Below are 216,445 nucleotides of genomic sequence, written 5' to 3'. Positions count from 1 at the left end.
GCGAGCGGGACGGAGCGTCAGCTTCTCAGAATCACACAATCGCAGGCTATACTAAGTTGGAAGGGACCCACAAAGACCATGAAGTCCCACTCCTCGCCTTGGACAGGACAGCCCCAAGAACCACACCATGTGCCTGAGAGTAGTGTCCAAACGCTTGTTGGACTCTGTCAGGCTTGGTGCTGTGACCACTTCCCTGAGGAGCCTGTTCCAGTGCCCAACCCCACACTATGTGAAGAGCCTTTTAATAATATCCAATGTAAATCTTTCCTGACACAACCTCAGGTCACCACAGAGTGGTGAGTGTCTGTCCCTCTGCTTCCCCTCATGAGGAAGTTGTATCTTCAATGAGGTCTCCTCTCAGTCTCCTCTCCAGGACGTACAGACCCAGTGCCTTCAGCCTCTCCTCACACAGCTTCTCCTCAAGGCCCTTCACCATCGCTGTTGGCTTACTTTGGACACCCTCTAAGAGCTTTATATCTTTCTCATATTGTGGTGCCCAAAACTGCCCCCAGAACTCGAGGTGAGGCTGCACAAATGCTGAGCAGAGTGGGACAATCATATCCCTTGCCTGGCTGCCGATGCTCTGCCTTGATGTACCCCAGGACAGGGTTGGTTCTCCTGGCTTGTACTGCCCAGGGAGGTCAGCGTCTGGCAGAGTGGCTGTTGGCTTGCTGGTCTGCTGTGCCAAACTTGGGAAGAGCCTCTGGACTGAGCAGGGCCTGTTCTCTCGAGTGTTTCCACTGGACAGGTGCAGCCCAACCACTGCAGGTGGAGGGAGTCCAGGCATGGGATTGCATTGCCATGGCCACAGCTTTGGAAGCACAAGCTTTTCCTTCCAGGGTTCCTGCTTCCGTGACAAGTAGTATGGCTAAATTTTTTACCAAAATGACCAGATGAAAGTAACAAAAAACCCCTGCACGTTTTCTTGTCCCATGGGGGCTGGGATGGTGTTTTCCCAAGAAGCAGCATATTTAAATCCTGGGTGTCATTTGGGATTGCCATGATGCTGCGGGTGAGGATTTGGAGGTTCCAAGGAATAGGAAGGCAGCAGGTTTGCTCCTACAGCCAGTCCTCCTTTCAGGAGTATAGAAGAAGAGGAGGACTTGACTGGCAATTGTAGCCACCCCCCCCCAATCCCTCGTACATACTCCCTGGCTGCCCAGGTCAGAAATGAAACAGCCATACAGACCGCTTCTTATCCAAACATTTTAATGGCATTGAGGTATTCTGCTGTTGCAGAAAACTTTTTGCAAATAGAACCATCTTATTACTGTTTCAATAAGACAACTTACTGTTGTCACATTTAAAGGATGAGACTCAAAAGACTTGGGGAGCAAACAATTTTTCTGTTGAGGTAAGAACATGGCGTGGCTGGGACAGCACATCTTCTGTATGATACAATTTATGGTGCAAGGCTCAGTGCCTAGCACTGCTTTACTCTGAACTCCCCAGGTCATCTGCTGCTGACTGTACATTGAGATTTTATATTCTTTGGAAAACTGCAGCTCCTTGCTGTCTCTCATATTTTACTGTTGTTACATGCATGTGTAGAACTGCCATATAAAACCAGTTGTGTTGCACGATTCACAGAGCTGTGCAAGCATCCCGCTGAACCATATCCATTAATTGTACATCTCAAAGATGTATGGTATCAAGGTGAATCATGGAAGAACACTTTACTGATTAATGAAATATAATTATTTAATGGATATCAGAGGTTTCCCCATGTTGTATTAGTTCAGCACAGCTAATACAACATGGGAGAAAGCCTCTGATACCCATTAAATACTAATATCTGTTAGAAGTACTAATACTTTCTGTGCTTAAAATAAAACATTTCACTGAACTATAAAAGTAGGAGTAAAGTTCAGCAAGACCTGAAGCACTCAGTGCAGAAAGCATGTAAAGACAGTAAGAAAATCAAAAAGCAGGCCCTGGTGACCCCCCTTTGCCTGCCAGATAGGTTCAATATTGGCAGGACAAGCAGTGAGGGAGGTCAGCATGCTTTGGCTTCCCCTGGACACTGCAGTTTCAGACACTTCTTGTCTGATCTGAGAGCGCTTGTACATTCTTATGAACTGATATGTAATGAGCCTGGAGAAGCCTCCAGTCAAAGGTGCCACATTTTAAAGGAACACACAAATATCAAACACAAGTCACATGAATAAGCTCTGGAGGAGGAGGGGTACCACATACTTAGTCTTTTAAATGCTGTAACTGAAGTGTTTGTCCTTCCTGCCAGAGGAAATTGCCAATTAGTCAAATGATTAAAAAATCTCTTTGAATGTTAAATCACCTGTTTCATAGGCATTTTCCTTGAGCACATGCATTCAGAGGTCTCTTGCCTACTGTGCTTTGTCTGGGCATTTTTTCCATGGCTGTGTATCTGTAGTGCAGGGATTTATCATATCTGAATTTAAGCCCTGGTTGCAGGGCCTAAATAAACTATTCTGGTAGCACATGAGAAATGAGGGAGTAGTTAATATTTCCTACTTCAAGAGTAGGAGTGCAGAGTCTGCACCAGGCAATGTATTAACATGGCACTTTTTTAAATCCCATAATTGCACCTGCTCTAGTAGAGGACAAGTAAGAGAAAGCAAAGTCTGCACAAGGACTGTCCAGCCCCAGTGGTGAAGCTGAAACTATTACAACAAGGTTTCGAGCATGCATTTTGGGCTTGTACTCTTTCTCCCCTCTGGCTAGTGAGACTGGATATTTTCAAGTTGTTTTTCCATCATCAGGAAAATTAAATTAAAAATAGCTGGAAAAGATCAGAAACCAGTGTAATGGCAATTTCTTAAGTGTATTGGCTTACTGTACAGAACAGTGAGCCAACACATTGGTGCTATGTTTTCCCTCTTTTCTGAGGCAGCAAACTCAAACAGAGAAACTCAAAAGTTACCTCTGGAGAACTCAATCCTAATCTCAGGCTTCTTCAATTGATATGGGACAGGCAGTAAAAGAAAATATTTAAAAGCGAACAAAAGTTATTGTAAAGCCACAAAAATTGGCAAAGGATAAAGGCAGTTCTAGCAACTTTTAGAGTTGAAAAGATTCATATGAATTGTCTCTTTACATCTCATTGTGTGAAGAGATGTGGTTGTGTAATGATGTCTTACCACATTTCAACATGGAAAATACAGTGTCATGCATATGTTCAGGTGATTTAAATCATCCTGCCTGCCAAAAGCACAAAGCACAGCCCTGCCCTGCCTGTTGAGCCCTGTTCCTGCTGCTGTGCTGCCCACCTCACCTTCTGCCAGCATGGTGTTTGCATGGCTGCACAGGGAGTTGGGCTGTGCAGGAGAAGCTACTGCAGAGAAAACAAATCAGTTTTCACTCAGAGCAGAATGCAGGTCATCAGGCAATTGCACAAAGACTTGTGCCAGCACAAAGGCAGGAAAGGAGCAAGGGCTGATAAATGCAGCTGAGAGGGGATGGAGCCTGGAAGTGCTTATTTAGCAGTGTAGTGGTTCATGCCAGTTTAAAATGTATGTGAAACTCTAGACACAGATAATTTGGAGGTGGACACCTGCTCTGTATTTTTCAATTCTCCTTCAAGACTGGCCCAGAGTTCATCTCAGGCTTAACACAGAAGTTTCTTTGAAGCACGACTGCTTCTTTGGTTGCTATGGCTTGCTTCCATTTCTAGCTTAAAAAATTGGCTGGAAAACATGGTGGAAGTCATGCCTGGGATATACTGGGAAGGTTGTACACCCTGCTGTAGAACACTAGTGTGTGCTAGTGTGTGCTAGTGTGTGCTAGTGTGTGCTAGTGTTAATCTAGCTGGTTTGAGCAATGTTAGCTGTAACTACATGGTGTCACTAGGTTTATGCCATTTGTTCCATCAGGTTTGTGATGGATCTGGAAGAGCTGAAAAATGGCTCACCTGAAAACCCTTTCTACATTATTTTTGCTTGCTTTCCAGACTGAAATACGTGCAGGTATGTCTACACATGCTGCAATCACACACCTCTGCAGTTACACCCCAAAACGTAACTAGCAGGATTGGTTTCATTGGTTTCAAAGACAACTTGCATGCCAAAAGACAACTTGCATGACAACTGCAAGCCAAAATAAGCTACCTTTTTACTTTCTGGGTGATAGCAAGTGGAAAAATCTAAGGAATTGTCTTTGGAATTGGCTCAGAGGCAGTCTTGCCATTGCTGGTGTACATGAGGCAGTGAGTGTACACCCACAGACACCAGCATGATGCTACATGCAGTCCCCATGCTCGCACAGCCGAGACCGTGATTCCTGTTTGCTTCAGCAGCCCAGTCTTTGGTGTCCTGTGGGAAATGGCTTCTTCTTGTCCTTCATGGGAAATTAAAAAAGAGCAACCATCATCCATCTATGAGACCCATCTTAGTTGTTGCTTTCTTACCTTTTGGGTTTTTTTTTCCTTAATTTTTAAATAAGGATTTTATGAAAGTGCCTATATGGTATATTTAATATGAAATTATAAATATACTATTAAATATCAATTAATTGTAAAAGTACTAAGCACACAGTTATTTAACATAGACCAGAATGATTAAACAGAGACATGTGGCAGAATATGTATTTGAATATGTGAATATGTGCAAAGGGTGTGGATCAAGTACCTGCTTTTTGCACAATGGTTTTCAGAACTGGCATGTTACAACTTGTACTTTGTCTTTTGATCAGGCATGTGTTCAGTGTAAAAAGAACATGTAACTTCTACAAAAATGTAAATATAATTAGTAATGAGATAGCTATGAGATGGCAAAATATTAACAAGAAATCCAATTCTTGATTGTTTTAAAGAAGTGATTTTCTTATCTTTTTCTGGCACCACAATTTTTAGCTGATCATTATACTCAGCTGTAATCCACTCACTAGTATTCTGCTCATGACATACTTTTAATTGTATATATATATATAGCTCATACTCCTTCTTATATTAAATTTTCTGGTCCAATGGACTTAATTTGTTGTTCTAATTTTGGCAGATTTTTTCTGTAAAATGTAATACAGTTTAACGTGTTTTCTTTATTTTAGAGCTGTACTGAATTTATTGAAGCTGTGCCCATTTGTGTTTTCTAATCCACATCACTCCAAGCTCCACTGAAGCAACAATCCCTTCATTTCTCTCTAAATTTTTTCCCAATAGATTGCTCAGTTACAGAGAGTTTGGGGAGAGGCAGGCACAATTCTGCCACCTCTGGGGACCACCAAGGGAAGATAACAACACAGAACTTTCAACTAATTATTTAAAGCATACTATCATATTTTCCTTATTAAAACCAATTATTACCAAATCATTTACCTTTCTTCTAAGGTAAATGCCGGTACTGGAATAATGAAAATTTTAGCCACCATTGGCAGAGAATTGGTTTGAATTACAAAGAAAATATTAACTCCTTTTAATGATGTACTGTAGTGTACAGTAGCTTACATTTTTTTACTACTTACATAATCCACTGGACATTAATTAGAAACAAATCTGTCTATGGGAGAGCTCATATTTTTTCTCTTTGTATTTAGAGATTAAATAAGACTAGAAAATGTCCATAATATTAGACTGCCTCAGAAAAGCCATTACTGTAGATAAATCTGTTTAGCTGTATCATCTCACTCCCTTTTCCTGTGATTCCAAGTAAAGGTAATCAACTCCCCCAAAACACAAACACACTATTAACAGTTTCTGGTTATGACAGGAAGGAAACAAAAATCCCTGTAAACCTGTAACTAGTTTCTGGCAACAGTGCTGACTGATCAGGAGCACCACAAAGGAGTTACATGCCAGACAAGAGGAACAGGAGAAACACTAGGGCAGGAATTACAAATGGAAGGAAATGTTGTATTTCAAACAGACACTAGACAGCAACCTGCCAGTACTGCAGCCCTCAAGGGTCAGTCCTACAGAGAATGAGGACATCTAAAGAAAACCCAAGGCAAAACAGTCTCTCTGTTATCTGAGAACATCCACAATGCTGCCGACAGTAGTCCTGTGCAGAAATAATGTACACCTGTGAAAAAACACAAAGACTCGGCAAATACAGATAGCAGGTTCACTTGCTGGCTCGGACAGCATCTGAAGAAAGAACTATTTAAAAACACAAGAGGTGGTGTTATAATGAGGAAACCATGGAGAGCAGAAAGCTTATGATTATTGACAGAAGTTGATTAAGAAATGGATTATTGTCTGTTAGGATGTTGGAATATCTACTGCTACCATTATCCTACGTATCTTTATGTAAATTTCCTTTAATTGAGGTATTCATTCACAATCATTATTTTCATTGGTAATGTGCTTTATTTGCATTTGAAAGCAAAAAGAGGAAAAAAATTAAACACAACTGGCTGACCCCTACCATGTGAGAAAGGGTTTGCTTTTTGTCACTCTGACCCAAATGGATTAGGGCCAGGAAATAAAGGTCAAGCTCTTACCAGTACCCCCATGTGTCACATTTTTATTACATGGAGTTTCCAAGAAAAATATTCCAATTTGCGTCAGTAATTATTCGTTCTTTATGCATTATCATGTCAGTTTCTGAGTTTATTTTGAATTCAGAAATTACCTTTGAGTGCCAGGCCTATTAAAAAGCAACCCTTTGTGAAATACCCGTCAGCAGTTAGATGTGATAGATTTTGTAGCTGTACATGCTCTTTTCTCCCTTTTAAGAATTTCCCCTTCTACAGTCCCCCCATCACTCGAGTCATAAACCACCAAGACCATGGTTGGATTATGCTCCTTTGTGGATTTGCAAGTAAGATGATGTCTGAGGGCTGTAATTGCTAAACAGTGCACAGGGCAGGTGGGGCAGGAGCCACTCTCTCCGTGCTGCTGGACAGCACGAGGTACAAGCATGCAGCGCCGTACCCTGCGTGCTCCTCTAACACTGACCACAGTGAGAAGCGTGGCGTCAGGTTATAGCCACCAGCCACATCAGAGAGCTCTCTGTCCTGTGGGAATTACTCTGGGGCAGTGCTGCACCTCTGTAAGAGAGGAGGCAGAAAGGTGAGGGTCCCCTCCAGCCCAAGGCTGCCCAGCCCCACCACACTGCAGTGGGGAGACATCTGGGGGTGCCAGGGGTTCCATGGGCACAGCTACAGCTCTGGATGCAGGGCTCCAAAGATAAGCTGCTAAAGAAGTTTCTGGTCTCGCAATTTTAATGATAACTTTTTAATCTGGTCATTATTTTCTTTGATTGCTAATACCTTGACCTCTGGTGACAGCTGCTGCTTATGCCTGCTAAACTTTAATGCAGGCTACAGTAAAGAACATTATGATTATTTGAAAAGGCAAAGTGTAATGCATTTCAGATTAACAGTGAAAGAAAAGCTATTGAAGTTAGAGGTTCACTTTGCCATATCACTCTATGCTGCTTTCCTTATTATCAGTACAAAAAATGAAATGAGAATAGAACATCTTTTAATTTCCTTCTACTATTACCTCTTGATTTGCATTCAGAGCTCCCAGAAGAAATACTGCTGAATTCAGAAGTAGTCTATTTAAGCTGCATGGTGTTTAAAAATTGCTGGAAGAGGTTAAGGTGCTTTATATTATGCAGTTGACCTTACTAAGAAGCTGTGTTAACAATTTAGATTTATAAGTTTGTTAATTTTTTTTCCCAAGGAAAATTCATTATCTCTTTTTGTATCCCTGAATGTTAAATCTTTTGATTTCACTCTAACTTATTTTGTAAGATTTTTAAATTATATTTAAACTTCTTGTACTTAAAAGGTTGCTTTGCCAGTGTCTCTGGAAAGAAGCATTTTGTTTCTGTCTCTCTTTGTACCTGGTCTGAAGACACTGTGTGCCCTCACAATATTTTACCTAGGAAGAAAGAACCCAAACCCTCCATCTGCAGAGTCCTGCAAATACATTTGAATTCTTTTATCTGTCACTATTATATCTTTGCGGCCAAGTGGGTTTGAACAAGATGCCCATAGAAAATATTTTTAATTTTGCCTTTACCAAACAGTTGCAGCCTCCTGGTGTACAGGATTTAAGCTTCCCTGGATTTAACCTTTCTTCCCTGCTTTTGTCACCACTGGGCCTGGTCATTGAGAAAAAGAAATCCTAACAAAATAACAATAGTGAAATGTGCCAGGGTAGGGAGAGCTGTACCCTGTGATTCTTTAGGCTCTGCAGCCCTAAACAGAGTTTGTGTTCTCTACTGCTGCATGAGTAGTAGAGAACACATGGCCAATGGTGGAGCCCTGTAATGCAGAACATTTTCAAAAATGCCCAAGGTGTCACCACCCTGGCTCAGTGGTCCCCAGCAGTGGATATATATTATGGACACTGCCTCCTGGTCATATCTCATCTGAAAACTCATACTACAGTTATGACTCCGCCAGTAAATAAAACAGGACCAGGAGCTCTGGGCCCTGAGGCCAAGCAGCAGGGACCAGCCATATCAGCACTGCATGGCCTGTGACCCTCAGGCATACTCATCCTTATTAGGATTTAGAACAGGTTTATGTTCGTTCAGCCTGCAGTGTTGCAGTGAGGAGGGGGCTGTGCTGTGGTGTTTGTGCTGTTTATGCAAATGGGTGAGATGGAGGTGCAGAGCACCTTGGGTCCCACTGGAGGACTGCGGGGGTGGGACAAAGCCAGGACAGCTCTGTAGTTTCCCCTGGAAATGGCCTGGCTGCATGATCCCCCATAAGTAATGGCTGGACCCTCTCCTGCAAAGATAGCTCGCATGGGCCAAAACCAGACCAAGTGGTGCACCTAAACCAGGATGGCCATGAGCAGAGCAGGGCTGGGGATTGCCCAGCGCTGTGCAGCCAGGCCTGCAGACCGTAGGAGAGTCAGCAGCAAGGCGGTGCCCTCAGCGAGGCAGGAACAAGCTGGGACTCGCAGCTGCCAGCACAGGGTGAAGTCAGGATGGATGTTTTGACATTTCAGTGTTTCTTGAGCTCCTATTCATTCTCCACTCTAGTGCAACTGTCGCTTAGACTTCCTACAGCTAGAGCAATATATTGGCAGCTGCCTTCCTGTTGTAAAGTCAACACAGGGAGCCCGGGACAGGTCCTAGAGCCAGAAGGTAGTTTTATTCATCTAATCTCTAGGTATTTAGACAGTGATTAGAACCATAGCAACTATCTGAGCCACTTGAATTAGTTAGATATAGAGATAGCAACACTTGTTATTTATACAGCACCCTTTATTGGAAAATTAAAAAATGTCAGATACCTGTTTCATTGAGTAGGTAAACTGCATTCATTTGTTGACATGGAGGTGCCATGAAACCTCTCTTTGTATCACTGGGATACAACTACACGATAGACTGTTGGCAACAAATATGTAAAACAGTTAGAAGTTCTAAGGAAAAAAAAAAAATAAACCAAGGGGATAAAAACATACTAAACAGATGAAGAATTAGTCTATACGCAGAGCCAAGCCAAAACTTGGCAGCTTTATAAACCCTCTAACATAGAAATAAATGAAAGTCCAAACAATGGGAACAAACCTGGAACAAATAAAATCATGAACTCAGAAATGTTACCAATTGATTGCAAAGATAAAAATGCCTGTTGAATTCATTGTCTCACTGTAGTTTATTCTACTGCATACTTTGCTTCTGGGAAGATTCTGCATCTGAAAAAGCCATATGAAGTATATTCATCAAACAGCAGAAATGGAAATAAATATTTCTCACTTGAAATGACAAGACACAAATTTGTCTCTATACTATTAGCTGGTTTTCCTCTGAATCATCTTGAACTTCTAGTCAGACAGCAAAGTTAAAATAAATTATTTCATCATGCTGCAGAATATTTCTTAACTGTGTAATTATTTCCTTTGCAGAATGCAGGTACCAACAGATTGTGGTTCTGTGTCAGCATTTCCTCAGTGACTCTCAACTTTTGCAGAATTTATGTTTTGACTAAAAGAATGTAATTATTTTTATAGATAAAAAAATTTGTATGTTTATACTGATTCAACACAGTCCTGCTCAATGCCAAAAATAATATGCTCTGTGTCCAAAGCAAAATGTAGACTATATCAATGAGGTCATCTCTGAAGCTTAATTATGAGATAATAGTTGCAACTTCTAATTTCAGGCTTAATAATTTTCATGACATCCAGCTTCACAGCGCAGAACCAGTGTGAATGCAATAGGAATCGTCATTCCCTTGGCATGCACTTGGCTGCCATCTGGGCTTGCCCAGCAGCAGTACAGCCATCCCCAGGAGCATTCAGGAGGGGAAAGGGCACATGCCAGACCCCCCTCCCCTCATGGCTGCAGGCCCTGAGAGCCCTCCCCATGGTCATCGAACCCAGAGGTCTCCCAAGTGCTCTGTTAGCCAAGGTCTTGAGTTTGCCAACCTGAGGTAAAAACCTGCCCGAGATAAGATAACGTGTAGTGCTTACATTAGTGACTGAGAAGGACAAATTAGTTAGATAGCTAAAATTAAGAATATATCCCTCCTTTATTTAAACCATTCCAATTTAAATGTTTTCTCCTAAGACAAATGAGCCAACGAGGCGGTGGTGTTGCGTCACTGCCTGACCGTCACCGCCGTGGCAGGGATGGATCTGACTGGCTTTAATCTCATCGTCCATCTCAGTGCACAAAGGCCAGCTGTGGGTTTGAGGCCCAGCAAATGACAAGCCAAGTTTGATATATCAGCCAATTAGCAGCATTGGTATTTATGCAGGACTGAAGCTGAAAGTGCAAATAAGGCCAGTGACTAAACCTTTCCAGCAATTACATTTAATAAGGTACTGCATGTTATTTACAGAAAAGATAGATCACACAACTTCTACATGTAAATGCACAGAGTGTGAAGACAAAAGCTGTACTCTCATAACATGCTAAACAAAATAAATAAACCAGAATTATTTTGGCACAATAACTATTACATAAATAAATATTCTAGAACATAATGAATTGACATTTATTTACAGTCTATTGAAAGTGCAAACAATTGGCTGAAAATTAGGATATTTGTAAATGTGTAAGACCAGAAGATGTGTTAACCAGCCATGATCAATTCTAGCTGAAGTTTAAGGTTTTAATGTCCAGGAAAATATTCTCTTGAAATCCATTTGTGCATATTGTGCTCTTTTTGAACCAGTCCTTTGCTACCTTTAATGCTATTGATTTTAATGACCTTACTTTTTAACTGAATTTTTTAAAAACCTGATTGGTAATTTAAAAAGAAGGAAGTAAAATGTAAACACTGATTAAGCTATTTATCATTCAAATATTTTCAGTCCTGTCAGTTTTCTGAAATGGCCACACTGCTTGTAGTAGTAGACAGTATGATTAAGACTAGGAATTTTTCTTAGTATTTGTTGTATTTAAAATGGAAATACGTGTAAATCTTCTCTGAATGGAACTGTACCTTGGACCGCTCTTGAACCTACATTATTTCATCAGATCCTTACATCCTTCTTCTGTTGAGGTCAAGAGCAGCTGAGCAAGCTAAACTGATGAGCAGTTTTGGTCCTGACCTGAAGTATAAATCATAAAATACAGGTTCTTAATTAGGGAGAAGAACCCACTACCTACCTTAGAACTGTTGTAAGTTTTTGTGCATTTCCCACTAACTATTCTATCTTTTGCCTTTATTTAAAATCTGTATGAGATATCACTTACTACACCTTAAGATGAATTAATAGTTCACAACATGGCCACCCCTACACCTACAGTGCATAAATTCTTCCTCAGCCAAAGTAGTCCAGCAGGCTGGTACATTGTGCGTTGCCTAAGACCTTATGGTTTGCTTTTTTGCTTATTTTTGTAGTGGCAGTGCAGTAGCAGAGAAAGTGAAGTTCTTAACAAGTGACCTTGAGAGGATAAAAGATCGTTTCTCATCATTGCTTCAAATGTTTATGCTCGGCGCGGTTCCAGTCGGTGAGACATCTGTGATAAAGTTCTCTGGTTGTCAATCACATTTAATTGCCGCACGTAGCTCCGAACATCCTGATGGTTTTTATTAGTTAGGGCTGCATCAGGATCTGGTGAAAGAGAAATGATGTAGGATTGATACACATAAATGGACAAATGCCTGAACAAAATGCACAACTCCTTACCAGCTGTCACAGGAAAGACTAGATCCTGGCGAGTTAAAAAGGAAATATTTAGAAATTGCTCTCTTGGAAACCTTTTCTCCGCATCTGATGGTCTTTCTGGTTACTACCCCCACAAATTAACTTTTCTTTTGGACATCCTTGGCTACATTTACTAAAATTGATGGCCCTTGGTTACAGTTTGACATATCACCTTATCAGTCATTAGCTATATATTATACAGCTAACAAGTACAATTTAAAGCTGCTCATTTGCTTTTGAACCAGGAACTTTCACAGATTCAAAATTTTGTAATCGATTTTAGCCTCTTTTCATGCAATGTTCTCATTTTAGATATTTGTATCAATGTAGTGCTTAGTGGCTGCCCCATTCAAGCCTCAGAATTCACTACCTGTATACATTTCTTAACCACATTACACCTACTCTAGCAGCAGTTATGGAATACTACTGAGTTAAAGTCTTCAGTCCCATAGGAACAGCTTACAGTGTAATGTAATATGCGTTAGGTAATTTGAATTCAACTAAAATATTATACTAAGACATCTACATTACATTACACATACACACACAAAACCCAAAGAATTTAGATCCAGTAGATCTATATACTGACATTTTGTTATATCATGTATAATGAAAATCTGCTTCCATTTCTATGTATGTGGAGGTCTCACTTGTGCTTAATACATCAAAATTAAAGACACAAAGCCAGAAAAACCCAGATTATGGATGAAAAAAAAATCTTTCTTAATTTCTACCGTTCTACAGCAATTTGTACAGATCTTCTACAGTTAAGCTTTGACTCATATGGAAAGAAACTATTTTTAATAAAGTATAGTTTTATATTATTCTGTTGTTCGAGAAAGAGGAAGGGTACTGTGAATCAAAATGGATGAAGTGCTGAGGAAAGGGCCATGTGACTGAGACTGACAGTGGAGCTCGATGGAATGAGACCCACAGAGAAGCCTGTTTGACCATACAGCTCTGTCATCTTAAATGGCCTCAAGGAAGTTCTGGTAATTATACTGACAAACAGGTTTTAAATTCACCGCCTTATGCAGTTATGTCATTTACAAAGGTCATGTCTCCAGACTGGTTTCATATTAAAACAGCATTTATCCAAGCAACTATTTGTGTGCTGCTGCCTGCTAGACTTATTTCAACCACTTCTGAATCCAGTGTCTAATTTCAACTGGCTCTAATGTGACAGATGGGTAGAGACCTCGCAGATATTTAGCTCTTTCACATGCATGGAAAAGAGATAGAGGAGAAGGGGTTTATTAGAGCTTCCTGAACGATATTTCACCCTGTGAAACATCACAGGATCCAAACATGGAAGAATCACTGGAAAGCAGGCTCTTCAGTTCTGGTACACACAGAATTAGTTGTAATTACTGTAGCTACTGATGATAATGCTGACAGTACAGATGTTGTAACACACTTACTGAAAGATTGGCTTCGGCAGAATTTCACTGTCCTGACAGTGTTGGCAATCATGCGCTGGAAGGAAAAGATGGGATGCAATCAGAGAACAAGCACTGTATTTCATCAGCATTCAAACGAAGCACCTCTGTGCCTGAGTGTGAAGACACATGCCAATAAAAGCAGTCATATGAATGAAAATATAATTTTAATGCTGCTACTTTAATGTATAGGGTGTGATTTGCATTTACACAGGCTTTAAATAAGCATGAGTATAATTTACATGCGCTCAGAGAACTCTTTCCCTTGCTTGAATGCTGTAAAAGGACCTAAGTAAGAATGAAAATCAGCCCCTTCAATGTGCATTTCTTTGATAACATCTTACCATATTGAAAAGTAAAAGGAATACCATGGAGTATATACACGTTAATTTAAAGACTATCAGCTCCTAACAGCGAGGCCATTTCTAGAATATATTCAGCAATTAAAGAGTTTTCACCTTTTATACAAACTTGAGTTTAAAATGCATTCTCCTGGAAGCTGACAGTGTAAATAAGCACATGAGGGTGATTCCACTGGCAGAATGCTCGGTTCACAGGTGAGAAGGCCACTGTCAGTACTGTGGCCTGCAGCCAGGTTTCATAAACAGACCTGTTACACAGTGTTACTTTGCACAAGTATATCTCACTCAACCTGAAAAGTGGATTCACTTTTGGTGGACCCTTCTACTGACAGTTCACCAAAAAAAAGCAGAAGTCACTTCAGTCCTTCTTGGCTGTGCTTCCTCTTCAGCAAAAAAACCTCCATCATTTCATTCAATTCAGTTTCAATCAATACACTTGCTGTGATAAACCAGATGTTATTTTACAATAGATTTTAAGAAAATAAATTAAGGTTATTCATACAGCAAAACATTAGTTCTGGACTGTAGAAATTTAACTGGTTTCTGTGATTAGCACCACAGAAATAATAAAGCCACCAGTATGGGGCAGAATTAGTTGTTCTACATAATGTCAAATAAACTGAAATTTCAGCAGTTAGCTAAATAGTTTGATTCAATCCCTGTAATAAGGACATTTGTTTCAGTTTCTTTTGTTTAAAAAAAGTAGAGGGAGGAAATGCTGCTCCCTATCAGGCTCTAATGTCTGTGTTCCAACACAGCGACATCTTCTAATGCAGCCACTCTCACCAGGCTGCTTCAGACATTATGGAAAATTTGTGTGAGATTAACAAGCTAGTTAGCCATAAGCTCTCACAAAATGGAATTATATATCTCTTACTAGTGAACAAGAAAGCCTGGGGCATATGCTCCTCTAAATTCATTATAATCTTAAATGAAATCATAATTATAATCTTAAATTAAAATGTTACAAATTAACTAAGCTTGTGAAATCTCTCATTCCAGAATGGGAAGCACCAATGTAAGACATGCCTTACACACACAATGGATAATCTCACACAGTTTAATGTACCATCGAGCATACAAAAATGCGTTGGTTGGTCAGTGTAAGAAATGCTACTGATATATGATGTCCTAAATGTTTGTGGATTACACCTCGTATTAGCAAATGAAACTGATCTAAAATATGCTACTTCTAAAACACACTTTCCCAAAAGACCTAGGGAATCCAGATCTGGATCTGCTATGTTGTTCCTAAAGTTACATGTATCTACATGTATAATTCAAGTAAGTGTAAATTTTATCCTAATGTAATTTTCATACCTCTTCAAGCCACTATTACTATGCAGATTCTCTAGGGGACTTACCTTGCAAACATCCTCACAGGTGCTTAGCATTAAGCATGTGAATAAACTCCACTAACTTCAATGGAACCTCTTAAATACTCAGGGTAACTGGGCTGAGACAGAACATACTGCATGCAACAGTGTCGGTTTTTCAGTCTAACCCAATCAAATCTAAGTCAAAACAACACAAGCATATAAAAATGACTGTTTCACACTTCTGTGGCTTCATATTTGGCTCTGTTATGTGATGCTGTTATTCTGGTTTATACCAGTTCAAAAAATACTCATCTACAATAACTGTTTCAAGGAAAGATCATAAAGCTGAACTGCACCAGCCAACACAATGAAGTTTCAAGACTGTCTACCTTCAAAGGAAGCTTTGCTAAGAACACTTCATTTTCAGGAAGATAGCTAGTTTTGCTTGATGTGCTTTCTAGATGGATTGTTAATACACACCCTAATTTTTCATACCCGTAAGTATTTAGGTTGTGAAGCCTCATCTCACAATAATCTTTGGAGTTATCATTATTTAGCTTCATATGTGAAAACTTAGATTTATCTAAAAAAGTGTTCTTTGGAATAATTTTACTCTTTTTTCTCTTGTGGGGAGTTTGTTCTCAAAAAAAGCAGAACATCCAGAATAAATACTGTAATGCAGTACTGTACTGAAAGAAAAAATATGGGTATGTGGTGAAGGTTTTTAAAAAAGTTTTTGCTATTTTCAAATTTGCCGTTATGTGGGCCCTTCTAGGCAAGGAAAAATAGAAGTGGCAATGGACTTGTCTGACTTCTGGTTAAAGGCTGAACTGCCTGGCTTCCTTCAGTTGGCTGAAAGACTTCATTTTAAAGGGTTCCTTTGCCTTTTCCTGAGGATGATGTGATTCTATCTGTGCATTCAGAATTATCATGGCAATGACGAAATACAAACCAATGAGGAACTGAGTGTTAAGGCTGAATAAATGTGGTCCAAAGACAGCATCACAAGCCAATGGGGAGATTCTGAAGCATTATGTATCTTTGAAGAGCTCTTTTCACACTACTTTTTTTCCAAGTGTTGTTCTACTGTCTCATAATGTCTAAGCTCCTAGCAGTTCCTTTTTGTAAGGTACAAAGTGAACAGAAAAACAGGTTATGAAACAAAGTGAAATTTCCATTCCCAAATCTCGTAGATAAATTAGATTGTCTTCTATTGATGCAAGAAAACTAGAAACATGGACAGAAAAAATGTTCAGATGGAAGTTTAATTGCCTGCTCCTTACAGTTTTTCTTCAAATAGAGGATCACCTCTAGTCAATGCCTGCAAAGATTAACCTCTGTTTACTCACAGTGCTAAGCAAGACCACTATCAAAAAGCTATACAAACCTAAATTTGGATCTTTCTGAAATAGAACCAACTGCATAATATAATAAATAATGGCTACTACCAGCATGCTGTGTATACACAACAATATCCTTTCAAGCTTTACAGTTTGGAATTGTGGCAGCAGGCCAGAACATTATCTTCTAATCCATTCCAAACCCAAGTTGCTAAATATTATAAATATTCATATATGCTATTGAAAACTACTAAGGGCTTTAGTCACACACTTTTTGCATAATCTTTATGTTCCAAAAATTAAAGAATGTTTGCCCCCTTTTTTTGCATATGGATAAGAGTGTGAATTCCCTTTTGTTCATCTCCACAAAACCTGAAAACAAATATGCACAAATTCTCTAATCCTCTTTTCTCACCTGAAGGGTGAAGAGGCTCGACAAAAAGAAGTATCAGTGGTCAGGACCATGGCACTATCTTGTGCTGCCATGGCAGGTCAGCACTTCCAGAGCTTTTTCCTGACTTCTGCTCCCTCTACAGGTGTTATTCCTGACATAATGCTGGGTAATGTCATATGGACAAGGTGCCACAAAAAGTAATCTTTGTTCAGGCTCTCTGATGATTTAAGAAATGGCACTGATAAAGTTCCCAATTAATTGAATCTTCCCTTTGTCTATGAATACAAAATTCTGTACTGGCAGTCAGAGTGCAATTAGGCAGCTGAGGTTATAAAGAAAAAAATCAGTAAGTGGTCAAGAGTATGAAATATTGCCTGTTCCTAAGGAGAGTCATGCTCAGTACTTTCCTCACTTTCCTCTCTCTTCCTTCCCTGCCAAGACCTAATTCTAGGAAAGCACTTATAAATTTTTTCTAAATATTTAGTCATAAAAGCAGTGTCACTTAAATGGTGTATATTGCCATGTACCTTCCAAACTAAAACTACAGTATTTAAAAAGCTTTAAAAGGTTTGCTCCTCTGTAATAAATATGTCTTCAGTTATTACATAGATGAGTCTTCTGAAGGCTCATTTACAACTAACGTGTACTATCAAATCACCAGGGGAGAAGAGATGTAGGTGGTTTGGTACCTTATCATATATGCCAAACTAGAATGTACATCTGAGCAACACCATGGTGGAAACAGCTTCTTGCAGTGAGATAAGTAAAAGACATTCAATACTTTCTTAAACCATGTCTTGTTTGCTAGTGAAGACAAAGCCTTACACTACAATGACCAGTAATTTAGTAATTTAGTAATTTTGCCTACTTATTGAAAAATACATAAATAACATTTTCCAGACTGGATTTTAAGGCTTCATGCAATGGCATGAGTAAAGAGCACAAACACAGTGCAAATACAAAGACTAAGAGCATACCTATTTCTGACATGTTCAGTACTGTTTACCCACAACTGGTACAAACCAAATGGGTGTGTTTACAAACTTCCCTCTTTACCCATAGCTGTGACTTTGCCACATGTGGTTACTCTCTTCCCTGGCTAGGTGTCCCTGTCCTCCCACTCCTCACAGCCTCCTCCAGATAAGGCATCTGTGGGGATCAGAAGATGGGGAAGGGAAAGAAAGAGCAGGCAGTCACAAAGGCAGCAGCAGGTAAAGCTCAGCAATGCTCTGCTGCAGAGTAGTAAGAGCAATGCTCTTACTACTGCCAATACCGCAGTTCTGAAAAGATCAATATATAGGAAAGAGTAGCAGGAAAAAAATTGACTCAGTCTTTTTCTTTGTTAGCTTGAGTTGCTAAAAAAGACTAGGCTAATGTGGCTCAACACCATCTGTCTGTTTTTCCCTTCTTCCCTAGATAATTTTGTTCAATTTGAAAAAAGAACCCAGAGTTTTCAAACACAAGAAAGCTCCTACCAATTTTCTGTGAAAACAGATGGCTGTGGACAAGAGAAAGATTGTGTAAGTGTCCTCCTGTCTCCTTCAGGAAAAAGGCTGTAGTGCAAGTTCCTATGTTATGACAAAAGCCTATTCACACAGAATTCCCCAGCCATGAAGAAACAACACATGCCCCAGCCACGAGGAGAGATCTGAGCAGAGCTCAAGCAGCCATGAAACACAAATGTTTAGGAAACCAGGCCTTGCCATTTCTGGCACTCAGGGAGCTCCTGGCTCAGACACTGCCTGACAGCTTCTGCATGTTTTAGGATGCATCATTTAATATAAATAATAACAGAAACATTGCAAAACAGGAAAGATTTAAAGGAAGCTGCTTCAGCTGAAGAGATGCCACTAGATCAAACTTCTACTTTTGGCTGCCAGTTACAGGAATAAAGTTGTCAGCAGCACATCAGCTGTCGGGATCAGGGCTCTGTGGTGAGAATGCAGACGTGATGCCAGAGGCTGTTCTCAGTTTCATCACTGTGCTTACATGGGAGTCGGAGGGACCCACCTCCTCCAGTGGCAAGTGGCACCACCAGTGGCAACTACCCAGATATTTTTATTCGTAAACTTTAGCAAGCATAAAAGTAAACAATCTTCCAAAGAACCAAGATGTTTCAGAAACATCAGTAAGAGTGGCTCCCAGCAACACTCTAAGGAATCTCCATCTGCTTATGACAGAACATCATGTAGCAGAACAAACAGACAGCAACAACAAATGGCAGGACATGATTCCTATGAAAAAATCTGGTTCCTACTTTTCTCCTGAAAATGGCAGAGTAACATCACAAAAACTTGGGCTTATACTTATTTAAAAGAGAGGAGAATTTACCTGAGAGTTATCTGGCTGAGTGGTCTTGTCTTCACAGTTTAATATCTGGCAATTATGTGTGGATATGACAGTTTTAAACTTAACGCAAGTAGGCGGCAGCGACTGAGGTTTAACAGTAGGCTTTTCTTCTTTGCTTGACCTGATGACACATGCAAAAAGCTAAAAACTGCCAGGTCCACAGTAGGATTTGAATGAATTATGTGGGTGGAATTTGAACACAGGTTGCTCTGAACAGCTACGGGTTGAGAAAGGCAGTAAAAGCACCTAGAAGCATGCAGAAGAGCTAGTGAAGAACAATAAAGAGACAAAAGATATACTTGTGGTAAGGCCTGGAGAAAAAGCAGAGTGAGCTTTTAGGTGGAATACCAACCAAAGAAAGGCTTAGAATACTAAAAAAGGAGAATGTTTCCCTTTCTGGTGAGTTGAGGAACATGAGACATAGTACTGATTCCATAAAAAATATGCAGCATCAAAAATGCATGAACTGATCTTCCCTTTCCTCTCCTAATGAAAACTAACAAAACTCAGATTACTGGTACTACATTCTTGCAGTATTAAACGTTATTTAAAACTTTTCAGTGCTACTAGTAAACCCTTTTTCTGGGGGTAACATTCTTTTGACAATAAGACAATTTGCAGACTAAGGTAAAGAGAGCAGACCTGCAGAAACTTAGATATAGATCTGTTTAAGCTGCTATAAAATTCACTCTTGGCTTTGGGAGTGCCAAAATGTGGTACAGTGGTGCAGAACTATTCTTAAATGACAAGCCTGTGTTGAACTTCTGTCTATGGCAAGTGCTTACAGGAGAGCTCCTCCCTCAGGTAGTGGCTTTCACACAAAATGAGGCATAAAGAGCTTGAAGCACGGAGCTCTGAGGCCAGTGGATGTACTGGCTCTTCTGGCTCAGGAGGTGTAAACAGGCCAAGTGAGGTGGAGATGATGGAGCCAGCCACAGAACCATGGCTATAGCAATGCAGCTGCCATCCATTCTGGTTTGGAGGTGTTCCAACCAAGTCTGAGATCCCTTTTGTGTTCCCCAAAGTATTTACTGTCTATACTGTTGTTTCTATACCTAATTAAAACAGGCAGTGCAGAAAAAAAGTCCTTTTCTGCAGGTAGCATGCTCAAGGCCTTTGGAAGGAGATGGCAACACAGTCTGCATATGCAATTACAGAATGCCATTATTTCAAAGTGAGGTCAGGCCCTCACTCAGGCATTAGCACTGCCATTTACTTACAAAATGTCTCATCTTAGTGAAGGGGTATTTTCAACCAAGGACAGAGGCTGTCCTGGAGCTACAGATTAAAATCTAAGAGAATTCATTCAGAGTGATGATCACTTTCCTGTGAAGTTTTTTAAAGAGGTTAAAGCACTCCTTTTTCCCCCTCTGCAGTTATCAGTGCTCAGAGGGTCAGACAAACGCCTGCACAGTGCAGTGGAAATAACTGGAGTTATGTAACTCCAGTGGAATGGAGTGGTTCTGATTACTGTACTACTAAGAACAAGCACATGTAGGTGCCAGAGGAAATATGCTCTAGCATGGCTGCTGAATGGCTGAGAGGAAACAGCCTCAAGTTGTGCCAGGGGAGGTTTAGATTGGATATGAGAAAAAATTTCTTCACTTTGAGGGTGGTCAGGCATTGGAATAGGCTGCCCAGGAAGGTGGTGGAATCACTATATCTGGAAGCGTTCAAAGAGCATGTGGATGTGGTACTCAGGGACAAAGTTTACTGGGGAACCCAGTGGTGCTGGGCTAAGAGTTGGACTCGGGGATCTTGGAGATCTTTTCCAACCTTAGTGATCCTGTGATTCTACTATTGACTGCCAGAGCAGTAAGTCAGGTTTGGTTTTCCTATGCAGATGCCATAGCTGGGTTTGGCTATGCATGTTCTCAGATACAGGTGTCATTAACCACACTAATGAGGAACATGATCTTAGCAACTAAGAAAACGTCTTCTCACTGCTGAGAAATTCAAGTTTCAGCTGAGACTTCTGCAATGGAAGGTCGCCTGCCTGAAGTTTTTGACAATGATATTTGGAATTATAACAGCTTATGTGCAGGACTTAGATTTGAGCATGATCTAGCCTTTTATCATTGATTTTCCTTTCCAGTAGGAAAGCAATCAAGCCACACACATCTCCTTTCATTAGTGAAGGGAAAGAAGAAATATATGTTGTGCAAGTTCTTTGCAATGCTTTATTCATTCTCCAAGGAGCAATGCAGAACTATCCCAGCCTGAGGCAGTTCAGGCCTGTTTGAAGGAACAGCATTGAAAATCACAGGTTGGTCCCACACTGTTAAAAAGTGTCTCTAACAGCTCTGCTTCCTGTCCCTGATGCTCCCTCTCCTAGGAAATATTTTGGCTGTGCATGCCTCAGTGGGCAGTTTATTGTCTACCTCTGTGAGGTTTTCCAGAAAACCAGAGGCCCCAGGCTCTGTGTACAATGCAGGCTATTTTTGCCAGGTCTTGGTCCTGCCTTCATTCTCCCTAGCCCTGAAAGTCACTGTTGAGAAGTTCACTCTTGAAGAGGTGAATAGGGAGGTATTTTTAAGTTTCCTTTCAAATATGTCATACATACCATTTTCTCGAAGTTTACTAGATTGTCAGTGAATGTCTTGTTTCCCTCATGAGTAAACGTCATGTCTGTATAGAAATAAAAAACACATAAAAACCCATTTCTGAATCACGGCCATACAAAATAGCAGAATGTTTTATCTACCCTTACAAAAATTGTAGCAGCTGTAAAGTAAAAAATTTAGGTTTTAATGTGCAGCATTTCTAAGACTAATAAAATTGAGGTATGATATTCAGATGTACAAAAGCAGTTTGTCTTGTCTCTGTATCATGCTTTTCATAATGGAAAAAGATCATACCTCACACTGAGATTGATTTTTGCTTCTTCTTGCTGCTACTCTTATCCTTCAGATATTTGACAAATAGCTCTCAAGTTAATGATTCTGGTAGCATCCAAGCTTACCTTTTATAAGCAGTGGCATGAAAGGAATTATTGGAGGGTCCAATTTAGCTACAGTCAGTCTGTAGGCCCTATGGTTTCTTGATGGATCCTTACAAAAAAAGAGAAATCAAATAATTACTAATATGTATTAGTATATATATCAAGACACTATATACATTAATTTAGATGTCATGGTATTTATTAAAAACATTATTTTTTTCCTGTGACTTTAAAAGTGCATCTGCAAATTCAGACACCTTTTATCATTCTCCCTGACTGGTTACACAATGAGAATGCAACCACTAAACACAAACATTTTTTCATGCCAAATACCTAGGTTAGATATGATTACAAAAACATTCTTCATAAAAGAAACCACATATTTTTTCCTCCCTCCTTACAGCTGCAGATCCAGTTTTTCATATGTTGTAGCAGTAAAATGTATTGCCTGGAAAAATCCAGGTTGAGAAATAGCATTTCCCATATGTACTATTGGAAAACAAGTGATAAAGCTTTTCTGAGTTCCCAGATTAACTTTGAGTGGTACATAAGTTCTCTCAGAGTAAGTTCCTAAGAGTATAATTTATTAGTCATACATACTTGTTTTAGCAGCTCTAAAATGGGATCATAAACTTCTTAAAGTCAAACAAGGACATATAAAATGTTCTGAATCAAGGAATTCAAATCAGAAACTGAATTATCTCAGATTGTGCATAGAATAAGGGATCTATTGCTATTCACCATTAAGCTTTCAAACTCTGCATAGATCTTCTTGAACTTGCTTGGGAGTTTCTGTTAAGAAAAACAAAAATAGCAAACCTTAATTAAATCAGATCAGTGCAGTAATTTTACTGTAAATGCTAGTTCCTTCTACAACGCCCTAAGTCAGGAAAGTGCTCTTTTTTTTGCCAGATATTTCTAACAATGTGCTAATCTAAAATACAACATGTTTCCTAGCAACCAGATTAAAAATAGAGACGGGACCAGCCATGAAACCTGGATCCTGATTTAAACCCTGACTTGAATTCAGTCCTTTGGGATGTTTAGATTCAGATTTTTGTTTGGCTCACATAGCAATCACTGAATTCAGAATGTAACGGGAAATTCATGTGGATGCTTTCAGGACATCCCTGATTATAGCCTATCTGAAAATAAAATTTACACCCAGCTTGCATAGGGGCTGATCAGTTTAATTATTCATACCTATGATGAACTGCCCTTGCAAACATTCATATTCAGGCCTGGGCATTTCCAGGAGGTTTTTTTTTGCTCATGCTGATGCATTTATTAGTAAAATTTTTGACATGCTCAGCAGCAAAGGTCCTCCATCACTTTCTGGGGTACAAATTAATGAAAATTTTTTCAGTCCACAATACCTACACAAATAAATAATGGTCACTTGATCATGCAATGATTGAGATGAGATGGGCTTTACTAAATACATTCTTTCCCCCTCATGCATAGTATGTTACACAGATTAAATAACTTTACTCTAAAGACTATAAGATATGTTATAAATTGGTTTCAAAGATCACTGTAATTTTTTTATGTACCATCAGAATATGTCAGCTATTTTTAGTAAGAAATTTCTCTGTATTTGCTGAGTTTTTTAGACTACTATTAGCAGTGGATAACATTAAAAATTAATAGAGACTTTATAGTGCAGAAATTATTTCTTGCAATACTTTCTACATTTGAAGTGTGTACCCTGGCAAGCTATTTACACTGTGCCACAGCAAGGGCCTAATTTTTAATGATGTGTGTCAACAACTGTGTGCCTAGTTTGCATATGCATGCAGATTAGGTATTTGTGAAGTAACTGGTATAATTGGACATTTGCACCTGCAAATATCTAATTTCTGCATGCAACTAATGTAAATGCATGAAATATAGAAAAAATCAGGTCTTGGTATGTTTGTCTTTAAGCAATTTCTGTATATATCTGGCTAAAAATCAAATTGCAGAAATTCTCTTGTTAAAGCAACTGCTCTACAGAACCAGAGTGTGATAACATTTCCATGATCTCCACATGTACAAATGATCTGTGCCCCCCCTACCAGCTCAGACTTAGTGTTGATTTCAGATTGCTGTATGTAGTATATACATTCAATTCCTTCTTCTCTAGTCCTGTACTGTCTCAGCTCTCCCAGCTCCTCTCAGTAGCCACCAATAAAAGATCATTATTTTGAGAACCAGAAAATCTTTACCAGTAGCACTGATTTGATATGATAAATATACTTTTGAAAACGGGACTGGTGTACCCTCAGACATGTTAGTCTGATCTGTGTAAGAGCACATTTTTAAAGGTGTTCAAATTTTGCTTTCAGTTGCATCAATAACCACAGTCATGCTAATTATTTTAAATTTCTAATGAACAAAATGCATGCACATTTAAATCTGTACTGCTTTTGATATCCAGTATGTTCTCAGTGGTTACACTGTGCTGGACGCTGCACCCTTTTTTATAACCTCATACAAAAGAGCAAAGCCACAGAAAAAGGTGGAAGCTCTGACAATGAAGACCAAACTGCCAGTAAGCCTGGAAATGCATGTCAGAGAGAAAACCAGAACTGGTCCCACATTTTAACAGGGCAACACAGTCCCTGTGGAGATCAGAAAATAATATGTATAAACAGAGGATGAATTTAAGAGAATTATTAGTAGAGTGATCTCACTGAACCACCAGTAAAGAGAAGGCACACAGAGGATGGGCTGACCTAAGAGGTTAGCTGGCTAGCTTGCTCATCCTGTTGGGCAGTTTAGCTCTGCAATGGGAGCCACTGTTGTCACTCTTGTTAACTCCTGTGAGTATTCAGCACATCCATGGGTGTACTATATTGCCTTACTAATAAATACTGTCAGCCTTAGCTAAGGCTTATGGTCAGGAGCTGAATTAGTAGATCTAGCTTTATCAATAATAAAGGCCCTATTCACGTTTTTCCTAACTACAAGCACAAGTCCCTCTCAAGCTTCCTGGAATAGGATTTTAGCAAAGACTTACCTCCCACGTTAATGAGAGACGGCTCACAGCCACATTGCTCAGTCCCATAATAATAGCGAAAAAGGAATTCAGATTTTTGTATTCCTTACAGCTGAAACACAAAGGGCCAGGTATTAAGTTGCATATATCAGTCAGAGCAGTACTTAAGACAACCTTAAGAGCTGAACCCAGGCATCTAGCTTAGAAGTAACTGAATTTAAGCAGTCCTGGCCAGCTTGCCTGCAGACACCTCTTCACCAATGTGCTAGCACTTCACCACACTCTGCAGGCTTCCTTCCCTTCCCTCCTAAAATGACCTCCCTTCTACTTCACTGGGTGCCAGCTTCTGCAAGGAATTCTAGTCTTTCAACCAATTCTCCACCCAGATACACAGTCCTAAAACTGGGCTCAATTCAGTCCCAAGGGATACCAGAAACAGTGCAAACAACTGTTTATAACTTCATTTGCTGCAAAACTTGCTGACAGCTCCTGAACAGCTAATGAATGCTTGAAGCTCTCCTTAGGCAATATTCATTGCAGTTTACAGGGCCACTGAGTCTTTTTAAAGGGAGGAGACCAGCTGTCCAGAGATGCCCCCTGCAGGGACCTCTCCTGCAGTATAGGATTTCTATTCCTTATAGATTCTGGGACTTCTAGTATGTTTCAGGAAAAGAGCAGCCATTTGTTACCAGCTTCATTAAAGAGGTCCTGGTCAAAAGGAGCTCCAGGTCCCACTCCATCTCTAATGCACAGAAGGATTTTGCTATCAGTCAGGAAAAACTGGAACATGTAATTGAGTGCTATGGAAGATCCAACATGCTATATGAAGGAGTAGACACAATCTGATGGGCACAGTCAACACAACTGCTCAGCTGGGTCTGCATCAGTGGCTCACTGACTCAATAGGAAAGGAAGAGATAAAACAAAGCCTATCAGGAAAAAAACTCACAAAACTGCACCTCACTGGGTTTTTGCAAATAATCTCTTATTTTTCTCAACTGATGTGCAAACAACATCCAATTTCAGCACCTCGATCTCTGTTTCTTCAGCTGTGAGTGGCTTTCCTTAGGAGTTGGTATTGAGACTGTTGGGGCTTAACATCTCTGTCAGCGTCATGGCCAGTGAGTTTGAGTGCACCCTCAGGAGGTTTGCTGATGACACTGAGCTGTGTGGTGCAGTTGGCACGCTGGATAGAAGGGATGCCATCCAGAGAGACTTTGACAGGCTTGAGAGGGACTGTGTGAACCTCATGAGATTCAACAAGGCCAAGTGCAAGGTCCTGTACCTAAGCTGGGGCAATCCCAAGCACAAACACAGGCTGGCTGAAGAATGGATTGAGAGCAGCAGCGGTGGCTCTCCCATGCTGTTCTTGTGAGGCCCTACCTCCAGAGTTGGGTCCGGCCCTGGAACTCCAACTTGGAGTTGGAGGACATGGATCTGCCGGAGTGAGTGCAAAGGAGGGCACTAATGTGGTGAGACACTGAGCAGCCTGCCCAGAGAAGTTGTGGCTGCCCCATTCCTGGAAGGGATCAAGACCAGGTTGGATGGGGCTTTAAGCAACCTGGTCTAGTGGAAGAATGGGCTGTTCCTGCCCATGACAAGGGGGTTGGAACTTGATGATCTTTACAGTCCTTTCCAACCCAAACTATTCTATGATTCTGTGATTTACCAAGAAAACTTTAAAAAGATTCAATCTATGATTCTCGTATTTTTAATTCATCATGGAAGCTCTTAGCTTCTCTGAGATATCCTTAGCTTCAGACAAAATTAGTACAATCATCTCATCCTACTGACTTCATGATTGCCACATCATCCTATTCTCCATCATCCACACCATTCTATTCTTTCTGTACTTTCATTTTTCCAGATTTGGATGTATTGAGTGAGTGACTCTTTGAGATCTCGGCCTCACTTGTGTCTGCACCGTGTGAACACTGAGCATGTGAATAAATGATCTCTCCCATATGCTGGTTTGTCTTTTGGGAGATTGATGCCCTCTCAGATCTTCTGGCAGAGCTGCTCACACAAATTCTCCCACATCAGATTAATGTCAGTGAGCAAGGGTAGAATGGATAAACTCAAATGCTAAAGCTACACCAACTTAATCTACTAGTACAGGTCAGGGAGTGCCTCATTAGTGGATCTGAGGGGAGATAAAGATGAAAAGCAGGCAGGATAGGCGGTCAGTGATAACCTCTTCCCTAAGCACAAGTAAATCCATAAAGAGATATCTGTCCACAGCCCATGACAGGATTGGGAATAAATTATGGCAGGGTTAAATAATTAGTAACACACAGCACTAGTGCTCAAACAAAGTAGGCAGCTGTAACTGTATCTGCAATATTTAATTTGAATCTATCTTCATATTTAAAAGAAAATGTTTTGCCAAATACCCTGTTAAGGAATACATTTTGACATTGTCCCAGTTAAAATCCACATAGATATATGATATTCTACCTCAGGTACTCAGTAAATCCTACAGGGACTACTATAAATAGCTCAGTTCCAGATGAAGGACCCCTGTAAGGCACTAGAAACAATGCTCCATCACTCTACTGCATATAAACTCCATGTAAAATGTCAAAAAGTGGATGCTCTAAAGCACCACAAAGCACCACCTAGAGCAGAGGTCCCTCTGCCTCACAGAATGGACTGTACCAGGAAAATCCCCTTGTTAGGATGAATAGCAAACACACACATACACTCTCTGGTCTCCAAAACAAACGTGTATGTGGTTAAAGTCTCTTTGTACTCACACAAGCATATTCATCTTGCCATTTTCTCTACAAACACACAGTTCAGAGATTTCTCACAGGCTCCTTGGGCTTATAACATATGCACATGTACACAAAGAATGATTTTCAAAAACTGAATGAAAATGTCTGAGTACACTGATACACAAGAAGGCTGCTAAATAGCCTGTGGATATATCTACAAAGAGGAAATACACACAAACTGCATTTGCAGACATCCATAACAGTATGTGCAAGCACATCCCAGAAGGACTTCCTTTTACAATTAATATGGGAAGAACTCACTGCTGGAAATACAGTTAACTTCTCCCCTTTGTTTGAAAGTTTGTTCCTACAATAGCTGGGGAAAAGAGATGAACCTGGTAACCTCTACATCCTTTTCCAGCAGATGCTGAGGCAAGACTGGCTCCTGGAACTGAAAGCACATGTGCACAGCACTTGGAGCCAGCACTTGGCCTTGTGCTTGCCTGCACAGACTGGGAGCACACATCAAGGGTGCATGGGGTGGCAGACACAAAATGATGTGCCTTCTGCAATGATATCTGCACCTCAAGCCACAGAACTGAAAAAAGCTTCTCAGTAGCAGTTATCTTTGAAAATGAGTACGTGCAAGGCATCTTGTTACCACCAGTCATGCCTAAGATTAATAGTGCAGCACTGAGCTGTTCTCCCTGAACACTTTTCTAATGAGTCTAGTACTTCTAGGTAGGGTAAAGTTCTCATTAGGTCTCAGGAATCTTCACAGGCAAAACTTCCTCAAAGATATTGCTTCAAGGTCTGGGCTTTTTCTCCTCTCTAACTTCGGTGCACTTTGTGTTTGTTTTAGTGCATGTGTAGCAGCTGTTACCATGGCAGCACTGCACAGAGGGCAGCAGCCTGGCAAAACTTCCCAGGGCCTTTCCAGCGGCTGGAATTAAACCTGCCCTCTTGGTTTGTACAGAGGAAAATCTTGTGCTTTGGATTTCTCTGCTTTTAGGAGACAAAGAGGACCCAGCAGAGCAGACTGCTTTTAGCTGTTTATTTTTAGCATTGTAGTGATACCAGAAACATGGAAGTAAACAGGAGGTTGTCAGGCTGTTGTAAATAGCACAAGATTAAACCCATGACTCGGAGGAATTCACAGGCTAGGGCAGTTTATTAAGGAGATATTTAACTGTAATTTTTAGGATACTTGATTTCAAGTGTTTATGGAAATTATTATTGTATCTTAATGACCACATTTCAACATTTTCTCATTTCATGCCTGAGATCAGGACAGACCCCGACGTCTGTGTGGGTGCCACTGCCCTCTCCTGGGCACAGCCCGCCAGGCCGGCAGCTGCTTCCAACTCCTGGCTGTGCAGTGAGATAATGGAATATGTGGGGTGTGTATTTTTAGAAACTAAAGAGGTAAATTCTGTCCTCTGTTCTAAATATAAAACTGATCCTGCATGCCCACCATCAGCTTTTTTAAATCTTCACCCTTGACCAATTGTAATTCAACTGCAGGGCCCAAAGTAGATCCCAGAAGGAAGCTGGTACTTGCCGAGCAGGGTGTCCTGGAGGAAGGAGCCACACTGATCCCCAGTTTTGATGCGAACACAGAGTTCAGCTACGTGCAATTACTAACTGGGAGGAGAGCAGCATCCCAGCAGCAACAGTAATCTCTTCCTTTACACAACTCCATGTAATGATGCAAAAAAGTTAAAATCTTGGTTTAACTGCAAGTAACAACATCTCTGTTGGTAGACCTGCCTAAAGGCTTCTAGCTACAATGCCCAGAGCTATAGACAAACGCTACAAACCTCTGCAAACTGTTTTTCAGACATCAATAAATACACCATGAGCTGGAAAGGGAGAGTGTAACAATAATAAAAATGTACCTATGCAGGGCATGGATATACCCCTGCTCCCTCTGAAGTCAGTCACTGCTCTGCTCTTGACTCTTTAGGGAGTCAAGGCTGACATCTCTGGCATGAGGGTTGCAAACAGTTTAAATCTGGATAGCAATACAGGAAGACAGAAAGAATGCCTGCTATCCAGCCTCAGACCCAGCAGTTAGTAACAAGACAGGACATTCATATTTTGCATTTTAAAAGTATAGGAAAAACAAATCACAGAATCACAGAATCCTTGGGGTTGGAGGGGACCTCTGGAGATCATCCAGTCCTACCCCCCTGCCAAGGCAGGGTTACCTGGACCAGGTGACATAGGAATGTGTCCAGGTGGGTTTTGAACTATGGACAGGGAGACTCAATGAACTCCCTAGGCAGCCTACTCCAGTGCTCTGCCACCCTCAACATGAAGTTACTCCTTGTGCTGACGTGAAGTTTTAGTTTAAGGGCCTTGCTCCTCATCCTGTCACTGGGTACAGGACAAAGGGCCTGGAACTATTCTCTTGGCACCACCCTTGAAGATATTTGAATGTATGGAGAGATCTCCTCTCAGTCTACTTTTCTCTAGACTAAACAGGCCCTGCTCTTGCGGGCTCTCCTCCTATGAGGGATGCTCCAGACCTCATATCATCTCTGTGGCCTCCACTGTGGCCTCTCCAGTAGCTCCTTGTCTCTCTTGTGCTGAGGAGCCCAGAACTGGGCACAGCATTCCAGATGTGGCCTCACCAGAGATGAACAGAGTGGGAGGAACACCTCCCTTGACTTGCTGGCAACACTCTTCCTGATGCACCCAAGATCCCACTGGCCCTCCTGGTCCCCAGGACCCACTACTGGCTCATGGTCACCTTGTCATCCACCAACAGTTCCAGTCCCTCTCTGCAGAGCTACTCCTTAGCAGGTCAGCCCCCAACCTGTGCTGCTGCTTGGGGTTACTCTTCCCCAGGTGCAGGACTCTACACTTTGTATCATCAGCAAACTTGCTGCAAATCCCAAACAGAATGAAAGTCACATGAGTGTCATCATCTCCATGCTCTCCTTACATCTCTTTACTCTCCCCTCTTGGTTTTCCCAGTCAGGGAAATTGTGAGAATGGTTCTCCTGAGCAGAACCAGAAACATTTCTGTTCTCAGGAAAATTAGGCTCAATTTTGTTAATATTCACTAATTCACAAACTAGTATTTGCTACTGTGTGGAAGGGTAAATGAAGGATTCTTCTAATGAACTGAAATATATTTTCTCACAAATTTGATGTGTAAACATGGCCCTAAGAGATCACAGATCAAGGAGCAATGGAAGAGTAGCACAAAAAAGAATATGTATTAACAAGGTTCTATACAGCCCTATAAGAAAACAGACAGAATTACCAAATACAGAATGTTTTAACCTCTACTCTGTGTGGCTGTCTGAAAAGAGAAAATAAAACCACATTGACTATACTGAACCTCACTTTCAGTTCCCACATGATTGCATACTTACTGGGCTGCTATCTTAATGTATTTCTTTAACAGCTGAACACGCTTGCTGAGTTGAGAGCAAAGACAAATCTCGGTGACCACCCAGAACTGAATTTCATTGAATCTTCTTAAAAACAAGTCCAGATTTGCTGTGGTCTTTTTAAAATTGTGCCTTCCAAAAGTGTGATAAATCAATTCCAGCTAGGAAAGAGAAAACAGTTTGGAATTCTTTTTGAAGTTGTGTTTCTTCAAGGAAAGAGACTAAGACTGACCAGGTAAGTATCCAGCCTGAATTTGCTCTGCAGTTGAGTTTACATTTATAGCAGCACAGATGACAAGGACTCAGGTTACAAATTCAGTATACAATAGCTGAGGCATAGTAAAAGTGTCACTACAGATTATATATAAACAGCTTAATACCTTAAAACAAACAAAAGTAATTCAACAAGCAGCACATGTCCAGAAGTCGTCTAACTTTATTTTTCTACTTTGCCTACAAAATTAAGAATGTGTTATACTTTCAAAACTTGTAGGTGGCTTTATTGTAGAATTTTGAAAATCAAGTTTAGAGAAGGTTTTGGAAATAATGCTCAAAGCTACAATGTACAGTTAAAACACTTTTTAATAGATTCTAACCTGCTGAATAGATAGATCCTCATACCTCATGCACACAGTTGAAGAGCTCCCAGTCATAAATTGTCATCTGATGTGCTAAGTCTTTGGAACTCATCAGTTCAAATGTTCCTACTGTACCAGTAGATGGTCCTTCTTGTTCTGGCAATGGTGCCTACAAACAAGAAAATATTATAAAAATAATTTAGACATATGGTTGGCGTTTTCATTCTATTATATTTCTAACTTTTTTTTTTCAGTGGGACTACTTTCCTAATCAAGTTTGTAGTAGTAAAACTGAAATTTGCTTTTAAACACAGGTATTGAGTAATGAGCAAAACCAGTATCCAGTATGCACAGGACAGTCAGGAAAATTCTGAAAGCTCCTCAGAGACACTGTAAGAAAATAAACCAGACAGTTCTCAGTGTGTTATTTTTAACATTGTTCTAAAATTTGAATCTATAATACACGTTGTGCTAACTAAAGCATGTGTGTTTGTTTAGGAGCATAGGTCTTTCCAAAAAACTTTTATGTTTCCTTTTTCACATGCACAAACAACTAGGCCACCAAGGACAAGCCAAATACTTTTACATATTCCTGATTCTAATGATGAGAATTGCTACATCTAGCATGCTTCAGAAATCTGCGGTGATTGCAAGATCTGCTGATCACTTATAAAATAAACCTCATACTTTCTCTTTGACAGTACACAAATTCGATGCACAATTTGTGATTATTGCAAAGTCCTGGCTAGGCCGTTTAAAATGATATAAACGCAGTCTTATGTGAAAGAACCAAGTACAAACCATTTCTGAAAGGCACTTCCATGCCACCCAGCCAATGAGACCTGATCTATGATTCTGCACACAGGTGAAGTATTAAACAGAGATTTAAAACACGGCTTGAGATAAGTCAGATGTGAAGCAGTCTGTGGTACATATCGGGCTGAAGTGTTTGAGCAGCACTGCCAAGGCACTGCCGGCCAGCCCCGGCACGGGGAGGGTGAAACACCGGCAGAGGCGCCGGGAAGGCGCGGGCCAGCGGCGCTGCTCCGGGAGAGGGCGGCAGAGCTCACACACACACGAGCATCCCGACCCGGAGCTCAGCCCTCGGTCACACACGGGGGACGGAGCACGAACTGACAACAGGCTGCTTCCCCAGCACAAACTCACTGGAGTCTGCCAGAATGACAGACCTTATTTAGATGCTGCGATATAAGAAATGAGCCTACTAAATGAATCCTGTTTTATATAAGAGCAAGGTACTAGCAAAAGAAATCTCTGACTGGATTAATACATCAAAACACTTTCTCAGTAGCACATAGTGTCTAGGGGTTTTACTGTTGTATGCATTCTTGCTTTGTACTCTAGGGAAAACTTTCCTTTCAATTATCATCGTCATACAAACCAACTAAAAAAACTTAACTAAATCACAAACATTATCACCTTAAAAGCTTCATCTATAATTTAAAAAAATAGTACAGAAGTATTCTCTAAAAAATCCAGAGCAGCCGTTAATATTACAAAAAGCTGCAGATTGCTTTGAATTGGGATTTGCACAAACACAAAATTTCTTTAGTTTATGACAACATATGAAATAAAAGTACAGCAGCTTTGTGTAGAAAATTCTAACTTGTGGAAATCTGTGGAAAGAGAACTGCCTACAGATTGAAAGATATCTTTTTTCCCCCCATTTGGAGATGAACACAACATAGCTGTTACCATAACAAACACATATTTTCCTATGCTAGGAAAGAAGCACTTAGATGCAAACTCACAGCATATTTGAAAACTCATCTACCCAGAACAATTTTCACATGGGAATTGCCAAATGTAATGTGCATAAATGTTCATGAACAGGAAGAAGCCAGAAACTGGAATGTGAAAGGATTAAACTGGGAGGCAGCTAAGGTTGTAACATTTTTTGATTTGTTTATACCTCTTTGAAAAAATGCAGCTGATAAGGGGTTGTAATTTGCTATGCAATGCTGAGGACCATTTTTAAGGTGCTGATTTTACTTCTGTAATTCTTACTGAATTCAGTCTAGTTGATGAAAAGTAGCACACTGCAGCCCTACATCTTAGAGCTCCCTGCAGCACTTTGAGTACTTGATGCATGGTAAATAGCACAGGAAAAAGGTACAGAAAGCCAAGACAATTTGCTGCAAAAACTATGTGTACATAGACAATGCAGAGCCATAAATAAGTACCCAGCACAGTTTTACTGATGCAACACCCCTGCTTTACAGTAGCATGCCCCATGAGGGTATCTACTTGTCAGGATTAATTAACCTTAAGGGAACACCAGAATTTAATAAGCTGAACAAGAGGTATCTCTGCATGGAACTACATATGCTGGATGTGCATTCCCTGGTTACTAAATTGAAAGAGCAGCAAAGAATAGATTTTACCATATCCATAAAAGAAATCAGGCATACATACTAAGTGGCTTGTTAAAAGCATACAGGAGGCTGAAACAAGGCTAGGAGTAATAGAGTTCATGCTGACATGACTTGGCAATGACATTTGTTTTTAATGAAATAAAAGGAACAAAAAGTACAGTCAAATCAAACTCTATAAAAGCAGACCCCATGGAGTTTGCTAGAATGACTGTATAAACTGTAAGTACTTATGAGCAATTCCACCTAAGAAAAAAACAGACTTTCTACCATGAATATTTTCTGTGCTTCTACTTAGAATTATCTCAGATTTTGACACAGTATTTTGTGGGGATGAGAAATAAAACAAAATTAAGCAAATTACTGCTGGAATCAAATCTCCAGAATGCTTTAATTGATAACATTTTTCTTAGAAAATATATCTCTATGACTTTGAGGAGATAATTGTGTAATGAAGAATTACTGCATGTCTTGGTAACAATACTCAGCTCTTCCTAAATGCTCAGTGTGACAGGGAGAGTACTGGGACCAAGTTGTGTTATGTGGATCAGATGGATGGATTTCTGGTCTACTTTAGGGAATTAGAACATCAGCTTGTTTTATTTTCAGGGCTCACCCTACTGCAGTGTGACAAGCCCTTTATTGTGAATGCTTCTACTAGCTTTTATGTGAAGTGTGGAAATGCAAAGAGGGCCAGGTGTCCAAATAAGCCAAAGCCCTGATGTTCCTGAGCACTGCACACTTACATACCAGAGCATCGAACTGATCCCGAGGGCAGGCAAACAGCCGGCCATTAACGCTCAGAGTGGTGAACACCGAAACATCGTGAGGCTTGAGCACAACCTTTTCTGTAAAAATGAAACAAATTATTACTTATTACAATTACAGCAGGATTGATCTACCAGCTGCACACATCACACTTCTGGGAACAAATTTTACCCAGTAATTCAAGTATTCAGGATACAGAATAGAAGACAACAAGATCCTCTTTACTGAAGAAATGTGGTAAGGTCAGCCCAAACCCGTCTCCTACAGAACCAGAATCCCAGTCCCAAACTGCACAGACAAGTCAAGAAGCCTGTGCTGCTATCACTAGACACTACCTGCAAAAATTAAGCCTCATTAGGGAGTCCAGTCATTTGTTGCTGAGCTGCAAGCATTTAGAGAGATGTTCTTAAAAGAAATTGCTCTGGAAGGCAGTAACTGCTCAAGGAAGTGATGGCAATGAATTACAACATTTCTAAAGAGCATCACATCACAGGTAAAGAAAAGATAACAAAGTAAATTACAAAACAGTCTCTTCCAGAAGATATTGGTGGTCAGCAAATCTGACAAAAAATTGCTTCAACTGCAAAAAGTAAAGCCGCCTGGTGTCAGTTCTCAGGAAGTAAGCCATTTTTGGCAGGCTCCACTGTTTGCAAAAATGCCTTCCAACACAGCTCTCATTACCTCTGTGTGTCTCCACACAGTCATACTCAACCAAAGCACTTGAGCAACATCAGTTCTCCAGCACAATTCACCTGCCAGTGACTCTTGCATTTCCACAGCATAGAGGGGGGCCTGATCCCTGACCCTCTGCAAACACTAGGTCTGTGTGTTTGGCACTAAGTTGCTCTTCAATGGTTTTCATGGACAGAGCAGCCAAAATAGTAGAGACCACTGCCAGAATGTTGGCACTGCAGTGTTTTCCGACATTGCTGATTCCCGACTTTAGTATGGATACCTCCTATTTCTGTTGCTAAAAAACTCTTACAACAGCAAAGAAAAATCAGGGTAGCTATGCTCTGTAACATGCAGATACACAAGATTCTCCACTGGTCCTGTCTTCTCTGTGAGCTGCAGTCTGTGCCAGCAGTAGAGGAAGGACTTGCCTCTCATTAGGACTTGTGTAAGAGCTGAACATGTACGCGGGTATAAAGCCTTGACTGAATTTTGGGGTCCTTCAATCCCTCCAAAAATTCTGCTCCAGCTTAACTGAGGAGTGTTTAAGATGATGCAGGTACAGTACCTCCCCCTGAACTGATCTTTACTATGATGAGGCCTTCTCCAGAGCCCAGCTTGTCTGCTACTGCACTGATCACTTCCTTCACAGAAGAAGACACTGGCACACGGATAGTGGTGTAGGTTTGGTCTATGCAGTACACCTTGAACAGAACTAAAGAAAAAAACATTGCACAGTTTATTCCACGTGTAAAAACCACTCATTTACCATACAAATTACTCTCACTTCAGTAACCACTCCTCATAAAATGAAACAAAGAAACAATAAATCACTACACAGCCCCCCCGTCCTCAGATGCTCTACAATTTCTACTACAGAAATCTCTGATTTCCCAGAGTTTTGGATTTTGGATTTTCAGTGTTCAGGACAGTGCCTGTCCTGTGAATGAGAAAGGTGCAGCCATATGAACTGAGCAGTTACTGCTGTCTCGACAGACACAAGAGGTAGTATTTCCCTGGCAGCAGGAACTGTTTCCCTCTTTGTAGGCCTAGAAACACCACTATGGACAACAGAAGCTGCATGACTGGCAGGATGTCTGCTGTTCATATATAGTTAGTTCCAGCTTTAACATAGTTCTTCTAATGGTCTGATTTCTGCCACCAGCTTTCTCAGCTACATGACCTTGAATTTTGTTACCTTGTTTTTACTGCTGCTCATTAGCAAGAGCTATCCTTTCATATCAAACATGTTGAAGAAGCAGCTGTTTTAGGTGAAGTTCCACAAAACAACCATTAAGAGTACCTTATCAGTAATCTGAAAATTACATTCTGATACAGTGATGTAAATTTTACCGTAATCTCTTCAGAGAATCAAACAACACCAATAGGGCAAACCAGCAGATTTTGGTTTTTAGGCTGTGTGCCTAGATTCTTGGATTCTAGATCCAGGGTCCATGGCATGATTATCTGCTCCACTCCTACCTTGCAAAGAACAGCTGTATATGTTAGCTCATAGGGGAGGCAGAGGCTCAAACATGACCTTCAGCTTCCACTCTTTATTGCACTGCCATTCCCTGCAGTAATGTCTTATTGGTTCTTCCCTGTTTTGTTCATTCCTTATTTTAAAGGTTTTTACATCTTTCTCCAAAGAAGCAGTGTTGGATGGCACAAGTAACTAAGGGAAAGACCAGGAGCACCTCAAACCAACAACAGAGAATAGTGGGCTAGCAAAAGCAAAGAGAGTTTGTTTCAGGCCAAGCTCTAAAATTCTAGGTAGGTACTTTCATTTATTTTTAAACCTTTTTTTGAGACAAACAAATTTATATAGATGCCAGTGACTCAAGAAAACTTAGCAGAGAAGAAACTCACCCTCATCACTGCCCCTGATAGGCTGGCGTTTCTGTGCTCTGTCATCACTTGTGTTGAACAGCTGCAGAAGAACTTTGTGCTGAAAATGAATCGTTCAGATTCACATTAGTGCAAGAATAAACATGCGGTACACAGGAGCTACAGTACATCTCTTATCAATAGCAGGAAAAAGATTAGCAATGCAAAATTTGACAATGTTAAAAGCTATCTCTCAATGTGGTTTTTAATATGTCCATGATTACTAAAGAGAAGATGCTTATGAATTTGCTGTGCTTAAGATTTTACTTGAGAAAATTAACAAATACATTTTCTTACCTTCTTTTGTGGTGCTTTAGGTTCTTCAGAACTATAGAAAGGTAAAGCATAGAATATACAATGAAATATTGCCTGGAAGATTTTGTGTACAAAATCACTTATAGAACATGGACCACTTGTCAAACTAGCATATAAATATAATCTTATTTATATATGAAAGGACTAGATTATACCACAGTTAATCTATGACCAAGGTAAAAAAAATATTATACAAAGTTCATGTAAGCATGAAATAAGCTTCTGTCAATCTCTCAGTAAGGTTATGGTGTTTGCAAGAATGATGTGGAAAAGAGGGCCATAGACATTCATTCAAATAAGCCTGCATGCAAACTTTCAATTTCATATAACTGAGTACCATTCACAAAGTGGCTTTTTAATAGATATAACCAATAAATTTTCTTCATCAATTTACTGAGAAAAAGGTCAGGGGAAGGAAAGAAGCAAAAACTATGCTTACATTTGCTTTACAATTTTCTCTAGCTCTGGAAGTTGCTCCTTTAGTGCTGCAATCATTCTGGTATCATCTGATACAGATACATAAAATTCCTGTAAATGATACAGAATAGTCTTTAAATAACTATAGGGGTAAATGAGCAGTACTCAGGAGAGAGGATTATGAGATGACATCTGATAGCTTAATGATTATAAAGAATGATAATCTGCATAGAGGAACACATGCTGGGCCCAACCCTCTATTACTTCTACTTGTTTATCTCCAGCTGATTTAAAGCAAGAGTTATACATGCAGAAGGGAAGCCTGATGAGGCTCCTTAGCTCACTCTGTAACCACCGGCTGCTTGTGTAAAACCTGCATTTTCACATTGTCAAGGAAAAGGACTAAAAAATCCACAAATAATCCAGCATGATAGGTTTTTTTATTCATTGCTGTTGTAGTCTTTAGGGCTTGATTTGCTCCTGAGTCACTGACTCTAATCCATTAAAGTATTACCCACTTTTAAACCTCCTCCATCCTCTTCCTATTACAGCTGCATAAAACTGTCCCCAAGAAGGATCTCTGTGCTTGCAATTAGTGATTGCTCTTTAAGTTCAGGACTAATGGAAGTCTATGTCATCTCCAAAGCTTGAAAAACTTTCCCATGTGGGTTTGTGGGGTGTCTACCACTCCTAAAGACCCTCGCTATTCGAATCCCTCTGCTAAATCTTAGATTCAGTTTTAAGCTCTTTAGGACAAGAACTTTCATTCAGCCAGTAACATATGGCATTCTGTTACATAAACACCATATATAATAAGAATGGCAATCCCAATTATTTAACATTGGCAGTGCATTTTTATCTTAGAAATCCAAGGATATGGCAGATACCACAAAGAATTTACAAGGGTTCTGAAAACAAATATCTTAAGTTTCAATAGCTGCAGTACAGCTTTAATTCAAATGAAAAGGACTTTTGGTTCTGTAGAGTGGCAGCCCTCCAGCTCCTTCCTGGCACACCTCAGGCAGGCATAAACAGCCCTCCAGTTCAGCCTGTAGGGCCCCTGAACCATTCAGAAGAAAATAGTAGAAAAAGCAAATTCAGCTACTGCTATAACACAAGCTACCCATACAATGCTTTGAAAGGGATCTGCAACACTATTTTCAGAGTTCCAGAGGCAGGCAATGGTTCAAACACTGTTGTGGTGCCTTCACTGTCTGCAGCCAAACCTGACAAAACATCATAAACTGAAATAAACTTTGCACTTTGAAATGATCTCTTTCACTTCAGTGATACAATGATTCCTTTATACCTCCAAAAAGGCCATTGCTGCTTCATCTTCTTGCAGTAAATCTCCATATAAAGCAGCCCACTGCAGAACCAGCCGAATGACTCGCCGTTTGTTGTTGAGGGCATAATCCATCTTCTCCTGCTCTGTACCCTGAGAAGGCTGGGCATGATAGGTGCCCCAGTGTCAAGGAAAACATTCAGTGATTGAAAATATCAAGCCCAGTATGAATTCACGAGCAACTGACTTCCAACAAACCACTTTCAGGATGCTCAAACATAACTTTCCAAAATACACTGCTAAATTCTGACATCCACTAGCATAAGAATTTGCAAACTTTTCATGTTCATACTAAAAAGTAAAATGAAAGTGAATTTTCTGAAGAGCACAGGAAGGATCACAGTTTCACCAGAGAGATGGTTGCTCTAGGAGAACAGAAGAGAAATGACACTTGGAACAACAAAGAGGATTAACCATGGAGACTGAAGAAGGATATTTCTCCTTGTTCCTCTTTGGAAACACTTGAAGAAAAAGAAAAATGTCACTTTGTGTTCATTAACAATTCCAATTTTCCATTGGTTAGGAAGACTACCAGAATTAACCACCAGTGCTATTCCTTTTGTTTTTACAAGGTATTGCAACTCAAAATGAACTCAGTCCCATTAAGGGAGAGGGACTTTGACATTTACAGCCTAAACTGACTATAGAAACACAGGGCAAAATAATAAATTTTGTAATAGCCTCATTGTCATGAGGAAATCAGACATTTTCACTATGTCAAATAAAGTGTATTTCAAACACAATACTTTGTGAAAGTTATTTTGTGATGAACAATATGAAAAAATGGGAAACATTTCAACGACCTTTTTAAAGACTAAGTGTCAACATTACAAAACTACACAAATAGCTAAAAGGCCAAAAGTAACATTTAGTGAAAGGAAAAAAAACAAGAAAAAAAGTAAAAGCACAATGGGCAATAAATTGAGATAATTTGAGTCTTTAACCTGTGTGAAAATGAAGTATCTCCAGAAGAAACAGGATATGACAATTTGTGTGTCTATTTCTCACTGAAAAAAGGTTAACAATATATATTTCAACTGTTCAGATAAACTGAGAGCTGAGTGGAAAGTAAGCACCAAATGAGTGCATTTACACCTTAAACTTTGCTTCCCAGTTACCAGATTTCTGATTCTGGACTGCCAAGAGTAATGCTATTCCCAGTTACATAGTAACATGTAACATTAAAACACTGTCACTCTCCCTCACAGCCACGTCCAGCATCCTTGCATCCTTCCAAGATGAACTTTGAGTTGCTGTACCAAAATATTTTAAAATACTAATTAGAAAATAAAAATGTTAATGAGGAATACAAATTATATAAGGTATTTATTCTAAGCTTCTAATTTAGAAAAAAAAAAATCTCTAACAATACTATTAATAAAATGCAATGGGGAAAAGTACCTATTAAATCACACTTAGAAACGATCCTGCGGCCCAAAGCCCTAGGGTGCTCATTTGACTGACAAACTTTCAGAAATCTGCATTTTAATTTTATTTGGAAAGGTTTAAAATTAGCAGAGAACTAAACATGACAGTACAATTAAGGCAGAAAGGCAGAAGGTCATAAGAAGTAAATAATTCATTCTAAGTTATGTGCTCCAATATCTTAGGGAGTAAGTTTAATATTCTACAGAGTCATTTTTCTCATGCTATATTTACCTTTCAAACACTATAATTATTTAATGTATTTTTACTTTCTTATTAACTGACTCACCACAGGCACTGGTAATTTTTCTGTATTTTTACTGCTCATTTACACTGATTTATCTTTTATGAACATTATCACAGGGAAATTCAATGAAAGGTTCTCACATTTTTATGTGATCTTCAGGATGCAGCTTCACTACAGACTGCAATCAGAAATAAACTGTGATGTACACTTGCAACAAGTGTCAGATAATTGCCAAATATTTATCAACACCAATATGGTTAGAGCTCAATATATACATATATTTCTGATTTTCCCTAGCATATGCTAAGAAATTGAAGCAATTCTGAAGGCTGTTCTTCCCTGTATAGGAAGACCCAGCTATAGCAGGAGCTGTGCAAGATCATTGATACAACAGAATGCAAAATTTTTGGAGGCACGATGGTAAAGGAGAAACGTGCTGAAGAACTATCATCTACAGAGAGCAAAAGAGGAGTTTATTCTTTCCAAGTATTTGGACAGTGGTACTTTTAAGGTGCACTCTTGCACACATGATTACACACAGGCACTGACTCAAGGTCACTTTTGGAGTTGCTGCTCTATTTCAGGTTTTCTTTCAGGCCTTGTCCTGCCTCCATCTGACAAACTGTAGCTCTGAGAGTTTGTCCATTTCTATGCTGTGAAGAAGAGGGGGAAAGGGGGCCTTGGTCCAACACACAGGACTTATATCTGATCCAGGACAGTGGAGCATGTTTTGCTTCCCTATAAAACAGAAATTTGGGGTTTTTTTTCATATTGCAGGATCTATTCTATAATGACTGAAAAAGCCTTGGTGTGCAGAAGGACAGGACAGAATAGGCATGGAATCCACAGCAAGCAATAATGTTACTTGGACAAAATCGTGCATCTGTCCATTCTGTTCAGGATTAAAATAACTTACAAATGACTGCTGTAAAAGAAGTGAAAACCCAAATAATTTATACTCTGTACTATGCTTGAAAGCACTTCAGTGGTCAAGCTCTACTCATACTTGCATGCTGCCAGCTAAAATAGTATCCTAAGTGGGTGTAGGAAAATAGACTTGTTTTGATTCAAAATTGGGAGCTGAAGTAAAAAGTCACCGACTGAATCAACTTTTCTTCTTTTTCTGTTTTAATTTCCTCATTGAGCATAACTAATCTCTCCTTAGTCTCACAGCACTGGCGAACACTTTTGTACCATGATTTTGCTCCAAAAAGATGAGCTTTGTTAGGAACCTTTCAACTCTAACAATAAATTTCAATGGTACAATCAACAAAGCACAGTTAGCTTTTCCATATTCAGAATGAACCAAATAAATAATAATTCAGCTCCAGGAAAGCTAACACTAAAGCAGTAGGATACCAGTTACTTCCAGCTCCTCTGTGAAAAGAATTAACACGATGCTTGCCATGACCCACTGAAGACCATGGTCTTAGCATCCTCTCCAGAACAGATTTCATCACAAGTATTTACCCTTAAGTGCGATTATCCTTAACTTTGATTACCATAAAAGCTTTTCCCCTCTAAAGAATTAGGTACATTTTACTTATGGGTCTGATTTTCCCAGTTGTTGGATAGAGGTATTCAATTATAACTGTGTAAAGAGAAGCCTGAATCTCAAATGGACTGACTGAATAATACGAGCTAAGTGAATCAGGACAAAAAACCCCAAACATTAAAAGTGTTGCCCTTTCTTCCCCTCTGAATGCTGTCAGCAACAGCATTTCATAATACTTTTGATATCCAAAACAATGTGATTTTGGAAATGTGTTTGTTTCAGGTGTGCGAACAATCTTCTGCAGACCAGTTTCATGGGTCCAAAGGTTTTCAAAACAATTACTCTTTTCGCTAGGAGTAACACAAATGGATTCTCAAGCTTGCCAGACAAGGACACAATGCTCTATTTTGTGGTTTCAGGAGGTGAGCTTTCCCAGATGTCACTCGCCCCACTGAGCTTGAAGGAAAGCACTTTCACACCATTGCGATTCAAAACAAATAAATAGGGAGCTGAAGTTATTATACCCCTGTCAAAATTCTATAAAACAGAAAACATTATATGTTTATTTAATGTTCCCAGTCACTTGATAGCTTCAAGTCACTGTGCACAAGGAAAACTCTCTAGGTCCAACAGCTCCTCAAACTAAACAATCTGCCAGTAAGTGACAGATGGACATTTCACAGACTCCTGTGAAACATGCAGAGAGGATGAGAATCATCCCCAGCTCTCAATGCTCTCCACTATTAAGATTTCATCTCCTAGTATTCACATCCAATTGAAGTTTCTTACAGTTTGTTTGCATATGCTATAGACTATTATTACAGATTATTACTACTTTTTCATAACAATTATGACAGTGCCTAGGAACTACTAACCCACTGCAAGTTCAGGCAGCCTCCTGCTAGAGGCAGTTCACAGTTTGCAATCTGTTCAGTGGACCACTGAAATCACTAAGCCATAACCGTCCCAGTTAAAATGCAGATGCTGTAGTTCAGCAAAACCCAAAAAAGACAGGGAGGATACAGGAAGAATAACCCAAATTTTTATGTAAGTTCACTTGTTTGGTGGAGGGACAGTACATTTATTTCCCTTGGAACAGCAATCATCACAGGAAATAGAGAGTTTTCATGGTCTGTACTGTATCTCATCATGGGTAATACACTATCCATTTCAGAGTTGTTGAGCTATGCACAGCTGCTGGTCAGACACTGAGAATCTACTCACAAGGCACAGCCTCCATGGGACAAGATGTACTTCCTGACAGAGGGAATCTTCACTTTCATCACTGACAGGTATAATGGCTAAAGCAACTTTTCTCTTAAAAAAGGATATTGTGCCATCAAGGCTGGGCAGAGCTGACTATTTGGCATAAAAACACAGTGCATCATAATAAAATCATTTAAAACAGAATCTGTGAAAAAAAGAGAAATAATATAGTCAATTAAACCTCTGCAAACAGCTAGGGGATTGTCAAGGATGAGATTTCTTTCACCTGAATGATCTTATTAGCCCTCTGCAGATAATTAAGTGGTCTTTTTGCACTTTCTTTGTAGGCATTAGATACAAAAAAAGAGTAAGGAACAAATATGAGCTAAAATATTAATCTTTTAGTCTTGTCTGCATGAATTTTATTGCATTAATTTTATTGTTAACAGGTATTTACCTGGGGTCAAAGAGAAATCTGGGACAGCAAAAAGCCCCACATCTGTGCTGAAGTGAAATATTTGGATATATTTCTCTACAAGTGTGGAGTTCTATGCAAGGAAGAATTTGGCCTTTCACACCTGGGTACCTAAAAAGAGCGGTAGCATTTGGCTTTAGGAGTTACAATACCAGGCAGCACACTTAGCATATCCCACACAGGAAAAGGCAAACAATTTCATTCTTTGCTGATTTCCTAGCACTGAGTAGAAGCCTAAAAGAGGTAAATGGACAGTCAAATTTCTGGGTTTATTTTGATTCAAAGGTATCACAGCTGCTACATTTACATTAAAATGTATATGAACAATATGACTGACATTTCTCTGGCAAAACCCAGCACAGTATTTTTTCTGCTAAAATGACCTGTGGTAGTGCTGGTGCAAATCCCAGTTTGCCTAAACTTTGTATTTGTTACAACGAGAAGGATTTATAAAGCCTGGCTGCAGAGGCCAGAATGAGTTTGGCAGGCTTATATGGAATCACTGAGAAACAGTGAACACAATACCCCAGGGTATTATTTCTACAGTGCAACTTCTGAGATAACAGAAACATTTACAAACATTGTAAGGAATGGCAGAAGAAATACGAACACAACTGTGCAATATAATATTACGTCATTGCTTCCACTTCCCATATGAAAGCATCTCTCAGTTGACAAAATTCACCTCTGGAAGGGCAGCACTTTTTCAATGTAAGACCCAGGGCAAATTGGTTTTTAAATACTCTTAAATTAAAGGAATGCATAAACAAAAAATTCTGTTTTCCAGCATTCTGTGATCCTATATCCTAAAACTAATTTACGAATTGTGACACATTATATTGTATTGGGATATAGGTACAATCTTGTCACTAGATGTTTTGACAAAAAGTTTTAAAATATTTTAAAAAGAATTTGTTTTGAAAAATATATAATTTGTGCATACTGCAGATGGCAAACTTGTGATTATATGGCTGTAAGCATGAAGGAGAATACTCTGCTTGCAATTCTAGTAAACAGGTATCTATGAAAAGGATCCCTTTTGTTTCTGTCTTTAAAGTAATGGAAACATACACTTTAAAAGGATTTCTGTAATTTTTCACTAATTCCACCATTTATGCACCACTACAGATGTTTCTCCAATACCGTGAGGTCAATCACAGATTAACTGGATTTAAGAACACCTTTGAATATGTACTTAGCAGACATCTGTAGTGCAAAAAGAACTTGCAAAAGCAATGTTACGTAGTTTAATATGTAGGTCTGTGCATTACTTTATGAGAATTATGAGGATTTTTTGTGTCTGATTCTTCAAAAATTAAATTGTAAGTCTGCAAATATCTATATCCCTAGATGTAAATTCTCTGTTCTCTTTACACTAATGAAAAGCAGCCCACTAAGTGTAGATGCAGCAACCTGCATTCTTGGGACAGAGTTCATGCTGTGCCAAATTCTCCATTGAGTAACAATTCTTCTCCCCCTGCATATAGGAAAATATCACAAACACAAAATTTAAACTGTGATATTTTAAATGTGATGTGAAGATTTGAGAATACTTATATTAGCACAATGTAATGTCTGCAGGTATCAAGCTATTTCACAGTGACCTCCAGAACAAGGGGTACCATTACTAATGGGGTGTTCTGTCCAGGCCTTATGGTTGTGCCTAATTAAAGTCATAAGTGCTGGTCTGGCACCTTGGAGGATTCTGCTATTCTACTATGACCTTAAAGGACAAACACAATAGAGCAGGCTTGGAAAAGTGGATTCCTATTTTTAATTCTGAATTTCCTTAACTCTCTTGGGGTTGTTTTAGAGCAGCAGACAGTTCTTCTGACAAAAACCACCACTACAGGGGCTTTTCAAAGCAGTGTTCCCACAGCAACTCCACCTTATAGGGTAATAGCAAAACAGCTTCTGCCATGTGGGTACCTGTTGCTTCATTTAAAGTTGCTTCAAGGCGCATAGTTTCTAGAAAGTGCTCTAAAATTTTCTCTGGGGTTCCTGACATCACAATATACCTGAGGGAGAGAAAGGAGCAGTTAGCATCTCACAGCCAAAAGAGCTAATCGAGAAATAATTGCGTACCAGCAAGAAGATCAGGACTGCTGTGCTGCTGTGTGCCAAGCTCCTGCTCCGACCAGAATCTCTGTGTGTTTAGGGCAAAACCCCTCACAATCTTTGCTGGCTTCCCCCCGTAAACCTTAACAGTAACGTTCTCCACCCGGCCCAGGGATGAGAGACAGCCCCCTCCCACACAAGCACTTCAGTATAACACCACCACAATCACACCACAATCAGCAGAGCTGCAATGGTCCAAACTCAGAGAAGTACAAGCAAAAATGCTCCTCCACTGAGAATAAGTATCTGAGTAACAACAGCAATTTTCAGTCACAAAAAGGTCTTAACTATGGTCTTAACAGTTTCAGACTCACTATGAGCCTGAAATAAGAACTAGTGTGTATCAGTGTCAGAGCAACGAAACAATTTCCTTCAGCATCCCTGACACAGGTTGGTCTGGGAAGGTGGGGGCAGATAATGAAATAGCACACTGTATCCTCAAGTTTGTGCAATGCCTTGCATAGCTGAAGTGTTTCAAGTAGATAAACTGAGAATTGTACCATTTCCTGCAATTAGTTTAGTGAGGTGAGAGAACTAGTGCAACAGCCAGGTTTTTCTGCTTCATGCAAAAACACTGGCAAGATTTTAAGTACCCACAGAATATCATATGATATTGGAAAACTTGTCCTGTCATCTTTTTTTTTCTCTTTTCTCATGGATCAGATTTCTTTATATTTCCCTTCATTCTTTCAATCTTTGCTTTTTTTTTCCTTTTTTTTCTTTTTGGAATTCAACTGATAAAGTATGAAACTTAAAAAAAATAAAAGAAAAAAAAGAAAGAAAAAAACCCTGAGAAGTGAAGATACTCTGCTCCTGCTGAGAAATAAGTGGTGGAGCTGAGCTCCTGGGAGCTCCTCCTCACTTTGAGCACTGACCGTCACAGTTCTTTTACCTGCCAACCTCTTTGGAAGAACTGTATTGATGTCCCAAGAACACAAACACTTGTTAAGCCAGTGCACATTCTCACAGAGACACTAACCAAGTATCTAAGTGAGTGAAGCAGAGAAATCACAGGTTGCTGTACTCTGAATATGAAAGTGGAAATGAACAGTGAAGTGACTTGCAGGGCTGCTGAATTCATGCTGCATGAGTGTGATCACCCATAAAGAGTTAGATAAGTGATAACTTCAGAGCCAGTCCTCCCAAGTGAAACTGGCACTGAGTGAAAGCACAGCTCAGGGAGCTGGGTAGGAGCTCTGCCTCCTCTGTAGAGAAGGCAGTGGAATCCAAACTGTAACCAAAGGATCTGCTCCCAAAATGAAGATTCTCCCAAGGCCAAGATGAGAAAATTAGCTCTTTCCTGAGAAGAGGTGCCTAATAAGCTCCTCTTTTGAGCAGTCATTTTCAAAAGTACTGAACACTCCACTAACACATTCCAGTAACACTTGATTTCTGGAAATCAAGAAACTGGTAATTTTGGTTTGGTCTCTCAAACATAAATGTAGCCACTTACTCTATTTCCTAAGGGAAGAAACATTGTCCTCAGACCCAGTGAACTCACTTTGAAGATTTTAAACATAAAGACACTGCCAACAAAGAATTAACAAAGAATCCAACTGGTGAAAAGCAGACAGTGAACCTTCAGGGTAACTTCCTCTTTTGGGTAACTTATGTCTATTGGTCATACTTATCAGCAAAAGCTCCCTTGCTGCCACATTTATAGTACCCAAAACCTGGGCAAATGAGTAAAATATTTACAGAAATGAAATTCTGAACTTTACCTGAAAATATTCCTGGTATATAAGGCCTAACTTACCCATAAATATCTCTGGCTATTTTTATCAAATTCTGAAAAAGAAAATGTTAAATAATACAAGTAACACTGGTGCAAAGAGTTTGAAAGGAAGGCAGTGTTTCAAAATGTTCAAATGGAACTTTCACTTTTGGAAGCATGAAAAATGTGTCAGACCCAACAAAAAGGATTTAAACCTATGACCAAGTTGCTGTGCATTGCAGTTGCTGATGCAAATCCACTGGCTATGGTCAAGTTCCCCTCATTTGGGCAAAGAAAAACTTCTGTAAGAGTACACAGTTACCTGGTAGCATAGATTGTTTTTCTGGATGTTTTAATAGATCAAGTGAATAGAAAATAGAAAAAATAGAAGTTCCTGAAAAATGTGAAATGTCTATATAAAATGCAAGGAATGGCTGCTCATGCAACCTTCACAGATCTTTATAAATCTTTGCATTCAGTCATGAAGTTAAAATAAGTATACGAAATCCCAGATGAGAAAAAAACTGTACCCAAAGTATTGCACAATAAATTGGCTCTTTTTTAAGAGAAAGTGAGGTTCAGGGTAAAGGATTCAAAACTTGTTGAAATTGTTTGAATGCTTCAGAAGAAAATTGTGTATCCATTTGCAAATAACACATTTACAAAGCCTTTAGGGGTTTTACCAAGGTTTAGAATGATAATAGCCTCACTCTACTCTTATCACAGTAGTATCCAAACAGAATTGTACTTTTTCCCTTTCAGTAAGAAAGGAAAATATAGTTAATATTGTTATTACGGTGCTAAACTATTCTGTAAGATAAGCTCTGCAACTTTCGTTGCATGAGATCTTTGTACTGTATATAAATTGTGCATAGCAAACTCTTCTTAGCATCTAGAGCTCAAAATACAAAATAAAGATACCTGTACTTAACAATAAAATAATGTATTTTCCTCCCATCTCTTACACGGTAACTCAGATTAAGAGGGTTTCATCAATCTCCATGCTTAGTCTATTTGGAAGCTGTTTCTTGAGGTAAGTATTTACACTGAGATCTTCAGGGAATTATTGTGCAAAGACATAGAGCTGGTGTGCTGCTAGAAATGGATATATTACTGAGTATGGGACATGTGCTGATGACTAAAAAAAGAAAACCTTTATATGCACTGCAGTCTTCCACCGAAAGGGAGTATGCTATTGTTTGGATAATAGTACCATTTTAAAAGGTTAATAATTGTCTGACATTTGCACTACTGAATGAAAACATACTTGTGCTGCGGCTGTGAATTTCCTTGATTAGAAATTCTGTTTCCTGCTGGGATCTTCTCCAACACCAAGACATCTTGGTCATGTTCTTTGAGTCTTACTGTATTTGCTTCCACATCCTGCAAGACAAGTTATTTTTAATAAATGTGACTGTACTTGATTTGCCTGATTAGTTACACTTAACAAACTGCATGACTTTCAAACACAAAAAACTTGTGTTGGTTCTTTCCCTCTGTATTTATCTGTCTTTATTCTTTTTTTCTCACAGGCAGAATCAAGAAGGAAGCACTGGCACCAAGGCAAGAAACAGAGAACTGTGGGAGAGATTAGAGCAAGAACTATATTAAAAATTTCCATTTTATGGAGATGTCAAATTTAAAAAAAAAAAGTTTGCTGGAAAACAGTCTCTCCCCAACTTGCTGTATATAATGTTGTCTCTACCCCACTTATATGCAAATACTATTTTCTACAATCTGACTTTTCTCTAAAATAAAATAATAATAAAAAGAAGAAATTAGCATTTAAGAATAGAAATCTTAGCTCAGTAAACTGTTCATTTTCTACTACCAACTCACTCAGAGTATAAAAAGAAAAAAGTTAAATATATTGTGCATTCAAAAAACACAGGTAAAAATTAGTAAGACCATGGACTTGGATCTTCTTTGAATTATAGACCAAAGCTTAATCAGTTTTAAGTCTCCACAGCCAACCCAGCCTTACTCCCAGAGGGATCCTCATTCCCTTTGGTACAGCAACCACAAGTCATTTTTATAGTGGAATACCCTTTCTGGACTGGTTTTATTGCTGCAATACTGGGCATATACAGGTTAAAATACAGGACAATGCTAGTTTTGACTTCATCTACTATGAATGACCACAAAATAGCCTGAATTTACAGAATTAAGTTGGACTTTGGAACACATTTACCCCAAAATGAGTGACTGTCAAATTAGTCTGGGAATATCTTTCTAGAGTTCTCTGATAAAGGCATCTGTACCTTCTGCCATTTGCCACTTGATTCTGCCCTGAAACTCTTGAATTTAATGTACCTGACACTGACCTATGTGGGAGAAGGGGTGATCTTGGTTTTCTTTTAATATTTGGACAGAATATCACTAAGAAATCCTGAACTGCATGAGGAAAAGCTGAGCAGGGCAAATGCTAGATTATAGAATGTGAGAGACCAAGATTCCATTTGGTCATATTTTCATGTCTGAAATGAGAGCTGAGAGAGGAAAGGTGATGAACATATTCTTTATGTGACCTTCTAGATTGTCTCATCTCTGTTCCACGATTAGGCATACTACAAACAAGGTTAACAATATTAATATATTCATAGAAATGACAGCCTCTAGAAAAACTTGCAAGTTCTGATATCACACTGAGGGCTGCCCTTCCCACTCTTACCCTAAGGATCCTGTTGAAGTCCTCCTTATCTACTCTCAGGAAGTGGCAGTTGTCTTCCCGCAGAACAATGGATGCTGCTCTGGGAGCATCATTCACAAGTGCTAACTTGCCAAAATCATCTCCTTCGTGTAGAGTACATACCACACCCTGCACAGAGCAAAACATTTACATGCAGAAACCCATCATTACTCTGGATTCTATTGAAAGTCCTTGTACAAACACTGGACTTCACAATCAAACACCAAAATAAATCTATTTGGCAGGAAATCAACAGCCAAAATAATGACTAGGAAACAATACTTGATAGCTGGTTATTACTATTACTAAAGAGAGGCAAGAACAGAAAAGAATCAGCTTGTTCCCTGAAATTGCATTCAGCTTGAAGGACTCGTCTCTTCTCAGCCTGCTGAAGACAGAAAGCTGTTGACTATTTTATTTTTTATTTATAGAGGCCCTAAAAAATAAAATCAAGTTTGCAGAATTAACATGGAGCATATCTCCAGCTGTTGTACATCAGCAGTGCTCTGTTTCCTCCAATTCACAGTAACAGAGGATCTGGCCCACCCAGTGATGTAAAAAACATGGCTAAATATGTGTTACTGAGGAACAGACTTAACACTAGGGCCCCTGTGCTAGATTTTGGTGAAATGCTTTGTTTTCAAATGGAGGATTCTCAGTCACTGAATGAGAAATCAGTGAGGAGTGGGGTTTAAGATTCAAGGGATTCCTGTGTACCAATATCTTTTTTGTTTTGAAAAATTTCTCTCATAAACAGGAAATTTCATAAAGATGCTTTTTGGTCTATGGCTTAAGTAAAATGAATAGCTGGCATAAATCTGGAAGAGCTTCAACCAACCTGAGAACCACCAGTCACAAAGCAGTACTTTTGTCTGACATGCATGAGAACAGTTAGTCATCCAAATGCATGACAACACGGTGGTAAAGGGATGGGGCAAAACCCCCATGAGAGAGAAGTCTGGCAATCCACCGAATTCCAGCAAATTACTTTGTCCTAAAGATACTGACGTAACTCTGATGGATTACAGTCAGAAACTGAGTAATATATCCCAAAATTATAGAGCAATCTACTGGAAGTATAATCAGTAAAACCATTGGATCATTTCTTAATAAAATTACAATCTATTTATTTTATCAGACAAAGCAATTTCACTCTAAATTAAACTGCATTCCTTCAAAGTTTACTCTTACAATTTCAATAATAACAATCATACAAAATAGCTTCTGAAAAAAATACCTTGCCATAAATGACTACGTTTACTGATCCCTTTAGGATAATGTACCAAGAAGTACCTTCTTCTCCCTGATTAAATACTACAAGAGAGAAAAGATTTTATGGTTAGAATATAATTATTCAAAATATAAATGGGCCAGATTCTGCACCTAATAAAATTCAAGGTAACTCTACAGTCATATAAACTCTACCTTATAAAAGGGCATACTATGATTTTAAAAGCAACTGCCCTCAGAATTTAGAGAAACAATTCATACCCATATAGTTATGTTATAACACTGATGTGAAAGTTGCTTTTCTTTTCTATGACAGCTCCAATAACTACTTTATCAATATGTCAGGTTATCAATTACTATTAGCACACAGGTTGGATCCCACTAGTAGCACCATGTTCTAACCCAGTTCTCTAGTGACTGTAAAGTTAATATTCATTTGCTAAAATGTCTCCGTATTAACATGCCTGAGTAATCTACCATTTTAAATCCTTTATTTTGTGAAGGAAGATTTTTTTAAAATACAGGATTATATTAAAATACATTTTAAATAGAGATTGGTCAAATAAAAAATTCTAGATAAAAACACACCCAAATTGTAAGTGATACATACACTCAGCCAAGGAAACAGAATTAATTTTGGTATTGTCCCCGCATTTGGTAACAGACTAAGCTATCACTTATTACCCTAGGTTTTGAACGTGAAGTGACAATCAAGTTTGAAGAATGCATCCAAGTTTTGCTCTTGTCATTTAAGCATTAGGAATTTATATATTCATAGCACAGGTAAGAAAGAGATCTGACAGGATTCCATTTACTTACAGACTGTTCCTGCTTTGGGATGTGACTCAAAAATGAGGACACCTGCTAATTCCCGTTTTACCTTAAAATAGAAAGAGAAATTATAGTTATTATATGTATCTCATTCCTCCTGGTGATGAGGTCACATAACATAGCCCCGTTGTACTTTCCCTCCCTCTGCATCATTGATCAGTTGTTGGTCTGCTTCACTTGATCTCCTAATTCCTATTGATTGGCTTTACAGAGCTACAATTCCTGGCTCCAAATGGCTCAGACAAGGGCATCTTTAAGATATGGGTCTCCACATCTTTCTTTGTACACACACATGTGAAATGACCATCAATGATTAACAAGACAGGAAGTTTCAAATTGTAGTAGTTAATCTGTTACAGAAGATAGCTAGAGATTGTCAATTACTGCATGGAAATATTCCTGTTCTCTCCTGAGGAATCTGGTTCAGACTGACGTAAGTCTGTGCTTCTGCTGTGTCAAGCTGTGAGGCACAGCCATCTGGACTTGCTGAGTCCCCTCTCTGCCTGACAACTCCCCAGGCAAAGCATCTAGCTCAGAACCTCTTCCAGGAACAGGACACTGCCCTTGGTGTCAGCTAGCCTCCTGCTGGGGTTGTTTTGCCCTCGGTGTGATCAGCTCTGGCTGACTGGGCACTTGTCTCTAGTGAGACACTGCTTACAACTGCTTTTTGCCACTGTAAACACTGTGTTCTGCCACAAAATAGCAGTAGCACTAGGAATCTTGTATGATCCTGAGTTCTTATGTGTTTTATGTTTCTCTTCATACAACCACAAGTCTCCAAGAACTTAGAGGCCAATTTCCAAGCAGCAGGATTCACTTATTTGGAGCATGTCAGCTGGTGACAAGCCATTTTTCAGAGGTACTACCATGTAACTTAATCATGCTAAATACAGATCAAAAGCTGGCCTCAACATCTATTTACTAGTAGTATTTTCACACCACTGTCTCGCTTGTTTAAATTAAAAAAAAAAAAAAAAAATTAGGCCACGAAGAAAGACTTGGGAAGGAACTCTCATCTTCAATTCTGGACACAATCCAAATGAGAATCTGATGACTGCATCTCCTAAGATGGGTGGAAAAATTTGGGCACTGATGTACTTAAAGGCACCCACCCAACCTTGGTGCTCAGGCACCAAGGATAAACATATTACATCAGCCACCTCTCCTAGAACTCCTTCCTGACAATCAGGGGAAAGCACTCCCTTTTTGAAGCCTGGAGAAAAAGAGAGATAAATAGAGGTTTCTTAAAGTACACCGACCGGTGAACACACTCAGAGGCGTGCGATTTCTGTAACACTTAACTCACCAAACTCCTTTATAACTTCTGCTCAATGATACTTTCATAAAGTCAGAAAATACAACCCCATTAGCACTGTTCTGCACAAAGCAGAGAGCATTTCTATCCATTTATGTCCTCAGATGTCTTTTCAGTTGATTCAGTCACTGGCCTTTGCTGTGAATGAATTCACTTGATGAAGCCCAAGGTTTGACTTGTTTTTAACACTGTGTTATATAATTCTTCTTCATTTGTATATTAACTTCACAGGCTTCTCCAGCAGGAATTAGTTCACCACCATGAGACTTGAGCTTTATCCATTTTACTTTCTATTGCTTGTGGCATATCAAGAAAACTTATTACTTTAGGAATTATGCCTTACTTAAATTAAACATTTAATTTCCTTTCAAGTTGATTGGTCATTAATCTTCTAGTTCATAGAAGCAATGTTATCTGTTGTTCCTCTGAAGATTTCCTCTAAGCTAGTCTTGGTTTCTGTCTTCTTCTTTAGTTCATGATGCACGTAATAAGCTGGCATTTCCATATTCTTACTAAAAACATGGAATCATCTGTATTTCAAAATGCCAAGTATTTTTTGCAGTTTGTATCACTTTCCATACTTGGTCCATATGGTACTTGCTGTGGTATCTGACCTCAAGTCTGATTTTCTTCTGAGCTGAAAATATTTTCTATTTCAAATTTTTTTGTTCTGGGTTATGTATTGAGAATTTTCTTCACTCCATCTCAATATCTGTTTATCCTGGGTAGTTTCTTTTGTTTAACTTTGAAAGGGTCATTTCCGGATCTTACAGTAGTCTTTCTTTAATTACTCTTTTCTGTACATTCCAGGGATTTTTAAGGCTTTTGGATGTTGAGGAATACATCTAGTGCAGGTACCTTGGTTTGCAAGCTGCAGTTTGTCTGCAGACTGAGCTCTGTGTGGGAGCCCAGAGAGACAAGAGGCCATGGACTGCCAGCCCTCTTCATAGCAAACAGCACAAGTGGCACCAGCCACGTGAAGGCACACTGGGAACACAGCAGGAGCACAGGACACAGGAAGAAGGGTGAGACTTGTGAGTGCTTGGATGGTGAGGGGATAAAAGCCCAGGGGTTTCTTTATTGGAGATCCCTCCTCAGAGGCACCAGCCTGAGCTGTTTCTGTGTTGCAGCACTGTGAATAAATTGTTTTATGGAGCAAGACATACAAGGCTCTGCTATGGGAAACCTGGAGTGGAAGCAGTGAGGAAACCTGGTCTGCTTCTGTGAGTGGGGGATGTGCAGGAGTCCAGCAGGACCTGCCAGGTCACTGGAGCTGCCCCCTGTGAAGGGGCTCCAGCCCCAGCAGTGACAGTCTCTGGTGCTGGGAGTGTGACTGCCAGAGTCGCACAAATAGTCAAACTGGGAAGTTACCTTAACACCAATGTAATTCAGATATCAACTCTGAATGCCTACTCTTTTTTGACAAACATAGTTCAGGTTTTTATGTTTGCATGGAGTACTATCTTTCTGTAAGGCAGCTTCATAATTAGCTGCATCTGTCCAAGCTGAGAACAACTGAAAATAAGAGATTCTGAAGAAGGTATTGTCAAATATGGATCTACTTTCTGACTGGTTTCCTTCTTCTGAAAGCATCCACATCTTATTGCTACCAATTAAAGTGCTATTTAGCTTGTTTCAGTTGTCTGCACAGTGTATGATGAGACTTTAAACAGATGCATTCTCCTGTCCATTCCATTTATCCTTGATTCTCTGTGCTGTTCTTGACCACTTCAGGGAGAAAGTGTCTGATGAGATTTCTTTCACTCAATGGCAAACGCCAACCAGCAAGCACTGCACAGTGCACCTTCCTCCACCGTATAATTCCTCCTCCTAACTGGTTCAAGCCAAGACTCCCTACAGAAATCAATTCTGCAAAATTCAGTAATACCAGTGCCTTCATTTACACAAGGACAGGGACCCAGAGAGTGGCACCTGTGCCAAGCGAGGGGCTGTGCAGAAATACTTGAAGGGAATTATATCTGATACTAAATAGACAACTTACACCTGCACAGTGCTTGGGTGATTCTCACAGATGGAATAAATTCTTTGCATGGAAAGTATAAATGAAAATGGTTACAGGCTCTCTAGCTTTAATAAAGTCAGAAGTCAAACCAGAAGTAAAAATTAAGCCTCCCTTTAGGTGATGAGTTATAATTTTTAAAATTACTTACCGTGGTAGAAAGGTGAGATAAGGCCTTAATGTGGAGAAGTTCTTCATATATAAATTCTAAGTCATCTACAGTTCTCTGGCCAGGGCTATAGAGAGAAGATAAAAGGGATAATTCAATGCAATAAATGGTGAAATAAATACTTCACAGAAGGACAGAAAACCACAAAATGCTGCTGAACTGTCTAGTAAAGTGTACATCCTCACCAAACAGGGACTGAATGATGTTTCTGGCTGGAGAACTGAAACACACAAAGGATGGAAGCTCTGTGAATGCTGCCTGAATGACACTGAGCAGCAGCCATGGCAACCACCTTAGAGAGATCCTGATTAGGCAGCTTTTCTGATTAAATCAAGTGTTCTATATATGTATAAAATGGTCACATAAATCAGAAATGGTACATAAAGATTTGTTCCTTTCGAAAGGACTCCTGAGCGTGGGGCATGCACTATTTTTCACAAGCATTACTAATTAGCTGTAGCAAACACAGTTGCAGTGGTTTGTAAAGGAGGTGTGAACTTCTGCTGAACAAACTGGAGATGCAGCAGTGCATCTTGGAGAACAGCTAACGACTGCTCTACAGTTAATGCTGAGTGCTGCTGTTTAGCCACAAAGGTAAATAAGAGCCACTCAGTAGTTTCAGTTTCTCTCACTGAAAAATACAAGAAGCTTGTGCTAGAGAAGAATTATTCCTTCATCAATGCATTGATGAAGGAATAATTCTTCTCTAGCACAAGCAGTAGTAAGGAGGCTGGCACTGTGGCTGAAATAATTGCATTTCTGTAACCTACCCAAAATTTTCTGATTGCTAAGGAAGGGCACAAATACTGTGGGGACTGCACTGTGTCAGAGATGCTTTGGAGGATCTAATAAACAGCATACAGGAGGAGTTGTGGGAGCTTGACAGTAACTCCCAATCTTTTCTCACTCACAAGGTTCTCTTCAGTTACAATATCTAATACAATATTATTTTCTAAAAGAACAATTTCTCCTGTCATATAATTTCAGACAGCACATTGGAGTGACATACAGACACACAGGAAGAAAAATACCTTTAAAGTATTATTTCAAGCTATTTTTGTAGGACTAAGTCCTTCCAAACAATATGGTATAGATTTGTGAAAAGCAGATTACAAGTAATTAATTCAATGGGCCAAGAACAAAAGAAAAGAGCAACAAAGACATAAGGGAAACGATGAAAATGGGATTCAAGAGAGGAAATGGGATACAAGAAGTCCAGTCTGAGGGCAGGAGTTCTAAATGAGAAGGTTTACATGCTCCACTATTACAACAAGCACAGTTCTAAATCCTGCTGTCTGCAATGTCTGGTGTCAAAAGAATTAACAGCACAATTGAATCTTTGGACAGCTCTAAAAGAAAAACTACAATGATACAAGTTTTCGTCCTAAAATGTCAGTATTACAGGAGACTAGCACCTAGAGGATCAGGAAAGCCCTATGAAGAAATATTGTGCTCTACAGATTTTCTCTCTAGTCACCTCCCGATTCAACAGTCTGTCTACATCTTGTGTGAGACACAGGGAGTAGCCAGCTCTGTTACTCTGGAATTATACTGCATCTTTTTACAAAAGTAGCTGGATGGAGACTTCTTTTGGATTAAAGAAGTACTGAAGAAGTCACAGAAAATATAAGGAGAACTGACATCTCTTCTAAGCAAGCTTTATTTTTCTTCTGTTCTTCACTTACCAATGACATGCATTTATTATTACCCAAATTAAAGACAAATTTAGACTACAAATAATTTTGGATTAAATTACTCTTTTCTCATACAGAATCAAACTATTAAGGGAAAACCAGAAATTGGTTTGGTACTGCTATGCCCTCTAGTGACTCAAAATACTCCAGTTTCTGAATCTGGCTTGAAATTACAAGGCTGACCCTCCTAGTGATTTATGCAACCAGCTTAATTAAGTACAGCATAAAACGAAGCCAGTACAAGCTAGCTAACAAAAAGTAAGGATTTTAACAAATAATAGGGAAGTAGCAACTTTAATTTTATTACATTCTTGCAAAACGAGTATGTCTTGGAGAATATAGTGTAACAAGTTAAGAAATTTCTACATTAAATCAAAAGATAAAAGGATGATGTGTTACTACATGAGATCTCTGTCAAAAAGACAAAAAGACACACTCTTCTTTCAGCATGTCCATTTGCTTCCCATGCTAGCACATTGGAAGGACTGACAATCTGTAGCAGATATCTGTACCTAGTCTTTACTTCTGTTCCTGCAGATGTCACGTGGAGAGATATTAGGCATCACTGTGTCTTTAAAACCTGTGTGGTGACCCACTGATGTTGATTTGTAGGATCCTGCTGTGTAAAGACCTAGTTTCTGCAGGGGACACATTCTAACAGCAATAGCTGGTTATAGAGCGGATAATAAGTGGAATAGGTAGGGAACGAGGGTACACATTAATGGACAGAACTCAGGTGATATTAAGTGATCAATAAAAACTGTTCAGTGCTTGGAGAATTTACCAAGGTCAGAGACATCGAGCTTCTCTGTGACTAGGATGTTGACAACAACACAGTACTTTACCATTGATAAGCCATATACGTCAAAGCAGTATCATTGATTATTTTTATTGTACAGCTAACCAGAAAATTCTCAGATAATATGAACAAGGGAAAAGATCAGAGACCCCATAACATTGTGATTAAGTGTCAAATGCTCTCTATGAAGAAAAAATGTGCTAAGTGAAGCCACTAAGAACATATAACACAGATTTATTACTTCAGTCACACTGCTAACTTACTTTAGGCTAGGGCATTAAAAAGAGAATGTAATCCATAACATTATCTGAGCTAAATACTATTGTCAGAGGATTACAAGTCTTCCTTTAAAGACTCCTGTTATTATTGTGTTTAGCTTTGTATTATAGCATCCTATTAAATTAGGGTTTACCATCAGGACATATTTTCATACTGAAGGGGGGGAAACACTTAGGGAGGAGCTGTATTAATTCTACAGTAATTTTTACAGGAACTTTAGCAAGGTCTGCACCTGTGCTACAGCCATTATAAGGAGCAGAGAGCTGTGTTTGCTACTCCACAAAAAGCTACTTTCACATTCAGTATATGTATTTCCAAAGGAAAAAAAAAACACAATAGCAACAAGAGCCTGCCAAAAATTTCCCTGAGCTCTATTCTGTTTTTTAAACTATAGAACATTCTTTCACAGTTTGACAGTTAAAATGCTGCAGTTAATGTAATAAACAGAGACTTTTTTAAGTTGGCTGTCAAAACAAGTGACACTTTTTGTTAGAGATTTTCAGATTTTGAACAATAGAAAGTACCTTTCAAAGCAACAGCTTCATTATACAATCAAATTCTCCAAGTAATCTTCTCATCAAAGAATATTGTCTTATTTCTTTCAGGGTAATTATCTGAGTTCTGCAACCTCTCTGGAAATGGTTACTGTTATAAAATGCAGCTGTGTTGGCTTGAAAATTGTGGGTCCTGCTCAGGTCAGCTAGAGTCAGCATCTCTGAAGCCTTGACAATTCCTTTGAACTTTTGGCAGCTGTAACAGTGTCTAGTCAAAACTAGCAGGACTCTGAGGATTCATAGAGATTTTAACAGCTTTGCTACAGCTCAGTCCAGGGAAGATTTTCAACTAACAAAATCATGTACACTGAATAATAGAAAAGTAGTTAATATGGTCCCTGGCACTACAAGGTTACTTCAGTGAGCAAAGGGCTGCAAAAATTATCCACTTTCAGGGATAGGGAAACATGTCAGATGATATCAGTCTTGAGAAAACCTCTTTCTCCTCACTATATTCCATGTAAAATCTCATATTAGTATTCTTTCAGGTGATGCTGTGCAAGTGACAATACAGAGAGAAGAGCAGTACTTTCCACAGCATCCTTCCAGCCTTTCAGTACTCTGTAAGCAGTCCAGATGATAATCAATATTTATCTTGCTATTGTAAACTTACACTCACTGTTCTGGAAGTCATGACAGAAAGCAAATGAAGCAGGCAGCCAAAACCCACGATAACCAAAAGGGAAATTCATAGAGACAACCTGCTCAGTTAGCTGAGGCACAGGACAGAGTGCAGAGAAGCGGGGTCCCAGCACACACCTTTGCTCAGACTCCAATGACTGGTGTCTGCTCAGAGGTGCAAAAGCTCACATTTTCTGCTCAGTGGAAAGGGCACAGGACATGTCTGCGAGGGTACAAGATCTCAATTCCATGACTCCCTAAGGATGTATGCAAACACTCTGCTCTCACTCTGGCTTGTCCATGTATTTTGTGTGACAGGGAGCAAGTGCTCCTTTGGTTGTATTGACTAGATCTCTAATAAGGAGAAGAAATAAAATGTATACTTCAAACCTATTGCTGCATGACAGGGTTTCCTGTTTATATAAGCACAAGTGTTTGATGGCACTTTTTGAAATTCAATGCTTTTAGCAAGTTTTTGGAAAAGTGCTGTTGAAATGAGCTTGTGATCTAAACAGGAATGGAGCCTGGAAAGGATACAGATGGAAACAGAACAGGAACAAGCACTTGGGTTAGGTGATTCAAAAATCTTTTACTCTGAAAAGTGTTCTCACACTGTAAGCAGGGCCCACTCCTCTCCCACAGCAAAGACAAACTTTGCCAATAGCCTCAAGGTAGCAGGATCCAGCCCTGAGTACCTGCCTGTCTGAGTACCTGAATGGCCCCTTACTTCAGTGAAGGTGAGTTTAAGTTATTCCTTATTCTCAGTGTGTTTAATTAGCAGCAAAATATGTCTGCCATGGCCACTAAACCCTACCTGCTTAATGCGTGCCTTCAAGGGAGGGTCAGAGTTTATACTGGCTTTGAAGTCACTATAAAGCTGTCTGAAAAAAGGCTGATAATCAATGTAGGTTTCTCTTGTTTCCATGTCACAAGGAAGACCCATAATATTAACTCATTATTCTGCTTACGGTTTCCTGAGAATCATCCTCATATGAGCATCTGGCCCAATCTGAGAGAGAAGCAGCATAGTATCCTGTAGCTCCTCATCACACTCCTTTTTCTCCTCCTCAGTTGGCAAAGGGGCATCTTCACGCTCATCATCCAAAAATCGATAAAATAAGTATTTGTCTTGAAAGTGGTGTTCCTGGTCCACTGAAAACAACACAGCACATCAAATACTGAATGCTCCTCCATGAAGCAAACCTTGTTTGCTGTGTAGTATGATGTTTGTTACAGATAGATTATTTAAGAAGGGAAAGAAAGCTACAGAAAAACTCTAAGAGCATGAAACTATTTCTCATGTATGCAGCTTGAAGGGTACACTTTTAAATTGTGTACTACAAATACTATGCAAAAGACTTCCATATAAGTGTGTTTTGGGTGTGTATAAATACATGCATACACATGTATATGTTTTTTTATTAGTTCTGTTTTCTTATTGTTTGAAACTATTTCATTTAATCAAACAAATTACACTGGGGAAAATGGTTATATTATGAATTTCTAAAAGGTATTTTCTAGCACAAACACTGCTCTACTTATTTAGACAGGCTGAAAAAAGGTAGCAAAAGCAACTAAACTCCTTGTGATGTACCAGAAATATGTATTATCAAGGTATAATCCCGGGGCAAGTCCATTGATCTGTGTCCTGGTGGAATAACTCAATGCATGAACTGCCAAGAGAAGACCTCTAAAGTAACATTATGATACTGCAAACCCCTGGTCTTCCAAAGTAAGTCAGAGTGATGTGTTGAGTTGGATACTGTGATGCAGCTTGCACTAGCTTTCCCCGGAGAGTTCAAGGGAATATATGGTAGGAATTCAAGTTAGAGCCCTTAGGGTAAGGCAGCAGTGGAAACAATCTGCCTTCTCCCTGACAGAAATGGAATTTTCTCCCTGGGATATGGGAACCACAACAGATGATAAATGTAAGTTTACTGTAATAGAGTTACTCTTCTACATTTAATAAAAATGTATATGCAAAGATTCAAATACGAATATTGCTTTAGAAACCCACCCTTTTTGAGGGCTGTAATATCCTGTTACCCACTAAACCCTGCCAAATGGAAACTGAAAGTCAATGTAAAATGCAATCAGAAAGCTAACATAAAATCACAGATTTCTGCACTGGAATATCTGGTGTGCTGAATTTGGAATCCCCTCCAAAACCAATGCAAATCATTCCAAAATTATGAATCTGAGCAAACACAAACACTCACATTCACTTCAAAATACTGCAAATCTTTGATGAAGGTTAGTTTAATGCATGGTAATACATCCCTTGGTTTTGGTCTGAGTGCTACCCAGTTTAAACAATATAAGCACAAGCCAGTGTACTCCTAAGTATAATTAGACTATCATTATCAATTGTTCATTTATGATGCAATATGGTCATAAGTTAAAAAGCATACTGGCAAGATTCAAATAGTACTGCCTGTGTGTTGCACTTGTACCTATGAATGAACAGGCTGCTCTGTGGCATTTATTTTAGACTCATGATGCCTTTCTTTTTTATGAAAAAGAATACAGAGGTGTTGATGTCACACACTGCCCATATTTTCTTCAAGATAGTGATTTTCTTTATCTTACCATGGTTAAGAACACCTTCTTCCAGCAGTACTTGCCACATGCCAACAGCCTGGGTTCGTAAATGGACACAAGGACTTTGTTGCATCATCCAGTCAACTAGCTCTGTCCCCACACAGCATTGCCTGAAGGACAGATAAACAGACAGGAATGAAAAGGAAGCCTGCCAGGAGAGAGACTGCACACAGTAACTGCCAACAACAGTGATATCTTAAACTCTGTACACAGTTAAATCTCCCTGCAGAAAATCCCATGCCACCATCTACATACACATGCTTGAAATACCAGTGAAGGTGTCCAGTTTTAAGAAGATCACCTTAGCAAAGAAGTGTTTTGGGAAATGCAGAATTCAGAGAATCTATTTGAGCCTGTGACACCTGGTACAAAACCTACAGCACCAGTGCAACAACCTCCAACCCAGTATTCAAAAGAAACCTCTGGATACCATGGGATACCAAAAGCCTTATGCTTCTCAGAATCTTGCATGCAAGCAGAAATTTAATACTGTAAAAGTTATGCCAATGCAGCCTCCACAGGAAGAGTGAGTGCTATGAGGATGTTCCTGCATTTGTAATCAAATTTCTGTCACACTGTATTTGGAGACACTGGTTTTGGTACAGTGTTCTGAGGCTCTCTCATGTGAGGTCATGGTAACCTTGCACCTCCTGACTGACCCAGAGGCAGAGAGCAGGTCTCAAGTTCTGGAGAACAGCCAAAAAGGATTAAAAAAGAAAAAAGCCACAGGGTCACTTAGTAAATTCCTTATCCTTACACTCCCTAACTCAGCAGAACAGTAAGAGTTTTCCCAGTTCTGTGTAAGAGAAAATGGTGCAGTTGTTTGACCAGCACTGCTCTTCATTTATCATATATGCTCTTCTGTTATTCTAGACCAATCAGCAACGTCATATTGAGACATTCTGGAGTCAACTCACAAGTGCCAAATACCTTTGTATTTTAAATATATTTTGGACTGAAATATGGAAAATCAATGTATTTATTTCAAATGAAGATCAGCAACATATTGATTTACTATTTAGAAAAAGACACACTCAGAGATTTAAAAATAATTTTTACTTAAAAATTCTCTGAATAATGAACTAGGTATTTGATTTAAACATTAGAATCTAAAACAAACAGATTATTTCTTAAGCCAATAGTAGGCAGATCCTGACACCTTGCAGGCAGATTTCTTTCTGCAAGTGCCATTGTTATCCCACTTCAGCAAGACTGTGCTGCCACCAGCAGGAAGACAAGAGAGTCTGACAAAACACTGGAAAAAAAATTAAATAGAACAGCAAATCTGCATCAGGAATGTTTCTCACCAGGTGAATTTTCAGAACACCACAGTGAGCAAGACTGCTGTAGCAATCAGTACAGGAACATAATATATTAATAAACTTTTCTATTATCTCTTACTGATATACAAAGAGAACAGAATCTTCATTTTAACTTGGTACTACACATAATATTCCAGCTAACTATGCTATTAACTATGCTTTGGAAGAGTGTTTGTATGTGAACGCTCTGTTCACAATCACAGACTCAATTTCCAGTCAAATTACTTCAGAAAGGATTTACCAGGCCCATTAAAGACTGCATAACATCCAACTCAAATAGCATCACAGAATAATTTCAGACCTTTTGAGACCTGCAAGTATGGTAAGGCATACATGACAAATCAGAGAATGGCAGGCATAAAAATTCAGAGACCTCCATACAATCAGCTCACACACCTGTAAGTCTTCAGATGGTATTTACGATCTCTTATCATGTGAGGAGCTCGGGACAGAATTGTATTTCGCAAAATCTTTCCAGCTCTAAGGATCTTTTCTGAAGGAACCTTGGTGATCATGGAAAAAAATAAAGACCAAGAAACACAGATTTTAAACTTTCTGGAATCTCTGTACTGCTTTCTGCAAAACAAAACACAAATGCTCTCCTTCCTGAATTAAAAATCCTCTTGCACAGAAGCTTACTTTTTAGAGCAATGTAGTATATATTTGGGATTTTAAATTTCACATACTTCTCACATCTAACAGAAAGCATCACTTCAGCTGATTCATATTACACTGTTGTAAATAGTTATTTCTATTTGTCTAGTGGCCTGGCTCTACAGCACACCTGTGTTCTATTACCTGTGTAATGGTTTTAGTAGGATGATGTGGGATGTGAGGATCAATAAGAGGTGTCTGAAAAATAAAATGAAATTAAATACATTTTTTAAGGTTGACCAGAAAAATAAAGACTAAAGGAAAAAAAATTAACAAAAAAGCTGTAATAACAAAGAATAATGTGGAAGTCCAAGCTCTGCCCAGGACATAGGAATATATAAAAAGCTTCTGAACACATCCTCCTAAAGGCAAACTTGGTTGTTGAGGCTCAGCAAATTAAAACAGTGACATGACATGTGAAGATGAATAACAAATCTTCTGTGCTAAACTTTGTCAAGTACTAATGAAATGGGCAATGGCTGAACGTCACGTCAGATCTGAGCACACACAGGCACAGTTACCTCTTTGCCCCATACAACAGCGCTGCCCCACACGCATCTGCTCTGCCATTCACCCCCCCACCACAGAAATTCTCTCCTTCTTCAGCACCTTTTTCTATTCAGCTCTTTTCTCCCTTACAGCACAGCACAAGAAACAGGAATGGAGATAGAGATCTTCTTCCTCTGTGTTTTCTAAATTATCACCAGGCTGAGCTGGCAACCCTTTTATAGCTGCTCTCTGAAATGCAGAGGCAGGCAGGCCACTCGCAGGGACCCAGGCAAGGACTGGGGCTGGCGACGAAAAAAGGAAAGAAAAAAGCAAGTGGCCTGATTCTACAAAGGGAGGAGTGAAAGGAAAGACCAGCGGGGCTCTACAGGGGAGAAGGGGATGAGAGAAATGGGAAAACAGGCACATAACAAACAGGTGAAAGAGGGAGACAGGGAGCACATGGCACAACACAGAGGGAAAAGGAAAACGGAAGGTTAAAGGACAGTAGAGACGGAGACAAAGGTGAGCAAGAGCGAACTTCAGCAGCCACGTGAGGATGATGGGCAGACCTTTGGCTTGTAGGGCCTGGTAGTTACAGCATGGACCAAACTCACTTTGAGTGTGAGATGTCAGGACACGACACAAGGGCTGGCTTTGGCCGGTGCTCAGGGCTGGCTGACAGCAATCAGGCTGAGCAGAGCCCTCCCTCAAGGGCAAGACTCTGCACCTCGGCCCACGGCAGCCACGGTGCCCGCGCAGCCCCGCGGCAAAGCCAAGGCAGCCGGGGCAGGATCAGTCAAACACACACCAGGCACTTCTGGGCTGAGGAACTGGTTTCCTTACACTGGGCATCTGGCCATTAGCTCCCATGGGATTTTAATGATGTGACACAGTCCTTGTACTTATCAAACAGGGCTAAGAGCTAAAAATGCAGCAGGAAACTATGGTGGGAAGGGGAAAAGCATATGACAGAAATCAATAATCTTAACATAGAGGCCTGTATATGGAAACCAATACAAAGTTCTTGTTTCTATTCATACCTTACAAGAAATCTCTGAAAAGGCATATCAGTACAATTAAAAAGGGATTCCTGATTTTCCTCATTTATTAAGTCAACAATTTTTTATAAATTCATTTAAGTTCCAAACATTTCTGTTCAGCCAGAAGAGCAGTAGCACATCCCTCAATATTTCTTGGTTTCTGGAACTGTGTGGAATCTGCTCTAGATGGTCTACATTTGCAGTTAACATAGGCAAAGAATAGCAAAATCTTTTCAAAGATGCTTCTAATGAAAACAAAGCCACAGAATAACACTCTCAAACAGGTACAATATCTTCAATCTAGCCTCCAGATTTTAATTCTAGTTAGGAATATACTTAGAGGAGAGATAAAATATATAAGACAAAAAATATAGGAGATTTTTAGAGCAACAGACTAGCAAAAACAAATGCACATTTTTGTTCTTTGGAGTTTCAATTAAGTTTTTAAAAAAATGCATAAACTTATAGGTGAAAAATTTACCATGGATGAAGATTTTTTAATAAATCTCCCAACCGAATCAAAACAGAATATAAGACAGCATATGGAAGGAATCTGATTCAACTCAAAAAGGTGAAAGCTAAGACACAGCACAAGAATCTCCAGAAAGCAGCAGGAAGGCTTATTCACCGACATCCTGACCAATACAGAAGGATCAGCTGCAAAGATTGAACATAACTTGGGTGAAGGTGATCATGAAATGATCCAGTGTCAGAACTTAACAGAAGGAAGAAAGAGCATCAAAGTGGGCACAATGCACTAGGAAGAAAAGTTTCCATAAAAACAGAATACTGATAGCTATATTCCTGGAGCGGGTCATGGAGGAACAAGTGTGAGGTAAAAGGAATTAATGGGAGCTGGCAGTTACTTAAAGAAACCATATTAATCATACATACAATATATACTAGAACTTAACTAGAAGGTGAAGTAAAGACTTAGCTAAAGAAAGAGCTCTTCACTCATACACAGAAAGGAGAAAGTAGGGGGTCTAAAGCAAGTATAACTTGAATAACAAAAGACAGAATTAAAAAAGCAAAGGTATTAAATGAAACAGACCTGCCAAGAAATGTCAGGAGGTACAAAAATATTCCACAAGTACATTAGTAGTAAAACAAAGAAAACAAAGAGTGTTGAGCTACTGTTTAACAGAGGGAAATCTATTTACAGGTGGTTCAGGAAGGCCAGAAACTTTTGATTTATTTTTAATCAACGTTCATTAGAAAGATCAGTGGCAGAGAGATGGTTAATATCCTGAGTAGTAGAGTGACAGGAGTAAAACCTCAACCTTGAATAAAACACCAAGAACATAAATTAGTTGTTTTCAGATTGGCTTTGTAGAATTTCATGCAGGAAACTTGAAGAGCATGAAGAAACTTAAAGAGGGTTGCAACCATCTCAGAACCATCACAGCCACTCTTGGGGTCTAAGGAAGGCAGCTGAAGACAGAAATATGGAAAAGGAGAAGCTGAAAAAATACAGATATCAGCTTAAAGTCTTCCTAGAAAAAGTCAATTTGTAAGCACCTGGAAAAGAACAGGGAGATGAGTCACATGTGACGTATATTAACCAAGAACAGATCATGCCACACTGATCTAATTTCTTTTCATTATCGAGTAGCAACATTGATAGATTACACAAGAAGCAGTAGATTTTCAACCCTTTAGTAAGGATTACCACTTTCTCATCAGATATTCTGTTCTGCAACAGTCATATTAAATTCTTAAAAAACAGGTGCAAAGTCAGTTGGAAGAGTGCATTTTGAAATCAATTACCAGTGAAGCAAAGTCAAATTGGCAGTCATACCAAAGGTCTGTTCAAAGCAGCATTCAAGAATATATCACATCTGATAACATTAAATATTGACATGGGATGAAGCAGAATACACCTTTATTGATTCTGCAGGAAACTTCAGGATGGGAGGCATTGCACATACATTACAGAATAGGTTTACAATATGAAACAGTTGTAGAATTGGTCTAAAAATGATGCTTTTATGTACAGAGTGATGACTACATTTCTGAAGCAGGTGGAATCCGCTAGATAAAGACAGGGTATGGAACAAGTGTCTTAGTGCAGTACCACAGAAAAGGAAAAAAGGTTTATAATGTTTTAAATATTTAAATATTAAACGCAACTGATTAACCAATGCCAAGCTTGTGTAAAAGCAGGAAATACTGTGGTGGAATGTAGTAATATATTAGATATATAATGGTGTTTTGCTTTAGTCAGCCTAGGTAAGAAAAGCACTGTGTGTCATTTGCCCGTTTTACTCCAAAAGCATCTAAACCAGCTGGAAAGAATTTAGAGGAAAGCAACAAGAACAATCAGAAAGCACAACATAAATAATCAAAGCTGTTAAGCTAACGAAAAGGCAAATCTTAGCAGAGGTGTGATTAAAAAAGTCTTCTGATTTAAAAGACCTTTGAAAAGGAGAAAGAAGTGGCCTAGTCCATCATGCAGAGATCAGGGAATAATTTAAATTGCTCTAAGAAAGATTCAGTTTAGGCATCGCTGAAGCTTTCCTCGCAGTGTGGACAGTGAGTTGCCAGAGAAATCTGGTCCCTCAAGGATACACAAGGAATCTGTTAGGAGTGACACTGCTATAGTGTGCATGTGGCTTGGGGATGGACTCAATGCTTTCCTGAAGTAGTTTTTAGCCTCACTACATGGTACTGTGCAATTTGTGAGGACAGAGCTCCCAGGGCAGTGAGCCTGGACAATCTTTGCTCCCAAGGGACAATGACATCCAAAAGACATGCCCAGCAAAGAGCCCCCAAAGCTAGAGCCTTTCAAAACTGCTGCAGTGAGCTCTGGCTGCACTAGTGATTAGTTGAAATGCAATAAAATGGAAACACAGGGCTTGGACTGAGTTTGCTACAGAAAGGCAAGACATATTTCAAAGGCAGAGCAATGTAACATCAGTTAGTTATTAGGAGACAACAGGGTTCCAGCAACAACTTCCTAACAGAAAAAAAAATGCATTCTGTAAGGGACAGACACAGATTGGCTAAAGACCAAGATTGTTTTGTGAATCTTTACAATCCTGGATCTTTCATTAAGGATTGCTTGGAAAGCACTTTAAAAAAAAAAAAAAAGGACCCCCCCCCCCCCTTTAAAACAGCAGAGTGTGAGGAGAGTGTTTAATTGACTTAACACATCCTGGTATCTTTGAAGAATTAATGCGACTAAAGTACATACATGTGGAACAGAGGTCCTTGATGATCCCATTTTTCAGGACTTCTGAATAAGGGAAAATTTATCAGGCAAAGAGCTCAGATAAGCAATCCAATTACAATAGTTTACAAACTATTATGCACCTCCTGGCCACAGAAGTGACCACTGTAAGTGCTCTTAGCTTTCCTTCAGTGTGAGATAAAGCAACACAGCAACACCACACATAGTTTGCTGATCTTCCCTGTAGGGCAGGAGGTCATATGGGTCTAGAGGATGGAAAAGGGAAAGCTGCTGGTGTTGGTAGGGGAAAGCAGAAAATTAATATGAGAAACTGTGGTAAAAAGGCTTTTAGCATTAACATTGAAAAACTCCTTATCTGTACATTTATGGATTCACATTTGAGCCATTCAAACAAACCCTTCACAAAGCCAATCACAAAACTCCCTATTTAAATTGGGGTGAAGCAGAGAAAGCAATAATTTTAGCCTCCATTCCTTTCAAGATTCAAATATTTATGCATGAGAGCAATATCACAGATTTAAATAGGACTATTCATGTGTATAATTTTATGCACACATTTAATCTGTGGAGAAATAGGCCTTAGATTTCAAACTACAGGGCAAGGCCTGTCTTTATTTTAGTGTTTCTTACATCACTGAGCAATATGCAGACAAATAAATAATAAAACGAACAACAATAATAGTGACCTACTATGAGATCTGTATTTGTGAATTTGTTTGATTCTGCTTAATGAAATCCAAGAACATCTCTTACAAAAATAGATATTTCTATTCCTCTTGTTAAATAGCTGTAAAGGGATGTCTCTGAGCCTTTACATATGAATGAATACTTCAGATCTACAGCAATTTGGATCAGTAAAATCAAGTGATGAAGGGAACTTAATTTACTATTCTCAAATGCAAACATAGGATATGTGTATTGCAAAGAACTAAGGTGAAAAAAGTAAAAGCCAATGAATCGGGTTTTTTTTCACATGACCTCAGTGTAGCTCATCTCTGAACAGAGAACAAGTTTCAGTATTGATTGGAGTTAACCACAGCATGTTACCAGGGTGATCAGATAAGCCTGTGCACTACTGTTGATCCCTTTATTTTCAGCTGGGGAACTGAAAAGAATTGCAAGTGACATCTGTTTTCTTGCTGGCTGCCAAGGGGATCCAGAACAAACAAAGGACAAAAGCCACACACACATTGAAAGGTGTCAGCAGCAACAGCCACCTCACTAAGAGAGGTCTGTTTGGTTTACATCCTCAGTATTTACCACTATTGGTGATTTATGGTCTAATCCAAATCCTACTGAAATCACAAGGAAGTCCCTAATTGATTCAATGAATTTTGAGCCAAGCCCACAGCATCTGATTCTCCTAAGTGTTTCTCAGGGAGCAGAGCATCTTTAGCTCTTACTGGTTCCAAATGACTCCTGATGCCTTCTGACAAATGACATTTTTGAATATCTTTGTATACATCTCCCAAAAGACTTCTAGTGCCCTACGTGGTACATATAGGAAGAAATAAAAGATACAAAAAAAACCCGCATTCCCACAATATTGGCAAAATCATAGCCAGCCAGCAGGATACAGCTGACAACTAGGCAGAGTCCCCACTGCCCCCCCACGCTACACCACCCACCTCACCATTCTTTCTCAAGCTTTTGGTAATGTCATCTATTTGTGCTGCTTCAGAATAAAGGCAGAGATAAGAGTTCCAAAGATGGTATAGAGATGACTTTTTCCAATACAGGCCATTATTTCCAGCACTACAGAATAACCATGTAACAGGGATAAAGTTGAGCATACAGTATCACAGCTTTTGGAGTGTATTTTCAGCTGGAAAGCAGTCTTGGATGGAGTATCTTGAAGTTAACTCCATTGGTCCTATTTCCAGCTGCAGTGAAGAGTGTCTATGCAGACTGCACCAACCTCTGCTAGGATACTACAGGGAAAACAATATCCTTATTGAATGCAGATTGCTGAACATGAGAGAAACAGCTGACCAAAGATCTCATCATAAAAAGGTCCTTTGGAAGACATTTTTGTCAAAATTTGAAGGAAAATGTAATCATTATTGTAGGAGTTCCCCTGAGAATAGCCTGGTTGGTCAGAGCATGGTGCTAATAACATCAAGATTGCAGGCCTGTCTCCATATGGGCCATTCACTTAGGAGTTGGACTTAATCATCCTGGTGGGTCCCTTCCAACACAGAATATTCTGTGCTCTGTGACTATACTAACTCATACTGGATCTCTGGAATAGCCCTGTGTAGAATATGCTGATATATTGACCAATGCTTGTTATCAGAAAACAATCTATGTGATGACCTCTAACTCCTGAGGGTGCATGGTCCATAAGAAACCCTGGCACACATTCCCTGCCGTGGGGACTTCTGATGGCTGGGACATGGAACCAGCACTGAGCTCTGGGTCCCACCCAGACTGTCATATTTAATCACAGAGCCAATCACTGAATATTCTGAGTTGGAAGGGACCCACAAGTATCATCAAGTCCAACTCCTAGATGAATGGCCCATACAGGGAGATTCACCACACCCTCTCAGAAAACAGAAAAAGTGGAAATAGAAATGCAGTCATCACTCCTACCATGTAAACAATTGTAAACAATTCATTCTCCTCTTCACTCTCCCCACAAACATATGCAACAGCTGGGAGAACCAGCCTGTGCTTCACAAGATAGCACTAGCAGTCAAAAAAGCAAAGTACCTGCTCACATCTCCTAATTGGAAAAGTCCAAAACTGACAATGACTGACCTCATCCCAAGTCTGTAGGGAACTTCACAATTAACAAATACTTGGCAACTAACAAAGGACAAATTATCCAAAAAGATCACTTGTTTTTAAAGGACCAGTCTAGACAGTCTCAAATTGTACTACCAAAGGATCTTCAAGCCACCCATGCTCACAGAAGACAACTATTCTAATTTCTTAACAAACATCTGTAAACAGCAAAATGGGGAGAATGGGAAGGTACTAATGGATGAACACATAGTCACAGGATGTTTGCAAAATTAGGGAAGAAAATGATCAAATTTAAAAAATCTTCTGAGTTTCATAAAGCTATAGCACCTGTAATCTAAAAACTGATAATCTAACTACAAACTATCTAAACCAAACAAAATAGGCTAGTAGAAATTGTCAGGGCCAGTGGTTAAAGACAGCCCAGTTTTATTCTGTTTTTTTTTGACTGCATGACCTTACACAAATCACCTAATCACAGTGTGTTTCATTTTCCTCTTTCTGGAGAGAGAAATACTAATAATTTCTACCTTTGTAAAATGCTTTGAATACTGTCAGCAAATGAGCTACTATCAAAATATTCAGAGTAATGATGACTGGTTTAAAATCTATGTTCTTTAAATGTAATACAATGTGAAGACTATGCTGTATATTAAAATACATTCTAAAATTGCTTTTCTGTACTAATCTACATTTTTTTAATAGCATAAACAGGAAAATGTGTTCTTTAAATTCTCAATATGCAGTGCAGCAAATTTATTTTAGGAAGTTAAATTGAATTCACATTATTAACACTTCTACAATGTTTCCTCGACAAACTATAAATGTCCTTCCTTTTAACACAAAATGATTCAGCCATTACCAAAAATGACACTTCACTGTGAATGTCAAAGGGAAAAAGAATATTGAAACAGACTATGACCAGTGCACAAAGCCCCCCAGAACATGGCTAATGATGTCTTATTTTCCCGTCATTTTTCTACTTCTCTGCTACAATGAAACAGCTGCTATAACTACACTGCCTGCATTGAATAAAATGTCAGAAAATGCTAACTCTGCTGTGAGCATTCCCAATATTCTGGGAGAGGTGTGACTACAGTTATCATAACGAGTTTCAAGCCAGTGTTGTCAGGGTTTCTCTCTGCTCCTGCATTTCTTTAACCTACAAAAGAATAAAACATTTTTTTGTCTCTCATGCAAACTACTGGTTTCTTTGCGTCCATGGTTTTAAAAGTATGCTTACCTGAAACTGCTTACTTCTTTAGAAACAAGCTATAATGACAAAGACTTTAAAAGTACAATAAATACCAGGCAGCAAGGTTTCCAGTTTTTAAGGCCTGTCTCTCATTCATGGTCTAGGCACAGAGCATCTATTCAAAAGACAAACTGAAGGGATGATGAAGACATTTCTAGATAACTTTTTAACTTTGGCAAACCTTCAAGACTCCCAGAAGGTATTCTGTCTAGAAAACAAGATTGGATGGGCTCTCCTAGATTTCAATTACATCCAGATGCCAGAAGTGCCTTCTGAGGATGAGGTAGTGAAATTTTAGGTTAAGTGATTTCATGTCAAACATAAGGGCACCAAAACCTGGAGGTTTGAATTATGAGTGAAACAGTGAACCTGTTTAAATTAGTAGCAAAATTCTTGACTTCAGCCTAGTCAAAACATTACCCAAGTGAGGCAAGAGGACTACTGCCTCCTGGGTGACAGCAGTTTATGTATTGTGTGATCCCCATTAGTCATTGCACCTCTGAGTGTCTCAGCCTCTCCATGGTAAAATGGGGACAACACTGTCTACTCACAACATCAGCAAATGATGAGAATAAGCAACTGAAAACACTGCTGAATGCTGCAATTGGAATCCTGGAAGTCTAGTGTCTACAAATTCATGCTGGGAAACTTAAAGTCATTTTGAACACAGAAAGGAAGAGTCATCAAAGTGAGACATTGAAGGGCTATCTCATGAACTCCCTGGGGAGGTCAGCAACAAGGTAAAGCCTCTGGCAAGTGGGCAAGAGAAGTTAATTTAAACCTGTTTTGCGCTTCTTCTGGTGACTTCATGTTCCTTATTCTCCAAGTTCAGGACAGTGCATTGTGTCAAAGTACATGAAATGAAGAAACATTGAATGAGTGCAGCACATGAGTCTCAGAGTCCAGCTTCCCTATCTACTCCTCTTTCTTCTTCCTGTCATCTTCTTCAGAAATAATTTTTTCTTAAAAATAAAACTGAGAAGGAATAATCTAACAACATCCACTACAACACCTTCTGATGTTCTACTTCTCTGGAGATTTTTATTGATCTATATTGATGTTTTCCATCTACATGGAATACATTTCCTAAAAAGGTAAAGGATTGTTTCTGCAGAATATGAAAATCAACAGAGGAAAGAAATCCCAAAATGATTGCTTGATCAGAACACATTATACAAAAAGCACAAACATTCTTCTTTCAGCCAGGTACTTCTCTACTTCAATGGTTTTAAGTCTTCTGTCATAAACATTAAAAAAACCCATCAAGCACTGGTTTAATTTACATATTTGTGTGTCAGTAGAAAAGATATGTATTCTGCTCTTGACAAATATCCACAAAACAACCTTCTTATCTTCCTTAAAACTTCTATTTCCCTTGATGTCTACAAAAAGCTTGTCAAAGTGGTGGGTGTTGATGTGCTAAACCATGCTACCTACCCTATCTAATCCAAGTTTCTCAGGCTGTGTAGGAGAAGAGCTTTTTTTTCATTTTAAGGTAAAATCCAATTGTGGTCTCACACATTTATCTAGCATGAAAAGAAACCATAACTGCTGTATTAGTTAATCAGTTCGTTCAGTGCTCTTTAGAGTGTCAGTAATTGCATTGATTAAAAACATATAAAGGCATTTGGAATCAAATTGTTGATCTGAACAAGACAGATCAATATGCTGTTTTTCACATTAATTCCATAGTGCACTGGGAATAATCAGTAAATAAAATACCAATATTGACTTAATGCGCATCTGTGTGAACAGTAGATATTCTCTGATTAAACAGCAGATGAGTAATACTTTTAATTCCTGTCAATTACAACAAAATATTATTTTAAGTGGAAAATAGTAAATATTTCATACTTGCAAGTTTGTCTTCTCTCTTTCTAATTTTCTACAGAGTTTGCTGCTGCCTAACTTGCTACTATATAAACCAGGCCTGTTCACATTTTTTCTTAATTTTGAATTTATCTCATCTTCCCTGATTAACAAGTGAGGAATAGACATTTCTAAACATACTCTGAGATGCTTCTGTTGCTAAATGAATCTTTATTGCAACTTGAGAAAAAAACTGGCTCCACAAATGCACACAGGACACTGCAGTAATTAACCCAAGATGGGTAAGGAGAGGCGAAATTACTCTACCTGACATTTTCCCCAGCTAACCACATCTCTTTACATCCCAATTCACCACAGCATGTTTCTGAAAGAGATGACCTCTTTTTACCTCTCTCAGTATGTAGCCCAAGCTGTGTAAATTCTGTGATGTCTGGCTTTTAGAGATATCACAGAACTAGCCCCATCCTTGTGAAAAGAAAAGCGCCTATTGTATGTATTTTGTAATTTATCCCCCTTTTCCCATTTCTCTTCAATGTTGGCATTGATTTTCATATTATTGTAAAAGTATTGTTTTGTCTAGCTGAAATTCTGTTCCTGCCATCTGTCAACAACTCATCCCCTTTCTAAACATAATCTCAAAATCTTATTTGGTTTAATTGACTCTTAAGTGAATCTTAGTGGGTTGTGTAAAGGATAACAACTGTTGCATCACATTAAGCAAATCATGAAAATGAAGATTCGGTGAGAAAATGCTGCTCTAGAGAAAGCTACTATAAAGAGTGAGGATGGACAGAGCAGTACTGGAGGTTTGTGAAGACATAATCATAATTCTCCTGCTAAGGTACTGGCTTTTTCTCCATCCAGTTCATATTTAATGTTATTAAACAAATAGGTTATAAATAATTTTGTTTACTAAGATAAAAACAAGTGTGTCTGAGAAATCCTAATTAAAAGCAGTGTATCAATCTGTATCAGAAAAAAGCAGAGGTCTTTTTATTTTGGAGCCTAAATTAAATATTCTTTTGATTTCTTTACTATTCAACTCAGCTACATGTATTTGTATTTCCTCACTAACTGCTATCTTTAATTTTAAGACAGCTGCAACACTGATGATAAAGTACACAAAGATCAAACACATTCACAGTCTTGTGCCAACCCTTCTTTCAGGAGGAAATTCACTAAGAGAATAAATAATGAAAGTCATAAATCATAAATACCTCAACAGCACTTTATCCTTAACCTCACGGGTGCTAAGAGTCCCAATTACATTTTCACCTCTGCTGTAGAGATGCGGCATTTTTGCCTCTGCAATTCTGACTTGGAATGGCTCTCAATGAGCCCCACAAACTGGACACTTGTGGTGCTATTTGTGTGCAGCCAGCACAACAGGCTTCTGCTCTTGACTAGCTAACACAAGAAAAAGAAGAAAATCATCAAACAGCTTTTTCCCCCTATTTATTAACCTCTCAAATTTTTGTCATCCATATACAAGAAAAAAACGATGCTGCTAAATGATCAGATCAGACACATTGATTACTTCTTACTGGCTCAGAACTATAATTGACTTTGTGGAATACCAATTGCCAGCATGCACTGCAGGACAGGCAGTCAAAATGCTCTGTGAGAGACAATATGAGTGACTAGAAAGAATCTGATTTTAAGATCACTGATCCAATTTTTCTGCCAAACTTGAGAAAATAATTACAAGATTCAAAAAAAATTCCTTTTGCTGTTTCAAATATAAGTGCCAAATGTGTTACTTGTATATGCTTGACTTGTCTGAAGACATGAACCTTGAAAGGGACTATCTTTTTTCTCAGTATAATTACCCACTCTTCCTGCCTTTCAACTGCAAGAGATAAATGGAGTACATGTGCATGTTTTTTAGGGGCTGGGACAGAATCTCAAAGAAAACACAGTCAAGAAGCAAGAGTCATCAAATGTGACTCCACAATACATATTCACAGACTGCCCTTGGCAGCACTGGCAGAGAAGGTAGCAGGCTGTGTTCTCATACAAGTGGAACTGAGTGTGATGCTCCTGTGGAAAGATGGTCCCACACCTAATTCACAGTAATGAGTACTTTACAATTGTAGTATTTTCTAGGAATTTCTGTTATTTTTTCCATTATTTAGGTTATTTATATAAACCACAACAGCAACACTCATTCGGCAAGAGAAGTCTGAAAGGAAAAATGTCTCTCTAGCCAAACAGCCTCCCCTGTGCTACCCCAAGTACCTCCACAACCCTTTTGTAAGGTTAGTCAGATCGGTCAGTACTTGATTACACTAATACACTGAAAGAGGTCAGCAGTGTGACTCAGATCCCCAACAAAATACAATTTTAACAAAGAATTACATATCACTTAGTTTTGCATATTTCTATTGATTTCTGAACTTCCTCTTTCCACTCCCAGTGTATTTTAGGAATATCGCACCAAAGACTGATCACAATAAGCTCCTATAAGAAAATTTATTAGAAACATACAAACAACCATGAATCTCATGCCTTATGATGTGCAAAGTAATCCAGCATATTTCTGTCTGACAGTCACTCTATTTTTTTCTCTGACTGAAAGCTCTTTGTAGCAGAGTACTCCATCCCTGCTTTGCCTCAAAGCACCCAAAACAAACAACAATTTCATGGCTTTGGAATGCACAAAAACTGCAATAGAGTCTGAATAAAAATAAAAATGAAGGGCAACATAAGTGGAGAGCATAAAAATAACAATGATTACACTTTAAGGGGGCTCTTCATTCAAAAAATACTGTGGAGATTAATATATATTAATATTCAGATGCAAAAGTCATGAATCTAAAAACTCACACAGGTTAGCTCAGGCACTGACTTGAGTATTTGGATTATTCTGCTGGTAACAGAGGAAGTCTCTCTCTTTCCCATACTGCTCATTTTTCAGCTTTTCACTCCTCCCTTATGATAAAACCCACACTACTCTGACTTGGATCTTGCAGGTAGTTTCACTGACTCAGAAAGCCATTGCAGCTCTCAAAGCTTTTCCAAGCTCAGTGTTCCATTCCTGAGTCAAGGGCAGTAGCTGCTTCTGCAATGTTTTACAGCGGTGACAGAAAAAGGGAGGCTTCCTCTTTAGGAGCTGACAATTCAACTGTACTATGTTATTGGACACTAGTCACTATTTTTCCCATTATTCATCTTCTTCCAAGAGATAAATGTAGCAATTGTTTACATTTTAAGACTGAAACATATCTCCATATATTTAGTACTCTGACATTACTACTCTTAGAAAAAAAGGATGAAATTTAAAATAGAATATTCCTTTAGGTCCTATAGCTTGAAAAATTCTGCCCTTTTTTCCAAAAAGTTTAATTCATCCACCAAGAGAAGTCTTGCCTCCATCTCTTACCACTCCCACTATCATCATAGGCAATGCTATTTACTGTTAGAACCACCACAATGAAAACTCCTCAATGAAAGAAACAATCAGAACGACCAAAATTTTTTCATCCAAATTCATGAAAGGGCTTCAGGAATCCTTGAAATCAATTAAGTATGGACTGAAGAGAATTAAGTGATCTTGCCATGTACACAGGCAAATACACAGCAACCTGAACTAAGGATTTTCTTTCTCCGCAGTGCCACGCTACTCATTCCTGTATAGTACTAGATCAATGAGAACCACTCCCCACATCTCCAGGTTTCATACTGGGGTTACTCTGGCCAGTTCTGTATTGGTTTGCTCAGTCATATGATTAGGCACAGCAGAAGAAACCATTTCCAGTACAAATTGTCATTAGGACCTCCAGAATTCAGGGTACACAACAAAACCATGAATCACAGATATTTCATAGGTTATCAGGGAGCTGATTAATGTAAAAGAACATGGGGCGTTGCAAGCTTTCATTTGAGGTACTGCTATTCACAAAGACACTCAGAAGGGAAGTCTACAGCGCTGTATCATCTACTTGGCTGATACTGGAGATATCCAACTTTCCCTGGCAGTTCTGCAACAATTTATGCTAAGTCTACTTAGGAAAGTCATCAGACTTACTGACAATTTTGTTTACATTAAAGAGCTCTGCTGACATATAAAGACCTTCACATTTTTCATTATGAAGTTCCTTACTAACATACAAAAAATGTATTTTTCACAGACTCCTACTCATCTCAAACGCCTGTCTTTGCATTTCCCCTGCCATAAGCTGTCATTGTGTGACTCATTGCCAGGGCCTATATGCACAGCCTCTGCACTAGCCAAATTGTTAGAGGCTGTGTATGCTGGAGATAATACAACTTTCAAACAAACATCTTGCAATTGCACTTTGATAGAACAATACCTGCTTTCCTGCTCTCTCTCTTTTTTTATTTTTTGGCTCCCAATTTCATGAGCATGTGAAATATTTCCCTTAGAATTCTGCTAATACTCTATCAAAATCCACATTTAACAATACACTGAATAGCTCAATAGGCTTTCCCTTTGACAATGGTCATCCAGGAAAAGTAAACTGAAATATAGGGAGATCAGAAGCAAAATGATTGTGTTTATTTCTAGGCAATGTTGAAATTGCAATACTTTGAGGATTAACTCTTGATTATGGCCTTCTCTGTCCACTCTAAGATCTTTACAATATAATTGCACTAAATGCATTAAGAATTAATAAAAAGAAAAAATACTGTTTTCACAATCACCCCCATTATTTAAATAAGGAAAATCAACATGGTACCTATATCTTATTGAAAATTCAGTAAAGGAAAGGAATCTCTATTTTACCACATCATATTAGCCAGGAAAGTAGACAGATGAAAAGGTGACTTTCACAGAAGTATTGCAGCACAATCTATAGGAGCAATGGCATACAAAATACCTTAAAATAAATCACTTCCAATAAGCTTCTAGTCTAGAGGATTTGGACGCATTTCATGAAAAACATAAAGGGGATTTTTTTCAACCTGTAAGTTTCACAAACTCAATCCGTTTGTTTTTCAAATATTACTTCGTGCACAAGGGGGAGCTCCTGCAACTCTATATCAAAATAAAAACCTGCAGGCAATATAGGGAACATAAAGGAAATACGGCATGAAAGATTTCAGAAAAGAATACATATTCTTCACCCAGTAGCAACAACTACTGTATGGATTTGCAATTTATCTGCTTTTGTCTTCTGTGTTCAGCATGGATTCCTCAGTACAAAGGAGATGCAAAGCATTTCCGCCTTAAATGATGTATGCTCTCAATGAAGAGGGAGCAAACTCATCTATGTTTTAAACAGTCACTGAGGTGAAGTTGTACAAAAAGAAAGGTAGCATGGTTTTTGAGGTAAGGTGTTGTTTTAATGTAGTATATCACAGCAAAAATGTATGGGAGCAGGTAATCAAAGTCTCTACTGTAACAAACAGATAAGAGCACTTCATGAACACTGCTCAGTCAGCCCCCATTCTTGAAATACTCTGCTTTTGAGCACTTAATTTTTTAGCCTTCCTTTCAAGCAGAATTTTGTGTGGCATCTTAAGGATGCAGGGGTTCTTTCAGCAAACTGCAATATCAAGATTCCGTTAGGGAAAAGAATATAAAACTTCATCTTGGATCATTAGCAATTTTTTACTATCTACTACTTGAATAAATAACTTACAAATCATAAACTTCTCTTCTTTCTGTATGTCATTTCTACACTTTCAGGCATCCACAATTTGCAGAGGAGTTTAAGACATCTGATGATAGCAAAAAATTGCATTCAGCACCACAATCCACAAGAGAGTGGAGATTCATGCTCTCAGTGGGGCTGTGCCCTCTGTCCTTATCCACTTTAATTCCTTTATCTCCACAACTCATTCCTCCAGCACCTTCTTCTTTCAAACTGCCTTATATCTCCAGAGCAGATGGGCTACTTCTTGTTCCTACTTGGGTACCAGTAAAGGGTCTAAAAGAACATGGGAGACAACTCTGGCTCTCAATCAGTTTCTGACTTTGTAACAGTCAAATATTGCTTAGCAACTAAAAGAAGTCCTGGAGAGAAACCCCACATGGTTAGGCACGGAGACAGGAAAGCCCAAGCAACCCAGCAGCAAACGCAAGTGTGGGAATTCTGTGCATGAAACACCCAAAGCCTGAGTGCACAAGTTTGCAGTGAAACTGCACCAAGCCTCTGGTGAGCCAGTTTCAACTGACATTTTTCAATGTTTAACAATAGGGTTATTTTCTAGGGGCTCACAAATGGTACTCCTTACTGGATGAAGAAGCCCCAAAAGCCAAGCTTCTAGTCCAAAGGACAGGATTCCCAGTGGATAACTGGAAAAAGCTATTTAGTATGTGCTATGTATTTTCTTCCAGCTCAATGTCAGACAGGTTTGACCCATTTCAATTTAAAAATCAGCCAGGAGCATACTCTCAGCATGGCGAATTCAGCATAAACAGTGAAAAAGTGGCCAAATTGTAAGAAGAGAGTCCTGTAGTGGGGAGCATCATGCAACCCTGCTGCCAGCTCTGCTGGTAATATATGGCAGCAGGACCACTAACTATTCTGTCTGCACGCTGGAACCAGGCCTCCCCTGCGTTCTAAGTACTCTTCTGTATCTTTTCCAAAAACGTATTTGAAATTATTATTGATTTTGTAATTTTGTCTTTAGGGTTGCATTCATCTCACATATGCAACTCGACCCCATGGGAATTTTCAAAAACTAGAGTGAGAGAGCCCAGTCTGTCCTAGTTAAAAAGACTGATGCTCTGTCATTTTCCCTTATGTAAGACAGCAATAAATTGACTTTGTTTCCATTCCCCAAAATATAACTAGGGACAGTAATATACTCCCTCTCAGTATTTTATGCTCAATTTAACTGCTATATTGCATTAAATGATGTGCAATAATGTAACCCCAAATGCAAATTAATTCACATTTGGTAAAAAGAATCTCTTTGTTACTTTCTCCTAATAGAAATTTTTTTTGTAGATTTTAATGAACTAGAAAAACCAAACATCCCCATATGGTGAGAAAATTCCAAAGCATGTATTAAAAGAAAAATCTTATGTTACTCATCAAATACTAATAGATGTGACAGGAGAAAAAAATTAAGCTATGAAGATGAAACTCAAATAATTAGCAATTATGGAAAAACATCTATTAGAGTACTTGTAAAAGACTCACCACAGGCTAAAAAAGAAAAACATGCATTTCATATTTCCAGAGTGGAATACATTAAGTTTCATCTGAAGCAAATTATTTACAGTTATAAACTTCCCTGGAAAATGAAAACAACACATACACACTTTGAAATAAATGCATCATGATCAGAAGTATTGAAGACGTTATCTCTTTCTGCCTAAGAGTGCAATGTCTTTTTACCATAGGAAAGATTTTGAGGAACTTTCTCTGGATGTCAGAAGGTTCCTCGTTCAGTCCATTTTTGAACACTACAGAGTAGTCTGCAGGCCTCTCTGAGCTGTATTTGCTGCCTGCCTCACAGGTACATTCTGGCCATCTAAAGCAGTCTAAAGATGTCCTGAAAGCATTTCTCTTCCCCTGGATGAATGCCCTTCCCTGATGCACTAGCCATTTTGGGAGTCATGCATCATGCTAAAAATAAGCAAAATATGCAACATTTAGAAATACAGCACTGTTTTCCGGTATCTTGATTTTTTGTTTTGAAAAGCTGGCAACAACTCTGGGAATTTGGCCCTGGAATTCCAGTAACTCCCTCATGGTTCACCAGACTGCAGGGCATGAAGGGCGACAGACATTTTGTGTAAGCACTGTAAGATTTGCACAGTTTAGAACTGCAGGAATGAGGTTTGCATGCAGTAAACAAAATACTCACACATATTTACCTCTGCTGCATTTACCTTTCACTGAACATAATTAAAGAGAGCTGCGGTCATATGGAGAAAACAAAGACCTAGAATTCATGGACCATTTCTATGCTGCATAGCTTCTTCTGCCACATTTGCTATGGGACTGTCTGAGCGCCTCCAGGATGAAACAAGGTGACAAGTATTTGTCACATATTTACTCACTCAGCTTCTCTCCAGAGAAATGTGTACAGTGTGGGAGGGAGAAGGATGTCTGTTTTATACATGGCTTGAAAAGAAAGATAATATGGTTTGCAAAGGACTTTGTTCTTGTAAAAGTCACTGAGCAGTTTGAGCCTGCCCTAGCCAAGCTCTGTCTCCTACCCAAGAAATTATTTTGTACAGGAAGAGCCCTGTTGTGCTAGAAAAGCCCAGCTATTGGCAAAAGTATTAATCATTGAATTTTGCCCAATTTATAAAATACTTTGTACCTGAAAGCGTTTACCACCCTCAGCTGAGCATCACTTCCCATTACTGGGGGGATATTATCTTCTAGGGGAGACAGATGTTTTTATCTTTTTACCTTTACCTGTTACTTCTATCTGCTTCAGAAAACAAACACACATCTTTTAGTTTGAATTTTCCACCTGGTGCTTTCCTTGGGGAATCCAGCAAGATCCCTGACCTGACTTAATTCCAAGTGTACCACTGAAATGCCAATAACCTAAAGAGGCACTTAGACATAATTCATAACTGTTACATAAAGTTCTTACAGAATCCAAGGTGCTAAGTATCTAAGAGCAATTACTCAATGCATGGAAAAATATTTATGTTCCTACAGGATAAGGTTGTGTCCAGAACTAGTACAGCTAGAGAATAAGGCTCTAGGAAAAGGAACTGCATACTGTTACATGTATACATTAAATAAAAACTAAATGTGACAATTAAAAAAGGTCAGTACTCTTGAGGAAGCAAGACAGACAGAGACAGGGAGAGGTGGAAGTAGCTATTTTTGCATTAAGGAAACACATAAAATATTCCTTGTCTTCATCTGCTGCTGTCAAGAGATGCTTTTTGTGCAACAAAAATACCTTTAACCTTTTAAAGACATCACACAAATGCATCCAATTAAACTCCCATGTCTAGAAAGAGGGCAACCTAGCATCTGTTTATTAGTCCAACTTTTCTATTCCTGCCCTACAGAAATTCTAGAAGTTATCAATCTTTACAGCAATGCCTGACACTATTTCTTCCCACTATTAATCTATATATATACTCTATCCCACTATTGAAACTGGCACAGAAATATTCATGAGTTCTTTCATGTGGGTCCTCATCTGGAGAGGCTGAAGGCACAGAACTATTTTACAAAGGAGAGCTGGGATGTAAAGCTGCTCTCTGAACATAGGAGAAAATTCACCCTGAGCAAAGGGCCAGAACAATGCCTATGCATCAGTTCAGACTCAGGTACACCTTAAAATAGGATTTGATAATGAATTTTACGATCCACTGGTTATCCACTGGTCTTGCCATAGCACTGCTTTTCTTCCTTATCCTCAGCACCCTTCCAACAAAGGCCAAGAAACCATACTGTAACACAAACTTGGGTAGCAGTACACTTTGTAATAATCCTGAACCAGCTGCTTTTTTCAGTTAAATGATACAACATCTAAGGCATTCTTATAATTTGTATACTGTACTCAAATGCATCAACCACATGCTTGCATTTGCACTCACTTATTTTCAATTGAATGCTGAATACTTTTACATTTTTCATACCCAAATTCTACCCCTCAAAAAAAAAAAAAAGCGCAAAATTGTGATTTACCTTATTACAGTTTTTAGAAACTTGGCAAAGAGCACTGTTTGACATACTGTCTTTATCTGGCATTCCTAAAAAAAGAATACAGAAAATAAATACATACTGTACATTCTTTGAGTGACACTGAAAATATTTATTAGTAGAACAGCAAATTTGAGGGTTCAATACTTTGAGAACACACACATTAATCTGCAATTTTTAAAGAGCAAAACATTTATTTAGAAAAAAGTTTCTTGTACTGAACACAAAAAAGACAAAAAGCTAACAGGTCAAAAATTTTAAACAGCTTGTTAAGCACAGTTCTTTTCCAAAATTTAGTATCTGAAGCATGTATACAGGAGTTATTTATGCTTTTTCATTTAACATTATCTGTGTCTCAGTACCTGGCAGTCAAATGTGACACTGAGCTTGCATTAATCAGCATAACTATGCTATTCTATACTATTATCCTGCAAAGAAAACATATTGAACATCTAACATAGGAGAAGGAATTTGCAGATGCAATTGCCAGCCATCAGATATTGTCCTGCCTGGCATCCAGAGAATCCCTGGCAAATAAATTTTACATAAGTGATGAATTCCAAAGGCTGCCCTTGGATTCATGTCTACAGCACTCTCCCACAGCTTGACACGTTCTCATGAGGCAGAGACATAGCTAAATAATTTTGGGTATGTAATAAAGATAAGAGACCATCATGTTTACTGCAAGCTTAAGCACTAACCTGGATTCTCCAGCAAGTTGTGTAGCCCATCCTAACTAAGAAAAATTGAGACAGTTTGTTATATTTATTTTACTGCAGGACTCATGGGCATGTTCCATGGTTCATGTAACACAAGTAGTAAAATGCTTCATGACATCATCCAGTATGTTTTCATCAACAGGCCTGGGTCACAATGCAGATTTTGGTGCAGCTCTGTGTACACTTGTACACAGCTGGGAAGGCAATTGTGCAGGTTCCAAAGCGTCTTCTACTACATGCAGTATTAATGCAGTTGTAATACCAAATGGAATTAATTTTTTAAAGTTCAATACCCAAGCCTGGAGAATCCATCTTCCCCTTTATTTCCTTTTCTCATTTGCTTGCCCACCACCTCATATCTAATACCTCATACTTACTGTCATTGTTGGAGCCAGTTTCCATAACACCATAAGGAGGAGTGAGAAGTCCAGACATATACTGTCGATATTTCTGAAAGACAGCAATGGCACACTCAGTCAGGTACAGATGCAAAAAGCCATTCAAGGAATATGTGCTATTTATTCTTGTGTGTCCTGCCTTGTGCTTCTCACACACACATGAGATATGAGACAATCAAACATGTCTTTACTCTTAACACTACAAGGTCTGCTTTCTTGACTGGAGTACACACTGCTGTTATTTCAAAGTTGTGCTAAACCAGTTCCCTCTTTCATCTTCCCCAAAGCATGACTTTAAGGTTGCTAATAAATCAATGTTTTACTTAGCTGTGTGATTTCCCATAGATTGTTTTAAAGGTCATTTCAAATTACACTACCTATCTGAATCCAAGCTAGAAAGCTTCTTTATTATAGGAATGGAGACGAGCTAAGGATTCATAAAAATCATGTACAACAACAGTTTTGGTGTCAGATTTGGAATATACAGGATGTAGAGTGAAAACTCTAAACATTTAAACCCAAGACACTAAGTTTGGTATTCAGAAACTACAAGGCTATGAAACACACAGACCTCACACCTCATATTATGAATATCCTCACACAAAAAATTAGCAGCTGAAACTTTGTTACTGTAAAAATAACATCCCTTATACCACCATAAGCTATGTAATTGTAACTGATGTCAGCAACTGGTATTTTTCTTCAGTGAATGCTGATGACATGATCAGTAAGGTTCAAAACTCTAAGGCTTAAGAAATTCACAGAAGCAACAAAACTAACACCAAAGGAAAAAAATTGTCCTTTTATCAAATACAAATCATTCGGCAATTAAGAAACACATTTTTGTTTCAAATCACACTATGGTACTGTCATGATTAAGGATAAACAATTATAATTCCCTTTTGGAACTGCCAGAAAATACGCTCATGCAATAGGGATTCTGATGTTCAGCATAAGTAAAATTCTTCATACAGTCTTTTGGGTGTGCAGTGAGCTCAACATGAACAATCAACCAGCTGAAATCCATGTAGATGTCATCTAAGCACACACAATAATTGAGATAGTGCAATTTTAGTGCAATAGCGCAATTTTAAAGTTTTATCCTTTGCTCTATGGAGATGTTTGGATGTATTCACTTTTAAAATGTTGCCTGTTGAATTTTAACAATGCTTGATTTATCCTTCATACATTTATTTTTCTTGGAAATGGAAATGAAAATATCATTAATTCTAGCACTAGAGACTGAATGTCTTGCATTCTAAACAATAACAAAAGCTACAAAGATTACATTAATCGTAATAATCCAATCCTATTTTTAGACATGCTATTACATCCTAAAGCTTAGTAACATATTATTTAAATCTCACCCATAATCCAGCTGAATACTCATAAAAGCAAATCTATTATATATCCCTAGTCAGTCACACAAAACAAATGCTATTTCGTTTGAGGAAACTCTCCTGTTTTCTTTCTCAGACCATTCAGTTCCCATATTCTGCATCCAGACTCATGCCTGAACTCAATGAGAGGAAGAACATAAGAAATAATTATTTTCTCAGTTCAACTAGTAAATCACACACATAACCAAGGGAAAAAGTAATTTTCGTTGGCCAAAAGAAAAAAAAAGAAAAAAAAAAAAAAACAAACCAAAACAAGAAAACAAAAACCAAAACATAACCAAAAGTGTTACCCAAGGACTTGAAATAACATTTTATTCAAATAGTAGAGAAATGTTTTGTTCCACCTTCTACTGAATTTGATCTCAAAATGTAATTTATAGATGTAAAATTGGAATTTTCATTTGGGACAAGATAAAAACAAATTGTATAAGATGTTTTTCTCTTCTTCTTCATCATCATTTAGCTGATAATAATTTTTTTGTTCTGTTTTTCCCAAAATAGTATTTTCCCAGAAATACATTACTAGTCCACATTTAAGCCACTTCTATAAGGAGCTTAAACTGTGGGAAGAGAGTAGTTTTTTCTTTTATTTCCTATATCATGTCCACAGCCATCATACACTGCATGGCATTTTTTTTCTGATTAATTCTCTGATATTTTTCCTGATTATTCTTCTTATGAGACACAACATAGAACATAGCATACAATTTCCAAAAGATATGAGGGCCCATCTTCAGAAAAAAACCGTACAGGTAGAGTAAGCCAGAATTAGATACATAACTTTAGAGGAGGCATCTAATCCCATTCAGGCACAACTCATGCTCAGGACACCAAAGTTCACAGGAGCAGACTCCCGATACATAACGCAGGAATTCGGTATCGCTCCCAAGGATGTCCCCTCTGTCACCTCCTGCCTGAGGGTCCCACCCTGCCCTGGCACCAGTCCACTTATGAGTCTGATACAGCAAACCCTGTGAGCAGTGCTGCCTGTGAAGGAGCTCAAGCAGCATTAGCAGAAGAAGAAATAATTCAAGGCATGCCCTCAGAAAGCTCAGTTGTTCATACTCCTCCAGGGCACCTCCGCAAAAACGAAACTTTCTTCTATATCTGGGTATCTCTGGAGGGAAGGCTGATTCAACTGCCTACACATAGTCTCTCATGAGGATATCTCAGTGGGTGTGGGCTGACATAAAAGGTATAATTTATGCCTAAACTTGTGTCACCACATCAGCCAAATTAAATGTCAAGGGAAACTTATTTCGAGAAGTCAGGGAAACACTGTTTGCTGGGAAACCTAAGCATGCAAAGACAGACCTAAGTAATTGCATAAAGATTTGCCAGTATCAGATGGAATAATAAAGTTCCAGGCATGAGATCAGTGAAAGCTGAGATAATGAGACCTATCTTGTTACTATATTGTCTGTAAATGAAAGCAAAATTCAGTAAATAAAATTATATTCATAGGTGGCATTTAAAATCATCCTGAAGATTAACAGACAAGATATTTACAAAAGGCTTTTGAAAATATCTTCCACAGGTAGTATGAAGTCTGGAAAGGCTTTCCTTATGAAAGACAGGAACACTTATCAAATCATCATACGCTTGTTTATTACCAGAAGTCTTCAAGTTTTGTAAATCCGACATGACAGTAGTTTTTAAAGCTACATTCAATGACCTATTCACTCTGTCTTCAGATTTCTACCAATTTCTAAACTCTATCATGCAACAGCAGAAATAACAGACAACTCCTACATCTAATCTGACAGCATGAGTAATAAAGACAGTATTTTTTTTCCAGTTGCTGACTGCCTCATACCCATGCAGTGGTGAAAATTAATACATTTTGACCTTTTCAGCCACTGCTATGGCCTAAAGCAAAGAAGACTGGTGACAAGAAACAGTTGGGGAGAGAAGAAAAGGAAGAAACAGAATCACCCACTTGCCCTGCTGGGAAAGTGCTGTGAGGGAATGGCTTCTGAGGCCACTCGCTGTCAGGTTTCTCAGTGTGTTTCTTTGCATGCTCAAATTAAGGCTTTATTTGTAGTTAGCTGCAGTTTGTCTCGTAGGCTTTCAGGAGTACAATAGGTTTTCTTCAACCCAGCGAACGTAATTAGGTATATTTTTATACGCTAACGTTTAGAAAGGCAATTACTATAATTGTGATGCAAGCTATCTCTAAATTCCTGAAAAACACTTCTAGCATACATAAGATATATAAAATATGTCTTTAGTCTTTGTGGTTAGTTTTTTCTCTTCTGCTGCTAATAGTGAAGAGCTAATACCTGTTTACAAACATTCCAGAATAAGCCAGGTACATGCAAAGAATATAGATGAGCCTTTGTTATCCATGTTCACTGTGTAGCAAAACCCCAGGCACTCTAACAGGAAAGACACAGGACTGATGAAGGGAAGAGCCCCTGGGTATAAAGATTTCAACACAGGTTCTACAGCAAATACTCCCCAAGGGCAGCAGTTCTGCAGTTGGCCAATAAGGGCTGTGCAGTAAGGACCCAGGCAGTGATGGTCTGTAGCACTAGGAACTCGGGCTTCTGATGCTTCCCCACACCATGGTCAATCTACAGATCCAAGGAATCTGTGGCCAGATACTAGGAATTAAGTTTCTTGTACTGGGGACAGTTTTGTAGCCCTCAAAAGGTGCTTGGTTCAATACATGATCTTATTTTTTCCTTCTTTCTCCTCTAGTCACAATCTCAATCACAGTGTCATTTTTTACCATTTCTACTGCCTCCTTTTCCACCTACCCCTAACTTTGAACAGAGAAGGTGACAAAGCAAAGCCTGCCTAACTTGCAAACTTGGGAGTAACACAAAATAATTAATTTCAGATACAGAAGTCCTAAGCCAAACATCAAGGTGACCTTTCCATGCATTTTTCAAAATTGTGTAATTATTTCATCAGATGTGTAATTATTTCATCAGATGCTCTTATTTTGACTATTGCCTGAGGTCTGCAAAACTCCTGTACTAGCTGTCAATACTTCTGCAATGGTTTCTCTTGGGGAATATATGCTGTAGCTTGACAATGTGAGCCAGCTTCTGTTTTCTTTTGACAATAAATAATTGATCACTGATGCTCTCAGTACTTCCTCTATGCTGGCAGTGAAGCACGTCCCTCATGAGCATTACTCACAAGGGCGTGCCACTCCTGTGGTGCACTGATTCTCCTCTTTTCTCCAGAACAATGAGGAGAGAAGCCCCTGACAGAAAGAGCCCATGAAGATTGTTGGGCCTTCTTTTAACTCATCAATTCAAATGGAGATTGCAAAATCCAGACTTTTGCCCTTAGAGTTCATACTCTGGTCTTCACTGAACTGATGGGTAAAATCTCAGGTTATCTGCCTGCTGTTTGTGTCATCCAACAAAAAGTGCCTCGTGTTCCTAGAGATTTTCACCCAAAAAAATCACCCTAGACTGATTATCACACTGATAGTTGTTTTTGATCCCAATCTTGTTACAAAGGGGAAAACAAACAGCACCCTTGCTTTTGCCCAAAAGTATGCGCTGAGTTCCCCAACAGACTCAGCCTAATTCTGACTTCAGATACTGTCTTCTTCGTATGTTTACAAATTACCAAGCATATTTCCTCTAAGCAAGCTCAATCAGAAAATTTCCATTCATTTCAGGTCAATGCCACTTAACTGGCTATCACACAAAGGACCTAACCTATGGCTGTTTAATACTAGATAAAAAAATCATTGTTTGAAGCTGGTGCTTTACTCTAGAACACCAAGTATCCTGACTATTGCTAAATGTCTGCCTTTGTCATTAACAGAATATAAACATTTGCTGTCATCAACAGCACCGGTAAGAGAACAGAACTGAAGTATTTCTGAAGGAAATTATTAAGACTTATTAGGAAAATACAATGCTACAATAGGAAAAATGTATTTTATTTCATGGAAAAATAGAAAATAAGCCATGTGAAGATCTCACCACAACTTACTGAACAGAAACAGATTGTTTTGTATACGTCACTCTATCAAGTCATTAAAATGTGATAGACAAGGTCTGAAATAGCAGAAGTGAAGCACTACTTGGTCATGTCCAGCTAAAATAACTACAGGAAATGCCTGTACCAAAACTGCTGAGTCCTGATCCCAGAATAGGTACAGTTTATGTAACAGCAGATGAATCTGCATCTTTTCCACTTATTTACCTATTTACCATCTTCACAATGTTTCTGCATAGCTCTAATCAACTACACTTTATTTTACACCATTTCTTTATTTTGGAGACATGTATTTTCCTGTCACATTTTCACCTAAATCAATTTATCATGCTTGAAAAGCTCTGTGTGCAGTATTTGCTTTATCACAGCATCCCCTTGATATTTCGTCAAGAAGGAAAATGCACCCAACTCTCTGAAATCATGCCAAATAGCAGACTTGGCTACCAGATAGAAAGCCAAAGATAAGATTGCACCACAAAAAATCTCATCCAAGGAAATTAGAGTATGAGCACTGAATAAGCAAATTATACAGCCTATTCTGTTCCATCTAATTTAAATATAGAAATGCCATCGTACAGCTCTCCAATTCTGTCTCCTAGAGAAATCCACTCAGGAAATGCACTTGGGTGGTGACAGGACTTGGCTGGGAGGGGTGGGAAAGATTGCATACACTTAGAAGAGGACAAAAAAACCAAATTAAGAACAAAGAGTCCATCTGATTTATGTGTTTTATTTTACTTCAACTGTGTAAACATAAAGTAGATAATATATTCACAGGAGAAAATACTTAACTGTCTTTAACATCACGTTCAAGTTTTTGAAAGGGGCTGAAAAAGCTTTATACATTTCCATATTTATTTTTTCACTGTGATATCTTTAAAATCAAATGATTATGTCACCAACAGTACTTCAAATTTAATATAAGTTCATAAAATAAAGATCTGCTCTCCTTTCTTCCTCTTCCATTATCACATATAGGAGAGAAGCATCAAATCACACCTAAGCTGGAATCAGCTGAACAACACAGTGACAGAACAGAACCTCATTCCTCTTCAAACTGTTCTGCAACACTAAGAATTGTAAACCTGCATCTTTATTAGCAAAGCCAGCAGATACATCTCAAGAACGAAGAGCACAACAACTCAGAAAAATGTGCTGTTTTAACATAATTTTTCTTACCACTACGGCCAACGTTGAAACTTACATTAACAGGACTTAGATGAAGCCAAGTCTAGAATCATCTCTTGGTCAAGCACAAGAGGAAGAACAATTTCCTAATATTCCAGGTACAAAATAATTCCTTTTACCTTCAGACAGCCACACCTCTTATTTTCACATACACTATTATAATGAGAAAAGAAACAAAGATGTGTTCTTTCAGATGATCTCAGTTTGCCAGACAGGTAACAGGAGACTCAGAAATACAGGATGATGCTGGCTTTGTTCAGTTCCTCACGTGGGCAGCTACAGGCTGCCTCCTGCAGTTTTTCCTCTATATTGTGTGCACCCCTGACTGATCTTCAGCAGTTTTCTGGAGCAGAGCCTCAGCTGAGACAAAAAGTCATATCTCAAAGAGAGATATGTGGAAAGTGCTTTGACAGAATGGTAAATTCTGTAATTGTGGCAACATAAGCATATTCTGATATCTTCTGATAACATATCTTAGCCAACTATCACACTGGAAAAGCAAGGATTGTGTGTATTTAGCAAGCTGGAAGTCAGCAAGAACCTCTAAACCAAGTTGCTGTTTCACCCTGAGACTGCCACCTTGAAAGCACAGAAGGCCCGATACATATGACCTACATATCTTGGCATGAATGTAATGAAACAGACTTCATCTGAAAAAATTCATGAGAAACTAGGTGTGTGCTTCTGAGATAGAGAAAAACTGGAAACCTCCCAATACAGGCTGTGCTCTGACAGTGGGCTGAAGTCACACTCCTCTGTAGTAAAATTCTCTAAGTTCACTACAAGGTCTCTGCAGTAGCTAAGTCTTAAAAATAGGTTTTAAGTGCAACTGAAATGACACAGTGGCCTTATGATGACACTGTGCACAGCAGTGGCTTTCTTCATGGTTATAAACAGTTTCTTTTCTTCCCTCCCATTACAAATATTTTTAAAAGGAGATTCGAAACAAAGAAAAAGCTGGTGACCTGATCTGTAACTCTGCTTTTCACATTTATAACCTCTGAACACAGACATATGTTCATCTAGAAATTTTTCTGGAAGGAATTTTTTCCATCTGGAAGGAAACTCTGGGTTAAATATTAATTCCTCTGCAATCAATATAAACCTCTAAAGTAGTTCAGTGGGGTCAATCTAACACTCCTTTTGCTTCTCACAGAAATAAGCACACATCAACCTCCAATACTCATCTAACATCAAAGGCTTCCTTTTCATGGATAATTCTCCAAACTGACTGTTTCTATTCAATTGTGCATAACAATAACGAGGATATTTAATAAGTGTAAAAAAGTAAACAAACAATTTCCCTTATAAGATTAATCTTTCTTCAAAGCTTTTTAAATATTATTTTGATTACAGTGTGAGCTGCTTTAAAAGCAGTTTGTACAGCTCACTCAGGAGGCACTGCAGAGAAATCAAAGCAAGTAAAATACAAAATAAGAGGGAAAACTGTAAAGACAAAGTAACAATTATATTTCAGGAAGTATGATTGAACACAGGTGATTTCTTCCAGTGAAAAGCATGTATTCTGACAGAAAATCACTCACTATCACACTGGTATCACCTAACAGGAACCCAAAATACATGGGCCTCCAATTCACCCAGCAGTCCTTGCAAAGGCACCACTGCAATTACCTTGTCAGCATAATCTCTCAAAGGCCAAACTACTCCTCAAATCTGGAATCCCCTTCATGCACACTGTATTATAATATATGCAGGAATTCACAATCATTTTTCAGCTATTTTGTAATACAGTGTTTAGTTACACTGTTTTACATCCACATTTACAGTCCAACATGTCATGGCTCTCAGGTCTGAAGTTCCCTACAGAAGACCTCTTCACAGCCTAATCTCTTTTTGTACAACAGCATCTCTTCTGAAGATTTCAAAATGTATTAAATGGGAATGACTGATTTTTATCAAACTGAAGTGCAAACATTGGTAACAGTGATTCAGCTGTGCCATAACATAAGGATTAAGTAAACTGCATTACCAAACTGCAATGCAACAGCCTTATTCAGATGGGGCATTTTTTCAGGTTTTTCCTACAGACTGACATCAGTGCAAGTGATTTCCTCAAGTGACAGACAATTTATTTTGCTGTCAGTGCTGCAGCTCTGACCTGGAGTCCTGCTGTGACTGTTTGTTGTATAACTCTTTCCTTAGGCAAAAAGTAAAGTAACAGTATTCCCCTTCAGCTTAGCCCTAGAAACATTTTCAAACCTCATGACAGGAGGGGACAGTGAGGAATGGAAGCACACAAGAATGGGAAAGAAGTAAGAAAGTCCCACTGGAAGTTTAATATTAGAGAGGAAAGAAAAAGTAACAAGAAATAAGAAGGAAAGGAGTGAAAATGGGCAGAGTGCAGGAGGAGAGTGCAATATATAGCCTAAATAGACTCCTTCAACCAACTGGAGTTGTCACAAGGATCGAAAAGACTACTTCAAGGAAGAGGGCACACTATGAAAAAAAGGATAAAAAAAGAGAGAATGGGATGCAGCTTATAGATATGTGTAATAAAAAAATTCCCTCCTCTCTTTTTTCCACTGAAAAGCAATTCACAGAGTGACAGAAACAACTAGGTTGGAAAAGAACTTTGAGATCCTCAAGCCCAACCTATGACCCAACACCACATCGTCAACCAGGCCATGGCACTGAGCACTACACCAAATCTTTCCTAAATACCTCTAGGGACAGTGACTCCATCACTTCTCTGTGCAGCCTGTTCCAGTGCTCAGTAGCCTTTTTTGTGAAGAATTTCTTCTTAATGTCCAACCTAAACATCCCCTGGTACAGCTTAAGACTGTGTGTTCTGGTCCTATCTGTTGACGTCTTAGAAACAGGTATACAATTCCATGACAGGCAGAAGCCTGGCTCCTTAAATTTGGCTGGTGTTGAGATAGTTTAGGTTTAAAGATTATGCAGATTGAGATGAAAAGCACACAAATCAACAAGTCTGTGCCAATTCTCCAATCACAAGCTTTTGCTATTTTTTACTCTATTTTCCATAATGAGGCATGCTAAATGTTTGCAATATTTTTCATTATGTCGCTCTGGGATGTAAATTATAAAGAAAAATTAGAAGAAAATATAATATGTGAGTTTTAAAGGATTAAAACAGTAAACACTAGGCAGAATCCAAACTGCTCTGTGATTCTGAAGAGTGACTTGGTTAAAGAAATGATGAAACATTCTCACAGATTAATTCAGTTGTGTAAAAAAAAAAAATCCAAATTCTTCTAGTCACCATTTAAAAATTACTCAAATTCTGGATTTTTTCCAATTGAGTTGGACATCAAGTATATAGCCTAGTTTTACTATCTGACACTTCTGTGTGGGGAGAAATTTTGTATTAAAAAGCATTGTAAATATTTTATTAAATATTTAAGTATTGTAAGCATTAAGTAAATAAAAGTATTTAAATATTTTATTAAATATTTCTATTACCTGATTTTGGTTTTTATTTATTTCATTTTCTGATGGGGTGTTTCCCTCACAGTACAATATATAACCACAAAAAAATGGTAAACTTGATTTTCATTCCCCATTATCAGTTTTTATCCTAACTACCTACAATCTGCCATGTTATTCATCGTCAAGATTAGAGCAGCATTTGAGATATGCAGTGGGACTCAGTAATGAAGATGCACTGTAGAATTTCTTAAGTGAAAAAAATACTAAGGAGATTTTAAGGCTGAATACATGACTAAAAGAGAGAAATGAAACAAGAGGAACATGAGAAAAATGGAGACACAAGATAATGAAGGGTAAACTACAGAACTGAACCGAATAATAATCTTTCCAGAAAAAGAGAGTATACAGAGAATAACATTACATCAGTCTCCTTCTTTGTCAAATAGAGTCCTGAAATCAGCTTAACTGGGGGTCCAGCTTTGCTAAGTTCTACACACAAAATAAAAGGTCAGATCCTGTCTCCCTCCTCCCAGATAGAAATGTCAAGAGTGCAGCTAGGGGCAGGATGGAAGCAGGCAAGTGACACCGCACAAAAGATGCAGAATGGCACAATTTAACTAAACTCAAGATGAGAATGTTTCACCAGAGATTTTTCTTCACATAAAGCAAGTATGATTACATCAGAGCATGAGCTAACTGAGAACAAGAAGTTCACAGCTTTGGCATTCACTGTAGGACAGACCTCCAAAGGCTGAAACAAAAATGCCTTAGGAAACTCTTTCCCATCTATTTATTACACTCTTGCACTGAAGCTGTACCACCACAAAGGGATGCAACTAATAAAAAAAACAGAGCCAACCCTGTCCCAGACAGAGTTTTAACTAGATATAATCAGATTCAGAGACACAGCTGTTAAGCTTACATAGGACTACACAAATGATGATTATGATGATGATGAGGATGGAAGACTGCAAACAATCACCTAGAAGAGAAAGAGCAAAGGGGTTGCTGAAGACTCACTAACAGATCTTTAAAGTTAGCCACATACTATCAGTGTAACAACGCAGCAGTTCTCCAAGGAAATTTAGGAAGCATATTCCCCATCAGAGGGGCAATGAGTAAAGCTGATTCTCGCACTAAGACAACTTCTGTCAATCTACTAAAAGATGTTCTGAGTGAAAAATCTGTGCCATTTAGGTTGTCATTCTGAAAGATCTGGCTTTTACAAGTGTATTCTAAAACTTACATTTGGTTTTAAAAGTTATCTATTCAATAGACAACTTACTAGGAACTGATATAATTTTCTGAACTTTTATATTTCCATTCCAATGGAGCAAACAGCCATTTCTTCTGGGTTTCCCCTTGCACGTGGCTAAAAATAATTTCATTAGCATATTGAAATCTCAACCTAACCACCAGATGGACAGATTTCATTAAATCAGGGCACACAGTAATAGATTATCAATTTTGGAAGTAAAACATCATTCTAGTCCACTGTTTTCAACTGTTCACTTCTTATATATATTTGTATTTCCTGCTCATACTTTATGGAAGCATGTTTCATTTGTTTATTTAAAGGATGAAAAAACATTATTAAACACATCAGGCAGTGCTGGGGAGGCCCCAACACCTGCTTCTCATGAGCCCTGGCAGTTCTTGTTCTGAACCAATTGGAAATGATGTATTACAAGGAATAATATTTACACAAAGCAAACAGCAGTACTAGATAAATACACAGTAAAATAATGCTCATATATCAGGTTAGCTACAGCAATAGAGATGTAATTCAGGAGATGTTTTCAGAGTGTATACTAGTAGCAGAAGGATGATGGTGGCCAGTAAAGCTGTTTCAAGCTACCAGAAGATGAAAGCCAGAAGTGACAAGACTTTGTACCCAACTGACACTCTTTGTTGGAGCAGCAGTCCCAGCAGACAATTTGATTGCCTTTTCTCTAACTTTCACAGAGCTGTTTTATCTAGCTCTCTTACTATAGCCCCTAAACAGTAAAAAGAACAGTGACACACATGCATACAAAGAACTCCTAAAGTGGTTCTGTCTATAGCAGAAAATGCTACTAAGAGCTTGACCCAAATCAACTCTGAATTTATCAGTATCTTTTAGAAACTTCTTAAAGATAAAAGATTTATCCCCTTAAAACTATAATTCTCTGTGTCACATGTTAGGCTTTGCTTACTAATGAGAATTAGTATGATTGATGTCTTCCTTTACTGTTCTCTTCTCATGCTTTGCAGTAGAATGGTCAAACCTCTGTAGCTATGGCATCTAGAGCCAGTTTTGTGGTGGCCCCTGGCCACACATCCCAGGCCATACTCTCTTCCTGCATGGACAGGTGGCAGAGTTCAGTGTGCAGACACTGGAACAGCAGCACAAGACACTTGGCTATTAAGCAGTACAGTGGCCAAACAACTGCTCCTCAGTACCTGACAGGAAAAGAACTGTAGGGCAAATAAAAGGAACCTCTAGTCCAGGCATGGCCAGGTGGGCCCTAGGGTTATCCACTAGGGGCTCTTCAACTTAATCACTGTATTTAGTGCATCACCACACTTGTGAACCCAGCCCAGCAGAATACTAGAGAATTAAGTGTTTAGTATTTGTAAAACTCTTCAAGATACACAGATTAAGGATCACATACACGTAGTATTATTCTGACATTGCATTCCTTCAGGAACAAATACCACTGTCCATAATTGGGCTGGTATCTCTTTAAATCTAGACCATTAGAGCTCTCCTGAGAACTCCATCAGTGTACAAAGAACCACTCATTTGATTATTGTACAATACAAAACCCCCTGCATATATCCACAATGATTATATATTCAGTACAATCCCTTTAATGTCAGCACATCAAAAGTGTTTCCGTTGAGATTTTGCATTCATTTTCACATTCAAGTGAGTTTTGTCTTGCCTTCTCATCTCCTATACTTGATCTCTCTCTTTAAACTTGGCATTTCTAGCAACCTCTCCCTGCTAGGTCTTAAAAGTAGATTCTTTTCTCTGCTCAATAAGCAAGAGAAGAGTATATAATTTCCTACTTTATGTACAACATCTGGCACTGTAGAAAGAACTAGTGCAAGTCTTACAAAGGCAGCAGAAAAAAATAGCTGAGAATCTTCCTGTATAGAAAACAACTCAGCAGCACTGGCTATAACACCTATTAAATATTATATGAAAGGTTAGTAGACTTCCTGGGAGACCATAGTAAAGTATGTAGGATTTGACTGCTGTATAGCAACAGAGCACCGAGAGAGGGCATTTTGTCAAACACTAATACCAATCTCAATCTGTTTTTCCCTACATTAAATAAAAAATGTCAAAATAAATATGGCAGGAGTCTATTCTTCCACACGTTAATATTTTGGGCGATAGCCTACACAAAGCATCTGCAACAAAATAACCTTCCCTATTTAACTAGCAAGTGAGCTGAAGGTACAAAATTTCCCAAAGCACCAGAATGACTTAACCATGCTGCATTTAGAGCAATAACTTAGACACTGCAGAAACTACACACCAATGATGTTCAGTGAACCCAGGAACATAATTTAGAGATATTAAGCATTCAGAAACAGCTACCTAAGTGCTGTGCCTCTTAAGAATCCCACTAGAAGCATATGACAACTTGGGGCTACCATGTGAGGTTAGGATCTATCTTTAATAGTACTCCAACTCCAATAAGAGGATGATTAAACGAGGATGACCTCCTATTTCAACACAATCCTAAAAAGTAGAACCATGATGGTGAAGTTCACCTTTGCAATGACATGGCAAGGACAACTGGGACAGTGCCAGGAGTGATCTTACAGTAGCATTAGAAGCTTCATTTACTTGTCCAAGGTATTTCACTCAGTTGTCCAAACAGAAAGCAGACTGGTCAAACATGGGCCCAGTGAGGCAAGAAGAAAACTTGTTTCCCTGATTACACACTGGTAGACAGTCCTTCCTCATGGACTGTGAAGAACAAAAGTAAGATCAGAAGGTATTTGTCTTCCAGTGATTTTTAATTGCTTGAACTTTTCCTGTTAATAAAGCAATGTTGCTTTCAAAACCTTTTCATAAAATTCTAGCTCTTCAGTCATTTGTTAACACTCATCTGTCACATGCTCCTTAAAGATGCAAAGCCTTCAGGAGGAGCCTGGGGAGGAAGTATCTGAGATAATGTCAGTGTCTGAATCCAGAACTAATCAGTCCACAGAGCCTTGATAATTGTCAGATTCTTTTACAGCCCATCTGCTAAAGCACTGCCTAAAAAGGAATCAAATACCTACAAAAGCCTGTCCAACATGTTTGCGGAAATAATAGCCAAAATTAACTTGGAATGTTGCCATGCACTTATATAAGGTCAGGCACGATGTGGTGATTTGTCGGTACTGATATTTATTCAAGTGGAATAAAGTGCTATTCAAGAGCTAAAAGCCAACCCAATGTTTTATTCAGAGTTAAAATGCTTTTTCCAAAGAGGATGGCTTTTCCAAAGTAGTAAGTGCTGGGCCAGTTCTGTTTTGTTTAATGTCAGTGGCAGCTTCTGAAACAGCAGCCATAACTTCAACCATTATGCTGGGATATTCAGGGCAACTCCAGTCTGGCAAGCCAGCACTGTCTCCCAAGAACAGGAGTATGGCTAAGGGTGAGCAAGCTGGCACAAAAACAGAAACTTGGCTGCAAAAGTAACTAGAGCAGACAAGGCTCTCCTGGCTATATGGGAAACCACCAAAGAAAGACTGAGAGGAATTTCAATTACAATTGCATTGTAACTAAAAAATTTCTTGTCCAGGAGCATCATAGGGACTGTATATTCATCACAGGCCTCCATTTTGCCCAAATCCAGCACAGCATACCCGGAGTAGTAACCAGTAACACTTTGGTCAGACCAATAATTTAATCTGCCATGTGCATTTTTTTTAATACATTCTTACTGAGCTATTGCTATTGTTCCACTACAATTAAAATTACAAGGGTACGTGATACATACAGCTGATACTGATCACCAATTGTTAATGTTAAAGAGGTACTATTGCATAGGTCTCATTACCAGGCCATATGATCAACTCTATAAATTTCCAGGAGAACCAGCCCTACAAAGCAACAACAACCAGCCCAAGGGGCATTGCTATGCAACAGTAAGAGCTGGCCAAAACACTTTTGTGATGTGTTTTCCAAAATCTATCTTGAAAATCACTGAAAAACCAAGTCCCTCCTTTCTGTGTCCTTTTAAGATGTGACAGAAATCCCCAATTATTAGTAAAGCCAAAGCTACTACTTAAAATCAGGAAGTCCTGAGAGAGTAGAGGAATGAACCCACTGAGACTTTCATGTTAGCTATAGAAGTCATTGCAGCTTCACCTTTTTCTAACCTTGAAATTAAGAATAAAAGTTTTAACAAAACATTTTTAAATGTTTTTTTTTTTCTCTCTAACATTGCAATTCCTACTTCAACAAACATCTCACATGCTAAGCTTTCATTAGGTACAACTCTATCTAATGTACTTCTCAAGGAGTTCAAGTCAGTAATGGATGTAGTTATTCAATGCCACCCTCTTAGATCCTTTTTCCTCCCTCCTGTAGTCAATACTCATCGCACCTAATTACCTGTATTCCCAGCTTTACAACTTTGTAGCAGACAGTGATGATATTGAGTGGCAACACACAATGTTAGTCTGTTTAGACCTCTTTTCTTAGAATTCCATTTCTGAAGAACCAGCACAAATCCCAATTGCATCCAAGCCCTTCACACCTTCCCATGCAGCCCACGGCCACAACACAAAACATTCCACACAACAACAGCCTGAGCCCTGCCAGCCACTGGCTCCTACTCCTGTGCCCAACATGTCATCTTCTGGGCCAGGTCTGCAGAGGTTGGGAAGGGGGCCCTACCATGAACCGGGATCAGTGAACAGATTTGGGACTTTTAGGAACTGCCACACAATCAAGAAAGAACAGCCAGAAAGGGACATGGCAAGTGTTGAGACAAAATTTGCCTCTGCCCTGTAACATGAGAAACTATCTACACTTTCCCGCAGTAGACCAGTTAGACATTTATAAAAGTAACCAAAGCATACTACAAACCTCTAAAAAGCAACACAGCACTTGGTTTTGTTTTCCACTGTTACATAAAGTTGTTTTTACATCTCAGAAATAAAATTTTAGCAGCCTTTCAAAGGAAACAAAGATGCATATGTAGGTACATACTCCATACATTCTACTCCATACTGCATTTTGGAGTACCTCACTGAACTGATTTAATTAACATCAGCCAGAAAAGCAAAATATAACATGAAGGTGACTCAAGACGTATCTGCATGATCTTTCTTCTAATTAAAAATAATTTTTCCACTGAAAGAAAAGCTCAAATGACAGTTGACTGCTGTCTGCCCTGAATTTTCATGCAATGTCTCATTGTCTCCAACTGTATGAAGATGAATATCCAGAATAATCAATCATGCCCAACTGTATGTCTTTCAGATCACGGAGCACATTAAAAAAAAACCAAACCAAACAACCAAACAGTGACTGCAGTTGCCACCCATAATGCTCTGCCTGGCTGCATGGCTGGGAGAATGCAGGTACAAGAGGTTGCCCAGATATCTCACCAAGCTTCCTAGTTTGGAAGAGAGTCCTTGGGAGATAACGACAGCCCTTCGGTCTTTATTCTTTCATTTTACAATATCTTCTGCTGTTCTGTTTCTAATAAAAAGTCAGCAAACAACTAATGAGACGAGAAAATTAGTGAAAGACCTTCACAGGAGCCCCACACTGACCTAAGAGACTCAGTCAAAGGGTGTTTCTGGAGCCCTCTTGAGAATTATCTTAATTGTCATGAACTGTAACATTGGATCACACTACTTACAGAGGCAAAGGTAGCAATATCAAACTCATAGACACCAAATGGAATAGTCTCTTCTCTTTAAAAAGCACTATCAAGACTTTCAAACTCCAAAATAAATTGAACAGATCCAAGCTGTGCCTCTTTCCACTTCCTGATACCCTCCTCCATGGTATTTACTGCAGCAGACTGATAAGTGCTCCTAACAGTGCTGCAGTATCTAGGTAACTGTACACTGAGTCTACCCATTACTTTCCCTCTCCATATGGACTGTCCTAGAGCATCCTCTAGAGCATATAGTAATATCTAAATATTAGGTTGTCTTTCTGATCCATCAGAGTTTAAAACTGGACAGGCATTGGGTCTCAAAATCTGAGAGTAGATTTCATCAGCAGCCATTCACTGGAATTTAAAAAGAATGCAGCAAACAAACAGAGGCAGGCAAAAAGAACAGTGCAGCGGCTGCATGGGTCACAGGTGCTCCCACCACCGAATGACCACAAATCCAGCCTCCTGGTTTTGATATGGAGCTGCCCAAGTGAGGACCTGGGGTTTTATTCCATGATTTAGAGCATGTCCTCTTATTTATTTCCAGAGAAGAAATTTAAACTGAATCTGTGGATGCATGTAAGGATTTAGTAATCTTCAGACTATCTCTAAGGATAAAAGTGGTAATGAATGTATCTAAAAATCATCTACCTCCTTGTCCTCCCCTGCAACTCCCCCTGAAGCACTAACTGAATAATTTGCCAATTAAAAACTAGACAGTACACAAGTTTGCCAGCCATTCATTTGTAAAAAGACACAGGGCACCCATTTTAATGCTGCAGTCACATTTTAATCAAATATTAATCTTCAGAGGTCTTTGAAGGGAGGAGATATGTTCTCTTTGACAAGCCAATTCTTAAAATAACTTTTTTTTGCTTTAGCACTTAACAGGTCAAATGAGAATGCAGCAGGAAAGTCATGGACTAAACAGCACTTTCAACAAAAAGGACTTAGCAACATCAAGCAAGTGTCAGAAAGCACAAGCTGAGGGGGATGGGACAGTAAGCAGGACATGCATTAACTTTTAAAGTTTGCCATTGTCCAATTGTTTTTGGATATTGTGCATGACAGTGCAGGTCATCCACTGGAGCAGGAACCTTCAGACTAGGGGCTGCAATAGCTCAATGCCGCCTTGAAGTCGAAGTTCCATGAGGAAATGTGACTTGATCTAATTTTGGAATCTGGAAAAAAGACAAACATCAGGAAGGAAGTTTAAAAAAAGTTTAAGTCCTTTCAAAGAAAGAGGAAACTCAAACCAGATAAATTCAAATAGCAATAAGTCACTATCAAGCTGCTGTGATGTCTCTTTGAGAACTGCACGTAAGATTTGCTTGTACCTCTCTGAAATATTTGAGCCAGGGAGCAGGAAGTCACTACAATCTTTGGATGGGTTTAACCCAATGGTTTCCAGTTGTCTCTGTATGTACTGGTAGTTCAGACCTTCATTTGTGTACAACACACACAGCTCTGCTATGTATTCACAGAGCTCCACACTTTCCATTTCAGACACTCCTATCTATAGAATAACCTTTGTAAGAGAGGGCTGGAATACTTCAGACCCCACAGACATTTAAAGCTAACAGACAGGAGATCTGTCAAGAAAAAAGAATCTTAACAGAGGAAACTACTTCCAGCTTTCTGAGATAAAGAGATAAACTCCTAACTCCACATGAATTCTTCATACTGTGCATGCACTGTCACTGAGAACAATTCTCTGTAGGGGCCTGCAGGACTGCTTTGGTCAATGGGGGGTACTCGATACAGCCTCACCCAAAATATCACTGAACAACAGGATCAGAAGATCAGTCAGTTCCTGTGATTCACCTGGTAAACACAAATCTCTGAGGGACTTGTTTGCTGAATCAATTATCACTTAACATGTTCCATATTTAAAAATTATTGGATCAGAGAAGAATGAAATTAAGACTTTATTAGATGTCCTAGCTATAGAAGAGTAAATCCTCATTATGCACTAAAATGGTCTAATTTATATTACAGGGTTTTTCATATGGGTGATGGATGCATGTTGACATCATAATGACGCCAGAGAGCAAATGTTTCCTTCCATTCTCACTTTGTCTCTCCTCTCCTCTTCCTCTTTCCCCTCCTCCCTCCCTCTCTCCCTCCCTCCCCTCTTTTTCTCTGAAAAACCTGTATAGGACTTATTTTGAGCCAGAGGAAAGGGGAAAGATAGGCACAGCAAAGAGGGCTACTACCTCCTTCCCACATCTCCTCCTGCACAGTGACAAGTCAAACTGTAACAGCAAATTCAGAGAAGGAAAAGGAAGAACATAAACCATTTTTAAAACACCCATTCTGAAATCTTAGAATTATCAAACATAATTGAATGGAAAAGAATTCTAGCTAGTCTTTTTAAAAGAAGAAAGAACACTGGGTTTAGGCTCTACTCCCACTATGGGTATGAAATAGGCACAAGAGTCAATGAGATTTAACATACAAGTAGAGGGAAAAATCCACAAACTGATCTTCTACCACACTGTCGTTACGGAACTTCAAGTACAATTTCTCCTACAAATACATTCCACAAACTTCAAACCTTTTGGTATACCCAAAGACAGTCTATCCTCTCTTGCTTTAATATGCTTCAACATTCCTGTGATCAATACTGAATTCATAAAGTAAACAAGGTCCAGCTGGGTAAATAATGAGAACAAACACACCTTAGGAAGTCGTTATTTATCCTTAATCAACCCTCAAATAACATTATATCTTGTTTCTTGGAATCAATGTAGTGCTGGAATTTCATATTTCAGCAATACAAATCCATGTCTTCACCACAAGTGCTAATTATAGAGTTCAGCTGCTGCTTCTTCTCTAAGTAATTTAGCAGTGTTCTCACACAGGCTATGAGTGCTGCCAACTCACCTATATTTCCAGCTGAGTAAAGTATCTCACGCTCCCGACTGGGGTGCTGTGTAGTGCTGCTGTATGGCCTTTCAGGGAAAGCAGCAGTGAAGCCCATCAGTAGTCATATTTCTGCACCACCAAACTCCTGCGCAACCATGGTGCAGTCACTCTGTTAATTTTCCCTCTGACATGTGCATGTCAGTGCTAAATCTCTGCATCTGTAAAACACTTTGGGATCCCTGACAAAGAAGGACTCTATGCAAAAGGTCAGATGAATAACTTTCTTCGTGAGAAAAACATTTTCAGATCATTTAAACAGACATCGAAGTCTAGCAATCCGGAAATTCTCACAGCTGCTGTTTGCTACCTAAACTCTGTGCTGCTTAGAGTCATGTGTGCCCACATGATCTGCTAAGCTGGGTGCTGGGGGCTGTCTCTTGCTCCTGAACTTTTTCCTCCTGCACTTTACAATCAGTCCAGGAATACTTTCATTTTCAGTGCTGAGTACATGAGCATGCATGTAAACAGTATATGATGGAAGTTAGTTTACACTGGTTTATATTATATAGTTGGTTTATATTCTTCTAAATTATAACTATTCTGTCCTTTATTAGTATTTCTTCAGGAAATGAAATAAACTCAATAAAATTTCAGGACTTTTTTTTTTTTTCAAAACCAACTCAAAAACTAGATCTTTAGGTTTTGGTCCTTAGAATTTAGACTGCACTTTGCCTTATATGGCAACCACAGAGTAAGGGAACCATATATTCAATTTTCATTTTCTCTAGACATGAAAACAGGTATACTGATTATCTTTAGAAAGTATCTATATCAATTTTACTTTCCCGGAGCATATATAGAGAGCATACCTCATAAAGGCTATAGTGTTTTCAAGAGCTATTTGAAGGCTTCCTGCAAGTAGCAAGCGAAACATTAACTCTCTGGAAAGACATGAAGGTTACAAGCTGAAACTCCGATGAACACTTCAGTGACACGCATTTAAAAATATAAGTAATCATTATAAGAATAAAATAACTCATCAAATCCACAGGTCAGCCAGCTTCCTGTTTCTTTGTTATAACAGGAACAGTGGCATCAGCACTGGGCATTACAGGAGAACTAATGACTAGCTGTAATTAATGGCCCTGGGCTATGCCTGAGGCAACCCACTCCTCCCATCTACTCAGTAATCCCAGGAGATCCTCTAGTCTCCTTTGGAACACTAACATCCAGTTTTTAATAAAATTCTTTCTATGCCAAATTTTTGTGCTTACATTATTTGGAGGACTTTATGTACATATAAGAATACAGTCAATTAGGGAGAGCATATTGGAGTGAAAAGCAGGACCAGTGCCTTCAAGACTGAGCTCAATGGGAACAAATGTTCTCAGATAGTAAAGAATACAAGTGGGCTTGTATTTCTGATCACTTGCTCTCTATAACTGAAGTGAGAGCTATACTGCATTAACAGCTTCCTGTTACTCTTACAGTAAGAACAGTGTTTCTGCTCTTTCAGAAAGTCTTTTCTTCACCCCTGCTCAACGGCCTTGTTTTGCAACACCTCACTCCCCTACTACTACTATCATCACTGCTGTAAAAATGTAACAGAATCTTTAGGTGCTGGCATTTTAAAAACTGGTTATAATGCAGGTACAATGAGGATAATAATAATTTTAGTCACCACTGCCATGAAGTTATTAGCACACTACAGATCTTAATTTGAAGTTAAAAAAAAAAAAAAAGCAGTGATATGTCATGTGTTATTTTATTCTCTGCCACAGTCTCTCTTCAGTTACTTTTTTTAAATCCACACCCACAAATTCCCTTTGCAAACATTCACTGACTGCCTTTTGGCACAGACAGCAAACACATTACAGGCTTTGAGCAAAAAAAAGGAATTGACCCATCTTCTCAGGTGCACTGTAAAACTGCAATGGAGCCTTCAAATCTGGACCCTGGATATTCTCTTCCCTAGAAAAGCCTTGCACTGAAGAATAATCCATTCAACTGAGATACAATCTGGAATAATGCCATGCACTACAGAAGTTATTCTTGACATAACTAGCAACACATGAAACTGAGGTATCTCTGACTGCCAAGCACCACATACAAAGCCTCAGCAAGCTCAGCTCCACACTTATATTCAAATATTCTCTACTATCAGCCTACCAATAAATTAACAGTCAGCAATACTCTCATCACATAGTACAAAAAATTTTGTCTCATGTGTGTTTAAGCTTTCAGCTTGTTTGGATGTCAAACACTTTTGCTCAAATTCTCCATCAAATGCATGCAAGGGATGTCCCAGTAAGGTCTGTCTGGTCTGTGCATATGATCTAATTGAAAAGGACAAAGCTCTGACTCCTGTAGCCAAATGATGAAAATTTTCATTATTACATTTAATTTTTTTAAGACATTGAAAAATCTAACCAGGGTTTGTGTCTTCCTTTGACAACAGAGATCCAGTACCAGAACATGGTACTGACTGTAACATTTTATGAATTATATACAAACAAAGCAAAAGTAGAAAAAGGCATGGACCAGACATATTTGCTACCTTGTTGTTTCAGAATTGTCCACAGATTACTTTAACATTAAAGCATATCCATACCACAGTCCTCTTCACTGTAAAATGGAGCTGGCAATTTTATCATCACTTATCATGGCCTGGGGAAAATTATGCATTTGTGTACAATTATCAGTTTTTCATGGCCTTTCACTGTCTGTAGATATTTTTTTGTAGTGATGGTGGTGTTCCTGAGATGGTTAACTAACTTCCCCTCAAAAACAGATAAAAACTGAAATGACAGAGTTTCTGGCAAGAGAATTTCTGGCAGACGAAGCAAAGTAGGAAATGCAGTTCCTGATATAAAACAGCCCACTCTATATCATCTAAGAGAAGGCTTGCTGCCTGGGTATTTCTCAAATGAAAAATTGCCAGGGTTTAAAACAACTGAAGCTTTCCTGTTATGAGAATTATGTGCTTTACAGATCATGATAAAACCTGACTAAAATATAAGAGAGTCAGTATTTCAAACCATTCTTTTCCTTCATTGAGGTTACATTTACAGTTCAGTGAGGAGACTTGGATTACAAGGTCCTTTTTCACTTGAAGAGACTATTTGTACATATTGCATGAGCAGCATTCAAGCACTGAACAAAAAATTTGGGAAGTGTCTTCCTAAAGAAATTACTCAGTCCCTCAAGAATTTTCCTTCTATTATCCATCACACCTTTCTTTCTGCTTCCTTCCTTCCTCCCACCACTCATCATCTGTCCCAGAAAAATCATGCCAAGTTATTCAATGGCCTTGTTATCATAAGTAGTTGTTATGGTACATTGGTATGCTGAGAAATGGGGTTTGTATGGTTTGTGGTGAAAAGTGCAACCTGATTCTCCATCCCTTCTGCTGGAAGTTAAACTGGAGTCATCGAGGAAATATAAAAGTGGGATAGAAACCTGGACTTTTAAAAAGAACACTGGCAGCCCAGTACTGTTGACCGGGAACAAGGAACAACAACCTCATACTACTTTCCCTGCTGAAGCAGGAAAGCTAATTGGGACACAGCCCAAGTGTAGTGTGAGAAGTCACATTATAACTTCTCCCACGGCCTTAATCTCTGTCACTGATGGTAAAGGTGAAGTCTACATTTTATTACTCACTTTTTCTTTCAATAATTGCTCCCTCCATCTTGTAGTTATTTGTTTAGATTTCTAGTGCATAAAAATCCTGGCATTGCCACTATGGGCTCTGAGCCATCTGAGCAATCTTCTTTAAATACACTAACACATCATCCATATGGTTATCCAATATGTAACTATTTACTTTCCAGGATAATCAGAGGCAATAAAAACTGTTAAAAGCTTCACAAAACGTCACAAAATACTGACACTCTAATTAGGACTCTGTGATTTTCACTGAATAGCAGAGTTTTAGGCATCCGTCCAAATGATCCCCTTTTTGAACACACCTTCATTATTATGTTTTTCTTTAAAAAGACTGAAAGATCAGATGAGTGGCTGTCCTTAGGAGCTACCGATTTGTGATCACTGTAGTGTGTGCCCCAGTAGTCTGATACCATGCAGTTCACTATGCTCTGGAAGATATCCACTTCATAGGCAACATTTAGAAAGCTTGAAAAGACTATCTGAAAACTAGAAGAGATACTAAGAAAACTGTTTTCAAGTACAATCCTCATCAGTAGCTTATAATTTTTAATGGTTTTCAACAGAGGTTCCAAAATTTTGTAGAGGACCCAATCAAGGTATAGTTTGTTTTTCATAAAAGCTGTAACTGGTACTATTTCTTTTAAAGTCAATTTACAGATAATTTTTTTTCCCCTTTCACAGATTCCATGTTTCGCTAGAAGACAATGATATTTGGATGAGAGATCACTTTGTTGAGACAGCTACCTATGTATTCTCTTCACAGCATGTCCTACACTGTCTGAGGTCAAAGCCACTTAAAATCTTCTAAGCATACTTCTGGCAGCACCTGATGCTGTTGATCAGGGCTGCTTTATACACTGTAGCTTGTGAGCTAACATTTTAGGCCAGAAGTTGGTTGTGAGCATTCCAGATGCAATTCCATGGATGGATTAGTGATTATTGAACTTGTGGAACAAATCAATGAGCTCTTAGGCCTGCATGCATATAGCGAGATGGAAGCTTTTAACGCATGCTTTAAAGACCTGCAGTTCTTAGGTCTCTTGGGATACTCGCAAAATTGTGCCTCTTTTTTTATCAGAAGTGACTAAACCCAAAAAGGACTAGGAGGAGCAGGAGGATGGAAAGCCATGTCATTCCTTTTCCTGGCCACAGATTTCATAAGCTTTGGGATGGGGACACAATATACTCATTGCACCAGTACAGAAATTGACTCTCTCTGCTATCATGGAACTTGAAAGGCCTCTTCCTGGGGCAATACAGTTTCTTTTTGCCACCAATAGAGAAAACAGAGGTCAGACTTTCAACTTCAAATGGAAGATGTATTATTCTGTACACAGAAAATGAAGAAATTATATTCAACCGTCCCAGTTTGAGTCCCTATGACTGTTTCCCAGGACAGCCTGTTGTTTGGGTGTCATGCCACCATAGCACTCATACTGCTTTAAGGTTTCAGGCCCTGCCTTGGCAGCTTTGGTTGGCAGGAGATTTTTCACTGAACTCAAATGTAACAAGAATATTTTTATGCTGTTTTCCTAAATATCATAAGTAGAAGCAAATTCAGTATGCTGAAATTGGCATCAGGAGCCCCCTGCAGCTCTGAAAGTGCAGGTATTAGTGTCCATTAACACATTTTAAAGCACAAGAAACTACTTAGCATAAATTTATTGACTAAAACTGAAGGTGAAAATGAAGACCTTGTTGGAGTCCAGTGAAAGAGCTTTACAAGTAACAGTGAAACAGGGTAACAGACTGACAAACACAGAATTTCACTCTGGAGGAGGAGGGTGAGACTTGTCTTGTCCAATGGAAAGTTCATCACAGCCATATTCAGCCCACAGTAGACTTTTGTCTCTTCAACTGAAAATGGAACTTTAAAATAGCAGTTACCTAATTCCAATTTTGTCGTATGCACTGCAATTAATTTAGCATCTAATTTAAGTGTGACCACATTATGAAACTTCACAGAAACACAGGGAAGCAAATGCTTGTTTTAAGATCACAACATTAACACAACTATAGAGCATCTTAGCAGATAGAGGAATTCTAACTCTTCAAAATAACTTCAAAAAAAGGGATACTACTTGTTTGGTTATTTTCACCAACCTGAATAATCTCCTGCTGTTCCAATGAACACAGATGACAGGAAAAAAAGGATGTCTTTATTTCACCAACAGAAGCCCAGCTCCATTAAGAGGAGCCAGACTGATTATATTACTCTGTCACGTGTAAAGAGAGTATTTCAAAGAACAAAACATAGGAATCTCTGCCATGAAGTTGACAACTTAAGACCACATTGGGTACACTAGAACAGACATAACAAGATCAAAGAAATCACCATTCCTCTTTGCTTCCTGTTGCTGTACAGCTTTCCTCTCTTTTTATTATTTTCTAAGTCAGACTGTTAAAGCTGTGAGTTCCCAATCCATCCCCTGCTTCAGGAGCTAAGTACAACTGAGGGCCTGTATGATCATCCATATGCACATTTGTATAAAAATAAACTCTCTACTTGGTCCATGTTTCATCTGCCAGTTGGCTAGGTTGTTTATTTATTCTGCTGGGAAGAATGAGCACCCTTTTTGCAACACAGCTTTACCTTCCCTCTTCTCTATTTCCATCCATCAGTCCTGTAGGAAAGTTGCAACTACTAACAGGTAAACCTTTTGTTTTGGCTAAGATCTAAAAAAAACCACCTGTGTTACAAAATCTGAAACTGGCCCATACACTGACTATTTGAGGTCTGTGAAGTGGATAACAGCCACACAATATCCCTGTATTTTTCAATTGCCACAAAAATAAACCATTTGAAGACACACTCATACAGGCTGCTTCTAAGCCTCCTGCTACTATATTTGGGCACAGTTACAATGCTATAAAATAAATAGATGTTGCTCTGTATGTTTATACCTACTTTCTCAAGCGCCTTTCACACCTCCTTTAACATATTTTATAATTAGTTTATTTAAAGCCACTTTCTTTCTCTAGAAACAAGTAAATAAATACAGAAATATTAGTGGGTTTTCATAAATGCTTCCAAATTTCCCTTGCTTTCAGACTGCACAGCAAGACCTGCTTTGGGTTTCCCTGCCTTTTTGCCTAAAGCCATGAGAGACAGCCTGAGATTCCACATCAATAGCTTTTACTACACATTTTTTTTCTCTTAGAGCAAAGCATCACCTTAACATCTGAACAGCAAAATTCCACCTTTCCTTTTTATTTTCCCATGCATTATTTAAACATGCTGCTCTGAATTCTACAATTAGGATACTCCTGGGTACTTACAATCAACGTCTTTAACGTCAGATACAGCAGGAAATGTGTGCTCTCCAGGATAGTTTCACACATTTGTTTGCTGTACAGTAGCTCAATTTAAATATGATAATCTAATTCAGTAAAAATGAACCAAAATCAGATTTACTGCAAAAAGTTTTAAAATTTAATTTTCAGACTAGCAATCAATGCTTATTCAGTTTTCATCTTATCCCTGCCTTCCCTTTTTGCAGATGTTTAAATGACACTAAATTAAACAATTGCACAAATTTTTAAAAATGCAGGAAAATTACCATCTGCACTAAATTCATGAATAAAAAGGTCCAGATAAATCAGTCTTTGTAAGCACTTTTCTTAACAGAAAAAAATTTATAGAAAGCAAAAATTCTCACAGTAAAAATAATTTTTTTTAAGATCATTTTGAAACATAAGATGACAGAAATTATAAAGGGAGATCTCACTATCATCTCATTCAAAACCTTCCTCAATTCCCAGAATATGACTTAGAGGATTAAATATTAAAACATCTTCAAAGAAATAACTATGTTGAGACGCACAGCAATAAGCCCATTACTATTCACAGACATAAACAGTATCCAAGTATTATCTGCTTAGTATTAAGCTCCATTGCAATTTCCCTAAATCTATGCAAAATAAAAATATACTCTAGTAAACAACAACAATTGCAACATAATGAAACCACCAAAAAAGGAATCTTAAACTTACATTGATGTGTTATTATAGGTCGTGCACAGCAAGGAGCCCTAAGGATACATTTTAGGTTTTTTATCCATGCTCCGTTCTTGTTGCTGATGTGACCACTTAGGCACATGGTCAAGTTGCAATCAGCTTCTCTCTCAGTGATGTATGAGAGCTGTGCTGATTTATCTCGTCCTTCTGCAGCAGATTAGCACTAATGTTTCTGCTTCTGTATCCTACCTCTCTTCAGCGCAGACCCTGCATTATCACTGGCAATCCGAATTAAAGAGCCAGTGAACGTAGCACAATTTCTTTTCTTTCTGAAACCATTGCAAAGCAGGTAGTCCCACACAAATAGAATATTTTATCCACTGAGCCTATTTTTTAACACTTTTGGCAAGAACAGTAATCAGAGATGCAGTAGAATGGTTCCAGTAAGTGTGCTATAGTCTTCTAGTGATTTATTCTGTTAAAGGAATATTCTGCTATGCAGAGGGCCCTAAGCAAGAGATGGTTGTAATGCAGCAACATTTCAGCCAAAACCATGGGATCTTCGCTTTGTAACACAAAGGTGTTGTGCTATACACAGTGAAACTCTAGTTTATCCCAAAGAAGTGGACAATGTGAAATTAATTCACACAAACAGGGTTTAGGAGAAAAAAAAGCAAGTTAAGTGCCTTCTATGTTAAAGGTACTTAATATATAAATTGATTAAGTTAAAAATTATTTCAGTGCCTTACAGTGTATTCATTCATTACAAAATCTTTCTTTTTGCCTTAGGATTGATATATTTTACACTATGGGATTGGTAAATTCAACTATTAAAAGTATTACAAAGCACATGACTAAATCTTTTTGTTACTATTTTCACTTTGCAGTAAACACCTACTATTTTAGCAGTAAAATACAATTGTTAATTCATTATCTTTTCAATTCAAGACACCATGAGACACAGCTGTTTAAATTTTTATAAGGACTTTGACAAATATTTAGGAAAGAAATGGATGTCTTAGACCATCTTGTCTTGAAAATGTGAACATTCTGACAAGTCTGCTCACTGTCAAAATGACTCACATCACTGCTGTTCCTAGCTGCTACTCTTTCTGATCATAGAAGTATTTCTCCCTGCTTTTAAGAATCAAATGCCATACCTGAATATTAAACAAGAAATGCGTGCTGCTTGAACACTAGCAATATTTGAACAGTAGAAAAATTTCAGCTATTCATAAAGACCTATTCAATGTCTATTGTCAGTATTCATTTTTTAAAAAAACATTATATGGACTGTCTTACCCTAACCAGGAAAGAAAGTGAAACTGAATCAACTCATTACTTTATAAAAAATGCTAAAACAGAAGACTATTTTTGCTCTAATATGGAAGTCTAATGTGGTCACATCCATTTCAAAGTGCTTTCTGGATTACACATATACCTGCCACAGGAGCACACAACCTTGGGGACAGAATGTAACAAAGACCTAAGAACAATCATTAGCAGAGTATTTGTTCAAAGGCAGCTTTAGATCTTGGTGTGGGACTGCATGAGACTACTTCAAGCCTCCCCAGCTTTCCTCCTTTTTTTGGTATGTTGTTGATAAGGAATGAAACGCATGACTGAAGAAGGGCATCTAGAAAAAGTGACAATCTCCTGAGGGAAGGTATGTGAAAAAAGAGCTTCAAGGCATCCCCAGCACTGAGTGAGCAGCACCTGGCCATTCCATTTGCTGTACTGCAAAAAAAGGAATTAGCCTTTAGCCTGAAATCTTTAAATCTGGGGTACAAACAGCATTGCAGCTTCTACTGCAGATGCACATAGAATCATTCTAAAAAAATCAACTCCACTTCAAACATTACCATTTACATTGAGCCCAAACTCCTATCAGAAGTTTGTCTGGAACCTCATCATTCTGATGGTTAGAAAGAAATTTCTGATGTACACTTAAACACTCAAGCTGCTTAGTACCCATCTGATCCTGAGCAGCACCATGCTTTAACAGTTTACACCCCCTGAATGGTGGTCTTGTCTACTTATAGGCACCAACCAAATTCCAGATCAGCTTTCACACCAACAAGACTAACCCAGACATGTGCTTTTATCATACAAAACAAACAGTCCATCTCCCTTACCACTGCAGTCCTTCTCCCAGTTTTGATTTCATGTCTTCTGAACCTTGGAGAGCAGAACAATATACTGTGTTCCACTTGGACTCAACACAAGAGTTCATTTTGGTAGACCAAATAAACTGTGGTTTTAATACATGGTGCAATAACACGTAAGCCTCCTGCTACCTTATCTTCAGCTAAAAGCTACATATTTATCTATAATGAAATTCTGACATATATCAACATATTGGGGTGTGTTAATATGTATTTTCTCTGCTATACTACATGAGACCATGAAGTTAGGAATTAACACCAACCAGCACTGACATATGTCAAGTGCTTATGGATGTAACATTACTGCTGGACCCCTGCCAAACTCCCAATTTTTACTGATACAACATATTGGTTTGATAAGGTAACTTCCAGTTCTGTGAAAAAAGTTGATTCCACAACTATTCAGCAAGGAGAGGAAAGAATACCCATTGTATCACCGTCTGCCACTAAAAAGCATCATCTGCTCTTTCCAGGCTCCAGTGGTTTCCTTAAGTGTTACACACCAGCTATGCAAACAACACACTAATACTCCAAACATGCAAATGGATTATATGTATTTCTACAGGAAATTACTCAAGGCAATTGAGAGTGTAAAGTCAAACAAATTATCATCTATAATTGAAAACATGCAAGTAACTTTTAATTAAACATCACTCCTCTACTGAAAAAAAACACACTAGAACTCTACTAAAAGGGAAGATAGCTAATAAGGAGGGGGGAGTGGAGGGGAAGGAATGAACAAAACACTGTTTTGTGAAGAGACTGTTGTTCACAAAAAAAAAATTGCAAAGCAGACTTTTAAATGCACTTCTAACTTATTATTGATTCAAACCCCACATCAATTTCAAGCAAGGCAGGCAAATACAAAGTACCTCTCCATCTCCCTGTAGCAACTACTTGCTGACCAGTATCACAGATTGTTTTTTGTGAGTTTTCATTCCCACATTAAAAAGCAGAAACTTCATACTAGTAGTATTAATTATTTTGTTACATAAGAAGGGAAAATACAACTCATGGTCTCCTCCAGGATACCACAACCACTTATTATATTTTATTCAATACAAATTAACTCAATTCTTATCCAAAGACTTTGTCCAGTTAATGGATACCAGGAAAGGAAATTCACCTACCATTTTGAAATGATACTCAGACTAACAGTATGGATACCCACATATAATCAATGTCTTGGAGAACTCTTGTGTTAGGAAAATATGTATTCCTACTGTTGCTGGGGCTGGAAGCAACAGCAGTACTTCCTTTGCCCCACATCTTCCCATAACTTTAGTGTGCAAAGTTGACAAGAATCCACTCAAGTATCAATACTTAACGGGCTGATTGATAGCATATATCAGTCCTGAAGTTGAATATTCAGAAAGTGTAAAAGGCGGAAAAATCCACATTCTCTTGTTAAAACAGGAAAAGTCTGTCTCTTAGAATAAAATTACACCAAGTATCTTTAGTATATGAGGACAGATGCAGATAACACCCTCTATAAGGCAACTCCAAGTGGCAGATGTATGTAAATACATCAGAAAGAAACAAAAATGAAAGTTTTGATGTGAATTTCTATTATAATCTCAAAGCATATAGTCTTTCAGCCATACCACAGCAACAGCATAAGTAAATGCCCCAGATATTACAGGCTCAGACTGAAGTGTAGCTCTTCCTTGATAATACATTATGTAAAATGGGTACAGGAATTAACTCTGCTGCTGCATCAGTGTATTCAGACATATCTGCTTAATTGCCTACACTTCTACTACATTTCACTGCTTTAGCTCTGCAGAGCAAATGTGCTAAGAAATACTAAGTGACGGCATAGTTGTCACCACCTTTAACAGTGCAAGAATTATTTCCTTACTTCTTCATGATTGCTGGTTGCCTAGTAAGATCAAAATGCCACAGATAAACCTAAGGAGAAACACCCAATAAACCCTTAAGCAGAGCTCAACAAAGCTTCCATTAAATGCTAGCAGGAACAGAAGTGACAAACGCAGAAAGAAAAACCGTATTAATAAATCTGTGGAAGGGATAGATACCATAATACTGAGAAACGACAGCAGAAAGAAAAAAGGCATTTGAAAAATGTTTCATGCTTCCAGAGAGGATATAGGCTTGAAGGGTATTGGCAGAAAGGAAGAAAAAAGAAAATAAGTCTGTACTGAGCTTTTAATCTTTTCTTAATTATACTGAGAGTCTCCAGCATTATCCCCAGAGAGAATTAAGTATAAAAGACTAAGTTACTCAAACAAGTTCCTTTATAACAAGTCCTTTCAGAACAGCATGACTTCTTTGAAGGACTCAGTTTCTGAAAGATTAGGTCACACAAAAATCATATTGTAATGAGTATTTTGATTATACTAAAACAAAATTGTACCTGATTCTACTAACCTGCGCTCAGGAATATGTGGATAGGGTTCTGTGGGAATAAACAGAATAGAGCTTGTTTGTCTATTTTGGTTAATACTTCAAGAAAAGGATTTGCACTGGTAGTGAAAAAATATATTTTTCAAAGGTCAAGAGAGTGGTGGTATGCAAAATATAATAGAAACTACTTGGGAAATGGTCAGAGGTTAAAATGTCATCAGGTTGAACTATATCAGTTCAGTACTAGATACAGGATAGCAAGGTTTCACTTTAAATGCTTATTATTTATCACCCTCAAACAGCTGTTATATAAGCCTGGCTTAAAGCTATGTACAGCATCTAGAAAGAAAACACTATTTGATCAATGTAACTTGAAATTAACAGAAGTAAAGTTCATTCAGAAGATTTAATGTGTAAACTTTTAATTGTGAGTTTCAGCTTTCTTTCAACTTCTTCACTTGTGATTTAACTGAGAATGTATTTTAAGCAGAGTTCAGAGCAAATACACACTAATGGTCGTATGTAATCAGGCATGGGATAAAGGATAAAGAAACCAAGCTATAAGCACTACACCAGACTGATGGTATGAATCCACATACTCTGCTAAACCACTGATTTCAACAACAGCCTGTAATAGAAATACTAGATGAAAACACAAATTTTATGAACATCTAATTCATGAGATAGTTCAAAAATACATGGAACACATGCCTTAAAAGGCACCACATCTTGTGTGATGTTCTTCAATATTTGTGGCATAAACAACTATTCACCAAACAAAAAATATTTATCCATAAGCAGACTTGCTTCCATAAATCCCCTTGAGATTTAAACATTTCTGAGGGTCAGGAGGACCTTTCACATTCCTGGTGAACAGATTTCTAGGAACTTTTTGGCTCACTGAATGAATGGAATTTGAGCAATACCCACTAACCATGAGACCTGTAACTGCTGGAGTTTTACTGCTCAGATTGAAATGAAGATTGATTCATGAGCAAGCACATGGACTATTTGGGGTTTTTTTTTAATCTCTTTCTTTTCTTGATATCTGGGACTGGCCATAATCAGCAAAGATGACAGGCTGAGCCCTGTAATTCTTATTCTCTGCCAGAGGAGAGATGCTCCATATTTAGGTCTTAGTTTTCTATATCTTCCTTTTTAAGCGTACCTGAGGGATGCCGAGAGTTCGCAAGGCTTTGATACGACTTCCCTCAGTACTGGGCTGACCATTGTGTTAAGGCCCCCCGAAGTACTTAGGCACAAAATCATTTAAGGGATTCCAGCCTCTTGCTCTCACATTGTATCAGCTGTATCAGGGGGTAGAAACTGCTACAGAAGGGATAAGGCTAAAGAGAATTGAACACTACCGCCATCAGCCCATGCTGCATATTATACAAGGAGAAAAAAGCAATTAGTAATTACCTGGGTTGAAATCTCACAATGCTCATTGATTTCAATATGGTAGTATTTCACCATGGATGAAAAGCAGGGAGGAACCAGGCTTAGGTTTCTAATAATCACTGAATTCTGATTATGACCAGGAAAAGGTATTTATGAGCACTGTACTATCTAATGCAAGCAAAGAGCACTCTTCTTTTGAACCCATTTATTAATCCATATGCCTAAACTATTCATAATGTCTGGGGTTTAGCTTCTTTTAAGTTGCAGAATACCCATTCAAGGGAGTACTCACTAAAAATAGAAGAATTTACATTCCACTGAATAGGACCTGTATGTTTCATTACTCTTGCTACATGAAAGTGAACATTTTTTAAATATTTTGTAAAAATATTTTTTAACTACACCACACTGTGGGAATAAAAAGGAATAATACATACTATGATACAACAGCCTTGTTTTCAGCTTGTGCTAATCTGTTTTAAGATCATCCACTACCACAAAACTCCTTGTCAAAGATCGCTAAATTTTTTTAATGCTGCCAGGTTTCAGCTAATGGATTTTTAAAATGTAGATATTAAAACATATCCATTGATCCAAGAAATGGTATCAGATAATTTGCCTCACCCATAATATAGTACAAAGCAGAAAGCAGCCATTGAAATGCAGAATGCAAGCACACACTCTGTGTAGCAATGCCTTGGACAAACCCATCACTTGTATCAATTGCCATAAAGCAACAAAAATCTCAAGCTTCTAAGGGCTTGCAATTTCTCTCAATAACCTGCAAACTAAGAGTAATAATAGATAAACCTCTATTGTAAGGAAGAAAAAGTACAATTCATCTGAAAAGAGACAAAGGACATAGATGATAACACCAACCAGAAGATCAGAAAGGGTCCATCTCTGAAATAACCCATTCAAATACAACAGCACACTGAAGGGATGGTCTGTGTTAAATCCAGAGGTTGAGAAGCGTAAGCAAAGCCCTATGCAGCTGATCACTTTGGTATGCACTTCAAGGCTGGAAAGGGAAACTGCCAACCACAAAGAGCTAGAACCAAAGCTCCAGGCAATCTGACACAGAAGTCTGACAAGGCAAATCTAAATTTGCATTGTAGCATCTACATACACAATACATATTAGATACAGAGCAGCTTATATATGCACATTATATATATCTGAAAAAACATAATTCTGTTAGGCTTTTTTTTCTCTCTGTGACAGAGGAGAATGAGACATTTGATAGTAAAAAGTATGTCTGGGAAAAAAGCCAGAATCAATTTTATAAGCTTCAAATGTTATGATTCTTCTGAAAGACATTTTTACTTAATAAAAATGAACTAATGAAAGACCAGAAGTTTGTTTCCTGAAGTATTATTCACAGCCTCCCAGTTGTGTTTTGCAATATATGTTTTTGCCATTTAGCACATCATGCTTAGAGATACCACATTTAATAATACAATCTGCTGAGGATGAAAAACATTTTCTTTGCTAATAAAAAAGCTGGTTATAGAAAGTGCAAGTTTGGCAGTAAAGCTTCCAAGAAAAATTGCAGCCTGAAAACACCTGCAGACTAAGTGTATACATTTCAGTTTGTCAGATGTTTTTCTGTAATTTAAATATTTTAAGAATCAATCAAAATACTTTCTTTTCTTGGAAATCAGATGAATTAACTTTACATCTAACCATGATAAAATATGGGAAAACCAATAAAGGCATTACTTAACAGGGAGACTGACATGCTTTCTGGATGTTTCAATTCTTTTTTATCCAAGAAACAACCTCAAATAAGTCAAGCTTTCTGCAATATTATTTAAGACCTTTTGAAGTGCTAATGAACATATAAGCATTTATATGGAATGAAGATAGGAATGACAACATATTTTTGCACAGTGTCTGGTACAATGGGATTCAACAAAGGGTTCAAGCAGATGGTCATTATTACAGTGATACAGAACAGCACTTGCAGAAATGACATGGTGAGATGGCTCAAGAGAAGCCAAATCTACACAGTCCTATTCCACTTCTGCACGGTGATCAGGGACAGAGTCACAAAATGCTGCCTTTGAAATACATTCAGAATAAATCAGGAGACTGAAATACAAATCAGTTGTAGGGATGACACACAAGAACATGCACCAGGAAAGTTTGCTGCAGAGAGACATGAAGAAGGATCAAGACCTTTCCAACCAGCATGTTATTTTCCAATATTTTCAGTTGCTTAAGAGGCATCTGAAGCACCAGTGACTGTCACCTTAAACCAAGAATAACAACAAAGAAAGAGACACTCTGAGTTAAAACTAACTAGGTCTTCTCCAAGAATTCTGCCTCATGGACAATATTGAATATCATAATAATAACACAGTAAATAATCTGAAACAGAGCAGACAATTACCAGTTATGAATTTTTCAGTCACAATGTCATTATTTAGCAAAGGACTTATCACAGCAAGACTCTTCCAAAATGCTTTTACACTTTCATCAGTACATATCACGCCAAGGAAAATGCTGCATAACTGAAGTGAAAAATCTTGTTCCTAGAAAAGCTTTTCCATTGCCAATGGCCAGGAAGGTTACCTTAGGATATAGACTGTCATAAATACTGTTCACAAAATCTGTATCTATTCTTAAAATATGAAGTGTTTAATATAACCAAACAAAAGCAGCAGTCATCATGGTGCTATGCTGACAAACATGGCTGGCTCTGATGCATGTTTGGCTCCTGAGGGTTAAATGCTGTTTCATGCTCATTAAAATCTGCTCTACCAGAGAGAGCATCACTCGTTAAAATTAGAAATGTCTGAAAAAGCAAAACAAAAGGATGAAAACTAAAACCATATTATGAAGATGATCAAAACCAATGTAACTGCAGTACTAAAGGCCAGAATCTGCTCCCATGTAGCTCCTCATGTAATAAATCAATTGTGTTGTATTCATTTGAAATATGTTCAATTCATACCAGCAAAACTGGGAGCACTATCTGACACTTTTTCTTGGTATAATAACAATTCTGGAATCTTTCCCTGCTACTCACTTGCATGCTTTCTTAGTATTAACACAATGTATGAAGGTGGGATGTTAGCTATTTTCACAGTTTTGCTCACATCTAGCCAATTCTGTGTTTACTGTCATATTCTAAAACTGGGCACAGGGATTTTTTTTATATTCTTCCTCCTTCCATGTGTTCCTATAGAAAAAAAATCTTGCCTACCATCACTTCATTTTTCAGTGTCTCACACACTAGCTCTGTGTCTTTGCATAAAAATTTGTATTTGTTATCAGCTGTGATTAGCAGAAAACATAAGGCAACAGATTCCACACACTTGGGTCCTTCTGATGCCTTAAGATTTAGCTTTTATATTTCTCAGATCAGTACTGCTTTAGTATATAACTCTAAAACTCCACAGACTCTCAGCTACTGTTCTCCCATTTTATTCAGATAAACCAATTTCTCTCTAGACCTGAAATTCAAGGACACCTCACTTTCTCAGGCACCAAAAAATGTAAACAACAGTGAAGTAGGGGGCAAACTGGGGGAATGTGACTCCATTACCTGAAGCTGTAACTGGATAATTAACTTCTGATATGCAAATAGACCAAATTTATACCCATCCAAAAAACCCGTGATAGTTGTCCATCTTGGCTGTAGTCTCTGCAAGCCTCCTGCACTGCCCAAGGTTCAGCCTTTGAAGGCCTTTCAATAAATACCTACCTTTAACTCTGTCTAGCCTCTGTTCTAGGTAGCCTCTCCAGGCATCACTTCCACAACTCTCTTCTGTCTTGTATGCTGTATCTGATAACATGGAATAATTCTTCCCTGTTCTGACAAGATGACTATTTGGGAGGTTGGTGAACACAGTATTCTGGGTACATTGAAAATGCAGGCTACCACAATTTGATCACTTTCACGTTCCTCAAATAAAATCCCATTAGAGAGACAAATCATCAAGGAATCATTTGAGCAGTCAATGGAGAGAGTGACATGAAGCGGGTAAAGACAGCTGAGTGTTCCATGACCACCTTTTTATACTTTTGTGGGTCTCCAAGCACTTCACTATTTTAAATCACATGACCACCCATCCTGCAAAGCTAAATATTCTGTATTTTATTAACTGTAGTTTTATACCTCTACTATGTTTGCCTATGGGAAATCAGTAAATCAGGGCAGAGACTTCTGCAATTGATTACTGGGCAATAAACAGGCAAAGTGGTACACCATAAATCAAGGTGATAGTTTAGGGGCTGGACATTAATCTGTTTTTTTTTTGATTCCCCCCTTCCAATATTTCATTTCTCAGATCAAATTTAATCTCTCACTCAAATGAACTGGAAAGAATTTCTGGTTTGGAGTACTCATTGGTGAAAAGGTATATTAGAAAGTACTGACATTTACGTGAGATTCCTAACACGCCTTAAACACACTGAAGTGTTCAGGAGCCTGCCAGAGAAAGAACATTGTCATTGAACAATGCAACATGTATTTTCCAACAGCTTAAGGCAAGGCAAAGGCCACCTCTCTGAAATGCTGCCTACTGCATTACATGAGGTTACATGCAGTAACCTCCTTTGACAAACAATGCACTTACAATATGACCAAACGGATAAAAATTAAAATCCTTCCATATTTGTTTTCAATGTATTTTTACGTGCCTTCATAATTCCTACTGCTATAATTCCAGGACATAAAATGAGGCATAAAATGATTTTATACCTTGATATGAGAGGTGTGATTAGATATACCTTAAAGTGACAAACTGATATTCCATACAAATATACGGAGAGCTGTGGTCCCAATTCTGATGAACTCAAGCATTATTCAGAAACCCCACAGAATAGTGCTATAGCATCCCCTTTCATACATGTACTTCCTACATGGCATTCCAATGAAATGGCATGTAAAACTTCTGTTCTGACAGACCTGGTTTTAAACTAGCTCATTAAAACCTAGTGCTCACAGTGCTCAGAAAACAAAGGGGGTAAGATAGCTGCTTCTCCCAAAGCTATCATTACAGAGCAGTTCAGTCTGCTGAGGGCTACTGAATTAACAGCAGATGGGCAAAAGCAAGAAGCAAGTTATCAAGTTATCACTACAGTTTATCAGTTTAAAAGATGTGCAAGGGCTTCTGAATAGGAATTAAAAAAAAAAAAAATTTCTGACCTTATTGACCTTATGGGGGCCACGTCTCCCTCTCTCCAAAGTCACTGCATGCTGAAGTAATAGCTGTTCTTCATTACTCAAGTGTTTCTCAAGGCATGTTCAGTAACTTCTAACACAGTCCACACAAAAGGAAAACAGTTATTTGTATGCTATCCAAGGAAGGCTGAGTAATACACCACAGTAGGAAAGACCTCCAAAAATAAGTCACCTCTCAGCAGATTCACTCCCTTCCTGTCTGGGTTTGAATCAGTTTGCAACTGCATGAAAAGACAAGCTCAAGGATGAATTACAGAGAACTGTAATGATCACACTGCTCAAATGCACTCATTTCCCTCTGACTCTCTTTAAAAGAATCCAGTTATTAGGGGTGGAGCAAGGTAGTGCTCAACAGGATGTGCGTGACCAGAGCTCCCCATGCGTAGCCTTCTATTTTCATGTCTATTTTTGGATGTATTTTCCTTTGTGCTTTGAAGCTGTTTTTTGGGCGAGGTAGCTAGCACCACAATCACTTTACATGCTGAGGAAGGAAAGCAAGCCCTCATCAACACAAACAGTAGTTTTTCCTACAGATCCATAGAGCATCTTGGAAGTCTACAGCGTTGTAACAGTAACGAAGTACTTTTTTCACGTTTGTTAGTGCTCTTCAGACACCAAAGCCAAGGACATTCGGTGCACAAAGGAACAATCACCAGCGATTCCCATAACCTACTAGCTCTTTATCAGGAAACAGTGTTCAGCTGTGTGAGAATTCAGTGTGAGATTTCATCATCTTTAATCCGCTGTAACAGCGTTGATAGACAACGAGTCTCCAAGGATGAGTAAGCAGAGAAGATGAACAGATGTTCCCCAACAGGATGCTACTTTAACAGACACAGTCATTAGAGAAAAGACTGGCTCATTTTAACTGGTAATTGTTGTTATCAGGACAATGTCATTTGTTTTGACCAGCATCCCCTGACTGATAGAAATGAAGGTCACAGAAAATCTTTCTGCACTTAAAGGGCTGACTGAATATAAAGCTGCATGTATTACAGAAGGCACCTTACTGTATTTTTACAAAGAATATCCTATCTTTTACTTAAAAAATATTTAAATTTAAAAAGCTGGCAGACTAATACTAATTATAAAAAAAAAGTCAGTTTAGTAGTAGCTATCTCTTTTTTTTTCAGGTATAGATCCAACTACACTAGTACTCATAGAAATTAATACCTTTGCTGTATATTGTGCATTAAGTACATCAGTAAAACATATCTAATCTGGGAATCATTATACCAATACCATTGCTGCTTAGAGCAATACAGCTAATACAGGATAAGTTACTTTTCAATTTAAACAAAACTCAGAGAAGTCTGCAAATTCACAATATGAAGTTTCAGAGATACTGAAAATTCTTTCTAAACTTAGAAATAATTAAAATAGATAAACTTTCTCTCAAAATCTAGTTTCAGGATGTACACTAAAAGTTTCATAAGCAGCATAATGGATATGTAATTGTCTTTCAAAGAACTGCATTGATATAAAAATATTTGCTGCAAATGTGAACTTCATCAGTAGGCTTCAGTATTAACAAATTTTTAGTGTTAAGAAGGACATTTCATAGCTTTTACTCCTAGCACTTCAGATTAGTTGTACAGAAAATTAAAGCCAATACTGAATCTATTTCTGTTGTTTCATTTTCCAAGATTACCTTCACAATCTAAAAACAAGAAAAAATACTTAAAATTGCAGTATTGGATTTTCTTTCCTCTGAAGGAATAACTCTGTTATTTGGTTAAAGGAGTTTTGATTTGTTATTTCTCTCAAAAGAAGGAAATAAATTTCCCCAAAAATTAATTTCTTGGGGAAAACCAAACAAATTAAAAATAACATATATTGTATTTTTACACTTCTATTATTAATCATTAAAATTCTACACACATAAAATCAGTAACCATTTTAAGAATACTAACCCTACAATTTATTTAGGCTGTTCTTATACTGCAGTATTACATTATTTTGGCAATATTTTACTTTTTTTTTTTTCTGGATAAACTACTTCTTTCATGAATTAAATTCTCATTATGTGGACAGTTGAAATTTGCCCACAGTAGATTTTAACTTTTACAATATCTGGATTGTAATGAACCGACAATTGCCTTTCCCCATTTTTCCACGGTACCATATGTATTAAATATCTGTGATCCACTCTTGACTTTGTGTGGGTTTTCACTAAACACAATTAAAAACAGAATGACATGTAACTAACAGTTTCCTCATACAGACTTTATCACAGCAAAGATATATGAACCTTAGGATAAGGCAGAAAGAACAAAGCAGCATCAAAAACATAAAAAGTCTCCCTTTAGAAAAGTATTTACCTTTCTTCAGGTAACAACAATATTAATAATAATATAGAACTGGTGCTACTGTTGGGAAAATTTTCTTACATAATTTTCTATCGACTTTAAACATTGTCTCTTTATCACACGCTAGCTGCAGTTTATGCAGACTCTGGGACTAGCAGGCTGCAAGGAAATAAGTATTACCTTGAAAAAATGAACAACTTTATTATATCTGAGACCAACCAGCAAAGTTGTATTTCATTGAACAATTTTCCACTCACTGAGAGCACAGGGATAGCCTCCTTGAAAGAACACACAACAAAATATATGAGAAGTTCACTGTAAAATGGCACAAAAGGCAAAGAAGCACCACAATCCAAACTGTGGTCTCTGACTGACACCTGCAGCATTTGTGATGTGTTCTACAGCTCAATTTCATAAAGGCTGCAACACACAAGGTGTATGCTAAAGCTGCCTGTGATCACTCCAGTACTTCTAACACATATCATCTTCCACAAAAGCATCTATCATCAAAAAATTCAGCAAATTCATCAAAAGTGCTAGAAGTTAAACTGTATTATAGTGATTAAAGAGCAAATTATGTTGAAATTATTTTAAAAACAACTTTAAATATGAAATTCAAAAACTTTTAGAAGGGAACCTCCACGTCTCCAATAATCCTGGTAAGAGAACAACAATCTCTGAAAGCTTAGCAGGAAATTCATATGCATGGGAGAAATGACTGTGCTTATACCACTTAAAAGTGAATTTTTACAAAAATGTTACCAGAGAAACCTGAAATTGGATTTATTCCACCCATCATTATCTTGTAAAGCACTATCCACATTATCAAATTTCTGACTACTGACAAATGCTGCATATGTTAAAACAGATGAGACCACTGGCATATTTCATCTTTTCATGCCAAGGCCTAAAACTACAATGCAGCTGCTGTAGCAAAAAAAAAAACCCTGTGAACTGCAAAAAAATATTGCCTTGTCAGATTCTTCAAATTAACTGCAAAACTTCAGTAACTGTAGAAATTGCCAAAACATTTTAATTTCATTGTAGAACCTGCCAAAAAACAGTACAAATCCTGGCTATGCAATTCAATGATTATCTGATACTGACAGGCATTCAGCGGCAAGCCTGTTTCACTCACACAGTGGTCATTCATGCCTTGGCAATGCTGCACCATTAACTGTGCTCGAGGTAACATATTGTCAGGCAGGTGATGAAAGTGCCATTTCCTCCATCAATGTAGATAGTTGGGGATCTGACTTTTTTTCTGATACTGACTTCAGAACTGCTTCAGGACAATTATTTGCAGTATAATACTGCTCTTTCATAGGAAAACAAAGAAAAAAAATCCATCCATCCACAGTTAGAAGCTGAACTAAAATGTTAAAACCAGCACCTATTTCTTCAACATAATTAGTGTCCCTAGACCTGCAGCTTTAGGACACTGTCACACAATCTGGCAGCTCTGCACAACACCTACACTCGTACAGTCATCATTTCAAACAACCTGGAAGTACAAATTGGCAATGGTGAAGGCCAGGCCTTCCAGTTCCCACAATTTTCAAACCAAAAGTAGTGCTTGCAAAAATGCAAACAGATTCAAATTCAGTAACTTTCTGCGGCAACATGTTAATGAAGTCTTCTCTGCATGGATACCAAAGTAGACAGACTACAGAATGAAGAACCTCAGCAGTATGTTTTCCACAAAGGAAAGTTTTAAGGGAATTCACATGTAATCACTAAGATTTTTAAGTGATCTTGATCCATCTGCAAATTCTAAACCCCTTACAGCTGGTGATGAGACAGGAGAAAATGAGAATAATTTAAAATTTCAGAGTATAATAAAAATAGACTCTCCTCATAAAAGCTGGCAATAAAAGCAAAATTAAGGCTAAGAGAGCAACACCTGCAGTATATAAATAAATTCCACCAGAAATTCTACCACCTAAGTATTTCATTACAAGAGGCCTACAAGAAAGAAATACAGGAGTATGTAATCATACATTATATGAAGCACGAAAGAGAAGTGAAAACTTTCCTTTTTTTCCAACCTAATTTAAAATATTATACTTTGCTTATGATATAAATGTCATCATACTATGTGGTGATCCATCCTGGAGAGGATGGGCTGTGGGCCAACCATGCAGCAAATAACAACATTAGACCCTGGACACTACGAAGCTAAAATGAGAAATCTCTAGTAAGGTTATGGTGAGAAGTGAAGGAGAAGAAAAAGATGATGGGAACATTATGCAGATTAAGTTATTCCTTATAAGGTTATGTTCTGAACCCTGCCGTCTGATTAGTTAATCTTGTGCTCCACATAAGGTATTGTTTCTGTTTCTCTGTGTTCATTGGTTCCCTGCCCTCAGATAATGTCTATATAAGGCTGTGTTCGTGCCATTTGGGGATCTTCTAAAGGAGCTGTGTACATCTGTGCTGTTTATGCTTTGTGTTGTGACCCTGCGTGCCTCCTTTTATCTCCATTAAAGCTTTCCCATTTAGTCATTCCCATCCCTTGTTTTATTTTATTGCCACACTCCCAGCTGATTCCATCCCGGGGCTGCACGTGCCAGCAGCAACAAGGGCTCATCCAACATGAGATGCAACAATACTATATTACAAATGCTTTCAAAGTCAAGTCATTTTTTTCTGCATTAACTGCAAATAAATCTGAACTTACCTCCCAAAGTGCTTTGAAGTCCTTCTGCTCAATTCGAAGGAGTTCACTGTGTTCCCTGGTAACAATGGTAGCATGGCGAGGAGTGTTATCCAGAATGGACTCTCCAAAAGCAGTTCCTATTCCAAGAGTGCATATCGTCACAGCATCCTTTGATTCAAAAAAAAGGACACATTAAATGTTTCAGGATGTTTTGAAAGTTTTTGTGTCTTAATTTTAATAGCACTGCCTTGAGATCCTTTTGCAATCTGCTTAGAAAGAAATTTAATTTAAGCATCATCAACAAAAAAAATCAATATTCTTTTAAAACAATATGGGAAGCTTTAACATAGAAACAAGTGGGACTTCTGTTTTCTATATTCATCAGTTGAATTAGACATTTCTGAATGCAAATCTGAGAACACAAGAACCACTTTCATCTTTACAAAAACCTGTGATCTCTGCTAATTACCTCTAAACACCGCTGATGATGAGATCTTTAGAAATGTCAGAGATGATGAGAAGGTAACTAGAATCAGAAACGCAATCTTGGAAAAGAAATTTCTGTCCTTCGCAAGCTACTCTCATGAGAAAGAAAATTCACCTGTTATGTTTTCTGTTCTGAAAACGCAACTTTCAATTATAACATCCTCTCGTATTTATATTGCATTTCTCTATTATACAAGCAATGTGCTTGTACTGTTGAACCAACTTTTGGCCCTTCTGCTGAAAATGCCAGCAAATCTTTCAATTGTTAATGGATGCTTCTCAATCAACTACCAGACCAAAAAAAAAAAACAACTTTTCACATAAATCAGGGATTTCAAGAAAACTATCAAATTTCAAACAACCTGGAAAAAACGGATCCATGTACAGAGCCATAAGAAGGTCCCAAACAAGCAGCAAAGTCCACTTCAAAGGAGTCTATATGAGCACATGCCATTCTAAATGATGTCTAAATGAATCTCCCTTGGCCAGGAACTCCTCTGTAGTAGTTCCAATAAAAATTTTGAGCTACTGCAGAGCAAACAAGTAGCCATTAAACAACTTGCTTGAATCAAGATCTTTAGATACATGTTCTATTTTCAGCTCAAAAGTTGCTTTGTTCCTCATCACAGGCTTGAAGCTGAACACTCACATGTCTTTTTTCTGAGATGAGCCTTATCTGATGGCCTCTTAAGTAATTTTAAAAATTAGCCACAGCATAAAAAATTTAAAATCATACAAACTGTACTTAACAAAGGAAAAATATTTCATAAGCACACAGAAAATTACAAATAAACATATAAAAACACATGCTACCTTTACTTGATACAACATGAGAAGTCTAGTTTAATTCTAAAATGTAGGATTCATGCAAAATCAAAGCAGAAACGTTTGTTATCCTCGTGGCTGATAATCCAGGAGAGATGCATGAACATGTTTCAGCACCATTTTCTGTTTTCAGAATTGCCCTGCTTTTCTTTCATGCATCAAATAAGTCATAATAGGCAAATATTATTAATATAAAGTTAGTAGCTTTGTAATTGCAATACACAGACAAAAGCCCATAATAGTCCAGTTCCCTGAACCATAGCAAATTGCGCTTACACAGATGTTACCATATAAAATTGTGTGTTCAGGAAAACAAAATCACTTATGTCTCAGAGAAGATCTAGGAAAAATTTACCAAATGTCAGAAATAAATTTTCAAGGAAGGAAAATAAGAACAGATATTCTTTAACAGAAAGAATATTTGGGAATGAGCACCTTGGCACCTAAATGGAAGCCTCTACAAGCAGACTGTAATACAGTTTATACACTGAAATCTGCCTTCCCAAGCTTACATTTCAGAGCTGAAACACTCTATGCATGGTACAATACTCACAATGGCATTCAAAGGATCTACAAAGAAAATGAGGGGTTACTGCTCATACAAAATTTCACCTCCAGATATACAATACTTTATTCTCAATCCTATTCAGAAAGTTCAGATAAAAGAGCTCTGTTCAGGACAGGACAACCAAATAGCCTGGCCTAAAATAAACTTTTCCTGTAGGTAGATCATAGACATTGTTTACATCTTCTAACTTCTCACTCACTCCCCTCCCTTCAAAAAATAAAACTCATTTTAAACATTTCACCTTCTCTGACTGTTCACAACCCTAAAGAATAATCTTTAATGACAGAACAGACATGAGAAGCAAAAAGGATAATTGTTGGTTAAGAAACTATATGATAACTTCTGATGAGGCATTTAAGCTTAAGAAATAAATTAAAACTGTGGAATGTTAGGTCAAGAGGCTGAAATGGTCCTTTATACATTCATTAAAGGAAAATCCAGGCTTCCATCCAATGCCTTGTTAAGGCTGACCTAGAACAGAGGCTAGATGGAGTTAAGGAATAAAGTAGCTATTTATTAAAAGGGCTCCATGGATACACCTTGGGCAGTACAAGAGCCCAGCCAGGGCTACACCCAAAATGAACCAAAATGGTCACAAAATGGACAACCGGTCACGAGGTCTCTCACTTTTATAAGTTCTAGTCCATTGGCATATGGGAGGTATCTGTCCAGTTAGAGCTTTAAGTTATGAAGTCCCATCCTTCTTGTTTCCCTCTCTTCAGTCCACCTTGTTTATGCTCTCGGGCCTGAAATTTGGATCGGTTGTCCTTGGTCCCAAGCTAGAGGAGGAATTGTTTTTTCTAGCTACTCTGTGAAGAGAGCTTACTATCCCTTAATATGAAGCTCAGAACTACACACTAAAGCAGTACGGACTCTGAAAAATATAAAAGCTAAAACCTAATGCATCACATCAAGTTATCAAGTTCTTTCAGATTTTTTCCCCAGCCATCACAGTTGTCCACAGAAATGCAGTTTCACAGCCCACTGGGGTGCAGACCTATATGCCTTCTTCGAGGCTTCAGAGCCCCATTTTCTCGCTACCCCTTGTTTATACATCTGCAGCCTCCTGGGGAATCAGGTGTGTTTCCTATTATGCCTGTTAACCTTACACTCAAGAATCTCCTGCTGTTCAGTGAAGACTTGAGGAGGATTGCTAGCAGCTCAAAACTCCCTGTTTGCTGTTCCCCTCTGCAATCCCAGAAGCAGCAGGGTGTTCTGGTGGCTGGTAACCAGCTAACATTCACACAGCTATTTAAAAGGCAGTATTAGAGACTTAGAAAGATGAGATTGCTGCCATTTCTATCTGTCCTCTGTACACACCATAAAACAGTAGCATTCAAATCAGAGGCTGCTTGTGTATTCAGTTTCACTGACTCTTACTGCCACATGAGACACATGCAGGGAATGCATTCTTAAGCCTTTCCCTCACCCCCCCCCCCATCAATCCAAAATATTATTGAATTTGCTACACCATTTTAATGGAATGGATGAGAATCAGAAAGAAGGCTCTGCTTTATTCCCTTCCCACCATCTCAAGGATCATCCTGTATCCCTCCTCCTTGACTTGTGACCCCTTCAGTTTCTCAAGCAGGCAAACAGAATTTTTGTGTGTAAATAAAATCCCAGTGTCGGAAAGAGAAATGAAGAAAACAGGGAAAAACATTACGAGTGCTAGGCTCAAAGGGATTGGGGACATTCCTTTGAAAGTTTAGTTTGATCAACATTTTGAGTTTATAAGGGAGCTGATGTAGCTAGATTGTTTTTGATTTCATCATTTTCTTACACCTTGCATCTTTATCTCATCTGACAATCTGTATCACTCTAGAACGTCGTACTATCTCTATGTTTAACAGGAGTTTTGCCAAAGCTGGCACTTTGAGATGCTTGCTTATTATTACTTTGACACAGTTCAGTTTATCCTCAGTAAAAATTTCCTTTTATAACAGAGAAACCAAGGATATACATGAAAGTAAACGATGAAGTAATTTTTCTGTTCCCTTACCTTCCTTCAGTGTTCCAGGCATTCAGACAAGAAGTCCATATCAAAATATTTCTAACAATAACACAGAAATACCTTCTGAACACACTAAAACTGCAGTTTGCAAACATGTTAGGCCACCCTCTTTACACAAGACAAGGTTATTTACTTAAAGTAGGCATTATGATTCTACAAAAACTGTGAGCAGCTTCTCTTTAAGTACCTAATTAAAATATGTATGGTTCAGATTAACTGAACTGTAATACCACATTCAAAAAAGCTACCTGCAATGTCTTAGATATTTTCCTATATCACCTGACAGAGAAAAGTGAAATTATTTTTCTATATTAACTTCCAATAAACAAAGTTCAAAATCAAAATCAGCACAACCACAACACAGGAGCTCAGCATGAGCCAACACACTCTGCTGCTCAGCTTAGTACATTAGTTCAGCCAATCTCTGTGTTACAATGGGTAAAGCAGTTCTCATGCTCAAACTAAATAATTTTAAACTAGCTTAGGCATATTTATACTACTAACTACAGTACAAACCTATGTCACAACTTCACATAGGTTATCTCCAAAATACATAATGACATTTACATGCTGAAAGCAGTATTGGACTACTGTGTTTAAATCCCTTTCCTTGCTGCCACTTCATCTTATCAGACACCTCCTTTGTCCTCAGTTTCAAAGAGCTGTGAAATTCTTCCATTTCTTACATGAACATCTGAACCTCTTTCTTCACAGTCATTCTTCTCAGCAACCCCACTAACTTATTTGGCTTTTCATCCCCAGCCCTCTGCATCTTCTTACAGCTGACACTGCTGTACCATCCAAGCACTCACAGCTCCTCCTTTATAGCTTTTACAAAACAGGCTAATTGTTTTTAGTCAATGCTCTATGTTAAATTTGGTCTGTTTTTAAAAACTGACCAGCCTAAAAAACCCCATCATAACATAGGCAAGATAAGCTGGCAAAACGTGCTGGCACACATTATAATTCAGCTGGCAAAATAGAGAAAAAAACCCAGAAGATCAAATTGCTATTTGGTCTTTGTCTTTTTCCTTTTCATTCCACCACAGATTATCAGAAAAACCTTTGGGGTAAAAGGCTCTGAATCTGATTCAGAAAATCACAGTGTTGCAGAATCTGACAACATCGTAACACTGATGTCATAATGCATTTATTCCCAGCTTTATTCTGAGACACTGCCAACAGTCATCCTTAGACTGTTCAGCTTCAAAACAGAGTTCAAAAATGAAACATACACAGGGCAATTTGTCTGCAATGTATTTAAGACAACACCATACCAGGAATATCCCTAAGAGAAACTTCTATTACTAAATATCTCAACATTGGGTAGACAACAGTGCCAAATAAAAATGAAAGTCAGAATCTGATCATAACTGAGGGCAAAGACCTCTTTCTGATATATACTATAGAGGCTGCCTTTTCTGTTTATTTTGAAGGTAACTTAACAATATTTTTCTATGACTTTTAAGTACTGTATTTATCAGGGTATTTGTTACAAACAAGTTGAGGCAAGACCAAAGCAGTTCATTACAGTTACCTCTGGAATTCACAGTGAGACGTTTTCACCCTAGAAAAAGTCCTCTTCGATCTCTTCTTGATTGTTGAATGCTCAGAAAAAAATCCATTAACAGTTTTCACAGACAGCAGACTCCACTCAGGATGTACTAGATGAGTAATCCTGTCAAATCCCTGTAGCCATTCCAACGGCATATGAAATTACCAGCACATTTTACCAGCTCGGTGGGACAAAACTAACAGTAACAGCAAAATTTTCGCTGGCCAAACTCTTTAAACAGGTGTGTATGTTAAATAGCCGAACACGATTTACAAAGCGTCCATTGCAGCACTGAACACTGCCCGCGCCCGGGTTTGCTCTGTGTTCCAACGCCGCCCTCTCGTGACAGAACACAGCTTTGCAGGCAGAAAGGATTTTTGCAAACCAGTGGGAAAGCGAGGCTTTATGAGGTCCTAAATATCTGTGTCTGTCTCTATTAAAGTCCTTAAAACAATAGATGTAAAAGTTCCTGTTATTATAATATCAAATAATACTAACATCAATATTTATGTTTACATGAATTCTCAACTTGGTCATAATCAGTATTACTGATATTTTCTGAGAGAAATCACAGGTGTCTACATTAGTAAGCTACTGTGCAACAAGAATGTGTATGAATTAATACCTCACTAGCTACACTGAAGTCTTGATCCATTAGAACCTTGAGATTTAATTTCTAGTGCAAGGCATTTCCCTACATGACTCTGTAGGAACAAAGACTATTAAGACATTTTTAGTAGGGACCAGGTGCACAATAACTTACTGCACTTCTCATGGGAGAAAGCTACCAATCACCAAAAGTGACTGTGCAGAGAGGTAGCACATGGTAGCTGGTACACAATGCATTAATTCCTAGGCTTGATGAAATTTAAGTTTCCCAAGCACACAGATAACACACCTAGCAAAATGGGACTCATATTTTTAATCAAGAGAATTGATTTTCTGTATTTACATTAACACTGTAGGCATCATCATATAATCATAGGCTAATTCAAGCTGCAAGAAAACTCAGGAGTTCATCTAAAACCTCCTGTTTATCTGAAGTATTAAACAGTGTCCATAAAATTTCACATTTTAACCAATAGGAACCTAAATACCAAGTTAGCTTTCCTTCTACTAGGAAAGACAGAATAATCCTGTACTTTTACATGAGTCTACAAACTTCTAAACTCAGGTAAACATCTGCATCTGTCCTGCTCTGCTGGAAGTTTCTCATTAACATCAGGGCCATTTATGGTATAATAGTAACAGCAGAGCAATTAGTCATTATTATGACTTTGCAAAGGACCTTTGTTCCTGGGTGATGTGATTGGAAAATGTGCTCCAAGTACCCCTACACCTTAAGCACTGGTCACCCATCCCCAGCTGGGAGCACAACGCTGTCAACTGAGCGTGCCAGGGCTACCCTGACAGCAATACAACACCGTATTGTTGTACAAATACATACAAACCCATCATCTGGGTTTGTAGTGAGCACAGTAGGCAGGGAGTGCTAGCAAGTATTTCAGTTTCAAGAATGGCTGGTACCAGGCCAACAAAAAAGTACAGGCAAGACTGTACAGGAACTACATCTAGGAGCTACAGGCAGGAGAGTGAGAAGGAGACCAAGAATGGACAAGGAGGGGCATGGTATAAACCCCAAGCTGGAGCAAAAACAGAGAAAATGTTGGACTCAAATAGTATTTAGGAGTCCCCACACATGAAAGTTATTCAGACAGGAATGGTAAATGCATGGGCTGCCATGTTTTTGGCAGTGAGGCTACATTCTAGGGCAGCTAGGCAGTGGTAAGAATTCAGTTCATTGTTCACGTGAGAAGGAAATGTGAGGTAAGAAATAACTGCAGAATATAATTTCTAGAACTAGAATCACATGAATTGTAATTCAACTGCTTCCTACTGGCAGGAAAATGAAGTTAACCTGAACAAGCAGAAAAAAATATTTACATTATATTCATTAAGAAACTAAAGTGTTCCATACTCCATCTAATGGAACAAATCAACACTCCAAAGTGATTCTTAATTTAACATCCAGATTGTGCAGATGTGTTACTTTCTGAGTAAAGAGCATTGATTCTTCACAACAGTGTAGTGCCATCTTTTGGCAAACACTGGAAAATCCTGATTGCTTTAGACATCCACAGAAAAGGGTCTCATAAGAGCCCAGTACTGTTCCAAATTGTGACAATACCAGTGACAGCCAGGCCATGCCAAGAATTGCTCAAATTAAGCTAATTATACTCTCAATCAATCTCTACTTAGTACAGTGAAGAGGTTGCTAAAAATAATATGAAAGGAGTTCCTTTTGCATCTACCATTCTACTGCAGGAAATAGAGAGACCCAGTACTCACACACTGCCTTGACTTGCATTCTGACCCAATTGCAATGGTGATGCGATGCTCAACAAAGAGAAAAAAATCCAACTTCTGCTATAAGCAAAAAACTTTCCTCAATCAGCCAAACTTTGGGCAAAGAATACACCACCACAATCCCCCCCTACACATGCTCTTTTCAGTCCAGGTGGGGAAAATGGGTAGCAGTCTCTGTAAGGTCCTGGATAGCTATACTAATGCAAAGGCACAACGAGTCCCTTATCAGAGGTACAACCCCATGGGACTTCAGGGGACAATCGCTGGTCTCAAACATGGGGGCAGGGAAGGGACAGGATGCCTTCCCAGAAGACTAAGCTCACAGCAACAGGTGCATGACATTAGACAACATGGATGGGAGACTCTAAAAGTATCTCATCCCTTTAGATTTTTATTTACTCTAAATTTTATAAATCCAGGAGCACCACGATACTGAGAAACCACTTAAAATTTGGGGAGAATTTGACTTGTTCTTCTGTTTCTTAACACTGACTAGGTATTACCTACAGGCTTCTTGTCCAACATGGCAGCAGTTCCAATAGTCTGCTATTACTACACCACTTCCCCATTCCTGCAGTGGAGACTGCATTCTGCTGTTATTAGACTGCATTGCTAGTGGGTTCACTTTGAACTTCCTGAAGAAGAACTGAATTAAATATTTCTAGAGAATGAATTAACAACTCTCCAATCTAGCACAACTTCTTTAGCACTACTGGAAAAGACAGAGGAGACTTGTTTCACATTGAAAGGCAGATCATTTTCAGAGCATTACTCTTCAGTTTCTTGTAATCAATGGTATGATTTGCCTTCCTTAGACTAAGGACAACTAAGACTAAAAGAGACTCAGAGAAACATTTACATCCTTATACATCCTTATGATATGACAAAATATCTGTATAGAATGTGTTGTTATCTACCTCACCATAAATTTTATTCTTTCTTTGTACTACTGACCAGATGGTTGCATTTTACCTGGTGGTTGCTTGTATCAGACACCTTCACATCCAGTGATCCTGTCAGGACAGCATACCAATTCGTCCCAATATCACCCTGACGGAATACTGGAGAGATGAAATCTTGTAAATAAGAGTTATCTTAGCAACAGTAATAAACATTTTCTCACATATTACCGCAATACTGTGGTCACTGCTGGCACCATCCAATTTGCCATATGAGATTACTTATTTACAATTACAGTAATACTTCCAATGACACTGGAAAGCACATATTTTAGTAAACTAGTCAATACACTATGGAAACAATGAAAGCATAGAACTGCTTCACTCTTCTCCCCAGTTTGCTTCTGTTCTACTGTTCTCTTAGTTAATTAACCAACCAAAGAAACAAAACAAACAAGGAAAGTTTTTCAGAACAATGTGCCTTTGAAATTCACATTCATCCAGTGCAGACACAGCTACCAATGAATTGAACAGCGACTGCAAGACTTTGATGTCCAGGCATTCCAACTGTGTGATTACAGAGCATCAAAATCCCTCTTACTCTAAGTAAATTTCAGTGCTGCATGCAAGATTTACCTGAGGTGTTTCTGAGACTTTACTAATACCACAGGTTTTCATCAGCTATTCCCCTGGCATGCATTCCCATCACAAGACTACCACTTATTTCCATCTCAGCTTCACACACCAAGCACAGGTGTGCACCTACATCAGGCCCACGGGCTGCCAGTGCAGGCACAGAGCTGCTGCACCTCTCAGCAGTTTGCAGCTCTGCAGGTCTGGCTTGTGCCAGGGAGCCTGGAAACCACACACTATCAGTGATGTGCTGCTGACACACCTTTGCCCCTGGCAGCACAAAGCACTGGCAAAAGCAATCAATAATACATTTACAGGAGAAGAATGAGGCTTAAGTCCAATGACTGGCTTGTAATCTTTCAACAGAACAGTGGTAGAGTCCTACATCCTACTGTATGCCCTGTTACCATAGATTCACTACACACTGTGTTTGTAGAGCAAGCAGCACTTTAGTCCTGCCTTGCCCCATGACTGTGACTGTAAACATTCCACTGATTCTGCTCTCATGAATCTCCCACAGACAATCACAGTCTAACCCGCAAGTTTATCTACATAAAATACATAATCCTATGAAACTGTCTTACATGTGATTCCTTTTTCCAGATTTTCATAATATCCACAGAGACATATCTGCTGGAGAAGATTTGGATGAAATTTCTCAAAAGCTTTCACTTCTTTCAGTCGTGTGAATATTATATCTACATCTTCACTAGAACGTTCCAAAGGCCTGCAAGAAAACAAAACACAAGGGCTTAATCAGAGAAATATCTCCACCTGCATGCACTGAACTTAAAAATGTTTGCATTAAATATCACACCATAATATAAACAAATTAAAATGCATTTTACAACTACATAATAAACTCCTTCCAAGACATCCTAACAACTGCCCTTTATCAACTTGAACATGATTCTTATAATTTCAACACAGGCAGCATCCAGAAGCCCACACAGCACCAAAGTCTCAATGCAGCATCACTGTACAAGTATATATGATGATACAGTCCTAATCCTAAAGATCTTAGAATAATTAATAGCTTTAGGTTTGTAAGAAAACATAAACAGATATGCAAACACACAAGAGGTCCGTGGAATCAGTGCCCAAAACAAATGTTCTCTATGTGGCTAAATGGAAAGCATTAGATACCAACAGTAACTCTTACATCCAGGCTTCTCTTCTGCATTTTACTGACTATAAACTGACTTTCCTCTTCTCACTTTCAAGGAAGAAGGAAACCTTTAATACGTATATTGTCTTCCATGAAGTGTCTGTATCTTAATGTTGGACAAATTAAATATGCATGCAAGAATCCTAATTTTTCATCAGTAACACTCATGAGTTTAAATTCCAATATTTAAAATATTTTAAACCTTTGACAGCAACACCTTTTAAAAAAAGCAAGATTTCAAGGAAAATAAAATTGCAGAAAACTCTACAACAAAGCAGCATGTAGACCAGCAGTTGAGCAGGTTCAGCATACTACTACATATTTATGAAAATAAAGTGAATTAGCTCCGTAACACACTTTAAATGTGATGCTCAAATATTATGAATCAGCAGATAAGCCAAACACTAGCTGACAGCATTAGAAAAAGAATTATAACAGACTACATGCAAACCACTAAGGACAGAAAGAAACGGAATTTTCCTAGGATGTCATACTCAATCAGATGAAGAAATTATTCATGTATAAAGACATAACAGAAAGAGAGATAACTGCTAGTAATCATTAAACTTATTACTCACTCAAATGTTGCTAATTAATTTTTCTGACAAAAATGTCCTTTCCACCAATGGATGGGCTTATAATGAACAGAAGTCAGGTAGCTACAATGAGCGAAGGCTAAGTTCACAAATACATATCTTTATTCGCCTTATTGTTATATTAACAGTGTAAGCACTCCCTCCAACAAGATTTTTTAAAGATTCCTCTTTGAAATCAAAGACTTTAAGGAATCCAAATCTTTGTCTCAGTGAAGAAACCCAGATCCTACTTGCATTGAATCTCAGTATCTCACCTTTCTTATTAAATTATGTCAAGGAGGGATTAAATCTCTATTCTTGTTTATACTCCAATTTACCCTTATTAACTACAGATGAGAATAATAATTCTCTGGTGTATGCACTTGCTTCTACATCACAGTGACATTCTCTTACCACTTCAAACTACAATCAACTACAATAGCTCTCTTTTGAAATACTTCATGTAAGATTTTCACCCATTTCTTTTTTTCTTGACTGTGCACTAGCTGACAAGTATTAATAAGCATTAACTCTCTTGTCAAAATCATTTTAAGAAGATTAGGAGGTGCAGCTTGCAAGCAGATTCAAAATCTACTTATACAAGATCCCTACCCAACTACACTAACTCTTGAAACACTAACTACCTTAATTTACAGACTCTCAAAAAAAACAGCAAAACCCAACAACTCAAAAAGGTGAGATCATTCTCAGAAAATCATCCAGTTCAAGATTCAGCTGTTTGGTTATGATAATTAATTCTTATTCATAAAAATTAACAAGGATTCAACTTGTCTGACAACAAAATGCCTTTGGATTTTTTTCAGAGGTCCTGGGAAATGTCCTCAGTGTTAAGGAGTAAGGGATTACCAACAGGTTTCCCAAGCTGAGGTGGCCCTTGGGAGCACATGAAATTCTGCCTGTGTAAAATTTCAGACTGCAGTGTAATAGTAGTATTAGTAGCGCTCAAACTCATTTCTACTAAGTGTTCATAATCTACAGCAATGAATCTGGTTTCAAAAGCCAAGTATTAGTTACTGAGAAAAATGTACCATGGCAGCATTAACTGCTTTTCCACAGGACTGCAAAACTCAGGCAAAGTTTGACCATTTTCTACAAAGCATCTTTTAATAAAATTATCATCATGGTAACTTACAATTATCATTAACTTGACATTAATTATCATTAACTTAACATTAATCTATTTATGATGCCAAATTTTGTTTTCTGTTTCCTAAGTACAAGCTCCCTAACCTAGAACATAAACAGTCTGGACAGAACAACATAAATTTATTTCTTCATCATAGCTATCTTACTGTAAACTTGTTTTTGTAAAGCATAGTTTGGAGTAATACTTAAACAGCTAGTGTTATAATACAGTCCTTTTGTAAAGCATAGTTTGGAGTAATACTTAAACAGCTAGTGTTATAATACAGTCCTTAGACAATTAATGACTCAATCTATTAATAGAAAAGTACTACTGCTGGCAGATGGAGAATTATTCAAGCTTTATTTTCACTGCAATCACACTTTAAAAAGTCAATGGTATTAATCCAAAAAGGAACCATTCCCCAGAACACAAAGATATGCTACAAAAGTCAATCCCAAGGAATATCCCTACACTCCCAATATGGCTCCAAAAGCTCCTGGAAAGACCTTTCCAGATACCTCATCAGATTACCTATAGACAGCTCTCTGTGATCACCACTGTTGTTCAATCTCACCGAGCTTGGCCCTCCTCTGCTGAACTCCTGCTGCAGATTTATTTCTGTTCTGCTCTGTTTTATTGATGCTGATGCTACTGAAGTATCCCTTCACTGCTGATGCTGCAGAGTTACAATCTCATATCCATGAGCAAAGAAAGTCAGAAAACACATTTCAGTGGGTCTTCAGCTCCCACTTCATTTTCTGCTAAAGCAGAAAATTGTCCTGTACCCATTTCTGAAATCTCAAGACCAATGTATGGAATTAGGATCATAGGTTAATCTAAAAATATGAACAAATATATTAAATCAATTAAGTTTCTCCAGCTCTCATTTGATAGGTGTATGAGCTAGAGTAAAAGCATTTTAAGGCAAGTGAAGCATCTCCTCCCTAGACCACCCCACTCAAAATAAATTTTAAGTCAAACTGTGCGGACATCTCATTTCACTGCAGCCAAAGCCAAGGGGGCACTTCAAAAGTTGCAAAGCAAAGCTACCAAATAAATTATTAGGAAAGGATGAAAAGCAAGAGTAATTTATTTTCACCACCCTACAAGCCTTTCTGCTTTGTTTGACCCCAAAATGCCTTCTTATTTATATTACTAATTTGCCTCTTCAGAGCATAGTAAGTTATTAGCTGGCAGTAATGTTTTCACACAAGACATCATCTATCTTCTGCTTCTTCAATACAACACCCCAGCATACATATACAAGTGATAGCATCAATGCTACTTACATATTTCTATTCAATTATGTCAATAAGAGATTGATTTTACCCCTCCTTATTTGGATGTGAAGATTTCAGGAGCATATTTTATAGAGACAAAACAATTTTCTTGACAATGTCTGCTTGACTAGCTATGAAAGGCAATTATTTTTTAAGAAAATTAAGAAAATCTGCCCCAAGTCTATCCTCATAAGGCTGTTAAGCTCAACATGAGTGCTGGCAGCCCTGAAAGCCAGCCACATCCTGGGCAGGATCAAAAGCAGCATAGCCAGCAGGTCCAGGGAGACAATTCTCCCCTTCTGCTCTGCTCTCATGAGACCCCATGTGGAGCCCTGCACTCAGCTCTGCAACCCCCAACATAATCAGGACATGAACCTGCTGAAGCAAGTCCAGAAGAGAAGCATGAAGGTGACGAGAGGGCTGGAGCTCCTCTCCTATGAACATAGGCTGAGAGAGAAGAGAAGGCTCCAAGGAGATTTTAGAGCACCTTCCAGTACCTAAAGGGGCCTACAAGAAAGCTGGAGAAGGACAAGACATGTAGTGACAGGTCAATGGGCAATGGCTTTAAACTGCAAGAGGGTAGGCTGAAATTGGATATTAGGAATACATTTCAAATTCTGAGGGTGCTGAGGCACAGGAACAGAGACACTATGGATGCTCCATCCCTGGCAGTGTTCAAGGCCAGGTTGGCCAGGGCCCTGAGCAACCTGGTCCAGTGGAAGCTGCCCCTGCCCATGGCAAGAGGGGTTGGAATGAGACAATCTAAGGTCCCCTCCAACCCAAGCCATTCTATAATTCTTCTTGAATTTTTAAATGTAAACTACTCAAGTTCAAAGTTCAAATACAGACAGAGGATAACTGTTACAATTCTTCACATACACAACCTGGGCAAAGTATTTCTGCTCACATGTAATATACATAGCTCTATAAAAGAACCTATTTTGATTAAGTATTTTTAAGATTAAGTATTTGAATGTTTATGTAGGATGTTATAAAAGACTTGTTAACCTAGAAGAAAGAAACAAGTTGGAGTTTTTTAATCTGCTTTTGTTAACTTAATCTAGCTATAAACTATTACTTTCTGTTACCATATGTCCTTTTCTTTAGGTTCTTTCTCATAGTGGGTTTGACATTTGAGAAAAAAACCCGAACAGATGTGGTTTTACCTTCTTTGACAAGATGCCTCTAGCAGTTTAAAATGTTTATTTCTATTAAATGTGTTCAAAAACCTGCATCGTGCTCCAACTGAATGAAAGCATTGAATTCCCTTCCCTTGATCTTTTTAACTTTTTAAAACAGCAGTATTTCAATTCAGACAGCAATGAACAGCCCACGAAAGATGAGCAGATGGATCTATTTCTTCCACTGTTGAGACTGTAGAAAACAGCTAAAACACTAGAACAGACAAGTAAAACTAGTTCACCGCTGGGTTAAAACCAAAGCATCAATGCAAAGATGCAAAGGCAAACTCTATGAGCTGGAAAGTACCAGTAACCCCTACCATGGGCTATTTAATGAATTTAATAGTACTTTAAAATATTTTCAGCTGTGAAACATGAGCAAGTAGACAGCACCAAGGAATGTCAATTAAAACCAGATCATTTCGGTACTTTCTCCCATCCTTTCTTCTGCCCTTTCCTGACATGCAGAAAAACAATGCTGTAGGATGCAGAAAAAATACCAGCACCAACAGAGCATCTTCCCTTAGCGAGAGCAGGACAATACTGCAACTCTCTCCTCCACACAATGCTGTAAGGAACTTTGACTTTTCATTTCTCTTTGAGAAAGGAAAGTTTAAGAGTGGAATACCAGTGATCTATCAAAGCATTTTAGACCTGTAGTAAGCCACTTAAATGCTAACAATAAATGAAGTTACTTTTAATCTGAAGTACTTTCCACATAAGGGTTTACTTCAATGGCAACAAAAGATAATTAACTCCCACCGAGAGTACTTTTCACTTTTTACAGTGGTATTACCAAATCTGTTTTCAACACTCACAATTCAGATCCTCTTTCCCTTGTCATGGGAAAAGCCTCATCACGAGGTTTTTAAACAATAATCACATTACTATTCTTTTCTCTTGAATGTCATTTTAAGAGATTTTGGGATTCCAGCTCTCATCTCCTCTGACAAAGAGGAAAAAGAATTTTAGTTAAAAACTGTTTCCTAGGATTCTTACACACCTAAATAATTCTGGAGTTTAGATCAAAAAAAAAAAAAAGGCAACACAAAATTGCCTGTGCTTAGTTTTCAGTTAATTACTACTGTCACCTACACTCAGAATCCCTGGGACAATCTCTCAGGTCCTGTACATAAGGTACAAGAAACACTGTAGATAATCCTGCTCTACACAGGTACGGAATGGCCAGCCAGTTAAATGCAGACTGACTGGCTGCCAGCCGCAGGCAGACAGAATTTGTTAGAGTGGAGTTCTGTCTTCTTTAGTGAGGACAAAAATATAGGGGACTCTCCTTTACCTACCTCATTATCATATTTATCAATTAAATAATTTTGATCAATACACTGAAAAATTATTGGAGAGTTAAACAGAGCAATCAAGTGTGCTCATTTCTTTACATACCCTCATGTATCAATTATACATCCTTCCAAAAGATCAGTTCTTAGATCTGTATGTACAGTGGAATGGCAAAAGATGTATTTATTAACATCTTATTAACATGGTTATATTCATAAAGATTTCTCTCAAGTTAAAAAGACACTACCTGAACAATATAGATCTAGTAGCAATTAGACTCTTTTCCACCTTCATTTGCGGTCTACAAAGACAGAATAATTCAAGAGAAATCAAAATACAGAATTACATTCCTTACTTTGCGAGAATCTTAATGTATTACAGATGCTTTGTAATCAAGATGTGACTAAATCTTATTGAATTAAACATCCAAATTTCATAAACATGAACTGGAGCTCAGGGCAGTTAAAATTCCATTTGATAGAAGTAAATCCAGATGAAATTACATTAACCAGCACTGCTGCTTCATAATAAACATTGAAAGCACTTTAATTTGAAGACAGACTCTGAGATACACTGCAAATGAAATCTGTAATTGAACAATATGCAAGTGATGATATCCCTCAATTCAAACTCTGGCCACCACTATTCACCAACACCACCATGCCAAATGCACCTTTCCTGATTTAGGATCTGCATTGTAACAGCTAGTGGAAATTTAAAATTTACAGCAATAATGAAATAAGTTTTACAGATTTACATTTGCATGCATTTTGACAACTGACAAATTCAAAGATGAAAGGGAAAGTCAGTTCAGGAAACATTCATGGATATTGATAAAGCTGCAGAAATAGAAACTGATCATGCCAAATACAGAGCAGAAAATACAGCACAAAGGAAGTATCATTAGAATGATGAGCTTTGTTAAATGCAGCAAATTGTAAGATGCAGACAAAAACAGATGTCATGCTAGATAAGAAAAATACTTGTAATTGGAAAATATCTGGTGAACACCTGACTTTGAGGGCACAATTTCAATTCGCTGGTTTGCTGTTTTTTTAATTCCTTTTGCTCAATATAGAGTTTTGTTATAAAAGAAATTTAATCTGCTCAGAGTATAGGATTTTAGAGATCAAATCCTAATAACACGTCAGAAAGAAGTCAGGCAACGAGAGTTTAAACATGTTTCCAGTATCATCTGATGAAAGAGAAAACCTATAGGTGTACATGTAGCATACCAATCATGCAGCCACTTCACAAGACTACCAAGTAAATCTGAATGTATCATGTCCTAACTGTCCAATGTGCACATACTGCCTTGCTCTGCTGGCTATGACAATGTTTACACGCACTGTGTGTAACTTACTGCAATCACATGTAATAAATGGAAGCCGATACTGCAAATTGTAAACCAGAGAGCAAAAATAACACAGCTTGCTTAAAATACAACTCCAGCTCTCAGTAGGATTTAATTCACATACTTGATGAAATGCACAGACCTACAAACAATTATTTTGGTTTTTCTAAGAAAACATGGAAAGGAAAAGGCTTTTTTATTATTCATCAAAGACTGCACCTTTGCACTGAACTAGAAAATGAGGCGCATGATGTGGAAAGATAACTCTGTTATTCATAGCTCTCAGAAGACTGCACCCTCACAGGAGTGCTGGAAAGCACTTGGGCTGTGTCTGTACAGCTCTGAGTTTCCACATCCACTGCAGTGCCTTCTGCTGCTATATCCCCACACAGACTTGATCCAAGCACATACCAGCTTAGTCACACAGCACGCAGAGAGAAAACACGAAGCACCCAAGCCAACCGGAACTGCAGTGCATGTCCATGATTTTGTTCAGATGCAAACTACATGAAAATGGGGATATTCCTATGGATTTGTAACAAATAAAAAGCAAGGGAGGAATTTATATAGAAGACAGTGTAAGTTTCACCAATTGCACAAAAATATATTTTAAAATAAAATAGCGTCATAATGCAACTGTATTCATAATATTGCCTGATTATAAATTTATATCCCGTTATCTTTGACATAACTAAAGGTTATAGTGGATGACAAGCATTTTCTCTATTTCTTCTACAACAATTCTCTCAGAATATCAATTCTTTATTCTAGCCTATTGTATGTTCACAAGGGATCCCTTGTTTACTCTAAGCAAACAAAGCTTGTATCTCAAATACATGTTACACTGAACTAAAAAACCAAATCCTGATTCAAATATGTTGCTGTTATGTAGCTTCAATCTGAATTTACATTCAAATCTGTGGGAGGAACAGGTCTGAGATACGCAAGACTAACAAGAATGACAAGGTTATAAAGACTCAGTATGTACCAGAAGTCCTTGAAAAGCCCATTCCTATTTAAATAATCTAAAAGTCATTAGGCAAAGATCATAACATTCTTAGCACAACAGGCCAGTGAAGTTACATGCTTTGCCCTGTGATCCACTCCTCCAGTCTGTTAAGGCACTGAAGGTTACATTTAATTCAGAGAAACACCAGCTGCCATAGCCAGGTATGAAATCCTGGGATCTCTAGCAGTTGTGCATGCTGTACATCCCCAATAGCTTGCATCTGAATCCAATTAAAACTACTAAATGAATTCATAAATGGGACCAGATTTAGAGAAATAATAGTTACATAAAAAATACTTTGTCTACCATTCAGTAAAGACACCATCAACATGTAAATTTCCTGTTCAGAACACATGAGAAGAGAGAAGATATTCTTCCTAAGTTAACTGTACACACATGCATAAATCAGTGATCCTCTTTAAATTACGTGCAGAGCAAACATACAGAAAAGCGCTAAGATTAGAGGGGTACTTCTGCTGCCTAAGAAATCAGCGTAAGGCAGCTATTACTTCAAATGTAAAAGGACTGGTTTCCTCAAGAGAAAAATTACTCATATGTCCAGGTATAACCAGGATGTACAGTTGCTCACTGTTGATCTCTCCTGCAAAAATTAAATATTCTTGATAGAGCACAGTGTTCTGAAATTTTCCTTACCTTTACACTTGTAACTTTATATATAAATACTGTCCCATGTATTTGATTTTTAAGTGTGGATCTTTGACTTGTGGCCAGTAACTACACACGGAAGATGCATGGACAAAGCACTGGTTGTCCCAGCCCACAGTACCCTACATAGTAATAACATTTCTTCTGTAACATTTTGGCAGTTCTCCATTTTTATAGGTGCTCTAATTTTAAATGTTAGTAGTTCCACTTTGACACATGATTTGGGAAAAAACCTGAAGAACAAACAAAAAATACATTAATTTCTATACATGATGTATTTTGCTATTTCCATTTTGATTTTTTTCCACATAATTATATTGCATAATCCATATTTTAATTTATTTCAATTATCTTTGTTGAGGGTCACTTAACTTTCTAAAGCATACCAGTTTTAGAACTGTTTTTCTCCTGGAAATATATTAATTGACTTGAACATATTAAAACTCTATTTATTATTTCGTAAAAACACATGGTACTCTATAGAGAATTTACTCATTAAATGATCCCATATTCACAGAATTCACACTTGGGATAGAAAATGCTATACAATTTTTAAAAGGTTTAAGATACATAGACATTGATAATAATTCAAATTACTGCACTGGTAAGATTATCTATAGAAAATAAATACACTTTAGAAACACAAGTGTGTAAGTTAATTAAAAACACTATGTTTTTACATGGAAAAACAGAATAAAATGCATATGTGTACTACCTATAATCACAAAGCAGAGCATAGCAGAGATGAGGAAAAAACCTACAATCGTTCATGTTATGGGTTTCTCCTACATATAGGCTGCCTTCTGGGAAAGGGTAAGGCATAATTCTTAAGAACACTTGGAACTGATTCTTTCCACTCCATAAGTTGGTGCTACTAGCTTACTCCAAGTAACAAAAAGTGAAAGTTTCACCTTAATAGCTCTAATGAAATTTGTGTTACAGAAAGGGTCAGCTTATTAATTATGACAGATTTCTAAGTTAAATGTCAGAAATATGCTTACTAAATACATTGTCTACTCCCCAAGGCTACGTAGTTCATTAAGCCCTGAATTTGAGTTCACAGTTTGAATCTCAGAGTGCATTGCATGTAGGAAAACAGAAACAAAAGGATCACCAATCTAAAAGTACTGGGACTCATACTCTCCTTCACATCCGCTCGACGTCAGTTTACAGAGAGGCCTCACTTTGGCTCTTAGCTAGATTACCATCAACAGTTCTGTTTGTATTTACTTTATGAGTGCTTTCAACGTTTATAAACATTATTTGATCTCTAAGAGGTCACATGTTACAGAGGAGGATCAGCATCTGTGGCAGGTGTCTAGAGTGTCTAACCCAGAAGTTCCATTGACTTACAGTTTGCTACCTGGACTGTTAAAGAAAACCTAATAGTAAGTGCAGTCCTACAAGAGTAATAGTTACATGAAAAGGGGACAAACTATGAGAAGGGAAAGGTCCCCTCTAGGTGCACAAAGGGTTCTCCCCACAGCACAGCCCAAATTATGCCACCTGTCAAAAGCTGGCTCAGGATGCTCAGCTAACTGCCATGCACCACGCAAAGGAATTCTCTCTGATAGCTTCCTTTTGAGCTCCACCGGGTATCTGTGGTCTACATTTTTGTTAACTAAATTCCTAGACCACAGGAGACACAGTGAGTGTTCAGCCATTAAATGACTTCTGAACTAATCCAAGAATCAAAGCTATGAATACAGCAAAGGGCGTTCAAACCACCCGCCACGCGACTCGACATTGCGAGACTCTGGGCTGCAGCACCCGAGAGAAAGCACCGCAGAGAATTTTTAACGCTACTTTTTTAATAACAATAATTTGCCCGTATTTTTGGCAGCGCGCACACCAGCTCTGAGCACACGTCAGCCAGCCGTGCCTGCCGCCCGTGCGGTGCCGCCGCCCGCCTGCACCACCCACAGCCCGGGGACAGCCGCGGGCCCCGGGCCGCCGCAGCAGGGACCAGAGGGACTCGTCCTTTCCCGTCCGCCCTGCGACGCTGCTGGGCGGGGGCTGTGCGGCCGCTGCGGGAGCGGGCGCGGTGTGCGGAGCGGAGGGGAGGCAGCGGCTGGGGCGCCGTGGGGGCAGGTGAGGGCGGACGAGGGCAGGATGCAGCGGGTCTGCCATGGCCGATACGGCGTGGGGTCCCCGGCTGGCAGCCCCAGGCCCTCTCCCCGCCCCGGAGCTCCCCCTCCTCCACCACGTGCAGTATCTTCCCGGCGGGGAGCAGCATTCCCTGTGGGGACTGCCTGTCTCCTCCGCTGCCCGGAGTATTTCTAGCTCTCATCCTTGCCCGCCGCCCTGGCTTCCCCCAGGCGTTTTCCTTCCCACCTGCACGCTCCTTATGTAAGGCAGGATCTGATGGAGAGCGGGGATGGGGGGTGTCAGCGCAGACACACACAGACACACACACACATACATACATACACATGCAGCCACACAGCATCCCTCCGCAGCGGCTCCTGGGAAGATGCCGATACCTTTTATCCAGGCACGCGATCCACTCGCCGGAGGACGAGGAATGGGAGGCGTGAGCGGCGACCATGTTGGACCGGGATCAGGTTGCCGTGCACCCGGCTGGCGGTGGCTCTCCCCGCCCGCGCGCCGGTCGGTCGGTCCGTCCGTCCGTCCTCGCTCCCTCCCTGCGCGCACGGCGCGATGGGCTCGCCCAGGCCCCGCCGCAGCGGCCGAGCAGGGCCGCCCGCCGCCCTCACGGGTTCCGACCTGCGGCGGCCGAGATACCCGGCCCCGCTTCAGTACAGCCGGCAGGGAGCGGCCCAGGGAGGGGGCGGAAAGAAGTCACTCCCCTCCTAAAAGGTGGATTCCCTGAGCTCCTTAGTGCCCGCACCTGAACCCGGCTTAGTGATCCCTCCCCTCGCTTCACCTTGACTTGGTTTCAATTGGAGGGGCAACACGAGCGTTGTAATTGCCATAAGCAGCTCAGGAGTATTTCATCGGCGCTCCAGAGCACTGTCCCGTCCCCCCAGCCCCAGTAATAAATGCACAGTGGGTGAGTGAAAGGAAGGTGCAGTCCGCACTTCAGGATTTTTCCTGGACCCTTCCTCCAGTCCGCTGTCATCTCCCATGAAACTGTGTGCTAAGCTCTCATTTCTTGTACGTGAAAAATGAGCTGGGCAGCACAGCCTGTGAAGAGGATTTGGCACTTGGAAGGAACTCAACACATAGCATGAGAAGGGTGAGTTTAGTGTACAGTGAAACACGCCCACACCCTTCTGTTGTGTGTGTGTGGCCTGCAAGGTGCAGGGCTTTTAATGATACTCATGTGTATGTGATTTTAAAACTGATGATGAAAGGAAGGAATTATGAAAGGAAGGAAGAACAGCAGTTCTCTCTGCTTTGTAAATTTTACATTAAATATTTCCTGTGAAATATTTTTCTATAGATTGTTTCAGGTTCTAGATAGTATCTTCCAAGTAATCAGTTTATGAGCATGAGCTTCCACTTACAGTCAACACAAATTGCCTTGAGTACCTTTTGAGAAGGGTAGGAGGCTGTATGAATCTCAGCTGGATCTTTGGGGTTACAGATAGATGATAGCAGAGTAAAACTCAAATGTGTGCCTTCCTTCAGGTTCATAACTCCCCTCTGCTCTACAGTGTGGGGACAAATTATTAATTCCAATGGTGATCATATGCCAGTGCCTTTCAGATTTCTCCATGGGTTATTTTCTCTACCCTCTGTTGTGATTTCTTTGGTTGTACCAAGTAATTTTTTTAAATACATGTGCTACTTCGTATTTCACATCTGCCTTTTAGTTGGTTGCCTTGCTGCCACAGCTTCTTTAGCACTTTAAAAGAAATAACTTTTAACATTGGGATACTGAACAGTATGATGAAAAATCTAAGGAAATATATCTAAAGATCCCTTTTGCTAAATGGATACAACTAAGAAATTGGCATAGCAGAGGAGAATGCCACAAAAGGCAATTCTTTCCTTTTACCTCAAAAAAAGAAAATTAAAGTACATGCCAGAGGAATAGAAGAGGCTTCCAGTTAGTGAGATCTAAGCTGCAGCTCTTCCTTTGCTATCGTCCATGGGGGAGAAAAAAAGATAATATTTTGCATCTAAGTAATCAATCTACTTGAGGAAAATCAATGCTATTCATTTGCCAATATGCAAGTGTTTGAGAGCCAGTAAAACCAGAGCTTGAAAGGTAAGCAGCTCTAAATTCTCAATCAAATTAATGATTTATAACACAGTGCGTACATGACAGATGAATCAATAAAACTCCCTAATTTTGTACTTCCGTTATAAAACATTAACATTCACCAGAGCCGCGCCCCGGCCCGGCCGCCAGAGGGCAGCCGAGCGGCGCCGCCTTCCTTCGGGAGCGGGGCCGGGAGCGGGAGGAGAGGGGCCGGGAGGAGAGGGGCCGGGAGGAGGGGGCCGGGGCCGGGAACGGCGGGAGCGGGGCCGGGGCCGGGCGGTGCTCGGAGCGATTTCCAGCAGTGCCGCTTCTCAAAACCCACGTCGGTGCCGTGACCCTGCCCTTGGCCCAGCAACTGCCCTGGGACAGCGCTCTGTATTTAGCAGTACTTGGGCTTCCAAGGAACGCAGAGCGCGTCGGCAAAAAGGGGATGCTGCTCACGTGCTTGGCCGTGGGCAGACACCACTCAAAGATGGATATCTTTTTGTGGAGTAACCATTAAAAGAGACTTTAACACATTATGGATTGTGTAAGTTAGACATGCCCAGAGTGAGCCAGGAACCTTGCCTGCATCCATACTTCATTCGGAAGTGTCCCAATTAGAGAACAATTAGAGCAAGACAGTCAAAATTAACTCTGGCGTTTGTATTATGAGTAATCATGTAGCTTTCTAATTAAGACACCAGTGAAACTTCTCAGAGAAACTTAGCAAGGAATAAATATTTGAGTAGTTCAGATATCAGCCTGTGTCAACCAAAGAGTCTCCAAACTGCACAGAAATGTCACAAGCTCCTGACTATTGAAATCAGAAATTCCTGACCCCAGGACAGTCCATTTTCTCTTGAAATGAAAAGTACCAAATAAGCATCATATATCTCACATGACAAGTCAAATAGAATACAGATTCTGCTGTGACTCTTAAGAATTCAGACCATAACAAGCCTAGGAAATGTAATTTCAGAGTACTGGCCTTATGTTAATGGGGTCAAGTGCCCACTCCCTTGTGACAACATATACTAGAATGAAAATGCTAAAGCACACTTCATTAGTTTATACCCTGTACCTCCTCCTGCTGCCTCACAGTGCTCATTCTTAAACTATGCACTTGTATGAAAAAATACTATTAAAAATGTATTTGAGATTTAATTTCTCCTTGTTGAACAGAAGGCTAATGGGACTTTTTAGAATCTGAGATGTGATTATGCAGCCAAAAAATTTAAATAGCAGCTGCTTCCAAAGGAGATTGCTGCTGAGAAATGGAGAATTGCCAGCTGAGGTATGTGAAAGATCAGTTGGCCTTTTTAGTTCCCACAGTTTAGGAAGGAGTTACAGGGCCATGCTCTTAAGAACCCCTTAAACCATAGAAAACAAAAAGTTAGCCAGCCTGCAAGTTATGCCATGCCTGTAAGAATAAGAGTTCAAATGTGTAGGGTCCAAACTGCTATTTGCATTATGGGACATAAGGCATATCATTCTGAATTTAGTACTTTGCCTATTTCTTTGCTTTTTCTGGCCAGTACAAATACTCATTCCCTCACTTTTACTAAAATGCAGCCAATGAGATCTTGCTTAAGTTTTCCAGAAAAAAATAAATTCTCTTCAATTCTCTTCAAATTTGCTGTGAAAAATATGAACCAAAAGACTAAATCATAGTTGTTGGAGCTTGAAATAAAATTACTTATTGGGTTTATTAAGATTACACAGTAATAGATTACAAAGAAGAGCTACTGTGGAAAACTCTTTATACCACTAATTATACCAAAAACTTCAAGGAGTTTCAAGTAACTGCAGTAATAATTTCACTGAAGCTGATTTTAAGCATGGTGTATGGAAGCCAATTTAAATAGTATAAGTCCAGAATGAGCACATGAATTCTACCTCAAGCAAAGTCTTGGGAGAAGGATGGAGACTGACAGGACTGTGATCCATATTTAGAATAGAGCAGCGCCACGTTCAGTGTGGTTAGGGTTGTAGGAACCAAAATGGTTCACTTGTACACACACAGCACCTGTGGGCTTCGGAGGAGTGATCAGCCTGTAGTGGAATAAAGACACAGAAACCTGCATGTGAGTTCTTTTAGGTTTGTATGCTGTGAGGGCTGCAAAAGATGTGATGATGTACATACTTTAAACCAATGCATGTATTAATAAAACTGCCCTGTAGAGCGACATAACAATTCTCCTCTTCAGTGCTAAGCAAAAAACCAGCATACAGTACCCTAGAAAGAGAGTTTCACAAGTAAGGACTTCCTTTCCTTCCTGCATCATTCTGTGTTCTGTATTTTTCTTGTTCCTATTCTTCTCACTTACTCAGGATAACTCCCCAGTTAGTTCACAGGAAAGTCTATTGAAATAAATAAACAAGTTTTAACTTAGTCACAGGAGTATTGTCAAGAGTAATTAAGAGTAGCTAATGAAGTATAGTTCTCTAAAGATGCAATGCTTTAATGCATTTAATAAATGTTAATTTATCATTGCTTTATTATGAACACATCAGCATACTGTGTTAAAACAAAATTTTGTATGCAGAACCGAGGACAACATAAGGAATTTCAAGGTGATAAATATCAGGGAAATACTTTGCAGTTGCCTAAGATACAAGGCAGGCTGGGCTCAGACTGCACTGTGACCTTTTTCAGTACAATATTTGGGAGACAGTAGGACTTGGTGCCACACTGGAGCCACACAGGCTGCTCCTTGTTCTGGGAGTACAGGGCAGACACATCAGTGCTTCTTAACAGACCCAAATCAGACTGATCAGCAGGGACTGAATCACAGGCGTGATGAAGAGGGTCTGGCTTTGTGCCCAGTCATAGGAATGGGATTCATGGAGTGCTGGGCTGGCTCTCCACATATCCACAAGAGCCTGACAGGTTATTTCAGCTCCTCACTGCCTGAAAGCAGCTGTGCTGCCTCTGGGCCTGACCCTACAAGTGTTCATTTAGAACACAAAGCATGTGCTTGGGAACTCCAGTGTGCCTTGTCCACACTGCATTGTCAGCTCAAATGTCTCACTTTCTCTGGAACATACTTACCATGGCCAACAGAATTAATTATTAGATTGTAATTATTCAGTCATTCTTTCACCCAAAGTACAAAAGCAGATGAAAATTCTTCTTGTCTATATGTCTACTTTCTTATTCCTTTATCCTTCCCTGCCAGCTTTGCTATATTTCATAGATTTTCATCAAAGGCTGAAAAAAAAGTGGTTTTGCTTACCTGCAGAGCCAGATGATCATATTTTAACTGTTCAGGCCAAGTTTTATCTTCACAACTTAGTGTCAGTTCTCTCTGCTAGATACAGATAGATACACCTTCAAACACAAATCTAATTTCAACATTGCTTGATCACTATGGGACATTTACTCTTCCTGCTCTGTTCCCCATTTCTCCTAATTTCTCTTCAGTTCCAGAAGTCAAATGTATCTATTTTTTTCTCAATTATTTTTGTATTGATGCATAGACACTTAAAAAACAAAGTTCTGATGCAACATCAAGACTCTGATGCAATGCTGAGATTCTTCTATTTATTTCTGTATGTGTATTATTCATGAGATATGGGGCATAAAATCATTTGACTGCACTCTCTCAGAACTCCTTTGTGATAATTCACAAAACAACCTCTCAGTAGTAGACACTTTTATTTATGTGACTACCACACCTCCCCTTATAATTTGAGGTTTTCAAGGGCAAAAGGAATGTGTTACTTCGATTCCAGGCAAATAAAATTTCTGTCATGTGGGTGAAAGGTGTTTTCAACAGCCTTCCTTCTCTAGCTCCCAATGTCTCAGCTGTCACACTGATTCCTTGTTTGCAAAATTGAGAGCTGTAAAACATTATACATATCACAAAATAAGCACTCCTAAAAAGCTCTGTGAATTAGTCCTATATAATTAAGACATGTAATTAGACTTTATATGAAATAATGACTTGTGATCTGCAGTGACTAAAGAAAAAAGTCTTTTAATTATTTTCTGTAAATTCTTTCAGTAAAAAAGATACACTACTATGAGTGCAATTCAGATGAAATTCAAAAATTATTCTGGTGCAAGTGATTATTTCAGAAATATATGCAAAGAAAGTCCAGGATGTTTAATAAGTCTGAGATTTCCTTTTTGCATATGTGTTCTTTACTACTCTAAGAACAGGACTGTAGTTGGCATCCCGGAAGTGCTATAATGAAAGCATTCAGAGCTTTTTATTTACTTCTACAATGCAATACAGTCTGCTGTAGGTAAAGATCATGCATGACACACTTTTGCACTTGACAAGTCATTTATGTAGTAATTAATTGTGCAGCTTCATATACATTCAATGCAGCTATTCCATTCATCACAATACAGTAAACAAGTTAATTCTTTCTGCAACATTTCCTTCACAGGATTCCAGATTTAATTTTTCTAAGAGCCTGCTGGGGGCACCAACACATGCCCATAAAAATCAAATTATGATATTTGGCAAATGAAAAAAGAAAGACAAATTTAATAATTTATTTATATGTTATAAATTGCACGGTACACCTCAGGTTATACGAAATGCTTATAGTCTTCTTTTCACATCTTGGAAAATACACCTACAATGAGTTTGCTTGCAGGCTTATACTTGCAAATAACTCACACCAAGAATGGCCTGAATAAAGCACAGGCATCTCTAGTAATGCATTCTGACTGAGAAAAAAAAGGGTGAACCAATTAGCAAGTTGGGAAAAAGAAGCTGCCTTGACTATGGGCTGCCTCCTGGTTGGTACAGACAGGTGGCATTTGTTGGTTTAAAACCAGAGTGTTGAGTTGTGTAACAGGAAACCCAGCTACAGCAGCCACATAGTTGAATAGCAGTTGTGAGGTGCTACTCCATGCACTTAAAAACAACAGGAGAAGACCTGTATGGATTAAAAATGTGTTAATGACACTACAGTAGCATAAATCAAATAATTCCCTAGTTTGAAGCAGGGGGGCTTTTTTCACATATAAGTTATATTGGTTCTAGAGAAAGGCTACACAAATCTGAAAGCTTTAAGCAGAGACTGGACAACATATAGCAAATTTTTTACAGAAATTCTGTTTTCTTTGGTGTTCTCTTGTTTTCCTGATGAAAGAAAGACTCCACATTTCAGATGCTTCCTTGCCCCCTGAGAGTTTGCAATGTTCAGCTGCCTAACAGCAGCACATTATCTTGAAGTGCCTATTTTTCTAATGCTTCATACATAGTGGAAGGATGGAAAGAATAGATAAACAAAAGCAAAGAATAAAGCAAATAGGAGGCCAGCATAAAAAGAGGGTAAGAGTTGAGCAGCAGACTGGAAAGAGATTGCTGCTGAGGAGTGCATTGACTTTAAATTTTTACAGGATCTCAATTTCTTGAGATCTAAGGAGAAGAATCTTGCTATGGAGAAGAATCTTACTGAGAAAATTTGATGCAGATAAAGAAATGAAATGAAGTTATCACTAGGAAAGTAACAGGAGAGAAAGACCTCTTAGACACTAAACAGAAGAAGCTGGGCTTCTTGCAGCAGCCAAGAAATGCAGCACGGAAGTACCTCCTCATTGATGTAATGGCTCATCAATTACCTCCTACTTGGAAGTGTTCCTGAAAAGAGAAAGAAAAGTGACAATTGCCAAAAGTTTTTATTATCCTCACATAGCCACAACTTGCTTCTGATAAGGCAGGGTACCATTGCTGCATTTCATTATTCAAAAAGTGCCTATTAACATTTTTTGACATTTGATTTTTGTGCTCTTGTTCTACTTCTAGTCAATGTAACCTGTTACATTATTCAATCACTTTTATAGTTAGGGGTTTTTTTTGCCAAGTTCAAGTGGAATTCCCTGCACTTCAATTTGTGCCTGTTGTCTCTTTTCTGTGTCTGGACATGCCTGAGAGGAGTCTGGCTTTATATTTAGCTCTAGCCTCTAAGTCCATCCTGTTGGGTTTCACTAGATTTTAGACTTCACACTTTTAATGTTGTTCAGATACACATCATATATGACAAAAATACTGGCCAGCTTTCCCTACTGCATATGAATATTTCCTCTAGCAGCCTAGTGGGTGCCTCAGAGGGCTGGGATGGAAGAGAATCTCTGGGGACAGTTCACTCCAGGATTCCCTGTGATCATTTTGCTTTCCTGCAGGATGGGGATGGGCTAGTTCTCAGTGCAGCCCAGCAATATTGACCTCAGAAGACCTTCCTGGCATGCTTACAGCCCTCACTGGATATTCAGAATATCCAACAGCCTTCAGGCTCTCACAATCCCCAGGGATGATTATATGATACAGCCCCATCATGAGGGCTAAAATTGGTCAACCTATGAGCCATGTACTCATCAAAAAATGAGTAGGTATTTTTTATAAGCACATGCACCCATTCTTCTCCTTTTCCTCCTTGGCAGACCTCTGGAAAGAGGAGTTCATAGAAGTACCTATGTTTGTTCTCCTTAGTAGTTTAGTCCCTCAAAATAGCTACACTTATAAACACACCTTTACCAAAAGGTTTTTAAACAATACATTTTAAAGGTTTGAAGCGTTTTGCTACATTTATGCCTTTTACAAAACAACCTAGTAAGTTTCCTGGGGTGAAATCAATGTGGATCTGGGATAAAGATACTACAGGTCTTTCTGAATGATTCCAGGAAAATTCAAAAAGCAAGGCACTGATTCACTTATATTGTTGATCTTTTTCAGGTTTACTTACATAGAACATTTTAGGTTTTGGGGTTTTGAGTGATGTAGACTGTATAAGCACACATTGTCTGTGACTAACCAATCTCATTTCACTTTGGCAGAGGGACTGATTTTTTCTAGGCTTTCTTCTTACTGGAAGAGATGATGTTACAGAATACTTCTATTGAGAGGATAGTACACAAATCCCCCAGAAATGCTTCAGTTAATATTTGCTACCAGATAAACCAGGGAGATATGCAAATTGTACAAATTTACAAAATGTTAAGGCATTTTTTGTTTTGCCTTCACTAAGCCAAGAACGATTGTGTCATCTTATTATAAACTTGTAAAACATTTAGACATTTGAAACTCACATAGTTCTGGGAAAGAAAACTATGAGGATAGCATGCCACTGTCCAATTACAGCAATATATGTATTGAAATAAAAATATTTAAACAGATGTTATAAAAGACTCCATTTCCATTGTACAGCATAGGCACATCTGCTCTACTTTAAATACTTCTTATCCATGCCAAAGAAATACTATGAAGAGAGAATGTCTTTTTTGTGCTTTTCCTTTGAGTTTACTCTATGTGAATACGGGAAGAGTCTTTTCAATAGGAAAAAAGGCACTGATTGTAATCGCAACATTTTGTGTTTGCCCTACAGCTGCCATTTGTGACTAGTATGGAAATCAAGTCCTGGCTCTTGTTTTCTGGCCCCTTTTAAAAACCTTGAATATTTCTAAAATAGTATTGGGCAGGAAGGAAAGGAGGGACAGCATTGTGCAAGACCAAACTAATATAAAAATGCTGCAGTACTACACTCACTTCCTTCCAAATAATTTTCAGGCATTAGCTGATTGGTATTGTTCTTTACAAAGGAAATATGTGGTGTCACAGTATTATCCCCAGTGGTGAAGTGCACTTATGCTGATGTTTATGATACACATTTGTTTTCAGGATGTGCTTGAGTTTTAGTATTAAGGCCTTGAGCACATAAACTCCAGACTTAGCAGTGGAGTGGTGGCTTTAGAGTAGTAACTTTGATTACTTAAAAGGTAAGGCTCTTACATTTGCTCACTGGTGAGTCTGGAAGACTTAATACAGCTATATTTAGCAACAATATTTAGTAAGAAGCATCCACTACTACTAAGTATGTGCTTTAGCAATGCAATAGTCTCAGAATTACAGAGCACTGCAAGAGGCAGTCTTCTTTCCTTGAGCTGCTTGTGTTACAGACCCATCACATATTCCCAGATGACAAAGGTGCCCGTGTAAGTTTATCCATAAGATATTATTTAAAGCTAACAGATGGATGGGGCACTGGAAGGAGAAAACCTTGAAAGCTTCTGTTTTTTACAAATTCTTCTGGGAAGCAAGCATGCAGCAGCAGTCTGACAGGGGATCCATAACAAGCTAGCAGCTCTGCTTCCATATGGTTCAAAGAGCCCAAGAAAAACCCTAAGGGATACAGAAGTTTTGCCATTAACTCGAGTGAGACTGAAGTAGGAGTGGAATACAGATGGTACACCCATGAAAGTTATGCAGATGTAGGCCCTACAGATCCTGTCAACCATAAATTTGGGTGCTAGAGACAACATTGCTAATCACTATCCTGCATGGGGTTTTGGAGAAAGTGAATAAAATCTTCAATTTGTCACCTTAAAGGCTTCTGGGTACAATATATACAAACATTTGCTTTGTAGGCACAAAACTTGCCAGAATTTTGTTACTGTTTACAAGCATTCCAAGAGTATTAATGTGCTTGGTATAAATTACACTGTTGCGTGATGCTTTTGCACTTGCAACTACTAGGACATGAAATCAGAGGAACTAATATTATGCTCTAATATACTTTACATGTTCATTTATTTCAAAAGCACAGTTTATGAAAATTATGCTCATTTTCTGGCAGAAGAATATTTATGCCATAGCAGGCACCTCAAATATAAGACACTATACACAAGGAATTTAAAAGTAATGGGTTTGTACTTCACTTGTCAGCATTTGCAGTGCAAGAAGCTTATGAGATTTCTATCTCTTCTGATAATACTTTCCTTCTGCTTCCTTTAAATTGTTACTGTGCCTTAATTTAGACTACTGCCTTATGACCTTGGCATTTTTGTTTTCCTAATTCTAGTTTTAACCAAAATCACTGATCTCCTCATGGTGCAAAAAGTAGGATTTGTATGTAATCTTAACAACAGCTTTCTAGATTTCTCGTAAATTAAATAAAAAAGGAGCTGGATGTGAATTAATTTGGATGTGTGACCAGGTGACCATATCAGCAACGTGACACTTTGTAGAAAGATCATTACTATTATTCTTTATGTTTTTGCTGTTTAATATTCCACTGCAAGAAAAAGAGCTGTTCTCTGTTTCTATCAGTGCAAAGTGAATACCTGTTACCTTCTCCAACATTGCCATAAAAATAATTTGCAAAGTTAATTCCATTCCTCAGTGTGCATTATCCATGTTTTAATTCTTCTCTCTATGATCACAATTAAATTTAACTTTACAGATAGTAGACAGAAGAATGAATTCTTATAAGTGAACTGCACAGGTATGTATCAAATGAAAAGAGTATCTGACTGAGAAATGTGTTGAAACGCTTAGGTTGAAAATTCCAGAAATCCTCTTCAAAACAAAGTATCCAAAAAGAACTTTATTCATTTTTGAAACTGGGCTTGTTCAATTCCTGCTAAACAGAAAATCTTCTTAGACTGAAGAAGTTAAGATAAATCTAAATCAGACTTTGTTTGAAAGCAGATCCAGCTATCAGCTCACAGGCTGCTGGACAAGAGCCTGTGGGAGGTAGCTGGGCCTTTGGCTGTCACCCAAAATGTTCCGACTAAATTGTCATAAAAAATAAAATTAAAAAAAATAAAGCCAATCTTCTTTCCTACCTTTAAAAGCAGGGTTTAAAAGTCTTTCAGTAAAAGATTTAACTTTTGCAAGTAATATGGAAACCACAAAAAAAAATCTGGAAACATAGCTGGAGGAAATAAATCTGAGAAAATAAATGCCTGTGGCAATGTATGGGCAATGGAAGTATATTCCTAGATTATTCTAAGCCAAATGCTCTTACTTTACTTATCATTCCAGCTGTTGTCAAAGAGGATATACAAATTATTTTTAAACACAAGCAAAGAGTAATTAACACTTCACGTTTTTTTCTGAAGATATTTACACATGTGCAGCATTAGATAATTTGAGAATTCCTTCAATTTCAGTAGTATAGAGATGGTCAAATGTATATATTCTGAAGTCTTTATGTGGTATAGGGTGTTATTCTTATTTTTTCTTAATTTCCTTTCAAGTTTTTATTGTTGTATCACTATAAAAGTAATGGCTTAAAAAGTGACAACAAGAAGTCTCTGACATTATTGTCCACTTTTTTAGGTCCAAATGTGAAAGATACTACAGACAGTAAATCTACTAATCAGTGATTTGTAAGCATTGTAGGAATTGAAGTTATTTCATTTAATAAATAAATCGCCTCTCACTGTAGAAAAGGATGGTCTCTAACTATAGCCAATCCTCTGAAGAGGGTACACAATGATTAGAGTTTCCACGGTGTTAGATTAAAAGAAGTCAACAAGATGCACAAACTTGACAACTATCAGACTAAGAAATGACAAAATAATTGAACCAATCCTAAACTGCAGAATCATAATTAATGGTTAGTAGTATTTCCTATGCAACTTACTTTTCTTTTTTAAACCAGTTTTTCAGATGTAAAAGAAGCATTATATTGATATTTTGGGGGGAAATGTCAGTGGGATTTCAGGTATACTCCAGTGTGGATATAAACACATGGCTTTAGGAGTACTGAGACTTACTTGAATGAATTGGTTTGTTTAAGGAGGAATCAGTGGTGTTTTTCATTGATGTTTTTTAACATAACTCTCATAAGGATTTCTTGCAACAAATACCAGCATATGGACCATAACAAATTTTGCTGTGAAAGATTCTATGAGGCAGTGATTAATATGCTCAATATGCTGTAAGGTATACTACCTGTTCATTCTTCTCTGGTTTTGTGAAATTCTGTACTTGCAGTTTCTGAGCTTTCCCTGGATAAAGTCCTGCGTTAAAAAAAATATAAAAAATGAAAAATATTGAATTTATCATGACTAAAAGGTGCACAATTTAACAACAGAAAGCTTCATGAAAGATGATTCATGCTCCAAGAAAGTTAGAGAATGTTGGAATAATTTTTATATATTTGTCTCAGACACAACTGTATATATTTATGTAGTTCTCACTGTTTCCGTTTGCAGATAAAAAATGTGATCATATGATCCTTTCAAGATAAGCTACCACTAATTTTAAACACTCTGATTAGTCTGTTTCTACTTTTCAAAATAGTATCTCACAGGATTTTACTGTACTGGATGCAGTTCCTTGAGTTGTGAAATGCTTCCTGGGAACTTTTCAAATTCCAAAGATATTTTAGTCCTAATATGCATGTGTGATATGTCATTACGCCACTCATGTTTATACATTTTTGCCTGTATGTTGTAAATAGATCCATTCGCTCCTTTTACATTTTGTGTTCTTGCAGCTCTCTGAACTGTGGAGTTGCATCAGCTCAGAATACAACCAAGTCTTTCGTTACTTTTTGACTCCTAACTGCATTTAAATCCAACACATCACTTAAGCTTCAACTCTGAGGTTGTTTTTAACTCGTAAGATTAACTTTTCCCAGAAAAGTTAAGAATTTTTTTCCCCAATTTTTTGCATGAAAATTTTGCAGCTTAAAATGATCACAACAGCAGTCATTGCCAGTCCTTACCTCCAAATATGTCCAGTAAGAAATGGAGGCGTTCTTACCATTTAAAGTTTCAGAGCAGATGGAGTTTGGCTATTCTGAGTCAGGGTCACAAGGTTGCATATTTCCCTCTGCTCAAGCCTTGTAACACTTGGTGAGCTTTAGTCAGATACCAGGCTTCTGCGTGTTGCCCTTAGCAGTGTGGCTGAAAGGAAAAGTAGCTTTTTTGGTAAACTGGGAGAGTGAGCAGAGATTTGAAATTGGCATAAAGTCAGCGTCAGTCTCCTGAGGCCATTCGTGCAGTCGGGCTTCTGCCAGCTAGTCTAGCAAATTGTTCATGTTTGCTTTTGAACTTTGTTCTACATATGTCAGGCTAGACAATTAACAGCTGAAGAAATGGACCAGCCAGTGAAAACTTTTTGTAAATTAGCTGAGCATGACTGTGCTGTTCAATATTGACTTTGTAACTTGGCGATGCTACCCACTGCTCACATTTGAGGAGGTGTATTGGGCATCCACTTAACAGTGTATGAGTTTATAAGATTACATATGATCATAGCACATTTGTAGCTGTCAGGAGCAGAAACGAAAATATTTTCAGTGAACACCAATGCCAACTAAACAGAAACGGTAACTAGGCAATGCAGAAACACCACTTAGGTTGTTCAGGACTCAGAAGCACAATTTACCAAATGTCTTCCTCCCCCCAGCCCCCAACTGAAACGTCTGTATTTACTTGGAAGCTTTATTTCACTAATGTGCAACATGTTATATATAAAAATTTAAAAAGCCAATTTGAAACTGAATCATCGTCACCACAAATATCAGTGGAACGGCTTGATAATGCTGAATCCAGGCACAACCTTTCCAAAAACACCAAATAGTTCCACATGATTATAAAGAGAAGATAAGGAATTAATTAAAGAAATGTTTATTCAATTACTTTTTCTTTTTTAATGAAACTGGTTTTTACTTAGAAGGACCCTATCACAGGCAATGGCAGTGTTATCATCTCAGTAATACAGACTTGGATATCTGTGCCTAACACCATAAACCATGACTTGAATCAGGTCAGAAAAACTTCTTCCCGATATAGTAGCACTGGCACTGTTAAGTCCTGTGGTCATGGTCTGTTACTTTGAGGCAGAATGGTATGCAAAATGATTGTCCTGGTGTTTCTTCATCCCTGATGATCCTGTTCCTTCTCCCATTTCTCTGGGTTCCACTGGATGAAGGAATATAGCAGAGCTACTGTTCTGTGCTGAGCTAGAAATTTTAGTAGAATATTCAGTATTATACAGGACACAACTTTTCTCAGAGACAGGATGGTATTTGTCCTGGTTTATATCAATGAGCTGTATAGGCATTTACTGAGAAGCTGAATTTTCTACACCTCTCAACTATGAAGAGATCTGGACAGTCGATAATACATGCTCCATGAGAATGCCATGCTAATTATCCCATGAGTCATTCCACATTGAGTTTATAAATTTTTACAACCTGCACCAATATTTCAGCCTCTGTCTTCAGACAACTAAGCAAAACAAAGCAGTGAAAAATACTTTATACGCTACTAATCACCAGTGGCTTAAGGAGTAGTGTTAAGCTCACAAATTCACTGAAAAAGATAAGGGCTGCACCTCAAATGTACTTCTAAGTTCAGAATTTTAAGCAGAAATTAAGTCACCAACTTTGTGAATTGCTGCCTTGGAATATGTGAAATGTTCAAGTTAAAAAACTTCATAATGCCAATATGATGGGAATTCTGCAAGGTTGTACCTGTTAAATGCATTTCATCACAGCACTTTAAATCTAAAAATACCAGGAGATCCTTAAATCTACAAAAGAAGTGTATTTTGCTTTCCACAGATGTTACATCAAATTAGCTTTAATGTGGAAAAATACATATATTTGCTTATGAAAATGTACAGTTACTGCTTAATTGTTGAGGGACTCTGGTAGACATTTTTCATCTTTCTTAAATGGAAATAGATGAGATTTTCCTTTGAAAAAAACATATCTGCCCATATGGCTATATTACACCATCTTATTAAAATATGCTGGGCACTTCAGAAGCAAAGACAATATCTCTGCCTTCATCACCTTAATATGTAACAAGGATACTGTATCTCTTTCCTCAGATTGTCAAGATACAGAATGATAGATACATTCAAATAATACTTAAGTAAATCCTTAATTTGCTGTTATAATTACTTCTTGGAGCAGTTGTGGAGTTTGGATTTCTATAACAATTTATACCACAGTTTCAGATTAAAAAAAAACCAAAACAACAACTAGTTTTAAAAAATATAAATTAAAAATATCTGGTTTAGCCATGTTTTGAAACAGACATTGAAAAGGCATCATCTTGATTTTCACTTAAAAAAAGGAAATTTTTTATTTTTGAAAAAAATCCATTTTAGTCAACCATAATTGTTTTAAACAGTTCTTTAAGAGTCTGACCAACAGAATGAGATACCTGAGCTATCTGGGGTCCTGTGAGCCATCTCACAGCTTTAGTGCTGGCCTACATGGATTTTGATTAGTTTACTGAGATCCCCAGTTGTATCTAGCTATTCTCTTTTCTGTTGGAGAATGCATGTTTTTAGGCATAGTAATTAACCTTACACAGTAATTAACCTTACCCTTGTTCTGTAGTAATCATATTTGTAAGGGCTACACACATTACACCCCATCACTGAGATTTCCCACTTACAGGGTTTCTTTTGTACCTGGGAGAGGACAACTCCTTTCTATGCTCTTTTTATTCTTGTCATTGTACCTGTGTAGGATAGGTACTTAACATGAAGGCTTCTAAAGAGACAACTTCTACCCTTATGAGATAACATCCCCCTAAATGTTGTTATTATAGGTAAAAAGAGCTTCAACAAAAGCAAGCTAAATAGGCTGTTTCTTGGCTGAGCTTGTTAAGAGGCCTGCCAACAAGACAAGGAACTCTCTGAATTGTAAACAGCACAAATGAGAAATAAAAGAATTACAAGCCTAGTGTTCTCTTCAGCCTGTCGTCCTCCTCTTTGGTTGCAGTCCAGCAGCTTTTTGGAGGCTTCTTTTCAGGACAATAAAAGTTCTCTTTCTTCTACGTCAACCAAGAGCCACATTTAGGTTAGAAATAATCCCATGAGCCAAAATGTTCTTTGTGTGCCTGCAACCAGTACGTGTGTCATTCAACAAACTTGAGAAAAGTGGGTATCACTCTTACTCGGCTTGAAAGCAGAAAACACATGTTAGGCCTGGCAGGTTTCCTGATGCAGGCCAGAAAATAGATACATGATATCCCAAACCCTTGTGAAAGACAGTGAAGGAGAGGGAGGAAAATATTTTTCATATTTTGTGTATCAGACCAATCAATAATGAGTTTCAGAAGTTCCTACTTCTTTTCAAAAATCTTATTTTTGAAGTGAAATATCTTCTAGATGTTAAGCCCTGAGCAGAATTATTGTTTCATTCTGGTGTTCTTACCATGTGAGATCTGAAAACACATTTACATCTTGCATATACCTGGCAAGTATAGACTGCAAAATTTCACAAGATCTGAATCCCCATCATCTGGATTTGAGACCTGTTTGGACCACTTAGCTTTTTGACTCTCAAGCTAAGGGATTTCTGTTCATGGAGAGTGGAGCTCAGGTGAGAAACACTGCTTGGTCTCCTCCTGCTGAGCTGCCTGAGGATGCAGTTACAATGCCACCTTGGGATCGTGTCCAGTACCCAGTAATGACAGCTGTTTATTACCATGCAGATCTCAGAGAGTCCAAATCAGAATGGAGAAAGGCAGCTCTTTGCAGGACTTATCCTATGTTCTTGAAGAATCTTTTAAAATCAACAGCAAATAAAGTATTATTTTTGTTCTCAGAGGAAATGACAAAGTTTAAATGCCTCAATAGACTACATATATATCAAGATATTTATACTTCTTTGCAAATATATGATTGAAGTCCCCCTTGAGTTACAGCACCAGAACAAAGCCCGCTACATTTATAACAGCCCACTCAAAGCTGAAGAGAGCTCATTTGATCCCAGTTAGCCATAAAGAATTTATTTTGCTCTCATGTGTCATGAGTTTCTTTTATTCAGAGTATTCCCATTTCCCCAACCCTATAGCCTGTTCCCTCATCCTACGTGTCAAAGACTGTTGCTGCAAGACTTCCAGTTTGAACCAGTCCCTTTGCCCATTTTCTCTCTTTCAGGCTGCTGGGGCACCTGTGTTCCTATGAGCATGGCTGAACCATTACATCTCTGGGACGTTGTGACCTTGCAAAGTGGGTGAGTGTCCTAAAACTGCCCCTGCCCATCCATTTGTCTTCCAGCACAACTCTGAGATCCTGTGCATTAGAATGGTTTGCTTATCAGAACAATATTCAGCCCTGGGTGCACTTTGAGTTGATCATGTGAAAAGATGCTGTTAAACAGTTTTAGAGGTTTTCTCATGCATTACTGTTCCTGGAAATGCCTTTAGAGAAGGAGGATAGTGGTTGTGTGTGTCATAAGGCTTCAGAATCTTTTGCTTTTCATCTCAGTCCACTGGCCAAATAGAAATGAGTCACTTCATTGTGAGTATCCTGTCTCCCATTGCTTTGTTTAGGTTTGCACCTACTTCTTCCTGAACAGAAAAAAAAAAAAAAAAAAAAAAAAAAAAAAAGGAAGAAAGAAAAAAGGATTAATCACACAAACATGCTGGTACATGTTTGTTTGGTACACATGGTACACAGATGATACAATGAGAAATTAAAACACTGTTCTCACTTTACTGTCTTTTACTACCTGAAGCACTGTGTGCTGGGACTAGTTCTTGGAAGGACTCTTCCCTTGCTCGGAAAGTGGTCAGCCCAAGGAAGGGAGAAGAGGCTTCTGAGCAGCACAGGGCTTCCTAAATTGCACTGAGAGCATTTAAAATGCTAATTTTCTGAAGAGTAACTTTCTGAATAGTAAATTCACTTTGGGAACACAAAGGAAGTATACTAATTGGCATCAGATAAAAATCTAATAAAAGACAGTATCCATAGAAGGACTCTCTTAAGTCTTGTGTCCTTTTCTTATGTATTCAACAATTTAGAATAAGAGAATAATATTATTTGAGTATGTTTCTGTATTGTTTTCCAAAGGAAAATTAGAGCTGCAACGGGACCTTTTCATTTCTTTTGGGCAGGTTGTCAAGATGAAAAGCAAAAGGTAAGATTCCAGGAGCTTAGTGCCAACACCATACTTTCATAAGTACTAATCAAAATTGTGACAGGTACTCCATAATAAGCACCTTTCCATGCTTATGTTCATTAAACAAATATATATACCAGACACTGTTGAGAAAAGGCAGTCCTTGATGCACAGTTCTTCATCACTGTAAGTAGTACAATACATTACAGAATTTAGTTGATTTTGTGGTTGAAAATAACCAGAAAAATTATACAGCACATTAGTTTTTACTTTTTTTGCTGAGATAAACCAAATAGTGAAGCAGTTAAAAGGCTGTGATCAGAGCAGAATGACAATCAGTTATTCTTATTACTCAGATGAGTGTTTTGTGTATAACAGTTCTAAAATCTAAGCTGAAGCTTTTCATGAATGCTGTTCCTGCTCTGAAGCAGCACTGTTCTCTCCCACACTTTCTCAGGATTGCTTTGCCACCACTGTCTTACAGTGCTCCCCTCCTACAGAGTATCTGGTCAGTGGTAGCAGCAGCTGCAGGAACAGTGCGTTCAGCATGCCAGACTGAAATTCATGTTCCAGGAATGTCTCCTGGGGGGTTGAGCAATTCAGTCAGATTCATAGTTAAAAGCCTTTCACTGTAACACAATTACCCTGCAGTGGAGAAGAGGAATGGTTGGCATTTGTTTGCTACAAATGTGCCTTGCAAAACCCACTATTACGAAATCCTTTCTTGGGTGAAATTTCCACTGACAATGTGATGTACTTCTGCTAGAATGATAGGCTTCTGCGTTGGGAATGTAAGGGGGGAAATAGAATGATTAAGAACACTTTATATGGGTTTCAACATCCATTTTCTCAAAAATATTAGGGTTTTTTCTGTCTGAAAAGTAGCAACTACAGCTGTCCAGCAGGACCCAAACAGTTCCAGAAAGTTGTGGTTTAGGGGCTGTTTAGAAAAGCATTTATATTCTTTTTTTCATATTCTGGCCAGTTATCATAAAAAACACAGAAAGTCATTGCAAAGAATATGTCATCTGCCTTAGGTAGGTGGGGCAGTCTTACTGGTGAAGTTACAGATTTAACTGGCCTCTAGCCATACAATTTGCAATTTCTATCACATATTCTGCACTTCTGGCTTAGACTGAGTCATGGCCTGAAACAAGAGAGGAAACCACCACTGTCTGGCCAAACTGTCGCATCTTGCAGTAGGATACTGTGTACTCCTCTGCCTTGTGATCCCCACCACTGAGTCCTAGTCTTCCAGCCACTGGGGAATAAAAGCAAGTGTATCCAAACTTGGCCCTCCTAAGACCACCCTTCTCCTCCTGGTAAGTGAAATCTTGCACTTAGCACATGGGGCAGAGAATTGAAGCACACATATGCTTGTGGGAATTGTGTGATACAGGGTATGAAGAAAAGAGTGAGTGAGAACTGGGATGCTTTACAGATAACTTGTGATAGAGTCAAAGATGATGACAGTGTCTAAAGCTTAAGAGGGGGCTTAGGGAGGAGGTAGGGGCAGAAGGAAAGGGAAGGGGTGAGTTGTGATACAAGTGAAAAACTGGAGGGAAGAAACTGTGAGAGGTAACACAGAGAATAGGAGAAAGCTGTCTGGAGATTAGCTCTCAAGAGGCTTAAAGTACAGAAGGCAGTTTTATATCTCAGGAAACCAAAACTAAAATTTTACCACTTTGTGCCTGTATTCTTCAGCCAGCTGTATGACAATGAAATAATTAGGTTTATTCTCAGGTTACCTGGATGATTCTGCCAGATTAGACATAAAGAGAGAGCTTGATGGGTCAAATCTGCACAAACTCTTTTGGGTTTGCAGAGTTTCAATTCTAGTTCTTGGCCTGATATGAACTCCCTCATCATGTAATTTGAGCAGTGTGAAATACAGAGCTCATTAATTCAGTTGAAGCATTATATACTTCATATTGCCTGAAGAAGCAATCTCATGGCAGCATAATTTCCCTGCTTTCCATACTTACCATTTTTGGAGTCCAGAACCAATGTGCTTTCAAAAGTACACTCTGTAAGAATTATACAGACAAGGTGGTCAGTACACAGAAAAGAGGTATAGACTTTCCAGACCCATAACCTGGGAACAGAACAAAAAAAACCTGATATGATAGCAAGGTTGCTGGTCTGGACAGATGGAGAAGATAGAACATCAAAAATAGAAGGAAAAGATACTAAATTTTTATAGTAGATAGTAAATTTTTATATAGTCCAGGTAATAGTCACAGACACCATGCTCTTTTCTTCCAAGCTGATACAGGATAGTATTTGCATGGTTTAAGTTTAGTTAGGTTATTAAAACAAATGCCTTCAATTCACAATGTGAACACCTCTACCTACTCCAAAGGTCCATGTGAGACTGCGCTGATTTGAAATGCACTGGGCAGAGGTGATTTCAGGAAATACCTATCTACCTTTATATAAGGGAGAAACAAGAGAAACACAAGAAGTAGGTGGAAAAAAGTAAAAACGTGAAATATAGCCTGAGATAGCTCTAGTAAAATGGTTGTTAGAAACACTTCCATACATTTTGTGCTAAAACCTGGTGATGGTACAGGCAAAAGAATTTGTTTGTTGTTGTTTAGATCCTCCTATATGCACATAATGAAACATTCAAACATTCTTCAATGCAGCTCTGTACAGAGATCCTCTGCACTTATCATGAGCTTCTTTTCCAACAGAAACTGTTTGCAGGATCTCAAACTCAGGGCAGCCACTTAGGCCAAGAAGCAATAACAATAATGAATAGCTTTTTTATCCTTCAAAATGAGTCATGTTGTTCAAAAGGTAAGAGGGATTTACTCATAATGGACAGGCAGTGATGATTCAGCAATTATATTTTCAACAGACTGTCAAACAAACTTCAATGAACTATAAGAATGAATCTGTAATGATCTCATGGAAATATACAAAAGGACTTATTTTTACATTATTAGAAGCAAACACATTACTCTGACCCAAAAGTATAAAAGAGACTGATGGGCAGACAAGTCTCTCAGCAGACAAGCCAAACACATTTCTAAGCCCTCTTGAAGCTGTCTTTGCATTCCTTCCTCAAAAAACATTTTTAAAAGCAGTTATCCAGATTTCTTTTAAGTAATACACTGCCGTCATATAGATCCAGATCACTACTACTAAATGCCAAAACCACAGATACTCCATTCTGTGCTTCCAGAAATACTTGAAAATGCATCAAATGTTAAAAATGTTTGACATTGCAAAGTACCAGATGATTAGTTCATCTCAAGTGAGTTTTCATCAATCAGAAGGTTTGCATATAAAGATTATAGGGAAAATCTTTAAGATATTATATCTGCCTTTGTAGCACCTAGTGAAGACTAGCCTTTAGAGAGAGAGGGGGAGAGAGTTTTGTAACACCTATAGATATAATATAGGTAAATCCCTGCTATGATAATCTTCACCTTCTTCTGGAGTCCAGTTGATTTCAAAAGATAGATACTAAAGATACATAAATACTAAAGTCTATGTATGTAGGCTGGAAATATAGAATTCTCTCTGTGGATACAGAGAACTTTTCCTTCTACTTGAGGAAGAGCTGTGTAAGACTCAACTGCCTGTCATGCAATTCTCTTTGAGACTGAACCAACTTTTGTGCCATCTCTAGCACATTTTAGTCAGATGAAATAATACATTTATATGTATTGACAACCTTACAAAATGTCACAGTTTACTTTTGTATAACCATGAATTTATAATTTGAAATTCAGTAACAATTTAATATTTTTTAGGCTAAGAAATACTTTTCCTTCTGAAGTACAGGTGAAGGAAACTTTTAAGGGGCACAGGATATAAAAATATTCTAAGAAACATGGATGGAAACACATCCAAATGACACTCAGTCAAGAATTTCTTAGATCCATCCAACTATGGGAGTTAGATTTCAAAGAAATTAAAATTCAGATTTATATCTGACTGAACAAAATATGTAGTGTTGACATCCTGCTTAAAGTAAAAGGCACTAAGCAGTCTCCACCAAAACAAATGGAAAATGGAACCCAGGCATGGTAGCCTAAGACAGGCCAGCTAAAACCCAGCACTTTTGCCTTTACTCTGCTTTTTTTATCCCATAGTATGGAATACAACAAAATGTGTTTGTGTGTGCAGAAGCCTATATTAAAGCATGAAAATATATGTCTGCACATGGTTATTCTTTACAATAATTTAACTATAATACACTTTGTTCTACACTTTAGCATTCTGGCTCTGTCTGCCAGATCAGAATATTCTGTGTGATTGCATTGCTTAGAAAATGACCAAAAAAAAGCAGCTGGAATCTCTGGCAAGTCATGTAGTGTTGCTCACAATAAGCATGTAGAAGGTTAAAATTAGAGTCAGAATTTAGTTTTGACATATTTTAAAAATAACTGACATTTGTCCTGGGAATGTACAACATCTAGCATGCATTAGAAAGATCTTCCTACATCTGAGCACATTGTAGCAAAACAAAAAAGGAAAGCTTTCAACAAGCCAAAAAAGCAAACCAGCAATATGATTTTGAAATGCATAAGTAGGATAATAACATGCAGGGCACAAGAAATAATCCCTCTGCTCTGCTATGTATTGCTTAGGCCACAGCTAAAGCTCCATGTCCAATTTTGGGTATTTCAGAATGGTTTCTGTGTGAGTGGACTAGAGGCAACATGGTAACAGTCTTAAAGGATATAAAAGGACACTGTAAAGGAATAATATAAGTGTATTTCCTGTCTCTATTTTGCACAGGGCAAGAAGTAATAAACTGGAAAACATTTAAAATTAGATACTATTCTCAACACAAACTATCCCAATTTCCCCATTAAAACCAGGAACTCACAATAAGAATCAACACACCAGTAAATAAAAACAGTACTGCTGCCTTACAGTTATATTCATATCTGGTTTGGTATGCATAGATGATGTTGCACATTTAGCTCAATAGCCAGCCATGAGAATAGGATTTCTGTCCCTCCAGAATTCTGGGGATCTAAAACTGCAAGCTGAGCTTATAGAATCACATTAAATTTTGCCCAACAATTAGAATGGCAAAGAATACTGCACAAGCATCATAGCTAAAAAAAAAAAAAAAAGTGCCATTATATGATTATATGTATGTTGTGTAATACCATCCAGAGATGGCTTCATACTCAAAGAGCAATAAATCCACAGTGTTAATCCAGGCTTTGCAATTACTCTGTATGGACTAGAATAACTTAATTTCTTGAATAAGCATTAAGAATAGGAAGAATAGTAACAGGTCATATTGATTTTTTTTTCTGGGTTTTTGGTTTTTTTTGATCTCTTTCCCTTGCTTAACATTATACAAAGTTTGCACAAATTTTCCATAAAAATAAGGCACTGGTTTATTTATTGTGTGCAAGCAAGTAGCCATAAATGAATCTATTACAGCTATCTGAGTGTCATAAAATAGTATTACATTCAGCTAAAAGTGAAAATCCAATTGAGTTGCAAATCATATCATTATAGTGATTAAATCCATGGCTTACCTACCAAAGCCTATATTTAAAATTAAATATTTCTGAATTTATGTAAAAGACTTTGAGCAGACTATTTAACAAGAGCAAGCAAAAGCTTAGCACACAAAAAAAAAAAATGCTGCTACAGCAGCCTGTCACCCTTCAGCCAGCAGCTTAATCTTTCACTAAATTCTCTAATGCTTTTTCCTTCCTATTTCTAGAAATAGAGCTGTAGCAGCTTATTTCACAGCAACACTGCATCTGTACTTTAAAGCATGAATTCATATTCAATTTTTCAGAAGCTGAGCCAAATTTAACCTTATTTCCATATTTGTATTCCTACCACTGTAACTGAGATAAAGAAAATGAAACTATTTACTATCAGAAAAGTCTTGCTCTTTTCTCAACCACAAAAAGCAGTGAGGTATGATGCATGAATGTCCCAGTTCAACTCCCTGTGCTGTTTAGTCTCATTGACCTCTCCCCACTCCCATGGCAGCCACATGGACTGAACAGTCCTTCCAGAGCAGGACACGTTCCTTGGGAATTGTGAGGAGGGCACGCAATGTGCCACTGCTTCATGGAGCCAGCTCCAGTCTAGGTAGGAACCACTTTCCTCTGCAGTCTGACATGACTCATATGTGATGAAGAGAAATGCACTGATTGTGAATTTCCTTCTAAGTTATTGAATACTAAGCAATAAGCAAAAAGAAATTTACCATAAGGAATAATCAGTGTCAATAGTCTCTAAGGAAAATGACAAAATATTATACAAGAATTAGCCTAGTTCTTCTGGAACAGAAACATTACATTTTTCATTCTTAATCAAATGATTGCTTTGTCCAACTCATCATTCAGCTGCTGACAACAGCAAATACTAAATATTTCAGAAAAAAAATGCAAGTAAGCCCTATTGACAACTATAATAAAGTACCTGATTCTAGATGTTTTCTCTTTCTGGTCCAGTCAGTTAATATTTACAATGACATTTATTTTTATCTTGTCCAAAATATTTGTGGCTGTTCTCAATATCCTCTGCTTTGTCCGGATAATCTATTGGGTTTGCAGTTGTCTTGTACAAGTGAATAATTCACTATATTTATGTGTTGCATCTAAAATATAATTCATTGGCTTCAAAATTAGGTTCTAAATCTGTGGTGCTTCTATTTCATCTCTGCTCTAAACTTGAATTGGAAGAAGTAGTAATTAAAAGTAGCAAATCATCTTATTTTTTATACCTCTACAATAACTAATTGCTGATCTTTATAAAGCTACAGTCACAGATTTTCAGCTCCTCTTATTTGGAAATCTAAACATTTTGCTTTGCATTTGATCTTTTTTCTTATTTTATCCAGCTTTTTGGTAATACTTTTTAAATTTACGTGTAGTATTTCAGAGGGAAGTAAAATTTGAGGTCTTTGCACATACACAAGCAACTTATTGAAACAGATTTGCTGAGCAATCCAGTCAGCTGCATAGCATCCAAGCAGTGCTTGGGGTATGTTCACCATCCAGTGAAAATGTCCCATCACAGGAGCCCTTTTACCTCTTAGTCCAGAGTCTGATTTATGTCACAAAGTCTGCACATTAGGGAGATGAGGTTTTCCTGGTAAGTACCTGGATGTGCATGACACTATTGCATGATGAGTAAATACTGACATATTGTATGATGATACAATTATATGACTACTAAAGTAGTTTTGTAGAGGATCATATCCTATTGTAGCTCCACAGTTGCAAGCAGGGAGATTCCAGTGTTGCAGAGTACATGGCTGGGCTAAATATTTTGTAGTGGGTGTGATGTGCATGTTCTCAGAAGCACAGACGTTTCTCTGAGCAAAAAGAATGTGCCCATTCACTTTCTTTTCAGGCAGCTTACCTTCTAATATCCTATCTACCCATCACCAGTCTTGTTTAGACTTGTACAAAGTGTGTGGGGATTTTCTTATTGTGTCATCAGCACTTACTATAAGGAGCAGAAGGCAGATGGATTTGAGGTTGGCTGCATGCTACAGAAACCAACATGCCTTAACCATGTTGTCCCAATGGGCTGCCTAGACCTCAACAGCTCTTACTGAAGTTCATTTGAGCTGACAGAGCTCATGCTTTTAAATGGTCATTAATAGATTAATGTATCTCTTTGGTACTGCACGTTGAGATAGTACAGGCCCAGTTTGCCAGACCAACTGACTGATACAAGGCTGGTTTTGTACACCTTGTGGTATATCAATAATCCAGTGGTTGCAACACTTCTTGCTCAACTCAGGTTCCAAATTAATTTTTTTACAGAGTAATTCATGCCACCTGGCCTAGAAAAGATGTAATAAATATAGTAAGGCTGAGATATGTTGCATATACTTAAACCCTTGGGAAAGATAGCACACCATTTGGAGAGATTATGCAAATTGTCTTTATGCCTTTCTCCTACCAAATGAAATACTGATATTGATACATTTTTGGCATGAGCTGCAGCCAATGTCAAAGGACACATGTAAGGACAACAGGGATTCTGTGCTGAGCATTTAAAAGATTTTGCTTTACCTTCTAGACAACTCTTCAGCAACACACCTGATTTTCAATGAGAGGCTAATAACCTGGAATTTATAAAAAAACCCCATTTAAATGTATATATTTATTTTGAAATTACATGAAAATTATAATATCAGTTAAAGAATATGGTCTCAAGAGTTTTCACAGTCACCCGAAAAGCCTCATACTGGGCAATAGCTTCCACTAAAAATGGAATCCCTTCAATACAGTAATATAGTTACAATGCATAAGAAAGAATGTTAGAGTGGGAACTTGCAGCCAAGGAAAAAATTGTTATACATCTTGTAGGCAGTTCAAAGGAACCAATCAGGACTTGTTACACTGTTGTGAGCATATATGCTTCTTGTGTACAAGATACATCTTAATTCTTAACTATTATTAGCTATAAAACTGTTTCTACATTTCTAGGAAGTCAATACTGCTGAAAGAGACTGTCTCCCAAATGAGACAGAAAGTATCTCTAGTTACATATTCTGTATTTAAATATTTTTAAAAAATCAACACTTCCCTAAAAATTCAACACTTGGTATATTTCCAGGAAAATTTATTTTCCAATTTAAAAAATTAAATTTCTTAGAAGAAAATGCTATTTTAACTACAAACGGAGCTCATATCTAAAAAGAATTTTAAACAGTGAAAATCACCTGAACAGTTTACAGAGCTGGCAAAAATATCTGCTTTATAATTAATAAATTCTTTTTTATAAATATTTTTCATCCTGAAAACATGTTCTCAAGTCCATGCTACAAAGAGCAGATTATAGTAACCATTCTGGGTTAGAACTAAAAAATGAAACTACAACTGTTTTAATTGTCATTTTTTTATCTAGTTTAATCCACCTCTAGCCAATGAATTTAAATAACAACAACCAGCTCTTAAATAATCTTCTGATGAAAAGCTAAAATCAGAATTACTGTTAGTGATGAAATAAGATTTCCATTTGGAAATAAAATAATTCTTATATATCTGTGTTAATGACTTGGTATTGGTTTTTTTAATAAGAATGCAATTCATGTCAGTTTTAGGCCTATAATTCCCTGGAATGGTAATGCTATTGCTGAAATACGTACATACACACATACACACACTCACACTCTTAGGTTGTTTGATCTGGGTATATGCCTGTAAATGGTGAAATATAAATTCTGTGTGACCACTGATTTAGTTTATATGCAAAACAAAATCATGGTTCACAGAATCACAGAATCCTTGAGATTGGAATGGCCTCTGGACACCATCTAGTCCTTCTCAAAGCACATTCTAGATGGCTCATATCAACATACCTCTAACAGATTCACAGTTCTGCAAATTCTTACTTTTTTCACCTGTTACAACAAAGGCCTTAAATCACTTTTCCAAGCTATTTCTCTATATTGAAGATAAGTGCCTTGTACATCTTTCACAAAGCAGGCACTCAGTTTCATAGGAACACATCATCTATTGAACAAACTAATCATATTCATTATTTTGAGCTGCTCATAACAAGAGATCCAGCCAGAGTCAATTTTGCTATAACATTATTTGAATCCTTCAGTCTACACAATTCATAATTTCTTATTTATCCTTTGATTTTGCTATGCAATCTTTGTATAAAAACCACATCCTTTCAAAACCAAGATCTATTAACGGCTTAGTTCACTGAAGATACACAGGCAAAACAGCAACACTACTGGACTGATATATTACTTTAAGTAATGCAATAAATGTCCTTCACAGAGGATTTTAATATTTTTTGTAATACTACAACAGGCAAATACTAGTCAACAAACTAAGGTTTCAGTTTTCCAGCATCAGATAATAAATAATGTTTCCTGTTTCTTGGTTGTTATTCTTGAGGTTCCTTCCTCAGAGCTCAACACAGTGATGATGGGATACTTTCTCTGCAGCAGAATGGCAGAAGGGAATATAGTTTTCATATGTTGTACCATACATATTGAATTTTTTGCAATCACATGGCAATCACATTTCATTGTAGTGGAATTCCTTAACTGGGCAAGATTAAAAGTGAACTGTCTATATAACAAAGAATACTGAAGCAGAAAGAGTGGGAGGAACAGCAGAAAAATAGGGAGCATAGAGGAGGAGCAGAAAAATATCAAAAAGGGTTGTGGAGCACATTGTAGAAGAGGGTGAGAGCTCATCAAATAGCCCTCTACAAATCTACTATATTAACCAATTTCTAGGACAGAGGGTTAAGTGGTATTTCTAGTTCTATTTTGTTACTCAAAGAAGCTTCCTATATCATTAGCCTCTTTTAACTATAGTAAAAACATCATTGCAAGGGTTTGTTGTGTTTGTTTTTAGAGGAAAAAAGAATGATTTTGAGACATCAATACACATGACTATTTCTTAAGCAATGCAAACAGCAATATTTCTCTAAATATACGAAAAACTTTAATGGAAGCATCTAAACCAGTAGACTTTGTATCTACCTTCTTTGGAAAGAAGGATGAACTGGCTTGGCTTTGCTATTCTGTTAGGCATATTTAAAAGGAAGTCAAGAAAGGAAAGTGTCCGAATAGACGTCATGAAAACTAAGAAGATAAGAAAAGTTGAAGTTCTGAAAAGAACCCTTTCACCGAGCCTGCTAATAAAGACGGTCCATCTCTTCATTACCATGCTACTCATCCACCTCTGTTACTCTGCACAAAAGGGAAAAAAGCAGTCTTTATAGTTGTACATGATTATATTTTCCTTTTGTATTGAGTTCAAAGTCCTTTCTAAAAAAGCAAGAGTAGATTGCTCACAATGTAATGGGCCATTCCCAGGAAACGAAAAAATGGCCTTAACGTTTTATATTAATACAATAGGTTATGTATAAAACAGGTTTTAAAAAGTTAATGCATATTAGCTTAGAACAGCCATATTTTAACACTGTGCGACTGAAAGTTCCAGTAGAGCAGATGAATGAAACTACAGAAGAAAAAAACCCGCTATGACAAAGAGATAAAGGTTTAACTAAAAGGACTCAAATCTATATTTCAGGTGCCTCTTTACCTTCCATCAGGAAAAGAGTTATTAGGAGTAATGAAATCAGAGATAGAAAATACAAAAAGTTTTTAGATCCTTCTGTGCAAGGCGGCGACACCGGCCTTTACTTCTTCACTTTATAATGATTCCTTTGAGTTGTGGTTCTGAAAAAGCTATGAAACATCTTCCTGTTATTTCTTTTTTATCTTTCCAAACACTGGCCAGGAATAACCCCATCCTATTCTTTTCTTGGATTTTTGAAACACATATTGACTGTAATGACTATAAATTATCTGGTTAATGTGTTGGATTTATAAAAGTGTTAGAGCTCCTCTACGCTGCTATGAGGTGTCTTTGAGAAGGTGCAAGGCAAAAGAAGAATCTAACTTTTTCCATGCCTGCTTCTACTTTAGGCCACTGCAAATACTAACTTTAGAAATTTTTTTAAGCTAACTGGATTTTAGGACAGTCTCACCACATCACTCCCCACCTGATTAACTGTTGGCTCTCTCTTCACCACCACTAGCAGTAGACTGCTAGCCAACATCACCTCTACCAAATACCTCCCCCGTGGTCACCGTCCTGATGGTCAGTTTCTGGGTGATAATCTCCTAATCACAGTTTTTAAGATTCAGATACTAGGACTTCTACAGACCTCGGCTACAACGTGGACATGTAAAGGAAGCAACTGTTTCACAGCTTTGGTCACTCTTACTGTACTGCACTAACCACTCTGAAGCTGACACAAGCACTGAACCAGTAGTTTCCACCTCATCATTGCACACTGCAAAACACAGGAAGCCAAGTAATAAACCTTGTAGTATCTGCATCTTCAGCCCTGATCTGCACACCTAGGACAGTAATTGAATGGCTCATGTGCTGCATGACAGAAATAAACAGGTACTACAGAGTTATGTATCCTTTCCATCAACCTTTTTATTCTCCTAAACAATTGGAACAAGATCAAGGTTTTGGGATGAAATGTCTTAAGAAACACTATGACCACCTCTTCTTACCTCAAAATTTTCTTCAGATCATTTGGATCTGTGCAGAACCATGACTACCAGAACATAAAAAGAAGCATTTCAGTGTCCAGAGAGAAGTTTCTGGTGGAAGATTACAGGCTCTGGGTTTTCTTATCACAAAGTAGCCATCATATTAGAAAAATTTTAAAAGACTTTTTTGGTCAGCTCAACATCTACTACATAAAGGAAAATTTCAAAATTTAAACAAGTGTGCTCTTCCAACAGTTCCTCCCATCCCACTTAAAATGCAAGTCAAAAAGTATAAGTAATTTTTTAAAGTGCTGCCAGTAGTCTGTTTCCAAGCATTGGCTGGCCTTATCTCTTATGATGACCATTTCTTTGCTGATGGCACTCAAATTATTTAGATATATAGTACTTTTTAGGTTTTCTGACACACTTTGCATTTGACTAGTTATTCCTGATAGAAAAGTGATGTGTAAACAAAACTGTGAGCCAAGTTAAGAAGCAAGTATGCCTATGCTAGTGATGACCTCAAGGAAAGGGTATTAAAAAACCACAGACTTAAGTACAAATGTATCTAGTACAGATCTAAAAAACTTAAGAGTAAAAGACTTTAAGAGTTTCTGCTCAATATCAGCAATTCTAAGGAGAAATGGTATTTGAACTTCTTCATCTCTATAACAGTAGTTTCATTTATGCTATGGTTCTTTCTTGTGGTACCAGTTAGAATTGAGACTACTTTAGATCTACACTATCTGGCTCTGTGTGCACACCATGGAAAGCCAACAACAATCTCGTGCAGTAAAAAGTTTAAAAATCAATAGTACTGGAAAATTGAATTTGGGTTCTTCTCAGACACGTATTATCAAATTGTAAACATAGTACCAAAGTGAGAATGGCAGGAGACCTGATCTCTCCCCTACTTTTCTGAGTGGTTTCATTAATCCAATTTTTCTTTGCACAAATGCACCTGGAGAGAATCTTTTTATTCCTATGAATGAAAGCATTTGTATGCAAATAGAACATTCAAATGCAAATGAATGTATTTGCACAAGAAGCACTTGCCCACCTGCCACAGGGCCTTGGCTTTTCGACTTTCAGGGCCGGGGTGCTCAGAAGCAGAGAATGAATAGGAGAATAAAAATGCCAGCAATATTTCAAAAGGTGAATGGTCAGTCACTGTGAGCAGCAAGTGGGAAGGATAACTCAATGGTGAAAAAAATTAAGAAAAGTGGAAGTGTGCAAAGAAGATTATTACAACTGTTAACATAAGGCACATACACAGACCGCCACTACCCAGACCTGAAGAAGTGGCAAACTAGAAGCAAGGAAAGAGGAAGTACTATAAGTGAAATCAAGGCTTTTGACAAATTCCTTTGTTTGCCTTTTTATTTAGAAGCTATATATATATTACATGCAGGGATGTAATCTTCTCTGAAATAATGGAATCTTACGACACTGAGACCCTGTTGATGAAACCTGGAGAGATTCTTAAAATACCAGAAAACAAGTTTTTTGCATTCACGTATTTCCATTATTTTTCCTTATACAAATTATTAGCTCTTAAAAAATAAAAATCTTGTTTTCTAGAATTCCCTGTTCTCTCAGGATCACTGCTACACTGACTGCATAGGGCATGAATCTGTTTCACCAGGCCAGTTTGGACTTCTAATAACAAAAGTTTGAAAGTCAGTATTGGAAAGATCTGAGAGTAGTACATCATGCAGTTGAGGATCTGCATCCTTTAACTCCTTATTACTAGAAGCAGCAAGACTATTCAGATAATTTCTCAACTGTTTCTCATTACATCTTGTATGAGCCAGGGAATTGCAGCATATATCCCAAAAGTCTATCCCAAAGACAAAACAACACCAAAACCCCATTGCCCTGCCGTGGCTCTTCAGGAGCTGGTTGTTGACATACACATGCAGCAGGTGGATTTTCAGTAAAGCATATAAATCCTGTACAGCAGACTAAGGGAATAGCTTTTTGGGGGGCAGAGCAGCCTGCCAAACTATGCCTGCTAGGTGACTGAAGCATTGAATCTCACAGGAACCCTCCTAGACCTAGATGAAGATTTTGGGGCCATACAGCCCCCAGAGATTTTTTTCCTTTTTAATTTAAAATGTGTGATTACCCCTTACTTTCTGCCACCTGTTCTCTTTATAAACTTCTGCAGGGCCCCTCTCTCTGCTCTAATTTCCAGCAAGCTGTCATGTTGCCCTAACTCATGGGGCCACCTCCTCCCTGAGGCATTGAGATGACTCATGTGCATTCATGTATGCAGAGTGGCAGCTGGCCCTAAGGCCAACCAGGATTGTGACCCATCTATCAGTTATTTGATTTTCTTGAAATTCTGAACCCTGCTAAAATAGACAACTCATTCAGAGCTTCTCTGCTTAGTAGTATTTCTGTCATTTCCTTGATTTTTACAATGGTTTCTGGAAAGCTACCATTGACAAAAAAAATGTATGGAAAAACTTGGAAGTCCATTCAAATTTTCATCATTTCAGACTCAAGACACCCTTACTTCTAGGAACCCCATGTACAAATTCAGGGAGTTCCCTCAGGAAAAAAAACCTCATTCTCTCTGAAATCACAGTCAGCTAGCTACTACAGAGTAGCCATCCTTACCCATACACTGCTCCTCCTCTCTCTTCACTTTCCATCAGTTTGCCAGTCAACAATGCCTGTCTGATGAGTACCACTTAATTTTGTGTTACCAAACCCTCACAAATATAATTTCAAGTAGTACAAAGCATGGTCTCAGTAAAGGTTGTTTCAGGGTGTTTTTGCAATTCGGAAGGAGGCTCAGGTGATGAAAGCAGTCCAATTACATTGTATGAACTCATTTCTCACTGAAAATGTCAGTTTGAAGATTTTCTTTGTGACTGGAGCAAATACAAGCTTTTAGGGCTTTCTGAGAACCCAGACACCACAATATGATCAACAGGGGTAAACCACATGTGATACATTTCTCTCCTCCACTTCTAGCTCTGAATGGGAAATGAAGGAAAGAACCTTGGCAGATTTACTGGGTGTCGTAGGACTTCTCTTTCCCTGAAATGATCAGTGCAGGATTTCACTCACTGCCTCTAGAAGTATGTTCACACAGGCTTTCCACCTTCACACACATTGTGAACTTGAACAGCACCTTGATTAAACATTTGATTTCTTTCTTCCTTTCCCCAAATTGATTTAGATCTTGGTGCCTACACAAAGTGCAGTGTTAATATATGTCATGCAGCCTGTATAAACCCACAAGAATCTACCATGTCAGCTTTTGTGAAAATCTAGTTTTAAACATCTTATAACCTTAAGTCTTAAAATGTCAGCATCTGTTAGAAGCATTGCCTGTTCACTGGCCTGCTGTCTTCTGCTCTAAGCAGGGCTGAGTTTACATGTCCTGTTTTTGTGCCCAGTGCTTATGCTGGCAGGATCTGAACAGCTCCTGCTCAAATCCCAACTACAACATTTTATTAAACCATGCAGTTATCACCATAATCCCATATTAGGGCCTGAGGAACCTAGCTCTGATAGTAGGGTATATTTTCAGTTCAAAGCCTGTAGCCAGAAGATTACTAAATCCCCCAGCTGTGAGAAAATTTTCCCATCCCAGAGTCAAATCAGTGAGAAAACACACAGGTCCCTCAGCCTCCTCTTTAGGATGCAGTCGAGTAACTTATTCCACATTTTAAGACTGGTAAAATTAATTTCCCTCAAACCTTTAAATCTACCACTTTGAGGTTATGCATATTCTTCAGATACTGGGTTAAAGATACATGACTTGGGCAGTTTACACTCTCTAGGCACTCTCTAAGCACTACAGGAAAGAAAAAAAACTTTTCACCCCATTTCAGAGTTTCCAAATTTCTTATGCCTTCCTCTCCATTCACCTAGTAATGCTTTGCCTTCGTGTAAGGGCATTACACAGCACTTCTCACCAGAATTTATGACCCTCAGTGAATAATTGAGTTCATATACAACTCAGACACTCAAGACAGTTAAAAGAGTAGTCCCAAAGGCAAACAGTGATGTGCTTGCACCAAAACAGCACAAGTACTGCAACAGCATAATAGTAAAAAACAAAGTTGCCATTCAACCCCACAAAAAAAAATTGCACGTATCAACAGCCTTGCACAAAATGGGAACTAAACCCATGAGTGCATTTCCAAAAATACATACTTGGAGAGATGCCATAAACAGCAGCATCACAACAGGGAACTAGAGACACTTCCAGAGGTCCAGTATCTCTTATCACACATACCACTGCGACAACTACTCAGTTAAGGGCTTGGAGAAAATGTCATTTCTCTTTGCAGGGGAATAAAGCACATACAAAGTAAATTCTAATTCTAAGACTGTTGAGAACAGAAGGTAATAAAGCAATACCTATCTTCTTTCCAATTCCATAACTACTTAATATTAATGAGCCAAGAAAATTCTTGCCATCCATTTTCAAATGTTCATTCATGTTCTGCACTTTGTACCAGATCCTTCAGCTACTTGCAGATTCAAACACTGCAAGGGAGATACGGTTACTTATGTCTAAAAGCAAAGAAATAATATAGTGCTTTAATCACAGACCATCCCTAATTGGAAGCCATAAATGAATGATCTATACCTATACTACAGCCTTTCTTGAGAAATGTTATGTTTTTTTGCCAAATTATAATTTCAGTTCTGTGTAGACTATATGAGTATCTACAGTGTTTTAATAATCTATTTGTATATAATTATTGGTAGTTTGATGGAGCATGTTCTACAGCGTTAATTAAAAAAAATCAATCTATAGCTCTTAAGTACTTTACCATGGAGTCATAAGTACCATTTCAATCAAACTTATGAATGGGATTTTTTTATTTTTGTGATTTAATGCACTATGGCGGTTCTACAGTATATTTAGCTTTCTCATGTGAAGCTCATAAACCAGAGAAAAGAATGGTGATAACTTATGCCACCACAGAAAAATGTAAAAGAATATAAATTGGAAATACATGCCTGTCAAATACGTAGATGCCTCTATTGAGTTTGTTTTGTGGCTGTGCTTCTAGAAATATTTGCTACAATTACATAGCTGGGGCAGCTGTATGCATCATCTTTTGCTGGTTTGGGAATTGTGTTCTATTTTGGACAAGACAGGCCATTTGAATAAGTGGCTTTAGTGTCTTTCTTGGTAGACAGCAATAATGGCTAAATGATTAAATCCAGGAGATGGCAAAAATAACAAGTCAGTACTAATTATGAAATTTTTAGAGTATCATAGAATAACGATGGCACACAGCTTTTGCAAGAGGAAATTATCCGGTTTTGGTATTCAATTCAGATGCCAAGCTCCAAATTTGCTTGTTTGATTGAGCTGGCACTCTTTCCTCAGAAACTAGAAAAAGCTTCCATTAGCTTTCATTGGCCTAAATCAGAAACATCTGTTAAAAGCACAAAGCACTCATTGGTTGAGATCAACAGTCAGAAAACTGCACACGGGCAGAATCTTTCCCCCAAGGTAGGTGACAAGTCAGTCATGTGCCATCATTACTCTGCATGTCAATACTTCATTGAATTCCTAACTCAGCTCAAGCCTGTGTCTTTCTTTGAGCTCTCTTAATGATATTTTAAAATTAAAATTCAGAAACCTATACGTTTCTGTCTTCCTTCAAACTGGTGCTTTGTTTTTCGCAACAGCATACAAATGCATTAGAAGTTTCAGAAAGCTAAGGGAAAAACTCAAACTCTTTCAGGCATTCAGAATAGCTGCAATACCGTGCAAACAAACTTAAATCTTCATTTTTTCCATCTCATGCTCTTCTCTTTTAGATACAGAGATTTGATTTAGAGCATTCTCTGAAATCACTTCTGGCTGCTACAGGCTTACCAGGTCCACATTATTGCTGGTTTTGAGGAAAAGAACAAGGCCCCCTCTACAGGTTTTAGCTATATCCCACTGCAAATAAGCACAAAATAGAGGATTATTCAGCATGTAGCTGTGAAGTGTCCGTGTTAGGGTATGTTTGTCCGGCTGTGCTAATTGCATCCAAACCCCCATGCCCACGCTGCTACTGGCACTGCTCCATCTCCACATTTATTATAGCTCTGCTTCCTTCCCTCTAATAGCTTCTGGCATGTTCTCCAATCCCCCTATTTCTAGTCCTGACACCCCTTTGCCAAACTGTGGAAGCAGCTTGGGGAAAAGGAAAACCAAAACAAAGCAGCCATCATCTTCAGCTGAAACTCACCCGCGTGTGTGGCTGCTTTCCAACATGTCTGCCAATGCCTGGCTGCCACAGGAACTACTGCAGGAGTGGGAAAATTGAGGGGAAGGAGCAAAAATACACAACAGGCACAGAAATTAATGTTACTGGCTTTAAAGGCAACAGCCATCTGTTTTCCTTACTGCCTGGCAGCATCAGGAGCTCCCTGCGGTGAGGATGGAGATTTGGCAGGTTTCCGTAACCCTGTTGAGCTTTTACTGTCCCTACCAGCATCCCCTGCTGCTTCTCTCCACACCCTCGGACCAATTATATTTAGACTTTTTATTGCAGCAGCAGTGCCCACACAACCTTATACTTATGGGCACTTTAATCACCAACACCTATCCAAACCAGCAAAGTTCAACTACTGCTTAAGTATGTCATTTCTAAATTTGGAATTAATATGATTTTGCAGCCATGTTGCATCCAAATAATAGAAAACATGGTTTTAAAATGTAGCTGAGGCAGAGTTTACTCCTGAGAAAAATAACTTGATTTAGTTTTGTGATAGCATGGTCTTACCTATATTACCAAGATGTAAAGAAAAATTGTGTTATATTTTCCTTCTGTGGCTGCCATTTGAGTTCTTATTTGCATAATGCTGCTTTCCCAGGCAGAAGGTTGCCAGGAAAACAGAGCATGAAACCTGTCACAGAAATGCAACAAAGAGAATTTGGAGGCTTTGTTTGCAGTAGATCTAAACTGATTTCAGTGTATTTCATTGCCATAAAAATTAAAATAGACATTTTCTCAGTGTATAAGGTTATTATTAATATTTATCTTCATTGTGTGTCAACTTTAAGCAAAAACAGCAAGTAGTAGAAAAATACAGCAGGTAAAAGAATGAAAGAATAGACATTAGTAATAAACCCAGCTATCCATAACCACAATCTTCCCTTGAAGTAGCAGCTTTTTAGTACAGTTCTTCAGGGCTGTTTTGGTTCTCAGTTATCACAGTTTTAATATAACTTACAATCACTTCCTCGAGACTTAGTTATCCGGATTTTACAAAGCGTTATCTGCTTTAGGAAAAACCAGAGTGCTGCATACAGTAATCTGTCATGCAAGAGCAAGAGCAGCTGGTGTAGCTTACATAAAATGGCAAATAGCCCAATGCAATAAAATGTAAGCATGTTCATAGCAAGAGCAACTATTGGCATAGAACAGATGCCAAAATGTATTTCTATTTGGATCACAAATAAAATTATCTGTTTATTTTCTGTCATAATGAAGATAAAACAACAGGATACAATTTCCTTGAATTTGGGGGTGGCAGATTCTCTTCAAAATTTAGATTTTGGGGTTTTTAAAATTTTATTTCACATATATTTAGGGCTCCCAGTTACATGATCTGAGTTATCACATAGACCTCAGCAAGTCAAAATCCAATTGGTTAGTTTACCTATCACCTCATCCCCTGAATTGTGGTTTTAAGTGAAGGGTTGTTTGGCTTTTATGGGATAGGTTTTCTATTCTGTTCTGGGGGTTTTCTTACATAAAAGCAGAACATGGAATCAGTGAAGTTTTTTTCTGGTTTTGGTTAGGTTGTTTTGGGTTTTTTTAAAGAAAGGAGATTGTCCATTCAAGCATTTAGTACCTGTTTCAGACAATTTATTCTTTTTCTGCTAGTTGTACTGCAATAGCTTTAACCACCAGGTGTACTTGGATCACAGATTACTAAATGCTCTGCCTGTGTTACCAGAAGCACATTGGAGGAAGGCTGGAATTAGGCTGCATCCCAGCTGCACACACAGTAGTTGACAGTACATCCCCTGTGAGAGGGATGAGGGGCAAGACCTGCTTAAGACATCTGAAGCTATTGAAATACAGACTAAAAATAGTAGCAATGATCTCCACCACATTGGGACCCACTCTGTTCTTGGACTTAGCAGCAATTTAATCACTGACTGCAGAGGGTACAGTTTGATGTGCTGTTTTCCATACACCTCCCTAAGAAAGGTGATCTTACAGTGGTGTACTCTAGATGCCATTATAGCGTCACAGACATCTTTTGTGGAAAATCCTTTCTTTAGGATTTTTCCTTCTGGGAAGCTGAGGCCCGAGAAGAAGAATGTAAACACTGGTTATCTGCTGCTGTGGAATGCAACAGGTGCAGCTGTGATTGGTCTTCTGTGAGTGTTTGGATTTACTGACCACTCACAGGAGAGTTTTTCTTGCTTTCTGCCTGGACACACAACTATGTTGATGGATTCCTATTCTATTCTTAGCTTAGCAGCTTCTGAACTTGACTCTCTATTCCTATTAGCATACTAATAATGTAACTTATATCATAAAATAATAAATCCAGCCTTCTGATCATGAGATCAAGATTCTCGTCTGTCTCTTCACCCCTGAGAAGCCCTTGCAAAGCCATGCAACATTATAGGAGTTCAGTAGTGCCTCCTGTTCTGAAGGCATTTACAAATCCCCTGTAAGGCTGTATTCTCTCTATTTTTTCTCTTGTTAAAGGATTATTTGTTCAGTTTGGTTCTACAAGAGTATCAGGTTTCCATTTTCTACTCAAAGTGCCTTGTCAGAAATGATTACTGTTTCAAACAATTAGTCCCTTATAAGCCTTTGTTTTCTTGTCATTGACAGCAACGTGAGCTATGGGCCCACAAATTCAGTTTTGCAGTCAACTCTGTCTATAAGCCACTGATATTTGCTGAGGAGTGAAATCCCTCCATGGGTCCATATTAACAGGTATGAGATAAAAGGAGGAGTTAGGGAAAGCAAAGTGGTTGCTTTGGTTAAATTTTTGCGTCTTTTTGTGGACAAAATTGTACTAATACCAAAGCTTAACATCCTGCCTTTTGCACAGTGGTAACAGCAGCAGCATGGCCTAACTATATGTGACAGCCACAATGACTCGTTGTGCAGTGTGTTTAATGATCTGTGTTTAATGAGAGCTGAGACACTTCCTGGACACTGTCCATGACAGTCCTTCTCTGAGGCTATAATCAAACATTTAATGTGAGAAGAAATCCTAGAGCAAGTATTTTCTTGCTCCTTCTGCTTGACTAGGAACTCCCCCAATGTGAATGTTGGAATGACCCTGTGAAAAACAGAAAATAAAAGCACAGCAAATGGAGCCACCTTTTTCTTCTGAGTGGATTAACCCAGCTTCCTAGTTATGATAGTTTTAACATTGATAGTAATAAGGCCTTTCTTATTTCTTTTAAGGTCATATGCCTTCCATGAACAAATACCCATTTTAGTGTCACAAGTGAGTAGGATTTAGGATGTAATGCTTACCTCTTCCCATCTTCCTTCTCCTGAACTTCCTAGTCAAAAACATTCTAATAGTAAGGAATCTACAAGAACCTATTTGTGGATTGAAACCCACCAACAAAAGGAGCACATCAGTCCTACTCTCAGTATCTCCAGAGTGCCACCAAGTCATTGGGAAGTGAATAGTACCTGGAGAAAGAAACTCACTCTGCAGAGAATACAGTTGGGTGTTTTTTTAATTATCCCACAGGCATGAGTTCCAACACATTTGGGTCTCCTCCAGCTGTACGTTGAACACCTGCAAAGTACATCAGAGCCCATCAGAGCCCATGGACAGAAAGTTCAGACTTTGTGCTTTGCGAACAAAAAAAAGAGGGAACAATTTAGCATGACCACTGTGGTCTAGATTGTGCTTCAGAGCCTTAGGCCTCTCTGAGTTGACAGAAAGAATGAGTTGTTCCACTGGTTTTTTGGCATTTTAGCATAGATGCCTCCTGAGGCCTGAAAAGCATTTCTTGGAGCAGCAACTACCTGGTGGGTTCAGTGCGTGCATCTTGAATGTGGCATTTACTGACAGAACCAGCACATCATGCTGCAAAGGAATGGGGCTTGGGACTTTTTACCTGTCATCTTCAACAGGCTCAGAGCTTTTCATGTTTCCCTTTTCATGCCTCCTATGTCACGGATCCTGTGTAAATTTGGCCTTGCTTAGGAAAATTATCACTCCCAGCAGAGACTCCAGGGAGGAAACATTCCTTGAGCTCTCTCTCTATCCTGAAACAATAGAATCACTAATAGAGCTCCCAGCTGCTATTATAGTTTTCATAATATAAACACCTGCCTGCAGCAATGACACAACCAAAGTAATAGACATTTGTCCACTGTACAGCTAGAAATTACTTTCCTGCACTACAGAACCAGGCCAATTACAAACAGGTAAGCTATAGCTGAGAGAAAGGGTAATCCAATTCTGTTCTGGCAGCCATGCAGATGCATATATGTTTTTTAAATGGTCACCTTAGCTCTGCATTAAAGTTGGTTTGAAGCCAATAGTTCATTGACCTAAGAAATTGCATTCCTTATGGGTTAATATTTCACTTGACAGGAATCCTTTCTGGCCAGAGATCAACTATGCAAACAGGTTTGTATCTCATTGTTTCCAGGAACAAGAGTTTTTCAAACCCTTTTCAAACACAGCTGAATCAAAATATATACTCCCCACTTCTCTTGCTTCTATTTAAATCTGTAACTCCAGGTCTTCTATTGCTGTCCTACAACAGGCTTGTCACTAACAAAGAGCTTGACCTTACTGTTAAAAGCTGGTACATCAGTCATTGCTCCTTATGTCTTACCTTACAGATGGTGGGCAATGGAACAGTTTGGATTTTATGCTCCTCTTTCATGTGTTACTATTGTCTCCCTGAAGTCTACTACAAGGAAGTGCACCAAAAACTTGGGAATTTTGCTGGAAACAGCAAGACTGGGGGAAAAAACACAATTGAGTCAGAAAAGCTTGTAGGTGAATCAATAACAGGGAAATTATAAAATGTATATTGACAATGGAGTTTGCTTTTAATAATTTCATAAAATGCTTGCTTCTTTTTGAGTGCTTTGAGTCTCCCAACATCAAATCTTTACTAGAAAATGTGTGTGGCAAAGATAAACAAGACTGCTTCAACATCTTTCTGGGCAAAATATACTTCACTTACAAAAATCTCAGTTCAACTCTTTATGCAGTATTGAGATACTGCTGCTCTTCAAAAACATGCATCAGCCATTACACAGCAGCAACTTCACTCAAAAGCTAGGGCAGAACAGAATCACTTACAAACACATTGATCATAAATACTACTGATGCACAATAATAGATCAGAAAACTTTTCACATATTAACTATTCATAGGACTAATCTCAGAATACCTCTTCAAAGCACATTTAATTACCTGTCTGGTGCAATAAATCAGTGATGGAATTAAAAAAGGAGTCCTGAATCCTTACCCACATAACTACAGGCAGGAGTTCCCCATGCACGCTCTATCAGTGAAATCAATGGAAGTTGCGCCTTCTACCCACCTCAAAGGCAAGCAGGTGATAACTCAGAGCATGTTGCTTATGTCCTCCTGTACCCCAGTCTCCTGAGGAAGCCACAGCCTTCCATAGTATGATATGCATCAATCACATTATAAAAACCAGTCCCTCAGCCCTACAGCAAAGGCATGTAGGTTATGTTACAGGAATTTGAAAGTATTCTGGGTCACTCAACAAGACTGTTTCTATGGATAGCAGAGCTTCAAGGTGAAGGACATCCCACTGTATGTCTCACTTGCCAAACTGAAAGTGCTTTTGTAGTTGTGTGGCCTTCTTGTAGCATCAGGTGTTTATTAACTCTAGTGTTTTCAACCACATCTGCACAGAGTGCTCTAGCTGAAAACAAATGCAAATGAGCAGAGAGAAAACGTGTCTAATGTGAGCACTGGGGTGTTTATGCTGTACCTCACACATACCAAACAAGCAAGTCTACCCACTTTTTGTTTGCTGTTTACCCTCACGCAGTATGTGCTCTACAACTGTCCTAACATGTATTGGCAGGTCTAAGAAAGACAAAGAAGATTCTTTGCTTCAGTCCATGTGTACCATACATTAGACCCTTGCAAAGCAAAGCAAAAAATGAGGCTTCTGATTTGGCTATACCCTCCTGACTTGATTGTGCTTCTGCTCTTTTTCTACTTGTTTTACAACAGAAAAAAACCACACAACCAAAACACTGCCCCCCCTCCAAAACAAAAAAAAAAAAAAAACCACAGAGAGAGAGCTTCCCAGTTTTGTTTAGGTTGAAACAAAGGAGGGGTTTTTTTATCTTTATGAATTAAGACATGAACAAGGACTACACAAATAAGAGTGAAAGAGCAGTATTCGGTTCTCCCCTGGCCTTACATCCAGAGCTGAAAGTACCTTTCTTTTTTAAATTCTTGGTCATGTGGAAAAGGAAATTTTAGCTACAGTTGTTTAGTTTCATAGTGGCCAGTATGAAATTACTGCCATGCAGTTGACTGAAACATTCACACCTAGAATGAAATTAAATTTGTTCCAAAAAATGCTCCAGGATGCTTTATCACTTGAGGACCAGGAGTCAGATCACAAAACTCTCTGTTCACACAGTAACTCAAAAGCAGCAATAATTCAGTTTTACAATCCTAATATACTTCTAAAATAGTCACTTCTAAAATATATTTTCCCTTTGGACTGATTCATTTGACCATTCTACAGAGCTTGTCGATTTGGAGCACTGGGTGACTCCACATGGATACACCTGCACAGCCAATTAACCACACATGTCTGAGCCAGGCTTGGCACATGGAGGTGCCCCTAGGATGGAAACACACAATTACAGGAACTCGGGCATTACTGAAATGAGTTGAAAACAGAGGTGGAGCTGAAACAAGTTTTAAAAAAAATGTTTACGTGGATGAAAGGGCAAACATTAAAAAAGCAAGATTTTGTACATTTTCACAGTGGAGGAAAGCAAATGAAAGGGTTTAAAGTGGAAAATAAAATTGTTAATTTTACAAATAAAAGTTTATTAACTTTATTAAGTTGCAAAGGAGCTAGTTTTAAAATTATATATATGTCAAAAAAGATTAGTAGAAAATGTTTACTGTTTGAGTTAGTCAAATCTTGCTTAGTGACAAACTTATGAAGTCAGATTAACTTCAGAAAAGATGGCATTTATTTATAAATCAAATTTAATTTGTAGTTTGTTTACTAAAGATTTTTATGCAAATAAATACAAATAAGCTGTCCTGGTTTATTAACACAATTTGAAAAACTAAATAAAGTCGTTAATGAATATTTTAGAAGGTTGAAAAGCCAACCCAAAACTTTAAATATAAATTAACTCAGGTTACAGGGAGATGTTGTTACAGTGCCAGGAATTCAGCATGAGGAAGAAAAATAATTTTTGTACAGCAATGAAGAGAATTTTAGCTGCATAAATGCTATTGTTTGTTTCTTTCTTTGAAAAGCGGAGAGAAACCTCCTGAGGAGCAAAAAAAAAAAACAAAAAAAAAAAAAACCCAAGCCTTGAAACCATAGTTTGTATTGTATAGAGTCAAAAAAGCCAGGACAACTCACCACAGCTGGGGTCTGTGCAGAAGAGTCAGTGCTGTCTGACCTGTTTTGTGCAGCTTCTAGTCCAGACCGATGAGGTGCAAATTATCTGTGCTTCAGAAGTGTGCACCAGTGCTCTGCCTTAGCTATTATGCACTGACTACAATATTTGGGGTGCAGGTGTTATTTTTTTTCATGTAAGTGTCATGTTAATCATGAGAGTGGTGCCAACTCACCAAATCTTCATCATTCAAAAAGTTGCTATTTTAGGGAAGGGATGGCAGGTTTCATCTTTGTCCAGGATGAGGCCTCTCCTGAGCCACAGGACCTCACTGCAGGAGCAATGCTGATGGGCTCCAATAAAGGCACTTCAACCCAGGTGCATTTCTGGTCAATGTCATATCAGTAAGCAGCAATACCTTTCTACCGCCTACTTTTGGTGGCAGAGAGAACCAAGAAATAGTGAAAAAGTCAAATCATCAGGCAGGACTGTGTGAGCAATGAGAAGGGGCAGGTGTGAATGCTGATCACTTAGGAAACAGTACTGGGATAGGAGAGAACATTTCTGCTACAAAATTTAGATTGAATTAAGATCAGATCATCCTACTGGTATCTGGAAAGGAATACCCGCTACAGTATTTAAAAAGTATTGAACAAGAACTTTAAAAACAAGATCTTTCACATGAATTGGAGATGCTCTTCTAGCCCTAACAAATGTCCATGGCTGGCATAGCAAGCATTTTGATTGGTAGTTCTTTATTTCAGCATAACTTGGCATTGTAAGAAATTTTATATGTATCTAATACGAAATTCTGACCCTTAAGAAAAGTAGTAGCGTCATCCTAAACTAAACTCATAATCTTAGAAGATTTTATTATGTCTAGTCCAGGCTCTTCATAGAGATGGTATCTTTGCTTCTTTTTTTAGCTTCTATCTAAAATCCTTCTCTGAAGTCCTTTCAGTAATGAACTGATTCACATATTTTTGTTTCTTTCTGAAATATCTCAGATTTTGTTTCCAAAGTCAGGAGATATGTTTGAGTTGCATTTTCTTCACACTCCCCTTCTTGATTCTTTTGTTTCTTTCAGCTTAACATTAAAGTTCTCATAAGTTCAGATCAACAGCTCACATTAGCCTATTATCCCATCACTAATAGCAAAGGCCCGGGGAAGAATTAGGCAGGGCAAGACTTTAGCAATGCTTTCCAAGACTAACCTCTCATTAAACAAGAGTCTTTTTTACATTAAACAATTTTCAATTCACTTACAATTTACTTGGTTATTTTAACACATGTGACTGGAAATACCATAATGATTTGCAGGAGCAAAATTCAATTTTGTTTTCTTTCTTCTATTTCAGATGTTCTACTTGCATGAAGAAGGTGCCATTAAATTCAAACCAAGATACCATAAGGTTAAGAGGTAAGGGTTTGAGAACTAATGCTTTTATCTTATTAAACTGTGCTCTGAGATTAATGTTTAACATCTTATAGTTCTATGATTCATGTTTGAATATATGACTCAATAATGACATTTGAACTATCCATACAGCTTGAAGCCCAGTGTAAAAAATAAGTAAAATACAATGAAATTAGTGACAAACAAGCAAAAAGCAACTCAGAATGTTTTAGAGGTTCCCTTTTCATATTGTCATGTGCAGAAATACAGAGAATGGCACGGCAAGAAGACAAGTGGGTATTTTGGTTAGTTTCTGCTACAGCTAAGGAAACCACAAAACCACATCAATCTCTAGCTTGCTCAACCAGTTACAACATGAAACATTTCTGATTTTGTTTCTAGAACTCCAAACCACAAGAATTAAGAAAGTTTAGCTTATTCTCAGCAATCAACTTACATTGCTTTCTGGACCTCATTGACATTTAAAGTAAATGTCTCAGTGCAGCTCTAGGGTATGACATGAAGCACGCCATGCAAGCACTGGTACTGTGTGTGCCTCAGGAACTGTGAAAATTTAATTCTGACTATTTTCTAAAATTACTTCTGATTCCTGCAGGAATCAACATATCTCCTTGCCATATTTTATGTCATGCTTCAAAGGAAAAAGATGGTTATCAGTGCATTTAAATAATCAAGTTTTATTTTCCTGTATCAACTGCTTCACAAAGTAGACAGTGAGTAATACAAATTGGGGGAAAAGATTGTTCTCTGTTCTTGGCAGTTCTTAAGTGACTATGTATAGCAGGGCTGATGACTACTGATCTGGAGATAATGTTGTTTTCTTTGCTTAAAAGGTGTACCATTACCTTATGCCTATGCTTCTTACCCAGTGGCATGCAGCAGATACAGCCAAGCATCCATCAATCCCACAGGTTTGGAATGCTGCTGAGATAAGGAGGCAGTATCTCAGCCAGTCACCTGAGAGGTCTCAGATTCAGTGGTTTTGCCCAGCCAAGCCTCTGAATGACAGTGCTGACCCAGAAGGCATCCTGAGAGTTTTCTTAGCAGTGTCCACAAAGCCATCTCAAAGCAGCTACGCAAGATGTTCCAGGATTCTTTAGGATCCCTAGAGCAGGAACAGTCACATGTCCCAGTCATTGGAGGACCATGGACTGAAAGCAAGGCTGACCCATTGAGAAAGTTTGCCCCTCTCCAGTACTGATGATACAGACAATCCCTCCATGTTCTGCTGTACTGGATATGCAAGCTGCTTAACAGCTGCAGCACAATCAGAAATCCAGCAACATATGAAATGTTTTCTGCATCTAAAAAAGTCTGAACCTTGAAGCATAATTAAATCTTTCTGTAAATGGAAAGCCAAATAATGTCATTTTTCTTTGAAGCAGATCATAGTCAAATAGCTTTTAGTTGTAAGTATAGCAGTACTTTAAATCAATCACTGCTGCCTTTAAACTGAAAATAACCTAGAAACACCTCTGTGTTTGACATCTGTAACAAAATGAATGCCTGGTTAGCATTCTTCCTGCCACAAATTCCATCAGTTCTTCTTTTTCCATCTGGCTATAAAAGCAAAAGTTACGTAGAAGTTAGCTCATTGCACAAAACCAGTAGTCTATTGACCCAATACATGTCAGGAACTGATTTCTTCTCCATTTATGAATCTTTTAATGACATAATACGCAGATTGATTGTAAATTCCAGATGACTATATTACAACCAGTATTTTGTGTGGATTCATGATCTGGTAAAGAGGAATATGAGGAAAGTCACCATTATTTAGGATAGCCAAATCCAGGAAGACATCAAAGACTATCAGAAAGATTTAATGATGGAAGATGACTAATTCTGAAATGTCTAGGGCCTTCAATTACTCCTATGGATCAGTAGGTACATGATGCAGCACAAAGAATCAGTTCTTAGGTTTGTTTGTTTACTTAGTAAGGGACTGTCTGAAATGGTGGCAATCTGAAGAATGTCTATGACCTGTTTAAAAATGTAGTCTGGGCTAGTCCTCCCTTTGGATGGTATTTCTAGGGAAACAGATAGACCTCATATGGCAGTCCTGCTACCCTATCACACTCACTTAAACTGTTTTGCAAAATGTTTCATCTTCATTACTCATCTATGAGAAATATTTTTGAAGTCTTCTATTAATCATCACTAGAGTAAATAAGAGCTTATTTTCTTCATTGTTCAAGAAAGAAAACATTTAAATCATTATGTCATATAACAAATTATCAAAATGTGTTAATTCATCTTCTCATTCCTTACAGAAGCATTCAGATCATCTTCTATTGCCAAAACAACATCTTTCAAAGGACAAAGATCATTTTGGAAGACTAAAGCTTTCCTAGTCTAAGTGTCTAACTATAAAATATAATTGAGTACTCTATAATAAGTCAAAACCTAAAAGAAAATATTTTCTGAGCAATTTCCTGGGAGCTCTCTTGATAATATGTTCTAATTGAGTATTAAAGTCTACCACATCAATTGTAATCTGTGGAATTGTTTTGGCCCAGTAGCATTATACTTTTAACATTAATGGATAAGTCCTTAACTATTAACTTTACTATCAGTATGTTATTTAAAATTAAATACAAAAAACATGAAGGAGAAAACTTAAATGCCCCAAACATTTTTAAAAATCTAGTTCATAAAATACTGACCTTCACAAAACTGAAATTAGGTTTATTTCCAAGGACTTTATATTTTAATTTCTAAGAGCTTATGCAGTATTTTATGAACTAAAATAAACTCCTTTGATGTCATAAATGTAGTTTTCTGATTAGTTTTTTGTTTGCTTTTTAAAATTTTTTTTAATCAAGCAGAATTGATTATTTAATAGGCATATGAGTCCATTTCTGAGCTTTCTTGTTAGAAACAACTCTGGAACTCTGTGATGAGGAGTGCTATTCAAGAAACACGTGATAGGCATTTAGCTTTCTAAAATGTGCAGCATGGGAGACGAACCAAGGCAGGGTAATTGCAATGCTTCCCAGGCCTTTTCATTTGAAGACTTCCAATGCCTGTTGTGGAAAATCTCAGCTTGGCAATTTTCCATTTCTGGAATAACTGCCTCATCTTTCTTCATTGGACATGCCGCCTTCCCTTTATTTCTACTGTAAGCCTAGCTCTGAAGCTCCTCAGATTTACTTTCTTTACCTTGTTTCTTATACTATTAATATTCATAGGTGCATGCCACTTAGGTATCTGATGTATATGTCTTAAAGGGGAAAAATATGCCATAGGAAATAAAGACATTTATTTTAGCATGCCTTTGCTTTAATCTGCCTGATATTAAACCTCTAGATGGCTTTTCTCTGATGGGAAAGTGCTCAACTGCAAATTTAGCAGTGCCTTTGTCCCTCACCATGGTGAAGCAGAGGCACCCTGGGCTGTCACACCTGGCTCTTGGCATGGCAGAAATGTGTGTGCTTCCATTGCTCTCAGAGGACTCTACTGCCCTGTCAAGCTTCCTGCAGCTCTAGCTGCTACTTCTTTGTTGAAAGGGAACCACTGAGGGTCACTGACCCATGGTTACAGGCTGCACACACTCTCCTTTCCTCAGGATACCAGCAAGCATGGGTTTTTCAGAAATCTGTCTCTTTATAAGCTCTTCTTTCCACTTCCTTCCTCAAGGACATGATAGCAGCAATATTTGTGCAGATGCCAGAAAATTTAGCTGGTGCAGCCAGCATGCAGACTTCTGTGATGAAGTAACTGAAAGCATATTCTAAATTCTACATTCCCATTCTGCTGCCACTCTTGAGCACATTTTTAGTTTGAACTCTTCCTGCATGTGCCTTTCTTGCCTAACTAGAGCCTTTTTTGACATCTACAATTATTGCCGTTCTTGTCTCTTATATAAATTACTGATGTCCCACCATTTACCTCCCATAATCTCTAATTGTGTTGGAAAGCTGACCCCCAACATCTTCACCAGGTGATCCTTTGTCTTCTGAGTCCACTTGTTACAATCAGTTTCTCTGACACAGCTATTTATTTAGCATATCCATTTTAGTGCTCAGATAAATCTATTTACATGTTAATGTCTCATTCCTTCTACTACCCAGCTCAGACAGGCACTGTGTATTTTTCGGTGCCAATGTGTGTCTCAAAAGAATTAACCCATTGACTCAAGATAATATGAAATTAAAGTACTAACTTGGTTACTCTTCACATTCTATAAAAAGAATGCATAAATCTGTCCTTCCAGCTCAATTTCCTTGCAGCCCTTCAGCATTATTCAGCATCTCAGAGCTGTTTGGAAAAGAGATTGTGCTTGTTCCCTTCTACCCAGATATTTAATTGAATTCAAAAAGAAATAAACATATTTAATTGAATTCAATCTCCCTCATCAAATATCAGCTATACTAAAAATTTTTGTATGGCTGTGCATTGCCTAATGCTTAGCAAGCTTCTTGTGCAGCTTAACAGAGTTGTCATATGGCCATGGAATGAGTTGGAATTCTATTTCTCATCTCCTGGGCCAATTTCTTGCACAATCTGGGAGAGATTCTAATCTCAATTTATGCTAGAACCAATTATAACACTGTAGATATTTTCCAGGACAATATCAGATTTTGACTCATTCTTTTATGTTCTGTGCTTTTTTTATTCCTCCCTTCCTTTTCATTACAAAACTTTGTGACATAGAAGCAAGTTATAAAATTTCTAGCTAATGTGTTTGGAAAACTTTATTCAAAGCAAAGTTAGTTCTTAAGTAATTGCGCATGCATACTTTTATCCTATGTGCTTTGAATACCAGCATTGCTAACCACAGAAGCCTACCTAAATATATGTTAATTTGTAGTCAAATTTTATTTTAGTTACTAACACAAATAAGTGAGTTCCTCTATGCCATAAGCAGCATGCTATAAAAATTGGGGTTTGTGGATTTTATACAATCCCCCTCCTTTTCTGTATGCTATGCATGACTTCCCAGTGGAAAAAACCCACACAAATGATTGATTTTCCAACAACACAGAATTTTTTTATATATATATTTTTATATATATACACGCACATCTATTGTTCAACTTACTGCTTGATTAATAACATCAACTTTACTTTTTCCCAAGAAGTGGGATAATTTGACTTAAGTCCCTAAGGGTCTAAGTCTTTGTGAGAACCATTTTGAACATTTTGGTCAACAAATCCAGCTTCCTGCATTCAGGAATTACAACTTCGGGCATTATGATGCTCTTGAAAACCCTTCCTTCCCAAGGTACTCACTAGGCCTTCCTATCAACTAAGTCCATTCACCTTTCACTTTGAAAGGTTGTTTGTCATTTAATAAGGAAATAGACTTTTAAATAATATTTCTGAACAGGGTTCATTTTCCTTTGTCGCTTAGGAACAAAAGTAGGAATTGGAATTGGCTTGGTTGTAAGATTTCATGTTGTTCTTTAACCAGCCTTTTCAAAGCAGAAGTTACTGCTGGCAATCTGATTAATGGAATATATAGAATACATCCCATTCACTGCCCAATTTCCAAGAATTGTCTGGATTTTGTTTTCCAAAATAAAGAAGAACTGCAGCAATTCACACTCTTGTTCATTTCCACACATAGAGAAGCCAAAAAACAAGCTAAATAAAACCATCCTAAATTGGACCAATATTATTCCCATTTACACCCTAAAAGTCAACATGAATGAAGCAGGAAGCAGAAAATAAACCACCAACAGTAATAATTCTAAGTGAGTAATCTGTTTGCTTTCGTTTTCTATATTCACCCATTTTCCTTGGTTTTCATTTGCTTCCACTTGGTATCCAATTTATGGCATGAACATATACAAGTCTGCCTACTACATCCAGACTTCACAGCATCAACTGATCTTCCCAGTACTTGTCATGCAAAACAGCACAAAACATCTAGAACAGACCATTAGTTGCACCTGAAATTCCCTTTTAATCACTATATGACTTGCTAAGTCAGTGAGCACTTGTGAAATTATATTTTTCCCTGGGAGGGGGCACTTTGCAAAGATAGCAGGGAAGAAAGATGAGTGATATTTTTCAAGAGATAAACACAGGTGTCCCAAACAATAAAATGATGTTATCCTAGATGAAATAATCTTACAGTGCTCTTTTTAGTGAACTAGCTCTTTCTGGAGTATTTTGTGGAATTTATTACTTCACTGCTACAATACTTAGGTTAGGGAGCAAAATCACAATTCTTCTTTCCTGGAAATGAAAAACCAAATAGCAACCATTTCAATGAAATTATTCAATGTTCAAAATGTTCAATCTAGCTACTCAAAGAGCCTCCACCTTGGGGAGCGGTACAGCCAGGCTCCCAGAATTGAGTGGGAATCTGCCATCCCTGTGTACACCACTGGGCAAAGTGGAAGGGAGTAGCAATATGTGTTGAAATTTGAAATAGTTTCACTAGAAAAGCAGGGTCCTTGTTCAGGCTGGTCAAATATTTGCTATCAAAGCTGTTCTTCAATGACAGATCACTCTCATTAACTGGTTGGTTGGTTTGGTTTTTTTTTTCCTTTAAATTTCTGTCTTACCTTTGGAAAACTGAATTTTCATCATTTACAAAAAAAGCCCAAACAAACTTATGAACATAGGAGGTTTGAAGTAAAAACTGAAAACCATCCAAAATTTTTGCTGGGAAAATAAAGGCCTTTTTTGTTCATGCCCATTCCTTGCCTCTTTACCACTCCATGCCCAGTTTTAGAGTTAATAACAAATATAAATCTTTGTTTAAAAATTAGTTCCTGTTGAAAATTGGTCTGTCTACAGGCAGAGACTATCTAATAAATATTTTCCTTCTACTTTTTTACTATTTTAACAATTTGCAGTGAAGTTCTCATTTATTGAGCAAACAGTGCAAATATTGAGCAAATATTGAACAAATATGTTTTATTAATTGAAAACAGATAACAAGCTTTACCTCTCTAGCATGAGAGTGAATAAATGTGCTTCCATGAAAATGAATCAATTATATTATGGAGACCAGAATCCAGCCAATCACAGTCTTCAGTGAAAGACTATCATTTTAGGGGAGTCTGGGACCCCAGGCATGAGAATAGATAGCAAGTATCTGAAAGGCACAGAGAGACTGACCATTGCTGAAGCTTTCTGAACATACAGAAAGGGGAAAACTCTGTTTGTTGGAGCTGTGGACGAGGATTTGGCAGTGCTTGGAAAGTGAGATGCTCAGAACTGATCAGTGAGTTTTAGCAATGAGTTTAGAGTATCTTAGATTTGTTTGTAAGGAGAATGTACTGCAGCAGCACTGGCTTTGCTTCATGGCCTAGGTAAATCAGACACATGAATGTCTTGCATGATAGGAATGCAACAAAACAGCCAAAGCAGACCTTCTGTTCTTCATCTTGGGTATGTATTTTACAGAAAAGAAATATTTATTCAACATTTGAGAAAAGAACAGAGCAAAACTTTAAAGATAGATTAAGTACCTAGGGTTGTTTGTGTTGTTCCAGAACCAAAGAAATAAAAAAAACTAGAAAGGGTGGGTTTTAGAGTTTTGTTGGTTTTTTTACCCCAGGTAAATGTCCAGTGTATGTCAGTGAGACTTTTGGTGTAAAAATATTTCAAGATTTAGCCCATGTTACATTGTAAAACTCTAATTTTCTGTCATAGCAATGAAGTGGGTTTAATGTAGTGTAATTTGGGAAGGAAGGACTTCCCAAAGGAAAGGAAGGAGTTATCTCTACATATTTGTAAACATGAAGGAAATTTATTTTATTGATACAAAGTGAGGGTATTTCTACATACTGCATCTATGTGAATGTTTTCAATATCTGACTTAAGAGAAAATGTTCTAATAGCTACTGCCCTTAGTAAATCCACATTTAATGCTTTTAAATATTGCCAGCAATACAATTAACTTTAAATGAAACGTGTTTGTGCACAGGTATGCATATATGTAGTATATAAATTAATTTTGAAACATTTATTTCAAGGCTTACAGTAAAATATTTTAGGATACCCCTGTATGAATTAGAACTTATTTCAAATGCAGATATTTCAATGTGATGTAACTAAATCAATCCCTGCTTTTTAAACTCACATTCTGTTAAAAAAAAAAAGGGTTTTCTCTTCCTGGAAATCATTATCATTATGCATTTTTGTTGTGAAGCATCAAAGTGTATTCTATCTTGAAAAACTTTTATGAAGAGTAAGAAATATGATCAGCAAAAATAAAGCAGCAGACTAAAATATAATAGTGAAAATATTCTGTATTATGTGTGAAATAAGGAGCTATGCTAATGCATACCTTTAACCAGTTTGAAAATACTTATCACTGTATGTAAGTGCACGTAATGTCCATATGCAAATTCTTATGTTATAAAGGTTCAATTCTCCATTCTGTAATTTGCTCTGACTGCCAAGCAATATGCTAACAATGAATTTCATCTGCTTTTATAGCACATCTGTTAGTGGTGGATGACAGTCAATTGGCAGAACTGATATTCCAAGCACTGGCACAAAATCAACTTCTTTTCCCCCTTGATCTTATTAATTTCCTGGTGGTTGAACATCCCAGCCTCCCAAAAATGGTATCAGTTCATACTGGCCTTCACAACAGAGTGACATTACTGTAGTTTAAGAGGATGAATGTATTTTGAAATGAACTAACAGGATTTGTTTGAAAAGGAATTATCAGATTACTTACTATGGTCTGGAAATGTTCAGGTCTTTAAATGAGGCTATATCTGCTGATGTGCAGCACTACTCAATTTAAATACAAAACCTGCTTAAAGGAAAAAAATTCAGGGACAGGGTGAAGAGGTCAATGTATATTTCCACCCCTGATAAAATACATGAAAAGCCCATGGAAAATAAGGAAGCTTCACTAAAAGCAAGTCATTACTGATTAATCTGGTGACCCTTCCTATGATGGATTTACAGCAGTGGTGGATGAGGAAAGGAAGACTGACATCATCTACCTATCAAAAAGCACTTGACACTGTCCTGCACAACATCCTTGTCTCTAAACTGCAGATGTGTGGGATGGATGGATGGATGGATGGATGGATGGATGGATGGATGGATGGATGGATGGATGGATGGATGGATGGATGGATGGATGGATGGATGGATGGAGTACTCAGTGGATAAGGAAATGGGTGAATGGTCACACTCAAGCAATTGTGGTCAGCGGCTTGATGTCCAAGTGGAGTCAGTGAGTACTGGCATTCTTTAGCATTTGCTATTGGGACAAAATTATAATATTTAAGAAAATACTATAATTTTTTAAATCCTGAGGACCTAACTCATATCTATGCAAACATCTAGCAATATTTTGATTTCCTTTCCTTTCTGAAGACAAGCTTGGAAGCAGCTTTTTCAAGAGTCAGGTAAAAACTCACTATGTTTTGTTGGGTTTTTTTATTGAAGAGGATATGATTCATATGAGGAATGCCAAACTAAATGCAGTTGTATAGCACAAATGTGGAAGTCAATAAAGCCTAGGATTTCTTAGAAATAAGCAGATCACACAATTATCAACAAAGATTGCGAAGTGTTCACTTCAAAAAAATTATAAGAAATTGAACACATGCTGTATCCAGTGCTACTCATTATTTCTCCATGCTTTACTGATTTAAAAATATGTCATACAAAGAACAATGCAAAGAAACCCCAAACAATCAAAAAAACCCAAACAAACAAGAAAAAAAAAGCTATGGCTCTTTTTTCTTTTAAAATTGTCCCCAAAAAAGGGTTTTACTTCGAAAGGTTTTTTATTTCTCCGTAGAACAAGGTGTTAATGTTAATCACCTTGTTACACTCCAAGCTGGGATAAAGAAACCCTCACTGGGCATATTTCTTCTTCTGCAACACATGCATGTAAACAATTGCTTCTGGCATGGAAGTTCACTGGAGGGTAAATCAAAATAGAAGTTTGCTATCAACATTTGGTTTGCTTCTGTTAACATCAAACCAAACAAGTTTGCAAATTTTTTCTTTTATTAATCTGTATGCCCTGAAACACTGGAGTCACAGAAGGGGTGACACTGGCTTCTTCACAAAACACCACTAAGTGATGGCATTCCTTCCCCATGATCTGATTGAGATTGTGGCCTTATATGCAAGGCCTCAGACAATGTCAAACAGAATATTAAAATCTAATATTTTCTAATCTTTTGACATGTGTTTTTAGATTTCAGGCATTTTTCTCACATTTGTTCCAGTGCTATAACTGAAATAATTTCATGCCAGATAAATATGCTGACTTTAGTGTAAATTCAGATATTCATATAAAAATATTTTCAGATTAGCTTGAAATGGCTTCTAAGTAGTTCTAAAATAAACCTATGACAGAATAATAGCTGTATTGCCTGTAATAGTAAATCTACTACTAACAGATCATAGAACCTGTACTGTGCTGGGGAAGTATGACTTGGCCTGACTTACCCTCATTTTTGAGCATGTTCTAATAACATTTGAGCTGAAGTGAGTTGCAGACTCCCTAACCCAAACAGGTTTAACAGATGGTACAATGATGACCCCACACTGTGGTCTAGACAGGCAAACAAAATAACTGCAAAATAGAAAGAAGCCTCCAGAGCAAGATAAAATACAGACTTTGGTGAAGATGAACAAGGGGACTCTGGGGTATATAAGAAATTTATACATTAAATTTAAGTATGTTTTATAGAATAATAGTTTTTCTTGAGATGTGATGAGACCACATTGATGGCTGCGCCTGTTGGATAAAGCAGAGGTTTGAACAGATTTTCAGACTTACTGCCTACACAAACTCTGGATCTCCTCCACAGTCCATAAGTCCAGCAAAGACAAGCCAGAGATAACTACTGACCTTAAATCTACTCGAAGTGCTTTCTTTTGCAAGGATATTTTCCAAAACTGGCTTTATCCTAAGCAGCAAAATCATGGATAGAAATGACTGGCATGAAACATGGTGATTTTTTTCTTTCTATGATAATTTTTTCCTTTAAAACTTTTATTTTAACAGTTAATCATTTTTTTAAAAAAGTCTATCTCTAAATTGAAAGTTTCTCATTTTGTACCTTTAATTCAATTAATTTTGAAGTAAGAAGAAAAGTATTTTTGATTGTTTCCTGGTGCCTAGCTCGGGGCCTGAGAGGCAAGCCACAGACAGGTGCAGTTAGTGGACAGATTACAGGGTGCAGAAAATGTACAAAAGGCCATGGCTGATTACAGGTTTTTTCACATGAACTTCATCTTGACAAATGGATGAATATGAATTTTTGTACTAATTTGAAGAAGCTTCAAGTCACAGTCTTATTTTAAAGAGAAGATGGCTCAAAAATTCCTCTTTTTTTTATATGTATGTATTTAAGCACAAGAGAAACTTTGTGAAGAAACAGAATAAGAACTTTTTATGACTACAAGCTTTTGTTGGCTAGGAATAAGCTAAGGAGAGTGATGAACAAGCTATGTAGCTCTCACCTTGTGACATCTAATAAAATCTTCAAATATAACCACAATGGCACTCAAATTTAAAGACAACACTTTATTATTGCACTCCTATCCTGTTCTTTTTCTAAATTTCCCCATACCCAGAGAGGGTCAAATTTCACTGTAGTAGTGTCTGGGAGCGTGGCAGAGCTGTGCTCATTTCCATCACCTGAAATGGGTGTGAAGGAATCTACACCAAACAGAACCAGCTCAACACTTCTGCCTCAGTTTATGAAAGTGAACTAAAGCTTTGTGGCACATAGAGAAGCATGACTACAAAGTGAGGCCAAATATGCAGAGTCTGATTCCAGTAGAGTTAACTTGGTCATATTTTGAACATCTGTGAAGTCTAATGTGAATTGAATGTTAAGTAAATCAACTTATTTTATTAGTAGAGCATGGCATATTGCCATTTATTTCAACTCAACTTCTTTTCCACATCACATGCCTTTTCATACATACCTGAAAGATGCTATTTCTGGAGTAATTTCCAAGGGTTTTGCTATGTTTATGGAACTGGTTTTAGTCTTTTCTCAGAAAATCTGGGTAGTTACACCATGTGTGCAAAGCTTTCACAGCAGAGAAAAAACTATGAAATCAACATGAGTGAAACAACACGGAGATGACTCTGGTCAAGTTTAAAATTCCCTCTTTAGCCTGGGGAGTCTTTTGGGTTGAAAGACAGATGCTGAAAAATAACACTACAAGTCAAACAATTAAAGTACAAATAGACAAGTTATTGAGCATTTGTTACTGTAGAGCTGAATGTTGCCTAGTCCGCATCTCAGAAATAATTTTGGGAAGAAACATAGAAGGTAGGAAGCAAGAAATATTTTCTGACTATTACTGAAGTTAAAAAATGGGCAGCTACTTGGAAATGCTCAGTGGCTTGGAATATCAGCCCAAGCACTGGGGAATGACTTTGTGGAAAGGTTTGCAGCCAAAATCATCCAGTGCACAACTGTGCTTCCAAAACAGATCTTCCAAAAGCATGCTAGGTTATTGTGTGACCTGCAAATAGGACACACATGCACATATACAAGGACTTGGGTTTTTGCTGACAGTCTAAGTCTCCTTGGACCTAAGTCTTCCGAAGTCTCATTAGGACACCAGTCTTTGAAAGGATTGCAAACACAACATAATTTACACTATTAGCACACTTTACCACAGGGCTATGATCTCCACCTAGAGCTGTAGGGACAATAAATGTATCTGAGCTAAATTGTGCCTTAAGGCAAATACTCTCTTGATTCTATGTCCTTCCTGTTACATCTTGTGATGTTTTTCTGTACTCATCTACTCATGCCATAAGACATCCATGTGAGCAGCTCTGTGGTTTTATTTTCATGTTTAAATCCTGTTGCTGTAATCAGCTTTTTTGTAACCTAAACAGCAGTTGTTGTGACCATACTAAAGTACAGCTTTTCAGGCTCAGCATGTAACTCTGCTGTTAGAGGTTTAAACCTCAATGTAGAGAAAGTCTATAATGAAAGTGAAGCTCTCATTTCCTATGATTCAGCATAGCTGTACTTGAGAATTACCCAGTTTTGCTTCCTGTGCTGTGACATTTGAGACCTGCCCTTGCCAGTGGAAGGCTATGGATTTGCCAGCTCAACATTTTAGATGGTATCACAGTCATGGAAAACCTCTGCCTTAGTGCTGGCTTGGAGGCAAAGATACACCAAGTGAGTATGTGGAGTGGCTTTTAAGGACTCTGCTCATGAACCTCATCAAAATCATGTTAATTTCAGAGGCAACATGATTGTATAATTATCTCAGTGCACTTTAGATTAATTGACAAAGACATTCTTGTTTAAAGTATTATTGAAAATATTAAGACTCATGGTGTAAAGAGGTATTAAATGCAGACACAGAATTTTTAAAAATCAATAAGTTGACTTCTGACCACTAGTTGTACTATACTACTACTTAAATGAAGACACAGAAATAAGTGTTTTGTCCCTTAAATGAGAACATCCTCAGTAAATTTTGCTGTAAGAATAACACTAACAATTATACAGGAATGATATTTTTAACAGTTTGTTTCTACAGGATATTTAGTTGAAGGCCCCTCAGTTTAGTAGCTATCTCTCAATGGTATTTCCTGCATTAAAAGTCCCTGTGAATAGCCTTTCATCCTTCTGTTCCAAAAATCAGAAATACAAAACAAGCTTTGCAGGAAACCAAATTCTGGAATAGCTCTAGATGTGACACCTAGGAAATCAGCCAGTCTGATTCCAACCCCTGTAAAAAAAGACACTTCAGCCTACCAATAAAAAACCACAGTCTTTGTTTATCTTCCCAGGGAGTGCTGATATGCATCTTGAATATGTCTAATTGCATCAATATTCTGTCAAAGTGAATCCCTTAGTAGTAGCTGCTGAAACAGTGACAACCCACCAGTTGCTAATGATGTTTTTAAAACTGTTTTAGAAGTGACAAGGCAAATGTCTGATAGCAATTTTCAAATTAGATCAGATTTTTCAACTAGTGATTGTCAGGTCTTTCTCCTGTGCAGATGCAGTTAAGGCCTTCTATTCACCAGGTTCTATTCTTTCAGTCATCTTAGAATAGCATTCTGATTGCTTCTGACAGATCACCTGTTTGCTTGGATTGGGGGAATTCATGTTTCTTTTTCCCCACTTGCTGTAGCCCTTACAGTAGGAAAGACTTCAGTCATAAGTTTGCTATTTCTTGGTACATCTGGACAATGTATTATTGAATTCAAAACCTAAATTAAAAATAAGGGGGGAGAGGGGTGAGGTTCAGTTTAAATGAAATGCATTTTTTTTATTAAAAAAAGAAAAAAAATTAGTTTCTGTTAATGCAAAATGTCTTCTTTAGTCTAAATTTATCACTTTATACATATTTTGTCCTGTTAAATTTTTTTAAATGAGAAATTTATTTTCAAAATAAAACATGAATGTTTTGATTTGGAAATATCAAAATAAGCTCTAAATTTGGCTAAAAAATATTTTCTTTGTGGTGTAATTTGTATCCTATATCTAAATTCTGTGTTCTATTTTATCTCATCTTTTGTTTTCACTTTTTTTGATATGGTTATCATCCAGATTTACCTACACAAAAATAACTGAATTTTTAACGCTTAATTTGTTTCATGCAATGTTTTTTAACTTTTAATGTTTTATTACTTTTTTCTATGTATATTCTAAATCTAGATGGTGTCAAGCAATCTTTGGACTGATGGAATTTCAAAATACTGCCTTATTTATTTGAAAGTATTAATGATTGAAAGAAAGAGCTCACCTATCTGTAAGATTATGCTTCTCCTTTTTGTTTTTTCTAATATAACTAATACTTCAATATGAAAGCTACAGAGAATGCTTCTGATTTGCTTTTAAAGTGCATTGGTTTTGTTTTAGATGGCAGTCTAAACTCTAGGCTCTGTATACTTCTCTCTTTGCTTATATATAGCTATGATTTAAGAAATACTAGGGAATATGAATATGACAAATAAGATACCCTATTTGGACTTAGTTTCAAAGCATTTAAGGTCATCTCTTATCTGAAAAATACTTTAGGTATGTTATGCAAACATAGAGAGGCATAGCAAACACTTGGGTTTTGTACAGAACTGCTTGGTCAGACAGAAACTAGTGTTATCAGACTAAAAAATTGTGCTGTGAACTCTAGTATTGAAGTAGCCAGTGAACCTCCCAATGTGTGTCTCTTGGCTGACTGACTTTGGCTTTAAGAAAGATACAACTTCAAAATAAGGCTTTTCTTGTGACTAATACATTCATCAGGTTTCAGTCCTGTGTGACTTATACAGGATTATCTGGAGGCTTATAAGGGGTGATCTCTTGCTGTAGCACTTCCTTTGACTGATCTTGCAAGGTCTTTCTTTCTCCTCTCTCCCTCCGGATCCCTATTTTTAAGAAGCTGGTAGGAATGTAACTATTGTTGAAAACTCTCAGCCTGTGTCAAATCTGGTTGAACCAGTTGGCCCATTTTCACAAGTCCTTGCAGAGTAGGAGACGCTCAGATGCAAACAGAGACTGTACAACAGCATGTTTCTTGCACTGGAAATCAGTTAAATCAACAATAACCATAAACTTTATTTCTTAAAATCCTGTAAATCCTGTAAAAGCTATGCCAACAGTACTGCAGTTACGAAGCTGGAAAATGCACTCACAGAGTTTTGTTTTCCACCAGCTTTCAGTGGGGCGCTGTTATTGAGATTCCTGCCTCCTTGTCAGGCTGACATCTGTTTTTTGTGCTTGAGAAACCCAGCATGGTCTTGAACCACCATTTCAGACAATTATACAGTGTGCTCACTGCTTTCCTCCCTTGTTCTTTTTCACTCATGAATTTGACAATGTAGCAAGTGAGCCTGATGGTTTGGACACTTCAGGAATGGGGCTTGAAAGGGGAGGAAACTCTCCTGTTCAGCCTTCCTGGCAATAAATAACTGCCTTTCTTTTTTAAAATGCAACTTTGAAATTCAACTGCCAATATTTCACTTTGAGGCTCAGGAGATTCTTGAGACTTAAGAAACTCTTCTACGTTTATCTTCAACACGTCTTGGAGCTGTAACATAGGGAGTTTTGCTCAGTTTGCAAAGACCATTAGCAACATGTGCTGGCAGGCCAGCTGTGCTCAATGCAGGTTTCAGTGATGTTCCACCAACCTTCATTTAACATTCGTGGTTCTGTGGCCAGAAGATGTGGTCAGGGTATTAATTCAGGGCATTTCTGGGGAACAGCATCTTTGGTGGGCTGTAGGAGGATGTAATAGAGCTAATTATTAAATTCACCTTTCTGCAGGGAGGACCTATGAGTCGATGAGAGAACAGCAAAGAAAATACTGATTTATTAAATTTAATCCAGCAAGGTAGACACTGCTGTATAAGTCACCAGAAAGGCCCCTCTCTGGAGCTGTGCATGACAGGTATGTTGGGGAATGAGAGAGGGCAGCCCTTCTTTGCTGGAGCTATTTCTAAAATTCCATTTCATATCCCATGTTAAAAGTTTGCTGTGACATATATACTACTGCAATGAGAGAGAATCAGGCAAGCTGAAGACTTGAGTCCTGAATATCGATATCTTGTTTATTCACTGCTCCACTAGGATAGTTACTTGCACTAAAAATAAATCTTGTTAAGGTTTGCACTGATAGTGATTTTTTTCTAGATCAGAGTGCTAGTTATAGGATATATATTAGATAATTGGACTATAAAATAAAGCATCCACCAGTAAGCACAGCTCTATCCAAAGGGCTTTTTCTATATAACTTGGCTCAGCTGACCACAGAGTGGGAGAATGGGAGAATGGGAGAGTCTCAGGAGTCACAATAGCAGGAGAAGACAAGAATAAAGCTGCAGGATTAGCTGTGAGTTATTTCAGCTTGAACCACTGCATTTGTTTTACCTGTGCTTCTGGAATGTGCTGGGGAGCAGGTGAGGAAAGAGAATCAAAACCTGCAGTAGGCACTGATTCACCCAAACCAGTGTGCCTGCACTCACACTTTGCACACCACTCACACCCACTCACACTCTTGCACACCCACTCACACTCACACTCTTGCACACTACTCACACTCTTGCACACTCACTCACTCTCACGCCCTTGCACACTACTCACACTCTTGCACACTTGCTCACACTCTTGCACACTCGTGCACACTCACTCATGCTCTTGCATGCTACTCACACTCACACTCTTGCACACTACTCACACTCATGCACACTCACACTCACACTCTTGCACACTCACACTTGCACATTCACTCACACTACTCACACTCAAACCACTGTGCCTTATTAAAATAAATATTAAACATGTATGTCATCATACACAATCTTGAAGAACAACACAAGGATGTCTCAGGCTTTCTTCATGGCATGCAGTAATTGTCACATTAGCCAGCACAATTTGGATGAAACTGAGTCAAATTTAATTAGCTCTTCTTTAAAGCATTTCTTCACCCACAGCACTTGTAGTCTTTAGGATCCTGCTGCACAATTGTAATGCTGTACACAAATTGCTGTTAGGAGAACCCCATTTGAGATCTGCCCAAGTTTACCATCACATTCTGTAACTCTTACCACAGTGGTGCTCTGATTTTTGTTTGTCACTTTCTTCTAGGGTATCTTTGCATCCTTTTTCACGGATGACATGCTGGCTGGTCCAGCCCTTAACCCTGGGAAATGTCTTTCATGGATTTGACCATATTTTGATGTTGAGCTTTTTTCCAGCAGATTTTTGTTCCATATGTGTCTGCAGTCATTGCTGCATTGCCTTTACCAAATTACTTGAATCTCTTCAGCTGCTCTGAAACTTTTTGCTCCTCCTTTATTGATCAAATTTTATTGACCATTAAATACAGTTTTGGGTTTTAGTTCTACTTTATTTTAGTGAAGAAGTGCTACAAAGCAATGAATGCAAAATGCTATTTTATTATTTTAGTTTTGTGTTTAACATAAGTAGTCTTCTGCAATTACATCTTGCTTTTTTAATTCTGATAACTGAAATCACAAAATTACCTGCCAGACTTACAGAAGGTGCTCTATTTCAAATTCAGAATTGCTGTTTGAATTATACTGAATATGACTGAAATACTTCCAAAACATTTTAATTGTTCCTTAATGACAGAAAAATATTTTCTTAAAATAATCTTCTAATCTTCATTACCAACACAACTTCATATACAGCAACACTTTTTTTCCCCAAGAAGACTTTGTGCTGCCAAGCTTCCCATTCAAATACCTTTTTTTTCTTAAGCCTAGGTAACAAAATGTAGATGCTTCTTTCTCAGTGCAAACCATTTGCTTACTCACCGTTATTTCATCATCTTTCAAGGAAAGTGCCACAGACTGAATGTGTAAGATACTCTTCCCAGATTTTATTGCAGTTATTCACTATGATGAAATCACAAACTACGTCACCTTCCCAGACTTATTGCTCAAAATCCAGAGGTCTTTATCTTGAATCCTTCCCACCTTTTTAATAATTGTTTCAATAAAGAAATCTATTTTTTCTTTCACATTCACATTCCACTCATCTTGAATGCAATTCAGTCTTTCTCACTAGAAAACCCAGAAAGCTGACCTAGATAAATATTGTCCTTCCTAAGCAGAACAGCTAGGTAAAATAACCTGTATATTTTCCTAATTAGGATGGGAAATCGTGAAGAAATAGGAGTCCTTTGATGCAATTAAATCTGTTTTCAGGATTTCTAATTACAATTCCTGCTTTCTCATTTGTGGGAGAGTTCAAAACACAAGAGTACCTTCCTGCTCCAATCTCTTTAAGCCAGCACCCAGTACAAAGGCCACGGGCTCTCCTGAGCGTGGTTCAGAGCTGCTTTGGGCTTTGTTTTTATGTTGTTCCTGAACTCTTGCCGTTTTTCCTTGGAATAGTCTCCTATACACTGCCAGGTTCCCTGATCAGAATGCAGAATGTTCTCTGCCCACAATGCTTAAACTGCTGAGCAACCTTGCACATACCTTTGGTTTGTGAAAAAAAAACATTTGCTTAGTAGCTTCTTGTAGACTATTTATTGAAAGATGGTGGTTAAGCCTTGCAATTTCAACCCAACCTACAAATGGTATATGAAGGACCACCTCTGTAACATGTAGGAGATCACCTCTGCATATTCTTGATAAGGCCTACATATTCAAAATATGAAACATTTGTTGCTCTTACAGTGAAACTGCATTAAAATTTTACTCAAAATGGTGTTACCAAGTGTATGTAAGACTGCTAATGGCAGACTTTGATGAAATTCCACTACCCTTGTAATGTTTGAAAAGACAGAAGAAAGCCTGAACAATGTTGTCTCTGTTTTGGAAAGACTGTTATATCAATAATAAGATTTATTTTATTGTAAAATCATTATTAGGGTCATTTGAAACTGCATCATAGATTTTAGATCAAGCTGTGAAATATCATAATATAGATGTTAGATCAAGCTTGTGACTCCAAGTTAAGCCAAAGTCAATTAGGATGTCTGGGAGAATGTATAAATTTCACCATAGACTTGAGTAATAAACCAGTGAAGCTTTTTTTTTTTTTTTTTTCTCAAGGAGGTAAGTATTTAGTCTTCTAAATAACTGTTACACAATTTGCTGTCAGGCGCCAACAACAGTTCCATGTAATTGGTAACTACCAGTACTCTTCTTCTGTGCTCTTCTATTAATTTTGTGTGAGCTTTATTCATATGGAAGGAACTGCAATCGAAATTAAACAGTCGTCCAAATCCAGTCTTCGATAAATAGGTTGAAGCCAGTGCTTTTATGTGGGCTAAGAAACGAGAGAACTGAATGTATGGAACACTGCTTTCTAAACTGCGGTTATTACTGCCTGGGGCTATCAATGATGAGCAAGAGTTTCCCGGCCTTGGGGAGCTGCAGTGCCTTCCCGCCCGGGGAGCGTG

At 38.2% G+C, this 216,445-nt stretch overlaps 1 protein-coding gene and 2 long non-coding RNA genes across 8 annotated transcripts; all 3 read right to left on the bottom strand.

Annotated features, from left to right (window-relative positions):
* Positions 1-9,122: 9,122 nt before the first annotated feature.
* Positions 9,123-151,476, bottom strand: RAPGEF4 (Rap guanine nucleotide exchange factor 4). Of its 4 annotated transcripts, XM_063162150.1 has the most exons (31): positions 151,340-151,476; positions 139,765-139,907; positions 138,621-138,709; positions 129,855-130,001; positions 86,369-86,441; positions 85,258-85,322; positions 65,263-65,316; positions 64,861-64,967; positions 63,131-63,252; positions 61,510-61,693; positions 56,577-56,661; positions 53,079-53,139; positions 52,267-52,343; positions 51,012-51,158; positions 49,608-49,723; positions 46,438-46,526; positions 44,160-44,238; positions 39,625-39,775; positions 38,338-38,426; positions 37,881-37,911; positions 37,566-37,644; positions 36,265-36,411; positions 35,007-35,104; positions 31,907-32,032; positions 31,268-31,446; positions 25,186-25,276; positions 22,926-22,976; positions 22,206-22,293; positions 21,807-21,871; positions 13,462-13,516; positions 9,123-11,947 (listed from the first exon to the last, which is right to left on the bottom strand). In XM_063162150.1, the coding sequence occupies exons 1-31, from the start codon at positions 151,402-151,404 to the stop codon at positions 11,820-11,822; spliced, it is 3,081 nt and encodes a 1,026-aa protein (XP_063018220.1). In that variant the 5' UTR covers positions 151,405-151,476; the 3' UTR covers positions 9,123-11,819. The 4 variants fall into 4 exon arrangements, with proteins under 4 accessions (XP_063018220.1, XP_063018221.1, XP_063018223.1 ...); XM_063162151.1 differs by lacking the exon at positions 65,263-65,316; XM_063162153.1 differs by lacking the exons at positions 129,855-130,001; positions 138,621-138,709; positions 139,765-139,907; positions 151,340-151,476 and adding an exon at positions 124,830-124,951.
* Positions 104,013-106,422, bottom strand: LOC134421344 (uncharacterized). Its single transcript, XR_010028574.1, has 2 exons — positions 106,131-106,422; positions 104,013-104,425 (listed from the first exon to the last, which is right to left on the bottom strand). It is a non-coding gene; the product is annotated as an uncharacterized LOC134421344 (long non-coding RNA).
* Positions 151,477-154,840: 3,364 nt separating the features above from the next.
* On the bottom strand, positions 154,841-187,569 carry LOC134420985 (uncharacterized). Of its 3 annotated transcripts, none has more exons than XR_010028482.1 (7): positions 187,497-187,569; positions 171,618-171,659; positions 164,523-164,665; positions 163,707-163,774; positions 158,563-158,612; positions 155,245-156,320; positions 154,841-155,061 (listed from the first exon to the last, which is right to left on the bottom strand). It is a non-coding gene; the product is annotated as an uncharacterized LOC134420985 (long non-coding RNA). The 3 variants fall into 3 exon arrangements; XR_010028481.1 differs by having other exon boundaries at positions 156,246-156,320; XR_010028480.1 differs by lacking the exons at positions 154,841-155,061; positions 155,245-156,320 and having other exon boundaries at positions 156,352-158,612.
* Between the last annotated feature and the right edge of the window lie 28,876 nt (positions 187,570-216,445).

The sequence above is a fragment of the Melospiza melodia genome, chromosome 8 (genome assembly GCF_035770615.1).
Source record: "Melospiza melodia melodia isolate bMelMel2 chromosome 8, bMelMel2.pri, whole genome shotgun sequence".
Classification (NCBI taxonomy): Eukaryota; Metazoa; Chordata; class Aves; order Passeriformes; family Passerellidae; genus Melospiza; species Melospiza melodia.
The sequence above is the reverse complement of the archived record's forward strand: the minus strand, read 5'-3'. Positions and strand labels throughout refer to the sequence as shown.

Coding starts and splice junctions, on each gene's coding strand:
- RAPGEF4 (XM_063162150.1), bottom strand. CDS start 151,404: ATGGTCGCCGCTCACGCCTCCCATTCCTCGTCCTCCGGCGAGTGGATC. Junction 63,253..64,860: donor TACCATCTGAAGACTTACAG/GTGTGTGAGCTG, acceptor TCTGTCCTTCAG/GCAATGCTGTGTGGGGACAG. Junction 52,344..53,078: donor TCCCAAAGCAGGAACAGTCT/GTAAGTAAATGG, acceptor TCTCTCTTGTAG/TATTTAATCAGGGAGAAGAA.